The 288,358-nt window shown below is 43.6% G+C and overlaps 2 protein-coding genes and 2 non-coding genes across 5 annotated transcripts; 3 read left to right on the top strand and 1 right to left on the bottom strand.

Annotated features, from left to right (window-relative positions):
• The first annotated feature begins 17,975 nt into the window (after positions 1-17,975).
• On the top strand, positions 17,976-18,047 carry TRNAA-CGC (transfer RNA alanine (anticodon CGC)). Its single transcript has one exon. It is a non-coding gene; the product is annotated as a tRNA-Ala (tRNA).
• A 6,008-nt stretch (positions 18,048-24,055) lies between these two features.
• TRNAQ-UUG (transfer RNA glutamine (anticodon UUG)) lies at positions 24,056-24,127 on the top strand. The gene has a single exon. It is a non-coding gene; the product is annotated as a tRNA-Gln (tRNA).
• Positions 24,128-88,644: 64,517 nt separating this feature from the next.
• On the top strand, positions 88,645-200,247 carry LOC148525287 (synaptotagmin-1-like). 2 transcript variants are annotated; one of them, XM_088471077.1, is made up of 9 exons: positions 88,645-88,721; positions 149,039-149,132; positions 164,308-164,364; positions 167,586-167,753; positions 168,447-168,559; positions 172,153-172,542; positions 174,129-174,248; positions 197,509-197,620; positions 199,831-200,247. In XM_088471077.1, exons 4-9 carry the CDS (start codon positions 167,591-167,593, stop codon positions 200,130-200,132), a joined length of 1,200 nt encoding a protein of 399 aa, XP_088327203.1. In that variant the 5' UTR covers positions 88,645-88,721; positions 149,039-149,132; positions 164,308-164,364; positions 167,586-167,590; the 3' UTR covers positions 200,133-200,247. The 2 variants fall into 2 exon arrangements, with proteins under 2 accessions (XP_088327203.1, XP_088327205.1); XM_088471079.1 differs by lacking the exon at positions 149,039-149,132 and having other exon boundaries at positions 88,685-88,721.
• Positions 200,248-245,221: 44,974 nt separating this feature from the next.
• On the bottom strand, positions 245,222-245,830 carry LOC148525286 (4-galactosyl-N-acetylglucosaminide 3-alpha-L-fucosyltransferase FUT6-like). The gene has a single exon (XM_088471085.1). It carries the CDS (start codon positions 245,828-245,830, stop codon positions 245,222-245,224), a length of 609 nt encoding a protein of 202 aa, XP_088327211.1.
• Between the last annotated feature and the right edge of the window lie 42,528 nt (positions 245,831-288,358).

Here is a 288,358-nt window from a genome sequence, read left to right as displayed (position 1 = left end):
GAATATTGGCTTGGAAAAACAATGTCTTGCTGTATATCAATAAACACAAAACATGAGATCAGATAAGGGGCTTATGTAATAGGTTGCAACCTGCAGTTACTGTGTAACTCATGTGAGTATTTTGGCATTTGCAAAGTGGCAATCAGGCACTTTAAAATGATTGCTGCTTCAAAAACATGGGAAGACTCGCAGGAGTTCCCGCAGCAGCTGCAGCTCCCAACCTATTACATAATCTTCTTGGGTAAAATTGTGACCAGGACTAGCAGAATCAGAACACTGATTTGCAAAACACCATTTACAGGATATCCAAACACAGAATATGGAATGTGACTGGCTGAAACATAGCAGTGCACAGTTACAATGAACAGCAAGGTGCATAGTGCCGCACAAGGAATCAGTATGATTTACCCGACAGCAGAGGACCCCGACAGTAGAGGACCGGAAGTGAAGATCCTGACACGTAAGTATTTTTTCTTTTTTTTTATCATCAATAGTTTTTATTAAATTTTGTTCCATTATCAACAACATGGAAAGAGAAGGGAAAAAAAAGAAAAAAAGGGAAATGTTAGGGAGGGGGAGGGGGAAGAAATCAGACATTGCTGTCAATATAATAAACATCTTAATTACAATAAATTGAGAAAAGAAATACAAAAGAATCCACATATAATAAACACAATATTACATAGAAATACATATAGAAATACATATAATAATGAACTCTCAATACTGACAATTTACTCAGTATACTAGGTAATAAAGTATCCGGGACACAATAACGTCAACCTCACTAAAGGCCAGCTGATAGATAAAGATCAATTAGCCTCAAGGAGCAGTGCGGCGTCCTCACCATCTGTGACAAATTCATGCCATTTGAACCATTTTACCAATAGGGAGGAGGCCGCAGAGGAGTATGGAATACCTGAAGTCTCCATTTGGAAAGCATATTGAATTTTACCTAAAATTTTTTGCAGAGACGAGAAAGATGGGCTTTTCCAATTTTGCACAATAGCCGCTCTAGTGGCAATCAAAATATGACCTAAACTGTATTTGTCTGAGGTGGACATCTCTGTGGGATAAATATGAAAAAGAGCTATGGTAGGGGACTCTTGAAACTGAGTATTAAGAACTTTATATGCTAATGCAAATACTTCATGCCAGAGGTTTCGGATTTTTGGACAATTACAAAATATATGGAAGTTATCTCCCTACTTCAAACAGTTCCTCCAACAGAATTTTGACTATGATGGCCATATCTTGTGTAGCTTAGTCAGTGTAAAATACAACCTATGCAGCAACTTGAATTGCATCTCCTTATGTTTAGAGCATTTAGAGAAACAGTGAGCTGTTAAATAGCTTCCTTCCCACTGTTGGGGGGTGAATGTAATCTTTAAATCCGTTTCCTATTGTAATTGTGCAGAAGATTTAGTAGGGGTCTTGTCCTCTATATATAAGGAATACCAAAATCTAATAGCCCCTTGTGCATTACCAGATGACAATTTAGCTAGAATAGAAGAAGGGGGCAGTGCTAAAGAACTAGTGATTAGAAACATAGCAGAGACTCAATGGTTAATATGTAAATAAATAAAAGATTCACTTGAGGGTAAGTTATACTGTGTCTGTAGATATGAAAAGGGACACATAGAATTGTTATTAAGTACTTCTGCAATTTTGTTTATACCACTAGAGTGCCATATTGTAATACACAAATCTGGCATTAAACTGGAAAGAGCCAACAGAGAGAGATTACGGGTGGGTAAAATCATACACTGAGAAGTTCCTATAGTGGCATCCCACGCTTTAAGGGAGTCCAATATTGCTCTAGGTGATTCTGTCAAAATTGGCCGAAGTTGCTTAGGGGTCCAGATCATTTCTGCCAGGGGGAAGTGGGGAAACAAAGCTCTCTCCAAATCAACCCATGGCTTCGAATTACTAGGAAGTGCCCAATTGCTGATCTGGGCCACCAAGCATGCATGGTGGTATACCAAAAGATCTGGGACATCTAGGCTGCCCTAGTGTTTGTGACAAATGGCTATAAGCAATTCATGGAGTCTTTCCCTTCCATATATACTTTAATATAAGTTTATGTATTTGGGCTATATAGCGCTGTGGAACCATATAAGGGATTGTGCGGAACAGATACATTAACTTGGGTAGTACCATCATCTTAAATGCTGCCAACCTGCCCAGTCAAGAGACCTCAAAGCCCATCCAACTTTTTAAAAGACCGGCAACGTGTATTATAAAGGGAGAGAAATTAATCTCAGCAAAATTGGAATCATTATTTGGAATATGGATACCAAGGTATATGAGGGATTCTTTCTTCCATTGATATTTATAAGTATTTTGAAGATAGGTAAGTGTCTTCTAGGGGATAGAAAAGGGTATTGCCTCCATCTTGGTGGTGTTTAATGTATAGAAAGATGCTTTGCTGTATCTATCTATAACTTCATGTAGGGCAGGCAGAGAGGTCTCCGGGCTTGTAACAAATAGTAAAACGTCATTGGCAAATAAGCATAGTTTGTGCAGCATGGACGCTACTGCAATCCCTGGGAAACATAACAAATCTCGGATAGAGGCAGTGAAGGGCTCAATGGCCAACACATACATTAAAGGTGAAAGGGGGCAGCCCTGTCTTGTGCCATTTGAAATAGCAAACGGGGAAGACAAGAAACCATTGCGCAATACTTTAGCAGTTGGATTGCTATATAAGGCCGCTATATAGGAGAGTATTTCTCCTTGACAACCAAACTTTGTTAATGTAGAGGTAAGGAACTTCCAATGTAGTCGATTATATGCCTTTTTGGCATCTAGGGAAAGTAAGAGAGCTTCTTGTTTCCTTTTAACTAACAGTTCAGCCAAGTCAAAAACCCTTCAAATATTATCTGCAGCCTGCCGTCCCCTAACAAAGCCCACCAGATCAGGATGTATGGGTTGGGGAACAAGTGGGGAGAGGTGGTTAGCAATTAATTTAGAAAAGATCTTTACATCAGAATTAAGGAGGGCAGTTGGTCTGTAATTCTGAAATAAAGAGGGATCTTTCCCAGGTTTAGGGATAGTGATAATCTGGGCCTCCAACATCTCAGTTGGTAGGGACCCTTGTCTAGTGGCTGAATTAAAAAGAGTGGTGAGGGTAAGGGCAACTTCATGTGAAAAATGTTTGTAAAAAGGGTTAGTGAATCCATCTGGGCCAGGTGCTTTACCCAGAAGGAGTGCCCTAATAACATCTAAAACCTCTTTCTCCGACCATGGGGCGTTAAGAGACTCTAACTCCTCAGCTGTCAATTTGGGGAGATGCAGTTTTTCCAGAAATGAGGAGATAAGTTCATGTGTGGGTTGGGGGGTATTAGGATCATTGCATAGATTATACAGTTTTCTATAGTAATCGGCAAATGTGTCTGCTATGGATGAGGGATTAAGCAATCTCTGTTCATCTGGAGTAATGATGGCCTTTATTCTATTCCTTGTGTGATGTAACTGCAATTTCCGAGCTAAAAATCTACCTGATTTGTTGCCTAAGGTATAGAATTTCTGTTGAAGTTTATACAAAGCACTTTTCATACGATTCATAAACAATTTTTGGAGTTGATTTCTAATAGATACCAATTCTCTCTTAAGGAGACGAGATGGACGGGCCCGATTTAGAGATTCTACCTGTGCCAGTCACTTTTCTAAATCAGACTGTTGTTGAAGGTATTGTTTACATAGTCTGGAACCTGTCTGAATAGCCACCCCTCTCAGTACTGCCTTTAAAGCACAGCAATATACAGAAATTGACATGTCTTCTGGGGAGTTAGTGGCCTTATATGTGGAGAAAGCATCCAACAGAGGGGTGGTGGCTTCAGGGGATTGCAGTAGGTACTCAGGGAATCTCCGTTGTCTAGGGGGAAACTGAGAGCAACCGTAATCCCACGTCCATGTCATAACTGCATGATCAGACCAGACCACAGGGGCAATTTTGGACTGTCGCGTATTTTGTAGTGTCCATTTATATAATAGAATTAGATCTATCGAAGAGTAGGAATTATGAACATGTGAAAAATATGTAAAATCTCTAACCCTCAGGGACTGAATTCACCATACATCGTAAAGATCGAATTCAGTCAATAGATTACGTAAAGTAAAGGAAGGGTCTGGGCCTGTTCCGGTAGATCTCACTACTTTGATTTGTCTAGTTTAACATCTGGAACTAGGTTGAAGTCACCCATGATCACTAAGCTACCTTTTTGAACTTTTTGCAGGGCCTCCAACATCTTCCTTAAAAAGGTATCTGTCTCGTCTTAGGTGCATACAGCGAAATCAAAGTAATTTCTCATCAAATTTCCCAACTAATATCAAATATCAAATATCTGCCATCTCCAGGGATGGACTGGGGCTGTATTTCAGCCCTGGAAGTCCACCCTGCACTCGTGTGTAAAGGGGGGCATGGTTAAATCAAGGGGGTGTGCTGCGAGTCACGGGGGCTGGCCTCGCGGCATGCCCCCATCTCTCCCCGGCCCAGCACAGCAGCGGCTGGCCCATCCATGCCTCCACTCCTTCCGTCTCCATGAAATTATAGTCATTCCGGAGCCGTGGGGTGGAGGGCGGGGGACTTTTCCTTTCCCCTCCTCAAGCTGGTCCTTAGGCCATCGACCCTTCTGGCATATGCCAGAAGTGCCCAATGGTCAGTCCGGCCCTGGCCATCTGTCTGCTATCTTGCAGTAAAGTTCATATTGTATCGAGTGATGGAATAGGGCAGCTACCCAATTATGCTTAAAATTACCATTAGCATAATAGGCGGCGGGGTATCTAGAATCACAAATCACCGAGGGTGCTAGTGAAGAAAAATGTGTCTCCTGTAGGGCCACCACTTTCACCTTCTCCTTATGAAATTTAGCCAGGGCCAGTCTTCTCTTATTGGGAGAGTTAAGCCCATTATTATTCAATGAATAAAATTTAACCAATTGGAGTTAGAGGAAATCTATAAATAGCAGCATATCTAGATTCCTTAACATTAACAAGGGTGGAAAGGGCAAGGTAAAAGCAAAAAAACATCAGGGATTACATAACACAAAAGGGAATTAACAGAATTAGCCCAGAAATCGGGGTTAGAGTGTTTGCCGGAAAAAAAAATATAACGGCAAAACAAAAAACATTGGGGAAATGGCCCAGCATAACAGCCACCAACCCATGCAGCTACCGACACATAAACTAAAAAACAAATACTGGGAGGCACTGAAATTGCTACTTATATCAAACCTTAAAAATCCCAGTATAGAGAACTATAACATAATCACTACCTTTAATTGAGAAATAAACATCTAGTTTATAGAACATTTAAATACAAATTACTTCTTAAAATTAATGAACTTCCCTGCAGACTAGGGTGGTAGGACAATGGGAACCTCCTACAATCCTATAAACAAGAAGCAGTTACATCTCTATTGAGAACCTAAAATATAAACAGTAGTTGTAATATAAAATGACATTGACACTGCTATTAGCAACAAAAATTATAAACAGTAGTTGTGTTGCGAAATTACAAATTGCAATTAGAAATAGAGATCTGACAAATTTAATAAGGCACTAGCATCATCAGGGAATCTGTATTTATCGAAACATCGGAAAATATAATAAACTCTCACGTGCACCAGGTCAATCAGGTGGAGCACCTTTTGAGGATCAAGATGTGCCTGGATTGATAGGTATGTCCCATTCTGCCAGTAATTTAACAATGGCCTCCAATGAAGAAATAACATATGAAGAAGTTTCATAATGAACTAGCAATTTAACTGGAAATCACCAGCGGTAGGCAATCTCGCAATCTCAAAGTGCTTACGTGATGGCGTGAAACGAAAGTCTCTTGGCCAATGTGTGAGCCGATAAATCTGGGAAGATCTGGAGACCCCCCAGATTGTCAGAACTTTCTGCTTGTCTGGCTGCCTTTAGGATGAGTTCTTTAATGTGGAAGAAGTGAATCCTCATTAGGGTGTTCCTAGGGAAGACATTGGCCCTCATTCAGAGCCGCACGTTAACAACAGTACGCTCGTTGCGTTCCGATGTTGACTAACCGCGCATGCGTCGGTGTTACACAGCGCATGTGCGTACGGCAGATTGCGAGCTTTTTTTCTCTCGTTCCTAAAATAGCGTACAGGAAGTGACATGTCAAATGTGATTGACAGAACAGGGCGTTTTTGGGTGTTGACGGGGGTGGAGATGACAAAACGCAGGCGTGGTGAAGCGTTTTTGGGGCGTACATACATTAGCAGATGCGAACGTCAAATGTGTTCGGACCGTCTCATACGTCACTGAAACATCCGCTTTCCCTTCAAAATGCTCGCACAGCTTAGGGTCAGGATTACTCGACCACATTGGCGATGGCCTTCTCCTCCGTCCCGGGACTCCACGATGGTGCTGCGATTAATCGTGGCTGGTCAGTAAAGTAATTAGTGTTGGATTGAAATCCGGCTTGGTATGTGTTTGGAAAGCAGTTTATTGGGATAGCACAAAAGCGTACGCAGGTGGAAATCAGAGCTGCTAATGTCATGATTACATAATCAATTAGCGTACATTTTTGGGCTTTTATTTTGGCCACAATTTGGTGGTTATGGCCTATTGTAAAAATAATGTCATCATCTTTTAATTAGCTCCCCTTTTTTTTGGTTTACTGTGGAATTTGCATCGCTATGTGTTTTTTTAAACGTTCCTTAAAGAGGCCTTTTTTTTAACAAAAGAGGGTCAGTTTTTGCGTTTAAGGCCAGGATTAAATGTAACCCATTTGTACAATAATGTCACAATACAATGTCAGTTTTTTTTTTAAAATTTATTGTTTACACACAAACAAATTGGCATAATATTGTATTGCCTTTTTTTGTGGCCAAGATATTTGATCAAAAAAAAAAAAACACTTAACTACTAACATAATGGTAAATACAAAATTTAAAAACATTTCACAAGAAAGGAGAGGGAAGTTTTGACCAGAAAGGAATATGAGCCAAGCACAGAAGGAAAGTGGGAAAAGTCGCCATTGCTGTCACCGTTTTCTCGCCCGTTTGGCTGGGTGAGGGTGGGCGCCAGACCGGGTCCGGGATGCCATCGGGCTGGCCTGTCCAGAGGCAGATGTTGTGGCCTCTGGACTAGGCACAGGGCTAGGCACATTTGGAGGATTGCCTGATGTTGTGCCAGAGGTAGAGGATCTGGATGTTCCGGCAGGAAGGGAGGTCGGCTCCACCATGTGCTGGCGAACGAGCTGCTCCAGGGCATCGGCGATGCGGATGTTGGCCCTGGTATTTTCCGCCAGGGCCTGAGCAATGGTCACGTTGGCCGCAGCATTTTGCTCCAGGGCCTCAGCCACCCGTATCAGACTGGCGTCCATCCTCTGCAGAATCTCCGTATGGCAATCCGATTTAAAATTGAGTTCTGTGAGGAGGCCCACTGCCTGCGAGGGGGCACGCCCTGGACTGGCTTCTGCAGGGTCCTCAGCCGGATGTACTGGTTCCTCCCCTGCAGAGTCAGCAGAAATTCTGCGGCCAAGGCTCCCCTCTGGAGCAGACTCATCCGCCTCTGTCTCTGTTAGGAAATTGGAGAAAAGACTCACATTAGAATCTACATATTGGCACAATAGCATTTCTGAGTTGGTGACATCACAAGACTTACCTTGGCCAACATGAGGAGCCGCAAAGTCTGGCATGTCCGTATCCATGTTGGACACGCCAAACACCTCCACAGCCTGCACACACCCCTGTGCCATCTCTTCTAAGTCTGTCAACTCCAATGACACAGGGGTGGGACCCCCACCTGTCCCCCTTGCATGCCTAGCCCTGTCGGCAAGTTTTTGTTTTAGACGATATTTGAAGTCTGCCCATCTGTGGAATGAATTTGGAACCATTATCCTTTTTTTTACAATGGGGTTTGTTTATAGGATGGGAAAGTGTTTACTTACCACCGTTTGACATCCCGGGCTAGACGGACATAATCACCCACCCTATTGACAGCAACGGCGACCTCCTCCCACATTCTCCACTTCTGGCTTTGGCTCATATTCCTGGCTGCCTGGGGCAGGATGTCAACGCACTTCTGGATCAAAACCTCCATCTCCTTGCTTGTGAAATGTGGCTGCCTTTTTTTTTTTGCAGCTTTGGCGGGTTGACTGGGGCCAGCAGTCTCTTCCATGTCATCCTCCTCACCTATTTGGGTAAATATGCAGATTTAGCCACTTCACAACTTGCACAATATTATGTTTTAAAATACTCATTGACACAAAATGCATGAAGGCCTTACCGCCGCAATTTTGACCATTGTTTCCCTGGTTTGAAGCCATGTCTCTGCTTCCAGCATGAAATCATCCAGAAATTCTATGTGATTTCGTGACGTATTTATACATGCGTCGTTAGTTTGCGGCCGCATCATTGATTGTGCGTCCCTATGATTCATCCTTAATTTGTGCGGGAAAATAAACACTATTTATGGCTTGGTGTGTGTGGATTCGAGGTGGGGTTGTTGGAGTGTTGTTGGTTAAGTGGTTTGGATTTGGTTGGTTGGTTGCGTTTGGAGGATTTTGGAGAGTTGTTTTTTTGTTTGTTTTTGCTACATTTCTTTGGTTTTTCCGTTCGCATTTTTTTCATTTTTTCAACATCCTTTCCTGATTTGGTAAGTTTTGTGCATTCAAATTTGGGGCCAATTGGTGTATTCTTCTGTTTTGTGGTTAGTTAATTTGTTTAACACTCATTTCATCTTTTTTAGTTTTTTTTTGTTTTCGGACCCAAAGAAGTTTTTTGAGGACATCTTATATATTCGAGTTGGGTAAGTCCATTTTTTGTCTTGCATTTGCGAATGAATTACGGCATTTTTGACTGTTGGTGTAGCGCCTTGCATTTGCGAATGAATTACTGCATTTTTGACTGTTGGTGTAGTGACTTGCATTTGCGAATAATTTACCGCATTTTTGACTGTTGGTGTAGTGACTTGCATTTGCGAATAATTTACCGCATTTTTGACTGTTGGTGTAGTGACTTGCATTTGCGAATAATTTACCGCATTTTTGACTGTTGGTGTAGTGACTTGCATTTGCGAATAATTTACCGCATTTTTGACTGTTGGTGTAGTGACTTGCATTTGCGAATAATTTACCGCATTTTTGACTGTTGGTGTAGTGACTTGCATTTGCGAATAATTTACCGCATTTTTGACTGTTGGTGTAGTGACTTGCATTTGCGAATAATTTACCGCATTTTTGACTGTTGGTGTAGTGACTTGCATTTGCGAATAATTTACCGCATTTTGGACGGCTTATTCATCATATAATCCAGTTTTGCTTTTCCCTTTTCCATTTTTTGGGTCCATTTGAACCCTATTTGACGTACGGTGTGCTATGTAGTTTTCATCGATGGCCAAATGTGTTTTTCCGTTATTTTCTGTGTTGGCTTGCAACAATTTTTAACCAAAAAAAAAACCCTTTAAATTTTTGACGTCTCATTGTTGCCTTTTTTACAGTTTATACGTATCATGACAATACCCCGGCATGTAAGCAGCTATGGATGGTATCAGAAAGCTAAGTTGTTTTTTCTTACTTTTGGGGTGGGTCAAAAGCCTTACATTGTAAACTTTGAATTTCAGGTAGATCTGGGGCGAATTGTTCTGGCCCTGCTCCCGGAAGACGACCAACCTCAAACTCGTCCCAGGCGTAGGCATCGTAGGCATGCAAGGCCCCAGATATTTCGAACACGTGTCACCCTTTTTGGAATGCCCGATGATGAGGTTTTAAGACGCTACCGTCTACCTCCCAAAATCATCATAGACACTCTCTCATTAATAGAAAGTGATCTTGAGCGGCAAATTGACAGTCCAACAGCAATACCACCACTGACGCAATTTATGGTGGTGTTACATTTCTGTGCCTCAGGATCGTTTCAAACAACGGTCGGAATAGTGGCGGGCATCTCCCAATCCTCCTTTTCCCGGATCCTGAGGGCAGTGATGGAGGCACTTTTCAAGCACCTCCATCATTTTATTAAAATGCCTTTGGATATGGGTGCCCTTAGTGTGGCCAAGGCCAATTTTTACCAAATAGCTGGCTTCCCACACATCATAGGGGTTGTGGATGGTACTCACATACCACTTCAGCCTCCAGCACGGCTGGAGGCCATATTTAGAAACAGGAAACACTATCACTCCCTGAATGTAATGGTGGTATGTGATGCCTCCCTCCAGATCCTGTCCCTGAATGCTAAATTACCCGGAAGTGCTCATGACTCCTTCGTCATCCGGCAATCAGGGATATGGCAGAAATTAACCAACCTACAAGCTGGTGATGCGTGGCTTCTGGGTAAGTGGAGACCTTTAGTACATAACAATGTTAAGCTTGATACACAGTGTTCCTGATGTGGTCTATTTTTGTTCACAGGAGACAGTGGATACCCTTGCATGTCCTGGCTGCTCACTCCTTATTTGGCTCCCACACCAGGGCCACAAAGTGCGTATAATTCCGCACTTACAGCCACCAGGCAAGTGGTGGAGCGCTGTATCGGCCTTTTAAAAGGCCGATTCAGATGCCTCCACCGCTCTGGTGGCGAGCTCATGTATGTGCCGGATATGGTGTCTAAAATTGTGGTCCTGTGTGGGATATTTCACAACATTGCCATAAGGAGTGGTGTCCCAATGCAGCCAGAGGATGCCTTACCTGAGGATGGCCCCCCCGAGGTTGGTCGAAGGTCAGTATGTGGGGGGGCCATACGCGATGATGTGGTGGCCAGATTTTTTAGGTAAGTTTGTTCAAAACTCCAGTGTTTATACCTAATGTGTTTGTTTTTTTTGGCAAACATCTAATTTATTTTTAATTTTCTCACCATCTTCTGTTTGTTCACATAATCTTTGGCACTCCAACGCTCACTACTTCCTGCTACCCTTACCAAACCTGGATCTGGTCCTTTTGGGCATATATTCTGGAACCCATATCGCAACGCCATGTTTGTGGAATCATGTTGGCATGGTCCTTCGTCAACCAGTTCTTGATTTTGTGTTTTTATTTATTTTTTTCTTGGTATGTGTTGTATTTGAATTTATCACTGTGTATTTTTTTTGGGAGTGACCACTTTGTTTTCTCTGTTATGTGGTGAATAAATGTTTGAAGAGTGAAATGGTCTTCCTTTTTTGGGACGTTAACAGCAAGTGTAACCAGGTTAACACAAGTTACATTTGACTAAGGGGTAAACCAGTACTGACGCCAGATGAGCAAAACTGAAATATGTTTTCAGCTTTCCAATCCACACCAAAAGGAAGCCTGGCCCAACCTTGGGATTTGTAAGATTGGCCTAAGCAGCTTGCGCACCAAGTAGGAACCTGGAAAATGTAGAAATCTGAAATTGACACTACACCCAAAAAGGGAAATTACATTGTTACTGTTATGTGTTTCTGGTGTCTGTTTGACATACAAAGACAAAACACAATCTAACTTTTAAAAAAGGGAAATCCTTGCAGGAACTTATGTCAGGCTAAACTATCTTGGTTTTGGTTTTTAAAAATGAGCCACAACGTATATTTGTCTTTAAAATTTTATTGGGAAAATACAACAAAAAAAAAAAAACTAATGCCGAAGGAGGCCAGACAGCCGGTCGAGGGCCACCAGAAGGCCGATTACATGGTGGCGCATCTGCCCCACAACATCCGCCACCTCTTGCCGACGCCTCTGTTCCTCTGTGGGTGAGAAAAGTGTGTGGGTTAATACAACAATAGGGACTCCACAGAAAAACATTAATTAAAAAACTAATCACTCCTAAACCCAAAAACATAAATAAAAAGGGTGGGCTGGCAAAAATACAAGGCCTAGGTACAAATTCCCACAGGTATGATATGTGTATGCTTAAATCACCAGGAAGAGGTAAAGGCAAACCTTCACAATCAACAAAAGTCAAGCCACAAAAACACGAAGAAAGGCACGACACATGATTACATACAAACAGTTTGTGCTTTAAAAAAAAATAATAAAAAACATACCGGGAAACAAATCGGGAGCTCCGGCAAAACCTCCATGATCCTCCTCGGAGGATCCGTCATTCCCCAAAGAATGGGGCGGAGTTATGCAGGACTCCGGGGAGGGGGTAATTGGAAGAGGGGTGGGTGGAGGAGAGGGGGAAGTGGGACGGAGGGGAAGGAGTCCCGACATTTCCGGGAGAGGGTCTGGGAAGGATGGGGAGGAGTGGGGAATAGGCAAAAGATTTGGGGTGGAGTGTTGGCTGGGGGTTGGGGAGAGTGGGCGGGAACGCCGACGTTGACGGCGGAGTCTTGGCTGTCCCCCTAAAATATGTCAAATAAATTGCGTTTAGTTTATGGACAAATCCGGCCAAACAAACAAAAAAAAAAAAAAAAAAAAACAAACCAAAAAAAATAGCAGTAGAATTAAAAATTCATAAAAAGAGGGAAAACATGCAGACGCAGATATGAGTACAAATAATAAATAGAACAGACATGAAAACATGCAGACGCAGATATGAGTACAAATAATAAATAGAACAGACAGGAAAACATGCAGACGCAGATATGAGTACAAATAATAAATAGAACAGACATGAAAACATGCAGACGCAGATATGAGTACAAATAATAAATAGAACAGACAGGAAAACATGCAGACGCAGATATGAGTACAAATAATAAATAGAACAGACAGGAAAACATGCACACGCAGTTTGCCCCACAAACACAAACATTAAAACCACAATACATAACACTTACTTGCCAGGATCTGCATGCGAAAGCATGCCAGCAAGCGGGGCGTTCGCCGTTGCAGGTCGGACCACCTGCGCTCCAGCTGCCCGATGTTGCGGCGTGATCCAAAGGACCGCAGGCGGGACCGTACCTCCGCATACGCGGAGCGCTTCTGCCGGTTGGTCATGGGTTCTGGCTGGCTGGTGATCCGGCGATCCATGACCTCCGTAAGCACCAGCAGCTCACGCCTGGTGAATGCGGAGGCTCTCATGATGGCAATGGTGTTTTTCTTAAAAATCATTTTTGATAAAGTGTGTAAAAATTTTCTGATTGGCTAATGTATTTTGGAAATTAACAGGAGCAATTTTATTGGTTAGTGTATGAGTCATGTGTTCGACAGGGCCAGAAATCTATGGAGAGTTAGGATAGGCTTGATGCAGTGACATGCGTAAGCAAATTTAAATAAAGAAATGAACCCAGGGAAATATGCGGGGATACACAGCAATAGTACAATTGTTTAATTGTGGTTCACATGTTTTTTAAACAATACAAGCGAATGTTTCATCCGTACGTATTCTGCGGGTAAACACAAACACAGACAAGAGTAAAGTTTCTTGCATTGTGTTGAAAAAAAACAAACAATTAAGCTAATTGATACATTGATTGGCATGATACGATTGATGGAGGTAGGCAGAATAAAGGAGCAGGTAATCGACATCTGACAAGGCCACTTCCTGTTTATACTTGTGCGTGCATTCCTTTCAAGCCATTTCGGGGATGTACGCTCGCTATTTCGTACGCTCGTTAGTTAGAGGAGGGGTCGTCAGAGTTTAGGGAGGAATTTTAGATGCGAACGAAAATACGAGCGAGCCATTGAATTTAAATATTTTTGTACGTACGCCTAACGTACGTGCGCCCGCTTGCGTGCGGCTCTGAATGAGGGCCATTGTTCCCCACTCTTGGCTTAGGTAGCCGATGAAATCGGTCAATGAGTAGGTCTTGTGCAGAGGCCGAAGGGAGGAGTTTTTTAAATAACTTGGTCACATATTCTTGTAGTTCCGCAGGGGCAACTGAATTAGCAATAGAGTGTATCTTGATGTTCTACCCTCTCGATCTGTCCTCTAGGTCAGCCATTTTGTCGCGGATAGAAGATACTTCAGATTGCAACTCAGAATGCACAGTAAGTAGGTCATTATGAGAGGAGACCAATTCACTCATCTTTCCTTCCAAATGATCGGTACGGCTGCCCAAACCCATGATTTCAGTTCTAAGTGATTGAACCAAGGTTTCCACTCCAGCTAGAATATCAGTGCGGAATGCTGTGAACATTTGAAACATCGATTGAGTGGTTAGAGGAGCCAAGACATCTATGTCTAGACCCAAGTCAGCTGGTGACATGGAGCTTTTAGAGAGTGAAGTGATAGGAGTCGGGGCGGACTTCAGTAATGTAGAAGAGGATGCCTTCTGTTTATTTGAGGATGGGTTTGAAAATTGGACTGGTGACAGTAACTGCTGTGCTTTCCCTCCACGTTTAGGTGGCATTGCAATAGGGAATGTAATAATATTAAATGCTAGAGATGGTAATAGAAAATATATGGCACTTGGTAGTGATGTGGTAGATAGTTACGGTAGTTTACTGCATAGGTGAGGGTGTCTTCATCCCTAAAAGGGAAGCATGCTGTGAGAGAGCAATATAGCTCAGGAGACAAACATCTGCACAGTTAGCACTATACAATCATATTGCATTGAAAAAGAGCTTCCTCATGCATCTGGTAGGGAGATATAATAAACTGCAATAGGTTGTTTATCAACTTCTCCAGAGAGGATCATATACCACTCACACAGGAGGGGGTGCAGAGAAATGGGCTGCTCACTTGTAATGTGGCCACTCACGGATAGCGGGTGAGTGATGGGATGTATGCCAGCACCAGGGGGGTAGAAATACAGGGAGCAAGCCCCACTAAATAGCAGTTAGGAGCTCTGGGATATCAGAGCTGTGGAGCCACATGTCTCCTGACATAGCTGTCCAGGCCATGCCCCCCCAATGGCTGCCAGCTCTTGCCCTGATTTGGTGCTTCTGCAAGGCTGTCAGCAAAGTGGAAGAGTGGTACTGAAGAGACCTGTCTGGCCAATGGGGATTGTCTCCTCACGGGGCACAGGAAGGGCTGAAGGCTGGCATCTAGCTGTGGTGTCTGGCAGCAAGGAATGGAGGTCACGTGGGCACAGGCAAGCGGAAGCTCTGGCCAGGGACAGATCTTCGGGATACCATCAGTACCAGTGGGAGGAGGTGAGAGCTGTGTCAGGGACCCAGGAGGTACTGCAGCCAGTGATCGGGCACTGCATCCAGGGGCAAGCAGAGGATGGAGTGCCGGTAACGTGGGGACACAGGAGTTCCGCTCTGGACCAGGCAACCAATGGAGGCAGCGGTTTCTCAAGGCTGGACAGGCCGCAGGTTGTGGGGAGGCAGGATGTGACCCCCGACTCTGTGTTAGCGGTCCCCAATACGGGAGGAGGAGGGGGCCAAAAAAAATAGTTTCTGCAGATGCCAGACAGGAGCCCAGGCCACACACGTCTGCTCAGCTCAGCTGCTAGGCCATGCCCCCATAAGTATTTTTTCTACTTACTAACCTAACCTCCCCCCTAGCCCTCCCCTAGGGGTGCTTAACCGTAACCCCCCTCTAAGTGCCTAAACCTAACCCCTCCTTTCCCTATCCTAACCCTAACCTCCTGGCAGGGGGGTGCCAAACCCTAAGTCCCTCCAGCAGCCCCTAACCTAACCCTCCCCCCTGCAGATGTCTACGCCCGGCACCTGGCTTACCTTCAATCGGTAAGCCGGGTGTCAGGCTCCCAGCATAGGTCCAATGACAGGTGTTGGGATTTCAACACCTGTCATGAGACACTTGCCGGGATTTGACAGTCGGGGTGCTGACGGTCGGCATTTAGACCGTCGGTATCCCGACTGCATATGATCCAGCAGGGAAGGAGTTTAACTTCTACAGGTGAGATGCAAATATCCAAAATTCCACAAGAGCAGCACCTCTGGGCAACCATATGTGTTGCAACTAATGTAAAATATACACAGGATTCTGTCATAATGCCACATTAAGGAGTGGATTCCAGATAGTCAAAATGTATTAGATTTAGGCCTTTTGCTTCTTTTCTTAAGTGTGTACCAACATCAAACACAGCCTGTAAAATGACAGTTAGGAGCTGATTGGCTGGTACTTTATCTCTCTCCACTTTATCTCTCTCCAATCTTTGCTAAATTCCCCCTTAAAGGTTAACAAAAAAATTGATTTGTAACACCCCTTGTTTGATTACATATAAAGGTTTTAGCATGCTTGAATTGGCAGAGCATTCAAATGGTGAACTGCTTCTTCATACCTTCCAACCATACTACTTTCAGTGTGACATTTTTCAGACAGGCCGCAGTGTCCTGTGGGTGGTCAGGAGGTTGAAGAATAATGTAACCACTGCTGCTCTGCTGGTGAATGTGAATGGATGCCAAGTGCTAACAAGGAGCTGCCAGAGTGCTGGGCTTTCCCCAGCATGACACGAAACAAGGGCATGACATGCAGTCACACCCCAAAATGTCATACTTCACGGTACGTGACCTATCAAGAACAAGGACATGCCCCCTTTTCGGCCCTGATTGTCGCATCTTCAATGATGAGAGGTATGACCTGATATAGATATCTGTATGGTGAATGCATAGATTCTTTATATATTTTAATAAATGCATTTACATTATCACTATTTTGTATGTATTCACTTGGGTGCTCCAAATTTTGTACTGTGCATATTCTTTCCTGACTTTTTATTCTTTAAATATGTATTTTAATCCTTTTTACACATAAAGAGTTAGGTTTAGAGTGCGGGGAGGGGGAGGTGAGGTTTAGGCACTAGGGGGTGGTTATGTTCAGGCAACGGGAGGGAGGGATAGGGTAGGGAGGGGGGGAGGGTTAGAATACCTACCGACAAGTGCCGTTATTATAACCCTGTTGGGATACCAGCATCAGGATTCTGATAATAATTAGTATAATGTTCAGATATCTTTAACAAGTTCAAAAATACAATTGTCTTCACAATTTTTGTATTTTAGTTCTTCTTATTCTTTTCCAAAACTGAGTAAGTAAATTACACTCACCAGAACCAGGTGAGAGGAAAGCCTTAAATTTCTATCTATAAGCCTTCTAATTTCCGATGATGAATTTTCCCTCAGATGATTCTCATGTATTGCCCAAAAGAGAATGAATATATACAACAGGACTGTGTCCTCGTGATGTCAGAGTCTGACTGTGTGCCAGGAGGAAATCGGAGATCCATATACAGAAGGGGCGACCATACTATTGCATGCAGTGAACACCACCCATAGTGACACGCATGTCGAAGTCCATGCCACCTGATGTATGCCATTTTGGGGAGGTGTCACATCCCCATTCTTGTCATGCTGGTGGCTTGACCAGCACTCCAGCCCAGTCTCTCCAGACATAGGGGGTGGTGGATGCTGAGGGCATGCGTACATCATCCATCACCACTGCTGCAGCATTGTTAAGTGACACCATCCAAGGGGCTGACACCAAAACAGCAGGACTGCTCTGCAATTTTGGTGTCACCCCCTCGGACTGTGTCGCACGATGCGCCCCCCCCTCCACACCCTCGTAGTGATGCCACTGCCCGCAGCTGGTCCATTCCCATAACATTATATGATACATGATACACGCTAGTTCTTCTGCATCAGCGGGTATGGGTATAAGATACAGTAGATATGAATGATCCTATTTGATAATTTTCTATTGGATCCTTTATCTTCTATGCCTCTGGTATGCACATGGGGGATAGAAATGTAGTTTTTTACATGTTTTTATCTGCATGTTTTTTATGATTTATGAACCATATTAAAAACGTGTTTCAGGAAGAAATCAATTGGATTTGCGATAATTTTAATGTCTTTTCTCTAAATGTGCCCACTTTTACATAGCCACTTTAAAGATGTGTTTTTTAAGAATTTTTTTGAAAAATTCAATAGGATTTAATTAATTTTAATGTCTTGTCTCTAAATGTGACCACTTTTACAAGCTGCAAGAATAATTATTCTTGGCAGTACTTTAGTTTGGAAAGACAATGGTGCCACCTAGTGTAACACTGAAGTAATTTCAACTTGTTACATATCACATGATGTTCGTCATATGTATGTCTATGTCAGTAAATGACTTATAATATATTACATGTACAACTACAACCTACAAAAGTTAGATCATTATGTAATAACATTTTCCGAAATCAGAAAATGCAGTGGGGATGTAGCTCAGTGGTAGAGCGCACGCTTCGCATGTGTGAGGCCCCGGGTTCAATCCCCGGCATCTCCATTCTTTTTATTTTGTTGTTAGCGAAGTCTACAAAATAACCCAAACTGTATGTATATTGATTTTATTTACTACTTTATTTAATTGTCCTGATGTTCTAAAAAAATAATATCACATCAACCATAACAGATCATTTGGTATTGAGTGGAAGGGGTTCCATTGGAGGATTAGGGTTAGATGAATAGACATAATTTGGATTAATGTGTGTTTGTGTTGATGGTACAATATGTAGGATTTGTGTTAATGTGTGTCTGTGTTATGGTTGAAGATGTAGGAGTTGTGTTAATGGTTCCATACTGTATGTATAATTTATACATTTCTTAGATTATCAAACAGGTAAGTGACTCAAACTGAAGTAGAGCCCTAATGCATGAGAATCATATCTTGTATGCTGTTTGTAGTGTAGTTTGTTCTGACTAAAGATGGAACATTTAAACCAATACTTTATTGATGTCTCCGTAGCCAGCATACATGTTACCCAGTGGGTCTTTTTACAGCCCTTGTAGATTTTGATGACTTTCTTGTAACCTAGCCAACTCTAACTGCAATTCTTGAGGCTGCATGGAAGGGAATCTCTAAGATGCCCTGGGCTCCACTCTGCTGGCTATGAATGGTCAATGAGCTACTCAAGTTTGGTATTGTTTGTTGCCAAAAATATATGTTGCACAACGCAATGGGTTCCAGTCTGTAGATCGACAGTAAAAAGGTCGACAATGTCTAGATAGACACCAGATGTTAGACTGTCAACAGATCGACAGGGACACGAGGTCGACACACTATAGGTTGACATGTAAGAAGGTCAACATGTACAAATGGTCAATATTGACAAAATTTCGACACAGAAATGGTCTACACTTTTTTAGGGTTAGGGTTTGGTACTTACCAAAGGGTTAGGAGTAGGCATTTACCCTGACATTTGGGGTTAGGCACTTACCCCGATGGTTACGGTTAGGCACCAGGAGGGGCAGTTAGGGTTAGGCACTAGATGGGATGGTTAGGGTCAGGCACCAGAAGGGAGGGTTAGGGTTAGGCACCAAGGGGAGGGTTAGGGTGAAGATTAGGGTTAGAAAACAAACAAAAAAATGTGGCGACCATTTTTTGTGTTGACCTTTTGACCATGTCAACTATTTATACCTGTTGACCTTCTTAAATGTCGACCTTTAACGTGTCGACCTTTTGTTCCTGTCAACCTATTGACTCTCTAACATCTCTGTCTATCTAGGCATTATCGACCTTTTTATCTTTCAATCCACACCCCACGCAGTAGTAGTTGGGATTAGAATTAGGAGATGAGCAGAAGCCAGGTTGTAAGAGTGAGTAAATATTCCACAGTAAAATCACAGACACTAAATGAAAAACTCTATCTCAATTTGAACCAAATTAAGCTCACAAAATGACCCAAAAAGTCTGTCAGCTCATGTAGTTTTGAAGCTGGCTCCTACATTTTCTCAAGCATTGTCTACAGGTACACTGGATGTAGGAAGAAAACATGTTTGGTGTCAAGTTCACATCTGTGACCACCCAAGCATGTAATCTATGAGGCCTCTATGTATCAAATCTATGCTTTACATGATCAACAACATCTGAATATAGGTGGGATCTTCTGACTGGGGATTTGCAATAAATTTCCCACTGAATAAAGGCAGGGACTACATTCACATTGACGAAATGCCAGGATCAGAAGTTTCCAACTAAGCACATACTGTAAACAGCTGGCATTTTCCATTTCCAAAAAATGAGACTATTGATTCATATTAAAGCTATGTGGTAGCCAAATGTTTTGCTAAGCTTTCTAATGTCTCTATATAAAATGCTACTGTATATAAACTGTTGTACTATCCAGTTTGAAATTATTTCTTTCTGCACAAGCAGCATTATACATCAACTGCTTTTTTTTTTAGATTTACCTTTTCATACAAACTTATTTCTGAGGCCATTCAGTTTGATCTTACGTCCCTGACAGCATGAACAATCTCCTGACACCTTTCAGTTGTAAAGAAACTACCTATCCAAAATACTGACAAAAAACAATAAATACACATCAGGAAATATTCATACAATTGTTTGCATGGTACCACATAGCAAAAACAGAACAGCTGGAAATAATAGGGATTTGCACTTTAAATAACCCTTGTACAAACGTCCCTTCCTTTCCAATGTTTAATTAGAGAGTGAATAATTCAAGCTGATAATTGTGCTTATGTCCACTGATTAGCAGGTTGTCATGTGGTATGATGGTGTAATGGTTAGCATAGTGAACTCCTATTACATTTAACGCAGAGACTATTTTTTATTTTTCAAGCACCTGGTGGTTTGTGATTAAAAAAATGTTTTGATGACCATGTTGAGGGCCCTCCTAATCCCCTTGCAAGTGGGAGCCATTGGTGCTGTACCCTTGGAGATGTCTTCTTTATTGAGTGCCGGCTATAATTACCAACACCATTTTTGGTACAATTTTAAGGTTATATTTTTATAACTAGTTTTGGAAACAGAAGGCAATCAATAAATAAGCATCTGCAGTTTTGTTTAGGTGAGCATGTTTCCTTTTTTCTGAGTACCTGTACTATTTTTAATCGAGATTTTTAATAGAGAAAAATCAATGTGTGTGTGTATACATTACATATATATATATATATATATATATATATATATATTATATGTACATATCTCTCTCTATAAAATAAAAAAGCAGAGGACACTTACCAGTTCCACTTGTAAAGATGTTTTTTATATAGTAAACTCGCATGTCACATATAGGGTTGACATTTTGGTATCTTGGGACTTTTGTCAAGATAATCAAGTTTCAATACATGTTATAGGATCACCTAACAATATATTCGACAGTCCAATAATATAGAGAGCATCAGGGCCGTATTTAGGGTGGTGTGGCCTGTGCCTGGCATGGACCACCGCAGGACAAAGGGGCACTGTTCGGGCCTGTAAATTTTCTGTTTATTATCATTCTGACTTGTAGTTTCCTCTTATTTCATCCCCAGCATCTCCTGGCCTCCCCTATCTCTTCCCTGGCGGTTCCCCATGAGGCCATTCCCATTTTTTGGGTGTGTTATGTCCCTATTTGAAAATGGGGTGGCGCCAAAGCTCTTTCTGGCAGAGGGCACCAAAAAGTCTAGTTACGGCTCTGGAGAGCATCCCAGTAACCAGCACACAACACTAAGAGCATCCCAGTGATCTTCACACAGTACAGAGAGCATACCAGTGACCACTAAACTACATATACAGAGAGGAGACTGCCACACAATACAGAGAGTATCCTAATGATCACCATAGACGATTCTAGTTACTTCCATAACAGAGCATTTTTGTAACTGACACACAATTTCATCCCATCATCAGTAATTAAAGTTTCTTAGCATCATCAAAACAACTTAATTAAACATTATTAATTATTATTAGAGTTTGGGCAGTCAGAAGATTTTTTGAGACAAAGGAAAAGATTTAACATTTTTTAAAACTACTTTGTATGTTACTAGAAATATTTTATAGTTGATCTGGTTAAAAACAGATAACTTCTATAGGGATTGAGAGCAGAGCAATTGTAGAAGAATGGTTTTGCAAAACAAAATTAATCATGCATAGGAAAAACATAGTTGTGGCTTTCATCATACTCATTTCAGCCTGTGACTCCAATGTACAAAAACATAAATCCCTCCTAATTTTAGTGGGACATCTGATCCAAAGATTTAGCAATGTATTAATGGAGATATGGATGACTATTCAAGTCATCCATATCTCCATGTGGATGACTATTCATATCTCCATATGGATGACTATTCATATATTCATATCTCCATATGGATGGCTATTCAAGTCATCCATATCTGACTCAGACTCGCTCGAAGAGCGCACAACGCTCGCAAGCAGGTCGATGATCCCTTAATGCGCATGCGCCGCCTCCGGCGTGCGCATACACGAGACCCGTACTGCGATGGCAGCTCCGTCGCAATGGGTCTTGCTACAAGATGGGGCGGCTGTCGATATTGATTAACAGCTCGCCCCGTTTTATAGGCGGGGAGGGTGGGTGGCTGCACAAACGCAGGCGTTCCCTTAGGAACGCCTGGCGTTTGTGGGCAGCCCTACTGACATCACTCGTGATGTCAGTAGTGGACTTCCTGCTCTATTAGAGCAGGAAGTCCACTCGGGCTTGTCAGAGCTGAGACCCTACCACAGGGTCTCCTCGCAAGATAATTGCGACCATCACCAGGCTGCTCTCAAAAGCTGTGGGTGGTCACCCACAGTTTAGCGAGCGGCCTGGAGGCCGTGCAAAAAAAACCAAAACGCTCTGATTCAGAGCAAGCGCTCGCAAACAGAGAGTGGCTCTGAATCAGGCCCTAACCCCACATTTCAAGGACAGAGTCCATCAGCATGCTCCACCTACAGAATTAGTGATTGTAATCAGTGGCGCCCATCCACTGCGTGACTCCCGGTGTTGTGAATAGAATAGGGTGCGCGGCAAAGAATAGTCCGTGCCCGGTAAAAAGGGGCTTGGCATCACAGTAAGGGGTGTGACTTCACGGTAATGAGGGTGTGGAATCCCATTTTAGTCTCTCCAGGGAGTTCTCAGAGGTGCGGACTGCCGCCGTGAAGTGGGACCAGTGTATTTGCAGTGGCGGCTCCCTCACTGAGTCATGAGCCGAGTGTTGCACGTAATGCTATAGTGCAGCACCCGGCTCCTGTCACTGAGGTGTCACCCCCTCAGTGGGTGACACCCGGCCTGCATCCCCTTGTGACGCCACTGATTGTAATTACTTTGATGTTAATTCCTGCTTCTATTATGGTAATGGGGAACTCAAATCTCAGGGTGAGAAGTTTATATATGTTTGTCATTAAGCTATAAAGCATATTTTTTCTGTACACAATTTTTTTTTATGTAATATTGGGGCAGATGTATGAAGCTCTGGAAAGTGATAAAGTGCAGAGTGATAAATGACCAACCAGTCAGCTCACAACTGTCATGTTACAGGCTATGTTTGAAAAATGAGAGGTGGAGGCGGATTGGTTGGTCATTTTTCACTCTGCACTTTATCACTTCCACAGCTTCATACATCTGCCCCATTATGTTATAGTTTTAGCATTGCATCTCAATGATGATTATCCATTTTGAGTAAATGTGGTCATAATATTTACACATTTTTTTTTCATGAAAATGACTTTTAGCATATCTTTGTACAGTGCAATGTCTGTTTGGATGTGTGTTCATATTACATCATGCTTGCCAACTGGCAGCCAGGTCAGCACAGCAGGGGGCATGGCAGCAGCATAGGTGGGTGGTGTGCGGGAGTGACAGCGTGATGACATCATCATAGCCCCACCCCTGCTATGTGATGACATGAAATAGCACAAATTGTGTCACCCCCCCTGGACCTCCCACATTTGCTTGGAAAGCTGGTGACTGCAGGATTGTTGGTGAGTGGCAGCCAGCATCGGGAGATTTGCCCACTCGTATGGGCGGTCAGGAGCACCACATGATTTTTGAGAGCCTCCTGGTCATTCCAGCAGAGTAGGTAAGTATGTATTACATTGGGCTAATTTATTTTCTTACTTTTTAATACTAATACAATACAATTAAAAATAGTGACCATTTGTTATTTAAATTGACCTTTAATAAATTGAAAAACACATTTCATTTAATCTGAGAACAGCTCAGTCTCCAATTCAAGACCTTTGCCTGAAGTAACAACCTCCTGTAATCTGACACCTAGTTGTAAAAAAAAGCCTGTCCAAATCACAGAAGATGAACAACAATAGGTACACACCAGGGAACGTTTACAAAAACATTTGCACCAAACAACCTTAGCAAAAACAGAGCAGCAGAAACAAAAGTTTTTTTCAACTTTTGAATAAACCTCTACTTTTGCAATACATAGATAATTAGAAAGAGGTAAGTTTTAAATAGACCTCGTAAGCCCTTCTCTATGAAAAGTTATGTAAAAAAGTTACAGTATTCAATGTGAGAATACACTTTAGGTCAGCTGAAGCCAAATTTCCCATGTGGTTCCATGGTGTAATGGTTAGCACTCTGGACTTTGAATCCAGCGATCCGAGTTCAAATCTCGGTGGGACCTAATTTCAGTTTTCTATAGTTTATTAAAATAAAAGAATACATAAGGCAGAAAAATAAATAATTAATGTGTACTTAGACTATCCCTATTAGTTAATTAAATGATAAATCTACCTTTGTGCAGGCTTTATTTTGTTCAATAGATCCAGGTGTACATAATATGTAACAGAAGTGCATTCTTACTAGAGATGTGTGCTAACTACTGTGTTTTGGTTTTGTATCTGGATCTACCCTGGTTTTGGATCTGGATTGGTTTTGCCAAAACCTCACCTCCATGTTTTGTTTTCATGTTTTGGTTTTGGATCTGGATTTTTTCTTAAAAAATCTTAAAAACAGCTAAAATTACATAAAAAGGGCCTGATTTTGTTCCTACAGTATAATTAACCTCAATAACATTTATTTCCAGTAATTTCCAATCAATTTTGACCACCACACAATATTATTTGCTTCATCTAGTTAAGGCCAAAAGGTTGCATCCAGTTAGCTGGCTGACTAAGCTAAATAACACAGTGGGTGGCACTAACATGTGGCAGTTCAATTTCTAATTTCCAACATGGATACAGTGTGTTATACAGTGTGGGTTGGATACACCAATAGTGCACTTACTGTGACAGCAGTGTCGGCAGAGCAGGGTTGCTGATGGTGTCCTCCTCAGTACATGGAATGGCAGTGCTGTGGTGCTGGCAGTGTCCTCAGTGAAGGGTACCGGTGATGTTGGCAGTAGGGGATGTGCCAGCGGTGTCTTTAGTGCAGGTTTGCTGGCTGTGTCAGAAGTGCGGGGATGCCAGCAGTGTCTTAGTGCAGGTTTGCTGGCTGTATCGGCAGTGCAGGGATGCCAGCTGTGTCTTAGTACAGGTTTTCTGGCTGTGTCGGCAATGCGGGGGTGCCAGGGGTGTCTTAGTGCAGGTTTGCTGGCTGTGTCGGCAGTGCGGTGGTGCCATCGGTGTCCTCATTGCAGGTTTGCTGACTGTGTTGGCAGTGCAGGGGTGTTCTCAATGCAGGGTGCCGGCAGTGTCGGCAGAGCGGGGGTGCCAGTGGTGTCCTCAGTGCAGGTTTTTTGACTGTGTCGGCAGTGCAGGGGTGCTGGTAGCATCCTCAGTGTGGGAGTGTTGGCAGTGTCGGCTGTGTGGGAGCCGCTGACGGTGTCCTCAGTACGTTGGGCAGCAGTGCAGGAGTGTTGGCAGTGGTGGTGTCGGCAGCGGTGGTCTCGGCAGCAGGGGATGTTGCCAGTGGGGCTGCCGGCGGTGTTGGCAGCGGGGGGTACCGGCGGTGTCAGGCAGCGGGGTATGATGGGTGCCATCTTCTTTTGTGCTGTTTTCAATGGGCTTAACGCTGATTGGCTGAGAGCCGTGACAGACAGCTCTCTCAGCCAATCAGCGTTAAGCCCGCTAAAAACAAAACCTTGCGACTCGACAGAGTTTTCGCGAGGTTTTGCCTCGGGTCAGGGATCTGGGGCAGGCAGGGAGATCCGAGATGTGCTCGGATCGCTCCAGATCCCCTAAATTCGGGTGGGTTCGGATCTTTTAGATTCGAACCCGCTCATCTCTAATTCTTGCCTGCAATAGAGTGTGGATAAAGAAGAGCAAGTGTAAATAGATGTGGCTTGGCAGTGTTCCTAGCAAATGCTAAAGTTGCCTTATGTTATTTTTACACAATATAATCATGTAATGAAGTAAAGTCACACTTTCCATATAAAATTTAATAGAAAAAAACTTAAAATAGATACAAATATAAATTTTCCCCCCTCTAAAAGCAAATGTGAATCATCTTTTCAGTCCAAATGTAAACATACTTTAAATTAATGAAGGGGAATAAATGACTATTACTTAATATAATATAGCATACACACTAATGAACTAAGGGGGTCATTCAGACCCGTTCGCGAGCAAAGGACGCTCACAAACGGGTCGATGTTGCCCCACTGCGCATGCGCACGATGGAGAGAGCTCCGTCGTGCGCATGCGTGAGACCCGGATAGCGATGGGCTCTCCGTCGCTCCGGGTCTCGCACCAAAGGGGGCGTGCTGTCGATGTTGATTGACAGCACGCCCCCTTTGGTGGGCGTGCCGGGGGCGTGACTGCCAGATGGAGGTGTTCCCATGGGAACGCCTACCATCTGAGTCTGGCCCCACTGATATCACTAGTGATGTCAGTGGGAGTGATTTTGGCTCTGATAGAGCCAAAAGCACTTCTGGGCTTGCGGCAGCGAGACCTTACCGCAGGGTCTCCGTCGCAAGCCCGATGGTCGCAATGGTCTTGACCATTGCGACCATCATCATGGACGCTCGAATATGCTGTGGGTGGTCACCCACAGCTATGCGAGCGGCCAGGAGGCCGCTCCAAATTTAGCTGGGACGGTCCTGATTCAGAGCAAGCGCTCTGGTCAGAGCATTCAGCTCTGAATCAGGCCCTAAGTACTTTCTGCTAGATGGGCCATTAGGCTAATTGGAAGCAACTAGCTAGTGATCAGTGGCGTACCTAGGGTATTTGGAGCCCAGGGCAAATTTGAAAATAGAGCCCCCCCACCACCACTATGTGCGCGTGCCAAAAAATGGGCGTGGTCACAAGGGGCGTGGTCACTGAAAAAATGGGGCATGTCAACATGACACACACCCCTTTCTTGTCACTGGGAACATTGACAGCAGGGCCCCTTATACAGTACCCCCAGTAGTGGTCCCCCTTATGCAGCCCCCGATTAGTTCACCTTATACAGGCCCCCAGTAGTGATCCCCCATATGCAGTTCCCTTTACACAGTTCCCCCTGTAGTAGTCCCCCTTATGCAGCCTGTCATTAGTTCCCCTTATACAGTGCCCCCAGTAGTGATCCCCCATATGCAGCCCCCAGTAGTGCCTTTTATACAGTGCCCCCAGTAGTTGTCCCCCTTATGCAGACCCCCAGTAGTTGTCCCCCCTATGCAGTGCCCCCTGTAGTGGTTCTCCCTTTTCAGTGCCCCCTGTAGTGGTCCCCCCTGTGCAGTGCCCCCAGTAGTAAGCCCCTTATATAGTGCCCCAGTAGGAGTCCCCCTTGATGCAGTGCCCCAATAGTAGTGGCCCCCCAGTAGTAGTCCCCAGTAGTGGTCCCCCCTACACAGTACCCTTTATAGTGGCCCCAGTAGGAGTCCCCCTTAATGCAGTGCCCCCTGTAGTAGACCCCAGTAGTGGTCCCCCCAATGCAGTGCCCCAGTAGTATTCCCTCCCAGTAGTAGCCCCCAGTAGTGGTCCCGTGCCCCCCCTCGAAGCAGTGCCCCCAGTAGTAGTCCACTCTTTTGTAATAGCCCCCCCTGTAGTAGACCCCCAGTAGTGGTCCCCCCCAGTAGTAGTCCCCAGTAGTGGCACCCACCCCCCCCGAAGCAGTGCCCCCAGTAGTAGTCCCCTCTTTAGTAATAGTCCTCCCCCGAAGCAGTGCCCCCAGTAGTATCCCCCCCAGTAGTAGTCCCCAGTAGTGGAACCCGCCCCCCCCAAAGCAGTGCCACCAGTAGTAGTCCCCTCTTTAGTAATAGTCCCCCCCCGAAGCAGTGCCCCTAGTAGTATCCCCCCAGTAGTAGTCCCCAGAAGTGGAACCCCCCCTGAAGCAGTGCCCCCAGTAGTAGTCCCATCCTTAGCCTCCCTCCCGATAAATACACACTGAAATGACACAATAAATAAAGTAAAAATTCTTACCTGAATCCACGCTGCCGTCCGCACTTCAGTCCTCCCAGGCTGGCGCGCTCTGCATTATGGGAGAGACGCCATGATGTCATGACGTCTCTCCCATTACCCACTGCAGGAGCTGGAAGGGAGCTGGCTCTTGCAGTTGGAGCTGCGGCTGCAGCAGTCAATGAGCATCTATCTGACGCTCATTGACTGCTGTTTAACACACACATCGCCGCCAGCACTTGAACGTGATGTGTGTGCAGCAGCAGCAGCCAATGAGAGTCTGTCTGACCTCATTGGCTGCTGATTCACACACACATTGCTGTCACTCAGCGGTGATGTGTGTGCAGTAGCGGCCTGAGTCCGCCCGCCTTCCACCCTCCTCCTGGTGCTATTGGGCAAGCACTCAGGGGGAGGGAAGGGGCTCAGCTGTGCATCACGGGACCGGTGCTGGGAAGCCTTGCGCTGGTCCTGTGTAAATGTGTAGTACTGACCGTACACACTGCAGTCAGCATTACACTGGCTAACTAGGGCGGGACGGTACCGTGGCCGGTGGCGCCCCCTTCGCCGCCAGTCCCACGGCACCCAGGGCATGTGCCCCACGCCCTAGTTACGCCAGTGCTAGTGATGCTGATTGTCATTATCATCATGGTGTAAAATTTCACCAGCTATCCAATACCAGCAAGAAATACAGTATAGCCACTGACTGGTGCATATGCATCTGCATTCACTGGACCTGGGCATAGGCTACCTAGGTACTTTTCCTTGGGACATAGCTCTTGAAGGGATACCCAGGGGTGGATTGGGCAGTGGCAGCTACACTGACAGAGCAGTAGCAGCATTATCCGGCCACATGATCACCCCATGCTATTCGCATCCATACATCCCACAGCTGCAGCCTGGATCCAGGTTGTAGCAAGGATTCCGTATGAACAAAGGAAGAACACCAGCCTGAAAGCTAAAGTCCTATCCAGGGCAGGCTTGGGGCTCTGTGGCTACGTAGCACTTGTAGCCTGTGAGACATGTGCTGGGGATGCTTCCAGCTTACACAGGGAGACATGTCCAGAGTTTCTCTTTTCCCTGAAAATTTCTGCTCAATCTGCCAGTTCCATGGGGAACAGATCCTACAGGAAGCCCTCCAGCAATGCTGGGCTCTCCACCCGGTCCCACAACTCCCCGGCCAGCAGGACCTGCTGAGGGTTTCTAAACTCCCAGAAGTGGCTCTCCATGCTGAGCCATTTATGGTCACCTTTGGAACATGCCAGCAGCACACTTACGTATCAGCCCATAGGATGACTTGCACACATACAGTCCTGCTACATCTTTTCTGCATACGCAGTATATGGCGCCCTGCATGGCCAAGGTGTGTGCCCATGAGTGGGTACGCGCACTGCGTTCATACAGATGTCTCCATAAGAATGCATTGTGGGATCGCTGTGAGCGTCAAAGCGTATCATAGCGTATGCTGCTGCAAGTAATCGCGTGGTGCAATGCATCTGCACATTTCTAGAGCGATCGGGAAAGATGTAGCAGGACACATCTGTACATATTGCCCATAGGGCGGGCAGCATGCATACACAGCTGCTGGCCACACTGCCTGAGGACAGTTCAATAGGGAGGAACAAGGAAGCAGCACAATCTGAAGCTGGTTCCTATAACAATAATCACTTTACTAGTTTTCAATATTTGTAATTATCATTAATATATTATATTGACAGAGCTGCCATAAGAAATCGTGGGGCATGAAACTGACATAATAGACAGGGCCCCCCTTCCTCCCCATTTTTCTACAACCCAACAGTGTCTCCCCAGCCAGCACACCTTCTGTCTCCCTGACCAGCAACCCTTCTATCTCTCCAGACACAGCATCCCTTCTGTCTCTCCAGACAGCCCCCACATCCAGATCCCTGCAGCCCACAGATACTTACTTCTCTTGTGTCTTCTGGCTGCTCCTTTTTGTGCTGCGGCCAGCTCCTCAGTGGTGTGGCGCATATGATGTCACATGTGTCTTGTTTAAATGAAAAACTTTATAGTACCAATGTACCCAACATTTCTCTTTCTCAGCGATACCCCCCACATTCCCCTCTCTCTCTCTCACAGATCTCCCCACATTCCACCCTGTCTCAGTGACACCCCCAGATATTCCCCTCTCTCTCTCTCTCAATGATCCCCTCCACATTCTCCTCTCTCTCTGTGATCCCCCCACATTCCCCTCTCTCAGCGATCTCCTCCACATTCCCCTCTTTCAGTAATCTCCCTCACATTCCCCTCTACCTTTCTGTGAACCCCTCCACACTCCCCTCTCTCTCTCTTAGCGATCTTCATCACACTCAACTCTGTCTCTCAGTAATCCCATCCACATTCCCCTCTCTCATTGATCCCCGTATTCCCCTCTGTCCCCCTATGTCAGAGATCCCCTGTACATTCCTCTCTGTCTCTCAGTAATCCCATCCACATTCCCCTCTCTCATTGATCCCCGTATTCCCCTCTGTGTGTCAGAGATCCCCTGTACATTGCTCTCTCTCTCAGTGATCACCCCACATTCCCCTCTGTGTGTCAGTGATCCCCTGCACATTCACCTCTCTCTCTCAGCAATCCCCACCTTCCCCTATGTGTCAGTGATCCCTTGCACATTCCCCCATCTCTTTGTGATCCCCCCCACATACATACACATTCACTTTAGCCTCTCAGTGATCCCTCCACCCACATTCCCCTCTGTGTGTAAGTGATCTTTCTCCCACATCTGGCTGTCAGTGACCCCCCCCCCAAACACACACACATTCCCCTCTATCTCTCTGTGATACTCACATATTCCCCTCTCTCTGTCAGTGACCCCCACCCCCACACACACACATTCCCCTCTGTCTGTGATCCTCACACACATCTCCCTCTGTCTGTCAGCTATTATTCCAACTACCCCTATGGATGCTTGTGTACTGGTGACTCTGGACAAGGCTGTATACATTGGAAAGCACCGACAGCTGGGAGACCCACAGAGTGCCTGAGGGCTATCCAGCTGTCCCTACTTGTGGGGTCAAAATATACTTTATATTCCCCACCAGGAATGAAAAAAATAGCAGGTAATACACAGTCAAGTCACATTATTATGACCACCAGCTAATAGCCAGAGTAACCACCATGTGCAGCACAGGCAGCAGCTAGACAGGCTGGGAGGTAAGCAATAAGTTACTAGTAGGTTGGCACAGGTATCTGGAGCCATGCTTATTGCAGTGCATCCCACAGCTGCTGTAGGGTGCGTGGTGCCACGCTGCCACCACCAGCTTGTATTCTTCCAGCAATGTTTGCAGGGTGTTTGTTCTCCGATGTTTCTCACCTGACACTCCAACGTCCATCCATTCGATGATGCAGAAAACGTGACTCATCGGAGAAGGCAACACTTCGCCAATCAGTGGAGGTCCAATTTCAATATAGGCGTGAAAATGTGACCATCCGTTTGCTTCTAAGCCCCATACGCAGCAGGGTTCGCTGAACTGAAGTTTTAGACACATGTCTGGTGGCCCCCAGGTTTATTTTGATGGTGAGCTGCTCCACAGTAGCATGTCAGTCGGCCCTCACACACCTTTGTAGCCGACGTTCACCTCTCACATTAATGGCACATGGTGCTCCGCAGATTCCACATCGGTTATTCGCAATGATGCCATTTGTCCAGTCACGATACACCTTCACCACAGCAGCACGCAAACTGGGCCTGATTAAGATCCGCTTGCAAGTGCATAGCACTTAGGTGGAGCCCCGGAGCTCGCTACAAATGGGGCGGCTGTCGATGTTGATCGACAGCTCGCCCCGTTTTGGAGGTGGGGTGGGGGGATGGCTGTACAAACGGATGGCTGGGGGGTATGGCTGGGGGGACAGCTGGACAAACGGAGGCGTTCCTGAAGGAACGCATGCCTTTTGTGGGGCAGCCCTACAGACATCACTCGTGATGTCAATAGTGAGCTTCCGGCTCTATTAAAGCCGGAAGCTCACTGGGGCTTGCGGAAGACGAGATCCTACCACAAGGGTCTCGTCGCAAGCTCGATGGTCACGATGGTTGCGACCATCACCTGGCTGCTCGCAAAAGCTGTGGGTGGTCACCCGCAGCTTAGCAATCGGCCAGAAGGCCGGACACAAAAAAATAAAAAAACGCCCTTCAGACCTGCGAGCTGCCTCCGGCAGCGAGCAGGTCTGAATCAGGGCCACAGTTCACAAACTGGGCTGTTTCAGAAATACTGCCACCCTTGGCCCAAAAGCCAATAATCATCCCTTTTTGCAACTTGGATTAATCACCCCTCTTACCCAGGACAGCGATGAGTGATATGTGTGTAGACGGCCTATCGCACACCTTATATACCCACCAAGCCAGCACACAGGGCTACACACTGCCGAAATCACATGTAGGAGGTGGTCATAATAATGTGACTCGACTGTATATCAACTCTATGTAATAGAAGAGCACATGCTGAAGGACAGCATTAATTGCTAATTAAAACTGGCCATACGGGAGACAGTACTTTAATTACTAAGTATATCAACAACAAGGTGCCAGACCCTGACTTATGTTAGACCTACAATATATGTTTAATAATATACTAACTGGACAGTGCTGGATATTAACTTAAACTAGAAGCTGGACTGCTAACAACTAATATTACCGACACAACATTGAAGTTACTTGAATCTTGTGTTCTTTAGTTTAATTGGCTGTGGATTATTCGACTACCTTTAAACAATTGGCAATATAATGGTTTTACCTTGTTTAATTTTTATTTGTATTTTTTTCTAATCTTTTTGTTTTACGCATAGATTAAATATCTTATTTTATATAGATTTTTGTGATACTTCAGTTTAACACTGATACTATAGCGCTCTCCCACTCTGTCTTTGTGTGCTGCTTTAATTAAGAGGGGTTTTGGGTTTCCCTCTGAGATGGCTGCAAGTGAATTAGTTCGGATTATTATTCTGTGACTTTCTTGAAAATTCCCGTCTCTATCTGATCCCCTCACATACTCACACATTTACTTTTGCCTCTCAGTGATCCCACCGCCCACATTCCCCTCTGTGTTTCAGTGATCTCTCTCCCACATCCACCTGTCTGTCAGTGACCTCCCCCCACACACATATTCCCTTCTGTTTCTCTGTGATCCTCACACACATCTCCCCCTGTCTGTCAGTGACCTCCCCCCACACACACATTCCCCTCTGTCTGTCAGTGTCCCCCCCCCACACACACAGAAACTTCCCCTTAACAATCTTCCACCCCATTTACCTCTGTCTCTCAGTGTGTTGCGGGGCACTCACTGCCGCCCAGGGCCGGATTATAGGCTGGGCATTAGGGGCGGTCGTCCAGGGGCCCCCACACATAGGGGGCCCCCACACTGTCCCCAGACATGCCACTGTTACAAATATTGTATTGGAGAACAGCATGTAGCTTTCTCCGCTCTGATCCTCTCCGGCGGCTCAGCTGTTCCCTAAACAGCGGCCACCGAGGAGCTTCAATAGTCAGAGCCAGCCACTGAAAATCTTCTCTATGTGCTGCAGCATCAGCTCGCACAGTCAAAATCACCTGTAGGTCCATCCTGGGCAGGCCTCCCTCTCTATCTGGGCCTGGAATTCCAGTCCCGGCAGTCCCCCTCTGATGGCTGCAGGGTTGGACTGGCTCACAGGGGTATAGGGAAATCCCCAGTGGGCCCCACTGCCTCTGGGCCCACCCCCTCCTCTAGGTGCCAGCACATTGTCTCGTGTGTACCTGGTTTAAGATGTTGATGCAACACTGCTTTCAGGTGGCATGTACTTCTGGAAGGGATGGGGGCGACTAGCTAAAATCCTGCATAGGGCACCAAATTAGTCAGGGATAGCCCTATGCATTCACTTCTACAGTGCCGCAGTCTCAATTATTCTGAATAAGCCATGACTGTACTATGCCTCTGCTCACCCCTTACACAAAAATATGCATAAGGACATACAGTTTACATACATTTGTTTGGTGCTTGTCTTGCTCTATTTTCAAATAGGCAGTGTATTATCCATTATCAGTGAGAGGAAGATGAGCAGTGGTGGTCATGTGCAGGGCATCAGAGACCCCAATACTGCTCAGTCATGTACTTAGTACATGACATGCTTATTATTTTTGGATTTAAGTCAAGTAATGATGGTTGGCAGGGGCGTAGACTACAAGCACAAAACTGGAGATCTCAGCCAAGTATTCAGCGGAACCAGGAAGGGGGAGTGGGAATTAGTTACCTGGGCCCAGTGTTGCATAAGGGGCCTGGTGAGCTTTTGGGTGCCCTCTTTGGTACATATAGCCATTTTGTGGTGGTGTGCATAAGAGTTTCTTACTCTTTTTTCTAATGGTGGTGTGGCTAAGCCGCCTAGATTTGGCCATGTACCCTGTATCACCATCAGTGGCGGGCTGGGCCGGGGAAAATGGTGCCATGTGCCCAGTGGCAGGCCGGGCCGGGGGGCAGGGTGCCATGTGCCCCCCGGGCCACAGCATCATACGGGCCGTGGGCTGTCTGTGTCACTGTGACACAGACTGCACCGCGTGTGTAGCGCTGACCGGACGGAGTTCGGTCAGCACTACACAGCACAAACACACAGCTGCTGGAGCCGGCAGCTGTGTGTTTGCTGTAATCAGCAGCCGCTGAGAGTCTGTCAGACTCTCATCGGCTGCTGCTGCTCCCACTGCAGGAGCCATCTTCCGGCTCCCGCAGTGGGTAATGGGAGAGACGTCATGAGTAATGACGTCTCTCCCATGCAAAGTGGCCGGAGGAGCTGTTAGCGGTGGGACCAGGAGCGGGAGTTTCAGGTAAGTGATTTTTTTTTTATTAAGTCTCTCTCTACTGGGGGGGGGACTACTGGGGGCACTACCAGGGGGGGATTACTATGGGGCACTACCAGGGGGGATTACTACTGGGGGCACTACCAGGGGGGTGGATTACTACTGGGGGCACTACAAGGGGGGGACTACTACTAATGGGGGCAGTACAAGGGGAGGACTACTACTACTGGGGGAACTACAAGGGGGGACTATTACTACTGGGGGCACTACCAGGGGGGTGGATTACTACTGGGGGCACTACAAGGGGGGACTACTACTAATGGGGGCAGTACAAGGGGGGACTACTACTACTGGGGGAACTACAAGGGGGGACTATTACTACTGGGGGCACTACAAGGGGGGGTTACTACTGGGGGCACTACAAAGGGGGGGACTACTACTACTGGGGGCACTACAAAGGGGGGGACTACTACTACTGGGGGCACTACAAGGGGGGGGCTACTACTACTGGGGGCACTACAAGGGGGGACTACTACTACTGGGGGCACTACAAGGGGGGGCTACTACTGGGGGCACTACAAGGGGGTACTACTACTACTAGGGGCACTACAAGGGGAGGGGACTACTACTAGGGGCACTGCATAGGGGGAAGGGGACTACTACTAGGGGCACTACACAGGGGGAGGGGACTACCACTGGGGGCACTGCATCGAGGGGCCACTGCTGGGGGCTCTATATAAAGGGCAATACTGGGGGTACTGCATAGGGGGAGACTACAACTGGGGCCACTATTTAAGGGGCATTGCATAAGGGTTACCACTATTGGGGGCACTGCATGGGGGGTGGACTGCTACTGGGGGCACTATATAAGGGGCACTGCATAGGGGGTACCACTACTGGGGGCACTATATAAGGGGCTTACTACTGGGGGCACAAGGGGCACTGCATAGGGGGGATCACTACTGGGGGCACTACTGGAGGCCTGCATAAGGGTGTTCTCTCCTGTGGCACATGGGGGCACTGCATATGGGCACTATGACAGGGGGCTGCCCCTAATCTTTATTTTTACCATACATTAATCCCATATGGACCTGCCTCCTCCCTGAAACATTTGAGGGGGGGGTGCCATAGCACGCACGTTCTTCGGGCACCCTGGCTACACGCTACTCCTCTGCCAGGGCCGCCTTCATGCATTTGCCCCCCAGGCTAAAAGTTGCCAGCCAGCCCCTGATCACCATGGTGTGTTTTCATGGCCCTGTCTGGATTCCACTTGCAGAATAGAGACAGTGATTACCTTCAAAGAAATTAACAGCTCCTGTTTAATGTTTCACTAAGCATTCTAGCGTAAATGTACGTTATAACTGAGTGGTAGCTGTACTAAGCCTTGGAGATAGATAAAGTACCAACCCATCAGCTACTGTTATGCCAAAGTGCCATAAATCACTAATACCCAGTCTTGTGGGAATTTACAGTACATGGAAACAGTAACTTTCACCCTCAAATTAGAGTAACATATCTGACTCCAGAGCAGGAACTGACAATAATACGATAACATTTACTGAAAATTGCATTGGATGCATAAATTCTACTTCAGTGCACCAGAAAATACTTTTGATGAGCCCACATCAGCCCATAGGATGACCTACACACATACATAGTGCCCATAGGGTGAGCAGCATGCATACACAGGGGGAGATTTACTAAAAAGCAATTTCACTGAACTATGGGCCTGATTCAGAGGTGGACGCTAACCCCGTCATGGATGTGTCTTTGTACGCAGTGGTACTGTGAATCATGCTAATGATAATGTAATTTCTACAGGTATGCCAACCGGCTGCATCTCTAATACCAAAGATGCAACCAAAATCACACATTGGTCACAGCATTGAACTTCTGAGAAACCGTATAGCTTCTCGGAATGTCTGTCAGAAGTAAGCCACCGGGGCCAGTAAAAGATGCAGTCGCTAGTGTTTAACTAGCCACCCCCTGTTACTTCCCATAAACAAACACTGTCAATTACTCTGTGTCCTAATACTCCCCACAGCCGCCACTAGTAAACTATCATGACACATGCACTGTGCAAAAAACATTGGCAAACTGCACATACATTGGCAAAGTGTCCAAAGTGTCACTTCAGGCAAAATCGCACATCAGAAATGTCAGACAACACCCACTATTTCAAACTGTATGTGTGGTTTAAGACTTTGGGCTCTATTTACTACAAGCCGCATTTGTAATGCAGATTGTAGTGTGATATTATCGACTGAATTCGCATTGCAAATTCAAGGCCTGATTCAGACCCGCTCGCGAGCGCTGAGCGCTCGCAAGCGGGTCGATGGTGCCCTAGTGTGCATGCGCACGACGGAGGGAGCTCCATCGTGTGCATGCGCGAGACCCGCATAGCGACGGCCAAGCCGTCGCTATGGGTCTCGCACCAAAGGGGGCGTGCTGACGATGGTGAGTGGCAGCACGCCCCCTTTGGTGGGCGTGCTGGGGGCATTGCTGCCCAGACGGAGGCATTCCCATGGGAACACCTACCATCTGGGGTCAGCCCCACTGACATCACTAGAGCCAAAAGCACTCCTGGGCTTGCGGCAGCAAGACCCTACCACAGGGTCTCATTGCAAGCCCAATGGTCGCGATGGTCTTGACCATCGCGACCATCTTTTTGGCCGCTCGCATAAGCTGTGGGTGGTCACCCACAGCTATGCGAGCTGCCAGGAGGCCGCTCCAAAAATAGGTAGGAGGGCCCTGATTCAGAGCGAGCGCTCTTGTCAGAGTGTCCGGCTCTGAATCAGGCCCTCAGGCAATATCACAGGGATTTACTATAAATACCTTGCAGGGACAGAGCTTGTGATAAAGCTCTGTCCCAGTGAATCCCCTCCGCACACTAGTCACGGTATTTTCACAAAAAATACCGTGACAAAGTGCCCGCGCATGTGCCGAACCGGCCGCCGCTGCTACCCCCCCGGTGCTAAGCCCTGCCCCCATCATTAAGCCCCACCCCCATGATCACGGACACCCCCGCGACCCCCCCTCCCTTAATAGCACTTACAGTACCTGCAGTCATCGGTGCTCCGTGATGTCTTCCATGCCTCCGGTCAGCTGGTATCCCATACTGCACTGGGAACCGATCACCTGATGACCAGGCCCCATGTGAGACCAGCTGACTGTAGGGGAGTCATCACCGGAGCCCCGATCACCGGTCCATGGAGTCAGGTAAGTAAATTTTTTTTTTTTACTTTTTTTTTTTTATAGCAGAGATCAGCTTGCGGTCTGTTTAGAACACACAGCTGATCACTGGGACTGGCTCTGGGCTCTGGTCCGCCTTCTAGAGCAGAGTAGGAGTCCGGTAACTGGGGGAGACCCTGGATAATGGCACCTCCATGTGGCGTTATTATCACAGGGCTTTCACCGGTATTTTTTTACAATTTATTTTTAGTAACTCTGGTCGGATCACATTTCCATATACAATTATGGGAATTGCGATCTGCTTACTAAAAATAAGTGATACTTAGGGGTTGGAGTAGAATTTTACGAATTCTACTCCAATTGCCCTATAGTAACTGTAGGTGATACTAAAATAATGTGAAAAGGGTGTGAAAACACCCTTTTTCACATTATTTTAGTAAAAATAATGTTAATAAATAGAGCCCTTTGTAGTAATAGAAAGCTTCCCATTTATCAAGCAGCCATTAGCCACACCACATGGAGAAAATATAGCTGAATAGTGTACAAATAAAACCTGGTTGTTACAGATGAGATAGCCACACTTAGGGCTTAAAGTGATCCTGGAGAGGTGGTGGAACTCATCTCCCCCGCCATCTATGCCCCCTCCCCTCCCCCCCACCATGCTAGTCTGACTGGCCAAAGCAAGTGCAAAAACTGTTCTTTACACACACACACTGTTGTGTATAGGAAACTGTAAAGTGAATGGCTGAAGGCTGCCTAGGCCCAAGAAGCTTTTGGGGCTATGACAGTGTGAAATATATTTTAGATGGCTTTTTTTAGCACTTCTGCCATCTGCCATCAACTGAGACTACAATGTTAGATCACTTAAAAAGAAAAAAAAAGTTCTATATCATCAGTGTTATTTTTCTGCTGTCCCTCTGAGTTTTTTTATGTGGTTCACAAGCTAGTCTATGTCACTTGGATGCCCAATGTTTTTTTGCAACCCCTATGTATTGCCTTTGCTTGATTCCTTCCTTACCTATATGCTGGTTTCTCTGAAGAAATTGAGCCTCCCTAGGCAGACAGTGAGTGGCTCTCTGTCTGTGGGACTTTTGTGCAGGGACTTGGTGGAGGTGGAACTAGTTCCACCTACCATTAGAGGTGACAGAACTCAGTTCCACCCCATTCCTGCCCACTTTAACCCCTGGCCACACTGCATGCTGTTTGACCTATAAGGTTCATAATAAATTGAAACTGTTGTCAGACTCTTAGATTCAGGGCCTGATTCAGTGGTGGGTGCTAGCCAATGCTGGTGAAGTTGAGTGATTATTTGCTACTACATATGCACTAACATTACTGAAAACCCCTACAGTGCATGCATTCCACAGGATTGCTGGCATTAAGAACAGTGAGGCAAAATCATGGGTATTCCTGGGTGACAGTACCAGATTAAGGTCCACATGGGCCTGAAGCTAAAATGTATGAAGGCCATATTGTGTGATGCCGCAGGAGGTGTGACCAGCTCAGTGGGGGTGTGACTACTGATAAGAGGGTGTGACTGGTGATGTGGGGGTGTAGCCTGCACAGGGGGTGTGGTCTGTGCCATTGGGTGTGGCTAGGAACATGGAGGGCATAGTTACTTGCCTACCTTCGACCACCTCAAAAATATTGAAATTGTATGTAGAATTTGATAGTCGTTTCTGGTCGGTGACTAGGGAAGTACCTTTAGGAAGCGGGCATGTCGGGGTCAGGCCACAGCCAGGAGCAGGTGCAATGTTCGATGGTGTGGCTGAATGACCAGTCGATACTGCTTCCTTGTGTGCACATCTGCAGATTTGCACCATAGCCGGTGGCCATCTCTATAGGATGCCCATCGGCTGCGGAATTAGCAGAAAGGCTCAGTAGCTGCTACTCTAAATGTGTCCACCTCTGAATCGTTCCCAGTTTATTTCTGTTAGTTGTGGATAGGAAGGAACCTGAGGAAAATCTCCAGAGAGATTGAAACGTTGGCAATAAGGATGACCTGTTGGTGATTTACATGTTCGTGTTTTAAGAAGTCCTGTGAGTGCCACCCATTCAGCTATTTATACTATATGGATTGTTTGGTCATTACCGGAGGGAGGACACCCAGGCAAGTTACATATTTTTTGCTGGAGTGCCGGTCTGTGGAGGAGTTATATGATATATATATATATATCTCCTGAAGACAGTGCCAATTAAAGTACTTCTGAACCATTGTATTATCTTACTGCCTTCACTTGATTTTTCACCTGAGTGCCACACCTACATATTGTACTATATATATATATATATATATATATATATATATAGCCATCGCTCCGGCACTCGCGGGTTCCACAGATAACTGAGCCGGGTGCCCTCCACATTCAGCCTCAAAAAACAGGGCAAACTGAATATATAGAACGCAGGGCGGCACTCCGTAATAAATATATCCACAAACAGAAGGTAATTTTGCAACGTTTCAGCACTTTTTTCCGCGCTTTCATCAAGCATACAAGTCAAACATATATAAAGCACTTACCACATATAAATAGTAGTTAGACGCCATGCCATACGGAGACCTCACTTCCTGGTTCCGAAACCGGAAGTCTCCGGAACCGGAAGTGACCTCACCACATCACAACAGCATCAAACAGTTGCCATGGCTACCGTAACGCTGAACAAGATACAAACACATAAAGACAAAACAAACAATCATTTAAAATTTGAGTGCTCATTAACATGCCAATCAAAACAGCAACAAAGATGAGTACCTACGATGGTGCACAATTGCATGCACTTCAAGTGGGTAACAAATAATCATTACAAAAACTTATTCATTGAATATGCTGCACAGAATTAAATAACTAACAAGTCCCTCCTATTGGTATCAGACCATCAAAGAACCATACAATGAATAACAAGTAAGTATCACAGAGGAGCTTATTATAATAAAAAAAACCATTGCATGGCCCCTATAACCTGTGATAGATACAAATAATGACCTGCTTATACAAAACACTGAAGACCCAGCATTTCATTTAACCCATGAGGAGAAAGGGAGTCTAAACGCATAATCCATTGAGACTCACATTGTAGCAATTTACGTCCACGATCACCACCTCTAATAAACGGGGGGACGTAATCGATGATTTTAGAATGGAAAGCTGATAGGTTATGCCCTACAGTGACAAAGTGTCGTGCCACTGGTTGATCACTGGTACCAATGGCAAGGGCAGCCCGGATAGCAGAACGGTGTTGGGCCATCCTTTCTTTCAAAGTACATTCCGTCTTGCCTACATAGATCTTCGAACAAGAGCATGTGATAACATAGACAATAAACTTGGTGGTACACGTTACATAGTGTCTAATGTTATATTTAATACCAGAATACGGGTGGAAAAAAATGAACCAGTTTGTAGGGAACGGCAAGTAATACAGTTGTGGCACCTGAAACACCCCACCTTTGGGATACCCAAAAAAGACTTGATGTTACTAGGCTTGCCCATCGATGAAACATCGTTCTTGACCAGATAATCTCTCAAATTCTTGCCTCTCTGATAGCAAGACATCAATTTTTTATTATGTAACATATTTAGATCCTTATCGGACGTAATAATAGGCCATAACGATTTTGCTTGTTTATTGATAGCAGTGCTGCGGTGATTATATCTATTGATCCAAAGGTGCCTATCTGTGCTACGATCCTTAATGGAAATATCATCAGTCAGTAATTTATCGACAGGGATAGCTAAAGCTTTTGCTTTGGCCTGATCTAAAACACCCTTCTGATACCCTCTCTGCAAAAACTTAGCATACATCATATCCACCTGTTGTAACGCTACAATCCTGTCAGGTGCAATTCTTAATGCTCGCAAAAATTGTGAATAAGGCAAAGCATTTTTCAAAGGGACAGGGTGTGCACTACTTGCCAATAAAATGTTATTTCTATTGGTCGGTTTTGCAAACAGAAGGCACAAGGCGACCATTACTTTTGGTTATAGTAACATCAAGAAAATTTACGGTATGCATATCAATAGAATACGTAAATTTAACAGGATCTATGCGACTGTTATGTGAGTCAATCAAATCAGCAAACGACTGTTGCGAACCTCGCCAGACGATAAAAAGGTCATCGATGTATCGATAATAGGCTAAGATATTACTAGCCACACTCAGATCAGAAAAAAATATATCAAATTCAACCGCAAACATAAAGGCATTCGTGTACGATGGGGCCACATTGGACCCCATCGCACAACTGGATACCTGCAGGAAAAATTGTCCGTCGAACATAAAATAATTCCGGGTTAATACCAATTCCAACAATTGTAGAAAAGGCCCTACAGGAGGTCCCTTATATAATGGATTATTGGTAATAAGCAATTTAGTAGCCTGTAACCCTTGAACATGAGGGATACAAGTATACAAATTACAAACGTCGATTGAACACAAAACACAGTCAGAAGGCAAATCAGGTAATGATTTCAAGGACACCAACAAACTATTAGTGTCCTTCAAAAAAGTGGGCCTGGCCTGTACACATGGTTGCAAAAGCGCATCTAAATATGTGGAGATGGTCTGATACAATGATCCTCGGGCTGCAATAATAGGACGCCCCGGTGGCTTCACCGGGTCCTTATGTATTTTCGGAATTAAATAAAAAAGGGGTCTGATGGGGAACCTAACCGCCAAGGCTTTCTTGACAGATGTTGAAATAAACCCTTGTGTGCAAGATACTGTCAATAAAGAATCTATTTCTTTTTTATATTCACAAGTTGGATCTAGTGACAACTTTCTGTATGTATCTACATCACCACGATGTCTAAATGCCTCAGCCTTGTAATTGCATAGGTTAAGTACCACAATCGCCCCTCCCTTATCCACCTGGTGGAACACCACATCATCATAAATAGATAGCTGCTTAAGAGCCAACTGCTCATCTTTATTCAAATTCCTAAACTTAGGTTGAAAAGCATTCACATCATCACAAACAGATTGGTCCAGCAAACGTGAGAACGTCTTAATGGATGCATTGGAACTGATAGGGTCAAAGGATGACCGCTCCTGTAATTTCAAAAGTTGCACAGGAACATCAGAATCGATAATCGGCCTACAAGCAAAGTGTTCCTTAATTTTGATGCTCCTATTAAGCTTGTAAAGTTCCTTCTTCCACTGAAATTTATCAAACAAAACTGTAGGTACAAACGACAGGCCCCTACTCAGAACAGAGAGCTCAATCTCGGAAAAGGACCTATCAGATAAGTTAAAGATTAAGTCCTGCAGCCGCTTGGAGGCCTTCCCCTCCCTTTTAGTCTGCTGAGAGTGAGCCAGAGGCGTCTACCAGTGCAATACCTAGAGCAAGTGGATCAGGCAATATGGGTAAACGCACGAGGAATCGTTTTTTAGACCTTGGCCCCATCATACTCACAGAGGTGAGAAGAATAAAAGGGAGGGGAAGGCCTCCAAGTGGCCGCAGGACTTAGGGCCTCATTCATAGGCGGTCAGAGGATGCAAGCTCAGAAACTGGGTGGCCGCTTGCATCCTGACCGCCCGCCTCTGTTGCGGTCGTTAGGCTGTGGGTTAACACCCACAGCTCTAACAACCGCTCCGGTGATGGTCGCGATGGTCAGAGACCATCACGACTGTCAGGGCTTACGACGAGACCCTAGGGTAGGGTCTCCCTTATTGTAAGCCCCGGAGAGCTTCTGGCTCTGTCTGAGCCGGAAGCTCTCCACTGACATCACTAGTGATGTCAGTGGGGCCTCCCCCAAATGGTAGGGGTTCCCATGGGAATGCCTCCATTTGGGCTGCCACCCCTCCGGCCCACCTTCCAAACGGGGCGAGCTGTCAATCAACATCGACAGCTCGCCCCCTGTCGGTCATAGCGGGTCTCATGCATGCGCACGACGGTGCCGGCGCCGTCGTGCGCATGCTCTGTTGGGGTCCATCGACCCAGTCTGAGCGCATCGGCGCTAACGACCGGGTCTGAATGACCCCCTTAATCTTTAACTTATCTGATAGGTCCTTTTCTGAGATTGAGCTCTCTGTTCTGAGTAGGGGCCTGTCGTTTGTACCTACAGTTTTGTTTGATAAAATTCAGTGGACGAAGGAACTTTACAAGCTTAATAGGAGCATCAAAATTAAGGAACACTTTGCTTGTAGGCCGATTATCGATTCTGATGTTCCCGTGCAAGTTTTGAAATTACAGGAGTGGTCATCCTTTGACCCTATCAGTTCCAATGCATCCATTAAGACGTTCTCACGTTTGCTGGACCAATCTGTTTGTGATGATGTGAATGCTTTTCAACCTAAGTTTAGGAATTTGAATAAAGATGAGCAGTTGGCTCTTTAGCAGCTATCTATGTATGGTGATGTGGTGTTCCGCCTGGCGGATAAGGGAGGGGCGATTGTGGTACTTAACCTAAGCGATTACAAGGCTGAGGCATTTAGACATCTTGGTGATGTAGATACGTACAGAAAGTTGTCACTAGATCCAACTTGTGAATATAAAAAAGAAATAGATTCTTTATTGACAGTATCTTGCACACAAGGGTTTATTTCAACATCTATCAAGAAAGCCTTGGAGGTTAGGTTCCCCATCAGACCCCTTTTTTATTTAATTCCGAAAATATATAAGGACCCGGTGAAGCCACCGGGGCGTCCTATTATTGCAGCCCGAGGATCATTGTATCAGACCATCTCCACATATTTAGATGCGCTTTTGCAACCATGTGTACAGGCCAGGCCCACTTTTTTGAAGGACACTAATAGTTTGTTGGTGTCCTTGAAATCATTACCTGATTTGCCTTCTGACTGTGTTTTGTGTTCAATCGATGTTTGTAATTTGTATACTTGTATCCCTCATGTTCAAGGGCTACAGGCTACTAAATTGCTTATTACCAATAATCCATTATATAAGGGACCTCCTGTAGAGCCTTTTCTACAGTTGTTGGAATTGGTATTAACCCGTAATTATTTTATGTTCAATGGACAATTTTTCCTGCAGGTATCCGGTTGTGCGATGGGGTCCAATGTGGCCCCATCGTACGCGAATGCCTTTATGTTTGCGGTTGAATTTGATATATTTTTTTCTGATCTGAGTGTGGCTAGTAATATCTTAGCCTATTATCGATACATTGATGACCTTTTTATCGTCTGGCGAGGTTTGCAACAGTCGTTTGCTGATTTGATTGACTCACATAACAGTCGCATAGATCCTGTTAAATTTACATATTCTATTGATATGCATACCGTAAATTTTCTTGATGTTACTATAATTAAAAGTAATGGTCGCCTTGTGCCTTCTCTGTTTACAAAACTGACCGATAGAAATAACATTTTATTGGCAAGTAGTGCACACCCTGTCCCTTTGAAAAATGCTTTGCCTTATTCACAATTTTTGTGAGCATTAAGAATTGCACCTGACATCGTTGTAGCGTTACAACAGGTGGATATGATGTATGCTAAGTTTTTGCAGAGAGGGTATCAGAAGGGTGTTTTAGATCAGGCCAAAGCAAAAGCTTTAGCTATCCCTGTCGATAAATTACTGACTGATGATATTTCCATTAAGGATCGTAGCACAGATAGGCACCTTTGGATCAATAGATATAATCACCGCAGCACTGCTATCAATAAACAAGCAAAATCATTATGGCCTATTATAACGTCCGTTAAGGATCTAAATATGTTACATAATAAAAAATTGATGTCTTGCTATGAGAGAGGCAAGAATTTGAGAGATTATCTGGTCAAGAACGATGTTTCATCGATGGGCAAGCCTAGTAACATCAAGTCTTTTTTGGGTACCCCAAAGGTGGGGTGTTTCAGGTGCCCCAACTGTATTACTTGCCGTTCCCTACAAACTGGTTCATTTTTTTTCCACCCGTATTCTGGTATTAAATATAACATTAGACACTATGTAACGTGTACCACCAAGTTTATTGTCTATGTTATCACATGCTCTTGTTCAAAGATCTATGTAGGCAAGACGGAATGTACTTTGAAAGAAAGGATGGCCCAACACCGTTCTGCTATCCGGGCTGCCCTTGCCGTAGGTACCAGTGATCAACCAGTGGCACGACACTTTGTCACTGTAGGGCATAACCTTTCAGCTCTCCGTTATAAAATCATCGATCACGTCCCCCCGCTTATTAGAGGTGGTGATCGTTAAGGTAAACACTTTGATGTACCCGCTCCTCAGGGATGACGAAGATGCCGGTGCATTGACGCTCCCTATGATGTCATCAGACCCCCATCGGGACGGAGACGCTTGGTGAAGGAGCACAGGGTGAAATCTATTTAAGGTGTGTTTTGTGGTTATTTTGTTTATGTCTTGATAAAAGTGGAAACACTGAAACGTTGACTAAAGAAGCAAAGTATTGCTGAGTTCTTTTTTCGATTGGTGTGAAGTCTCATCGAGTGCTGCCTTTCCTGTGGTCTATACATTATTATTTGGGAAGGCACCTGAGCATTTGCTGTGCATACAGGTTGAGTGCTGGATTTGGTGGATACTATATATATATATATATATATATATTCCATAGACAAAAAACCTTAGGGTTTCACATATCCCATTAAGGCTGCTTAGACATGATCTGAACATTCACAAAACCTATGATTTTCTGCCACTTAAACTTCAAAAAGTAATGAAATTACGATCATTAAGGCTGACGCCTTAATGGACATGTTCCTTGCGCAATACAGATATGGTATGCCATCACACCCTGTGTTTAACTGCAGATTCAACAATCACAGAATGAGATTACTGTCACTCACAAAATAGTGGAGCTGCTAATTCACAGAATTTTATGCTCATTGGAATACACACATGCAACCCAGCGACACAGCATGACTGGCTTCTGATACATTCACCTTTTTCCTCACCCTGTCCAATGCACCATGCTTACGCACTACTCTCCAAGTCAACTTGGCACCATTGCAGATCACACAATACTCCCATCTGGCCTTCATCCCAACAAAAACCTCTCACCACGAACGATCAACACCCCCTAGTCAGGCAACACCCTATTAAGCCACCGAGTACACAAGCAAATTAAGTACAAAACTCTACAGCAAACCTCATATACCCTTCTACAACCTGTCACCCACCAAACAACAAAACCATTGCATAGCCAGACCATGCTGCTCTACCACAAAAATATAGGAGTAGCCCACAAGCCAAACCAGACTGTCAACCACTGCAATCCCAGTGAGCAACAAAATTCTATACCATGAGTATCTCACCAAACCCAACCATCCTGACACAACTTTAAGACGACGCATAGCAACTAACTAGCAGGGATGCATAAGAGGGTAAACAAGTAACCCGAGTGAAGAGGAAAAACTAAAAAACCTACCCGTGAACCAAATTGGGCCAGATCAAGGCTCCCGGGAGGAAAAATTAAAAAATCCCTTCACCACCCCCCAATTGTTGAATGCTAGGCGTTCAACAATTGGTTGGTTAACAACATTTCGGGTTGGTGCCAGGTGCGCAACTACCTCTTGTCGCAACGTGTACAGTATAAGTCTCGTAAGCAGCTGACTTCCCACATCCTAAACTCTGCAGGAAATGCCCTCGCAATCGCTGCACCAATAGCTGCCCAAATTTGAGAGAAATGAGTACTTGAAGCTGAAGCATACAAACCTAACCCAACCAAACTTTGACCAAAACAACAGCGAAATGTAATGTGGTACGCAGGGTAAGAACGGCATGTAAACCACCATTGTGCTCCACTAGCAGGACACCACCTCTATAATGTGCCGAAAGGCGTACCGGGCAAATAAACCTCAGGATGTTGATAAAAGTCAACTATCTACCCCCACCTGTTTGGTCTCTTCCGCCCACTGAAGCTACACTGATCTCCTAAAACAATATCTTTAAACAAAACCCCTGATGATGAAGATGCCATATTGGCAGCCATCAACTCTCTCAAACTAAATGTTCCACAAAATGTAGCTAAAAAGTTCACATGTAAAAGAGAGGCCTCAAACCCATCAGAAACTACCTGACCCATAACCACAACGTCATCAAAAGCTGCATGGCAATGGGCCACCAGGAGACAACACGAGCGGGGAACCCCTTCACCCAACCTGTCATAGCTTAGTGAAGATAAATGACTGGGTTTGGTCATAAATACCTTTAAGCTCACAATAGAATGAGATCCCCGCTAGCGCCGCCACCACGGATGGATGAGCATCATAAGCTCGCAATAATTGCCAGACAGACGATTATGTCCAGAGTGTCACTTGGACAAGAGAAATCTAAAATTTTATACCTAAATGCACAAAACTGAATGGCGTAGCAAATGAAAAATGAAAACGAGCTTCGGTTGTTGATGGCATGAGCTAAACCCAGTTCTGTAGCACTAGAAATTAGTCAACAATTTAGTCTCACTGACCAGAGATATATGGCCACGAAAATTTGGGAATGGCTCCAACAGTAACAAATTACTCGTGATACCTGCATTGCACCAAACCCGGGGCCAAGTAGCCTCCCAGAAAAATTTCCCTCAAAATAAGAGCCAAAAAATCCGGTGAGCCTGCCGCATTGGTGAAAAGTTGCAGCGACAAATTGCTACAGAAGGCCATGTCCAAATGAGTTTGCCATTAAATTAAACCAGAAACCTGGCCCAACTACGGAGTGTGCCATTACTTTCCACTGACAAACGAACATGATGATGAGGCTGGCTCCCCACGGCAGTGGCCCGCTCCTACTTCCTGGAGACAACTCGTCCCATGTGAATGATATAGAAAGCAAAGTTAAAGGAGTTTATCACATAACTAACTCATGCTCTAACTGTGTCAACCTCTAAGCAACCCGCAATTTGAGCAAACAGCTTACAAACCTAGTCACATTGTTTTTAAAGTGTTTCCACTGAGACTCAAACCCTAAATGTCTGGTGTGATATGCGGTCAATTTTCCACTACACTATAAAATCTACCAAACGACCACAACCTGCTTATGCGACTATCTCAATCCCCAAAAGACAAACAGGAAACATGACCTACAATCATGTCATGTGCAACTGGAACATTAAAACATGGAAAAAGGTGCCTGCACAGAAAAGAGGAGGTCCGAACAGATGTTACTCCTTCATGCACCTATGAAGAGAAATCAGACCAGATGATGTGCTATACCGACCTGTCCAGTGCCGGCATGAACACACCAATGCAAAAGAAACTGGATATCTCTAAATAGGTGCCGGAAACCGCACAGCCTGAAGGCAAACATTTATTTGCTAAATCACCTGAAACCCACTGAAACCCCACGAATTGCATGGCTTCCGAGTGCAAAACAACAAACGAAAAGTTGACCCAGAATCAAATGTAACCAACAAGTCACTGTAACCAAAACTGCGAACTACAACCAAACACTCGTCAAAATGTAGAAACTGCTCTGAAGGACCTACGGGGATGGCATAATTAATGGAACTCCACAATGTAAAGGATAAATTCTGCATTGAGCGAAACTAACCCACCACTTGCATGGGGACCACCCCACCTGGTAGATGCAGAGATCTTGCAAGGGGGAACAAGAAAAGGACTCTCCATCTGCCCCCGCAGCACCCCTGTCCTGACCTTGGCCAGCAAAACCTCAGTATAAACCCTGGCAGGAGGCAACCTACGGGGAGCGCTAACAAGAACAGGCTCTATCAACGGCCAATGAAAGCCGAATGAAAAACCCCGCAACAACACAAACATTTCTACCTACCAGGTTAGCTATAACCACCAAGAAAAAGTAGCCACACAAAACAGGTGACTGAGCCTCAACTGGCTCCCTTGGAGCCGACACCTTAGAACTGAACCCTCTGATTCATGTCGGCAATCCTTGGTTAGGAGCACACCAGAGTGCAGAGTGATAGGAGAGGCGACTCAACAGCCGATCCCCAAGTGCATCGGGGATCATAAAAGGCGAAACATTTGCCTTTCGCCACCTCCATCAAACCAGGCATACTCGTGGAAAAGGTTCTGCAAGGTGGCCCCATAACCAAGGGGGGTCGACGCAGCTGTGCCACCTCTAACAAGACCTAAATACTTTAGCCCTCAAAAGGCATGACCACCCACCCATAGTGGTCCTGCCTAAACTGGCATCAAACTCACCCCATGGCAAATTTTACCCCGGACAAACATGTCAAGCACCAAAAAGATGTATTTAACAATCTACCCATGCCCTCTGCCCAGTTTTCCAAATAGCATGCGTGAAGATGAGCATGCCCTTAAACCAAATATTATAGTCACAAAAGGCTCCTTCATCCACACCACTCCTGATCCTGTGGTTAATGACAGCACTACATTTTTAGAAGCCTTCAGAAAAGTATTCGATGAGCCCAGCAGGGTATCATCTGCTTCATCAGCTATTCTGTAACTAAAACAGGGAAGCCAGACTGCAGGACAATACGCAGTACAGTTCCAAACCCTTGCTTCTGAATTAGAATTTAACAATGAAGCTCTGTTGGTGGCTTTCGTGCAAGGACTTTCCGAGCAAATGAAAGATGTCTTAGCATCCAGAGAATTTCCTACATCTTTGGATGATTTAATATCTTTATGCATCCGAATCAACCGGCGCCACAGAGAGAGAACCCGAGAGTGGGAGCAATCCCGGTGCTTCAGTTTCAAACTTGCAACCCATTTCTCTGCCCTGCCAGAGTCTCCTGAGGAACCAATGCAGATCGGGAAATCATGCTTGCCAGTGGTGGAAAGAAAAAGGAGATTCAAGAATAATCTATGCCTATACTGTGGAGATCCAGATCACCGTCTTCTTCAGTGTCAAATGCCCAGGAAATGACAAGGCCTAACTGATCGGGGGGTGGTCAGCTTAGGTGCACTCCAGCACACCGCAATCATTAAAAAAAATAACACAGTTTGCGATCGATGTGATCTTACTACTAGAGAAACCCACCAAGACACTTAAGGCTTTCCTGGATTCAGGTACTGATGGGAATTTTATTACTGCCAAAGAAGTTCAGGAGCTAGGGATCTGTAGTTTACCCCTACAAAGTCCACTCAGTGTCATTGGGGTAGATGGCAACAAACTCCCTATGGTCACCATCAACTCCAGAACTCCAGAAATTACCATGCAAGTTTGTACTCTTCACAAAGAGTTAATTTCCTTTTACATAATCTCATCAGCCGACAATCCTATTATCCTGGGTCTTCCATGGTTACGCAAGCATGCTCCTATGTTAGATTGCAATGAAACTCATATTTTGTCATGGGGACCTCAGTGTTCTCAAAATTGTCTGCCTTTAATCCGACCACCACATTGGGTTATCCAGAATATGAACATTGTCTTGAATGATTCTCTACCAGCTCCATACCAGTCCTTCAGGGATGTGTTCAGTAAAAATGCTGCCGAGACTCTTCCTGCCCATCGGGAGTGTGACTGTGCATTAGAGTTATTGCTGGGGAAAATGCCACCCCATGGAAAAGTGTTTCTTCTGTTGCTTCCATAGACACAGGCAGTAACTGAGTACATCAAAGAGACTCTTGAATGCGGGTTTATTCAAGCGTCCAAGTCACCTGCGGGTGCCGGTCTTTTCTTCGTTAAGAAGAAAGATGGAGGCTTAAGACCATGTATTGACTACCAGGGTTTGAATGCTATTACTATCAAAGACCGGTATCCTCTGCCTTTAATTTCAGAACTTTTTGATCAAATAAAAGGTGCAAATTAGATCTTCGAGGGGCATACAATTTGATTCGAATCCAAGCAGGGGATGAGTGGAAGACTGCCTTTAACACTTGAGATGGGCACTACGAGTACCTGATCATGCCTTTTGGTTTAAGTAATGCACCGGAAGTCTTTCAGAAATACATGAACCATATATTTTGAGATCTATTGCACCAGTATGCAGTGGTATATCTGGACGATATCTTGATATTTTCCAAATGTCTTGACTCACTGACTCATCAATGCCAGGCTCAAACTCTTTGACCTAGAAACATGAAAATCGGGGAGTATATCCCTTTAATGACTCCTAAGGGGCTGAAAAGGGGTAATAGGTTTCCTCTCGACCAAGGTGATTGGGTGACAAAGCAACGTGGCCTAAGTGCTATGGGACTGTAAGAGTATTGTCTGGGATGAGCGGCAACGCCACAGGTATGGCTGCAGCACAGTCCAATAGACAAGAAGGGGAGCCGCACCAACTGCCAGTGATGTTTGACAGCATTTGGGGTGACAGTTGGTGTGGCCCTCCTATTTGAATATTGGACTGCACTGCAGTCACATCTCTGGAACTGCCACTGCTAAGGACCAAACGCTTTGACTAGGTTTTTTCTTTTTAGAAAATTCACTTGATTTGTATTTAAATATTGTAAACTTACCTTAATTTGGATTGTAATATGGTACTTCACTTGATTTGCGATTTGGATTTCGAGCATAGCAATTGAGTTTTTGAATGTTAATGGGGTGTACACCCTGATGAAAAGGCCGTTTGGGCCTTGAAACATTGGCAATAAACCAGTGCAAACTAATATTTGGAGAATACCACTCTGCGCTCACTTTAGAATATAATAGTTACTTATCTTGATTATGATGTCCCGATTTTTTGATAGTGGATGCTTTATATAATAGATGTGAAGTATATGCTCCAATGTTGATGAATATGTGGGGACATAAAGCATAAAACACAATCTAGTGCAGACATATAAAAATCCACTTAAATATACAATAATTCAAAGAAATTCATATATAAGGGTATGCAACATAACCCAATTATAATATATATAATCCATTCAGATATATACTGTCCATATATTCATAATGAGTGGAAAAACAGTCATGTTTAGAACAGAAGAGACAATTTTCCAAAAGAAAAAAAGTTTAATAAGGTATGTCCAGATAGTAAAATCCCAACGACTTTAAAATATCGCAATGTTTCCCAACTGATACATCCAAAAAAAGGTGAAGGTGGCTTCCTACCAGAATCCAGTGGTTTTTAGTGCATGTAAGAGTAGTCTCACTGCCCGCAGTAATACACCAATCTCTCAGATGGAATTAGCACGGTCCTCCTCTGTTCTGTTCAGGATAGCTGCTTAACACCAAAACCGCCAATGCATTTCAATCAGTGCTCTGATCTTCCTCAAGCCTTGAGGAATGTTGCATACCCTTATATATGAATTTCTTTGAATTATTGTATATTTAAGTGGATTTTTATACGTCTGCACTAGATTGTGTTTTATGCTTTATGTCCCCACATATTCATCAACATTGGAGCATATATTTCACATATATTATATAAAGCATCCACTATCTAAAAATCAGGACATCATAATCAAGATAAATAACTATTATATTCTAAAGTGAGCGCAGAGTGGTATTCTCCAAATATTTGTTTGCACTAATGTATTGTTGGTGAGGATAACACCAAGGAGATTAATATTATTCTTCAGCAGCCTTTTCAGCGCAATTATTGGCAGATACCATTTCTTATATTCTTCTATATTGGCAATAAACCATCTTTATTTCACCAAGTCCGTTGGAGTGCCACTTATTCCATTGGTTATGGTTACCTGTACTTCTGTGTTATTTTAAGGAAGGATATATAAATAAAACAAAAACCAAAGCACTAAATCAATACTGCCCTGCAGCTGTGGAGGGGGATGCGAACCCCCTAAATGTGGATTCTTGCGAATCCAATAGACAAATAGTAAACACTCAGCACTGACTGCAATACTGAATGAATTGAAATAATAATCTGAAGCAAGCGTGTAATAGAATACAATTTATTACAAGTAACAATTCATTATATTAAAAAGTAACCACTGAACTGTGTTAATCTGCAGATGGTAGGCACAATTAAGATCCAATAGTGCTGTATATGGTAGTACCTACAACACAATGATAGTTACCAGCAGTCCAAATGTGCAATTAAGAGAAGTCCAGATAAAAGTTAAACTTTCCAAACGCTGTTAGTTCCACAAAGTTGTGTTGTACTAGAATGAGTCCTTATTAAAAATGACACAGGTGTGTCTGTACATGTCCTAAGGGACTGATCAATATTGAGGTGATTTGAAGGTGGCTATAGCAAACATCCAGTGTAAATTACTCCAGACAGGAGCATATGGTCTGTGAAAAATCCACCGCCATGTACGTTGTCCGGCTGCAGCGTCTCGATAAACACCGGCTGGCAGTGCTAGGTGTGGAGGTCTAGAGCAGCAGGAAGTGTCACCGGCATGTGCTCACAGCACTCGCTCACGGCTGAGATGGAATGTAGGTGTCTGTGAGCGCTAACAGGTGCTGGACACTTAACCACATACTGACACACAGCTGCAGTAGGAATGGCAATTGCTGATGCAGATAGAGATATACAAACAGATATTGGAACACAGCTTGGACGCTGTCAGGACACTGGAACATAGGTGGCAGATTCACAGTCAGTGTTAAAGGCACCACGGCAATATTAAGCCTGCAGCCCACATCATGGGACCCCATTTCTCTGCAGGTCAGTCCAACACCATCAGTCAAACTAATGAAAACCTGGTAACTACTATCACAGAGTTTAACTGTGTTAAAGTTGACCTGCCAACTAACTTATGGCTTTTAAAGGTAAGACAGTCACAAAACATAGCTGCTATCATACTACCAAGAAAGAAGCTGACACAGGTTAAAATAAATGAGCATACAAAGGGGTGCGTGGGAGTGCTTTGATCACAAATAGGTTAATTAAAAATCAACCAAATAAAGTCATAAATCTACTGAACTTGCCACTCCCAGATTTGGGGTGCAAACCTGCACTCACCATTCCCATTGTGACAAGAACACTGGATTAGTGTTTAAGGGCTGGCATATTTGTCCTAGGTTACTAACCTATATGTTTTAAAACCCCAGGAAGTTATTTGCATTTGTTCTGCTAAGAGCTTTTAGGCTTTTGTAAAAGCCAGTTAAGAGTTCCTGGGGTTTAGTATGGAGAGTGAGGGTAGGCTCCATCCATTAGGCCCAGTTTGGGTCTTAGGGCCTTTAGACTCAGAGAAGGCTAATTAGTGATTTCACCTGCATAAGGGTTTTAAAAGACTGTCAACCTGGTCATTATTTTTCTTATTGCCTGGGGGAAGGGACTACAGAGTCGAGAAAACCTGCAACTTGATACAAGTGAGCTAGACTTGTTGAAACCTCTTATGTTTTGTAGTGTCAGTCAGGAATGACTTATGTTTAGTTAGTGCCAAACAGGCAAAGGTATTTATTTTAATGTTTTATTTTGTTTTTCTGCTGAATAAAATTGGCTGAGGCCAGTTGCACCTTAAACCCACCACTGTCTACTCCAGGAGATATTAATTGTTCACCTAACCCTGTTACAACAAATCGATAAACCACACTTAAGTCAGAGCCATCTGCAATGTTTCAGCACTATTTATCCCAACACTTTCATCAGGCACAGCAATAGAGCACTGTGGCTATTACACAGCAATACAGCACAGTGGCTATTATATAGCAGTTTGGCTAATTCATGTAGGGCCGGCAGAACGACCCAGCTGCCGACGCCAGGCAGGCGAATGGAGCCGGTGCATGATGATCAGGTGGATGGGCACCGGATCGTGCAAAGTGTACTGCCCGCTCAATATGTTGGCCTGTCAGGCATCACATCACTGTGTACACACATCGGTAAGTGTGTACCCAGCTTAAGGGAAATTAAAAGGTACACATGATGGACATAAGGGAGAGATGAAAAACTCCTGTTAGACAATAGAGTGGTTGGGTAACATTTTCAGACAGTCAAAATGCTGACAGTTTAAAAATTGACACCTAAATGTCAACAGGATTAAAATTTAGACAATCAAAATGTCAACATAGACTTTGGGCCAAATGTAATAGGGTGTCAGTTTTGGTAAATTGCGAGTTTTGTGCTAAACTCACAATTTTTCACAACTCTCCAAAGTAATAGGGTGTCAGTTCAAAAGAACTCGCATTTTTCAGAGTTACTAAAAATCTCCATATTCAAATTTGCATCCAGATGTTTTCACATTGAAAACAATCAACTCGCCCAATGTAATAGGGTGTCTGTTTTAGACTTGAAAAAAAAGATAACCAAAAGTCCCCTAATAATGGACCTGCTTCAGGCTAGCGAATATATCCAGAACAGGTCAGATTAATACAGAAAAATGCACATATCCATGAAATACGTGCATGTTTCTGTGTGTACTTATGTTAAATTATAAAAACAAATGACGTGCACCCCCTCCCCAAAAGCATAACCAGCCCCAAGCTTTATAAAGTCTGTCCTGGTTCTAAAAATACAGGGGCCAAAATGCATGTATATTAAGAACCAGCACAGGGCTTTGCTGAGCTGGTCCTGGTTCTGGAAAATCAGGGGACAAAACGAGTAGGGGTCCCTTGAAAATTCCAAAACCAGCATCGAACTCTTTCTAACAGGGGGATAATGCCACAGCCAGGGAAAACCTTTCACCGGTTTCCCCGGCCAAAGCAGAACCCCGACCGCTAGTCAGCCCAGGCCGGGGATCCCTGGGGAGTTGCGGACCCCCCAAATATGGGGACCCCCACTCCAGGACACCCGAGGCCTAGACTGATAGCCTGGGGCTATCCCAGGCACCCTAGGGCAGTGGGTGCTGGGTTGATAGTGTTAGTGTTTTGTGTAAATTAAAGGGTTAAATATTTACATTAGTTGTATAACCACATGTATCAGCAATCCTCCCCCACATGCTGGTATTTGGAGAACCACAAATAACAGCATGCGGGGCATTACTTGCCCACTGGCACCTGTAGTTCCACAACTAAATAAATACATAGAAAACAAACACACACCGTGAAAGTAAAATTTTAATAAAACATGCCTGCACACTCACACATACTGTCGACAGTCGAATTACAGACAGGTCATAATATTGACAACTATTTCATTATATTGGCTTATATATGGCCTGATTCAGCAAGGATCGCTATTCTGCCTATACGCATGCAACGCAGTTGCTAATAGCGGTGATATGTAAATGTTTGCATTCGCATTGCGATCACAGCCTGACATAAGGACGCCCACTTCCCATTACTCACATCCGTATACTTGGCCAACATAGAGAAACAATCGGTAACATTGGACCCATACGCACAGTTAATGATGCCCAGACCTCACTCAGGATGCGCATGCTATGAGTCCTCAGACGGTGTCTTGTTTTCGCAGTGGCTAATTTATGCATGCCCATGCAACGCACTGGCACGCCTGTGTTTGCCCGATCTCCCCCTCCGTCTCCACAGACAAACGGCACTTCCTGTAAATCACTCTGCCATAGGTCTGCGTAGTCACTCCGATCGCAGCGTCTGGCTCACGCATGCGCACTGCGATGCATGCTCAGTGCAAATTAATTGACTGATTGCATGAGCATAAGCAACTGCGTTCCTTGCTGAATCAGGCCCATAATCACTAAACATCGGTACTCAAAAATTGATAATTGATAGAACATCAATGAATAAAGGCCCTCATTCAGACCCGGACGCAAGTGGTCGTTCGTACGTTGGGCGAACGTAAAAAAATATTTAAATTCAGGCACACGCTCGTATTTTCGTTCGCATCAAAATATCCTCCCCAAACTCAGGCGACCCCTCCTCTAACTAACGAGCGTGCCAAATAGCGAGCGTACATCCCCGAAGTGGTTTGAAGGGACCGCACGCACCAGTACTACCCGGAAGTTGGACAGTCACATTTCGATTAACTGCTCGTTTATTCTTCCTACCTCCCTCAATCGTATCATGCCAATCAATATATCGATTAGCTTAATTGTTTATTTTATTTTTTTTACACAATGCAATAAACTTTATTTATGTCCGTGTTTGTGTTTACCCGCAGAATACGTACGGCTTAAACATTCGCTTTTAATTGTCAAAATACATGTTAGCCCCTATTAAATAATTGATCTATTTGTTTTTATACCCGCATATTTCGTGGAGTTCATTTCTTTATGTAAATTTGATTACGCATGTCACTGCATCAAGCCTATCATAAGTCTCCACAGATTTCTGGCCCTGTCGAACACATGACTCATACACTAACCAATAGAATTGCTCCTGTTAATTTCCGAAATACATTAGCCAATCATAAAATTTGGGAGCACTTTATCAAAAATGATTTTTAGGAAAAACTCCATTGCCATCATGAGAGCCTCCGCATTCACCAGGTGCGAGCTGCTGGTGCTTACGGAGGTGATGGATAGGCGGATCACCAGCCAGCCTCCACCCATCACCAACCGCGAGAAGCGATCCGCATATGCGGAGGTTCGAGTCCGCCTGCGCTAATTCGGCTCACGCCGCCATATCGGGCAGCTGGAGCGCAGGTGGTCGGACCTACAACGGCGGACGCCCCGCTTGCTGGCATGCTTTCGCATGCAGATTGCTAAAAGTAAGTTTAATGGATTGTGGTTTTCATGTTTGTCTTTGTGGCCCTAACTGCATGGCCTTGTTTTCCCTGTATTTCATATTTATTCATTCTCCTCATATCTGCATGGCCCTGTTTTCCCTGTATTTCATATTTATTAATTCTCCTCATATCTGCATGGCCCTGTTTTCCCTGTATTTCATATTTATTAATTCTCCTCATATCTGCATGGCCATGTTTTCCCTGTATTTCATATTTATTCATTCTCATATCTGCATGGCCATGTTTTCCCTGTATTTCATATTTATTCATTCTCCTCATATCTGCATGGCCATGTTTTCCCTGTATTTCATATTTATTCATTCTCCTCATATCTGCATGGCCATGTTTTCCCTGTATTTCATATTTATTAATTCTCCTCATATCTGCATGGCCATGTTTTCCCTGTATTTCATATTTATTAATTCTCCTCATATCTGCATGGCCATGTTTTCCCTGTATTTCATATTTATTCATTCTCCTCATATCTGCATGGCCATGTTTTCCCTGTATTTCATATTTATTAATTCTCCTCATATCTGCATGGCCATGTTTTCCCTGTATTTCATATGTATTAATTCTCCTCATATCTGCATGGCCATGTTTTCCCTGTATTTCATATTTATTAATTCTCCTCATATCTGCATGGCCATGTTTTCCCTGTATTTCATATTTATTAATTCTCCTCATATCTGCATGGCCATGTTTTCCCTGTATTTCATATTTATTCATTCTCCTCATATCTACATGGCCATGTTTTCCCTGTATTTCATATTTATTCATTTTCCTCATATCTGCATGGCCATGTTTTCCCTGTATTTCATATGTATTCATTCTCCTCATTTTTTTTTTTTTTTGGGGGTGCATTTGAAATTGTTTTTGTGCGCGGATTTGTGTGGGAACTAACCCCAATTTGTTTCCCATCTTTAAGGGGCCCAGCGAAGACTACGCCGTCAGCGTCCGGCCAGACGACGATCACGGCCACTCTCCCCAACCCCCAGCCAACACTCCAACTCCACTCCTTCCCCTATTCCCCACTCCTCCCCAACCTTCCTACACCCTCAGCCAGATTTTTCTGGCCTCCTTCCCCTCTGTCCCAATTCCCCCTCTCCTCCAACCACCCCTCTTAGAATGACCCCCTCCCCGGATTCGGTCATTACCCCGCCCCGATCTTTGGGGAATGGACCCACCTCCGAGGAGGACGATGGAGGGCCTTCTGTAGCTGGCGTTGGGTCTTCCGGTATGTTTTTTTTTGTGTTTTTTTATCGTCACAAACTGTTTGTATGTAATCATGGTTTTTTTTTGTGTTTGAGTTTTTTTTTTCCTAAATTTTTTGGTTTTGGGCGATTTCCGTAACCTGTTACTGCTGTTTTCAACATACACATAGCACACCTGTCGGAATTTGGACATAGGCCTTGTATTTTTGCCCTACACCATTTTAGTTTGATGAGTTTTAATGCAATTTGTTTAAAATGTTTTTTGTGGAGTTTTTTTTTTAAATATTTTTTAATGTGGTTTCACTATTGTTGTATTAATCCCCACACTTTTCTCACCCACAGAGGAACAGAGGCTTTGGGCCAATTTATCCGCCTGTGTGGCCCAGATGCACTCCAATATCATCGGGGTGCTGGTGGTCCTTGACCGTATGTCGGTCCTCCTTAGGGAGTAGTTTTTTGTTTTTTGCCCATTCTGTAAATAAATTGTTTTGTTTGAAGTTACGTTCTGGCTCATTCGTTTTTCCAAAACCACATATTGTTTACCCTGACATAAGTAGAGTGTTCCTGCAAGGATTTCAAATTTTTGACAATAAGAGTGTGTGTTGTATTTTTATGTCCAACAGCCACAAGAAACACCTAACAGTACCAATCTGATTTCCCTTTTTTGGTGTAGGCACAATTAGATATTTCTACATTTTACAGGTTCCTAGTTGGTGTGCAAGCAGCTTAGGGCAATATTACGAAGCAAAAGGATTGTACAGGCTTCCTATTGGTGTTGGTTTGGACCCTGAATAAAGAAAACATATTTTCTCAAATGGCGTCAGTACTGGATTACCCCTTAGTCAAATGTGAAGTGTGTGAACCTGGTTACACTTGGTGGTAACGTTCCCAAAAAGGGACAACATTTCACTCTCAAAACATTTATTATCAACATAACTGAAAAATCAAAGTGGTCACTCACAAACAGAACACACAGTGATAATCTCAAATACAACACATACCAAAAAAACCACATCACATCAAAAAAATCAAGAACTGGTTGACGAAGGACCATGCCAACATGATTCCACATATATGGCATTGCAATAAGGGTTCCAGAATATATCCCCAAAATATCCACATACAGGTTTTGTAAGAGTAGCAGGAAGTAGTCATCGTTGGAGTGCCAAAGATTATGTAAAAAAACAGAAGATGGAGCAAAAAATTAGCCAAAAATTAGATGTTCTCAAACAAACCCAACCACATTAGGTATCAACACTGTTTTTTTTCAAATAATTACCTAAAAAATCTGGCCACCACATCATCGCGTATGGCCCCCCCACATACTGACCTCCGACCAACCTCGGGGGGGGCCATCCTCAGGTAAGGCATCCTCTGGCTGCATTGGGACCCCACTCCTTATGGCGATGTTGTGAAATATCCCACACAGGACCACAATTTTCGAACCCATATCCGGCAAATACATGAGTTCGCCACCAGAGCGGTGGAGGCATCTGAATCGGCCATTTAAAAGGCCGATACAGCGCTCCACCACTTGCCTGGTGGCTGTAAGTGCGGAATTATACTCACTTTGTGGCCCTGGTGTGGGAGCCAAATAAGGAGTGAGCAGCCAGGGCGTGCAAGGGTAGCCACTGTCTCCTGTGAAAACGAAAAGTCAACATCAGGCTCACTCTGTATGAAGCTTAACATTGTTATGTACTAAAGGTCTCCACTTACCCAGAAGCCACGCATCACCAGCTTGTAGGTTGGTTAATTTGTGCCATATCCCTGATTGCCGGATGACGAAGGAGTCATGTGCACTTCCTGGTAATTTTGCATTCAGGGACAGGATCTGGAGGGAGGCATCACATACCACCATTACATTGAGGGACTGATAGTGTTTCCGGTTTCTAAATATTGCCTCCAGCCGTGCTGGAGGCTGAAGTGGTATGTGAGTACCATCCACAACCCCTATAATGTGTGGGAAGCCAGCTATTTGGTAAAAATTGGCCTTGGCCACACTAAGGGCACCCATATCCAAAGGCATTTGAATAAAATGATGGAGGTGCTTGAAAAGTGCCTCCATCACTGCCCTCAGGATCCGGGAAAAGGAGGATTGTGAGATGCCTGCCACTATTCCCACCGTTGTTTGGAACGATCCTGAGGCACAGAAATGTAACACCGCCATAAATTGCGTAAGTGGTGGAATTGCTGTAGGACTGTCAATTTGCCGCTCAAGATCATTCTCTATTAATGAGAGAGTGTCTATGATGATTTTTGGAGGAAGATGGTATCGTCTTAAAACCTCATCATCTGGCATTCCAAAAAGGGTGACACGTGTTCGAAATATCTGGGGCCTTGCACGCCTACGATGCCTATGCCTGGGACAAGATTGAGGTTGGTCGGCTTCCGGGAGCAGGGCCAGAACAATCCGACCCATATCAACCTGAAATGACAACATTGGAATGTCAGCCTTTTTACCCCACCCATTAAAAATACATGTAACTTTGCTTGAAAATACCATCCATTGATGCTTACATGCCGGGGTATTGTCATGATATGTTGTAACTGCAAATAATAACCACAAAAATATACATCATTTTATGCTGGCCATGTCATTATCACAAATTTAAGCAAGACAAAACATAAAAGGGGACACACACACATTTGGGCAAAGAGCAAAACGATGTTGCGCACACTACGTCAAATTGAGGCCAAATGTAAGCAACCAATGCTCCAGGAAAAAAAAAACAGTTTTAAGGGATGAATACACATTTCCCAAAGCGCTAATTATTTCGCAAATACATGGCACAATAGGAAGTAGTAAAAATGCACTAATTATTTTGCAAATACATGGCACAATAGGAAGTAGTAAAAATGCGCTAATTATTTCGCAAATACGTGGCACAATAGGAAGTAGTATAAATGCGCTAATTATTTCGCAAATACATGGCACAATAGGAAGTAGTAAAAATGCGCAAATTATTTCGCAAATACATGGCACAATAGGAAGTAGAAAAAATGCGCTAATTATTTCGCAAATACATGGCACAATAACGCCGCATAAATAATGTAAAAAAAAAACCAGAGTTCGATTTTGTAAAAAACGTTACATGTGGAAGGCCAACCAAAGTTGCGTACAGACAAACAAGAACATTTCCTAAACAGTTTAATAAATGAACTTACCAAGAGATAATATATAAGAAACCGGACCAAAATGTCTTTGGGGCAGAGCCAAAAGTAAACCTAAGAGAGATGAAATGACGGGAAAAACTGATTAGAAAAATCGACACCAGAATGAGAGACAATTTGACACAAAGTTAGACTTCCCCAAACTTAACAAGACTGGAAACGACCAAAAATTTCCAAATAGAAAAAAAAGAACGGAAAACAAAGAAAAACAAAATTTTAAAAAAAAACCCACAAAAAATGCAATCTCCGACACCAGCCAACAATCAACTCCAACCAACGTAACCTCCAACATTCAATAAACGCCACCTCGAGTCGAGACGCCCCAAGCCATAAATAGTGTTTCGTTTCCTGCACAAATTAAGGAAGGATCAGAGGAACGCACAATCAATGATGCGGCCGCAAAATAAGGACGCATGTATAAATACATCACGAGACAAAAACACAATTCTGGTGTATTTCTAGTTTGAACATCACACATGGCTACAGACCAGGGAAACAATGGACAACAGTCAGGCGGTAAGTATTTCATGCATTTTGACTCAATGATTAATTATAAACATAATATTGTGCAAGTTGTGAAGTTGAGAATTCTGCAAATTTACCCAAATAGGTGAGGAGGATGACATGGAAGAGGCTGCTGGGCCCAGTATTCCGGGCAAAGCTGCCAAAAAGAAAAGGCAGCCACAATTCACAAGAAAGGAGATGGAGGTTTTGATTCAGAAGTGTGTGGACATCCTGCCACAGGCAGACAGGAATATGAGTGCAAGCCAGAAGTGGAGAATGTGGGAAGAGGTAGCCGTGGATGTCAATAGGGTGGGTGATTATGTCCGTCTAGCCCGGGATGTCAAACGGCGGTAAGTAAACACTGGACCACCCTAAAACCAAAAACAAAATAAATTAAACAATAATGGTGGCAATTTCATCCCACAGATGGGCCGACTTCAAATATCACCTGAAGCAAAAACTGGCGGACAGGGCTAGGCATGCAAGGGGGACAGGTGGGGGTCCCACCCCTGTGTCATTGGAGTTGACTGATTTAGAAGAGCTGGCACAGGGGTGTGTGCAGCCTGTGGAGGTGTTTGGCATGTCCAACATGGATACGGACATGCCAGACTTTGCGGCTCCTCATGTTGTCCCAGGTAAATGTTGTGATGTCACCAACTTGGAAATGTTATTTTGCCAATATGTAGATTCTAATGTGAGTCTTTTCTCATTTTTCCAACAGAGACACAGGCAGATGAGTCTGCTCCAGAGGGGATCCTTGGCCGCAGAATTTCTGCTGGCTCTGCAGGGGAGGAACCAGTACATCCGGCTGAGGACACTGCAGAAGCCAGTCCAGGGCAATCCCCCTCGCAGGCAGTGTCCCTCCTCACAGAACTCAATTTTAAATTGGATTTCCATACGGAGATTCTGCAGAGGATGGACACCAGTCTGGTATGGGTGGCTGAGGCCCTGGAGCAAAATGCTGCGGCCAACGAGACCATTGGTCAGGCCCTGGCGGAAAATACCAGGGCCAACATTCGCATCGCCACTGCCCTGGAGCAGCTCGTTCACCAGCACATGGTGGAGCCGACCTCCCTTCCTGCCGGAACATCAGGATCCTCCACCTCTGGCACAACATCAGCCAATCCTCCAAATGTGCCTTGCCCTGTGCCTAGTCCAGAGGCCACAACATCTGCCTCTGGACAGGCCAGCCCGATGACATCCCGGACCCGGTCTGGCGCCCTCCCTCCCCCAGCCAAACGGGCGAAAAAACGGTGACACCATTGGCTACTTTTCCCACACTCCTTCTGTGCTTGCCTCATATTCCTTTCTGGCCAAAACTTCCCTCTCCTTTCTTGTGAATTGTTTTTAATTTTTGCATTTACGTTTACCCAAAAATTATTGTTTGCACACTTAATAAATATTGTGGAACACTGCCAAAAATGTTGGAGTTCAATATGTGTATTTTTTTTTGGGTGGATACCAATAAATTTACCACAAATGTACGACTTTGTATTCTAACATTATTGAAAAAATGGGTTACTTTTAATCCGGGCCCACAAGCCAACAACGTTACAAAAAAAAAATTACACATTGCAAAAAAAGTGCTCGCTAAGGAACGTTTAAAACATTACCTAAGGAGGAAAAAACACCTTGCAAACTCAAAATGAGGGACCAAACCTAAACATGATGACATTATTGTTACAATAGTCCAAAAACGAACACATTGCGGCCAAAATACACCCCCACAAATGTACGCTAATTGATTGTGTAATCCAGACATTAGCAGCTATGATTTCCACCTGCGTTCGGTTTTGTGCTGTCCAAAAAAACTGCTTTCAAAACACATACCAAGCCGGTTTTCAATCCAACACTAACTGAGTTTCTGACAAGCCGTGATTAATCGATGCAACATCGTGGAGTGCCGGGACGGAGGAGAAGGCCATCGCCACTGTGGTCGAGTTATCCAGCCCCTAAGCTGTGCGAGCATTTTGAAGGGAAAGAGGATCATCCAGTGACGTATGAGTTGGTACGAACACATTTGACGTTCGCATTTGTTAATGTATGTACGCCCAAAAAACGCCTCACCACGCCTGCGTTTTTCCATCTCCACCCCCGTCAACGCCCAAAAACGGCCTGTTCTGTCAATCACATTTGACATGTCACTTCCTGTACGCTATTTGACGAACGAGACAAAAAAAGCTCGCAATCTGCTGTACGCACATGCGCAGTGTTACACCGACGCATGCGCGGTTACTCAACATCGGAACGCAACGAGCGTACTGCCTCTAACGAACGGCTCTGAATCAGGGCCAAAGTCTAGACTTTTGTATCAGTAATCGATTTATATCAATAATCAGTTAAATAATTTGGGATGTATGTGGTCTAAAAACATTATCAAAACAACACTTGCAAAGTGAATAACTGTCACTGAACATTGATCATTGACATATTTTAAACATAAATGATTGATAGCAAAGATCATCGGTGAAGCACCAAACTTGATGAATATCGATGATCGATATAACTGATCATCAACTGCAGTTCCACTTTTGATTTAAGTTTGTTACTGGTGTATATGGTTATCTATAGTGTTAGCTACACATGCCCTATAATAATGAAAGTAGATATATGTTTTTTGGAGTTTTTTGTCACAAACATTTTTTTTCCTCACCTACTAACTTTTATAGGCGGTAAATAGTATAGGCTTTTTCCTAAATGTAAAATGCTATAGTCAGTTTATTTTACTTAAAATAAATTAAACATCCATGTTTACATTAAAATAACAAACTGACCAAAGCATTTTACATTTAGGAAGAAGCCTATATATTTTTCATTAGTTTTTTTCCATGTTGTTGTTTTATATATATGTATATATTTATATATGATTTAAGGGTTTTATCATACATTTGATATATTCCTTTTTCCTGGGAAATAAATTGTTATATACTTATTACTAACATTGGCCACTTCTTGTCTAAGGCATACTACTACTTTAATTTGTGACATTGCAGATTAACCTTTCCCTTTTTCCATTGTTTGGGTGGTTCCATCCCTCCTTCAGTAGCTGCTTCATTACAATGTATTTCCCTTCACCCTCCTTTTCTTTGTTCAGCGCCTGAGTTTATTGTTTGTACTGTATCACACTATGTTTACTTTTCCTTTTATCGTATGATTGGAGTTCTAAAGATATAGGGGCATATTCATTTATAACTAAATATTCTCTGGAAGTAATTAGGTTTAGAACTCGCATGGAGTTCTACCTAATTACCGGAGGAATTCATCATTCCTCCTCTCCTTAAGTATCTATTCCAAAAAGCTGTCATTTTTGCGATGACAGCTTTTTGGGAAATAGATACTTTTCCCTACCTGTCCCTATCTTACCGCAGCTGTAATCAGTGCTGCACATGCGCCGTTCCATTCACAAAACACCAGTGATAATTCTGTGTCCATTCCCCCCCTCTCCCCCTCTTCACTTGCCTGGCCGGCTGTAGCTGCGGATCCTGACTTCCCGCCCGGCCCCGGTCTGCAGCAGACAGCACGGACAGGCAGAGGGGGCTGAAGATTTTTTTTTTTTTTTAAAACTTTATTTTGTTCTGACAGCCGCAATGCTGTGAGAACACAGAGCAGCAGCCAGAGCCTAGGAAGGGAGCAGAGCAACAGAGGGAGCCGGTGAAGGACCTGCCCAGCTGAAAGCAGGTAAGTGTTACCTGCTATACGCCACCTCAGTGTGGCGTATAGTAACACCAACAAATTCTGAAAATACATCATTTTCGGAATTTGATGAATAGCCTAAAATCCATATCCCCATACTAATGTATGGGGAGTGTGGAAATTAACGCAGGAGGACTTTATCCAGGAGATATCAGTGATATCTCCTGTGTTAAGTGTCTTCATGAATACTAAAAAAATGGTAATTAAGGAAAATGTCCTTAAAACCATCATTTTAGTGTTGATGAATAGGCCTCATAGACTAATGAACTGCATGGATTGTTTATCACAATACTTCAGTAAGAGTCTGGGACACTTTGCACCGATTTTCATACATTCAAATTTTCTTTATATATGCTATATAAAAATTTGATGGTTCTATTGTTATGCACGAATGGGTGCATATTAGCTGCGCTTTGAAAAAACCTTTAAGGGCAGCAGTTATTATGTTTACAAAGATTAGACCAACTGACCAGAAACTGGGCCTGAGCTCAAGGCCTGTGGAGCAGCGAGTGGGCAGAGTTGTTCAGACCCATAGATGGGCAACAGTGTATCAGATTATGGATAATCAGAATCAGGGACCAATTCAGATGGTTCTCAACAAATAATACGGTGCACATTATATCGCATGGGCTACAGAAGCAAAATAAATAAATAATTGGCCTGTCCGGACGCCATTGCTCTTTGCTACAAATAGGGTGAAACACCTTGCAAAAAAATGGTAGTTGCTCAGATCATCTTAATTGCACCTTGTTTGCTCAGGAACACTGGAACCGGACAGTAAATGACTGGAAACTGGTCATGTGGTCTGAATCACATTTTCAAAATACACTATGCAGATGGTAGGGTGAGGATATGGAGCAAAAGCACGAAAGCATGGCTCCTTCTTGCATCGTCACAACTCTTCTGGCTGGAGGAAACAATGTTATGGAGAAGCAGTTCATCGCATTTGAACTAGGGGTCAGCGGGTTCGGATTTCTGAAATCCGAACCCCCCGAGCTACCCAATCCGAGGCCGATCCGAGTCAGGCTCGACTTTTCCCGCCTGACTCGGATCTGAAATCGAGGCAAAACGTCATCATCCCGCCTTCCGGGTCTCACGGGTTTTGGATCCTATATAAGGTACCCACGTCGGCACCATTTTCTCACTCGGCTGTGGACAGTGAAGAGGGAGGGTGGGAGTTAGGGCTGGCTGGGCTGTGTAGTGTAGTGTAGTGCAGTGTAGTGTTGTGCTGTGCTGTGCTGCGCTGTGCTGCTCTTGTCCATAGAGGCTGTGTCCACTCCTCCAAAGTCCATAGGGGCTGGCTGTGTTGTGCTGTGCTGCAGTTGTCCATAGGGGCTGTGTCCACTCCTCCAAAGTCCATAGGGGCTGGCTGGACTGTGTTGTGCAGTCAGTTGTCCATAGGGGCTATGTCCACTCCAAAGTCCTGTGCAGAGTCCCAGTCCTAAAGGGGTGCTGTAGTGTTGTCCAGGGGGTGCTCCGTCCATCAGGGGTGCTCCCCCCAAGTGCAAAAAAAAAAAATATTTTCTGTGTTTGTGAATTGTGTGCGCAGTAGCCGCACGTGCATCAACAAAGTAGTGCCAAGCGTGCGCCTGTGTCATAAGTAAAGGGCCGGCTGGCTTGACCGTTAAAGGGTGCTGTAACCCCCAAAGTACACTCCAAACAAAATAAAATAATATTTTCTGTGTTTGTGAATTGTGTGCGCAGTAGCCGCACGTGCATTAACAAAGTAGTGCCAAGCGTGTGCCTGTGTCCCATAAATAAAGGGCCGGCTGGATTGACCGCTAAAGGGTGCTGTAACCCCCAAAGGGCACTCCAAACAAAATCAAAATATATATTTTTTTGTGTTTGTGAATTGTGTGCGCAGTAGCCGCACGTGCATCAACAAAGTAGTGCCAAGCGTGCGCCTGTGTCCCATAAATAAAGGGCCAGCTGGATTGACCGCTAAAGGGTTCTGTAACCCCCAAAGGGCACTCTAAACAAAATAAAAATATATATTTTTATGTGTTTTTGAATTGTGTGCACTGTAGCCGCACATGCATCAACAAAGTAGTGCCAAGCGTGCGCCTGTGTCCCATAAATAAAGGGCTGGCTGGATTGACCGCTAAAGGGTGCTGTAACCCCCAAAGGGCACTCCAAACAAAATAAAAAAATATATTTTTTTGTGTTTGTGAATTGTGTGCGCAGTAGCCGCACGTGCATCAACAAAGTAGTGCCAAGCGTGCGCCTGTGTCCCATAAATAAAGGGCCGGCTGGATTGACCGCTAAAGGGTGCTGTAACCCCCAAAGGGCACTCCAAACAAAATAAAAAAATATTTTCTGCGTTTGTGAATTGTGTGGGCTGTGGCTGCACGTGCATCAACAAAGGAGCAGCGCCAAGCGTGCGCCTGTGTCCCATAAGTAAAGGGCCGGCTGGTTCATTTCTTAAAGGGTGGTGTAACCCACAAAGTGCACTACTCTCCAGCAAAAATAAAAAAATATTTTCTGTGTTTGTGTGCGCCTTAGCCGCACGTATATATCAATATAACATAAATGGAGGACCAAACTTTCTCCAATGAAAATAAAATAGGGAAAAATCAAGAACCACTTCCTCCTAGTGCTGTTGCTGCTGCTGGGAGTTGTTCATCATCCCAGAGAGGAAGTAGGAACACCACTACTTTTACTAAACAATTGACCCTCCAACAGTCTCTAGCGAGGAGGATGAAGTACGACAGCAGTCATCCTGAAGCAAAATGTATAACTGAGGCCTTGACTGCTATGTTGGTGTTAGACGTGCGTCCGGTATCCGCCATTAGTGCAGTGGGATTTAGACAATTGATGGAGGTAGTGTGTCCCCGGTTCCAAATCCCATCTAGATTCCACCTGCATCCTCAAAGCAGCAGTGACAAGCGTGCGTCTGTCTGTTAAAGGGTGGTGTAACCCTCAAAGTGTTCTCCACAAACAATAAAAAAAAATTGTTTTTTTCTGCATTTGTGAAATGTGTGGGCTGTAGCAGCACCTGCATCCTCAAAGCAGCAGCGACAAGCGTGCGTCTGTCTGTTAAAGGGTGGTGTAACCCACAAATTGCGCTCCACAAACAATAAAAAAATTCTTCTTTTTTTTTCTGTCTTTGTGAAATGTGTGGGCTGTAGCAGCACCTGCATCCTTAAAGCAGCAGCGACAAGCGTGCATCTGTCTGTTAAAGGGTGGTGTAACCCTCAAAGTGCGCTCCACAAAAAATAAAAAATTCTTCTTTTTTTTCTGTCTTTGTGAATTGTGTGGGCTGTAGCCGCACCTGCATCCTCAAAGCAGCAGCGACAAGCATGCGTCTATCTGTTAAAGGATTACATCGGTGACAGCATCCAAGTAGGCATGTCAGACAGTCCGTACCTGTACTGGCAGGAAAAAGAGGCAATTTAGAGGTCCCTGTACAAACTGGCTCTATTTTACCTGAGTTGCCCCCCTCCAGCGTGTACTCCGAAAGAGTGTTTAGTGCAGCCGGGAACCTTGTCAGCAAAAGGCGTAGGAGGTTACTTCCACAAAATGTGGAGAAGATGATGTTCATAAAATGAATTATCAACTCTTCCAGGGAGACCAGCCTCCAGAACGTACAGAGCGACCTGTGGTTGTGGATTCCAGCAGGGACGAATTAATACTCTGTGAGGATGAGGATGTACACAACACTTAAGAGGGTGAGGAATCGGTGGATGAGGAGGATGAGGATGACATCTTGCCTCCGTAGAGCCAGTTTGTGCAGGGACAGATTAATTGCCAGCTTGTTTTGTGGGGGCCCAAACGAACCAATCATTTCAGCCACAGTCGTGTGGCAGACCCTGGCACTGAAATGTTTGGTTTGTTAAAGTGTGCATGTCCTGTTTATACAACATAAGGGTGGGTGGGAGGGCCCAAGGACAATTCCATCTTGCACCTCTTTTTTTTCTTTGAATTATGTACTGTTTGGGGCCTAGTTTTTCAAACTGCCATCCTGTCTGCCACTGCAGTGTCACTCCTAGATGGACCACGTGTTAGTGCCGCCCACTCGTATCTCTTAGCATAGTCATCCAGCTACCTCGGTGCAACCTTTTGGACATAAAAACACTATTGTGAGGTGTGAGGTGTTCAGAATAGACTGGAAATGAGTGGAAATTAAGGTTATTGAGGTTAATAATAGCATAGGAGCAGAAAAACACACAAATTCTGTGATTTTAGCTGTTTTTATGCTTTTTTAAAAAAAAATACAGATCCAAAACACAAAACCCAGAACCCAAAACACGGAAGGGTGGTTTTGGCAAAGCCAATCCAGATATCCAAAACACGAAGAAAGATCCAGATCCAAAACCAAAACACAAAACACGAAAAGTGGCCGGTGCACACCCCTAATTTGAACTAATATTCACCATGAAACATACAGACAGTCAGTAGATCCGTGTCTAGACGAATTCAAGCTGTATTAAAAGGTGACACAACAAAATACTAACCCACTGATTATAATAAGTTGGCCACTATTTGTATATTATATACACCTATGCTAGTATTAGAATAAGTTTAAGCACTATCAGAAACACATTGCCAATGTTTTTCACATACTTTTTAATGTGATAAGATGAGTAACACAGTTCTGGTTATATTAATGCCACAAGACTCACTACTGTAGTGTTTTTAGCTAATGATACTTACATAATAGTGGTCAATGAGGGTTAATGTATTAATATGTTTGTGTTGAAACACTAATAATGGATTTTTTCCAAAGTAAAAATGTGTAGTTAAAAAGCTCATATATTAATGGTATGTGTGAGTAGGCCATAAATCCCCTATCTTAATGTAAAATAATAATTTTCTTTAAGTGTTATTAAACAATGCTGTTTATTGAGCAATGAGTAAAATTAAGGCTTTAGGCGTATTTGTGCTTAGGGTGTGTAGTCAGGAAGCCGGCAGTCGAAATGCCGACCGCCGGCCTCCCGACTGTCAAATCCCAGCATAGCACTAATGATAGTCGTCGAAATCCTGACGCCTATCATTATCCACCCACCAAAATCCCGATGCCCAGGATACCAAACAAAGGTAAACCAGCTGTCGGGACCTCTTAGCTGGCGCAGGGGGGGTTAGGTTTAGGGACTCCTTGTGGGACTTAGGGTTAGGAACCCCCCTGGGAGGGTTAGGCTAGGGGAAGGGGGGGTTAGGGTTAGGCACCCCCGGTGGAGGTTAGGGTTAGGCTCCTCCCCAGGAGGGTTAGGTTTAGGGTGCGAGTAGGGGGGGATAGGTTTAGGCACCCCTGGGGGGAGGTTAGGGTTAGGCACCCCTAAGGGAGGGTTAGGGTTAGGGGGGAAAGGGGTAGGGGTAGCCTACTTACCTCCGCTGTCTGGATCCTCACCCATCGGGCTGCTGGCGTCGGCATTTCAACCGTCAGCCTCACGTCCAGCGGTCATGCATACCGATTCCGGGCCTAGGCCCTGCTGAGGTGTAAATAGTTTCTCAGATATATGCTCCACTCTGCATATGTATGAAAGTTCACCAAATCTGCTTTTCATTTTTCTGGACGCAATTTGCATACATCTTGCTACCAACTCTGCATCAAATACCAGATATCTTTATTTCTGCTTTTGTAATTAATCTTTTGCATATTCCCATGAATGTTACTATTAACTTAAATTTTAGAGGCACATATACTAAAAATCGCACAAAGTACCAAATTTTTCTTATTGTACATCGAAGCGGGGATGATATTTTATTTACATGATTTTCTCCACTATGTACTAAATAGTTACATTGCAGAGGTATCGGAGTAGTCAGACTCTTCCAGAGATTCTAACACTGCGCATGCGCACAGTGGGCCTGATTCAGACCGGGTCGCTATGAGCGTACGCTCGCTCAATGTGTATGCAAATATTTGAAAGTGACGCGGCGGGGAGCGATCGCTCGCCAAGGCATAAGCACACCCATCTTACCTGTACGAGCGTTCGCTTTGTGTAGGCAGACTCCCCTTAGCGAATGCAGAGACGACCACTGCCCCACGTCTTCTCCTGGAAGATTGTGAAAACACTGGTACATCGACCACTATCGGATGTGAATGCAGTGCTTGTGGTAGCTATTTTCTACCGCAAGCATTGCGAGAAAAACAGAGTAAAAAAATGGCTGGTGACGTGTACTATGACGGTGCCTGTTAATTATGCACGCCTCTAAAATGGCGTTGAAACACTCAGGCACGCCTGCGTTCGCACCTCCACTCCCCCCATTTTTACTGGACTGCCCCTGTTACCAACCATAAACGGCTACACCTGTCACTCACTCTGCTGGGCTGGTTTTGCTGTGCGAGCGAGGGATCTGTGAACGCACTGTGTAATTTGCGCACATGCACTTTGATGCACACGCATGCGCAGATTACCAACCATCGGCAATAGCGAGCGGACTGCGGATAGCGTCCGGGTCTGAATCAGGCCCAGTGTCTGATTCAGGAGCTGGGTGGAGGCTGTGGGAGAGGCATTGTAAGACCCCTTTCCTGTGAGTATGCCTCCATAGACATAAAGCAGTTTGGGGTAAATGACACAGGGAAAAACGCAGTCAGCGCTCACATGCAAGGGACAGTTATTACCACTAGCTGCTTCTCCGGAAGGTGTCCTAAACTCTCCCTATAGTAGAAAATACAAGAAAGGAAAAATGTGCTCTGTGTTAAAGAGATATATAGATGTAAGAATGTGTAAAGGATTTGGGGTCTGGGTATTGTGATCTTAATGGCTGAGTGGAGAATTTATATATTATAGTGAATATATACAAATATATACATACACACACAAGTGTATATACATATATATATGTACATATGAATTAGGGGTGAGCGGGTTCGGATTTCTGAAATCCGAACCCCCCCGAGCCCCCCCGATCCGAGTCCGATCCGAGTCAGGCTCGACTTTTCCCGCCTGACTCGGATCTGACATCGAGGCAAAACGTCATCATCCCGCCTTCCGAGTCTCGCGGGTTTTGGATCCTATATAAGGTACCCGCGTCGGCGCCATTTTCTCACTCGGCTGTGGACAGTGAAGAGGGAGGGTGGGAGTTAGTGCTGTGTAGTGTAGTGTAGTGTAGTGCTGCTGTTGTCCACTACTTCAAAGTCCATAGGGGCTGGCTGTGTTGTGCTGTGCTGCTGTTGTTAATAGGGGCTGTGTCCACTACTTCAAAGTCCATAGGGGCTGGCTGGACTGTGTTGTGCAGTCAGTTCCAAAGTCCTGTGCAGTGTCCCAGTCCTAAAGGGGTGCTGTAGTGTTGTCCAGGGGGTGCTCTGTCCATCAGGGGTGCTCCCCCCAAGTGCTAAAAAAATAATATATTTTCTGTGTTTGTGAATTGTGTGCGCAGTAGCCGCACGTGCATCAACAAAGTAGTGCCAAGCGTGCGCCTGTGTCATAAGTAAAGGGCCGGCTGGCTTGACCGTTAAGGGTGCTGTAACCCCCGAAAGTACACTCCAGTCCAAACCAAAAAAAAAATTATTTTCTGTGTTTGTGAATTGTGTGCGCAGTAGCCGCACGTGCATCAACAAAGTAGTGCCAAGCGTGCGCCTGTGTCATAAGTAAAGGGCCGGCTGGCTTGACCGTTAAGGGTGCTGTAACCCCCGAAAGTACACTCCAGTCCAAACCTAAAAAAAAATTATTTTCTGTGTTTGTGAATTGTGTGCGCAGTAGCCGCACGTGCATCAACAAAGTAGTGCCAAGCGTGCGCCTGTGTCATAAGTAAAGGGCCGGCTGGCTTGACCGTTAAAGGGTGCTGTAACCCCCGAAAGTACACTCCAGTCCAAACCAAAAAAAAATTATTTTCTGTGTTTGTGAATTGTGTGCGCAGTAGCCGCACGTGCATCAACAAAGTAGTGCCAAGCGTGCGCCTGTGTCATAAGTAAAGGGCCGGCTGGCTTGACCGTTAAGGGTGCTGTAACCCCCGAAAGTACACTCCAGTCCAAACCTAAAAAAAAATTATTTTCTGTGTTTGTGAATTGTGTGCGCAGTAGCCGCACGTGCATCAACAAAGTAGTGCCAAGAGTGCCCCTGTGTCATAAGTAAAGGGCCGGCTGGCTTGACCGTTAAAGGGTGCTGTAACCCCCGAAAGTACACTCCAGTCCAAACCAAAAAAAAATTATTTTCTGTGTTTGTGAATTGTGTGCGCAGTAGCCGCACGTGCATCAACAAAGTAGTGCCAAGCGTGCGCCTGTGTCATAAGTAAAGGGCCGGCTGGCTTGACCGTTAAAGGGTGCTGTAACCCCTGAAAGTACACTCCAGTCCAAACCAAAAAAAAATTATTTTCTGTGTTTGTGAATTGTGTGCGCAGTAGCCGCACGTGCATCAACAAAGTAGTGTCAAGCGTTCGCCTGTGTCATAAGTAAAGGGCCGGCTGGCTTGACCGTTAAGGGTGCTGTAACCCCCGAAAGTACACTCCAGTCCAAACCAAAAAAAAAATTATTTTCTGTGTTTGTGAATTGTGTGCGCAGTAGCCGCACGTGCATCAACAAAGTAGTGCCAAGCGTGCGCCTGTGTCATAAGTAAAGGGCCGGCTGGCTTGACCGTTAAGGGTGCTGTAACCCCCGAAAGTACACTCCAGTCCAAACCAAAAAAAAAATTATTTTCTGTGTTTGTGAATTGTGTGCGCAGTAGCCGCACGTGCATCAACAAAGTAGTGCCAAGCGTGCGCCTGTGTCATAAGTAAAGGGCCGGCTGGCTTGACCGTTAAGGGTGCTGTAACCCCCGAAAGTACACTCCAGTCCAAACCTAAAAAAAAATTATTTTCTGTGTTTGTGAATTGTGTGCGCAGTAGCCGCACGTGCATCAACAAAGTAGTGCCAAGCGTGCGCCTGTGTCATAAGTAAAGGGCCGGCTGGCTTGACCGTTAAAGGGTGCTGTAACCCCCGAAAGTACACTCCAGTCCAAACCAAAAAAAAATTATTTTCTGTGTTTGTGAATTGTGTGCGCAGTAGCCGCACGTGCATCAACAAAGTAGTGCCAAGCGTGCGCCTGTGTCATAAGTAAAGGGCCGGCTGGCTTGACCGTTAAGGGTGCTGTAACCCCCGAAAGTACACTCCAGTCCAAACCTAAAAAAAAATTATTTTCTGTGTTTGTGAATTGTGTGCGCAGTAGCCGCACGTGCATCAACAAAGTAGTGCCAAGAGTGCGCCTGTGTCATAAGTAAAGGGCCGGCTGGCTTGACCGTTAAAGGGTGCTGTAACCCCCGAAAGTACACTCCAGTCCAAACCAAAAAAAAATTATTTTCTGTGTTTGTGAATTGTGTGCGCAGTAGCCGCACGTGCATCAACAAAGTAGTGCCAAGCGTGCGCCTGTGTCATAAGTAAAGGGCCGGCTGGCTTGACCGTTAAAGGGTGCTGTAACCCCTGAAAGTACACTCCAGTCCAAACCAAAAAAAAATTATTTTCTGTGTTTGTGAATTGTGTGCGCAGTAGCCGCACGTGCATCAACAAAGTAGTGCCAAGCGTGCGCCTGTGTCATAAGTAAAGGGCCGGCTGGCTTGACCGTTAAGGGTGCTGTAACTCCCGAAAGTACACTCCAGTCCAAACCAAAAAAAAAATTATTTTCTGTGTTTGTGAATTGTGTGCGCAGTAGCCGCACGTGCATCAACAAAGTAGTGCCAAGCGTGCGCCTGTGTCATAAGTAATGGGCCGGCTGGCTTGACCGTTAAGGGTGCTGTAACCCCCGAAAGTACACTCCAGTCCAAACCAAAAAAAAAATTATTTTCTGTGTTTGTGAATTGTGTGCGCAGTAGCCGCACGTGCATCAACAAAGTAGTGCCAAGCGTGCGCCTGTGTCATAAGTAAAGGGCCGGCTGGCTTGACCGTTAAGGGTGCTGTAACCCCCGAAAGTACACTCCAGTCCAAACCTAAAAAAAAATTATTTTCTGTGTTTGTGAATTGTGTGCGCAGTAGCCGCACGTGCATCAACAAAGTAGTGCCAAGCGTGCGCCTGTGTCATAAGTAAAGGGCCGGCTGGCTTGACCGTTAAAGGGTGCTGTAACCCCCGAAAGTACACTCCAGTCCAAACCAAAAAAAAATTATTTTCTGTGTTTGTGAATTGTGTGCGCAGTAGCCGCACGTGCATCAACAAAGTAGTGCCAAGCGTGCGCCTGTGTCATAAGTAAAGGGCCGGCTGGCTTGACCGTTAAAGGGTGCTGTAACCCCCAAAGTACACTCCAGTCCAAACCAAAAAAAAATTATTTTCTGTGTTTGTGAATTGTGTGCGCAGTAGCCGCACGTGCATCAACAAAGTAGTGCCAAGAGTGCGCCTGTGTCATAAGTAAAGGGCCGGCTGGCTTGACCGTTAAAGGGTGCTGTAACCCACAAAGTACACTCCAGTCCGAACCAAAAAAAAATTTATTTTCTGTGTTTAGCCACACGTATATATCAAATCGATATAACATAAATGGAGGACCAAACTTTCTCCGATAAAAATAAAATAGAGAAAGATCAAGAACCACTTCCTCCTAGTGCTGAAGCTGCTGCCACTAGTCATGACATAGACGATAACATGCCATCAACGTCGTCTGCCAAGGCCGATGCCCAATGTCATAGTAGAGGGCACATACAATCCCAAATGGCAAAGTTCAGGAAAATGACCTTGAAAAAGACATTTAAATCAGCTGAAGAGAAACGTAAACTTGCCAATATGCCATTTACGACACGGAGTGGCAAGGAACGGCTAAGGTCGATCCCTAGTATGTTCATGACTAGTGGTTCAGCTTCACATGACGATGGAAGCACTCCTCCCACTAAAAAAATCAAAAGAGTTAAGCTGGCAAAAGCACAGCGAAGAACTGTGCTTTCTAAGAAGATATCACAAATCCCCAAAGAGAGTCCAAGTGTGGTGGTGGTTGCGATGCCTGACCTTCCCAGCACTGGACGGGAAGAGGTGGCTCTTTCCACCATTTGCACGCCCCCTGCAAGTGCTGAAAGGAGCACCCACAGTCCACTTGCTGATATGCAAATTGAAGATGTCACTGTTGAAGTACAACAGGATGAGGATACTGGTGTAGCTGGCGCTGAGGAGGAAGTTGGCGAGGAGGATTCTGATGGTGATGTGGTTTGTTTAAATCAGGCTCCGGGGGAGACAGTTGTTGTCCGTGGGATGAAAAAGCCCATCACGGTCATGCCTGGGCAGAAGACCAAACATTCCACCTCTTTGGTCTGGCAATATTTCTATCCAAAACCGGACAACAACTGTCTTGCCATATGTACCATATGTAAAGGTGAAATAAGTAGGGGTAGGGACGTCAACCACCTAGGAACATCCTCCCTTATACGGCACCTGCAGCGCGTTCATAAAAAGTTACTGTCAAGTTCAGAAACTTTGGCTCAGACCGTAAGCAGTCCAGGGACACCTAAATCCCGTTGTATCCAAGCGCCTGCAAACCACACCGTCAACTCCCTCCTCGTCAATTTCCTCCTTAGTCAGGATCGGAAGTAGTCCTGCAGGCCATATCACTGGCATGACTGACTCTCCTATCCGGGATTCCTCCGGAGGATCCTGCATTGCTACGCCTACTGCTGCCGCTGCTGCTGTTGCTGCTGCTGCTGGGAGTCGTTCATCATCCCAGAGAGGAAGTAGGAACACCACTACTTTTACTAAACAATTGACCCTCCAACAGTCCTTAGCGAGGAGGATGAAGTACGACAGCAGTCATCCTGAAGCAAAACGTATAACTGAGGCCTTGACTGCTATGTTGGTGTTAGACGTGCATCCGGTATCCGCCATTAGTGCAGTGGGATTTAGACAATTGATGGAGGTAGTGTGTCCCCGGTTCCAAATCCCGTCTAGATTCCACTTCACTAGGCAGGCGATACCGAGACTGTACAGAAACGTCAGAAAAAGTGTCCTCAGTGTCCTGAAAAATGCCGTTGTACACAATGTCCACTTAACCACGGACATGTGGACAAGTGGAACAGGGCAGACTAAGGACTATATGACTGTGACAGCCCACTGGGTAGATGTATCACCTTACGCAGCAACAGCAGCAGCGTCACCAGTAGCAGCATCTCAGAAACGCCAGCTCGTTACAAGGCAGGCTACGCTGTGTATCACCGGTTTCAGTAAGAGGCACACCGCCGACAACCTCTTAGAGAAACTGAGGGAAATCATCGCCCAGTGGCTTACCCCACTTAGACTCTCCTGGGGATTTGTGATATCTGACAACGCCACCAATATTGTGCGGGCATTACATCTGGGCAAATTCCAGCACATCCCATGTTTTGCTCACACAATAAACTTGGTGGTGCAGAATTTTCTGAAAAGCGACAGGGGCGTGCAGGAGACGCTTTGGGTGGCCCGAAAAATTTCTGGCCACTTTCGCCATTCAGCGACTGCGTGCCGAAGACTGGAGTGCCAGCAAACACTCTTGAACCTGCCCCGCCATCACCTGAAGCAAGAGGTTGTGACGCGGTGGAACTCAACCCTCTATATGCTTCAGAGGATGGAGGAGCAGCAAAAGGCCATACAAGCCTATACATCCACCTATGACATAGGCAAAGGAGGGGGTATGCACCTGACTCAAGCGCAGTGGAGAATGATTTCCGTGTTGTGCAAGGTTCTTCAGCCCTTCGAACTTGCCACACGTGAAGTCAGTTCAGACACTGCCAGCTTGAGTCAGGTCATTCCCCTCATCAGGCTTTTGCAGAAGCAGCTGGAGAAAGTGAAGGAGGAGCTAAGACGGAGCGATTCCGCTCGGCATGTGGGACTTGTGGATGAAGCCCTTCATTCGCTTTGCCAGGATTCCAGGGTGGTCAATCTGTTGAAATCAGACCACTACATTTTGGCCACCGTGCTCGATCCTAGGTTTAAAGCCTATGTGGTGTCTCTCTTTCCGGCCGACACAAGCCTGCAGAGGTGCAAAGACCTGCTGGTGAACACACTGTCAGCTGAAGCGGAACGTGACACGTCAACGGCTCCTTCTTCATTTTCTCCCGCAACTGGGGCTGCCAGGAAAAAACTTAGGTATCCTAAGCAACCCGCTGGCGGTGATGCAGGGCAGGCAGGACCAAGTTTGGACATCTGGTCCGGACTGAAGGACCTGGCAACAATTTCTGACATGTCTACTGTCACTGCATATGATACTGTCACCATTGACAGAATGGTGGAGGATTACATCGGTGACAGCATCCAAGTAGGCATGTCAGACAGTCCATACCTGTACTGGCAGGAAAAAGAGGCAATTTGGAGGCCCCTGTACAAACTGGCTCTATTTTACCTGAGTTGCCCCCCCTCCAGTGTGTACTCCGAAAGAGTGTTTAGTGCAGCCGGGAACCTTGTCAGCGAAAGGCGTAGGAGGTTGCTTCCACAGAATGTGGAGAAGATGATGTTCATCAAAATGAATTATCAGCTCTTCCAGGGAGACCAGCCTCCAGAAGGTACAGAGGGACCTGTGGTGGTGGATTCAAGTGGGGACGAGTTAATACTTTGTGAGGATGAGGATGTACACACTGAAGAGGGTGAGGAATCGGTGGATGAGGAGGATGAGGATGACATCTTGCCTCCGTAGAGCCAGTTTGTGCAGGGACACATTAATTGCCAGCTTGTTTTGTGGGGGCCCAAACGAACCAATCATTTCAGCCACAGTTGTGTGGCAGACCCTGGCGCTGAAATGATTGATTTGTTAAAGTGTGCATGTCCTGTTTATACAACATAAGGGTGGGTGGGAGGGCCCAAGGACAATTCCATCTTGCACCTCTTTTTTTCTTTGCATTATGTACAGTTTGGGGCCTAGTTTTTCTAACTGCCATCCTGCCTGCCACTGCAGTGTCACTCCTAGATGGGTCACGTGTTTGTGCCGCCCACTCGTGTCGCTTAGCATAGTCATCCAGCTACCTCGGTGCAACCTTTTGGACATAAAAACACTATTGTGAGGTGTGAGGTGTTCAGAATAGACTGGAAATGAGTGGAAATTAAGGTTATTGAGGTTAATAATAGCATAGGAGCAGAAAAACCTACAAATTCTGTGATTTTAGCTGTTTTTATGCTTTTTTTCAAAAAAATACAGATCCAAAACACAAAACCCAGAACCCAAAACACGGAAGGGTGGTTTTGGCAAAACCAATCCAGATCCAAAACACGAAGAAAGATCCAGATCCAAAACCAAAACACAAAACACGAAAAGTGGCCGGTGCACACCCCTAATATGAATATGATTCTCTTTAAAGATAGATATATGATGTCAGGTGGGCAATAACTTGAGGCTGGTAGTTGATAAATAATTCGGAATTTTGTCCAATGATTATTGTGAATGATGTTTTAATAATAAAAGCAATCAGTCTCTCTGCTTCTGACAGGTGGGCAACAACTGTAGGCTGGATGTTGTGAATTGGAAGATGATATGATGTGATATAGTCCTTATAGAATGCCAGAGAATAGGACCAAATGTCCTTATGTAATTGGTATAAAAAACACCGTCAATCTATCTGGCTATGCAGGTAGTCAAGAACTGTAGGCTGAATGTTGGAACAAGGACTCTGTTATATGGTGAAAGCTGTATGTTGTGGATACCACCTCCTCTGTAGTCAACACCACCTCAAAGATAGGAAACGCAGTATCAGGATGTCTTGTGACACTATAATGCAGTCTTAGGTAAGTGAGACCTACTTACCCTGGGTGGATGTCTGCTGGTCTGACTCACCCTGCATCCAGTTGGGCTAGGTGCATATGATCGAGGGATCCATATTTAGTAGCATACAGATAAGCCAGTATTGACTAAAACTAATTTATTGAAAATAGAGTAGAACAAATTGACCATACAACGTATGGTATTGCAGTATAAAAAAAGTCAACAAATGTCAGATATTGTCCCAATGCGTTTCATCCCTTATCTGGGACTTCTTCAAAGGCAAAAGGTATTTTATGTATCCCTACCTTCTATTTATAGAGCAATGATCCTGTAAAGGGGGCCAGAATGCGGTGGTGAGCCACACTTCCGGGTTCTGTGATGTGCGCATGCGCACATCCCGCATCCCCGCACATAGAGGTAACGCTTCAGTGGCAAGAATGTGTCTCATGGTGTGTGGATAAGCGGAGTCCTCCCATAACATAACTGGGCCTTGTGGTGACACTATTGCAGAATGTCTGCATTTATGACGGTGGCCATCTTTGGTGTGTTTTGAACAAACGGAGACCAATCATGGCTATCAGTTGCTGTATCACTGTTCGCGATGAACAGTAAACAAAGAGGCGGGGGCGGGGGGGAGGAAAGGAGGATGCCTATGTCTATATTTAATACATTGATGGGAAACATAGCAAAATTGGATTCAGATCCAATAATTAAATGAATGAATAAATGAATAAGTGAATAGATGCAATATCAGAGCCCCATTTGTTAAAAAAGAAATAGGGTGTCCATAATTAATTCTATCAATTACACACCAATAAATGTGATTTAATTATAATGAAAATATAATGAAAAGGTCAATTCTGTGTGTACTCATAGCTAAGGTAAGGTTATGCCTTGATTTTATAATCAGTATAACAATCAATCAACATGACACATCTAAACAGGTGTAATTAGGGACATGGTAACATGACTGTAGTCAGATCACAGAAAATTGATAGAAATAGATGAGAATAGATACAGTCCTACAGTTTTATATCTCAAAGCTGAATGAATAGCTCAATAGAATCATAGTAATATGATGAATGGGTGTGTATATCAATTGAGTTGATGATTTGGTCAGTCATCACTAGAAGTCACGGGTTCAACATGCTACCCAGGACACTAAATACAAGGGGTAGAATTGCCTATATGTCTTGATTGAGAAATGTATATGTGCTGGTGGAATACACGTCTGCTTTCTTCGGTTTAAGGATCTATATTTAAACCTTCAGGGTGTAATGTTTGCACATCATAAATCCACCTACTTTCTAATTTGTCTATTTGTGTTATTTTATTCCCTCCCCTCCAGTTGTAGTTCATCCTGTCGATCCCCCAAAATTTGAGGCCTTTGGGGTCGCAATTATGAATGTTCTTGAAATGTTCAGAGACACTATGATTATCAAAACCCCTTACAATATTTCTCACATGTTCATAAATACGGACTTTCAAAGTCCTTGTTGTGCGTCCTATATATTGTAGTCCGCATGGACATTCCAAAAGATATATTAAGTTGTCGCTGTCACATGATAAGGTTCCTCTGATTTTAAATTCCTTATTATTCTGTGGGATATTAACTTGCAAGTGGGTTTTGTGCTCTTGAAACCCAATCTAGTGCAATTGCCACATCTCCCACAATGGTAAAAACCCTCTTTGATGCTAGCACCTGCGAGGGTAACCTGTCTACCTCCTTTTTCTACCTTTAGATAATTTCGGACTAGTTTGCTCTTAATATCAGGGGCTTTACGAAAGACTACATCTGGTTTAGCTTGTAGGAAGGTTTTAAGGCTATTGTCCATGCCCAAAATGTGCTAATGTCTATTAAGTATCTGCTTAACTTTATGTGATGCCCTGGTATACTGTGTCACAAAATAGACTTTATCTTGGTCGTTTTTGTTTGACAAAACCTTGTTGGAAGGATCGATCAGTTCTTTTCTTGGTGTAGCTTCCAACTGTTGAAAAGCTCCTTCAACTGCCTCCATGTTGTATTTTTTCTCCATGAATTTTTGTATCAACTCTAAACCCTGTTCTCTATAGTCAGATATGTTGGTGCAATTTCTTCGTAAGCGTGTGAACTGCCCCTTGGGAATCCCCTTTATCCAATTCGGATGGTGGTTACTGTGTGCAAAAATATAGCTATTGACATCCACTTGTTTGTAATGTGTCTTAGTATGTAGTTTAGATTCTTGGACAAAAATCTCGAGGTCTAGGAATTCTACCTTAGTTCTACTGTAATTGGTGGTAAACTTAATGTTCCTATCGTTGTCATTGATGTATTCAAGGAACTGTGTTAGGGATGTTTCATCCCCTCTCCAGATACACAACACATCGTCTATGTACCTCTTCCATAGGACCAAGTTTGCCCCAAGTCCCACATAGGACCAGATCTTATTGTCCTCCCAATGGCTCATGAAGAGATTTGCGTAACTTGGGGCAAACTTGGTCCCCATAGCTGTACCTTTCCGCTGCAAGTAAAAATTCCCATCGAACCACATATAATTGTGGGTCAAAATAAACTCTATCCCGCGTAGTAGGAAGTCACATTGTTCTATATCCAGGTCTCCATCTTTACGTAAATAATGACTAACACTATTGAGTCCCTGTTGATGGTCAATAATCGTGTAGAGTGAGGTGACGTCGCTGGTAACCAACCAGAGATCTTCACCCCACTCTACATTCTTTAACAATTGGAGTACCTCTGTAGTGTCTTTTAAATACGCCCTCTGACACTGTACATATTCTTGTAAAAAATTATCGATGTATTGAGATAAGGGAGACGTGATGGAGTCAATCCCTGAAGTAATTGGTCTACTTGTACAGAGTGGTGGTGTTCTTATGAATTTTGGGAAGATAGTAAAAGACCGGAATCACTGGATTTGGAGTTGCTAAAAAGTTGTGCTCGTGTTTATTAATGATGCCGATGGTCCTCCCTTCGTCTAATAAAGTTTTGAGTTCGAGTTGGAATCTATTAGTGGGGTCACTATTTAGTTTCTGATAGGTGTTGATATCATTCAAGACGTTGTATGACATGATAAAGCAGTTTTTGCCATCTGAGGATGACATAAACCAACAGGATCAAACTTACATTTTTGGAGTTTGGTATGCAGGGATCAGACTGCAGTCCCCATTGACATTAATGGGACTATGGTCTGCTGCAGAAGTTGGACTTTTGCTGGAGATTTCTATGAAATCTGCATTAGGGAGTTTGTACATAGTACAAATTCATAAAATTATGCGGAAACTGCTGTTTCTATATATTTCTATGAATTCTTGTTAACTGGCCCCTTACGGGCCTATTTAGAATGTTTCTGCCTATTTAGCAAGAAACTGCAGGTTTTGCACAATTTTATGAATTGTGCAATGTACTAAGAGCACGATGCAGCAGATTTCAGATAAATCTTTGGCAAAATGCTAACCAGCACTGCAGATCACAGTCTCCATCATTATCAATTAGGATTACGATCTCAGCCCTATGTACCAGACTCCAAAAAGTGAAGCTTTGCTGAGTTTGACCCCATTAGTTCACACCAACTTCAGATGGTGTCAACTAGAGATGTGCGCCGACCCTCGTGTTTTGGTTTTGGATCTGGATCACCCCTGGTTTTGGATCTGGATTGGTTTTGCCAAAACCTCACCTTCGTGTTTTGGTGTTGGTTCTGGATTTTTTTCTTAAAAACCATAAAAACAGCGAAAATCACATAAAATGGGCCTGTTTTTGTTCCTACAGTATAATTAACCTCAATAACATTTATTTCCAGTAATTTCCAATCAATTTTGACCACCTCACAATATTATTTGCTTCAACTAGTTAAGGCCAAAAGCAGCTGGCTAACTAAGCTAAGTGACACAGTGGATACAGGACCTGATTCAGAGCCGGACGCTATTTGCAGACGCTCGTTCAGAAAAAGGGGCTGGCTATTTAAATTGAGCGCTCGCTCTTTGCGGTCTGTTGACGCCTCTGTCTGAGCGAGCGTCCGAAACATGCGCTCGCTATTTTGTAAAGACACCCCTTGGCCACTCGCATCATACGTCATCTCCGCTATTTATTTGATTAATCGAGTACATCGAAAGGCATATGAACTGCTCGCTATTCTTGTGGTAGCATTTTCCTACCGCAATCATGCGAGCAGTTCAGGCTAAAAGACAACCAAGTGACGTGGTCGATAACGCTGCTTTGTTAATTATGCACACCCATTAAACGCCCGTTTTGACCGTTTGGCACGCCTGCGTTCGGATCTCCACTCCCCGTTTTCAAGCACCTTCCCCTGTTACCACCCACAAATGCCTCATCCTGTCACTCAAATTAGCAGGCATTCGCTATTTTGCGAGCACACGATTTCCGACCACACTGACTGGTTGGCGCATGCGCATTACGACCCATACGCATGCGCAGATGTGCGAACATCGCTCGGAGCGAACGAGCGGCCGTTTACGAGCGGCTCTGAATCAGGGCCACAGTGTGTTATACAGTGTGGGTTGGATACACCAATAGTGCACTTACTGTGACAGCAGTGTCGGCAGAGTGGGGTTGCTGACAGTGGCCCTGATTCAGAGACGGACGCTCTGAATCTGGGCATTTTTCTTTTTTTTTTCTTGTGCGGCCTCCTGGCCAGGATGATGGTCGCGATGGTCGAGACCATCGCGACCATCGGGCTTGCGATGAGACCCTTGTGGTAGGGTCTTGTGGCCACAAGCCCCAGAGAGCTTCTGGCTCTATTAGAGCTGGAAGCTCTACCACTAACATCACTGGTGATGTCAGTGGGGACGCCCACACACTGTAGGTGTTCGCTTGGGAACTCCTCAGTTTGTGAAGCCAGCCCCCGGCCATGCCTACCCAACGGGGTGAGCTGTCATTCACCATCTACAGCTCGCCCCCTTTGGTGCGAGACCTGGAGCGACGAAGCGCCCGTCGCTAGCCGGGTCTTGCGTCGTGCGCATGCCCAGTGGGCAAACAGCGACCCGGTTGTGAGCGCTCAGCACTTGCGACCGGGTCTGAATCAGGCCCAGTGTCCTCAATAGTACATGGAATGGCAGTGCTGCTGTGCTGGCAGTGTCCTCAGTGAAGGGTACCGGTGATGTCAGCAGTGTGGGGGTGCCAGTGGTGTCTTTTGTGCAGGTTTGCTGGCTGTGTCAGCACTGCGGGGGTGCCAGCGGTGTCTTTAGTGCAGGTTTGCTGGCTGTGTCAGCACTGCGGGGGTGCCAGCGGTGTCTTTAGTGCAGGTTTGCTGGCTGTGTCAGCAGAGCGGGGTGCCAGCGGTGTCCTCAGTGCAGGTTTGCTGACTGTGTCGGCAGTGCAGGGGTGTTCCAATGCAGGGTGCCGGCGGTGTCGGCAGAGCGGGGGTGCCAGCTGTGTCCTCAGTGCATGTGTGCTGACAGTGTCGGCAGTGCAGGAGTGTCAGCAGATGTGGTGTCAGCAGCTGTGGTGATGCTGCCACTAGGAGTGCCAGCGGTGTCCTCAGTGCAGGTTTGCTGACTGTGTCGGCAGTGCAGAGGTGTTCCAATGCAGGGTGCCGGCGGTGTCGGCAGAGCGGGGGTGTGTGCTGACAGTGTCGGCAGTGCTGGAGTGTTGGCAGCTGTGGTGTCGGCAGCAGGGGATGCTGCCAGTAGGGGTGCCAGCGGTGTCAGCAGTGGGGGGTGCCGGAGGTGTCAGGCAGTGGGCGCCATCTTCTTTTTCTCTCTGTGCATTTTCAATGGGCTTAACGCTGATTGGCTGAGAACCGTGACAGTCAATCAGCCAATCAGCCAATAGGCGTTAAGCGTGCTCAAAACAAAACCTCGTGACCCGACAGCGGGGTCACGAGGTTTTGCCTCGGGTGAAGGATCCGGGGCAGGCAGGGAGATCCGAGCTGCGCTCGGATTGCCCCGGATCCCCGAAATTCGGGTGGGTTTGGATCTCTGAGTGTCAACTGCTTTAAGCCTATGGAGGCTTCCGAGCAGGAGAGATCTTCTGATCTCTCTCCTGCAACCTCCAGCCAGCGGTGGAAACTGACCCTGGGCCTGATTCAGACCCGGTCGCAAGCGCTGAGCGCTCGCAACCGGGTTGATGGTGGCCCAGAGCCGGATAGCGAAGAGCAATCCGTCACTCCGGGTCTCGCACCAAAGGGGACGTGCTGTCGATGTTGAGTGACAGCACGCCCCCTTTGGTGGGCGGGCTGGGGGGGTGGCTGTCCAGACAGATGCATTCCCATGAGAATGCCTACCGTCTGGGGGCGGCCCCACTGACATCACAAGTGATGTCAGTGGGAGAGCTTTCGGCTCTGTTTGAGCCGAAAGCTCTCTGGGGCTTGCCACCACGAGACCCTACCACGAGGGTCAGGTCGCAAGCCCGATGGTCGCGATGGTCTTGACCATCATGACCATCATCCTGGCCGCTCGAATTAGCTGTGGGTGGCAACCCACAGCAATGCGAGCGGCCTGTAGGCCGCTCCATAAACAAAAAAAGATACCCTGATTCAGAGCGAGCGCTCTGTCAGAGAGTCCGGCTCTGAATCAGGGCCACTGTGTGCATGAGCAGTGCCAGCTTCCACAGGAGACATCTTTCACAAGTGACAGACTCCAACAAAATGCCAGGGATATACAGTAACTCGCAGGGATAGCAGTTACCGCAACTGTTGTCCCTATGAGCTCCCCTTTGTATTTTCATCAAAGATGTAAATATCCTTCATATTATGTAGTGGCAGTACCACAATTATTAATACATAGGCTTCTTAGGGCCTGATTCAGCAAGGAAGGCACGGATGCAGATGCACGCGCCTGGCCACTGCTAATGAATGCATACGCACGGCAATCACAGCAGAATAAGCAGACACCCAGCGCTACATAATACCACCCACTTCCCTTTACTTGTGTCCTCTATACCTGGCAAGACAGCGGAAATATAGGTAACAACGAGAACCATCGGACCCATACGCACAATAGGTGTTGACCTGAACCTCCCGCAGACATAGCGAGAGACTTCCTGTGTGCAACTTGACCTCAGGCTTCATCTGCCGTCACAAGGACTTAATTATGCACACCCCTGAAACGTAATTCAAATGCGTAGGCGCACCTGCGTTTGCCCCGACCACTCCCCCGTCACCACCCACAAAAAGCACTTCCTGTCATTCACTTGTCCCTGGGGCTGTGGACTCCCTGCTTACGCATACTCCATTGCACTAGCCGGTACGCACACGTGCACTGTGATGCATGCGCAGAGCAAAACCATCAACCGATTACATGCGTCTGGATCCGTGTGTTCCTTGCTGAATCAGGCCCTTAGTCTTTTAAATGCTAGTGTATTTAAGCTTTCATTCCCTTGCCTAAGGAAAGGCACATGATTACCTGCAGTTATGCTTTACAGTGAAAAGAGTTAAGTACTATCAGGTGTGTTTTAATAAGAAGGGCAGGTTAAACTTGTTGATCTAGTACAGTGTGCAAGAACTTTTGAGCATATGCCATATGCTGCTGAGATGAGAACATATTTCTGGCTGTTTATACAATAATACATGGAAAGGTACTGTTTTTAATATTATATTAGCTTTCAAATGTCATGTTTATGTACTGCATGACTTTCATTGTTTTTATGACCTTTTTGTATGTATTAAAAATAATATATTATTGTTTATAGCCATAGTAAGAATACTGTCATTGTGTGAATCGATTGAACAAATTACATTAGTAGTTAATAGTTCATATGATTTTTGTATTCTTTTTAGTGATATGATGATAATTGTATTACTCTGTAGATTGGTACTGCTTTAAAGATTTTTAACAATATATCAACTTTCCAATTCTTATTTTTTTTAAACAAAAATTAGGATGGTATGGTGGCAAAATAATGTGTTGAATTTAGTTCTGATTGTGGACAGTATGGTAAAAATGTTTTCATATTTATAGTTTAAGACTTCTTAATGCAAGAAATGGAAACGAAAATTCAGACCGATTTATAGTATAATATAGCTTGAATATGACATAAAATAGCTACAATCTGTACTATTGTTTTACAGTGAATTCATAGCTCAATGTCTTTGTTCAAACATGAAGATTAGAAAAAAAAACATGACTTCTTCAAAGGCAATTTTCTGTGTTCTGAGTAGAGTAATGTGTCAATTGTAGAATGTTTAAATATTTAAATAAAATACTATTTCTATTACTGCAGTATGAGTTTCATAAAATTATATAAAATGTATATTTTATAAATTTAAGATAAGATGGGGTAAAAGTTAAGACTGTGGGACTTATTCAGCAGTGCAAGCTAGTGCACTGCTGAACACAGATTCCCGATGGGCAGGGATCTGCACAGGAGCCAGACCCGTACTGCTCATGTGTTGTACGGGTCCTGCGTGATCACACGCGGCAGCGGGCTGGCAGTGATTGACAGTCTGCTTCCATTTGAGGGTGAGGAGGGGGCACCGATGGCCTTGTTTACCAAAATGGAGGCATGTCACCGCCACTGGAGGGGAGGGAAGAGGTCAGGATCTCAGTCAGTTCACAGCGATTTCCTGGCTTCTTTGTTGTATCTGTGGCGATCGGCTTGCGTGACCCCATCAGCCGGCCGATGTTATTACAATCTGTGTCTTTGGACGCAGCTTGGATAAGTAATGTATACAGGAGGCATGACACATCCTGCTGCATCTCCAGAATTGCAAGGAAGGAATTGCAAAGGTGCTCGTGTGCAGCTTTGCAATTCCATCATGTGCTGAATCAGGCCCACAGTGTGTATATGACATGTATATATAAATGAGTGAGTGTGTATGTGTGTGTGTGTATATATATATATATATAAAAATATAGTGTCCAGTTGTGGATTTATGGAATGTTATTCATATTAGCATCCTTATATATAGAGTATGCCTGAATATTTGTGGTTGTTGTGCAATTTATAATTGTATTTATTCTATGATACTTATGTGTCACCACTTCCCGCATGATAAGATATGTGTGACATATAGGCTTATATGATGGAGTTTTAAAGTTTATAATATGTTATTTGGTGTAATATTGTTCAATGGCGCGGTCACGTGACGACTGGATCACTCTGGTTGCCTAGCTACTGTATATCAGTGACGCACATTTGAGGGTGAATTGTATACCCTTGAGTCCATGGCAGCGCGGTGATGATGCGGCAGAGTAAGGCGTGATGTCTTCGCAGCACTAGCACTGCTATCAGACTGGTGGCGTGCGGTTCATCTGTGTGCCACCGATGGTACTGGGAACACTGATCCGGGTGAGCTTATATAATGTTAAAAACCGGACTCTGAATGTTATTTTGATGTGGAATATACTACATTTGCTATATGTTAAATAGCCAATTCCTATGTCATGTATTTATTATATGTCTCTGTGTTTATATGATACTTTAGGGGGTGGGCTGTGGGTATTTATGGTCTCTGTGGGTTATGGTTATTTGTACCTTGACAAAGGTCCAGACAGGACCGAAACGTTGGTGTGAGTTTCTGACGAAAGTTGATAAAGCAACTGAAACGTTAAAGTACATATGGAGTAGTGTCTCCTGACTTATTGCTCTGATTGTGAAGTCCTCTGAGTGCCGCCCGTGATATCTCTTTGTATACCTGAGTTGTGACAGCGTGTTACCACCTAAGAGGGAAGGCACCAAGGCTAGTTGGATTCATTATAAGGAGCTGAGTGCCGGGGTATCGTGGAACTATATACATATTACTTCATCAAGGCCTTCCAGCTCTCATCCTAACCCACCTCATGCTCTTTCCTCCCTATCTTCTCCTTCTGTGTCATGCCTGTCTGTCTGCCCCTCCCCTTTAGAATGTAAGCTCTCACGAGCAGGGACCTCTTCCCTCATGTGCTTCTCTTTACATTTTCTTCTACTCTTTACTCCCCATAAGGACTGCCAACTCCTGGCTGCTTATTGTGAGTGCTTTAATCGCTATTGCAGCAATGTATATAAATTGTGTCCTTGTCCTGCACTGTAATGTACTGTAAGTTACTTGTTTCTTGTTCACCTATTAGTTCTATGTACTATGTAAGGCGCTGCGGAACACTTGTAGCGCCATATAAATAAAGGATAATAATAATAATAATATATGTGTTTGTACATATAAATATATAGGTGTGTGTTACAGATGTTTATATATAAGTGGATTATATATATATATATATATATATATATATATAGTGTGTGTGTATGAATGTATATGTGAAATATATATATATATATATATATATATATATATATATATATATATATATATATATATATATATAAAATCTCTCTTCCCAATCTCCAATTTTTTGGAAGGAGGCACTCACCATTAAACTAATTGGTGAGTGCTTCCTTCCAAAAAATTGGAGATTGGGAAGATATAAATATGATCATTAAATTGATCTTGGGGAGCACCCCAATGTTGCAAATTATGAAATATGAGTACAGGACACTCTCTGGGTCCAAAATTTTCTTTTGAGATACTCAGCAAAAAATTACAAGATCAAAAAATTGAGCTTACATGCCATCTCTGGGTTCAGCTAAATGGTGTGGAACAGGTGCAGGTTTCCTATTACATTGAGCAGAGGAGGAGGAAAGAGAAGCGTGATAATTGAAAATTGAAGGGGGTGGGGGGCAGAGACACACACATTGAGAGGTGGGGGTGCTCTGTGTGAAGGGAGCCATAGTAAGGAAGTGAATGGTGCACACTAAGTAGTGCACTCTGGGCCTGATTCAGAGCCGGACGCTATTTGTGGACGCTCGTTCAGAAAAAGGGGCTGGCTATTTAAACTGAGTGCTCGCTCTTTGCGGTCTGTTGACGCCTCTATGTCTGAGCGAGCGTCCGAAACATGCGCTCGCTATTTTGTAAAGACGCCCCTTGGCCGCTCGCATCATACGTCATCTCTGCTATTTATTAGATTAATCGAGTACATCGAAAGGCGTATGAACTGCTCGCTATTCTTGTGGTTGCATTTTCCTACCGCAATCATGTGAGCAGTTCAGGCTAAAAGACAACCAACTGACGTGGTCGATGATGCTACTTTGTTAATTATGCACACACTTAAAATGCCCGTTTTGACCGTTTGGCACGCCTGCGTTCGGATCTCCACTTCCCGTTTTCAAGCACCTTCTCCTGTTGCCACCCACAAACGCCTCATCCTGTCACTCAAATTAGCAGGCTATTTTGCGAGCACATGATTTCCGACCGCACTGACTGGTTGGCGCATGCGCATTACAACCCATACGCATGCGCAGATGTGCGAACATCGCTCGGAGCGAACGAGCAGCCGCTTACGAGCGGCTCTGAATCAGGCCCACAGTCTCACTGTGAAGATAAGCTAATGTCTGCGATCGCTATGCCATACACAGCCTAACATAAGGACGCCCACCTTACCTTACACACATCCGTAATACTTAGCAAGACTGTGAAACCATCGGTAACATCGAGTACAATCACAGCCTCACGCACACTTGCACAAGGTCTGACCTTACTCAGAAATTGCTAACCTCGTCGCATGCAGTGAGTACACAAGCTGCGTATGGCATCAGAATGGCTAATTTATGCACACCCCTGTAATGACATTCAAATGCATTGGCACACCTGCGTTTTTTTCCGAACACCCCCAGGTCAACACCACCAAACTGTACTACCTGTCTATCACTCTGCGATGTGTCTGCGTAGTCACTGCGATCAAAGTTTAGTGACCACGCATGTGCAGAAAGCAACAATCAGCCGATTGCATGCATAATCGCAGTTGAGATTGCTGCTGAATCAGGCCCATTGTCTGGTGATCAGAAACATTTACCATATATGGGGGTAGAGCAATACATACCCTATCATCTCTGTAATTACAGCTACCACAGTGTGAGCACCCATATTTGAAAGCAGGACGTGATCACCAGACAATGTTGTCCAGGTGTACAGATTTTTTTTTTTTACCATAGATGGGGAAAGACACATTGTGCCCTATGTCCCCCATACTGGAACACACACACATAGGGATAACCTGCTTTGAAAGAGGAGAGTCTCCTCTGTCACATGATGTGCCCACTTTGTAGTTATTTTCTGGTGATCATAATTTGTATGGGTACTGTATAAAAAATCAGTGATATTGATGTTGGAATGTGATGAGTGCAAACACCGAAAAGTGGACTCAGGCCCTGATTCAGAGGCGGTCGCTCTGAATCAGGGACGTCCCTTCTCCTTTTTAGAGCGGCCTCCTGGCCGCTCGCATAGCTGTGGGTGACCACCCACAGCTATAGCGAGCGGTCAAAATGATGGTCGCGGTGGTCAAGACTGCGGTAGGGTCTCGCTGCCGCAAGCCCTGGAGTGCTTTTGGCTCTATCAGAGCCAAAAGCACTCCCACTGACATCACTAGTGATGTCAGTGGGGCCGGCCCCAGATGGTAGGCGTTCCCATGGGAACGCCTCCATCTGGGCAGCCACGCCCCCAGCATGCCCACCAAAGGGTCCTCTGTGTAAATGGCTGTGCTGCTCCTCTAAGGCTACAGAAAGCATGCTGTTGAGCCTACAAAGATGGGGATAAATAATTTGAGTTTGGACTGCTGCTATAGTGCTTCATGCTTAACTATTTATGAGCCTGTGGAAAAACCACACATGTTCCTACCATGAATACATCCTGGCATATGAGTTTTTTTGTGTAACAACTTCATTATGATGGTGTCACATGCTGTAATATTGCTGACAATATTGTGCAGCTAGCTGATCAGAGCTGACATAACTATTAAGTATTGGAAATGCATGTGGACTGGTGCAGTGGTATTATTATTAATAACTAGTTGGGATACCCGGGGTTGCATGGGTTGAAGACTGGACCCTGAAGTACACCTGCAGCCTTTATTTGTTTACATTGTCCACGCCTATAACCCGATTCCATTGATCCATTGATCCTGAAAAGGACCCCACTGTTTGTTAACACGCATGCAAACTAGCGGTGTGCGGCCACTTTTCGTGTTTTGGTTTTGGATATGGATCTTTCTTCTTGTTTTGGATCTGGATTGGTTTTGCCAAAACCACCCACCCTTCCGTATTTTGGATTCTGGGTTTTGTGTTTTGGATCTGTATTTTTTTGGAAAAAAGCATAAAAACAGCTAAAATAACAGAATTTGTGGGTTTTTCTGTTCCTATGCTATTATTAAACTCAATAACATTACTTTCCACTCATTTCCAGTCTATTCACACCTCACAATATTGTTTTTAAGCCAAAAGGTTGCACCGAGGTAGCTGGATGACTATGCTAAGCAACACAGGTGGGTGGCACAAACACGTGGCCCATCTAGGAGTGACACTGCAGGATGGCAGTTTGAAAAACTAGACCCCAAACAGTACATAATGCACATAAAAAAAGAGGCCCAAGATGGAATTGTCCTTGGGCCCTCCCACCCACCCTTATGTTGTATAAACAGGACATGCACATTTTAACAAACCAATCATTTCAGCGCCAGGGTCTGCCACACGACTGTGACTGAAATGATTGGTTAGTTTGGGCCCCCACAAAACAAGCTGGCAATTAATCTGTTCCTGCACAAACTGGCTCTATGGAGGCAAGATGTCGTCCTCATCCTCCGATTCCTCACCCTCTTCAGTGTTGTATACATCCTCAACCTCACAGAGTATTAATTCGTCCCCGCTGGAATCCACCACCACAGGTCCCTCTGTACTTTCTGGTCTACCTGGAAGAATTGATAATTCATTTTGATGAACATCATCTTCTCCACATTTTGTGGAAGCAACCTCTTACGCCTTTTGCTGACAAGGTTCCTGGCTGCACTAAACACTCTTTCGGAGTACACACTGGAGGGGGAGCAACTTAGGTAATATAGAGCCAGTTTGTACAAATTGTCTCTTTTTCCTGCCAGTACAGGTACGGACTGTTTAACATGCCTACTTGGTTGCTGTCACCGATGTAAGCCTCCACCATTCTGTCAATGGTGACAGTATCATATGCAGTGACAGTAGACATGTCAGAAATTGTTGCCAGGTCATTCAGTCCAGACCAGATGTCCAAGCTTGGTCCTGTCTGCCCTGCATCACCACCAGCAGGTTGCTTAGGATACCTAAGTTGTTTCCTGGCAGCCCCAGTTGCGGGAGAAAATGAAGAAGCTAGCTGTTGACATGTCACGTTCCGCTTCAATTGACTTCACCGCTTCAACTGTTTTCACCAGCAGGTCTTTGCACCTCTGCAGGCTTGTGTTGGCCGGAAAGAGACACCCCACGTAGGCTTTAAACCAAAGATCAAGTACGGTGGCCAAAATGTAGTGGTCTGATTTCAACAGATTGACCACCCTCGAATCCTGGCAAAGCAAATGATGGGCTTCATCCATAAGTCCCACATGCCGAGCGGAATCGCTCCATCTTAGCTACTCCTCCACTTTCTCCAGCTGCTTCTGCAAAAGCCTGATGAGGGGAATGACCTTACTCAAGCTGGCAGTGTCTGAACTGACTTCACGAGTGGCAAGTTCGAAGGGCTGGAGAACCATGCACAACACAGAAATCATTCTCCACTGTGCTTGAGTCAGGTGCATACCCCCTCCTTTGCCTATGTCATAGGTGGCTGTATAGGCTTGAATGGCCTTTTGCCGCTCCTCCATCCTCTGAAGCATACAGAGGGTTGAGTTCCATCGGGTCACAACCTCGTGCTTCAGGTGATGGTGGGGCAGGTTCAAGAGTGTTTGCTGGCGCTCCAGTCTTCGGCATGCAGTCGGTGAATGGCAAAAGTGGCCAGAATTTTTTTGGGCCATCCAAAGCATCTCCTGCATGCTCCTGTCGTTTACAGAAAATTATGCACCACCAAATTTATTGTATGAGCAAAATATGGGACGTGCCAGAATTTGCCCAGATGTAATGCCTGCACAATATTGGTGGTGTTTTCAGATATTACAAATCCCCAGGAGAGTCTTAGTGGGGTAAGCCATTGGGCGATGGCCTCTTACTGAAACCGGTGATACACAGCGTAGCCTGCCTTGGAATGAGCTGGCGTTTCTGAGATGCTGCTACTGGTGATGCTGCTGTTGTTGCAGCATAAGGCCATACATCTACCCAGTGAGCTGTAACAGTCATGTCGTCCTTAGTCTGCCCTGTTCCACTTGTCCACATGTCCGTGGTTAAGTGGACATTGAGTACAACCGCATTTTTTAGGACACCGAGGACACTTTTTCTGATGTCTCTGTACATTCTCGGTAGTGAAGTGGAATCTAGATGGCATTTGGTACCGGGGACACACTACCTCCATCAATTGTCTGAATCCCACTGCATTAATGGCGGATAACGGATGCACGTCTAACACCAACATAGCTGTTAAGGCCTCAGTTATCTGCTTTGTTTCAGGATGACTGCTGTCGTCTTTCTTCCTCCTCACTAAAGACTGTTGGAGGGTCAATTGCTTAGTAAAAGAAGTAGTGGTGTTCCTACTTCCTCTCTGGGATGATGAACTACTCCCAGCAGCAACAGCAGCAGTGGCCACAGTTGGCACAGCAATGCAGGATCCTCCCGAGGAATCCAGATAGGAGAGTCAGTCATGCCAGTGACATGGCCTGCAGGACTACTTCCGATCCTGACTGAGGAGGAAATCGACAAGGAGGGAGTTGACGGTGTGGTTTGCAGGCGCTTGGATACAACAGGAAAATGGATTAAGGTGTCCCTGGACTGCTTACGGTCTTAGCCACAGTTTCTGAACTTGACAGTAACTTTTTATGAATGCGCTGTAGGTGATGTATAAGGGAGGATGTTCCTAGGTGGTTAATGTCCCTACCCCCTACTTATTCCACCTTTACATATGGCAAGACGGTTGTTGTCCGGATTTGGATAGAAATATTTCCAGACCAAAGAGGTGGAATGTTTGGTCTTCTGCCCAGGCATGACCGTGATGGGCTTTATCATCCCACGGACAACAACTGTCTCCTCCGGTGCCTTATTTAAACAAACCACCTCACCATCAGAATCCTCCTTGTCAACTTCCTCCTCAGCACCAGTTACACTAATATCCTCATCCTGTTGTACTTCAACAGTGACATCTTCAATTTGAATATCAGCTAGTGGACTGTGGGTGCACCTTCCAGCACTTGCAGATGGTGTGCAAATTGTGGAAGGAGCCACCTCTTCCCATCCATTGTTGGGAAGGGCAGGCATCGCAACCGTCACCACCCTTGGACTCTCCATGGGGATTTGTGATATCTTCTTAGAATTAGAATGCACAGTTCTTTGCTGTGCTTTTGCTAGCTTAACTCGTTTGATTTTTGTAGTGGGAGGAGGGCTTCCATCATCATGTGAAGCTGAACCACTAGTCATGAACATAGGGGATGACCTTAGTCGTTCCTTGCCACTCCGTGTCGTAAATGGCATATTGGCAAGTTTACGTTTCTCCTCAGACGATTTAAATTTAATTTTTACGGTCATTTTCCTGAACTTTACCATTTGGGATTTTATATGCCCTCTACTATGACATTGGGCATCGGCCTTGGCAGACAACCTTGATGGCATTTCATCATCTATGTCATGACTAGTGGCAGCAGCTTCAGCACTAGGAGGAAGTAGTTTTTAATCTTTCCCTATTTTATTTTTATCTTACAAATTTTTGTCCTCCTTTTATGTGATATTGATGCACGTGTGGCTAAGGTGCACACAAACACAGAAAAAGATTTTTTTATTTTTTATTCAGGCACTTTGGGGGTTACACCACCCTTCAACAGATGAGCCAGCTGGTTCTTGACTTATGACACAGGCGCACGCTTGGCCCTGCTACTTTGTTGATGCATGTGTGGCTCATGCACACACAAGTCACAAACAGAAAAAAAATAATTTTTTTTTCGGAGCACTTTGTGGTTACACCACCCTTCAACAGATGAGCCAGCTGGCCCTTGACTTATGACACAGGTGCACGCTTGGCACTGCTACTTTGTATGCACTGTAGCCGCACGTGCATCGACAAAGTAGCAGCGCCAAGCGTACGCCTGTGTCATAAACAGAAAAATTTTTTAAAAATTTGCACTTGGGGGGAGCACCCCTGATGGACAGATCACCCGCTGGACAACACTACAGCACCCCTTTAGGACTACAGCCTTTATGGGACACTGCACAACACAGCCCAGCCAGCCCCTATGGACTTTGGAGTGTACACAGCCCCTATGGACAACAGCAGCACAATACAGCCCAACCAGCTCCTATGACAGCAGCACAACACAGCCCAGCCAGCCCCTATGGACTTTGGAGTGGACACAGCCCCTATGGACAACAGCAGCACAACTCCACCCTCCCTCTTCACTGTCCACAGCTGGAGTGAAAAATGGCACCGATGTGGGGACCTTTTATAGAATCCAAAACCCACGAGATTCTACAGTGGGATGATGATGTTTTGCTTTGATTTCAGGTCTGAATCAGGCAGGAAAACCTGCACCTGACTCAGTTCCCACCTCGGATCGGGGGGGTTCAGAAATCTGAACCCACTCATTCTTAATGCAAACAGTGGCTTAGCTACCATGGGTGCAAGGGGTGCAGCTGCTATAGTGCCTGAGCTGCTCCATGACCCACCACTCCCCTTGCTTCCAGTCACACACACAAGGTGGGCCATTCCAGTCAGAGCTGCTGAGGGGAGTCTGGGTGGCAGCGGTGTTGATTTGGTGCTGGCCCACCAGCTGGTTACAGCTGGTGCACTGGCAGATAGACATGGAGAGACAGCACCACTGGTCGCAAGTCAATCAGAGCTTGCCGACCAGCAGCCAATTAGCAGTGGTGGCTGCTGATTGGCTGATGGTCCGCAAACTCTGATTGGCTCACAATTAAAACCACATTCAAATTGCACTGATGTGGTCTGTCCATGTCTGCTGCTGCCTGCCGGTGTGCCAGCTGTAATTAGCTGGCAGCCTAGCACCAAAGCCACACCTGCTGGCTGCTGATGGCACACAGGGGGTACATGAGAGGCTGCTGCAAGGACACAGGGAGGTGAGTTGCTGGGGGGCAAAATGTGTAAGGGGCATTACTGTGTGGCATAGTGTTATAAGGGGCATTACTGTGTGGCATAATGTGTATGGGGCACTACTAGTGTGTGGAATAATGTGTTACTTGGGGCACTACTACTATGTGGCATAATCTGTAAAAGGTATTATTGTGTGGTATAATGTATAAAAGACATTACTGTGTAGTGTAAGGGGCATTACTGCATGGCATAATGTATAAGGGACATGACTACTGTATGGCATAATGTATATAAGGGGTACTATTGTTTGGCATAACCTGAATGGATTCTGTGTGGCATAACCTGAATGGGCTCTGTGTGGGGAAAAATTTGTGTTTTTTTTACCTCTGTGGGTCCCTTTTGCTATGTGACCCACAAAGAACTTGCTATGTGACCCATAAGGTTCTAGTTACGCCCTTGCATGCAAACACAGAGGGATGACTAATATATATGGTCACTATAAAAAGGACTAACTCTGGATGTAATATGAACTTGCATGAGTCATAAAGTTTGACACTTGCTCAGAGGTTAAAAGGATACTTTTGTAGTTTTCATACAGCTTTTTGGCAGACTGACAATTTCCACTTGAACCAGCACAGGCACCTGTGTAATTTAAGAATGTCTCCATTTTTAGGTATTGTGTGATAGTGAGTGGCCCTGACAATGTTCAAACCAAGGCAAAAGCCTAATCCTGGTCACACTACACCACCATGCCAAATTTGGTGGAGCTAGGTCCAAAACTCTGGCCCTGCTTAAAGGACAAACAGACAGATACACTTTCTTGCTTATTATGAAGATATCCATTATTTGGTGCAACAATGGGACTGCAGTGCCTTATAAAGTACATAAACAGAATGAACAAGACAAGAAACAATGGACTTACAGTAAACAGCATTGCAGGACTAGGACATGGTGTAGAAACATTTCTGCATCAGCATTTATAATACTCAAGTAAGCAGCAAGGCAGCAGAACCCAAGGGTAAGGTGTCATTGTATGGAGTTAATGTCAGTATAAGTATTGGAAAAAAGCAGACAGTGGTGACATAGAGTGGGGAGGAAGTGAGCAAAGTTCATGGGCAAAGGGTTAGAATGAGAGTTGGATGACTTTGATGAAGAAGTCAGTCCTAAGAGCCCATTTGAAGTTTTATAGAAGATAAGGTCAGAGATGTAAAATAAAAGAGGCTTGTGTGAGGGCTTTGTAAGTCAGCATGAGAAGCTTGAGTTGGGTTCTGAAGTGGAAGGGGAGCCAGTGAAGGGTTTGTAGGAGGGGAAGATAGATTTACAGCAGTACATTTGGAAAGGAAGTTGAACTGGGCAGCAACATTGAGGACAGATTGTAATGGAGAGAGCTGGGAGTCAGGGAGGCTAGATGGAGGAGGTTACAGTAGTCCAATCTCGAATAGATAAGGGCCTTAACTGTTTCCAGGGTGAGAGAGTCTGATCCTGGAGATATATCTGAGATGAAAATGTCAGGGGCGCAAGAGGTACTAAATGTGTGTTTTAAAGTAGAAGGAGGAGTCATGGATAATCACACGGTGCTGTCAATAGATAATGAAATTGAGGGAAGTGAGGTTTTTTGGGAGGGTGGGAGGATGATCAGCTCAATCTTAGACATGTTTGGTTTAATAATGCACTGGGACATTCAGAAAGAAATAGCAGAGTGAGTTGGAGATACAAGTGAGGAGAAAGGGGGAGATATTAGGGGAGGACAGGTAAAGCTGAATGTCATCAGCATAGAGATAATATTGGAGGCCATAAGAGTGGATGAGCTCACCAAAAGAAGATGTATAGAGGATGAATATGAGAGGTCCGAGAACCTTATGGGATTTTTACTGGTAATGGAAGTGGGAGAGGTGCTGGAGAAAAAACAGAGAGGTAGGAGGACAGCTAGGAAACAGCAGCATAATGAAGACCGAGGGAGTGAAGTATTTGCAGGAGGAGATGTGGTCCACAGTGTCTAAAGCAGCAGAGAGGTCGAGGAAAGTGAGCAAAGTAGCAGGCTTTGGGTCTAGCAATAAGGAGTTCATTGTTTTTGTGAGGGCAGTTTCAGTCGAGTGGAGAGGATGAAAGCCAGACTGAAATGGGTCAAAGAGGCAGTGGGAGGAAAGAATGGAAAACAGTTTGTTGTAGACCGACTGTTTAAGGAGTCTGGAGGCAAATGGGAGGAGAGAGATTGGGTGGTAGGTGAAGAGTGTGTTAGGATTGAGGGTAGGTTTTTTTAAGAATGGGGGAGACAAGGGCATGTTTAAACGCAGATGGGACAGTGAATTTTAAGAGGGAGAGATTGAAGAGATGGACAAGACTTGAAACAGCAACAGGATCGAGGAAGCAGAGGAGGTGGAAGGGGATAGGGTCAAGGGGGAGGTGGAAAAGGGGGAGGATTGGATGAGGGCAATTAATTCATCTCCAGAAACTGGATGCAAGAAGTCAGAGTAATCAAGATGGATTGGGATGGGGCAAGCTGGGAAAGAAAGGAAAGTGGCTGAAGGTCACAGCATGTCAATCACACTGCAGCTTAGGGGGCACTGTGGCCATCATCGCCGACACAGATCAGCACATGTTCAGGAACTGTACCAAACACACCTGAATTTTGCATATCTGAGTACTTCTGAGCCCAGGCTTGGTTTCTCCCGCCAGACTCTGAATCCAAAATGAGGCAAAACATCATCTTGGTCAGATCTTGTGTGTTTTGAAAATTCCTTCTTTCATGATCATGGGCACCATTTCACACAGGGCTCTGAAGGATTAGGGTGGACTGTGGGCTTCAGTGTCAGAAAAGGGCTCTGGTGTGCAACTAAGCACTGTTGTGGCAGACCATGAAGGGCAGTGGGTGCCTGCAGCACTAAGTAGACTGTATTAGAGAAGGGCTGTGTGGTGAAAGTACTACTGTGGCAATGCTGCTGTGGCTGTGTCAAACTGTGAGGACTGTGAGGTGCAGCACTAAGGACTTTCAGTGAAGGTCTGTGGGGTGTAAGCACTCCTGTGGCTGTGTCAGACTATGAAGGGCTGTGGGGTGCAGAACTAAGGGCTGTGTCAGTGAAGGGCTGTGGGGTGCAAGCACTGTTGTGACTATGTCAGACTGTGAAGGGCTGTGGTCATTCAGGGCAGGCATGGAACTGTGTTAAAAATAATGTTCAGTAGGTGCGGTGCCACTGTTAAAGTCAGCGCTGTGAGTCACAGTGTTAAGTTATCATTTGTTAAAGTTGGTGAGTTTGACTTGGGCGGTACACCTGTCAAACCATAATGCAGGTGTCCTAAGGCATGGTCAGGGATGTCAGATACCTCCAATGGACTAGAAGATCTCCATGGGAGTTGCTCTGGGGACAGTGGCAGGTAGGGCACTTGACACCTGTCAAACCATATTGCAGGTGTTCTACAGTGAGCTCAGGGAGGACAGAAACCTTTTGTAGAGCAGAAGGGCTTTTTAAAAAAAAAAAAAAATGTTTACATTCAGGGCCAGGAAGTGGCACTGTGTTAAAAAAAATAATGTTCATTAGGTGATGTGCCACCTTTAATATCAGTGCTGGGAGTCAGTGTGAAGTTATTTGGCAAAAAAGAAGCTAAGTGGAGCATTGATTGTCAGATCACCTGTGAAAGACTGATATAAGGTGTGTCAGCTGCTGCTAGTCTCAGTCTCTCACTACCTGGGGAACAAGCAGCAGGCCTGTTGAAAGATACTATGATTACAGGCTGTAAATTCTGTGCTAATACCGTAGTGTGAGAGGGGTTCCTCCGCACAGAGAGGGAATCATTTGTTTTGTTAGATCCGGGAGATGGTATCCTTATATATATGCACACATACACTATTTATCCATTTCTGGAGGCAATTATAAAATATAAAGCCAACCCAGATCTCTGATGGCTCTGTAATACAGACAGCACCCCTTCTCCTCCAATCTCTGATAATGATTTTTTTGACAGTCCAAATGAAAATTCCTACTAGAATGTTTTTATTTATGTAATATTAAAACAATATGTTAGTATGAAACAGTAAGGAAATCCTTTGAGAATTTTACATGTAAATATATCTCAACAAAAATATTATTGTGTGAACTGAGAGGGTGATCCAGACGCATGGAAACCATAGGGCACATGTGTCTGAGGGTTTCCCTCTGTGCATGCATAGGGGCCACACTGCTCATGTGCCACAATGGTTACCACACAAAGACACTGATCAAAATTTTAGATCTAATGGTGCAGTTGCACTGTCACTGGCGGCCATGGTCAGTCGGGTGCAATGTCCGATGGTCCAGCCGATGGTGTGCCGATAGTGCGTTTTTGTACGCACATTTGTGGAATCGCACTGCAGCAGGTGGGTATCTCAATAGGATGCCTATCGGCCATGGCATTACCATAAGGACGCAGTAGTGGCTGCGGATGCAGTCACTACTGCAACTGTGTCCACCTCTGAATCCCCCCCTGAATGTATAACCACTTACCCAACTTTATCTTCCTGCAATCCTTCGACACTCAATGAGACTTAAAGGAATAGGAAGACAAAAAGGGAGCCATCAATACATACTAACTTACTATATATAAATATGTTATAACATATTTATATATAGTGGCATAATATATTAACTGTATGTACATTTCATATCTTGGACTTATAAGTGACATGAATACCCCCTACCTTATTTTAAAATGTATTGGAATAATATTCAGGACTGACAAACTATGCAGTGTTAGTGTATACTTTATTACAGCGATAAAATCAGAACAAAAACTGATATATATATGAGCAAGGGGCGATGTTGTTCTTGTCCCAGGTCTGGGCACCAATTTACTTATCACGCTGGTCGTGCCCTAATAGATTGGGTTTAGCCATTTTAAATGGCTAAACCCAATCTAAACTACTCAGTGCGAGATGGAAAATATGCGCAAAGCCGGGCTTTTCACACATTTCTGCTCGCCTCCTTGGAAGGGGGAGCGCAGAACAAATGGGAACCCTGGGTATGCCAGCTCGAACGGAGCAACAATTGATTCCCATCATAGAGCATTCATGTATTGTCTACAAACAAATTATTTTTCTATCTTAAAGCTGGAAGCTTTTGTCATATGCATTTTATATATTACAGATAGTCTTGCAGTCCTATGACATACACCATGGCAGGACTGTTGATAAATGTGCTAGGATACTAAGAAAGCAAAAATCTGTTTAATTCAAAAACTGGTAAGAATACATATTAACATTTGTTGACACAAATAAAGTAGACTGTGTGTCCTGACTGTCATGTGTATTCTATTCAGCCTGAGAGAGTCTGAGAGTTGGATTTATTAGAGTTACTTTGGTGGCGTATTTAATCCCGTGGCAAACTGCCAGCATTTTTGCTCTCCAAAGTGCCGGTTATGGTCAGATGAGAGGACCTGCTGGTTGCTGAAAGCCAGAATCTACAAGTGTCTGCTGTTAAATGCATTCACTCTACAGATAAACATGATTTATTATTTTCCTATGTATGAGTCTTTATTGAAGCTTTATTTTATTAAACTAATTATATAAAAGGGATATTACACTTTCTGGGCTCCTTTGCCTTTTAATTCAGGTTTGCTGAAGCACAGCATATAAAAAAAAAAAATGCAGTCCTGCATGTTACAGATAATTGATATTCCTGCACTTCAACTGTGGATCAGATAAGCACAATATTTTTATATTTGATGTCCACAGAGTACCATCTGGTTTATATTTTTTGGTGTGTAATCATATTACACTATGAGTGCATCTTTGCTCTGTTTTTAAACACACACGGGAAGATGTACTAAGCCTTGGTTAGAGCTATAGTACCAACCAATCAACTCCTACAGTAACTGTCACTTTACAGGCCATATTTGAAAAATTACAGTTAGGAGTTGATTGGTTGGTACTTTATCTGTCAGTTTGAACACCGGTTTCGGCTTCTCATGGCAAGGAGACGTGAATTATCTTAGTTCGATGATAGTGGGTGCCCGACGAATGGAACATTCCATTTCCAAAGTTGTGTGGACATTCAACATTCCTCGATCTATGGTGTCACATGTGTACTGGGAATACCTCATGGAAGGTAATACCACCCAACGTGGAATACACAGTGGCCAAAAAAGGGTGCTTCATGATAGTGACCAGCGGCAGCTGGCCAGAATTGTCCGTGGTAACAAACAAGCGACACTGGCTGAAATTACATTCACATTCAATGCAGGAGGTACCAGCAGGTCAGTGTGGTGTTCTTTAGCTTCCATGGGATATGGGAACAGAAGACACACCAGAGTGCCCCTGTTAACACTATGACATGGAACACAGCGCCTCACCCTGGCTCGTGGCGTAATTGGCAACATGTGGCGTGGTCTGATAAGTCATGGTTCCAGTTGTTTTGGACTGATGGTAGGTTTCGGGTGTGGTGCAGGCCCTTGAAGCCATGGACCTCCGCTGTCAACAAGACACCCTGCAGGATGGTGGTGCCAGAGAATTTTTGAAATAACACCCGAAAAATGGAAATAAGTGTCCCATATCATTCAAATACAATGTAACAGAAATTATATCTATGCACATAATCTTTGGAATATATGTGAAAGCTTATCTGGAATATGGAATTCCTTCAGGCCGCACTGTACCAGAAAAACTCCTGTCCACTATAATAGAAAATCACCTACTATTGTAATACAGGTTGAGTCTCCTATATCCAAAATACTTGGGACCAGGGGTATTTTGGATATCGGACTATTCTGTATTTTGGAATATTTGCATACCATAATGAAATATCTTGGGAATGGGACCCAAATCTAAACACAGAATGCATTTATGTTTTATATACACCTTATACACACAGCCTGCAGGTAATTTTATGAAATATTTTTAATAATTTTGTGGCTCAAACAAATTTTGTGTACATGCATGAAATTAATTTATGTTTCATATACACCTTATATACACAGCTTATTTTATACTATATTTTTGGTGCATTCAAAAAAGTTTATGTACATTGAACCATCAAAGAGCAAAGGTCTCACTATCTCAGTCATGCTAAAAATATTCCGGATTTTGGAATATTCCATATTTCGGAATATATGGATATGGGAGATTCAACTTGTACTGTTAACATTAATTTATTAAAAATTAGCACAAAATATGCTCACAAGCGAACTCTTGATGAAAGGTTTTTCTGAATATCCAAGGTTCCAGATCAATCAGGCGTGGACCCCTGTTCCAATATGGAAACACCAAGGAACAGATAACAGTAGAAAAGTCACCAGAATGAAAAGCAAGGGTGGCAACCCAATGTGTTTTGTCTTCATCACACCCTTGGTGATGTTCTTGCAAGGAAATGCATTGAGTGGCCTCCCTCGCTTTTCATTCTGTTGACTTTGCTGCCGTTATCTGTTCCTTGGTGTTTCCATGTTGGTCCATATTGGAACAATATATATATTAGACCTATTAGCTAAGTATTAATTAGTGACCCCCTTAATACATATGTTTAATGTGCCTCTTTATTAGGTTCTAGCTGGCCAGAACTTGAACTAATCTCACTGGCCGTGGTCACCTCTGGCTTTCTATTCTAGCTTTCTTTTTTCAATGGGTTAATAAATCTGATGTTTTGTATTCAAGCATTAAAAAGATGGAGATTCATGGCAAGTCATGTTTGAAAATTTTTGCAAAGTAATAAAACTATTCCTTAGTGATGTACAGTATGTATTCCTCCTGAGACTATTGCTTACCGGCATCAGAATTTGTGTGAGGAGCATTGGCTCAACTCTGGAGATCTTGGAGATTTGTCTTCTACTTTTAATGGGATTTACTGTGCACTTGTGCATATAGGCACATTTATACAGTAGGTACACTCCAATCAATGTAGTAAAAAAACATTACCCCAAAAATCCCCATGTACCCTGCATGCTCTCAGACTACCACAAGCCCATAGATTCCACTTGTACTATGAAGCTCCCCCAATTAACCTCACATGCTCCACATACAGATGTGTCCACAACATATTACCTCTGTGCGCTACAAGTCGTGTTAAACATAACATGTGAGTGCTGTGCGACTCAGTAGTGCCAAGTGTCTTTTTGTGTGAATCTTTACCTTCAAATGCATCTTATTCACAAAGCATTGTGTGCAACTGCGGATGTAACATTACAGTAGCATTTAGTTACTTTTCAGCAGCTGTGACACTGTAACATAGCACTTTGCATGCAGATACACCTGCAGTTGCACACAGTATATACAGTAGGTATGCCATATATAAATTTAATCAGCAGAAGCTGCTTGTGCATCATATTTGCTTTGCGAATAAGACACATTTGATGGTAAAAAGTTGCATGAAATGACGCTTGGCGCTACTGAGTTATGCATCGCACGACTAGAAGGGCTGTTTAATGTGTAAGGAAGTAAGATGTATGTGGACACATCTATATACCACTCACACCTCCTAATATAACCCCACCTTGCCTCCACTCACTGGCTAATGTAGTGACCCTTATGATGGGTACACACTGGCCAATATATTGGCCTATCAATTTATCAGCCAATATATTGTGCCTCCGTTGGCCAGTGTGTACAGATGACATGTCTGTGAACAACGTCATTCACAGACATATCGCATTGGCTGTGCTGCACAGCAAATGAGCAGATATATCAGCAGACATATCTGTCCGTCGGCAAGTGTGTATGGGTGATCAGCCGATCGCCCATACACAGGGGTGCAGAGAGGGGGGGGGGGCGAGAGCGGGTACTACTTACCTGGTTCCGGCACAACTCCCCATCCACAGCTGCCCAGCACACGCTGCTGTTTGCTGGGCTGCACTGAGAGACTGTCCGAGGCTGCTAAAGCAGCAGCCTGAGCAGTCTCCTATGCCAAAGTGGGGAGCGATCACACTTATCGTGCCCCCCATTGGCTGTGCACCGGGCTGAGCGGCACACAGCACCCCCCTCCCCAGCACGCAGTGCCGCATCACAGATGTTGTTTTCTTTCCCCGAAGGGGGTGTGGTCATGCCTCCCGCAATTAGGCCATGCCCCCTACTGCCCCAACTCCACTGCAGCATGCAAATGATGGCCGTTCAGTGTGTATGAACGACCATCATCTGAAGATATATCTGTTAGGTGTGTACCCACCTTTAGTAAAAAATACTTACATTAATCTGGATCCTGCAGAGAAACAAATATGCGTATGGTGCAGAAACAATTGTACTCCCTCCTCCTGCTGCTCCTTTCGTGTTCTGCATGACCTTTTGTTGTTCATAGAAGTACACATGGGGAAGATATCGATTACTGACATTTCACCATCTATGGTATATAGCAGGGAATAAGATGAGGGTTGCAGGTGAAGGCTTGTTGGTCCACTGGCAGCGCATGGGTCACCTACAGTATTGTCCATCACTGATCTAGCACAATGGTGCAATACCCAGGAGATTTGTAGTGTGTAGCAAGTACACTTGGCAAATGGCCTTCTGTATCTCTGACATAGCTGACTGAGCAGCTCAGCAGTATTGCTTGATTATTATTTTTTGACAGATAGTTTTTTTCTTTTTTCTTATAATTAAAATCACCAATTTGACATGTACCTTAGTCTGAATCACATTGTCTAGCCTGTTGCATCACACTATCCTAAAATGGAATCACTGGAATGAATAGCGGGCTGCATCTGATTAAACAGAATTGATGCCATTTCATATATTTCTATTTATTACCTTATGAAAACAAACAATATTTCTTGTGCCAGTATAGAAATAGAGATCTCAATGATCCATAAAATAGAAGTAAGGAGGTGAATATTTTGTTTCTGAATATACCATATTGACACTTATTTTGTTTAGTATCTAGAATGATTATTATTACTTGTTCGGGTAATAGCACTGCTAATAGTATAATGTAGGCTATTTTTATTGCTCTTTTTTCTTCCAACAGACTTCAGTAGGTTAAGGGTAGGAAGAAAATGATCTTTTTATTCTAAGTTTGTGTACTTGAGGGGCGTATTCCTTTTGTTCCTTTAGATTCAGCCTTCCTAAATAAACATGACGCCAGGAGATAAGGTCCATAGAACACATATGGTATGTGGCCCTGCACAATTCAGAAGTGATATACTTATCTTGCTGTAAGAGACCGACATTGACCTCAGTCAGGTTTGACAGGAATCCTGAGAGACTGTATAATGCTTGGGGCACGACTACCTTAGTAGGAGTGCATTTTCTATACTGTTGACTTGTCACCTGTAAAGCACATTTTTAAGTAGCTGCGTAGAATTTTTTCAATGTGTCTTTTTCAAATTCTCTCCCTTTTTGTACCATAAGTCTTGTTTCATTATCACCTCTGATCTATAAATATAATTTATGGACATTATATGTAATACAATAATTAAAAAATTACATGTATTAATATAAGTTTTAGTAAAAATATTGGTGGTTCTACTTCCTCAAATACAATAAACAGCAATGGAACAGTTTCTCCAATAGACGAATGACTGGATGATCATCACTTTACACAACTGTAGAAAAAAAGAATTACCAGTTTTGAGCAAGCTCTTTTGGATCTCTTCCCTCTATCATATGGTTGGAAAACCTCTTCATTTTCTAACACACAATTTCGCAGCTAATTATTAGCAGCCTCTTCCCGTATATATACACACACACACATACACACACACACACACACACACACACACACACACACACACACACACATATATATATATATATATATATATATATATATATATATGATATATGATAGGAAGAGGCTGTTAACAATTAGCTGCCAACTTGGGACCTTTTTATTATGACAAATGCATAATTTGGGAGTGCCTATAAATAAAGTAACATCTGACTGGATACAACCTGTGCCATAACAAGGCTTCATTGCGCCTTGTGCCGACCACGCCCATTGAGCTCATGATATCATGACAGCATTGGGAATTACTGCGCTGCAGAGAGCATCCTCAGGATGTTCCGGGGGGCTGTACATGCTGCCGAGTGCATGATTGGAGCGTTGAAAGGATGCCCCACATGGTACAGCAGCAGCGATACTGGCTGCAGGGTGCTTTTCCAGGCACCCTGCTTGCCAGATGTATGGGTCGTGGGGCAGCGATGGGGCCCACCACAGGGATCTGCACTCTGTATAATGGCAAGGCTCGCACAACCCTAGTTATGGGTTAGTGATATATTGGAGGGTGGCAATTAAACAGGGACAGGTGCATTCATTCTTTTTGACACTTACATTAGTTGGCCATATATATCACATCTTGATACATACTCTGTGCATCTTTCTTCATGGAAGGCAACCATACTGCCCAAGAGAGAAGTTTGATGCCTTACTAATGCCTGGGTTACCTGCAATCTGCATTGTCATGAATCTCTATAAAAACTGCCTTTCAGGTAAACCATCTGGAGTTTCTGCAGAAATTTGCTTCTGGGCTGCAATCAAAACATAGACAAAACTTGAGACAATACAGATCAAATACATGACTTACTGTATTCTAAAACATCTGCATGTTGTTGTAATAGCAGGGATCATCCTCTTTGGCTGGCTTATAATCGGGTCTAGCAAAAATTATCAAATCAAAATGTTACTTATAAAAAAACAAGAAAGAAAATGTCCCAGTAACTCTCTCTGCAATTATACTTTTAGAGGATTCTTTGTGTTGCAGACTTTTTTGATCTGTATACCTAATAATAGGATGTGGTACTCTCTCCAGCCAATGTCTCTAATTGATGTCAACTCTCTTTCTGGAAAAGTATGCACATGGCTGTAGATTACCTTCCACATTATGGTATCAGTATTTTGAAGGATGGTGCCTAAGTGAAACTGTCTTTCAGCAAATTGTCAAGATTGTGAGCAATGTAGTAGATTCTCTGCTGCCACACTAGATTTGCACTGGAGGAACAGTGGTGCAGAGACTTTTTTCATCAGGGACCTCCACATTGAGGTTTGGACTCTGCCACTTGTAGGTTTGCTGGTCATGGCGGTCTTCCCTGCCTCCAGGTTTGGCAAGCTGGTGTCAATAGAAATAGCAACAGCCCTGGAACTGGAACATAGATGGACTAAAAGGTTAAAAGCCAAATACAGAAGAAATGTCAGGTCAAGCTGTGTCAGCAACAATCAGGATAAGAGTCACATCCTACACAATCTTAAACAGTAAACAAGAGACCACAATAAAAACATAAGGAACAACCAAAGGAATGCATGGTAAAAGCTGGCTTACAGGTAGGAGCCGAAAACACTGACAACATGTTATGTGCCCGACAGGTTTAAAAAGGCAGATTCAGGACTGATCAGCTAATTTCCAGTTGTCACATGATCATCTCTTTATATGTACACAGAGAGACATGCACCTGCTCCTACACAGAGTAGGTCAGCTGCAGCAGGAGCCGCACAGCAGCTGGTGCAAGGATGATGTGGTGGAATGCAGACAGTGTTGGACCCCTGTTCCATTAAGCAACAACCAAAAGTTATTTGAGAGAAGCTGAAAATATGAAGGAACGGCACCCTGTAGCCAGTATCTGTTCTGTAGTGTCCACGTATCTTGACGCATCTACAGCTGGTCAGAGCATCCGAAGGATGCAACGGCTAGTGATGCAGTTCCTTGGTCATTTTGGCTGGACAACATAGACAAATTCTTTTCACACATCTTTATGTGCATCCACATATCTAATACAAGTTCACAGCAAAGGTACATTATACCTTAGGAGTGGTTTGATCTAGGTCTATGTTCTTTGCTAAGCCTCTGCTGTGTGTTTTGAGCACCAAAGTGTTGCTTGGCCATTTGTAAAAGATGAAAGGTCACAGTTGTTATATACTTTATAAAGGGATATTATCGAAGCCTGTGTTTCACCTTCTGCACTGGTTACTGATGTAAAATGTCTGCAGCATTGATTGCCAATATGTATTTCAACCCCTGTAAGAGAATACCAACCATGGTTGTTTGTTACTCAATGTCAAAGTAAAATATGAGGAAAATGTTCTGTAAAGAAAGAGCTTCAGGAGAAGGCAGAGCTGCAATCTGCAACAATGAGCTTAAGGACAAATACCATGGCAGAGTCACTATAAACAGCAATAGCATATATTTTTTAAACCAGAACAAAAGCCCATATTCTCTTACAAAAAAACATAACAATAAATTACTATAAATAGGGGAATCCACTCTCACTTAGAGAGTTGGTAACGACGAGCTGCAATAATAGTCGAGTCGATCCTGACTCGTGGATCATATACAAATACATAAATAATTAATGTGCTCAGTCTACGTTAGGTACCACGTATGTAGAAGGAAACGTAAAAGCCATTGGTGTATATAATCAAAATTCAACTTTTACCTGTATTCTAAACATGCATAATAAATTCCTATAAAATCACACAATATGTTGATAAACTCCTAATGCAGATAAAGCACAATGAATAGAAGCTGCAAATAACCAGAAGCTGCTTGTCAGTAAGTGTCCTGATGTCTCTCAGTTAATTATAATCCAATGTAGATGCTACATTCGCGTTCAGTTGTGGGGTAGTTGTGTTCCAAATAGCCCCTTAATTAGTGTCAGTTAATGAGCTGCTTTTAGCGGCGACCCGCTCTTAAATAGTCAATGGTTTTGATGCCCGGGATGTGTATCTTCCCGGGGATGGAGTACGGCAGTGGCCGCTGACTAGCAGGTATATCTCAGAGGCTGCACGTCTAGCCTCTGGGTGCAGATGCCAGCGGGGCGCCCGTGTGACCGGTACTGATTCCGCAGTGCCCGCCTGAGGAGACCGTTGCCGCCTGGGGAGGGGTTGTTACAGTATAAGCTCCTAAGTGGAACTGATGACCATGCAACCCCTCCTGCTGTGAGACTTACCTCCCTTGCTGGTGTCAGGATGCCGCTCCTTCCTCTCGCCGGCTCGTCCGTCCTCATTGATCGTCCTCTTCTTCCTAATGTTGTGTTCAGTTCTCCTTGTTGCTTCTGGTAGGTTGCGGCTTCTTAGTTCTGGGTCTGCAGTATTGTTGTTGCTAGTAATGGATGGTGCTCTCCGACACGTAGCGGCTGTAAGCCTTCTTCAGGGATAATCCCTGAAGAAGGCTTACAGCCACTATGCGTCGGAGAGCATGCACCCTGCAATGTGTAGAACAGTGCATGTTTGGGGGCAGGGTCAGCACAGGGCACTAGGGAGCCCTGTTCAGGCAATGGATATCAATAATTCTGTCTCTGCCCACCTCAGCTACTAAGTCATTAAGGGCTCTATTTACTACAATCTGCATTTGAAATGCAGATTGTAGTGTGATCTAGCGAATTTTGGCAATATCACAGTGATTTATCAGAAATCCTCTGCAGGGTCAGAGCTTGCGATAAAGCTCTGTCCCTGCGAATAATATCTGCAGCCTTGTCATCCTTTGCAGGGGCTGCGGGGGAGCTATGAGGCCCCAGGGCCCTGCACTCTAGCGATGGCACTACTCCAAAACCTCTCCCTATGACCCTGACATCTTGAGTGTAAGCACACTGGGGCCTGATTCAGCAAGGATCGCTATTGCTAATGCTTACACAGTTGACTGATTGTAGCTTATTGTGCATGTGTATGCATCTCAGTGCTATGCATGAAGATGACGCTGTGATCGCACTGCTGTCACGGAGACCACGGAGATTTATTGCAAAGTGGTTAATAGGCAGTAAGCATTTGGGGATGGTGACGTGGGGCTGGTCAATGAAACGCAAGCGTGCCTGGTCGTTTGAATGCCGTTGCATGGGCATGCATAAATTAGCCATTGTGATTGCATACGCAGCTAGAGTACTTACTGCGTGCAACAAGGTTAGCAATTTCTAAGTAAGGTCAGGGCTGCTATAATTCTGCATAAGGGCCTAAGGTACTCGATGTTATCGATGTTTGTGGAGGATTGAAAGGTATTACGGGTGTGAGATAGTGGTAGTGGGAGGTAGTAGGCGTTTCTATGCTGACAGTGCAACGGCTTTGCAATTGCATTCATTTGCATATTTTCACAGCAGACCTGAGTGTGATTAGGGAGCTGTGATCCAAATAGCGATCCTTACTGACTCAGGCCCATAGATAGCACTGGGAGAGATCAAGAGGGTGGATGGCCCTGCTTGTGTGAACTTAAAGACCAGGAAAGACAAAGTGAAGAGGGAAGAAATAGATGGGAATACCTAGAGATGAGGGCTAAGAGGGTGAAAATAGATAATAGGCTTTAAAGAACATGTGTATTTTAAGGGAGCTTTTGAAGCAATGCAGGCTGGTAGACAGCCTGACAAGGTTTTAAGACTAATGTTTGCCCACTGGGCATGCGCACGTCGGAGCCGGCTCCGACGTGCACATGCGTGAGACGCTGCTAGCGATGGGCGCTCCATCGCTATGGGGGCGAGCTGTCGATGGTGATTGACAGCTCGCTCCTTTTGGGAGGCAGACGGGGGGGTGGCCGGCCAAACAGAGGCATTCCCGACGGAACGCTTGCCCTTTGGGGGAAGCCCCACTGACATAGCAATGATGTCAGTGGGGAGCTTCCTGCTCGAACAGAGCAGGGAGCTCCCTGGGGCTTGTGCTTGCCGAGACCCAACCTTACGGTCTCATCGCAAGCCCCGATGGTTGCGATGGTCCTGACCATCGTGGCCATCAACCTGGTCGCTCGCTAGAGCTGTGGGTGGTAACCCACAGCTTAGCTAGCGACCAGGAGGCCGCACTTCACACCACAAGCGGCCGCCATCATTCAGAGCGACCGCTTGTATCTAGCGATCGACTCTGAATGAGGGCCAGAATGAGATCTCTCTCAACTGATCATCTTAGTGAAACCATGCTGAACTGCAGGTGAGGCAGATTTAAAATGTGCAGAGATTTAGATTTGGGAGGAGTGTTTCCAAACTGACATCTAAATTGTAGAGTAATAATAAAGCTGTGCAGTATTTGTGGGCTACATGCAAAAGCAGCCAGTATTTACCCGACATGTAAAAAAATGTATGTATTTACACCCCTTGCATTGCAATATGGTTTGTTCAGGTTCACAGTTGAGAGAGATATCTCACTCTGGGCCTGATTCAGAGCCGGACGCTCTGACAGAGCGCTCGCTCTGAATCAGGGCCGTCCCTCTGTTTTTTTAGAGCGGCCTCCTGGCCACTCACATAGCTGTGGGTGACCACCCACATCTATAGCGAGTGGCCAGGAAGATGGTCGCGATGGTCAAGACCATCACGACCATCGGGTTTGCGACGAGACCCTTGTGGTAGGGTCTCGTTGCCGCAAGCCCTAGAGTGCTTTCGGCTCTACCAGAGCTGAAAGCACTCCCACTGACATCACTTGTGATGTCAGTGGGGCCAGCCCCAGACGGTAGGCATTCCCATGGGAACGCCTCCGTCTGGCCAGCCACGCCCCCGGCCCACCCACCAAAGGGGGCGTGCTGTCACTCAACATCAACAGCATGCCCCCTTTGGTACATGACCCAGAGCGATGGATTGCCCGTCGCTATCCGTGTCTAACGCATGCGCACGATGGAGCTGGCTCCGTCGTGCGCATGCGCACTGGGCCAACATCGACCCGCTTGCGAGCGTTCAGCGCTCGCGAGCGGGTCTGAATCAGGCCCTCTATTCCCAAGTCTGAATCAGTCCCAGCATTCCATGGGAGGTGAGTAGCACAGGAGATATATTGGATGTGAAAGGTAATTAATGAAGATACAATTTGACAGTCAGAGGAAGAGCAGAGAACAGGAGATTCAAATGAGGTGAAATGTAGGAGGAGCAATGAACTACTTTGTAGGGTAGGGTGAGGAGAATAAGCTGGATTCTTTAAGGGAATGCGAGCCAGTAAATGGGTTGAAGGAGAGAAGTGGTTGACTCAAAATAATGGGATAAGAAGATAAGATGAGCTTCAGGCATTGGGCACAAAGATGCACGCAATCAGACGATTGTTGCGTTCTGTGCATGTATATGCATCGCAGTGCGCGTGCGCGAACTAGCAATTGCAATGGAAACTGTGTTTGCAGAGGCTATGCAGACCCACAGCAGAGAGATTGACAGGAAGTGCCATTTGTGGGTGGTGATGGACAGGTGGTTGGGAGAACGCACTCGAGCCAGTGCATTTAAACGCCATTGCAGGGGCGTGCATAAATTATCCACTGCATGGCCATAAGCATCCATAGAACTGATAGCGTGCATGGCTGTTAGCAATTTCTGAGTAAGGGATTGTGCAAGTGTGCTTATGGGTCCGATGTTACTCGATGTTACCGATTGTTTTGCTATGTTCCCCTAGTATATGGATGTGAGTAATGGAAGTGGGCGTCCTTATGTCTGACTGCGTTCACAATGTGAATGCACAAATTTAAATAGCACCGCTGATATTTGCAACTGCGGTGCGTGCATTTAAGCATTCCATAGTGAATCAGGCACATTGAAGACAGATATAAGAGGGGAGAGTCAGGAGATAGAAAGGCCAGAGAGCAGGATGTTACAGTAGTCCAGCAAGAGATAACAAGAGCATAAATAAGAGAAAGAAGAGGGATAGAGGTGGACATACAACTGGAAGTAGAGACTGAGAAGGAGCAGTTAGCAGTTAGAAAGATAGGAGAGCCAATAGGTAGTAGTGTGGTGGAGCTAAAGAGAGCAGAAAGTTTGAATAAGGAGAGAGTGGTCAGTTGTGTCAAACGCAGCCGGGACTCACTGGCAGTTAGTGGGTCTCCCATAATTGAATTCTGGAGCCGCCACTTATGGTTAAGTCCCAAAGTTTTGCTTATTCACCCAGTCCTATCTAGTAATGTTAGTAGTATATTTAAAATGGCTTTTACACATTGTAAAATATGTTACCTGCAGTGAAATTAGCTTCATCCACAGCACAGAGGGGGTCATTCTGAATTGGATGCAAAGTGGCTATATTTGCAGACAGCCGTGGAAGCGCGATTTACTAATGCAAGATTCCATTCAGCCAATGCAGAGGTCTGTGCATCTGCCAGCAGAAAGCCGGGCCACCCACTGATGTCACGCCAACCGCCACAACTGTCATTAGTACTGGCACATGCACCAGCCCTATGCTAGGTGCCAGAGATCTGTCAGAAACAGGCCTCCCTCCTTCATATGCACAACTCAGAATAGCACAGGATTTTTGATACTGTACATTCCCACAAGGCAGTTCTGTGAGATTACATGGTCCATGCCCAGGTCCCACCAAAAAAAAATAATTTCATGGAAAGGATGATCTGGTCAAGAGCCATCCAACTCAGAATAGGACAGACATACACTTGTATGCATAAATTCACATCTGTACATGTGCTGTATGTGTCTGTGATCCAACCAACTCAGAATCAGCCCCAGTACATGTGTTTCGGGTATGTTCAGCATTGCAGTGAGCATGCAGCTAGGTACAATAATGGTAAAGATGGGAATTCTTGCTGCATCCAGCATGTGGTCAATGCTGCTAACTGGGCAGCAACTAAAATGCTATTGTTAGATATTGGAGTCTGGCTCTGCTAGATTCACATTGCTGTTTTATGCCTGCAGTACCATGTCTGACCACTGAGTGATTTTACTGTGCTGTTTTACAGCCTGCTGTAAAAATGTGTTGCTTTATGTTTCTGTTCAGTTCAGTAAAAGTTGTTGAAAGCATGCCTATCACAGCTCCTGGGGGTAAATTTACTAAGGATTGGTTGAGGTTGGGCAAGTTTTTTTTTTTAAACACTCTTTACTTTGCCGAAACTCGGGTGAGTTTACCCTTTAACAGCTTGCAAATTTACTAAGAAGTGAGTTTATCTGAAAGTGAGTTTTCCAATGGTGAAGCAGATTGAGATTTCTCCACCTATTTGCGAGTTTAGATGAGATTACTCACCCGAGATTGCAGTGTTCTCTCTCTGCCAAACTCACCCGAACAAGCAGTCTGCACATATAAGTGAGATATGGTTCAAATATTAATTAGGTGCACACTCAAGGTGTATTGCTCGTAGTGGGTGTGCAGCTCGTAATGAGAGGTTGCCCACCTCTCTATAAACATCAAAAATACAATAGGGATACTGTGCTCAACCCTTACAAGTGCACAAATGGTGTTAGCATTAAATATAATGTTGGAGAAGAAGCAGATGCTCCACACCTAAGATCAAGCACTCAAGTTTACTAGTTAAAATGCAAATGTAATGAATGATGATCTACACACAATATAAAACAAATCAAAGTGAAACAAAAGCAAATATAGGGGGTCATTCAGACCCACTCACGAGCGGCAGTACGCTCGCAAGTGGGTCGATGTTCCCCACTGTGCATGCGCACAACGGAGGGAGCTCCGTCGTGCGCATGTGCGAGACCCGGCGAGCGACGGGCTTTCCATCGCTCGGAGTCTCGCACCAAAGGGGGTGTGCTGTCGATGTTGATTGACAGCACGCCCCCTTTGGTGGGCGTGCCGGGGGCGTGCCTGCCAGACGGAGGCGTTCCCATGGGAACGCCTACCGTCTGAAGCCGGCCCCACTGACATCACTAGTGATGTCAGTGGAAGTGATTTTAGCTCTGATAGAGCCAAAATCACTCCTGGCCTTACGGCTGGGAAACCCGACCGCAGGGTTTCCCTCGCAAGTCCGATGGTCGCGATGGTCAAGACCATCGCGACCATCTTTTTGCACGCACGTATATGCTGTGGGTGGTGACCCACAGCTATACGAGCGTCCAGGAGGACACTCCATTTTAATGGAGGAGGGCCCTGATTCAGAGCGAGCGTCCGGCTCTGAATCAGGGCTATAATGTACAGCAGAGCATAAATAGATGGCTCAATGTAAATTCTGCAGGTTGTTATGAATGATTTATCAGTCCGTTTAACAGTGCAAGTCGCGCTGTTAGATATGTACCATGGATGATAGCACTTAATTGCTGGTAAATACGTTCAGGCTTGCATGGGATGTGGGTGAGTAACAGCATCCTGTTACTTGCCCCTGTGATGGTCCATTGGTGTTTAAAGTTTAGGGGATGTCTCGTTGCCTGGGTTGCCTTCAGGGCGGGAGTGTGCCACCACGGGATAGTAAGGTAGGGGTTCCTGGCTAAGGTGATCGGTCGGCGGCTGAGGCCAGTGCTGTGCTTATGATAACACGGCTCTGAACCCTACATCCATAGAGGGCCGAAGAGGGAGCAAGAGACAGCACGGCAAGAGGCAGGTGAGTTCCTATTTGGAGGGGGTATCCGGTAGAGACTGTAGGATCAAAACCAGTATCATCCCCTCCCTAGGCAGAGGAGGATCGCTGTGTGGTAGGGTTCAGAGCCATATTATCACAAGCATGGCACTGGCCCCAGCCACCAACCAATCACCTTAGCCAGTCCTGGTTTTAATTATAGTGGGAAAAAATTGCTTAGGGGTCCCCCTATATTTAAAACCAGCACTGGACCCAAAACAGCCGGGTTGTAATGCCACATCCCGGAGACCCTATTACGGGGGCTCTGTGGCCAAAGCATTATCACCCAAAGCTGGTCAGGCCAAGCCGGGGATCTCAGGGGTGGTGGGGACCCCCCAAAAAAGGGGTCCCCCCTCTCCCTTAACCCCAGGCTTGTTCTGAAGCCCGGGGCTCTTCCCCGCACCCCTGGATTGTTGGGTATGGGGGTAATAAAGTGAAGAATATTAGAAAACTATTGTATATTACAGAGGGACTACAGGTGCCAGGATGCCTGCCCTTTGGAACTTGTGGAACTACAAGTGCCAGCAGACTACCGGCACCCGTACCCCCACTGTAAAATAAATAGTTAAATGCAAAACACACACACCGTGCCTAGTAAAACTTAATTTCATACACCTACCCATTCACACATACTTACCTGTACCAGCCGGTCTATCCTCTTCTCCAAGTAGAATCCGTGTGACTGGTCCTGCAATAAAGATTGTATACTCACCTACATCCTGGCGCTACTCTCCATAGCATACCCTGGACTTTTCAAAAAAACAAACCGACTTACCCGAGCCAGATGGACCCAGTATCTGTATGTGTGTTGCTACACATACAGATACCTCGCGAATGCGAGCTGATGGGACGTCATGGGATTTCCCACATCCCGCCAGCCAATCAGCGGCTGCTAACTATAGAGCAGCCACTGATTGGCTCTGGCAACTGACAGTACCCATGTTGGTGAGTCAGCCCATGTGGGAACTGTCAGTTGCCGGAGCCAATCAGCGGTCGTTGATGTTTGGTGGCTCCTGACTGTTCTCACTGTTCAGTCAGGAGCTGGTTAGCACTGTATGTAGTCACACACATACAGCGCTAACGTAAGTGGATGGAGCGGGTGACGGTGACTTCCCTGGATGTTGCAGAGACCAGCGCGAGGATGAAGGTGAGTATAGAATCTGTTTTGCAGGTTAAACTCCTTATGGATTCTACATGGGAAAAGTGGACAGATCAGTAGGTAGTAGGTAAGTATGTGTGAATGGGTAGGTGTATGGAAAAAAGTTTTACTAGGCATAGTGTGTATGTGGTGTCTTTATTTAACTATTTATTTTACAGTGGGGGTACGGGTGCCAGCCATCTGCTGGAACTTGTAGGAGGTGATCTATTTGAATCAATTTATCAGTGAGTTTGCTACGATCTCACTCGAGATTGTAGTCTCGATTCTTAGTAAATATGCGAGTTGCATCTATTTCATGTAAAGTACTTCCTAGTTTGGCTAATGGTGAGTTTAGTTGAGTTTGCAAACTCACATGAGTTTTAACAGTGAAAACAAAAAACTCACTTCCAAACTCACTCGAGTTTGTCTTTAGTAAATTTGCGAGATGAAACACATGCCTAAACTCACGTGAGATTGCAATCTCGCCCAAACTCACCCAAACTCGATTCTTAGTAAATTTACCCCCTGGTCTCCGTGTCTATTTGTATGAGTCATCACATACACAGACACTACAATTGGCTACGAGTAGCTTATGAAGCCAGGCCACATGTCCCAGATTAGAAGGGAAGTGGAGCTGCAGTGTTTGTGAAGGAATTACCATGCTCTTTGTTCAGCTGCAAGCATTGATAAGGAGCTGCTACCATGGCTCTGCACATGGGCTCATTAAGTGACTTTGGGCTCTATTTATTAACATTATTTTTACTAAAATAAAGTGAAAAAGGGTGTTTTCACACCCTTTTCACATTATTTTAGTTTCACCTGTAGTTATTACAGGGCAATTGGAGTAGAATTAGTAAAATTCTACTCCAACCCCCAGTATCACTTATTTTTAGTAAAGCAGATCGCATTTCCCATAATTGTAATGGGAAATGTGATCCAACCATAGTTACCATCCAGGGTCTCCCCCGGTTACCGGGCTCCCACTCTGCTCTAACGGGGAGAGCAGAGCCGGGAGCCAGTACCAGTAATCAGCTATGTGGTCTAAGCAGACCGCAAGCTGATTGCTGTAAAAAAAAGAAAAAAAAAATTAAACATTTTTTTTTTACTTACCTGAATCCAGGGACCGGTGATCGGGCCTCCGGTGATGGCTCCTCTCTGGTCAGCTGGTCTCCCATAGTACACTGGGGCCCGGTGATCAGGTGATCGGGCCCCAGTGCACTATGGGAGATCACCTGATCGGGAAGTCCGGAGAAGATCACCGGAGGCCAGGAGGTGCAGGTAAGTGTAATTAAGGGAGGGGGGGGTCGCGGGGGTCTGCGATTGCGGGGGGCAGGGCTTAGCGCCGGGGGCGGGGCTTAGCGTCGGTGGGGGGGTAGTAGCGGTGGTCGGTCGGCGCATGCGCGGGCTCTTAGTCGCGGTATTTTTTCCAAAAATACCGCGACTAGAGTGCGGATGGGATCCGCAGGGACAGAGCTTTATTGCAAGCACTGTCCCTGCAAGGGATTTATAGTAAATCCCTGTGATATTGCCTGAATTCGCAATGCGAATTCACTCGGTAATATCACACTACAATCCGCCTTCAATATGCGGATTGTAGTAAATAGAGCCCTTTGACAAAGAAAATGATGACAGGCTCATATATACTGAAATATTGGAACAGTATTTTGTGGCAAATAATGTTGCTGAAGAGAAACAAGTGCCAGTTCTATTAAGTGCTATGGTGGGGGGGGGGAGACTATGGTCTGCTCCACAGTTTATCAACCCCAGAAACCTGCTGCAAAGTCTTTTACAGATATTGGGCCTCATTCATTAAGGATCACTATTGCTAAAGCATATGCAGATGGGTGATTGTTCCACATGCGTATACATTGCAATGCGTTTGCACAAAAGCACCACTGCGAGTGCACTGCGATTACTGAGACCACGTAGAGCCATCGCAGAGTGATTGAAAGGCAGTAAGCATTTGGGGGTGGTGATGGGGGGTGGTCGATGAAAAGCAGGTGTGTCTGTCTGTTTGAATGCCATTGCATGGCCGTGCATAAATTAGTCAGTACAATTGCATACACAGTTTGAGTACTTACTACGTGCAACAAGGTTAAGTATTTCTAAATAAGGTCAGGGCTGCTGTAATTATGTTTGAGGGGCCGAAGATACTCAATGTTACTGATTATTATGGAGGTTTGCAAAGGTATTACAGATGTAAAATAAGAGATCCGAGCCCACCAGAACTTAGGGGATCCGATTCAGATCCGAGCTGGCTTGGTTTTTCCCACCTGACTCGGATCTCAAAACGAGGTAAAATGTCATGATCCCGCTGTCGGATTCTCGTGGGTTTTGGATTGTATAAAAGTCCTGCGATTGCTGCCATTTTTCATTCCGGCTGTGGAGAGTGAAGAGGGAGGGAGCTGGGAGCTGTGCTGCACTGCTGTTGTGCATAATTGTGAACTGTAAGGTTGTGCTGGGAGCTGTGCTGCGCTGCTGTTGTGCATAATTGTTGTGACTTGTAAGGTTGTCCTGTCCATAGGGGCTGGCTGGCTGTTGTCCATAGGGGATGGCTGGCTATTGTCCATAATCCATACCATATAGGGACTGGATGTTGTCCTGTCCATAGGGGCTGGCTGGCTGTAGTCTATAGGGGCTGGCTGTTGACCATGCTGGCTGGCTGTTTTGAGGTTTTCCTGTCCATAGGGGCTGGCTGTTGTCCATATTAATCCATATAGGGGCTGGCTGGCTGTAGTCCATAGGGCCTGGCTGGCTGTTGTCCATAGGGTCTGGCTGGTCATTCTGCTGTGTTGTCCAGGGAGTGCTCTTCTTCACCCCCAGTGTAAAAAAAATAAAAACAATTTTTTGTGTGTGTGTTAGCCACACCACCAGTGAAAACATAAAAACTATTTTTTGTGTATGCATATTAGCCACAGCACTAGTGTAAAAATAAAAATATTTTTTTTGTTTGTGCGTTAGCCTGACACACCACCAGTGTGAAAATAAAAATATATTTTTTTGTGCATGTTAGCCTGCCACACCACCAGTGTGAAAATAAAAAAATATTTTTTGTGTGTGCATGTTAGCCTGCCACACCACCAGTGTAAAAATTAAAACAATTTTTGTGTGTACATGTTAGCCACACCACCAGTGTGAAAATAAAATTATTTTTTTGTGTATGTGGTTGGTTGTGTGCATTAGCCGCAACTCAGCTGCACTATAATTTCTTTGTGACACTGCTGTAAGTCCGCAGCGAGTCTTGTAGCTGCCGGCAGCAGTCATGATAATGATGAAGGCTGTCATCGTCATCTATGAAGGCCAATGTACCAGGGCTTAAGTCATTGCAAAAAGCCAGGATAAAAAAATCAACTTTACCCTGTTAAAGCAAAAAAAAATCTAAAGCTAAGACAGCTTTAGAGAAACAAAAAATTGGCAGTATGCCATTCACTACACGAAGTGGCAAGGAAAGGATAAGGCCTTGGCCTTTATTTATGACTGGTGGTTCTAGTGATGATTTAAGCCCTTCTGCTTGTAGGAGAGGTACGAAAAAATGTTAAATTGTTAAGACGAGTAAGACACCGGAACCAACTGTGTGCTCTGAAAAATCACAAATCCCTGAGGAGAGTCCAAGTGTGGACGCGGTTGCCATGTGAGCCTGGCCTTTCTAATACTGTACTTGAAGAGGATCCTCCTTCCACGATTTGTGTGCCCTCTGCAAATGCGGGGTTGGGCAGCACAAGTCAACATGCTGATGTAGAAATCGAGGATGCTTCTGTGGAATTTCATGAGTAGGATGAGGAGGATATTTATGTAGTTGGCGATAACAACAAGGATGTTGATGATGATGAGGATGTTGCTTTGGAGGATGTTTGTATAAAAAGTGTAAATCAGGCAACAGTTGTTGCCCATAGTGGGAAAAATCCCATTGTTGGCATGCCTGGGCAAAGGACTAAAAAATCCACTTCTCATGTGTGGAATTATTTCCACACAAATCCAGACAACATTTGCCAAGCCATTTGTAACCATTGCCAAATAATAGTGAGTAGAGGTAAGGACCTTAACCATCTTGCAACCTCCTCCCTGTTTCATCACTTGCAGCGCATTCATCAAACTGGAAAGGGTATTTCAAAATCCAAAACTTTGGGGACAAAAAAATGAAAAACAATCAGTCCAGTGTCACCTAGCTACTCCCTTCTATCTGGATCCAAGCACCTGCAATCTCCACCACCAACAACTGCATCATCATCAACATCCTCATTCGTGATCAGAATTTGTCCTGCATCCAATTTCATAAGCATGACTGACTCCTCTCCTATCCATGATTCCTTAAAAGGATCCTTAAGTGCTACACCTGTTGCTGCTGCTGGGGGTGGATCTTCATCCCAGAAAGGGACCAATAAGACTTCTACTACTAGTAATTTAAGAAAACAATTGACTATTAAACAGTCCTTTGATAGAGGAAGTAAGTATAACAGTTGTCACTGTGGATCACTGACGCCATGACGGCTGTGCTAGTATTAGATTGTGAAATAATAGAAAATGAGGATGATAGTGTGGAGGAAGTGCAAAAGGAAGATGAGGGGGAAATTTGTTGTCTATCTGACGCTAATGAGGATGTTGATGATGAGGATGTTGTTTGGGTAAATCAGCCACCAGTAGCAGCAGTTCTTGCTAATGATAAAAAGAAAGCCATGTCTTGGGTGTGGAATAATTTTAATCTAAATTCTGACAACAGTTGTGAAGGCATCTGTTCCATTTGTAAAACCGAAGTTAGCAGAGGAAGGGACGTTAACAATCTAGGCACCTCCTCCCTGTTACGTCATTTGCAGCGAGCTCATGCAATTTGTTTAACAAAATTATAATAATTTGTAAATTAATAACAAGCAGTCCAGTATCAGCTACCAGCAGTTTGGACCAGCACATGCAATCTCCACCACCAACACCCTCATCATCAACCTCCTCCATAATAATTGAAGGTAGTCCTTCCAAAAAATGTTTTGTGGGGGCCCAAGCAAACCAAGGAGTTCAGCCACAAAAGTGTCAGCCCTAGTTGCTAAAGTGGTTGGTTTGTTAAACTGTGCATGTTCTTTTTAATATCTCACATAAGAGTGGGTGGGAGAATTCATCTTGTACCTTTTTTCTTTACATTTTGCACAATTTGGGGCATTGCCGACTGACATTATTATAGTTTATTAAACTGCCATCCTGTCTGCCACTGCTGTGTTTCATAGATGTCCTATATTGTTTTAAACTTCTGTGCATTTGTGCTGCTGCTCTATTGCTTACTTTAGCCAGCCAGCTTGCTGCAGCCTTTGGCCTATATTGGTCAAAAAACAAAGAAATCAATATTGAGAGATGATGGCTGGTTAAAAATGCATGGAAATGCCTGAAAATGATTGTTATTAAGGTTAATAATACTGTAGGAACAGAAATAGGCCCACATTATGTGATTTTAGCTGTTTATATTATTTTTTGGAAAAAAATCCAAATACAAAAACAAAACCTAAAAACAAAACACCAAGGAAAAAAATCCAAAACCAGGGGAGATACAGATCCAAAACCAAAACATGAGGGTCAGCGCACATCTCTATGTGAAATATCGGTAGTGGGAGGCAGTGGGCATCTCTGTGCTGGCAGCGCGATGGCATTGCGATGGCATTGCGATAGCAATCATCAGCATATTTTCGCAGCAGACCTGCGTGCGATTACAGAGCTGCGATCACCATAGTGATCCTTAATAAATCAGGCCCATTGTTAAGATCTTGCAAGAGCCTCTGCCCCCTAAGCCTCTGTCAGGATCCGGCCTGGGATCGGCCTTTACTCACTGCTGTATAAAGGAACCTCTGGCGCTTCCCAATCGGTCCTACAGAAGTAATATATACATAAACACTGTAGAAATATATATATTTATAGTCTATTTAATGAGAATCAGTATACATACAATAAGTATTATAAATGAAACAGTAAAAATAGAAAAAACTTAAACCGGTTATTGATACCGTTTGAACAGCATCGATATTAGAGAGATTTGATTGCACAGACCAGATTGCCCATACCTCCCATTTCAATATAAAATAACTTTGTCACACAGAAACAGTTTGCGGTTCCAACACACACAAAGGTACTATATTGTAAAAAGGGTATAATCAGCATTAATCTATACAATGCAGCTATATACAGGATAAAGACAAAGATACAATTACCAATATTTCGCCATGCGGTCTGGATCCTAGACTAACAGCTGTCCATCAGGATTGCTGTGTGTTTCTTTAGGGTCAGGCAGGGAGAAAGGTAGCAAAGGAAAGGGCTGGGATCCAGACTGCATGGCAATTTATAGGTGTACAATTACCTTTGAACATAAGCTGAATACTCAGAGGGGTTCCCTATTGGCCCTTTATTACTGAGTCACAATGGTTGTTGCTATTCATTTGTTAGTAAATGGTTGACGTCACTGAAGGTTGAATTGTTAGAAAATCCCTTTGTACTAACATTTGGCATGCAAATCTACAGGGGAGGTGTACAGTGATTTATACAGTATAGAGTATAATTCTTGGCAGGTCTTCATAACTCGATAGTGATTCCTTCCATATTCATTCTGTTGGTTTCATATTCCTGTTGAGAAGGAGGGAAATCGGTAGATACTACTCATGACCCATTTATCTTATTCCTAATCCCAGATATCATATAACTGCAATTTAACATGTAACATTCACTGTATACCTTTAAAACACATAGCATTGTGCGTATCTCAGTCAGTTTAGGGTTAAATGGGATATAAGTTTATTGTAAGGAAAGGCTGCTATCCGTCGGGGTAAGGTTCCAACAATAATACTTCAAAGCTGGCTATGCTATTGAAATGCAAAACAGTATTTAAACAGTATTTCTGTACTAACTTTGTGTTTATGTAATGTAAAAATGGCGCTTTACTGTTGTGAGCACAGAAGCATGGCTCGCCATTCACAATATGATGAGTTGCGGGGGCATGGGATGCGTGTGCATGTATAGCGAGCATGTGCAATTGCGCGTGCGCAAGTGCGTGCGCAAATGCGGCGGGAGCCTGTGTTCGCATAAAATGGCCGTGGACGATCAAATCGTCCAATGGATGTCGTGTTGTGGTTCGTGCGCAATTAAGCGATCGCAACCAATTTATACGGTTTCGACAGTCCACCCTTTGATAGCAATTATACGCTATCACCATACGCAAGCAACAATTAATAATCGGTTATCTGATTAGCCATACTATACGACATTAGTTAATGTTATTGTTATGGGATGGCATGAGTTGTTAATTTACCCATCAATGAAGCGCTCTTGGGGGAAGGGACATAAAACTAGCCTTATGTGCACACCACAGGCCAGACTGAAGAGGTCGTGACCATATGTTAGATGTGGGAATGCACCTAACCCATAAGGATAATTTTGAATTGTGTAGAGACTTCATTTTAAGATGTTTTGAAATAGCATTAATAACACTTTTATGCACTGCTAAACAAATTCAAATCACATGATTACAAGGTACCTGTTCTTATGGGACTTCTACTATCATTCGGATCTTATTTCATGTGGACACTGTATTATAAAGTATTGTTCAATGTTCTTAACGATATGACTCCATGTGGTCATTTGAATCGTTGAATAATGCGCCCCTGGAGACATAAAGTAGCCCCTCGTACGCATACCACGTGGACTCTAAGTCGAGGACCAATGGGGAGCTAGTGTGGGAAAGCACCACTCCATGGAGAGGACAACCTTGGAAGAAAGGGGAGATGAAGACTACATTTAAACTAGGGTGTTCTAAAGAAACATTGACAATACTTTATTATACATGGCAATATGCAAGCAAACATTAGATCATACTCTCTAATTCAGGGTTATAATGTAGGGTATTAGTTACATTAGTATTCACAGCATCATGGGTAACTACCATCATTATTTCATTTTCCTGGTTTCCATTGGAACAACCTTTTGCACACTTCATAGCCGCTGGAACACATCTGATACATATACCAATTATTAGGATGACCACCAACACTAGGATCAGGAGTTTCCCTATACTCGCAATCAGTCCTTGGACCCACTCTCCTAGACCCGAGAACCATTTCATAGGGTTCAACCAGGAGAACCACTCTTCGACCTGTTCCTCCACTTCAGCGATTGAAGCATTATGGTTCTTCTGAAATTCCCATTTCAACTGCAGAATTTCATCCATTTTCCGGTCTATCACGTCCTTGGGGTCACTAGTGCTATTGGTGATATAAGTACAACATTTAACACCAAACTGGGTGGCTAGGGTTACGCAATATCCTCCAGTGACAGCAGTTAAATAATTCAGCACTAAACGGTGTTGGACCAGCTCTTTCTTGTACACTTGCAACTCCTTACCAGTGTACCTAAAGGTGTCATCATATAGCTCGGTGATATTATCTATTAATTTTGCGAGATCTTGAATATACCTAAAATTTAGAGATCCCCTAGCAATCCTGGTGGGATCAAGTGCAACTAAAATCTGGAAGCCAGTCGTCTCACTTATCATTTGAGTGGCTTTATGCACATCACCAGGAATCATGTTTCTCTTATTTCTGTGTTCATAATGCGTATGAAGGTATGGAGAAGGTATGTTCCTATGGACATCAATCATTTCATTATGTGCAAGAGTCATGACTTCAGGGAGTACCTTTCCCAAATAGCATAGTCCACTGGAACTTGGAGAGAGCCATTTATACGCTTTTCTACCACAAATATAATATACATCATCTGGGAGGATGAATGGGATGGAATGTTTCATGATACCGATACACATCTTTTCTATGAATGATCCCATCCCTATCTCCTCCATTTGGCTAATACAAGTATCAGGTTGTATGATCTTCGCACAGTACCCGGGTGGTACTCTTCCAACCATCACTTTAACATTACTCCGCGTATACCTGTACCTATAGAATTTCCCACTTGTAACAATGTTGTATAAAAGTGCTGAGTCTATAGATACATTATCGGCTCTCAGTGAGAAGGTCATTGTCTGATTAATTCCTGTGACTTCCCAATTCCCAGGTTTGTTGGGATTGGTGAAGTTGAAACATAACAGGGATTTATCTACTTGATATTGGTGGAGCTTCAAATTAGGGGAATCGGATATGTAAAATTTTCTGTCCACCGGTTTGCCTCCCTGTAAGTCAATGACTTCAGAGACCTTTAAGGGGAATGGGACTAACCCTACATTATGCTGTCCTTGAGGAACCTGGGAGCATACCCAACATTCAGTTTGGTTCAAAACCTTGCCTACTAAGGAATGGTAGTCCTCTAATGGATGCTCGCCCAAGTATAAATTACTCTGGGTCTGACATCGTAGGATGCATTTATCATTGACTACAGGCCCACAATTTGCGCATATACAATACTCTTCAGACAATAAACCTCACAAATTCACACTGCCGCCGAGATTCCAAGAGAGCAGATCTTTTAACCATTACAGTGCTAATATTGGTCAGGTACTGGCCTTGTTTTTGCAGCTCTTTCTCTCCCAGCTCCTCTCCACCGACACCACTACCGATCTCTCTCTCCATCCTCCAACCACCAGCACAGAACCAGGACATCCCGAAACACAACAGTATGATATGAACTCTGGGAGGATACACAAAAGCAGTTACAACCTGAAACCCCATCACCATACCAGGTCTTACCAGCCTTGTTCAAGTGCTACTGATACAATTAGTAGCTTTCACGGAACAGGCTTGCAATCGACAGGTCCAGGTTCTCTGTCTCTCCCCTGGTCTGGTTCTCCTCAGGATTTTTGACCTTCCGACAATGGCTGGAATGGACCCAGGTGTCTCTTTCAGCTACTTTCACGGATGTTGTACTTGTCAGTAGCACTTGGTATGGTCCTTCCCAACGGTCAGTCAAACAACCTGAACGTAAAAAGTTTCGGATCATAACATACTCTCCAGGTTCAACATCATGACAGTTCATTTGAGGCATATCAGGTGATAACAGTTTTAGTTTCTGCTGCTGCTGTTGGAGCTGCTTACTCATCCCTATAAGGTACTTCACAGTAACCTTGTTGTTACTTTTCAAATCTTCCTGAGGACTTATAATTAAATGAGGTTGCCTCCCGATCAGTATTTCGAATGGGGAAAGATTAAAAGGGGATCTAGGGGTGGTCCTGATACTATGGAGCACAAGAGGCAGAGCTTCTGGCCATCCCAAACCAGTTTCAGCCATGATTTTACTCAGCTTGTTTTTAATAGTACCATTTACCCTCTCCACCTTGGCACTGGCCTGCGGTCGATATGGAGTGTGAAGCTTACTATTAATACCCATCAACTTACACATACATTGAAAAACATCTCCGGTAAAATGGGTACCCCTATCACTTTCAATTACTCTAGGGATACCATACCTACATACAAACTCCTGAACTATTTTCTTTGCCATGAATGCAGCAGTGTTGGTAGCAGCTGGGTATGCCTCTACCCAATTAGAGAATACGTCTATGCAAACCAAAACATACTTCAAGTTCCTGCAGGGTGGTAACTGGATGAAGTCAATTTGTATGACCTGGAAAGGGCCGTCTGCTGGAGGGATGTGAGATGGTTCGGTGGGTACAGTTTTTCCTATATTCTTCCTTAAGCAGGTCAAACAGGACATTGCCCTCTTCTCTGCTTGTGAAGAAAAGCCAGGTGCATACCAGTATGCCTTCACTAACTTCACTAACTAACACATACCCTGCTTACCCAGATGGGTCAGACCATGTGCTGCTTCTGCTAAGCTTGGGTAGTATGCCTTAGGAGCTACTGGCTTCCCTTGTCCATTTCTCCAGAGCCCAGAGGACTCTTGCTCACATCCCTTGGATCTCCAGCTTGCCTTTTCCTGATGGGTACACACACCTTGCATTTCAACCAGTTTCTGCATGTCAACCGTTTCAAATACCAACACTTTATCCATTTGATTAAGTTTTAAACCTGCTGCCCATTTGGCAGCTTCATCAGCCCTGTTGTTACCCAATGATACTGGATCATCTTCGCAGGTGTGGGCTTTACACTTAATGACAGCTACTGTCTTGGGTAGCTGTATTGCCGTCAACAGTCGTTTTTTGTGATGTGCATGAGCGATTGGTGTGCCTGCTGCCGTTAGAAAATTTCTTAGACGCCATAGGGCCCCAAAATCGTGCACCACCCCAAAAGCGTACCTGGAGTCTGTGTAAATATTGGCCGTTTTTCCTTCGGCCAACTCACACGCTCTCCTTAGTGCCACGAGTTCCGCCACCTGCGCTGAATGGGGTGGACCGAGTGGTTCGGCCACTATAACGTCCTTGTCATCAACCACAGCATAACCTGTACATAACTCACCTGTATCAGTCTGTCTATGGCAACTCCCATCCGTGTAAAACGTTAAGTCTGCATTTTCTAACGGTGTGTCATGAATGTCAGGCCTAGCTGTAAAATTTTGATTTAAATACTCCATACAGTCATGCCTATTAATTCCTGTACCAAACTCACCTTCTACCACTGGTAACGATTCACCTTTACCTTCCACCCTTTGTGCATCATGAGGCACACTTGGTAAATATGTAGCAGGGTTTAAAGTATTACACCTCTTTATAGTAATGTTGGTCGGTGCAATTAACGCTAGTTCCCATTTAGTGAACCTAGCGGAGGAAACGTGTCTGGGCTGAATTTAACAGGGCAGAAACAGCATGTGGTGTATGTACAGTCATGTCATGGCCTAACACTACATCCTCACTCTTTTCCACTAAGAGTGCGGTTGCAGCTACGCTCCTTAAACATGTTGGGAGTGCTCTTGCCACAGCGTCCAACTGGGCACTGTAGTATGCTACTGGTCTATTGGCATCACCATGTTTTTGTGTGAGAACTCCTGCCGCACAACCAGCAGCCTCCGTACAAAATAAATCAAAGGGTTTCCCATAGTCTGGAATCCCCAATGCAGGTGCTCTTATCAGACTGTCCTTAAGATTAAGGAAGGCTTGCTCTGACTCTTTAGAGTGCAAGACACAGTCTGGTTTTGTGGAAGATACTAACTCCTGCAGTGGTAAGCCAGAATGGAAAAACCGGGTATCCATGACCTGCAATACCCACACATGCCCAAGAAGGTACGGATCTGGTGCTGGTTCTGCGGTAGTGTCATGTCATGGTCTGTATGGCGTGGATTCTGTCCACTGTCAGATGTCGGAGGCCTTGGGTAAGACAGTGTCCCAAGTATTTAACCCTGGTCTGGCACGGCTGTAACTTGTCCTTAGCAACCTTATGCCCTGTGTGCGAGAGGTGAAGCAACAAAAGTTTAGTATCATTTAAACATGACATAAATGAATCAGAGCATAACAACAGATCGTCTACATATTGGATTAGTACCGATCCATTGGCAGGTTGAAAAGACTGTAAACAATCATGTAAGGCCTGGGAGAAGATACTGGGGCTGTCAATGAAGCCCTGGGGTAGTCGTGTCCATGTGTACTGTACGCCTTTGTATGTGAAGGCAAATAGGTATTGGCAATCAGGGTGAAGGGGGACGGAGAAGAAAGCGGAGCATAAATCTATTACCGTGAAATGGGTTGCGGTTGATGGGATTTGCATAAGGATGACAGCTGGGCTAGGCACTACGGGAAATTGGCTTTCTACCACCTTATTAACCCCTCTAAGGTCCTGTACCAGCCTGTAACCCCTCCCACCACTCTTTTTCACAGGGAAGATGGGACTGTTGGCTACACTGGCTGTACGGACTAAAATTCCCTGCTGTAGTAAACGCTCAATTATGGGGTGAACCCCTAACTCCACTTCTGGCTTTAATGGGTATTGGGGAATTTTAGGAGCGTGTCTACCGTTTTTCAGGTTTACTATGATGGGAGCTACATTTGCCATTAACCCAGTGTCCTGTCCATCCTTAGTCCAAAGGAAACTAGGTATTTGTTCTAACATTTCATCTACCTGAGCTGAACCCTTGTCTGATGTTATGGTGTGCAGCATTAACCTTTGGGGAGTGTCTAGCACATACCTTACCTCGTGTGCAAACCTTCCTGGGACATCCATAAATATCCCGTCAGGGGTACAATAGATAATAAATCCCATTTTGCACAATAAATCTCTTCCTAGGAGATTAGTAGGGGCTGTTGCTGCCAGAAGGAAAGAATGCCTGGCATGCAAAGGCCCAATGGTAACCTCCGTGGGTTTGGTTAAAGGGTAATGCTGTACGCTACCTGTTACACCCATTGCTGGTACTGTCTGGTTTGTTATCTGTAGATTTTCAAGAGATTTTAAAACAGACCTGGTCGCCCCTGTGTCTACTAGGAAGGAACGTTCAGTACCAGCTACATTAACCTTTATTACCAGCTCTTCCCTAGTACCTCCCATTATCCTGACTGCCTGCAGACTACAGGTATGACCTAACCCCTATAGTTGGCTATCTTCCCCCAGCAAGGCATTTGCAGCAACTATGTGGGCAGGATTTATCTGGTAGTTCTTATGGTTACGAGATGCATCAATACGTTGCTGCATGTGGGGTTCCTGAATTATGACTCTACAGTCCTTCCTAAAGTGTCCTACTTGGTTACAGTTAAAACATTTCTTAGCTGATCTGTGGAGGAAATTTTGTTGAAGTCCGGGAGGAGGGGATTTTGAGTGTGGGTATGATGGTTTTGGGTGTGTGTGAAGAGTGTATTGTGGTCTGGTGTGGTATGTGTGAGGGAATTGTATGGGTTGGGCCTGCGCAGGATGGTAGGTGTTTAAGACTTGTAACTGTGCAGGTGGATATGTGTCTGTTGGCTGTAAGTGCATATCTTCTAGAGCTCGAAAGCTAACAGCCATCAATTTCTCACACTGAGCTTCACGTTTCCTGGTGATATTTTTGTCATGGTCTATTGCAGTTTCCCTGAGCGCGTCAACTGTTATCCCTCTCCAACCAGGGTGTGAGGTCTGAACTCTGTCTTTCAAACTGTCTTTTAGACCGTCCATTAGAACAGTGATGACCATTCCCCGGTAGTGCGTGCTATCCTTAATGTTTTCGATCCCAGTGTACTGAGTGACTGTCTGTAGCCCACGATTAAAGTAATCTTCTGCAGGTTCACTTTACTTTTGTTTAATGGAGAAGATTTTACTCCAATTAACAACTAACGGGAAAAATATGGCTAGTTGAGCAACTACTCGGGCAATGCAATCCTGATTACCTTGATTAGTTAAGGCGATGTCTGCATCCAGAGTACATGCTGTGATAAACTTTTTCACATCTGTACCTTCTGGGAGACATGTTCTTAACACCACTCACCAATCCTTGTTGGTTGGCTCATGGGCATTGCCTAGATCCTTTATGAAATGCTGACATTTTGCCAGATGTTTCTTGGGGTCAGGAAATTCAGACATAATGGAATGTAGTTCCGCCCATGTCCAAGGACAGTGCATCGCTACTTCCCTTGTGGGTATGACACCATTCGCATCTGCGTTCCCATTAGGGACAATAATTGTCCTTACAGGGTGGATGCCTCCCACCTCTATACCTTTAAGCCTATTACTGCAGCTAACGGTATTAGTAACCTCCGCTATTGAAGCAGTTGGTTCTAATACTTCCTGCACCCTTATTAAAGGAGCCTCCCCCACCATTGGTTCTACTAGGGCCTCCCCCCCATGAGCTAAGGATCCCTCCCCCACTCTTGATGCCATAGGGGCAGCTACTTGTACTTGCTGGGAAGGGACATTTAATAACTGCACAGCATGGGATACAGCAGACATTGCTACAGGATCACTTTCTGCATCATAGACATTTTCCAAATATTCTCTCAGGACCGGGTACAACTTACTTGGTTCAGTTACAACATTTTTATAGTTTTTGTTATGTGGTAATGTATCATCACCACCCACCACATAAGGTGGCGGGGGTGCGCAAGCGCGATTCGCAATACCTTTGGCAACGCTACCGTGCCACAAGTTTGCATTTCCCTGTGATGTGTACGCTACGCTGTGTAGCGTTGCGTGCGCATCACCCCTAGGCATGCACGTGGCTCCACGCGGTGCCCCATGCACGCCATTAACCCATGTGCGACACTCATTCAGCCAGAGTTTCAAAGAATCATCATACTCCACTCTTTTCTTTAGGGATTTCACTCTACATATGTGATCCCTAAGGTTATTTAAAATCTCCATATTAAAGCTTCCAATCTTTGGGAAAGGTTTCTCACTCTTACTCGTCATCTTAACCCACACAGTACAGTGCGTCATTGCGTACGCACCATATTTAGTGTACATTATATGAAGAGCCGACCCGGTCAGACCTTGCATACCCAGCGCATCGTCTACCATCCCTGTTGACTGTTTTGCGCCCATTTTGCAAAAAAAAACAACAACAATGATGAGACCAGTGGAAGAATTAACCGATAGGCTGCCTCCACGCACCTATTCTACAGTTAGCTAATATCTAAAAATAGGGAACACAGCAATACCTACTAAGGCAAGCACAGTACCACCTATAATAGGGAACACAGGAGTTATCTAGCTATAGATAAAACCACAGTAACCACCTATTGTCCTTTTGTCCCCGCAACCAGCCTCAGTCAGAGATGCCACACTCGTATGGTCCGGTCGCAACACTCAAAGGCCCTAACTGACCGATGAATATTACAACTACACTGGAAGCTATATTTATCGTTAACTCTCTTTAACGATAGGAAACCAGGAGGATCCCCTCTGCCAGTATACCTGTTATGTATACCCTATATTTATTACCTAAAATAGGGACCACGAAGGCACAACCTATTTAACTCTCAATCAAACACCTTACACAGTTCTATATTGTGGCCAAATAACAAAAATAAAAATAAAATACCTTTCTTTTGATTAATAGCCTTTTGGAGATTACAGCCCTATCAATATGACGTATTTCAGTCTTGATGATTTATTTGAATTCTAACAGAAATGCTAGTCACATGCTTCACTTGCTATTGTGCGTTCGGTTACAAACAATTAGATGTAATCACTACACAAGGCAGGAAGTGGCCGTACATCCGGTCGCACTCACTATGCTGTGACTGTTTGCACGTGGTGTACACTAAAACCTTTGTGGCGTTATTGTGCGATCGGTTGCGCATGCAATGCGCGGCCGTTCTACAACAATGTGGGCAAGCACAAATCTCTCTCCATTATCCCAGATTCTAATCAGCCCTCTCTGAATTCGCAAACTGCGAGTCTCCGTCTCTGAACAAAAATAGGAACGCAGGAAAAAAATCTGTGGGCGCCTTTCCAGTCTTTTGTTCCAAGACGAGGGGAGCAGTTCAAAAACACAGTGATGGGTGATATCCAACTCGGTGAGCCCCCATTTATTGATACCGTTTGAACAGCATCGATATTAGAGAGATTTGATTGCACAGACCAGATTGCCCATACCTCCCATTTCAATATAAAATAACTTTGTCACACAGAAACAGTTTGCGGTTCCAACACACACAAAGGTACTGTATTGTAAAAAGGGTATAATCAGCCTTAATCTATACAATGCAGCTATATACACGATAAAGACAAAGATACAATTACCAATATTTCGCCATGCGGTCTGGATCCTAGACTAACAGCTGTCCATCAGGATTGCTGTGTGTTTCTTTAGGGTCAGGCAGGGAGAAAGGTAGCAAAGGAAAGGGCTGGGATCCAGACTGCATGGCAAATTATAGGTGTACAATTACCTTTGAACATAAGCTGAATACTCAGAGGGGTTCCCTATTGGCCCTTTATTACTGAGTCACAATGGTTGTTGCTATTCATTTGTTAGTAAATGGTTGACGTCACTGGAGGTTGAACTGTTAGAAAATCCCTTTGTACTAACATTTGGCATGCAAATCTACAGGGGAGGTGTACAGTGATTTATACAGTATAGAGTATAATTCTTGGCAGGTCTTCATAACTCGATAGTGATTCCTTCCATATTCATTCTGTTGGTTTCATATTCCTGTTGAGACAGAGGGAAATCGGTAGATACTACTCATGACCCATTTATCTTATTCCTAATCCCAGATATCATATAACTGCAATTTAACATGTAACATTCACTGTATACCTTTAAAACACATAGCATTGTGCGTATCTCAGTCAGTTTAGGGTTAAATGGGATATAAGTTTATTGTAAGGAAAGGCTGCTGTCCGTCGGGGTAAGGTTTCCGACAATAATACTTAAAAGCTGGCTATGTGATTGAAACGCAAAACAGTATTTAAACAGTATTGCTGTACTAACTTTATGTGTTTATGTAATGTAAAAATGGCGCTTAACTGTTGTGAGCACAGAAGCATGGCTCGCCATTCACAATATGACGAGTTGCGGGGGCATGGGATACGTGTGCATGTATAGCGAGCATGTGCAATTGCGCGTGCGCAAGTGCATGCGCAAGTGCGTGCGCAAATGCGGCGGGAGCCTGTATTTGCATAAAATGGCCGTGGATGATCAAATCGTCCAATGGATGTCGTGTTGCGATTCGTGCGCAATTAAGCGATCGCAACCAATTTATACGGTTTCGACACGGTATATAAAAACATACAAACATAAAAACATAAACAAAGACAGTACAGTCCCTAAAGGGGGGATAGAAGGGAAACAGACACACTGCTAGGTGCTTTACTCTGTCCCAACTATATAGTATAAGAGAGTGTCAGTACACTCAATAAAAACAGTAAGCTCATATAGGCATATTCCATCACCATCTAGGTGAATGTAGATGTGAAATAACCAATGCTGTCCAATGTAAAAAACAATCCACACAGTAAGGAATGTCACTATACTTGTGCAAGTCCGTACTGCAGGTCCGATGTTCCTGTGGATGGTAGGAATGGTTTCAGAGGGCCTATCCAGAGGGCCACAACCTGCCCACTTGGTGCAGCGAAAATCAAATCCCGACTGGAGGGGTCACTGGAGAATACCACCAAGTGGGTTAGACTCCACGCCTTTGGGTAGGTCTAGCCAAACCTGGGTTTGGTCACAATTAGAAGACTTAGGCCCTGATTCAGACCCAAGTGGGTCGATGGTCAGCACTGTGCATGCGCACGACGGAGGGAGCTCCGTCGTGCGCATGCGCGAGACCCGATGAGCGAAGGACTTTCCTTCGCTCGTAGTGTCTGATCAAAGGGGGCGTGCTGTCGATATTGATTGACAGCACGCCCCCTTTGGTGGGCGTGCCTCTCAGACGGAGGCGTTCCCAAGGGAACGCCTACCGTCAGAAGCCGGCCCCACTGACATCACTAGTGATGTCAGTGGGAGTGATTTTGGCTATGATAGAGCCAAAATCACTCCGGGCCTTGCGGTTGAGAAACTCAACCGTAGGCTTCGGCTCGCAGTGGCGATGGTCGCGATGGTCAAGACCATCGTGACCATCATCCTGCACGCTCGTATATGCTGTGGGTGGTGACCCACAGCTATACGAGTGTCCAGGAGGACGCTCCATATTTATGGAGGTGGGCCCTGATTCAGAGTGAGTGCTCTGGTCAGAGCGTCCGGCTCTGAATCAGGGTCTTAGTCATTATCTTCCTGTCATTTACATCACAGGTTATCCTAACCCCCCAGTTCTCGACCTCAGCAGAGGTCTTCCTAGTGCCCAAGCATGACAGTCCCTCCTGATAGCATAACGGTTCAGATTCTATAAACAGAACCAAGAGGAGGGGGAGTCAGTGGCTGCATAGGTGGTAGAACTAAAAAGACTGTTGGAGTACTGACAGATTGGAGATGGCTTGAACGATGCCCTGAGAGGTCGTCTGGTGTGTGGGATTTCAAGCAAGCAAGAGTGGAATAATGCTTACAAACAGAAACAGATCTCACGTTTAAAGGTGCAGTAAAAGTAGCACTGACTATAGAAACTAGCTAAAGATGTTATGGAACTAAAGACAGGAGATAAGTCAGCATCTCAATTTCACAATATAGTGGCAACAAAAGCAACATCATTGCATGCACATGATGCCTGTGGGATGTAAGCTAGCACTGTGGTGCAGGTAAACATTCACCCAGAGACCTTAGGATTAAACACAAACTGTGAAGGAAATGCAACAAAAAAGGGCATATTAAAGGGTTTGCCAGTCACAGGCATATGGCTTTGAGGCCACTGGTGGGAAACTGAATCACAGTAGAGTACGGAACACATACACATTGGAAAACCACAAGGTAGGCTTAGACAGTTATCTGGTCAGCTTGGAAGTGTTTATAGTAAAAGGGTGTCACGGTTAGGCCCTTATAAACTACTTTCTTACTTCTCCGGTGTCTGTCTAGGCTAGTGCTGAGGTCCGCTCAAGCTGCGCATTACTCCAGGATAGCACATAGGTCCACTAATAGCTTACCTAATGGATGAAGCTGTTCCCAGGTTCCATAAGGCTTGCCAGAAGGTGGAGCTAGAGTTGGACAGACTGGAAGATGAGTAAGAATATCAATATTAAAGGAGACAGTGCTTGTTCATGAAAGAATGAATTCACATATACCAAAAGGAATTTATTTAGATATATAGATTTAATAAATAAATTCAATTCATAATACTGAGATAAAAATAAAAAAAAATTATATATGTATAAGCAAGATAAAAACATTCCATACACCTCTTGGTTTCCCCCTCAATGTCCCAGTAATAGATAGAGGTGGGATATGAGCTTGAGATACAATCCTGTTCCTATGACAACCTCCAAAATAATTGTTTGTTCCTTTAAGAGTTAGGTACCAAGGAAAAGTATAGTTACGAACTGTTGTAAATAGGGTCCTTTGGAATTAGCAGAACAAATCACGCATGTATATTTGGGGGTCCCTTGTATTTGGCAAACATAACTGTAGAAAACTTAAAATGTGCAAAAAAGTTGAAGGTTCACTTGTAGTAGTAATGACAAAGATTCAGAGGTCTGGTTCAGGCTTTGGCAAACCTCTGTGTATTCCAGTAGGTAATGGGGTTCTGGAATGTAGGTCCATATAACGCGTTTCGCTGTGTCCCCCACAGCTTTATCATTGATAAACGCAAAACTGTGGTAAAAATGAGGGCATGTAGATGTTGCTAAAGTACTGTAAGAGCATTGTTTGTGTGTTGACTTGAATTACAGCCAAGATGGTGGTGCTAAAAAAATACATCTGTTTAGAGGGACTTGCATTGCTGGTACTCAAATCCTGGTGCAAGATTCGAACCAACAATGAAGACTGCATCAGGCCACTTCTGATTTGTTGAATAAGAAGACATAATGTATTTGTTAATGCATATGAAGTTAAACTTCCCGAATTATGATTTAAAAGCAAGTTAGTAATTCTACAAAGTTGGTCACATTTCACGACTGCGGCCAACTCTAAATACTGTAGGTCGCAAAACACAACTTTCTTTTTTTAAGTGAGATTGGAGTAAGGAAGGGGCAAGCAAGCATAGACCAAGTAGATCAAGAGCCTGTTCACATAACTGTAAATTAGATAGAATGGGACACATGCACATTGTTATTGTTATCCTTTATTTCTGTGGTTCCACAAGGGATCTGCACCATCTTAGAGAGTACAGAAACAATAGTATAAACAAAACAAAAATTTGGCTTACAGTATAAAATATTGAAGAACATGGACAAGGTTTATAAACATCGCTGCAGTAGTAGTCTAGTCATAATACACAAATGAGTCCAACCTTAAAGGTTTGGTACTGTTGTTGGTAGTAGGTAGATATCACGGTATTAGTGGGGGAAGGAAATTCACATGAGGGGTGTCAAGGCCATTCTTTTGAGCGCCTATAATTTAAATTGGACTTGGAGACATACACGTTTGACACAGAAGGAAGAGAGTGAGCAAGGAGCATGGGACAGTGGGTTAGGATGTGCACTGGGAAGCTTTCATAAAGTGGGTTTCGAGAACCTGTTTGAAATTTTGTAAAGCGGTGGAGAGTCTGATATGGAAAGGGATCGAGGTCCAGTGGTAGGGAACAGCATGGGCAAAATCTTGGAGGCAGAAGTGGGAGGAGGTAATCAGTTGGGAGGAGAGGTGGTGTTCATATTTGGAGCATAGTGGGCAGACGGAAGTGTGAATTTCAATAAGGCCAGAGATGTGAAAAGGAAAGTATTGGGTGAGGGCTCTTTTATTTCAGTGTGAGAAGTTTGAATTGGCCCCTGAAAGAGAAGAGGACTCAGTGAAGGCTTGTAGGAGAGGGGAGGCATGTGTAGTGCATTTGGAGTGGAAGCAGCATTGAGGACAGATTGTAGTGAGAGAGGTGGCAGACAGAGAGGCCAGAGGTTACAGTAGTCCAGTCTAGAGATGACCAGTGAGTGGTATAGAGTCTTGGTTGCCTCCAGGGTGAGAAAGGGTTTGATCCTGGAAATATTTCTGAGATGGAATTGGCAGGACTGTGGGCCTGATTCAGTAGTGTATGCAATCACCTATGGATCGCAGTTGGTAAAATATGGTAATGCTTGCCAAAGGACAGCCAACATAAAGATACTGACTTTCTCATTTCCATCCAATGTCTCTCTTCTGCATAGACATCAGTACCATCAACACACATCACACAGGTATGCAGCATTTACAACAAGTCTGACCAGCCACGGACACAGCAGATATCCTCTCATGCAGAGAGCTCTCATGCAAATCACAATGGATAATTTAGGCACCACTCCCAAACACTGACAGCCTGTCACTTACTTTGCCATGGATTCCTTTGTGCATCTGTAATCGCAATGCAATTGGTGCACATGTGCATTCTGGCTTATACGCATGCGCGATGCCAAAAAATTGCTCGATCTGTGTCCATAATTGCAACTGCGTATGCTACTGAATCAGGCCCTGTGAAAGGTACTGAATGTTTGGTTTGAAGAAGAGGGAGGAGTCAAAATAACTCTAAGACAGTGCACTTGCAAGCTACAAGAGATGTTTGTGCTATCAATAGGTAATGAAATTGAGGGAGGTAAGGTTATTGGGGAGGGTGGGAAGATACCAGCTCAGTCTAGACATTTTAAGTTTAATAAAATGCTGGGAGTTCCAGAAGGAAATAGCGGTGAGACAGTTCGAGATTCGAGTGAGGAGAGAGGGGGAAAGGTCAGGGGAGGATGATATTTGAGGCCAAAGGAGCTGATGAACTCACCTAAAAAGGATGTATAATGGGAGAATAGAACAAAACCCTGAGGAACACCTACTAATAGTAGAAGTAGAGAAGAAGTGGAATCAGAGATAGGAGACAGACAAAGAACAGTTAGAGAGGTAGGAGGACAGTCAGGAGAGAGCAGCCAAGGGAGTGAAGGATTTGTAGGAGGAGAAGGTGGTCCACAGTGTCAAAAGCAGCAGAGAGGTAAAGGAGAAAGAACAGAGAGTCATGGCCCTTTGATTTGGCAGCAAGAAGGTCATTACTGACTTCAGTGAGGGCAGTTTCTGTTAAGTGGAGAGGATGAAAGCCAGATTGAAATAAGTCAAGCAGTGAGTAGGAAGGAAGAGAGTCAGTGATTCAGTTGCAAACAATCTGCACAAGGGGTTTGGAGGCAGAGGGAAGTAGAGAACTTGGGGGGTAGTTAGAGAGAGTGTCAGGATCAAGGGTGTTTTTTAATAATGGAGGAGCAAGGGCATGCTTGAATGCAGAGAGGACAGTCCCTAATGAGAGGGAAATGAAGAGATGGTCAGATGGGAACAGGCACAGGAGAGAGAAGACGGAAGAGCCAGAAGGGAATAGGAGGAGGTGAAAGGAGGCAAGGACTGGATTAGGGCCATGACCTTATCTCCAGTTATTGGGGAGAAGGAAGTCTGAGGTGATACAAGGGATGGTAAAGATGGGGAGAGGTAAACTGGGAAAGAAGAGGATGAGAAGAGGATGAGATGATGAGGGTCTGGTGGTATGTGATGCACTGATGGACGGATTCAATTTCAGATGTGAAGTGGGTGTGTAAAGTCAAGGGCAGAGTGTAAATAGGGGAGGTGAGGGGGGCTGAGGAGGGAGTTGAAAGTGCCATAGATACAATAGGGTTTGGAGGACTTGGAGGAGACAAGGGTCTTCAAATAAGACTGTTTAGAGAGGCTAAAGGCAGCCATTGTAGGTCGAGAGCATACATTTTAATTGGAGGAAGTTTGCATTTGTGCATGATTTCCTCCACTGTCACTTTTGTTGCATTTGGAGTGCCAGGTTTGGAGCGCGGATCTGCGAAGGTGAGTAGTGACTGCCGGTGCAACAGAGTCTAGAGTGTAACTGGAAGTGTATCTGTTGCAGGGATGGAAAGTTAGTGCAACATAATGTGCTGCTCATGATGATGATGATCCGCAGTACTAACTAATCACTTCAGAATTGTTAATTGCACATTGATACCTGTTATGAGTTGGCATTGGCAGTGATAGGTGTAACCCTAGGATTTTGTGTTATAGATGATTCCCCCCATTTAATGGCATGTACTAACAACCCATAAAGTCTTTGTTTGCTGAAGCAGGGAATAGTCTGAAAACAACTCGCATAAAGTGAGAAAGTCAGAGAGCTTTGCAACAGGAGTGTATATAAAATACTGTCACTTCTATTGCAATTTGTTTGTGTATAGTACACTTGCAGCAGCACACTTATATTTGACTCAGCATACATAATCCTTAATCTAGTACAGAAATGTGCCTGCTAGAGCCATAATTAGACTTTTTGGTGCCCTGTGCCAGAAAGAGCATTGTCGCCCCCCTATTTTTCAAATAGGGACATAAGAGTGCACCTGAAAAAGGGGCATGGCCTCATGGGGAAGGGCCAGGGAAGAGATAGGAGAGGCCAGGAGATGCTGCAGATAAAAGAAGAGGAAGCTACAAGTGAGAATGATAATAAACAGAAAAATGTATTGCCCTGCAGTGCCCTGTGCCATGGCACATGTCGCACCACCCTAGATATGGCCCTGGTGCCTGCAATAGAGATAGCAAAGTGGGTTTATTGAGGCACAACTTCTGCTCTTTGATAGTTAAAAGGAAATGTGTACCTTCATGATGCACATCAGAGATAGTAAAACACAGTTACAGTATTGAGGTATAGCGCAATATTTACTAAGTGGCGGGTTCTAAACCCCAGCGGTTTGGTAGTGGTTTTGCAGCAGTTTTGCTATCTGCAGATTTACTAAGGCCAAAACCACCACAAAACCACTGTCAAAACACATTTTAGAATAGAATAGAACAGGGCTGTCATTTAGAAACCACTGCAAAACCGATACCAAACCCCCGGGGTTTAGAACCCACCGCTTAGTAAATTTTGCTCATAGAATGTACTGTGATAGCAGTTAGTTAGTTCCATCTTATACTGCAAATGTTAAAGTGAAGCTTGTACAAAATCAAACTGTTTACCGCACAGGTAGGGATAAGGACTTTCAGTGAAATATAGTGAAGTCAATTATTCAGTTAGCAAAGTGAATTCTATTTATTATCTGTGTTTATCAAATTGACTATAGGTTCTATACTTAGAGATTTAACCAGAGCCGTAACTAAACTTTTTGGTGCCCTGTGCCAGAAAGAGCATTGGTGCTCCCCCCCACACCCCTTATTTTTCAAATAGGGACATAAGATAGTGCACCCAAAAAAGGGCCATGGCCTCATGGGGACGGGCCAGAGAAGAGATAGGGGAGGCCAGGAGATGCTGGGGATAAAAGAAGAGGAAGCTACAAGTGAGGATGATACTATACAGAAAATTGACAGGCCCAAACAGCGCCCCCTAGGGCACGCAACCCTAGTTATGGCCCTGGGTGCAACTCTACTTTCTCACAAACTTAATGTTTGTCAGTAGCAAAGTCATATCATGAGTTATCTTAAGTATGCAAGGTATACCAGTAAAACTTATTGCCTAATAAAGTCCTGTGAGGAGCTTTGTACACCTTTGCTTGAAGCCACCTTCCACAGTGGCAAGCAGGTGGTTTTAGCACCAAAGGCAAATTTAAATAATATACCCTCCCACACCTGCTCATTGGCTCCATTTGCAGTTCTTACCATTACCCCCACACATTATACCAGCACTGATACTCTGGTCAGAGTCACTGTGTAATGCAGATCTATTTTATGGTGGCTGGTATATAATAAATGGCCCCTTTCCTAGAGGCTAGTGTGCAATGCTGATGTGTAATGCACAAAGTGCCTAATGGGCTCAGTATGGAGCCCTGTCTATTGTTGCTATGATCCCAATACTGAGTAATTTTCATTCAAGTTCTCAATACGCTACCCAGTCCCTGGTGGACAAGTCCGCATTATTGTAAATTTATAAGGTGTCACAAAGCTCTACAGCACCAGACAGTTACCAATCATATAAAATTCAACTACATCTAAAAAGAGAGCAAATAGACAAAATGTAAGAATTAGGTGTAGATGTGAGCTAATAAAATATGGAAGAGCATTAAATAAAGGCGTAAACAAGGAGTAATGCAAGGGATGCAAATGCATTTATTTTTTTACATGCATGGAAAATAATGGCTGTTTTTTATGTACAGTATCGAACAAATACTGGGCATATTTTTACACTTAAATTTACAAATCAGATAGAACACATCTCTTTCCAAACTTAATATCTCACTGCACATTTTAACCCCTTCGCTGTGGAGGACAAGTTGGGCGCGCCTTGCATGCTCACTTGTCCTCCGCAGCTGCAGGTGATATGTCCTTCCCACAACAATAAATTACCTTGTCCCCACTGGTCCAGATGACCGGTGGGGACTCCCTACAGGATCTGCAGCTCAATATGGAATTGACGCTGGCATGCTCATGCACACCTATAGCACTGTTGTTAAAATAAAAATGTAAAAAATTTGTGGGGGCTGCAAATAATTAAGAGACATCTATTATTGAAAGAGGGGAGTTCCCTCTTTCAAATATTTGGGTCCTTTAGTACTTATTGGGCCTGATTCAGTACGGATGACAACTGTGATTGTAATAGCGATTACACACACTGGGCCTGATTCAGAGCCGGACGCTATTTGCGGATGGTCGTCCTGAAAAAGGGGCGGGATATTTAAATAGAGCGCTCGCTCTTTGCGGTCTTTTGACGCCTCTATGTCTGAACGAGCGAATGAAAAGATGCGCTCGCTATTTTGTAAAAACGCCCCCTGGCCGCTCGCATCATATGTCATCTCCGCTATTTATTAGATTAATCGAGTACATCGAAAGGTGTATGAACTGCTCGCTATTCTTGTGGTAGAATTTTCCTACCGCAATCATGCGAGCAGTTCAGGCTAAAAGACAACCAAGTGACGTGGTCGATGACGCTGCTTTGTTAATTATGCACACCCTTAAAACGCCCGTTTTGACCGTTTGGCACGCCTGCGTTCGGATTTCCACTCCCCGTTTTCAAGCACCTTCCCCTGTTACCACCCACAAACGCCTCATCCTGTCACTTAAATTAGCAGGCACTCGCTATTTTGCGAGCACACGATTTCCGACCGCTCTGACTGGTTGGTGCATGCGCATTACAACCCATACACATGCACATCGCTCGGAGTGAACGAGCGTCCGCTTACGAGCGGCTCTGAATCAGGCCCACAGTCTCACTGTGAAGATAAGCTAATGTCTGCGATCGCTATGCCATACACAGCCTAACATAAGGACGCCCACCTTACCTTACACACATCCGTAATACTTAGCAAGACTGTGAAACCATCGGTAACATCAAGTACAATCACAGCCTCACGCACACTTGCACAAGATCTGACCTTACTCAGGAATTGCTAACCTCGTCGCATGCAGTGAGTACACAAGCTGCGTATGGCATCAGAATGGCTAATTTATGCACACCCCTGTAATGGCATTCAAATGCATTGGCACACCTGCGTTTTGCCGAACACCCCCAGGTCACCACCACCAAACTGTACTTCCTGTCAATCACTCTGCGATGTGTCTGCGTAGTCACTGCGATCAAAGTTTAGTGACCACGCATGTGCAGAAAGCAACAATCAGCCGATTGCATGCATAATCGCAGTTGAGATTGCTGCTGAATCAGGCCCATTGTCTTGTGATCAGAAACATTTACCATATATGGGGGTAGAGCAAAACATACCCTATCATCTCTGTAATTACAGCTACCACAGTGTTAGCACCCATATTTGAAAGCAAGATGTGATCACTAGACAATGTTGTCCAGGGGTACAGATTTTTTTTTTTTTTACAATAGATGGGGAAAGACACATTGTGCCCTATGTCCCCCATACTGGAACACACACACATATGGATAACCTGCTTTGAAAGAGGAGAGTCTCCTCTGTCACATGATGTGCCCACTTTGTAGTTATTTTCTGGTGATCTTAATTTGTATGGGTACTGTATAAAAAAATCAGTGATATTGATGTTGGAATGTGATGAGTGCAAACACCGAAAAGTGGACTCAGGCCCTGATTCAGAGGTGGACGCTCTGACAGAGCGCTCGCTCTGAATCAGGACCGTCACTTCTCCTTTTTAGAGTGGCCTCCTGGCCGCTCGCATAGCTGTGGGTGACCACCCACAGCTATAGCGAGCGGTCAAAATGATGGTCGCTATGGTCAAGACTGCGGAAGGGTCTCGCTGCCGCAAGCCCTGGAGTGCTTTTGGCTCTATCAGAGCCAAAAGCACTCCCACTGACATCACTAGTGATGTCAGTGGGGCCGGCCCCAGATGGGAGGCGTTCCCATGGGAACGCCTCCATCTGGGCAGCCACGCCCCCAGCACGCCCACCAAAGGGGGCGTGCTGTCAATCACCATCGACAGCATACCCCCTTTGGTGCGAGACCCATAACGACGGCTTGGCCATCGTTATTCGGGTCTTGCGCATGCGCACTACGGAGCCGGCTCCCTCATGCACATGCGCACTTGGGCAACATCGACCCACTTGCAAGCGTTCAGCGCACGCGAGCGGGTCTGAATCAGGCCCTCAGCACATGGATGAGTACCATCACCAGAGTAGGCTACAGAGTAGTTTCATGGTATTGGTTGTTGCACGTATATTATTATAAGATTGAATAATTATCTATACAATTATGTTTCTGATCAACTTTATTTATTTTGTGTCTGTCTGTTTATGGCCTTAAAAGGAATATCCTCAGTTGACTTACTGAGTGTTCTGGTACAGGGATAGAAGCTCTACAGTGTCTAGATAGACAGTCAATAGGTCCTCACTGAATGGTCGACTGGCAACAGTTAGACAGGGTCAAAAAGTCAACAGGGTCAAATGGTCGGCAGTTAAAAGGTCAACATGGACTAAGGTTGACAGGGTCAAATGGTCGACATGGTCATAAGGTTGACACAAATGGTTGACACATGGTTTTTCATAATTTTTCATAGAGTTCGGGTTAGGATGAGGGTTAGGATTTAGAGTTGGTATTAAGCACTAGGGAGTGGGTTAGGGTTAGGCACCAGGTGGAGAGTTAGGGTTAGGCACTATGATGAGGATTAGGGTAAGGGAAGGGTGAGGATTAGGGTTAGGGAAGGGTGAGGATTAGGGTTAAAATAAAAGTGTCGACTTTTTTTGTGCTGACCATTTGTGTCAACCATTTGAAGCTGTGAACCTTTTCTTTCTGTCTGCCTATTGCCTGTTGACCATTTGGTGTTGACTTATTGACTGCCACACTATCAACACCTCAGGGGCCTTTAGAACTAAATACTGTAGATTTTTCAATCCACACCCCAGTGTTCTAAATGCCCCTGAGGTGTTGATAGTGTTGCAAGCTGGTAAATCAGTGATGCACATGCCAACAGATTGCACAGATAGATGTTAAAAAGAACACAATATTGGACATTTATATTTGCCCAATTTGACAATACTGTGCTGTCTTCATGAAATAAGTTTTGTTTACTGATTTTTTTTTTTAACAGAAGATAACAAGACACTCCAAACAGTATGGACAAGGAAGTTGCTACCCTTCCCTTTGGCAATCGGCCTGAACGGTATTCCAGCCTTGTAGAACAGGCAAGTCAGAAGCTATTGTTCACCAAGACTAGTTTGGGTGCTTTGTGTGCCAGTGTATCTTACTGTAGCTTAGAAAACTTATTGCTTATGTTCTCTATTGTCCTGCTAATATCAGGCAACCAATATAAATGCTACATCTCTGTCACAAAATTATTGATAGACTTTTCAAATTCTGTGTGCAGTGTTTATGGAACATAACTGTTATAATGTGATATGAACTCCGTACTGAGGGCTTGATTCAGACCCGCTCGCAAGTGGGTTGATGGCCGTGCGCACTGCGCGTGTGCAAGCGAGAAACCACTCGCATAGAAAAGGGGCAGCTGTCATTGTTGAGCGACAGCTCGCCCCGTTTGGTAGGCGGGATGGGGAGGTGGCTGGCCAAACGGAGGTGTTCCCGAAGGAACGCCTGCCGTTTAGGGGAGGCCCCACTGACATCACGAAGCTCACTGGGGCTTGCGGCAGACGAGACCCTACCACAAGGGTCTCTTCACAAGCCCGATGGTCGCGATGGTCGTGACCATTGCGACTATCACCTGGCCACTTGCAAAAGCTGTGGGTGGTCACCCACAGCTTAACGAGCGGCCTGAAGGCCTGACAAAAAAAATTAAAAAACACCCTTCAGACCTGCGTTAGGTCTGAATCAGGGCCTTAGTATTTTCTTCATCTGCTGTATGTGAATTTATCTACATAACATGTACAGAAGTTCTACTACAACAGAACAAAATATCAAAACATGGGGCTAGTTTGTCAATATCAGTGGCTTTGACTGATGGACATAAAGCAGTAAAAGAAATTAACGCTAAACCAGTCTAGTTTAGCATTTATGTCTGTTGCTGCTTTAAATACATCAGTCAAAACTGCCAATCATTAGTAATTTTAACAAACATCAGGTTAGTAAATAAGGTCCTTTGTATACTATGTATGAGGAGAACTGTATATAGTTGGGAAACTGTGTCCCTGTACAGAACCTTATGAAACAGTACTTTGTAAAATAATCTGTCACCTCACCACTATGTAGTATGGGACTCTTATGCCTCAACAAGAGGATCTTATAAGGATTAGACTGTTCATGTACACATTTTAGAAGTAAACAGTTGCTTAATGTCAATATCTTAAAAGCAAACAGATATAGTGTGTTCCCATGACTAACTCACAATTCCTTTGTAAAGAAAAATTTAGATCAGCAGAAATGTTATCCTCAGGGACAGAGTATAATAATGTGTTCTACACATATTATTGTTGAGGTGTTGGATACCAAAATGTACTATTTTGCCATTTAATAATTGCACACCTTTGTCAACATTCTTTTGTATAGTAATGGCCTGCACTAACTACATTTCCTGATGCAGTTACCAGAGCTGAATTAATTATCCCAAAGCCAGTTTATTTTTATTTTTTGCTCTCTTTAAGTCACCCATTATTTTAGAATAGGTTTAGCTCTACTCTTAACAAATAGCTAGTAATAAACACTTAGAGACATATATGGATTTGAAGAGGTTACAGCTGCAAATTTATTAAATTGAATTAGAATTGTAATTGAAAGCTCGGTGGCAGCAAAAGCGGTGCTCCTGGGCCACAGCCTGCTAGAAAATCTGACTAAAATAATTAAAATAAGTAAAGAGGGCGGATTCCCGCCCTTGCGTAAACTGGCCTGAAATGGAACCACTCCCATCTAATTGGCACAGCCTTGGCCACTCCTTAAGATGATGGCCTAGTACCCCCTTTAGGAGAATGACTAACTTGCCGCTATCAAGAGGAAAATGCCATTCAGGCACTCTTAACGCCATAATAGGCTGCCCAGGAGCACTGCTTTCCGCCAAAGCTCAGCCAAAATCAGCCGAGCCCCGCCACCCATCTATAGAAATTTGCTCAAGCCTCAAGGAAACTGAAAAGGTCCTTAAGGAACCATTCCATACCTATACCTGTGAGGTGCTCTCCATCTGTCCTATAAATACTCTCCTCTTCAAAATGTAAACGTGGATGCTTAATCACATGCCCCCCCAGTCTTGGTAACAAACCTGGATACTGCTGCACTGACCTATCTTCTCACCCAATCTAAAACTACGCCTCCATGAGACCCTCTTCAAAACCGTCTTGGCACTATTTCTGACCACACCAAAACCACACTTGGCCACCTCTCTATGATTGTCTGCCAATCATTCCTAATTGCATGAATGAGCTCGATGCCCTTACAAGTACCCAGATGATTACCTCCCAAATGAACCACCACCCAATCCGGGGTCCCAAATCTAGCTTCCGCCGACCATAACTCACTTAAAAGGCCGGACCATCGCATAGCCCTAAATCCTAACCACTGCACCTTGCCGACACCCAATGAGTTACTGGCCTGAAATGCTAAAGGATTCTTGCTAGCCCAGTAAATGTATGAGTGACCTATGAACCACACCCGACAATTAGTCATTCCGGGAGTACCTGCAAGAAGGGTTAATCCCGTCAGATCAGTAAGCAATATTAAACAACCTAGCCAAGGAAAGGAATAACTAGTTGGGTGACCCATCTTGAGGGGAAAAACAGAAAACCTCTGTGAGGATAAAACTGAAAAACCCCCCAAGCTCCATAGCGGTAGTAGGCATAAGGCCTCTGGGTTTCCCAACAAACTTGCTGGGAGCATGGTTAATCATGCAGCTTATCACCCCACAAATAAGTTTTATATGCAGCAGATTTCTTTCGACCCAATTGTTTCAAAGAATCGACGGAAGCACCTGCAGCTGCTGCGCATGTCGCTGCCCCAATTCTAAACGAGTGCGTTCCAAACTGATCTAAAGGCAAGTCTAACGCAATCAAACAATTTTGAAAAACCTTTGGAAATTTAAATTTAGACAGCGGGGTGCGGTCAGCGTGGAGTAGCCATTGCACGCCACCAGAGGGGGGCATGCTGCCAAAGCGTTCAGCCCAACTAACTGGATTTAGGGTGGGATCCTCATGTGTTGGAATAGAAACCCATTTCCCCTTAGCAAACTGATCAGTCTTAGATTTGTGAATGCAGCTTAAAATAAGGTCCTTTTCAACCACAACATTGCTAAAAAGCAGACCTGACGATATAGAGGTCTTATTCATCACCACTAACTCCCCAATAGGCTAACGAAAAAGCTAAACTAAAAAGAATGGCCTCGTAGTGGCCTGACGCAACCCCTGTAACTGCTATTATAAGTTCTGTAAAAGAGAGGGATCGATAGGCCTTCTATCGTCACCCGACACCATTCGTTCCTTTGCCCAACCCCTCATCGCTTTTGCTAACAAAAATGATTTTGTGGGATCCGCTTTGCCGTGCAACTTAGAGAAATAAGCTATGCCGGACAGAGCAGCTGACATGGCAGCTTTGGAATGCCCCTACTCATGCCAATTCCAAATGAATTGCAACATGTAATCATGAATCGGCTTACCTCCCTTTCCCTCGGATGCCAGAAAACCCTGCCAATCTTTCCAAGCTGCTGAATAAGTCCTCAGCGTACTTGGGGCCAACGACATCAATGCAAGTCCTTCGATGCCAGCTCGACTATCTGCCAGACATGCAAAGGACAAGATAAGCCATACTTACTAGCGCATGGGACGAGAGCCTTAAATCTATCCCACTGAAAACGAGACAAAGCGTCGGCAATATTGTTTTCCACGCCTGGGACGTGTCGAGTTCGGAATTTGATATTCTTGCGTAAACATAAAAGGGTCAAATGTCTCAACAAATGCAACACCAGAGACGATTCCGACCTCTGATTATTGATGGCATGCACCACTGCTAAGTTGTCGCTCCAAAAAACAATACTCCTATTTGCAAGCTTTCTGGACCATAGCTCGATGGAGACCACGATTGGAAGAGTTCCGATAGCAGCATTCTCGTGGTTAAACCATGTCTTATCCACGATTCAGGCCAAGGTTCTATGCACCATTCGCCTTCCAAGAATGCTCCAAAACCTAACTTACCTGACGCATCAGTAAATAACTGTAGCTCGTAATTATCCACCATTGCTGGAAACCATATTCTTACCCCATTAAATTCCCACAGGAAAATAAGCCATACTCGAAGGTCCTCCCACATGTCTTGTGATATGCGAACTAAGTGGTGAGATTTTGCCAACCCCGCTGTGGAACGCTCTAAATGATGACAAAAAAGGGGTGGATGGGGCATCAAACAAGATTCACGCTGAATCACGGCATAGTGGCTCCAGCCCCCACCTCAATACCAGTATTTGCTGCATTGTGCAGCAGTATCACGTTCACCGATCTGCCCACTTTTCTGTGAAATGCCCTCCCCACTGAGCCGACCACACTACCCCCTCTGGGAGGGAGCAGTCAGGAAGTCGGCAATATAGTTTAATATCTTTATTGAACATCATCAGAACAATGCATACTAATTAGCAACCAACATGTATGACATAACAATTTTGCACTTTTTATATAAATTGAAAATTAAAATAAAGTTAATTGAAAAACAATAAAATAATGAAAAAAATGATTAAAAATATAACAGAATATCTAATATGACTAGTAATAAAGACTGGTGGAAACATAAAGAATAAACACTTTGGAATCCCCATGTAAGCATAATTGTTGTTGGGCCGCAAATCTAGGCAGTGTCAGTCTGACCCAGAAAAATGATTAAATATACAATATTTTTCCATTTTATTGAACCAGCAACAAAAATATCAAGAAGCACAAGCCCTTGATAAAATAGCATAAGTCAAACTAAATATATATTTTGAATTGAGGCAGGGATCTTGTATTCAAATTGTCTGTGTTTATTAAAATCTGTTGGTCTATTTTTAATTATAAAAAGACCCAAAATACAAGTGAGGAGATCTTTTCAACCTTCGTCATCTCACTGATCAATACTATCATTCATATAAATGTGTGCAAAGGCTAGCATGGGGATAATGTGGTTAGTATTGCAGCCTAACAGCGCTTTGGTCATTTTTCATCAAGCGCCTATGGCCCTCATTCAGAGCCGTACGCTCTGAGCAGAGCGCACGCTCTGAATGAGGGCCGCCCTCCATAAAAATGGAGCGTCCTCCTGGACGCTCGTATAGCTGTGGGTCACCACCCACAGCCTATACGAGCGTGCAGTTTGATGGCCGCGATGGTCGTGACCATCGCGACCATCGAAACTGCGAGCCGGAGCCTGCGGTTGAGGTTTTCAACCACAAGGCCCGGAGTGATTTTGGCTCTATCAGAGCCAAAATCACTCCCACTGACATCACTAGTGATGTCAGTGGGCCGGCTTCTGACGGGAGGCGTTCCCTTAGGAACACCCCCGTCAGGGAGGCACGCCCCCGGCACGCCCCCCAAAGGGGGCGTGCTGTCAATCAACATCGACAGCACGCCCCCTTTGATCAGACACAACGAGCGAAGGACTTTCCTTCGCTTGTTGCGTCTGGCGCATGCGCACGATGGAGCTCCCTCCGTCGTGCGCATGCTCAGTGCAGACCATCGACCCGCTTGCGAGTGGGTCTGAATCAGGGCCTATGTCTGGAGTGTGAATGTTCTCATTGTATTTACATGGTTTTCCTCCAGGTGCTCTAGCTTCCTGCCACAGTCCAAACATCAGTTTCTGACAGAAATGGATATGTGTTTGGTAGGGAATTTAAACTGTAAGATTCAATGGGATCCAGAGACTGGAATGAATGATTAACTTTTTTTTTTTTTGTGTACAGCACTGTGTAATATTGTGGTGCTGTATAAGTAAACTGTAGAGAAGGGAAGGGAGTGCCCTCTAGTGTAGTCATTAAATCACATGTTCCAAAAGTGAAGTTCATCAATATGACTTATCCTGAATAAATTCAAATGGTCACAGATTAAGCTGTGTAATTGAATTGCAAGGTATTTTAATATAGCTTACAGTACGGAGAAGTCTATATGTATCTACATTATTTATAGCCACTATAGCTTAGCATATCAAAGTATAGGTACAGTGTTAATTTCGGGTTATAGCCCCACTGCTTATTCCCCATAAGTGTATATTTTATAACACAATTCATATATGCAACAGTATTACAGCTCCAGTGACTGCAGGGTCAGAGCCTGTCAGTAACTAACACATGATTTACAGAGGACAAAGATTCTTGCAGTATGTGCGCTGATCGATACAGACAGTTATACCGCGTATCCACTTGCCGATTAAAAAGAACGAATGAATGATAACGATACCGTTATCATTCAATCGCTCATTAATCGGGCATGAAGATGTCGAATACAGCCAGCGATGCGTGCTCCAGCTGGTCTTTCTCAACATCAATCATCTCCTGAACATGCAGGTCAATCTGCCGATAACGACAGATTGGCCATGTTCAGGGATGAGGGAGGGTGCCTGCATTGAACAACATATCATTCAGTGTAGGCACTGCAGAGGAAGAGAAATGACTGTATGATTACAATGTTGTAATCGTACTGTTGTTCCACTATCTGTTAGTGAATACGCACCTTTAGGGTAATATAAAAATGTAACTGTATTTAGAAGTTATAAACATATGTAGCAGCTACACCACTGTGTAACAGGTTTTGTTTAATAAGATGGCGACATTGTATGTATTGTGTGACTGCAGGGTCAGAAGCTATCAGTACACACAATGTAGATCCCAAAGCATGCAATTCTCCAGGCTGGCAAATAGTTGTCTAACTGCCACTGCAGGGTCAAAGCCTGTCAGTGAATATAGTTGCCTGGTGTAAAAAAAAAATGTGATTTTTAAACACTGGTGAAAATACTAGACACAGGGCCTGATTCAGACCCGCACACGAGCGCTGAGCACTCGCAAGCAGGTCGATGTTGGCCCAGTGCGCATGCGCACGATGGAGCCGGCTCTGTCGTGCGCATGCGCGAGACCTGGATAGCGACCGGCAAGCCATTGCTCTGGGTCTCGTACCAAAGGTGGTGTGCTGTCGATGGTGACAGCACACCCCCTTTGGTGGGCATGCTGGGGGCGTGGCTGCCCAGACAGAGGCATTCCCATGGGAACACCTACCGCCTGGGGCCGGCCCCACTGACATCACAAGTCATGTCAGTGGGAGTGCTCTTGGCTCTGATAGAGCCGAAAGCACTCCAGGGCTTGCGGCAATGAGTCCCTACCACAAGGGTCTTGTCGCAAGCCCGATGGTTGCTCGCTATAGCTGTGAGTGGTCACCCCCAGGAGGCCACTCTAAAAATTAAGAAGGACGGCCCTGATTCAGAGTGAGCGCTCTGTCAGAGTGTCCGGCTTTGAATCAGGGCCACAGTGCTGTGAGGTTGCAGCTTCTCAGAAATTGCATTCTTGGAGAAAGTTAAACAGACAATACACACACAAATGAGTTGTCTAGTCTAACAGGATCATTCTAATTTTTTAGAAAAATTTCTAAAGTAGTATCATCTATTCTAATAGTATAACATAGAGAAAGGTGGCCTTGTTGAAGCACAGTGAAAACACAGACATGCATTTTGCTATAGAGCTTTATCAAGGCAAGCATATCTGGGGAAAGAACAGGACTTTTGAACTACCAACAACCAATGGGATCATGGCATTTATTTGCATGCTCCTGCCTCCCTATTTGACAGATATGTCTGATCCGTTGTATAGGTTGCTCTTAGTACAATGCCTGTGCTTACATGCCATGACCAGAGATGTTTTAAAATAAAAAATATATTTATTTATAATAATGAGCAACTTCCTACCAATATTGGCTCTACATACTATAGGATGTGGAGCCAAAGTCATTAAAGGTATTCACGGAGTCTGTGATGAGGCTGCTTTACTGACCAGATCACAGCTCCCAAAGTAGGTTATTTTTGAGGACTAACATAACAATGCAAAATGTTAAATGCAATACAATAACAAAATGCAAGATGTCAAAATGAGACACGGAAGGGCACACTAACAAATAACCCTAAACTACTGTTTCTACCTGAGCTAAACTGCCTTACCAAAAGTTAAACTAATCAAAGCAAGTATAACCATAACAACAAAACTGACAAACAATAGCACCAAGACTAAATTGCAAAATGCTACTGCAATGACCAAGAACACAAGGAAAATAATGAATCTGCAATGCAGACTATAAGCTATACACACAGAAGCTCTGTAATGTCCAATAGCCTAAGGAAACTCCAGAAAGAGTAATATGTAGAACAAAGTCAGATGACAGAATGGAGAAGGTACCACAGGAACATAGGCAGAAGCAGGACTGTGCACACTGGCACAAGCAAGGTTAGTGTCACAGACCGGCTCATCAAACACCAGAGACACATACCGCTAGAGTCAGGAAATGGCCCAGATCAGTAATCACCAGAGGCAAATGGTCTGGGTCAGGAAAAGGACCAGATCAAGAATCACCAGGAGACAGAATACAGGAGTGGAGTCTGAGGTCATACACTGATTCACAGAAGATTACCAGAGATGGTGCCTGAACAGTATCAGCAGGACCAAACAACTAGCATGAGGAAAGAGACATCAAACTATGGGAACCAACAGGCAGTAGTCATAGGCAGTCAGATGGGAACTAATCCAATCATGGCATCGAACCATTCATGCAGAACACCTGAAACCTATTCCTGAATCAGGATCGCAAGTACGCATTGTGATATTACACTTGGGCAATGCATGAATGTAAATCAATTTTAATAGTGAAGTATGTAAATTATTACAGCATCAGACATAAGTAAAAGATTATCATCATAAAATATGCAAATCTGTTTAGGTTTATCCCTATCAAGATTGTCATCTCTATATCTAAATGCCATATAATCTGATATCCAAAATGTGGTAGAAATCTATGGTCAGGAAGTATATTTATTTTGTCTTTGTAAGAGTACTTTTTACATCCATTATTGGCATTGGTTAATAAAATGTTTAAAATTAATATTGGTCATGTATCTCTAGTAAGATAATCAATTGATCAATTCATAATATTGATGTACACGAGTATCTTAGGACTCATGATATTGGAACACTGTGTACATAGGTAAATATTAGTTAATAATGGTATAAGTCAATACGCTTGTAATATTTTGTAAAAAAGATATTTCTTTATTGATTAGTTATCTTTGTCAATTGTGATAAGTGTTATGTATGCAATAAATACTGTTGTAAAGTGAATCATACGAGTATGTGGAAATATAAAAATTATGTTGCGTTGTTGGTGACCGATAGTGTGCAAAACAAGTGAATGAAAGATGAAAGAAGATAAAAAATAAATAATATCATATTAATAATGTGATGAGATAAGGGTGACTCGTACCTGGAATTATTTGACATTGTATCTCAATATATGAAGATGAATATCAATGAAAAAATTTAATAATATGTAAAAAACAATAAAGTGCATTTTAGCAATCTATAAAGTGATAAAAATAAAAGTGGTGCCCCATATGGAAATGAGGAAGGGTCATTTAATAGACACTTTTTTTGTTGAAATTTTGTTGTAGAGCTATAGCTATTGTTAAGGCCCTATATTTAATTTAAGTTAGAAACACTATTACCGTATATACTTGAGTATAAGTCGACCCGAATATAAGCCGAGGTACCTACTTTTACCACAAAAAACTGGGAAAACTTATTGACTCAAGTATAAGCCTAGGGTGGGAAATGCAGCAGCTGGTAGTGCCCCCAGTAGTAATTCCCCCCTTTTAGTGCCCTCAGTAGTAATCCCCCCTGGTAGTTCCCCCAGTGGTAATCCCCCTTTTAGTGCCCCAGTAGTAATCCCCTCCTGGTAGTACACCCAGTGGTAATCCCCCCTGTAGTAATTGCCCCCTGGTAGTGCCCCCTGTAGTAACCCCCCTGGTAGTGCCCCCAGTAGCACCCCCAGTAGAGAGAGACGTAATAAAAATAAAAAATAAATCACTTACCTGAAACCCCCACTCCTGGTCCCGCCGCTAACAGCTCCTCCAGCCGCTTTACATGGGAGAGACATCATTACTCATGACGTCTCTCCCATTACCCACCGCGGGAGCCGGAAGATGGCTCCCGCAGTGGGAGCAGCAGCAGCCAATGAGAGTCTGACAGACTCTCATCGGCTGCTGATTACAACAAACACACAGCTGCCGGTTCCGGCGGCTGTGTGTTTGTGCTGTGTAGCGCTGACCGAACTCCGTCCGGTCAGCGCTACCCACTTCACTCGAGTAAAAGCCGAAGGGGTGCTTTTTCAGCACAAAAAATGTGCTGAAAAACTCGGCTTATACTCGAGTATATACGGTAAGTTATTTGCTCTGATTAGGTGGCATTTGACTATCCATATATATCTCATAATATATAATGTAAATATCAGTCTTTAATTTGATACCTAGTTATGTTCCTAAAATTTCTCATATATTCACAAAGTCTTTGTTTCATATCTCTGACTAACATGCCTATGTATATTTTTTGCAGCTGCATGTTAGACAGTATATCACCCCCTGTGTATTTCAATTTATAAAAACCTTTTATCTTGATGGTCTGAATATACCGATTTGTATATTCTTTTGTTTGGGTGATATATTTGCACACTATGCAGGTGCCACATGGATAGCAATCAACAATTTTATTCAGAGATCTGTTGTTGATTTCTGTATGATGGCTGTGAACAAGATGGTCCTTACTGTTAGCAGAATTTCTCCAACTGATAGCTATCCTCTATCCTATTTGTTCTGCTATGTCCTAGTTAGTTCTCAGAATATTTCAGTGTTTTTGTAGAATGTTATATATCCCATTCCACTTCCTGCAGAAAGTGCCTATCAATCTTGTCTTTCCATCTCTATCATGTTGATTTTTGTTCTTGAAGATCAGAAGTGTCTTGCTATCATTTTGTTCTGCAGATGTATAAGCATGTTTGATTTTATTGCTATACCCTCTTCCCTGCAGCCTATTCTGTAGTTCTTTTGCTCTGTCTTCAAAAATTGTGTCCACTGAACAGTTCATTCGAGTTCTTAGCATTTTACCCTTGAGTATGCCTCTAAAGGTAAAAGGGCAATGTGCACTAGTAAAGTGCAATAGGCTGTTGATAGCCATATTTATACGGTACATGTCTGTGATGATTTTGTTGTTCCTTGAGGTTGGGATTTGCAGGTCTAGGAAGGTCTAGGAATTCATCTTCACTGAGCCCTAAGCTGAGTATTAGATTAAGACACTTTGGTTTAGGACTCCCTGATGATCAGTACATCATCCATGTACTTGTGTTGACATGTTAGGTACATTTCTCATTCCTGCCATTGAAGATAAATTCCCTCTCCTACCACCCAAGATACAAGGTAGTATATGTGGGGGTATAAGTGGTCCCCATTTCTGTACCCTGGGTCTGTATATATAATCTGTCATCAAACACAAAATAGTTTATTGTAAAAATACATTCCAGTAGTTGTATTAGGCATGCATTGAATTCATCTGATTATTCCATGCTTAAAATGTACCTCACTGAATTCAATTCTGCTTCATGACTATAGATTATAGCATATTAGTGACTGTCACAAGTGCAGAGCCACATTTCAAATGTGAGAATTCTGGTTCATGTTGACATAAGAACATGACATACTTGCTGGAGATTTGTTGGCTGTGCATTCATGCTGCAAATCTCCTATTCCAGAACACAAGAGATTTTTGGGATTGAGATCTGTTGACTGTGGAGGCCATTAGAGTACATTGAATTCATTGGCATGTCCGTGAGCTGAGTTTGAGATGATGTGTGCTTTGTGACATATCACATTAATGTTTAGAGTTTTGCAAAGGAGCAAGGAAGAAGATTCTTATTTGAGAGACACTTTTTTATGATAATGATAATTGTTTGTTCAAATAAAGCTTTTGTTATACACCTTTAAAATAGTATAAAAAACATAATATAATGAGTGCGGAATACTTTTTCTGTAAATAAGAAAGTTTAATTTAAAAAACTTGTTGTGTCTAAAATATGTTCGTCTTTCAAGCTGGGTATACACTTACCTAACCCAGAGGCTAACCGGCCGTCATGCTGACCATGTGGCAGATTTAGTAAGCTAATCATACTTACTAATTGGCTGCTCAATATTTCTGGCCAGACATTACATCTGGTCGAGCACTTAAATTTCCCTGCTTAGTTTTGATGATAGTATCGGCGGTCCCTGCAGCTAGTGTTTGGGTGGTTGGTGGGGCACCTGTACACACATGCAGATGTGTGTACAGCCTGTACACACCAGGATCCAGTCCAACCACACAGGCTGAGGGAACAAGGACCTAGAGGACCCAAGGGAAGAAGTGAACCGAGAGGACCCACAATGATTTTAGGTGAGGCCTCACCGGGACTTATTTGTGACTCTTATTTCTTTGGACATCATCTGCAGGAGGTAAGGGATGCCCTCCTTCTGTTTCCCCCCCAGTTTCCCTCTTATCCTGATCATTGTCACCATAGACTGTAAGATATACCAGTGGATTTTTCACAAATCACTACACACCTTACCCACTGCTCTAATTTTTGTAAAGCACTGTGACTGGATAAATAAAATCATGATCACCTACATTGTGCCCTGGTCATTATAGAAGTCGTTTATCTTACATTACACTACTTACATTTTGCACTGGACAAACTTATCAGCCGCTACTATAAATGTACTCTGGGCGCGGGTCATGCCCAGTTGTATATTATCATTGTGAGATATTGAGACATCTCTGTTAAACCTGCAGCCTACTACCACCCCCCCCTCTACTGTGAGTGAGCACCCGGGTACAACTTCTACTATATTATTTGAGATGTACCGATATATCTACACAATATATTGGCATTGGCTGTGCTGCAGGGCTACCTGATATGTCTGTAATCAATGTTGTTCACAGACACATCAGGTGTACACACTCGCCAATGCAATAGCGCACAGGTTCTTAAACTTGGTCCTCAGGACCCCAAACAGTGCATGTTTTTCAGGTCTCCTCACAGAATCACAAGTAAAATAATTAGCTGCACCTGTGGATCTTTAAAATGTGTCAGTGAGTAATAACTGCACCTGTGCACCTCCTAGGTGACCTGGGAAATGTGAACTGCGTGGGTAATGAGGACCGAGTTTGAGAACCTCTGCACTAGCGATACATCATTCCTTGACTGAACTAGCAATATATTGACACGTTCACATGACATAACCTTGAACTGGTATCAATAATTTTTGTAGCTGTTCATTAGCACCCTCTGAGAGGTATAGAGACACAAATATAAACAATAGTCTCAGCTCCATTTAATTTGTGTGTATATGAGATGTTTATTCATTATATTTGGCTGAAATTATTAGTCACCACAGGTAAGTGGTTCATTTAGATACTTTATATTGTATCAAATATATTCTATAAGTCCAACAATCAATAACTTTGGTATCTACACAATCATATCAGTATGTTATATTTCTTGCTGCCACAATGCATACAAAACTCGTAATATACCTTAAACTTATTCAAGGCCTAATTGTAGTAGTTGCTGGAAGCTATTAGGTAAGTACAGTGGGAAGAGTATTACCTTTGTGTCATTCATATTACTAATTAACAGCAATTGTAATCATATATCGATATCAGATCTTGATAATCCTGTTAAGTATGCAGCACATTTTTAGAAAGTAACAATGTATAACTTTAGAAAAAACGTAAAAAAAAAATCTGCTGACAGTTATATAATAGTGGTATGAATTCTAAAGGATGTTTATTTTTTATACCAAATATGTGGCAAGATAAAAACAAAGCAAATAATCACTTGTGCCCGGTAAATGACATGACGCGATGTGCCGGCATGCCAGCTCTTCCTATGCAGTAAACTGGAGCCGGGTTACCCATTTACACTGCATCACGAGCCGGGATGAACATGCGCTTAACCATTCTCTTGACCAGGGTTGATATGCCGGGTCTCTCAACCTGGCTTATTTAACCCGACCCTTTCACACTTCACAGTAACTCTGGTTGTTGCGCATTCACATGCAATAACCCAGGTTATTGCTTGTAGTGTGAAAGGGGTATTATTCTATCTCTGTAAAGTTCCATGGGAGAAGGAGCTGTTGCGGCTGGGCATGTGTAGCAGCCCTCCTCCAGTGGCCATTTTTATTGCTGCCTGCTGCCTGCAATGTCTCTTCTTCCCGCTCTCACTACTGCTGCCTGTATGAGCCGCCAGATTGTAGCTGAGCTGAGAGCTCTGATCGCAGTAGGGTAGCTAGCGCAGAACCGCCATCCACACATCCAGGTCAGGTGTCCTGCAAACCACTACCGGCCTTAGGCTTGGATTGCTCCCATGTATTCGCCTAGTTTGCCTATGCCTAGGGCCGGCTCTGCACAGAGGTACAGTGCAATGGTGAAATAATAGAGGAGTTCCACTTTTGTGTCTTTACTCTGTGGAATCCATTCTGCATGTTTTTTGTAAATTATTGTATTGAATATGAATAGAGTGGAAATGAAGATGGTGAATAATTATAGTTGGTGTAGGACAGGGAGCACATCATGTCAAAATCTGCAGAAGGCAACATTTAATGGCCAATGCTGGATGAGATGAAAATTTATTAAAAATGTTTTGAACATTTTGTTAATTTACTCTCTGACATCTGCAGGTTCTGTCCATTATCTTTTTTTTTTTTTTAAATGTTCCACGATGGAAGATATGTATTACGTGGTCAACATTTCGCCTGTGACTATGTCGACATGACAATACTGGTGCTGGGACAACAGTTTTCTATTGCTACTTAAAGCATTATAATCATAGAAGTATTGTAATTTTAAACCTGCCGCTTACCATGTTTACAGTTATAAAGTTCTAAGACCCACAATTAAAATGCTTTAAGTTTCATTACAACAATTTCGGAATCCCGGCACCGGCATTGCCATGTTGATATAGTAACAGTCGAAATAGTGACTGTCAACAAAACAAACCCATCCTATTTCTCATTATGGTTTTAAAAATATAAAGTAATTATCCACATTCTAAACATATCATAATTAATACTTTTAATACTATATTAAATGTTATCATACACCTGGAGGTAAATTTACTAAACTGTGATTTTCAAAGCTGATGCATCTTCAGCATTATCAGCCACTGTAAATGTAAAGGGCATTAATATTAAATACAAAACATGTCTGGTTTTGTATTTTAATATTATTGCCACTTTAAATCCAGCAGCCAAACTTGCCAAATACGCAGCGGCCTTGAAAAGCACTGCTTAGTAATTTACCCCTTAGTGCAGTTTAAAATATTCTGTTTTATAAAAATATGTTGATTCTTTGTGTGTCTGTAGGCATAAGCTGGGCATGGTCGTACAATCTCAATCAGAACTGGACATCCCATGCTAACGGTAATACACTTTCATTCCGCCGGAATGTCAGCATGCTCCTTTTAATATGTAAATAAAATATTCAGCAATATGTTACACTATTCTGTATAAAGGCAGTAAATGCCCTCACAATTCTACATGAGAATTAGGACACCCAAGACTTTTTGGGTTTGTTTTTGGATTTTTAATTCACAAAAAAACATCAACCAGAAACACATAAGGAGGAAATTCAATCAGGTGTGAGTTTGGTCCTGCAGAGCGAAGTCACTGCAAATTCACATTGTGGATTACATTTACAAATCTAAACTGGCATTTCTTTGCAGAGTTAATGTGTTTGTTTTTGTTTGTACCACCTGAGCAGGTGAAATGGTATTGAAAATCTTTATTTTATGATAAATGTCAGGACTTGCTTCAGATCCCCTTGGACACCGCCCTTAATGACTAATTAGACATTTGGAAGTTTTCAATTAGCTTAATTGGGCCAATAATTTAATGTCATTTTTGGGGTGAAAATAATAAATAGCCTCAAATTACCTATTTAGCTTTTTAGCTAAATAGTGCTCCACTTCTATATGATTGTGCTAATGAAGTTGTCACTTTTTTGGGGACTAGGAAGGGATCCCAACTTTTTTATGCTATTTTCCCTGTTCACTTTTTAGACAGATTTTGCACAATCCCGCTGCAAGTGCGAATTTGCATTTCTAATTGAATTGTGCATTTCTTGGGTGCGCACATGTAAGCGAAGTGTGCGAATTTAGGGTGAAGTGTGCGATTTTAACACCTTTTGCAAACTTGCACCAAATTGAATTCCCCTATAGTTTATGTAATGTACATTTGTCTGATCAACTGATTATATTTGCTAGCGGGTCTGCAATCATGGTATGATTGGTTCTCTTCAAGTGGGCTGCATTTATCAATAGGACTAAAAAAATAACTATTTAACTAAATTATTTAAATAAATTGCAGAGCTAGGTTCAGTGAATATGTTATAATTAAAAATATAATATCTATATTTGTGCATGGGATAATATTTTTGTAAGGTACATTTGTATTAAGAACTACTTAAAACTACCACTTAAAAAACAAAGACAGAAAAAAACAGTAAATGAAAAAAGAAATAGCATAATGTATGAAAGGATAAAGACTATACTAAAAGGTCATCTTGCTCACAATTACTTAGGAGTAACCAATAAGCTTTAGAGAATCCAGTGAGAACCTTTGAGTTTAATTTACAAATACTGATTGTGATTTATAAATATTGAGTACAGTTGGTGTAGAACTTGAGAAGACCAATTTATTAATCAAACACTTTACTTTTACTTAAATACTTAATACCATGATTTAATTGAGTTTTAAGTTAGTCTCACCTAATTTTTCATGGAGTCTTCCCTCACGGTTTTGGATCTGGATCAATCTTCGTGTTTTGGTTTTGGATCTGAGTTTTCTAAAAAAAAATAGAAAAAGGTTTTTGAAAACAACTAAAAATTATGTAATTTATTAAATCCAAACCCCAAAATTAAAATAAAAAATCAGAATTCCAGACTGCGAAAAGATTAGAACCATGATTTATCCAGATCTACGAAAATTGGGTGGATTCATTTTTTTGGAGAACCTAACTGCTCATCTCTAAAAAATAAATAAATATATATATATCCATAATTCCAATGGAACAATGCCCTGGGTGGCCAAATTATTGTGAACATTTTAACATATGCACAGACTATAACAAACAGATTATTATAAACATATTAATGTATTGGGGATGTTTCTGAGTCATACGCAAAGTGGCTGTAGTTGCAGGCAGCCAGAGAAGACAGATTTACTACCTTATACTAATGCAGGATCCATAGGGCTAATGCATAAATCCATGCTGCCCTTGGATTTTACAGCAAGAGCTGCAACTGTCATCATTAATATCTGCACAAGCACCAGCCCCATGCAAGGTGCACATGATCTTTTCAGAGACAGGCTTCCCTACCCTGTATGCAGGACTGGGCTTTTGATACATACCCACAACCAGTGACGGACTGGGGCGTAAAGGGCCCACTGGGGGAATGCAGTAGTAGGGACCCATGCCTAAGGGGTGTGGTCATCCACCAGAAGGGGTGTGGTCATCCACCAGAGGGGGTGTGGCCAGACACCACAGTTGCTTGGCTAACCATTGGGCAAATATTTATGTAGTCTCTATAGAAGAAAACTATGAACTGATGTTTTTCAGTGGTCCTACTCTACATGGTAAGGGACCCTCCAATAGAGAAACAATGTACAATTCAGTGCACAGTCTGGAACATGATGCTTAGATGAGGGGGTGGGGCCCTCAGGCAGTGGGGCCCACCAGGGATTTCTCCTGTACCCCTATGGGCCAGTCCAACCCTACCCACAGCACTCCCATGATGGTCCCACAAGACAGGGAAGTCCTGCGCACTTGCATAGTGGCCATCCTGAAACACCCAATTTCACTAAAAGGCAGATCTGACCGTGTTCTGTATGACACAGAATAGTACAGACACAGAAAGATGCGGAAATGTATATCTGTGCATGTACTGTAAACCAAACTATCCATTTGCGTCTGTGCACAGAGATTTGTCCGACTTAAAATCATTCCCATTATGAGCAAAGTAAAATTGGTGCCAAGGGGTATATTTACTAAAGTGAGCATTTTTAGAAGTGGAGATGTTGCCCATAGCAACCAAACAGATTCTACTTAACATTTAACTATCACCTTCTAGAAGATAATCACTAGAATCTGATTGGTTGCTATGGGCAACATCTTTACTTCTAAAAACTCTCACTTTAGTAATCTTACCCCCAAGTGTCTACATTTTGAATACAATAGATTTAAGATATGTCAAAGCAATTATATAATTTAATGAAACATAGTAGGAAGCATTTCTGAAAATTAGTACAAAGGAAAAAGCTGGTGTTGGTCATACAAACAAATACATTTCATTGTTTAGTTTACTTTGCGGTGCATTTAAAATATAATAATTGCCCTTTATATCCAGAAGCCAAAACTGCTGAAGCTGTTTTAGTTCAGTTTAGAAAATTAAAGTTTAACCTGATTTTATCTTGCACTACTTTTCATACATATGTCCTATTTTCTTTGCATAAATAATAGCCAACAAGTGAAGTCATTCAATTCTAATACATTTTGGACTAGTGGGGGGTTATTAATCATTAGGAGGACTATTATATATTTAATTTACAAAATCTGATCTAATTCTTCTTTCTCTCTCTTTTAGGAACCATGTTCTTACAATTGTATTTCTTCCAAATTTTTCTACCAATTCCACCAACTTTGAAATATGGTCTTTTGGCCTTTGCTTTAGCATTGTTTTTGGTTGCACTGGTTATTTTAGCATGTAAGATGCACCAGTATTATAAGTATAAATCATCCTCTATTGTGAAAGGTAAGAAGGCTCTTTCCATCAGATTAAGGGGGAGATTGCATAAAGCTTGGAGAGAGATAACATTGTGAGAGATAAAGCACCAACAATTTAGCTCCTAACTGTCACTTTACAGGCTTGTGTTTGATAAATGACATTTAGGAGCTGATTGGTTGGTGCTTTATTACTCACAATTTTATCTCTCTTCAAGCTTTATTGAATTTCTCCCGAAATGTATTTGTTTTTTTAAAATTGTATATCTGCTGCCCATACTGGAACTCCTTATGTGCACTATAAAGTTTTTATTTCCAAAAACACAATTTATCCTCATCTGCAGCTGACATCTGTGTATGTCTGAATCAGCCCATCAATGTTCAAATAGAGTGTTTTATGTGATTGTGTGCTCACTCCTCACAGGGAGTAGCTAAATGAGAGCGTCTATATAATAAGCACCTGTTTGAGTGTATGAGCCTAACAATAGGTGCTACAGGGGCTGGAAGCTCTCATCAGGGTTTTAAAAACAGTGACCCTGTCTGAGGCAACAGAAATGCAAGCAAGGGTTCGTATTACACATTTCATACCAAATTATCTGCACTGTATGCTTATTTATTTAATTATATTGAGAGGCTAAAGGGATATAGTGAAATGACTCTTTTGCAAAGCACAGCAATGGCAAGTATGTGAATGAATTATTATAATGTATCTGTTGACTTACAGACACCAAGTTCATCAATGGTAAGAGTACTGAAAAGAAAACTGAAGGAAATATTCTGGTAAAGAGTTTGTCTCCTGGCTTCTTGGAGCCGGTAAAAGAAGAGCAGAAATCAAAGGCAAGTATTTTTTTTAGTTACAGATACTGTACTGTGCAAAAGTTTTAGGCAGAACATTTGGACAAAAATACTGCAACATAAGAATGCTTTCATAAATAGAAGTGTTCATAGTTTATTTTTATCAAGTAACAAAATGCAAAGTGAATGAACAGAAGAGAAATCTAAATTAATCTTTGGTGTGACTGCCTTTTGCTATTAAAACAGCATCAATTCTTCAATTCGTCTTGGTACACTTGCGCACAGTTTTTGAAGGAACTCGGCAGAGAGGTTGTTCCAAATATCTTAGAGAACTAACCACAGATCTTCTGTGGATGTAGGCTTGCTCAAATCCTTCTGTCTCTTCATGTAATCCTAGACAGACTCAATGATGTTGAGATCAGGGCTCTGTGGGGGCCATATCAAACTTCCGTCTCAAAAGAGGTTCAGAACATTGTTGGCATGCACAGGACGCTTGCGTGACAGTTTTCTTTCATCTGCGGTGTGCATGTTGAATATTGTGAATGTTACTTCTTAGTGAGTGTTAATAATTAGATTTTAATTTTATTTATTATCTGTTGTATTTTTACCATGGACTGCTGTTTCACTGTTCTTTTTAGTGTCTTGTACAAATGTAATTTTGTCTGTCAAATTAGTTTGCTGATTGTATCATCACTTCCAGGACTGCTTGTTCTTCTTTATGCTGAAGATAGTAACAGAAGGCAGTTTGTTAACTGAAGGGCTGGAGATCGGTACAATAATGAGTGTCTGCAGGCAACAGTGAAGCAAGTTTGGGGCTGCATTTCAGAAAATAGAGTTGGGGATTTGGTCAGGAATAATGGTGTCCTCAATGCTGAGAAATACAGGCAGATTCTTATCCATCATGCAATACCATCAGGGAGTTGTCTGATTAGCTCCAAATTTATTCTGCAGCAGGACAATGACCCCAAACATACAGCCAATGTCATTAAGAACTATCTTCAATGTAAAGAAGAACAAGGAGTCCTGGAAGTGATGATATGGCCCCCACAGAGCCCTGATCTCAACATCATTGAGTCTGTCTGGGATTACATGAAGAGACAGAAGGATTTGAGCAAGCCTACAACCACAGACGATCTGTGGTTAGTTCTCCAAGATATCTGGAACAACCTCTCTGCCGAGTTCCTTCAAAAACTGTGTGCAGGAGTACTGTACCTAGAAGAATTGAAAAATTGATTCTGTTTTGAAGACAGAGGGTGGTCACACCAAATATTGATTTGATTTAGATTCCTCTTCTGTTCTTCACTTTGCATTTTGTTACTTTGTTAAAAATAAACTATTAACACTTTTATCTTTGAAAGCATTCTTACAGTACTTTGCAAAATTTTTTCCACACCTGCCTAAAACGTTTGCACAGTAATGTATGTCCTCCTACACCTTTGCTCTAATCATGCCTAATAGCCCCATTAGGCATGCCACAGACTTTGCGACTTACAGTAGCTATGCCAAGCATCTTTGTTTTCTCAAAATGTGCATCTTATTTGCACAACTAAAGTCATAAAACTACATTGCAAGCTTACACTGACCACTGGGGCTGGCAGTACTTGTACTTCTCTGTTTGATTAATTAGCAAATCTGTGTAAAAAAAAAGTTTCTCCCATAAGGGTATATTAAGAGAAGAGGGGGCCCTTGTGCATTCCCCGTCCGGGGCCTCCTCCTCTCTCCCCAGCGGCCGGCAGCAGACTGATGGCTGATCACGGTAGCAGTAGACTCTGGGCACTAGTCTGTGCCCAGGGTGTACTGCGCAGGTACTTTTCCTGCTGATTTCCTCACAGTGCTTGCGCAAAATGCAGGGAAAATGGCCGCAGCAGCCATTTTCTAGTGTTTTGTGCAGGGCTGACACACTCGATGCGGGACTTTGGAAAGATAATTATTAGAAAATATGGATGCAGGGTGTGCAGTGTGGTACTGCCAAGGGGCCCGTGTGCACCGCACACCCTGCACCCATTATAAATATGCCCCTATTTTCCCGCCACATTTATTATGCTTAATCTGAGACTTTATACACATTCTATACTAATTGTTCTGCAACAATAGTAGTAACATAGCATCCCTGGTACACTGTGAGTGGCTTTGCATGTGGCTACTAAGAAGCAATATTTTGGAAAAAGTATGGCAAAAGAGGCTAGGTGTATGAGGACACATCTGTACTATCTATACTGCTTTTAACAATATTGGTTTAGTGTTGGAAGATACAATGTATATAGCACTTTGAAAGAGACCCATGTACAGGGGACTTTTACCGGATCTACTAACACCACAGGACACTGTTCTCCTTTTATTTCCTGCACCATCGGTAACAGCTCTGACATTAACTGCACCAGTCTCTGGGAACCAACAGGCAGTGTCTCCATAGTGAATCCTATACTCCCCGGCCACAGGTTGAGCTGAGACACTGCAAATCCTGAGGATTCGGCACTATAGTGTGTGGTTGCCATGAAAAGGATTTGTTACGGGTCACCATTACAAGTATCATTTTAGACTGAAGTATAATCCCCTGCATGGGATAAAAACAGAGATAATTATCTCTATGCACAAGCGAGTTTGGGCCTGATTCATTTCCGATTGCAACTGCCATTACACATGCAATCGGCCATTTGTTGTGTACTGCACATCCATCGCAGTGTGTATGCACAAAATGGTCATTGTGATCGGGACTACGCAGACCAATCGCAGAGTGATTTGCAGGAAGTGCCTTTGTGGGTGGTGATGGGGGGTTGGTTGGCGAAAATCAGGCGTGCCAGTGTGTTTGAACGCCGTTGCAGGGGCGAGCATAAATTAGCCACTGCGATACCTTAAGCTTTAATCTTTAATAGATCAAGTGAAATTGACCTGCATGTTCAGTCGACTGACGAGACGATCAAACGACCAGCGGGAGCGCGCATCGTTGATCGTTATCGACCAAACACTGCACGATTTATAAATGGTTTTTAAACAATTGAATGATAACGATGTCGTTATCATTCAATCACCTGCTAAAATCGTGTAGTGGATGCCCCCCTAACCTTGTGCAAGTGTGCGTGAGGCTGCGATGGTACTTGATTGCATTGATGGTCTTGCAGTCTTGCTAAACATTATGAATGTGTGTAAGGTAAAGTGGGCGTCCTTATATAGTGCTGCGGTGGCATAGCGATCACAATGGATTAGCGATAGAACTGTGTACGTAATTGCTATTGCATTCGCAGTTGCGATCGGTAGTGAATCAGGCCCTTTCTTTGCAAAGATCATCTTACCATTTAGAGGCAATAATCAAATATTATTGATTATTGTCAGTGATTGAATATAAATTCATTGCATTAATTATATTTATAGTAAAAAATTCTTACTTCTTTCAGTAAAATTACAGTGAACTTTTGTTACTTGTATCCATTTCCTGATTCTTGAGCTGCTATATACATTTTTTATTTCTTTCTAGGGACTGACTACCCCATACAGCTACACTGAATCAGGGTATTTGTTTTAACCTTTAAGCGCCTGGGCTCCTATTTTAGTGTTGGAAGATGACCGGTTAGGTTTAAACAGTTGTTTATAAGTGACTGAAATCTTATTTACAGTATTGTATTGTTTTCTGATGCTAGATCCAACTCATGCAGAAAGAAATGGAAAAGCTAGAAGTTCATCTAACCCCTTCACCTCCCAGTACAGAGAGTCTAGATGACATGGGAAGTGACTCTGATCAACCTTATAGGTCCAGAGGGAAGATCAAATTTTCACTCCATTATGATAAAAAGAATATGATCTTACTGCTCAATGTCCTTGAAGCCGAAGACCTTCCAGAACACAGCAGGGACCCATTTGTCAAGATAAGATTTTTCACCAAAGTTAATGAACCAAAATCTGAAGTCCTGTCTGTTCTTCATGAATGTGAAACTAGAGTGGTGAAAAACAGTAGACACCCAATATTTGATGAAGATTTCTCATGGTCACTAAAGGATCACCAGTTGTCAAATTTAAGTCTCAAACTTGAGGTATAGGATATAAAATCAGCTTACTTAGAGTCAATGTTTTAAACTATAAAAACAAAAATATATTGTCAATACATTTTTCAGGATTTAACTTTTTGGGTGCTAAAGTAGGATAGAGTCAAGGAACATTCATTTAATACAATATCTGACATCTTTCCTCTACTGCCATACAACATGTTGGGGGAGATGTAATAGGGTCCGAGTTTTTTGTGTGTGACAAACTCTGACCATCTCACACATTTAAAGGTCTGAGTTTGTCTTAAAACTCACCAAATGTAATAGCCTGCAAACTTGTGAGTTTGAGGGTATTACATTATGTGAGTCCGGGTGAGTTTTCTCCTATAAAAATTCAGACCTTTTAATGCTACTAGCATTAAATGGTCTGAGTAATACAGAAACCTTCACAGATCAGTGAGATCCGTGAAGACTTATGTGTTTGAAATAAGTAAACCATAAAAAAAAATGATGTGTGCCCCACCCACAAGCATAACCAGCCCTGAGCTCTGTAGCCTATCCTGGATGTGAAAATACAGAGGAGAAAATGAGTAGAGGTCCCCTGTATTTTCCATAACCAGCACCAGTCTCTTTCATGGGGGGGAGTAATGCCACCTTATACATATACCGTATATCTTTTTGTTGTGAGAGGATTGGCAAATTTCTCTCGTATAGGTGTGCAGCATGACACTTAGTTTTTATACACCACTGCTGGTGCCAGGTTGCTATTACTTTGTTGTTGTTGGCCTATTACATCTCACCCGTTATGTCAATCAATTATGTTACATTTAACCACGTCGTTCATATATAGCAGTTATGCTCCTGACAGTAAAATACACTGTTGCAGGCATTGAAACCATGTCCATCAATGATATAAATGGAATGGCTAGGATTGTTGCCTATGAAAAGTTAAATAACATACAGTACACAAAACTTAAGAAATATTATTACCCATCAAGTTAACAAAGCCACTAATTTTATACCAAGTTTTGAAACCATCAAAATTAAAACTACAAAGTTCAATATTTAAATATAAAATATGACATGTCCAAGTTTATTCAATCCACCCAGACATTTAATGTAAACCTCTCCAAATGAATGTAGCATTCCCTCATTGCAACATACTAATTTAAGACATACTAATTTATGCCAAAAAATTATCAAACAGATATAGGATAAATATTCTTAAATTAATATTAAACTTCATATAAATATATCTTGGAAATTATAAAATAAATGTTATGCTCTTCCAGACACAAATATGCAGGATATGTGATTACCATTTGAATGTATACGAACAGTTTTATATGATCTCTTAATACTTGGTGCTTGATGTGAATGTGGACTTTAAGGGGTAAATTATCTAATTGTCAGCTTGCAAAATCTGCCATTTCTCAGCATATTTAAGCAAGACATTTTAAATGGCAATACTATTCAAAGCAAAACACTGAAATTATTATTTTCTTTAGAATATGTGTTTTTTTATATATCATGAAAGCTGTTTTTTAGGTGGAAAAAATTGTAAATCATTTAATAAAACTTTTTTCTAAAGATAAATAATCCAATGACATCCTCTATTTTCTTTTTCAACAAAGGTGAAAGATTTTGACAAGTATTCAAGGCACACTCTCATTGGAGAATCCAGAATTGCTTTAAAAGATCTTAAAGTTTCTGAAACTATGGAATTCTGTGAAGATTTGCAAGAAAAAACAAAGGTATATATTTTTTTTAAAGGCGCAATCTAAGGGGTTCATTATGAGTTGGATGCTGCTGCGACTGCATTAGCATCTTATGCTGTATTCATAGGAAGGCAATAGGAGGGTTGAGATTCAGGTCAGGACTGCTTGGACTAGCTGGGCGTACTGGTGTATTGGAGAAGCTGGATGGCCTAATAATGCTGTTCCTCATGTAGACCAGTAGAGGGAGAGGAGGTAGGCTACTGCAGTACAGAAAATACCATGGCTGGATTGCAGATAATAGAGGCAGCATTATCTGCACATGAGGGGTTAGTCAACATGTAGGCACTGAAGCAGAATGCAGGTTTGTAGGATACATTAAGAGATCTGACATCTAGAATATTTGCTGGATCCACAGACAAGTGCAGGTTTACGGGAATGCCTATATGAAGGTACTCGATGACAGGTGCTAGTTTTCAGAATGTAACAACACTGGTGTGAGTTTTCAGGATTTCCACTTTAGGAACACTAGAGAGGGTTTTCACGATGTTCAGTGTAGGAACACTGGTGCAGGTTTTCAGGATGTTCAGGGGAGGAATACTGGTGCAGGTTTTCAGGATGTTCAGGGTAGGAACACTGGTGCAGGTGTCATATATCCAGTGTAGGAAAACTGATACAGATTGGCAGGTTTTCCAGTGTAGGGACACTAGTGTAGGTAGTTAGGATCTGATATGCAGAATGTAGCACTGGAACCTGGATCCAAGCTACTAGGCTCTGGAAGAGTTGCTGTACTGGCATTGTACTGCCAGCACTTCCTGAATTAAATAGGGTACTTTGATGGTGATTGGTCCATCTGATCACATGACCGTGACCTGCTGAACACATTGGTTGGACGTCCAGGTAACATAATTTCAAGATGGCACCGCCCATAGACTTGAACTACAGGAAACACCATTAGTGGATGCCAGCCATGTGCAGGTAAGTGTCTGGGGTTGTATGGCAGCACTATTAGACCAAAGGGTACATACACAGACCTGGCATAGGGGCCCCAGGATGCGGAATGTGTAAATAAATACATAAATAAATAAACAACTAAGCTCCTGAGTATCACCAATGATAATAATGCATATTACTGCGGCAATGCACAAAAGAAAAGAGACTGACAACCTCACACATAGACCATAAGAAAAAAATCACGGTACAAAATATACCTTTCTATATTAAAAGCCTAAACAGAGTCCAATATAAAATGATCACAATTTATTAAAATTACAAAACTTAAAATACAACAAAATAAGCAATAACTACATATAAATTAATTTAATTGTCAGCATAGATATTAATTTAACAATTACTCAAGAATTAAGTCAAAATTACTTTTATTTTTGCGAATATCAGCACATAATCTCCATAATGTCCTGGGACCAAATAATATAGTAAATCGTTAGATGCAAGCCAGGAATGCTCTTTGTGTATATGTAAAGCTCCAGAGATAAATCAGAGGGAATTTTAACAGCCTCCAGCAGTTTTTAATCAGTAAGCAGGGAAATGTTAGTATTGCAGCCACCCAGCATTTAAATTGTTATCAGTACTATATATTTAGAGATCTGTGAAATCAAAGATGCTATAATCAGAGTGTCCTTGCGTGAGGTGGCTTCTTATATTAATATATATATGCTGACAATTAATTTATATGTTGCTATTGCTTATTTTGTTGTATTTTAATTTTTTTAATTTTAAGGTCTCTATTTGCTTTTTAGAAAGAAAGTCGCAGTATGTATAAGCACAGTGATTTTTTTCTTATGTGTGACAGTATAACATTAATACTCTTAATCAAGGGGTTAAGCCTATTCTTGTATTTTACATGTTATTTTTTATCATAAAGATAGGAAGGAGAACATTGTACTATTGTTACAGATATACTTGTGACTAACTGTGCCCATGCATTATATAGCAATGTCAGTTTTGTAATATTAAGTTCCAGAGAAAACTTTAACCTACTTGATCTATTTAGTTTTCTATGTTCTACTTGATAAATGTACTTTTATTCATTTTCTACTGTATTTACACACGGCCTAAGCTGGCAAAGTGTTCACTACACTTTAGCTTAGAGACTTGTGTGAGCCAGGATTCTGCAAGCTATGTTCTAGCTCTTACGTTTTGTTTGCCAGCAGCAAGTTTGTATTACGGATTAAGATCGACATACTGTATTTCTGGACATTTGACAATTTATATTCCCACTATTGTTTGTGTTGAGATCATTGGACAATTAAAATAATAACATAATATTGCTAAAGTACAGAACTGTAAATTCAGGATCTTACTTGATGAGGGCAGATGAACACTCTCTTCAGGAATAAGAACTCTACTCTATTCAGTGTACACAGTATAAATTTAACAGCAAGAATTGTCTGTAACTCACCCAACAGAGGAACAAGAGCAAACATAATACATGAACAACACAGAGAAAACATAGTCATAGGTAACACATGAATTTGCATTGCTTACATCAATACAGTAAGAGGATTATTTCACAATATCCATAATCTTAGTTCTCAATAGAGATGATTTTAAAAGGAGAGTTAACAATCATAGGAGACTTTAATCTACCTGATGTAAACTTGGAGGGGCCTTTAGCAATTTCCACTAGAAGTGGGGACTTTCTAAATGCCTTGCAGGGAACATCCCCCAAGCAACTGGTGAGGGAGCCCACTCTCAAAGATGCTACACTGGACATAATACTCACAAATGGTGAAAGGATATCAAATGTTGGAGAGAACCGAGAATCCAGTGACCATCAAGCAGTATTGTTTAGTATAAAGACAGGGACTGACTCATGCCACACAAAAACAAAGGTGTTAAACTTTAGGACAACTGATTTTGCAGGGATGGGAAGATGTGTAAGCATTTGCAGATTGGAGGAAATTGGAAGAAGTGCAGGGTAGGTGGGAACAATTAAAAGAGCAATACTGAAAGCAACAGTTCTTTGTATCAAAAGGGTTAGGAAAAGCACATGGAAAAGGAATCCAGTATGGTTCACAAAAGAAGTATCAACTAGTGTGAAAGCAAAAAAGGTGGCATTTAGGAAATATAAGCAGACTCAGATTAATGAAGACAAAGAGGTGTATCATGTCAGAAGGAAGGAGGCCAAGAAGGTGATCAGATGTGCAAACGGCACAGGCTGAGGAGAAAATGGCCCAGTCAGTAGGTAAGGGGGCAAAACTTTTTTTTAAGTATATAAGTGAAAGGAGAAAATCACATGGTGGAATAATAAGAATTAAGACAGACAGTGAGGGGTATATTTACTAAAGTGAGAGTTTGTAGAAGTTGAGATGTTGCCCATAACAACCAATTAGATTCTACTTATAATTTAACTAGCACATTCTAGAAAATAGCTAGAATCTGATTGGTTGCTATGGGGAACATCTCCACTTCTAAAAACTCTGAGCATCTGTTGGAGGGAGACAAGGCCATAGCCAATTATCTAAGTTTTTATTTTGCTCAGTATTCACTATAGAAGGAGAGGGAAGGGGCCACAGTTAAGTTACAAGGACATACATTTAAATGAGTTAGGTACAAGTATATTTACAGAGGAAAAGGTCCTAACAGGACTGACAAAACTGCTAGTGAATAAATCAATGAGGCCAGATGGGATACATCCAAGGATACTGATAATGCTTAAAGAGGTGCTGGTAACATCATTAACCGAAATATTCAACCAGTCACTAGTGTGATAAGGTCAGGGTAGGGGGTCCCTCTCCTGGGGTAGATGGACACCAGTTGTGGATTTTCATACAAGCTGGTCGGCGCCACTTTTTATTGTGCAATATCAATAATCAAAGAAACAAAACCTAAAATAAACCCTAGCCTGGCTGGGCACTAACTAGATAGTAAGTTCCCTCACAAATAGAACACTAAATAAATCCCCATCCACAGTACCTTCTGGTTTGTAGCCAACAGTGTCTTAGAGCAAGCTAACCTGCATGCCTGCTCTCTCAGGTATGAGACACCCAGCCCTAACTAAACCCAGCATAAATAAGCCATTTCCAGGTGCAAGGCCTAATGAGCCTGCTACCAGGCTGAAAGACCCAACATCTGGAGTGGCCTGTGGATGGAGCCCTCCCTCTCCTCACATCCACACCCCCAGGACCCATTCCGGCTTTTCACAGAAGCCGACATTTCTAGTCTGCTTTATCCAACAGACTTCTCCTGGGAGTTTTAAAAGACATAAGACAGGAATCTGGGACAGATATAGAAGCCATTCCACACTTCTCCAGGGCTTCTATCACACTAGTTACAGGAGTAATTCCAGAGGACTGGAAAAGAACAAATGTAATCCCACTGCACAAAAGTGGAAGCAAGAAAATGGCAAGTAACTACTAACCAGTGAGTTTTACATCAGTATTAGGGAAATAATGGAGCCACTATTAAAAGAAAGAGTTGTGGAATATCTGAAATCCAACAATTTACAGGATCCCAAACAGCATGGGTTTACTAAGGGGAAATCATGCCAAACAAATCTGACTTTTTTGACAGGGTGAATAAAGTAATTAATCAATGGGGGGGGCATAGATGAAGTTTATCGAGACTTTAGTTAGGCTTTTGACATGGCCCCACATCACAGACTGATACATAAACTCGAAAACTTGGGATTGGATTTTAAGACAATTAAATGAATAAGTATTAGGTTGCAGAATAGGAAACAGAGTTGTAGTAAATGGAGTGCAGTCTCAAGAGAGAAATGTTAACAGTGGTGTACCACAAGGTTCTGTACTTAAACCAGTGATTTTTAATATCTTTGTTGGTGACATTGCAAATGGTATTAGATGGAAAGTATGTATTTTTGCAGATGACACAAAAATGTGCAACAGGAGGGGTAAGACAAATGATGGAGGATCTAGGTAGACTAAATGAATGGCCAAGAACATGGCAACTACAGTTTAATGCTAAAAAATGCAAAATCATGCACTTGGGTCTCATTTCAAGAACCCAAAGGCTAAATATAGTATCAATGGTACTCTAATGTAAACTACAGAGAAGGAAATGGATTTAGGAATCACTATTTCAGGTGACTTAAAGGCAGGTAAGCAATGTAACAAAGCAATGAGAGTGGAAAGTCAGATGTTTAGTTGCATAGGGAGAGGAATCAGTAGCAGGAGGAAAGAAGTAATAATGCCACTGTTTAGGTCATTAGTACCTCATCTAGAGGTACTAATCTAGAATACTGTGTTCAATTCAGGAGGCCACAACTCCAGAAGGATATAAATACATTACAGACTTTACAAAGAAAGGCAACTAAAATGGTGCATTGGTCTAATCACACAACTTACCAGGAAAGACTTTAAGATCTTAATATATATAGTTTGGAGCAGAGAAGGGTAAGGGGGAACATGATAGAAACTTTCAAATATATCATGGATTTTAACTAGGAGCAGGAGGGAGATATTCTTCAAAAGAAGAGAGTTATTCTCAGGGTTCAGCCTAGGATCGGCTATCTCTCACCTCTGCTCCGGCTTCTACTGACTTCTCATTTGGTCAGACATCTGGTGCAGTGATGGGCGAGGTGCTGAGCATTCTGCCTTAGGTGCTTGCGGACTTCATTGGTCGGCTGTGTGTGTCAGGGATCGGAGTTCCCAGCATGGGCACCACCATGACAGTTCCTATCATGTGACAGCCTCCCAACCAATGGTAGCATGATCTCAGTCAGCTGATACTGTGCTCCAATCATCTGCTACCCCTGGGTATATATACGGATCCAGAACTCCAGGAAGTGGCCTGATCAACAATTGTCACTCCTAGTGTGCTAGTGGAGTCTTGTTCCCGGTTCCCTTGGTTCTCTCATTTGTTCCAGAGTCTCCAGCCTGTGCATGCTGTTTCTGTGATTACAAGCTACAAGGTCATCCTGTGTGTCTCATAGCTGCACCACTGTGCAATCATCTCCTTGTTTACAAGCTACAAGTGTTCCCTGTGAGCAGCAGTGGTAATTACATCTTGGCCTGAGTGCTTTACTTCCAGTGACAGTGCTATAACATCTCTGCCTGTGTACCAAGTCTCCAGTGTTTCCTCTGAGCAGCAGTGTGACCAACATCCCTGCCTGTGTATTTTGTCTCAAGTGTTTCCTGTGAGCAGCAGTGCGACCAACATCCCTGCCTGTGTATTTAGCCTCTAGTGTATCCTGTGAGCAACAGTGCAATTTCATACCTGGATACCTGGTCAAAGGACTGCAACCTGCCTGCATAGTGCAGCTAAGACCATATCCTGCTTGGAGGGGTCACTGGCGAACACCTCCCTGCAGGTTAGATTCCGCACCATTGACCCGGTCTCACCAACATCCAAGATCCGTGGATGAGGAGTTCTTATATCCAGGCCTCTCACCCCGAGTTCTTCCTAACCCAAGACCACAACCCCTAAGTAGGGGATTCCACTTCGTCAAACCTGACAGGTATTAGAACATGAGGACATGCACTGAAACTAGAGGGAGGTACAGTAGGTTCAAAGGAAATTTGAGGAAAAATTACTTCACAGAAAGGGTAGTGGATAAGTGGAATAGCCTCCCATCAGAAGACAGCAGAGCAATTTAAACTTGCAACTTGCTTGGGATAGGCATAAGAATATCATTACAAAAAACTGAGGATCACATAGGGTTGAGGTTACCAAAATGTAAAAATTAGGGCAGACTAGATGGGCCAAGTGGTTCTTATCTGCCGTCAAATTCTATGTTTCTATGTTAATGTTAATATGATTACACAAGAAATCAGCTATGGAAAATGAAGCTTGCCAATAGTCTTCCAAGGAGCATAAACAAAGTACAGATTTTTCCAGTGTTGAGAGGAGTTACAAATGTGTAACCAATTATTTTCAAAGAATTGCAAACCTTAAAAAAGAGGGTTCTATTCAGGGGCTTCTTAAGAGAGGAGGGGGTCCATGTGCATTCCCTGTCCAGGGCCCCCTCCTCTCTCCCCGGTGACTGGCAGCTGTCTGATGCTGCTGGCCAGCCACTGCAGCATCAGTAAACTCTGGGCACTAGAGTGTGCCCAGAGTCTACTGCGCATGCGCAGATCCCTGGGGAAATCGCCGTCCGCCATTTTCCTGACAATTTTCTCACTGCGCATGCACAAAATGCTAGAAAAATGGCCTCGGCGGCCATTTTCCGGCATTTTGAGCAGCACTGAGACACCCGACGCGGGACCTCGGAGAGGTAAGTTTTAGATAATATGGGTGCAGGGTGTGCAGTGCGGGCCCCCGTGTGCATCGTACACCCTGCACCCATTATAGATACGCCCCTGGTTCTATTCCCTAGAGGTAGATTGGTGGTGCAGGTAGAGTGAATGGAGGAGATTGCAGAATTGCAGATTCAGGCAATTTTTACTGTAGGTAATAGTTTTTAGGGAATGTTGGGGCAAGGCTTTGTTTGAGATTTGGGGCTCTTCTGAATAGTACTAGAGGTTTCTGAGGTAAGATTGTCTGGAAGCCTGGATGTATCTCTACTCAAAACTTGGGCTAAAATAATTGGGCTTTGGAGGTGTCATAATCAGTGCAGTTGTTTTATTCTTTTAAACTGTGCTTTGGATGTATTTATGGGTCCAGGAGCAGTTTTGGCAACTGGACAGCATAAGGTAATTATAAGTATCTACTAAATTTGAAATGTCTCTGGCATATATGTAAAACTTCCTTTGGCATATATGTAAAAAAAAAAAAAATCTCTCTGCTCAAAGTGGCCGCCTTGGTGATGATATAATATTTCAGGCCATATTGTATATAATTTCAAGAAAATTATTATATGATTGAATATTTAACTGGACTGACATTCTTTGATGTTTTCAGTTCACTGAACTGTAGTTCCGACATTCACACAATCTGCACTACTATCTACCTTTACAAAATACAACCCTCATTTGCCCTAGGGTTTGCAATTCTTTAAAAAAAAATATTGATATAATTTTTGGTTATACTTTGGAAACCCCTGTCATCAACAGAAATATATGTATTTTGAAACTTGTAGATAGCACCTTTTGTTTTAAAATTCCAATGAACCTCATTAAGAACTGATAATATATGTATTGTCATACTGTGCATGCCAAGTAAAATGCATTCATATCTAGATGTGTGTGCACATTACCTTTTTAGGGCTTGATTCAGCAAATCAATCTGGTTGCTGATATGCACGCAATCGATCGATTGTTGCGCACTGCGCATGTGTATGCACCGCAGTGCGCAAACCGGCCACTGCGATAGGGACTGCGATAGCAGTGACTACACAGACCCATCACAGAGAGAATGACAAGAAGTGACATTTGTGGGTGGTGACAGGGGGGTGGTGGGCGAAACGCTGGCATGCCAGTGCATTTGAATGCCGTTGCAGGGGCATGCATAAATTAGCCACGGCGATGGCCTACACAACCTGAGGTCTCATAGCGTGTGTGGAAGTTAGCAATTTCTGAGTAAGGTCAGAGCTTGTGCAAGTGTGCACGAGGCTGCAATGGTACTCTATTGTACTGTTGGTTTTGCAGTATTGCTAAACATTACGGATGTGTGGCAAGGTATCAGATGCACCGCTGGCACCGGAGAGTGACACTGTGGTAGAACTCGGAGGATGTACAGAGTATGCAGGCAAGGTATCTAGACGCACTGCTGACACAGGAGTGCAATTAGAAATTACTCGAGAGCAGAATATCAAGGGAACCTGGAACTAAGTGACGGCAAGCAAACACTAGTAGAAACAACGTTGTACAGGCAACTTCCTGTTGTCCAGAGCCCAGTAATATACTGTACCCCAAGGTAGCAGTCCATTGGAGGACAGCATCAGATGACAACAACCATGCTACCATTGGACAGAGGGACAGTCATGTGATGAAGACTTGCAGGGCCGGATTAAGGTCTGTGGGGGCCCCTGGGCAACAAACATGTGGGGGCCCTTATTAAATGTGACAAACTCGGGGTATGCGCAATGGGGACCTCAGTAGTGTCAGTGCCCACAGTAGTGGTGCCCTTTATGCAGTGCCCCCAGGAGTGGTGCCCCCTATGCAATTCTCCCATTAGTAGTGCCCCCAGTAGTCATGCCCCCTGTAGTTATGCCCAAAGTAGTAATGCCCCCTGTGGTAGTGTCCCCAATAGTAATACCCCTGTATAAATACCCCCAGTAGTAATACCCCTGTAGTTGTGCCCCCAGTAGTAAAGCACCCAGTTGTAGTACCCTCTGTATAAATGCCCCCAGTAGTAATGCCCCTGTATTAGTGCCCCTAATGGTAATGCCCCCTCTGTAGTAGAGCCCCCAATAGTAATGCCCCCAGAAGTGGTGCCCCCAATAGTAATGCTCCTAGTAGTAATGCCCCCCCCAAGAAATGCCCCCAGTAGTAATGCTCCCCCCCGAGTAATGCACCCAGCACAATAGCCGCTTGAAATAACAATGAAAAAGAAAAAAAAAAATATTACTTACCTTAAGCCCCGCTACCACTGCCATCCATGTCCAGGCCACTCGGCTGCTCCTCTGAACCATGTGAGAGATGTCATGAAGTCTCTCCCATAGTGCACTGGGTGAGCCGGAGCCCTCCAGTCTCCGGCTCCGGCTGCCGCTGCCGGGGAGGGAGCCGGGCGCCCGCTGGTTACAATCTCAGCGGGCATCTGGCAAATGGTGCCTCCCTGTGGCGCCGGGGTTAGGTTGGCTGGTGGAGGCGGAACTGGTTCCATCAAATCCGGTTCACTTTAACCCCTTCAGGTGTGGGGCCCAGGGACGATCGCCCCTGTTGACCCCCCGTTATTCTGGCCCTGAAGACTGCACCCATGACGCAACCTCAGTAACCAAGTCACGGAGCAACACATGGATGTCCAAGTGCACCTAAGGCATAATCCTTAACATGTCACTCGCCACCGCACCTGACATCTGACCGCATGAGAAGTCAGGGTAAATCAGCGCTGTGCTGAGTAACGGCCAATCCTAGGCCGAAACCTGACACTAATGAGACAAACCCATATATTCATTAGCATTTTTGCTTTGTTAATGAAAAGTCACCCATAAATTCTGATAATTTATTTGTCATTTCCATTTGTAATGCTGGAACATTCCCATTAGACTTTTTTTAAGGGATGATCAACAGATAAGGGTTTTGTTTTTCAAAAGTTTTTATATGGAAAATTATATTTTCAAATTTGTTATCACCCCATCCTTTGTGTATATGAGACGTTATAACATTATTGTGTACAAGTCAAATAGTAATGCAAACTTTGTTTTGTCACAGGCAATCAGCATCTCTACAGTAACATGGGGCATAAATATATGCATTCGTACTCACACAGATATATATATATATATATATATATATATATATATATACAGTACTGTGCAAAAGTTTTAGGCGGTTGTGGAAAAAATGCTGCAAAGTAAGAATGCTTTCAAAAATAGAAGTGTTAATAGTTTTTTTTTATCAATTAACCAAATGCAAAGTAAATGAACAGAAGAGGAATCTAAATCAAATCAATGGGGTAGATGTATTATAGCAGCACTTAACGTGCCACTATAACGCTTCCCGCTTCGCCTCTTTACCGAGGCGAAGCAGGAAGCACTACCAATGAGATGTATAAACATCTCATCGGCCGGAGAGGGGGAGCGTTAACTCCCCCCCCGGCGCTACCCGTTAGAGACAGCAGCGCATCAGCCTAGTGCTGATGCACTGCGTCTCTGACCCGGCCGGCTCCACTGAGCATGCACGGGATCTCGCAAGTATCGCGAGATCCCCACGTGGAGCCCTGGATCTGGCAGCCGCCACAGCAGGGACAGCGCTGTACCTGCTGTGGGGATAGGCTAGCGCCAGGCTGTAGCTGTTGATAACGACAGCTGCAGCTGGCCGAACGGTCATGCGTTATGATAGCCCAGGCTATCAGCGCTGCTATCTTGTAGATAGCAGCGCCGATAATGACAGGGGCGCACAGCGCCTCTGTCATTTACCGCCCAGACCCCCGATCATACATCGGGGAGAAGCGGTATCAGCGCACATAACGTGCGCTGATACCGCTTCAGGGTTTCATACATCTCCCCCAATATTTGATGTGACCACCCTTTGCTTTCAAAACAGCATCAACTCTTCTAGGTACACTTACACAAAGTCAGGGATTTTGTAGGATTATAGTCAGGTGTATGATTAACCAATTATACCAAAGAGGTGCTAATGATCATCATTTTCATAAATTTTGCATCTTATTCAAAGCTGCAGAGAAACATCAGTCAAAGTATAAAAGAGATGTAAAGCTGCATACACACGGTACAATCTGCATAACCAATGATATTGCTGAATGATTTCCCTTGAACTTTTCTGTAGTGCAGGACAAACGATATTGGGTGTACACACTGATAGATATCTATGATAGATATCAGTCAGTGAAGTAACCCTACCACATCTCTGAACAGGCAAATCTTGATGAAATCATCCAAGTTGGCCTGCATGTATGGATGAGCATACATATTGTTATCGTCCATGCGGGAACGTGCATCGTTGGTTGTTCGCTGCATAAAAATTAATGATATGAAGGATTTATCATTGAACGATATTGTTATCGTTCATATCATTCATAGATGTTGTACCATGTGTATGCACCTTTAGGCTGTGACTTTACCCATGCAGGAATTCGTTTTAAACACATACAGTACAAAGTCACAGATGAAGCACAATGGAACGTGATGTGAGAAAGTTGTTTCCGCAGCAGTATAACACTTTGTAGACATATTCACACTCATTCAGAAGTACAAAAGTCACACAAATCAAATTGATCAGAGCAGTTTAGCTAAGCAGCATTGTCACTTCCAGTTTTTTTTGTGTGTAAGATGCAAATTTTTGGCAAATAAGACGCTCGGCATGGCAAAGTTGCCCGGGACCTGGTGCACTGAGAGGAGCAGTTTAGCATAACTGCATCCACAGTGTATGAGGACACACACACAAACACACACACACACATACATATATATAAATATATATATATATTATATATATATATACTGTGTGTGTGTATATATATATATATATTAGAGATGAGCGGTTCGGATTCTGTGGAATCCGAACTGCTCCGAACATAGGGGATCCGAGTCCACCCGAACGCTGTTCCCCGCCTGACTCGGATCGGTCGGGGCTGAACGGCAGCCTCCTGATGTCGGATTCTCGCTAGAGAATCTGACATCAAGGCTCCTCGAGTGTAGGGCAGACCGCTGTGATAGCGGTCTGCCCTACACAGACACAAACACACAGCCGCCAGCAACAGCTGTGTGTTTGTTACAGCAGCCAATGAGAGTCAGGCAGATTCTCATTGGCTGCTGCATGGAGGGAGCCAGGTGGAGCTCACTCAGGAGCTCCGTCTTCCGGCTCCCTCCTCATCGCGTGGATGCAGAGCGGATGGCGCGGGAGCGGGGATTCAGGTAAGTTTTTTAATTTTTTTATGTGTGTAAGGGCCGTGGGCACTACTGGGGGGCACGACTACTGGGGGGAATACTACTGGGGGGGTCTGCTACTTTGGGGGGCATACTACTGGGGGGCCCATACTACTGGGGGGGCATACTACTGGGGGGGCCTGCTACTGGGGGGGCATACTAATGGGGGGCCATACTACTGGGGGGGCCTGCTACTGGGGGGGCCTGCTACTGGGGGGGCATAATACTGGGGGCCATACTACTGGGGAGGCATACTACTGGGGGGGCATACTACGGGGGGCATACTACTGGGGGTGGCATACTACGGGGGGGCCTGCTACTGGGGGGCATAATACTGGGGGGACCTGCTACTGGGGGGGGCCTGCTTCTGGGGGCGCTGCTATTGGGGGGGCATACTACTGGGGGGCCTGCTACTGGGGGGGTCTGCTACTTGAGGGGGCATACTACTGGGGAGGCCAGCTACTGGGGAGCCTACTACTGGGGGCCATACTACTTGGGGGGCCATACTACTGGGGGGGCATACTACTTGGGGGCATACTACTGTGGGAATTGTGTAAAAGGGGCACTACTGTGTGTCGTAACATAAATAAGAGACACTACTTTATGGTGTAATGTGAATCAGGGGCACTATGTGTGGTGTAATGTGAATAAGATTGTGCACTGTGACTCCTTGGGCCGTAGCCTACTTTGTAAACAAGTACTGTGATTCTGCTGGCCGTACCCCACTGGGTGGGTGCACTACTTTTCATTTCTGCCACTGCTGTGTGGCAATGTTTCATAGATGTGCTTTATACTGTGGTGTCTGCGTCGCTGCGCCACTGCTTTGTCGCTTAGTAACCAGTCAGCTCACTGCAACCTTTGGCAAATAATGTTGAAAACAATATTATAAGCTGTGAGGTGTTCTAAATTGACTGGAAATTAATGTTATTGAGGTTAATAATACTCTAGGAAGAAAAAAAAGACCAATTTATGTGATTGTAGCTTTTTTTTTGTAAATTTTTGAAAAAAAATCCAAAACCAAAGCCAGTCACCGCAGTTTGGCAAAACCAGATCCAAATCCAGACGACGAATTAGAACCAAATCCAAATCCGGCAAAAATGGTCCGGCGCACATCCCTAATATATATATATATATATATATATATATATATATAAGATATATATATATATATATATATATATTATATATATATATTGTGGCAGTATCACCAGAGATGGCGTTGGTGAGCAGCAGATTCTGTGTGGGATTGGAGAGATCCTCCCACACAGGGTTGAAATACTGAGTGGTGATACACCTGTCAGGAGGAGAGAGCTCAGGTGTGAGCTAATGAGAGGGCCGAGCAGTCAGGCTGCTGGGGACTGTCTAAGTGAGACTGTAGCAGCCAGGAGACCCCAGTGAAGCTAAGCAAGCCATTGGGGGCCAGGAGGCCTGAGTCCGGATCTTGCAAGAGGCAAGGGGGGACCATCAAACTCTCAGACTGTGGTACTATAAAGCAGCGAGGCTGCAGGCTAAGGAAGCTATATCTGGCCAGGAGGCCAGGAGGCCAGGGTCCAGTTCTGCATGTGGCAGGAAGGACCCCCATTTACAGAGACTGTGTTGGCAGACTAGCTGCACCCTTATAGAGAGGGCTCAAGAAGTGAGATAGATGCACTAAACAGGGGCTAGGTTGTTTTGTTATTTTCTGTTTGTTATTTTCTGTATCATGAATTCACAAGCGGGAAGTAAAAGCATCAATTGTTTATCACAATATGTATGTATGTATATGTATATAATATATATATATATATATATATATATATATATCTTAGGGGTGTGCACCAGCCACTTTTCATGTTTTGGTTTTTTAATATTGCTTTGTATTTTGGATCTGGATTGGTTTTGCCAAAACCACTCTTTCGGGTTTTGCGCTTTGTATTTTGGATCTGTATTTTTTTGAAAAAAGCATAAAAACAGCTAAAATCACAGAATTTTTTATTTTTTTTGTTCCTACGCTATTATTAACCTCAAAAACATTAATTCCCACTAATTTCCAGTCTATTCTGAACACCTCACACCTCACAATATTGTTTTTAGGAGTGGCACTGCAGTGCAGACAGGATGGCAGTTTGAAAAACTAGGCCCCAAATAGTACATAATGCAAAGAAAAAAAGAGGTGCAAGATGGAATTGTTCTAGGACCCTCCCACCCACCATTATGATTGGTTCATTTGGGCCCCCACAAAACAAGCTGGCAATAAATCTGTCCCTGCACAAACTGGCTCTACAGAGGCAAGATGTCATCCTCATCCATCGATTCCTCACCCTCTTCAGTGTTGTGTACATCCTCATCCTCACAGAGTATTAATTCATCCCCACTGGAATCCACCATCACAGGTCCCTCTGTACTTTTTGGAGGCCGGTCTTCCTGGAAGAATATATAATTCATTTTGATGAACATCATCTTCTCCGCATTTTGTGGAAGCAACCTCCTACACCTTTCGCTGACAAGGTTCCCGGCTGCACTAAAAACTCTTTCAGAGTACACACTGGAGGGGGGGCAACTTGGGTAAAATAGAGCCAGTTTGTACAGGGGCCTCCAAATTGCCTCTTTTTCCTGCCAGTATAGGTACGGACTGTCTGACATGCCTACTTGGATGCTGTCAATGATGTAATCCTCCACCATTCTTTCAATTGTGACATATGCAGTGACAGTAGACATGTCAGAAATTGTTGCCAGGTCCTTCAGTCCTGTCCAAACTTGGTCCTGCATGCCCTGCATCACCGCCAGTGGGTTGGTTAGGATATCTAAGTTGTTTCCTGGCAGCCCCAGTTGTGGGAGAAAATTAAGAAGGAGCTGTTACCATGTAACGTTCCACTTCAGCTGACAGTGTTTTCACCAGCAGGTCTTTGCACCTCTGCAGGCTTGTGTCCGCCGGAAAGAGAGACACCACGTAGGCTGTAAACCTAGGATCGAGCATGGTGGCCAAAATGTAGTGGTCTGATTGCAACAGATTGACCTCCTTCGAATCCTGGGAAAGTGAATGAAGGGCATCCCACATACTGAGTGGAATCGCTCCATCTTAGCTTCTCCTTCACTTTCTCCAGCTGCTTCTGCAACAGCCTGATGAGGGGAATGACCTGACTCAAGCTGGCAGTGTCTGAACTGACTTCACATGTGGCAAGTTCGAAGGGCTGGAGAACCTTGCACAACACAGAAATCATTCTCTACTGTTCTTGAGTCAGGTGCATACTCCCTCCTTTGCCTATTTCATAGGTAGATGTATAGGCTTGAATGGCCTTTTACTGCTCCACCATCCTCTGAAGTAATTGTAGAGGGTTGAGTTCCACCGCGTTACATCATCTTGCTTCTGGTGATGGCAGGGCAGGTTCAAGAGTGTTTGCTAGCACTCCAGTCTTTGGCACAGAGTTGCTGAATGGTGAAAGTGGCCCAAAATTTTTCGGGCCACCAAATCATCTCCTACCCGCCCCTGTCATTTTTGAAAAAAATTTTGCACCATCAAATTTATTGTGTGAGCAAGACATGGGACGTGGGGGAATTTACCCAGATTTAATGCCCGCACAATATTGGTGGCATTGTCAGATATCACAAATCCCCAGGAGAGTTTAAGTGGGGTAAGCCACTGGCCAATGATTTCCCTCAGTTTCTCTAAGAGGTTGTCGTTAGTGTGATACAGTGATACACAGTGTAGCCTGCCTTGGAACAAGCTTGTGTTTCTGAGATGCTGCTACTGGTGATGCTGCTGTTGTTGCTGCGTAAGGTGATACATCTACCCAGTGGGCTGTCACAGTCATATAGTCCTTAGTCTGCCCTGTTCCCTGGACACTGGGTAAAACTGCATTTTTTAGGACACTGAGGACACTTTTTCTTATGTCTCTGTACCATTCTCAGCATTGCCTGCCTAGTGAAGTGGAATCTAGAGGGGATTTGGTACTGGGGACACACTACTTCCATCAATTGTTTAAATCCCACTACACTAATGGCGGATACCAGATGCACGTCTAACACCAACATAGCTGTCAAGGCCTCAGTTATCTGCTTTGCAACAGAATGACTGCTGTCATACTTCATCCTCCTCGCTAAGGACTGTTGGAGGGTCAATTGCTTAGTAAAAGAAGTAGTGGTGTTCCAACAGCCTCTCTGGAATGATGAACAACTCCCAGCAGCAACAGCAGCAGTGGCAGCAGTAGGCATAGCAATGCAGGATCCTCTGGAGAAATCTCGGATAGGAGAGGAGTCAGTCATGCCAGTGACATGGCCTGCAGGACTACTTCCAATCCTGACTGAGGAGGAAATTGATTAAGAGGGAGTTGACGGTGTGGTTTGCAAGTGCTTGGATACAACAGGACAAAGGGATTTAGTTGTTCCTGATCTGCTTACGGTCTTAGCCAGTTTCTGAACATGGCAGTAACTTTTTATGAATGCTCTGCAGGTGATGTATAAGGGAGGATGTTCCTAGGTGGTTAACATCCTTACCACTACTTATTACACCTTTACATAAGCTACATATGAAAAGACAGTTGTCTGGATTTGGATAGAAATATTTCCAGACCAGAGAGGTGGAATATTTGGTCTTCTGCCCAGGCATGACCATGATGGGCTTTTTCATCCCACGGACAACAACTCTTTCCCTTTGGTGCCTGATTTAAACAAACACATCACCATCAGAATCCTCCTCGTCAACTTCCTCCTCAGCGCCTGCTACACCAATATCCTCATCCTGTTGTACTTCAACAGTGACATCTTCAATTTGAATATCAGAAAGTGGACTGTGGGTCCTCCTTCCAGCACTTGCAGAGGGCATGCAAATGGTGGAAGGAGCCACCTCTTCCCGTCCTGTGTTGGGAAGGTCAGGCATCACAACCGCCGCCACACTTGGACTCTCCTTGGGGATTTGTGATATCTTCTTAGAACGCACAGTTCTTTGCTGTGCTTTTGCCAGCTTAACTCATTTAATTTTTCTAGTGGGAGGAGGAGGGCTTCCATCATCATATGAAGCTGAACCACTAGTCTTGAAAATAGGAAAGGACCTCAGCCGTTCCTTGCCACTCTGTGTCATAAATGGCATTTTGGCAATTTTTCGTTTCTCCTCAGATGATTTACATTTATTTTTTAAGTTCATTTTACTGAACTTTGGCTTTTTGGATTTTACATGTCCCCTACTATGACATTGGGCATCGGCCTTGGCAGACGACATTGATGCTATTTCATCGTCTATGTCATGACTAGTGGCTGCAGCTTCAGCACTAGGAGGAAGTGGTTCTTGATCTTTCCCTATTTTATCCTCCAAATTTTTGTCCTCCATTATTTTAATGGAGTACATTATTTTTGAGTGAATAGCCGCTGTAAAAGTTATTTGTATGGGCGTACCCCTACAGCAGACAGGGCACCCCCTGTAAAAATTATTTGTAAGAGCGTACCGCTACAGCAGACAGGGCACCCCCTGTAAAAATTATTTGTATGAGCATACCCCTTCAGCAGATAGGGCACACCCTGTAAAAATTATTTGTAAGAGTGTACTGCTACAACAGACTGGGCAACCCCTGTAAAAAATATTTGTATGAGCATACCGCTACAGCAGACAGGCACCCCCTGTAAAAAATTATTTGTAATAGCATACCGCTACAGCAGCCAGGGTAGCCCCTGGACAACACAGCACTACAGCCAGCCCCTATATACAGGACAACGGCCAGCTAATATATGTACAAGGACAACAGTAGTCAGCCAGCCCCTATGTATATATGGACAACAGTAGCCAGCCAGCCCAGCTTTTCACACTTGGGGTGGGTGAAGAGAGTAGCCCTGAAGGACAGAGCACCCCCTGGACAACACAGCACTACCACCAGCCAGCCCCTATGGCCAGGACAACAGCCAGGCCCTATATGGACAAGGACAACAGTAGTCAGCCAGCCCCTATTTATTGTATATAGACAACTGTAGCCAGCCAGCCAGCCCCTATGGTCAGCATCAGCAACAGCTCCCTCCCTCCCTCTTGGCAGTAGCCAGCCAGCAGTACTTTATTATTTTTTATTTTTATAACAGTCTAACACACTGAGATCCCAGCTCCCTAACTCTGCACACTCCACAGCCGAAATGAAAAATGGCAGCGACCACGAGATCTTTATAGAATCCAAAACCTGCGAGAATCCAACAGTGGGATGATGACATTTTGCCTCGATTTCAGATCTGAGCCAGGTGGAAAAACCCAAGCCTGACTTGATTCCCAGCTCGGATTGGGGGGGTTCGAGGAGGCTCGTATTTCGGAAATCCGAACCTGCTCATCCCTAAAATATATATATCTCATTCAGTCATTCATTTCTATGTATGTTTGTGTTAAGCTTGAGAACTACTGAACCAATTTTCATTAGGTTTTCACTGAAATATTCATTGAGATCCTCTGAGTAACATAAGCTATACACACACACCAATCCTACCTCAGGAAGCCATTACTGAGAATACTTACCAGGCTTCTTCCAGCAGCAGCTCCTCATGTCATTTGGGGGCGGGTGCAGGGCTTATGATTGACAGGCTCTGGAGGACCCCAGTGCAAAAGAGGACTGAAGGAGAGGGAAGGGTTGGCCAGCACACTGCCTGCATTGATCTAAGCAGGCAGACTGACTTTCCTCACTGACAACCAGGTGATAGAGTCCCTTTCCACATAAAACTTTAATGGTCAATACAGTGTTATTGAATAAAATAATAATCACTCAAAGATAATGGGTAGGCACTGCTAGTCTGTACATACAAATAACAGTAGTAACAAAAAAAGAATATGACAGAAGGCAAAACAATATTAACATGGCAGTCAATAATTACACAATAATGGAAATACAGAAACCATAACCACAAAATCAACTCTGTCTGACCCAGTACCCTATGTGAATGTTGCAGCAGAAAAAATCAGGATCACCATTGCAAGGGGGAGGAGATAATGACATGTCAAAGCAACATGGTTTGTTCAGGTGCACAGTTGCTAATTGTTAGAGAGCAGTGTGCTCTAGCACTGTCTCCTTTTTTTATGATACATGCCGTTACTAGGACCCAGAGTCAGGGGAAGACATGACCTCAAAACTGGGGATGTCACCACTGGGCTATTGATCATGACCAGCTGGGTCCATCTTCACTGTGAAAAGTGTCACAGTACTGTGTGGATGCACAGTACTTAGCTCCTGAGGTGAGACACCTAAATACCACTGTTAATCCCTGCAATACCACTATTCTTCTTACCACTGATACCCTGTTGATATCAATAAACCCAGAATCCTGGTTAAGGAGACTCTGTGTAGCCTAACAGTTACTTTCACATTCAGCCTGACACCTATTGTGACCAAAAGCCCTATAGACTATATAAATTAAAATCAGTCCCCATATTGCATGCCAAAAGAGCTAATAAGCTCACCAAGGGAGTGAGTAGATATGGAGAACAGTTTTGAGTGCTGCCAACAGATAATGGAAGAGGGCAAAATGTGGAATCATAAGAGACAGAATGTGGTCATGGGGGTTGGAGGACAGCCAGGAGGGTATTGTCATGCAGACCAAAAAAGTTTAGGGTTTGCAAGAGGAAAGGGTGGGCCACAGTGTTAAAGGCAAATGATAGGTCAAGGAGGATGGGTGAAGAGTACTGGTTCTTAGATTTACAGAAATTATATCATTGCTACCCTTAGTGAGGGTAGTTTCAGTGCAGTGCAAGGAATGAAAGCTAGACTGAAGTGGGTCAAAAATAGAGAGTGAGAAAAGACTGGTTGGAAGGTAGCAGTAAGCAATACTCTCAAAGAATTTGGAGGCAATGGGGAGGAGAGCGATAGGAGAGACAAGGAATGCAGAAAGGGTGATGAGCGATAAATTGAAGAAATTGACAAAATGGGAACAGAGCAAGTTGAGAAGTTAGGATCAAGGAATAAGGTGGCAGGAGATCTGGATACACATCCTAGCTTTATCTCCAGAGATTGGAGGGATAGGATATGGAGAGATTAAATGGCAAGGGTTAATGGGGTGAGGGGAACCCAGTGCTGAGTGCTGCAGTGCATGAAGAGTGATGGGAAAGTAAGCTTAATCGTGTTTCAGCATACAGGATGGATTGCACAATAGTCAATGTGGTAAATAATGTGAGGAAAGACATTCAGGGTGGAGTTTAGTTTAGGTTGATACAGAGGAAGAATGCTTTGGGATCAGAGTAAGGATGAAAAATAATATGTGACAGGTGTTTGTGTAGAGGTAGCGGCATTAGCAAGGAAAAAGATGATAAGCTCAGATTTGGATGGTTAAGTTTGAGGAAGTGTTGAGTTATCTTGGTAGAGTTGATGTAGATGTTTTGACACACAAAATAGAACAGAGGGAGATAGGTCAGGATAGAGATTTGTGTGTTATATGCATAGAGGTGGCAGTGAAGGCTGGAGGAGCATATAAATTCACAGAGAGATGAAGAGTAGATAATGAAGAGTAGGGGACCTCAATAGAGAGATGTTGAGGAGGAGAACCCATGTCAGGAGTACTGTAGAGACACTGAAGGATTGATCTATAAACTATGAGGTGAACCAGGTGTGGACAATGCCACAAAGATTAAGGGAGTACAGGGTGTCAAGAATAGGATGATCAACAGTGCTGAATGCAGCAGAGAGGTAAAGGTGTATGAAAAGGGTGAAATGGCCCTTTGACTTAGCTGCAAGTAAATCATTATCAGATTGGGATTGCATTGTCAGTAGAGTGAAGAGTGTGGAAGCCCAGCTGAAAGGGTCAGTTAAAGAGTGGTAACAAAGAAAGTGGATCAGATGATTAAAGATAAGTTTCACAAGAATTTTGGAAGCAAACGGATCTGATCATTGGTGCTGTAGTTGGAAAGAGAGAAGGAGTCAAAGATGGTTTCTTGTGAAAAGGGGAAAATATTAGCAAATTCGAAGGTGGAGGGGAAGAAATCAGCAGAAAGGGAATGGATAAAAAAGTGAGTATGGTGCAAGCAATAGGGTAGAGGGAGAGGAATAGCATGGAAGGAACTGGGTCAAGAGAGAAAAAGAGTGTGGACCTCAGACACAGTTATGGGAGGGAAGTAATTGAGGGTGGCAAGGAAGAAGGCAGAGAGAACAGCTGGGGGCTGGATCTGGCAAGAGATTTCATGATGGATTGTGTAGAGGGGAAGAATGTTGAGGTAGGAGATTCAAGTGAATTCAAAAGTGAAGTTGTTTGAAAGGGTGGAGATGAGAGATTTGAAGTAGGCTTGTTTGGCAAGGCATGTATAGTAGGAATAAAGGTGCATACACACACAACAATTTTTTTTACAATTATCTTTAACGATATTGTTTATCATTCAATCGTTGTAAAAATCGTTCACTTTCTGAGTTAAAACGATGGACGATTATCATTCATGCGCGTTCACATTTGTAGTTTGTAGTTTGTAGTTCAGTCAGACTGACCAACTGAACGATTTTCATTAAGGGAATATGCATTTGTAGTTCAAAAACTCATTAATTACACTTTAAAGAATCTGACAGATAATCTGACAGAAAATCATTCATAAAATCATTGGTAACAAAATCATTGTGTGTGTGTGCAGCTTTAATAATGAATTCAAAGTAAATGAATTCAGTGTCAGAGCAGGATTTTCTCAGTGTGGGAGCATTTTTGAAAGTAGCAAATCTGTGGGGAGTGATATGATTGGAGTTTGGCATAACAGATAAAGTGAGGTGTCTGTGGATGCAATATAGTGAATTAAAGAGTGTGGTGCTTCATAGAGAGGCGGCAGCATTGTGGTCGGACTGTGTAAAAATAGTAGCAGTTCAAGAAAGTTTGAGAGCAACATAGGGTTGAATCAGTTTAGATATCGATGAGTGTGCATGGCTTTGGGGGCTGGTAAATAGTAAGGAAAGGAAGAAGTAAAAGCTGTGCTGATCAGAAAGATGAAGGCATAAGATCTTTGCTTAAGTTAGATTGATAATTCTTAGTCTCAAGAAAAAGACTTGCTTCAGAATTTGTAATGTAGATCCACTAATTGGGACTAACTGTGGCCCTGGCTTCACTGGGTATCTAGACCAGGCTTAGGTTCTGCAGTTTCGCTAGTGCAACAATAAGGTCTCCTTTGTGAAGCAAGGAGGAGAGGAAAAGCGCAACATGCGTAATAGAAGACAGTCTGACCCAGCAGGTGCCACTGGACCTTTGCCAAGGTTGCTACACCTGTTCTAGAAATCAGCTTTGGGGAAAAAAAGGTCCCATCCTGAAGTTTGCTAAATGCAAAGATTAGATTAATTTTCATATGACTTTCATAAGATCTATGACCCTGTCAAATTTTTGCAGCAATTCGTGCTTCAAATGGTCTTCTGTGCTTACAAAGAGCATACAGCAAAACAGCATATTAAACAGTGTTGCACAATAATGTGCAGCAATGAACAACAGAACAAGAAGCAGTGAATTACAGAGAGGACTGGAGCGTCATACTAAAACTCGAGGAGAAAGGCAGGGGATGTGAAAGCATAAAAGGAGAAGCAAATAAGTATGAGTTCAGCCTGTGCTTAGCAGTTATAGCAGAGCGAGCCTGTACACCTATAGTTTATGACGGTGTTCCTGATCAGTCAGCAATTTACCTTGTGTGGTAAAGAGCAGCTCTACTGAAATGCCAGAGGATTTTGTACAACATATGAGTATAATTCCTAGTTGGTGCACAGGTGTATCCATTACTGGCTGACACATTTTCAAAGATCCACAGGTGGGGCTAATTATTTCTCTTGTGATACAGAGGAGAGCTATAAAAATGTGTGCTGTTAGGAATCCCTGAGGACTGGAGTTGGGAAACACTGCTGTATATTACATTTCAAAGTAATGCATATACATTCATTTCTATATGTAAATAGGAAAATATTTATAAAGTCTTTTTAATATTTCTATTTCTTACCTTAACTACAGGACATAATTGGAGAAGTTTTGATATCACTTAAATGTCTCCCCACTTCACAGAAGATAGAAATTGGGATACTGAAGTTCAAAACAAGCTCGCTAAGCATTATTCAAGAAAGAGGTATGCATTGAAGTCAAAACACCAAATGTTATATATACACACACACATATATACACACCCATCAGCCATAACATTAAAAACACTTGCCTAGTATTGTATAGGTCCCCCTCATGCCACCAAAACAGCTCTGACCCATCAAGGCATGGACTCCATAAGACCTCTGAAGGTGTCCTCCTGTGGTATCTGGCACCAACACATTAGCATTAGATCCTTTAAGTCCTGCAATTTGCGAGGTGGGGCCTCTATGGTTTGGACTTGTTTTTCCAGTGCATCCTACAGATGCTTGAATGGATTGAAATTTGAGGAATTTCAAAACATTGAACTCTTTGTCATGTTCCTCAAATCATTCTTGAACAATTTTTGCAGTGTTACATTATCCTGCTAGATGAGGCCACTGCCATCAGGGTATACTGTTACCATGAAGGGGTGTTCTTGGTCTGCAACAATGTTTAGGTAGGAGGTATGTGTCAAAGTAACTTCCACATAAATTCCAGGCCCTAAGGTTTCCAAGCAGAACATTGTCCAGAACATCACACTGCCTTTGCCAGCTTGCCTTTTTCCCATAGTGCATCCTGATGCCATCACTTCCCCAGGTAAATGACGCACTCGCATCCGGCCATCCACATGATGTAAAACAAAATGTGATTCATCATACAGGACCTATTGTTCCATGGTGCAGTTCTGATTGTCAATTGCCCATTTTAGGTGCTTCGGTTGGTGGACAGGGGTCAGCATAGGCACTCTGACCAGTCTGCAGCTATGTAGCACCGTACATAGCAAGCTGCAATGCACTGTGGGCCTGACCCAGAGTTGGGAATAGAGTATGGTAGAGCAAGCAACTCTGCAACTTGGTCAAAACCATGCTGCACTGCAGGTGGGGCAGATTTAAAATGTTCAGAATAATTTAGATGTGGGAGGGGCGTGTCCAAACTGAAATCTAAATTGCAGTGTAAAAATAAAGTTGTCCAGCATTGTGGGCTGCATGCTAAAGCAGCCAGTATTTACCCCAAATGCAAAAAAAATTATGGATTTGCACCCCTTGCATTGCAACATGGTATGTCCAGGTACACAGTTACTTGCTATTTCTTACTCTATCCCCATCTTTGAATCAGGCCCTGTGTTCTGATACCTTTCTATAATAGCCAACATGAACTTTGTCAGCAATTTGTGCTACAGTAGCATTTCTGTGGGATTGGACCAAAGGGGTTAGCCTTTGCTCCCCATGCACATCAATAACCCTTGGGTGCCCATGACCTTCTCACCAGTTTACCATTTGTCCTTCCTTGGACCACTTTTGGTAGGTATTATCTACTGCCTACTGGGAACACCCCAAAAGAACCTCCCATCTTTGGAGATGTCTGACCCAGTCTTAGAGCCATCACAATTTGGCATTTGTTAAAGTCGTTCAGATCCTTACACTTGCCCATTTTTCCTGCTTTTAACACATCAACTTCAGTTTTATTTGGCCATTAGAAAATAGATCAGTCATTCATGTGCTTATTATTGGTGTTATAGATGTTACTAATGTTATTCACCTCACCTGTCAGTGGTTTTAATGGTATGTCTGATGGTTGTATAATATACAGTATATAAATAGCACAGTCATTCATGTTATTATTATTGATGTTATAAATTGCTATTACTATTTTACTCATTGGTAGAGGATTCTATCCTTCCTGTTTGGAGGTAAAGAACCTATCCACATTTTTCATAATACATAAATGTGCAAAATTGATTAAAAGCATATTGCTGTTCGCTATCTCCATATGTTTCCAGGAGCTGTTAGACTTGGTACTCAGGTACCTGGTTGCAATGATGGAAATACTGGTTTTCCTCTGTAACTGAATATATGCTCCATTTGTCATTTCATCCTTCAAAGGGTTTTCAGTCCATGCATATGTCAGGATATTGGAGATAGTTTAAGATGCACTTTAACCAACAGGATCAACTCGGTTTAGCATGAGTATAACATAAAAGTAACAACAACTGTGATTTGACACCAGGATCTATCCTTTACGTGTAAACATGACAGGCTACTTTTTTATTATTGAATGTTGCCAATTGATAAATTAATGTTAGAAATACATTCTCATGGATTAATTGTAGGCTGTCTGTTATACAGTCCAGTTATGGAACATTTTGGTAAACTGTTTCTTTATTTTGTGTATGCATTAACGCAATTTTAAGTGTTTTTATTACTATTATTTCAGATGTATATGCCAGAATAGATGTCTTCAGTAATCACCATAAGCAGAAACATCAAAAATCCAGTCTACGGGCAAAGTCTAAAGTGACAGTGTTCAATGAGACTTTTCTTTTCAGTCTTCCTAATCCTGGAAAAACGCAATGTCTCATACTCATCTCACTGTATGAAACTGTGGAAAATGGAAGGAAACTCATTGGACAAACTTCACTGGGGAACCAGAAGACCAAATCAGAAGATAATCATTGGGATAAGATGATGCAGTCGCTACGTCAGCCTGTAGCTGATTGGCATCCGCTGTACATATAAAGAGACTAGACAAATGATGTCTTCTGTTTTTGAAAGAGTCGGTACAGTACTAAACGGGTTTCCAACTGTAACCAAGGACATGAACTGGTGTAGTAAAATTGTTTTGATCTCATTCCATCTTGTATTGGTGTAAACTCTTTTCTTTTACCATCCCAGAATGGAATATTTATTTTATTTACACTTGACATCTAGATTAAGATTTGAAGCTATCAGGATCATAACTAAGAGTATTCAACTGGTGCATCCTGGAATCTGGAGAGCCACTGAGGTGTCCTTATAACACACTTAGCTTTCTGGTCCTGGCCCCCTCTTCCATGACTGCGTAACATCACATCTGCTGTAGATGGGGACGCTGCAGGGTGCACATGTGCCCTGATACAGCCCTGGAAGCATGGGAAGTTTAAATTAAACATAAATAAGGAATATAGAGGTCATCAACTGAGCAAAACTGAGATGACGAAAGGCAGTAGTAATGTGTGCATACAAAGCTTTATGAAACTGCTGTAAATAATGTGTTGCATTTGCACATGATGCTGATAAAGGTTCCATAGAAATTAAAGTAGTAGCATATTTGGTGTTGGTAAGGGTGATTTATGATAGTTCATCCTATTCGAAAATAACTGTAAGTCAGCCAAAAGGCAATATACAGGTGCCACTGCACATTAGTAATGCAAATTCAGCAGGTGATATAGATATTTATTTGCATACATAAACTATACAACATTTTACTTATTTACCTTCCTAATCTGTAGTTTCTTGTCTTTGTTTCTCAAACACAGCATAACCAAAGTCACTTTGTGATCATGACTTTAGCAGAATAACTCACTTGGCTCAAGAGATAAGCTTCATTGTGGGATAGTCACTCTCACTCTCTTTCACTTCCCTTGTTCTGTGGCATAAAGGAAAGGATTCTTGTACCATTAATTCAACTATAACTGGTTGTTCCTGCTGGTTATGGCAGTCTAGGCTGAATTCCAAACTCATTAACATACAATCTACAAGTTAGTGCATTTATAAGCCTGGGACTAATTTAACCTTAACTCATGCTGAATTGACAAACATGTTTTTTTATTCGGTTTAGTTTTATAAAGGAATTATTGAAAAACACTCTTAGGCCATCTACACACTTGTATGACCAGCAATTGTGCCTATGGAAGGGGTGATTTCCCTTCACCTCGCTCCAAAGTAGATTGCCTGGTACACACTCAAAAGATTTAATGAACAATGGAGCAATCACTGTTCCATCCTTTATTAATATGTACAGCCTTGCATGCGATAGGATTGGCCATACAACAGGTCAAACACACAACATCGCATGTGACCCACAAGAGCACGTGGTCAGGCATACACACAGCACTATATGCCCGATTTGTCATACCAATTTGCCCAGATTGGCCAAATCAAGCCGATATCGTGCAAGTGTGTGCCCACCCTTAGGCGTACAGCTAATTGCTATACTTACAGATAAGTTTGTGTACCATTCATCTTACATTGTTTGTGTACCATAGCAAATCATCTCTAATATCGGGGTTTAGACTACACCACTGTGAATCTTATCTTGATATTTTGATTACGAGCTTTAGCAGCATCATAAACTGCCAGTGCAAATATACAGTGCAGCTTCTCTAATATCAGGCATAATGTTGCAGTGGGGGATGCCATTCATGTGCCTGCTGTATATTTGCTCCACTGTTTACTTTGTGCAAGCTGCTCCATATTAAAATAGGCACTTAGAGGTACTTATTGATACTTCAAACTTGGAAAACATACAAGTTGGAAGTTTGTATTTGCAAAAATATAAATATCATCAATATCTCAATGGGTCAGAAAGTCAGATGTCAGAAGAAAAATGTAAACAGGTGGAATGGAGCTAGATACACATTCCTTTACAAAAATGTAATTTGAAACATTTATTAAAAATGTATATAAATGAAAATTAAGGTATATAAAATGACAATAGCATACATAAAATACAGATCATAGATACTCTATTCGAGCTCAATCAGGAAGCATTAATGCTATATTCTCAACCTCCACATGACTGCAGTGAACCAATAAGCATTGAACAGAGGTGTGATCTGTTCAAAGGAGAGTAGCTAACTCCAAGAATTGATAGTCATGAAAAAGGGAGTCACATGAGTTGCAAATCACTGTAACATGGTAATCGCTGGTAGGTGAATAACAATATGGGTGCCTAAATGTCAAAATTCCAATGGACAGCAAAATGGTAAGAAATACAAGTGTGTATCACCAACCGTGTGGGTGCAATCTAGTCAACAGCTGATCTGTGTATATATATATATATATATATTTATATAGTAAGCAAGAAAGAATGTCTGTCTTTCCATCTTTTTGTCCTTTATGCATGGCCAGAGTTTTGGACCTAGCCCCACCAAATTTGGCATGGTAGTGTAGTGTGACCAGGATTGGATTTTTGCCTAGGTTTGAACTTTTTAACAAATGCTAAAAATTGTGACAATCTTTGATTACAGTTTCCAGGGCTAGATCCTGTGGAAATTGGTAGTCTGCCAAAAACATGTGAAAAGCTAAAAAATATCCTTTTAACCTCAGTCTGAGCAAACTTGATGACTCATGCATGTTCATATTAAATCAAGATCCTCCTTGTTTGCAATCAAGGGTATAACTAGAACATTGTTGGCCACAGGACTGGATTAAGGCTTGTGGGGGCCCCAGGGCAACTAAGTTGTGGGGCCCCATCGATAAAATTGCTACAGCCCTACACCGACTAATATGCCCCTTGTCTCCGGACTCTCTACTGACCGGCAAGGATCTCAGTATACTACTTCATGTCCATGATACTGCTGAGAACCGACTCCCAGCAGCATAGCATACATGATCTAGTACACTGCTAGGAGCAAACGCATGATTTTGAGTGGGGAGGTTAGAGAGAGGGGGGAGGCAGACAGAGAGAGGGGATGGAGTGAGATATAGGTACATTAAGCTGTCTTTGGGTACATATCGTAGTTGATTACCGTGATATGTACCTAGAATATTGCAAATGACAGTTCTTCCAAAAAGAGATGTCTTTTGCGATGGCTCCAGACAGAGGAGCATTTGGGTTTAACACTCAGAAGTCCCTCTGGCATCCATCTGCGCATGCGCAGAAGGCTGAAGGGGTTGATGGGAGGGATCCGATTGGATCCCTCCCAAGGGGGAGCATCCCGATAAGAAGCCCATAAGCTTCTATGGGGTAAAGCCACCTGAATATGGTGATAGGAAGAAGTATTCCGATGCTTTGTACATATGGGGAATGCGGTAAAACCCCAGCAAACTGCATTTTGGGGGGTTTTACCTAATTTTCCCCTTTAGTACATGCCACTTATAGAGTTGGAGAGGGGAGATAGAGGAAGAGAGGGAGGGAGAGAGAGATCAAGATAGATAGATAGATATGAGATAGATAGATATGAGATAGATAGATGTATAGGGAGGAAGCTAGAGAGAGATGTCTTGAACAAGTTAGAGAGAGAGGGGGAGGGAGGAATGGACAATCAGGAGCACATACATATTTCGATACCTCTATTTACAGCAACAGATAGCAGGGTAGACTTCTAATGGGGGCAGGCACTTCACAGCAATAGGCCCCACCCCCTGCCAATACACCCGCAAATCACGGCATTATGTCAGTGTGGGGGCGGGGCTTTATGCTGCCGGCTGTGATCGGGAGTTGGCCATGGAGGGCTCAGATGGCCTGGATGTTTGTGGCAGTGTGGGGGCCCCCAATGTGTGGGAGCCCCTGGATGACCACCCCATCCTCCCCACCTATAGTCCGGCCCTGGTTGGCCACATAGCAAGATCTTAAAAGGGCCCCCCAGAGGTAAAAAACACATACTTTCCCCAAACACAGAGCCCATTCATGTTATGCCACAAAGACCCCATTCAGATTATGCCACACAGAGCCTTTTCAGGTTATGCCACACAGTAGTACCCCTTATACACATTTTGCCAAGTAGTATTAGTGCCCCTTACATATTAATACCCCTTACACTACACAGTAATGCCCCATACACATTACAACACACAAAAATGCCCTTTACAGATTATGCCATATAGTAGTAGTGCCCCATATAACACATTATTCCACACAATAGTAGTGCCCCTTACTCATTATGCCACACAGTAATGCCCCTTATAACATTATGCCACACAATAATGCCCCTTACACATTAATCCCCCCCAGCAACTCACTTCCCTGTGTCCCCCAGCAGCCGCTTGCCTCCCCCTATGTACCATCAGCAACCAGCAGGTGTGGATTTGGTGCCAGGCCACCATCTAATTACATCTTGTGCACCAGCAGGCAGCAGCAGACATGGACAGACAGCACCAGTGCAATTTGAGTTTGGCATTGGTGCCAATCATAGACCAGCAGCCAATCAGGAGCCACCACTGCTGATTGGCTGCCAGTCTGCAAGCTCAGATTGCCTTACAACTGGCAGCGCTGTCTCTCCATGTCTGCCTGCCGGTGAGCCACCTGTAATCAGCTGGTGAGCCAGCACCAAATCAACACTGCTGACACCCAGGGCCCACTTAGCAGCCCTGACTGGACCAAACCACCTTGTGTGCATGACTGGATGCAGGGGGAGCAGCAGGCCAAAGAGGCAGCTCGGGCACCATAGGAGCCACACACCTTGCACCCACGGTAGCTGTGACACTGTTTGCATAGTACTTATTATTTTTATTATTATCCTTTATTTCTATTGTGCCTTAAGGGTTTTGCAGTGCCTTACAAAGTACATAAACAATTGAGCAGAACAAGAGTACAGTGACTTACAGTACAAGACAATGCAGGACAATTACATGCTATATAAACATTGCTGCAACAGCGGTCATAGCCCTCAAATAAGTAGTATGATGGCAAAAGTTAATGGTTAGATGCCAAAGGTAATAGTAAGAGAAAGAAAAGCACTTGGGGAAGAGGGCCCTGCTCATGAGAGCTTAAATTCTCAAGATTAGGGGTAGACAAACAGGGGTGTCACAAGGTAGATAGTGAGCATGGAACAGAGTGTTAGCATAAGAGATGGAAGGTTTTGATGAAGAGGTGGATTGTGAGAGCCTGTTTGAACTTTTGCAGAGAGTCTGACAGTGAGATGTAAAGAATTCCATAGATAGGGAGCAACACATGCAAAATCTTGAAGGCAGTCATGGGAAAAAGTAATCAGTTTGTAGGAGAAGTGGCATTCATTAGCAGAGCAAATATGGTGGATGGGAATGTAAAGGGAGCTAAGGTAAGTGATGTAACTGCAGTGGAATGGGTGAAGGATTTATAGGTGAGTGTGAGAAGCTTGAATTGGGTTCTGAAAAGGAAGGGGAGCTAGTGTAGGGCTTGCAGGAGAGGGAAGACAGATGTAGTATGTTTGGAGATGAAAACGAGCCAGGCAGAAGAATCGAGGATAGATTGGAGTGAAGATAGGTGGGAATCAGGGAGGCCAGATAGGAGGGGGTTATAGTAATCCAATATGGAAATGACCAGTGAGTGGATGAGGGTCTTAACATCATCCAGGGTGAGAAAGGTCCTGATCCTGAAAATATTTTTGAGATGGAAGAAGCAGGACTGCAAAAGGTACTGAATGTGAGGTTTGAAGGTGAGGGAGGAGTCAAGGATAACTCCAAGACAGTGCACTTTGAGGTAAGAGGAGATGGTTGTGCCATCAATAGATAATGAAATTGAAGTGATTTTATGCGAGAGGATGGGAAGATGATCAGTTCAGTCTTAGACATATTAAGTTAAAGAAAGAACTAGAACATCCAGGAAGAGATAGCAAAGAGACACTTTTATAGGTATCTGGTGTATTTAGAATGCCAGGGTTGTGGTGTGGATCTGTTAGGGTGAATAATGATTACTGGAGCAACAGAGTCAAGAGCAGAAGTAAGGGAGGCATTGTATAGAGAAGTAGCTTGTTCAGGGCATTAGAGAGAATAGGGGAGAGAAGTGAATTGAGCAGTTGTTGGTAGCCTCATTATTAGATTTAGTGATAGTAGCCTTAGGGGCAAAGGTGGATAAGGTGAGAGGGATAACCGAAAATAGAGCAGGTGATGGTCAGAAAGGGGGAATGGGGAATTTGTGTAATCAGAAATATCACAATGGTGAGTGAAAACCAGGTCAGTGAGTGCCAACTCACATGGGAGGGTAGGAGGTCCATTGGGAGAGACCAAATGATGATGTGAGGGTAAGAAGTTTAGAAGCAGAGCAATCTGTAAGGATATCGATATGGATATTGAAGTTACCTATGATAATAGAGAAAAATCTGAAGAGAGTCACCAAAGCCCCAAACAGCGCAAAATGCAGAATAAAGGTGCAAGATGTAATTGTCCTTCACACCTACCCTTATGTTGTATATTAAACAGGACATGCACAGTTTAACTGATTAATTGATTTTGTAAGTGAATTTAATTATTTGATTCTGAACATTTTAATTAGCATTGGGGCATTGAGGGTGGTATCTATCAATCAGTGATTCATTTATTATCTTATGACCATTTACATTCTTAAACAGGTATAGCTCCCAATGTAGTCCTCATACATGTTCATTTTAATTAATAAATCAATCAATAGATCATTCTGGTTTTCTTTTCTCTCCTCAGTTGCTGCAAAAAAGTCCTTTTGAAAAAATGAAAAAGGACATGCACAGTTTAAAAAACCAATCACTTCAGTGACAGGGACTGCTACTTTTGTGGCTGAAGTGATTGCTTTTTTTGAACCAATAGGCTTAAGGCAGTTAACAATGTTGTTAACGATTGGCTTAAGGCAGCTAACAGTGCTGTTAGTGATCTTTTCTTTACAGTGGCAAGATGTCATCATTCTCATCCTCCTCCTCACCCTTATCAGTGTTAACATCATCTTCACACAATTTCAACTCACCTCTACTAGAATCCACTATTACAGAAGTCTCTGTACTTTAATGTGATTGTCAGTAAAGGTCTTCTTTGTGGAATTTATAGTTCATTTGATGATCATCATGTTTTTCACATTTTGAGGAAGTAGCCTTCTATGCTGATCGCTGACAAGGTATGTTGCAAACTCTTTCTGAGTGGGCAACTTAAGTAAAGCAAAGCAAATTTGTTCAAGGGCCTCCAAATTGCCTTTTTTTCCTCCCAGTAGTCGAAGGGACTGTTTAACATGTCTATTTGTACTCTGTCATTAAAAAGAAGCAGGTATTGAACAAACAGGCCTCCTGCAGGTAGTAGTAAAAAAAATAGCTATGCTACACAGGGTAGGTACACTATAAACAGTCACTTGAGTAGAAGTCTTTAGCGGTTTAGCACAATGAAGCAGGTATCTCACAAATAGTCTTCTTGCAGGCAGTTGCAAAGAACTAATGTGCTACACAGAATAAGTTCAATATATTGCAATCTTTAACAGCAGTCTATGCAATACCAAGCAACTTTGGCCTAACCAGCATACTGTGGTCATTTTTAAAAACAAAGTGGCATACTGAGGTAATAGGACTAGTTCTTGGGGGTTGGAAAGGCAAACTGTTTCTAACAATGCTGGGCCTACAAGGCTAATTAGCAATGCAACGAAGGGTTAATACACGGAGTAAACAGCAATATGCACTTAAAACCGAGCAATAAGACAGTGAAATTTTAACATACATGTTGTAGAAAAATGGTATTAACACATACAGCATTGATTGATAACCTAAGCAGTAATAACCTTTACTAGCAAAAATATTCTATACCTGCGATTTAGCAGAAATCAGAGGTTTCCAAACTCGGTCCTCAATGCGCCTTAACGGTCAAGGTTTAAGGATATCAAACTCATAGCCTACAAGGCCAGTTTTCCACCCAAGTGACTAAGGAAGCAGAGAGCCTTGTGCACAGCCTCACGCTGCTACTCCTTATCCTCCTAACAGGAAACAGCAGGAAACAGCACCCTCCTCTGCCATACTACAGAGCAGCGTGCATTAGAAGCAGAGGGTTGAGCGAGTGGTCCGGCTGGACTGACTGCGGCAACTGAAATCATACCGCACTGCTCCCCTCCTCCACACACCGCATGGACAATGCAACACGTGACATTCAGTGAAGACGCCGACCGGTAAGCCCCGCTAGCGGGACGCTGCAGTCACATGCTATCACCGGGACATTGCTTCAGACAGTGCAGGGACACGTACGTGGATATCCACATACGGAGAGCTACCTTTCTACATAAGGTTACCCTCACTTCCCTAGCACATTGCAAGTAGCCAAAGGGACATACACATACTTGTCTTTTTAGACATAGGGTACCGTATATATTTACGGGAAGGTAACCCCCTCAAAGGGCACACCTACCACCCGGACATTATTTACCCACTTGGGATCAGTCCTATTGGCTGACTTTTTCTTGGCTACTAGTCGGTATGGACAAATACTGAGCTGATATATAACATAAGGGTACCGTATATATTTACGAAAAGGTAACCCCCTCAAAGGGCACACCTGCCACCCAGACATACCTTGATCCTTCCATATAGGACTTAATCATCATATATAATTCTTATTAGATTATTTTACCATCATACTCCTACTACCAGAAAGGAGACATATAAGAGACTAAAATAGCCATCCATATCACTAGATGCATTGGTATATGGTGTCTATATAAATAAAAGATTGTTTATAACATTCATTAGATCTGTTGTCATCTCCACATTTTTTACCTTAGCTACATTTTCTATAATATGATATATAGACAAGGTGAGCGCATGGTACAAAATCTATTTTTATCGGTATAATTTTGATGGAGACAGGACATCTCCAGTACCAAGCAGCCCCCTAAAACAATAAACATCTTGTTGAGCGCTGTTCACATTTCCCATTTCTATACAAGGCTAATTAGCAATGCAATGAAGGGTTAATACACGGAGTAAACAGCAATATGCACTTAAAACCGAGCAATAAGACAGTGAAATTTTAACATACATGTTGTAGAAAAATGGTATTAACACATACAGCATTAATTGATAACCTAAGCAGTAATAACCTTTACTAGCAAAAATATTCTATACCTGCGATTTAGCAGAAATCAGAGGTTTCCAAACTCGGTCCTCAATGCGCCTTAACGGTCAAGGTTTAAGGATATCCAAACTCATAGAATATGGCCAGCAGCTAGTTGTTGTTTATTTATTTTCATTCAATTTTGTTATCTCATTTTTGATGGAATTAAATCAACATTCAACACGAAAATAAGTTAAATGATCACATAAATGATTATTGGGTGTTGTTAGATTTTTTTTCTTAAAAAAATGTTTGATATTGGGTTATATCTGTAAGTTATTTATAGTTTTTGAAGTATTTTTACAGATTAAGGGCCTGATTCAGAGATGGACGAAATGCTGATGTTTATGCAGCTGAGTGATTATCAGTAATTGGCGCTTGTGTTAAGTTTCATTATTGTTGCAGTAAGGATTTGTTTGCAAAGTGATTGACAGGCAGCAACCGTATGTGTGCTAGCAATGGGGGGTGTTGACATAGGTAGGTTGCAACCATTTTTGAGATGTTTCAGAATGAGAGTGTCATCCTGTATGCAGTAAAAATGACTCCGCTGTCTCAGTCCTCATGGCCATTCATTAAGTCATATAATGTGGACCTGTTTTTGTTCCTACAGTATTATTAACATCAATGACATTAATTTCCAGTAATTTACAGTCAATTTTGACCACCTCACAACTCACAATATTGTTTATGGTCAAAGACTGCAGCGAGCTGGCTGGCTAAACTAAGCAACAGAGCAGAGGCACAAACACATGGCAATTTAAAAGAATATAGCACATCTATGAAACATAGTGGCATTGCAGAGGCAGACCGGATGGCAATTTAATAAACTGTATAATGCTATACAATGTTTTCATTAATCAAGATCAGAGGCTTGAGGAAAGCACAGGTAAACAAAGGTGGAGTATTAAGTGGAAGCCAGGTAAATCATTGATTGATTGATTACTAATAGTACTAATAAATATAAAAGAAAGAAAAATCAGAGACATGTAACAAACAATTAAAGAACAGGCTTCGAAAATCCTCAATGAGATTTTAAAAATGGAAATTGAATCCAAAAAGCAAATCATAGACAATACAAGAGATTCAAGGCAGAGTAACAGACTTATCGATAATTATTAATTATATGATTTGATGATACTATACTGTATCTGTGAAGAAGCTGCAGAAAATGAGGGCTAAACACCTGAATAAGAAGCTGTTGATGGATGGTCTAGCAATATACAGTGATATATGCTGCCAGCCTTGGTAAAACCTATAATGAAAAGTGGTGCATGATGGAATTGTACTTGGGCCTTCCCACCTACCCTTATGTTGTATATTATAAAGGACATGCACAATTTAACAAACCAAGCACTTAGTTTAATTGCCCCCCCCCCCCACAGACAAAGCTATCAATGAGCTTAAGGCAGCTCACAGTGTTGGTAGTCATCATCAAAATTGTTAAATGTCATTATAATCTTTATCATTACCCTCATCACTGTTGTTAATATCATCATCACATAATATTATCTCATCCCCACTGGAATCCACTGTTATAGAATTCTATGTTTGTTATAATTGGCAACAAAGTCTTTCTCATAGAACTTGTAGTTCCTTTTGATGAATATAATTTTTTCCACATTTTTGGGAAGTAGCATTCTGTGCCAATATCTCACAAGATTCCCGGCTGTGCTAAACACATTTTCTGCATACACACTGGAGTGTTGACAGCTTAAGTAAACCATAGCTAGTTTGTACAAGCGGCTCCAAATTGCCTTTTCTTCCTCCTAGTATTCAAAGGGAATGTGTGACATGCTAATTTGTACATTGTCATTAAAATAATCATCCGCCATTCTATTGATGCTTACTGTAGCATGCTGTCATAGTAGAAGTGTCAATAATTGTGGGCAATTCTTTAAGCTTGATCAAATGTCATAATGCTTCACTCTGGTGTGCTGAGCTGACTCATCATCATCACATGACATTGGAAAATGTCAGAATTTTCCTGGGAGCAGCATTTGCAGGAGAATCTGAAGGAGTAGATATCGTTGTGTCATGTTCCACTTGAACTGACAACCTGCTTGCAAGGAGTTGTTCACATCTCTTATTATCTGTGTCACTTGGAAAGAAGACATTGCATAAAACTTAAACATAATTTTTTTTTTTTTTTTTTTTAAATAGATCTATTTATTATGTGTTTCAGTTTTTTGAACTGTACAAATAAAAAGTACAAAATAAAGGAACAATAGAAGACAAGATATAATTAGCAAATTTAAACATGAAAGCATTCTAACAGAAGGTGAAAGTAAGTTGTATACATAAGGTGGCACAACAGTAGGTAAAGTGTTATCAGTTATGGTATACCATTATTTTATAAATAAATTATTGGTCCTGTCTATTAAAAAAAAATAAGATATGAGTGAACTTAGGAGGGAAGGGAGCATAGAAAAGAAACAAGATGGGATGGAGAAGATAAGAAAGAGAGTGAAACTGAGGAAAGGGGGCCAGTTGGTGTGTATCGCCCATAATAGTACAGCATGTTCAAAAAATAGAGTATTTAAATTGTAGCTAGAGAAGGTTCAGCCTCAAAGTAGGTTGTCCATGGTGTCCAGACATTAATAAAATTATTGGAGGTATCATGAATTATTGAAGTGAGTCTTTCCATCTTACAAATGGACCAAGTAGCATTAATAGTAACTGAGGGGGGTGTCATTTTCCATTGTGCTGCAATGTGACATTTAGCTGCGCTCAATATATGTTTGATCAGTTTCTGTGACAGGTTTGGAATATGTGGGATAGGCTGAAATAAAAAAGAATATAGCAGGGTATCAGGCATTTGCAATCTGATAACAGATTTAATTAGGTTGTGAACTTTTGTTCAGAAAGGTTGGATATATGGACATGACCACCAGATGTGTAACAGACAGTGATGTAACTAAGGGGGGTCAAGCAGGGTGTGTGCCCTGGGCGCCGTAGGAGTGCTGCCAGCCACAGAACCGGCCCGCCTTAGTTAGGCAGTGTAGCGCCGACCGCAGTGTGTGCGGTCAGCGCTACACATTTATACAGGACCAGCGCTAGGCTTCCCTGCACCGGTCCTGTGCTGCACAGCCGAGACCCTTCCCTCCCCCTGAGCACTTGCCCAATAGAGCCAGGGGGAGGGTTTGAGGCGGGCAGGCTCAGGCTGTGCTAACACACACATCACCGCCAGCCCGGCAGCGATGTGTGTGTTTACCAGCAGCCAATGAGAGTCAGACGACTCTCATTGGCTGCTGCTGCTGCAAACACGTCACCACCGAGTGGCAGCGATGTGTGTGTGAATCAGCAGCCAATGAGAGTTAGACAGACTCTCAGTGACTGCTGCAGCACCCACTGCAAGAGCTGGGCTGGAGCTCACTCATGAGCTCCGACTTCTGGCTCATGCAGTGGGTAATGGGAGAGATGTCATGACGTCTCTCCCATAATGCTGAGCACGTCAGCCCGGGAGGACTGATGTGCGGCGGTGGGAGCGGTGTCCAGAGCCGGAGCATGGATTCAGGTAAGTGTATTTTTTTTAGCGTGTCTGCACTACTGGGGTCACAACAGGGGAGGGGGTGGCTACTACTTGTGGCACCATTACTGGGGGGGACCTCCACTGGGGGTGGGGCATTACTGGTGTCTACTACTGGGTGGGGGGCTACTACTGGGGGCACTTCATCGGGAGGGGGAACCTCTACTGGGGACTACTACTGGGGGGGGGGGAAATGACTACTGGGGGCACTATATAAGGGGCTTACTACTAGGGGCACTGCACTGGGGGGACCACTACTGGGGGCAATTAAAGGAAGGACCACTACGGGGGCACTGGATAGGGGGGATCACTACTGGGGGCACTGCATGGGGGGGACTACTGCTGGGGCCACCACTATATCAGGGGCTTACTGCTAAGGGCACTGCACTGGGGGGAAAACTTTTAGCACCTTTATTGTTTGTTTAATATATATGTATTACTTTTAAACCTCTATTTTTCACCATCTAATATATATAGCAGCAGCTGCTGCTCTAATCTATCTTATACTTTATTACACTTCACTTTCTCTCATTAGAATGATGCCCTAGGGTGGCTCAGCTGGGCCTGTTTGGTGGTGTCCTGCACTCTAGATTTTAACCCCAGTATGTTAGGGACCTACCCTCAGAGGTTACCTGGGCGCGGTGGGTAGGCCCATAACCATGGCCATGATTATGCAAAATTCTATTGCATAATGTATTATATATAATTAGTAATGTTAGAGTTGTGCACCTGTACTTTTTCTTATTGTGTTTGCAACAATAGTCTCCACAGGTAGCACCTCCCATTATATATATTCATGGTGTGCAGTCTAGGGCCCCCTTTTCTATATTTTCTATGTAGGGACCCCATTTCTTGTAAAACCATTCAAGGCCTTTGTGGATGTCAGGTAACGTCGATCTTCTATCCGAGTATAACAATTGTAAAATTTTTTGGTGAACCTCTCTCAAGGAGGGAGAGGAGCAGGAGGTCCAGTGAATCAAAATGATTTTTTTTGCAATTGTTATTAGTAATATGAGAAGGGAGGTGAGACTTTCCTGTGATGAATCTAGGTGCCAATTTATGAAATTAACTAAAAGGCAGGCTAAAGGATCTGGATGGAGGGAGAGAGAAAAGGTTTTGTTACTATAGAAGAAGAGTTTGCACCAAGATTTTTTGATCTTGCCACATTCCCAGAAACATTTTGCAGAGTTATATTAACATTTCGGGAAACTACCATATTCTGAATCATTACTGTGTTTATGTTGAGTTGGGGAAATGTAAGCTCTATAGAGTGTGCATAGGTGGATTTCTTGAATATATGAGAATTGAAAGATCTTCATTACTGAAATATGATGCATAAAAATATCATCAGGTGAAGAGAGAGTAGGAATATCCTTTACCCAAGACAAAAAAAAGTATATGTCTGTAAGGCTTAGAAGGTAACTTTGCAATGTGAGAATAAATATATTTTGGCCGATAATGGTATTGAGTAGTGGACTTAAGTAGAACTTCTAGGGAGTCTGGGCCTGATTCAGAGCCGGACGCTCTGACTAGAGCGCTCACTCTGAATCAGGGCCCTCCTCCCTAAAAATGGAGCGGCCTCCAGGCCGCTCGTATAGCTGTGGGTGACCACCCACAGCTATAGCGAGCGGCCATGATGATGGTCGTGATGGTCTTTGACCATTGCGACCATTGGGCTTGCGACGAGACCCTGCGGTAGGGTCTCGCTGCCGCAAGCCCAGGAGTGATTTTGGCTCTATCAGAGACAAAATCACTCCCACTGACATCATTACTGATGTCAGTGGGGCCAGACTCAGACGGTAGGCGTTCCCATGGGAACACCTCCATCTGGCAGCCATGCCCCTGGCACGCCCACCAAAGGGGGCGTGCTGTCAGTCACCATCGACAGCACGCCCCCTTTGGTGCGAGACCCGGAGCGACGTATTCCTCGTCGCTCGCCGGGTCTCGTGCATGCGCACGACAGAGCTCCCTCCGTCGTGCGCATGCGCATTCGGTCACCATCGACCCGCTTGCGAGCGTCCTTCGCTCGTGAGCGGGTCTAATTGACCCCCTCTGTTTGGGATGAGGAGGACATGGCTGTGGGGGAGGGGTGAGATATCATGATGAGTTTGAAGGTACATGTAAAAGTGTTGATTAAGAAGATTAAAAGTCTGTTGGAGATTGGGGAATTGGAGCCACCGGGGTCAAATACTTTTGATGTGATCCACAACCCCTTATCTCTCTAGGTCAAAAAATGTATATTAGATTATGAAGGAGGAAACGATGGGTTACCCCATAGGGGAATGCATGATGAAACAAGATGGTTCCTGTCTAGCTTTTTGTTTATTTTAATCCATGTATAATGCACATCTCTAAAGAGAATGTTAGATAAAAGGTCCTGTGGAATATCGGATAATTTAGTGCGTAGTAGGGCACCCAGAGAGTAAGGAGAGAGAATAGCTTCATCTAAAGCTAAATCTGTGTATGATGAGGTGCCTAAAAGTTAATCAAGTATATAGCTAGGAAGTCAAATCTGGGATGCCCATACTGCCATTCTCACTAGTCAGCATAACTCTTTTCAAAGCAATTCATGTTTTTTAGTTCTGCCATAAAAAATTAGAGAAAATAGCATTAAGATGTTTCACATCAGAACGGAAATTGAAATAGGAATCATTTGCATAATGTAGGATTTTTTTTTTAAAAATAACACTTTTAAGATTGGTGATCCGACCCAATAGAGAGAGGGGGAGGACCTCCAGGAATCCAGCATAGCAGTAATTTTGGAGATGAGAGGAAAGAACATAGATTTATAGAGAAGAGAAAGTTAAGAAGGTGTTCGAGTCAGGGGGGATAGATTGAATAGCAGGGATTAATACAGTACCGATTTATCGAATTTGATACTGTAAGCCGAAAAAGCACCAAAAGAAGAAATAATATGCATTATAGCAGCTATTTAAGATTGTGGATTTGAAACAAACAGCAGCTGGTCATCTGCAAATAAGGCTACCTTGAGGGTCACAAGACCAACGACAATACCTTTAAAATAGGGAGAGAGGCATAGGGCAATTGCAAGTAGTTCTATGGTGATAGCAAAGATGAGTGGGGAAAGGGGGCAACCCTGCCTGGTTCCTAGTTCTGTAGAAAATGGTACAGATAGATGACGCATGAAATCTGAGACTGAGAATTCACATATAAGGTTTGAATGATAGAAATAAAGGCGGAAGGAAACCCATATTTATTTAGCGTTTGGAAAAGGTGAGACCACTTAATCAGGTCAAATGCCTTTTTGGCCTCTAAGGATATTATAGCACTCATATCAATATCAGGATTATGTAATTTGACCTGAAAAGCTGAGAGAACTCTACAGATTTTTACAGAAGAATGACGACCCCATATGAATCCAGTCTGTTCCGAATGAATGCTATGGGGTAGGATTAATTTTAATCTGTCTGCCAAAATGTTTGTTAAATTTTATAGTCCTAATTTGATAAAGAAATAGGTCTATAGGAACCAGGCAGGGATACATTTCTTCCAGGTTTTGGGAGAATTTTAAGGATAACGGTATTAAAGTAAAGGGGAATAGGTTCCTGAGAAATTATATGATTACATATAGATACTAGGATTTCACTTATCCTAGGGGTGATAATTTTATTAAAATCTCCATTCATACCATCTGGACCAGGGGCTTTCACAGATTTCAGATGTTTATTCACATAAGTGACTTCTTCTATAGCAGTGGTTCTCAAACTTGGTCCTCAGGACCCCACACAGTTCACGTTTTCCAGGTCACCCAGCAAATTTTTAAAAGATCCACAGGTGGAGCTAATTGTTTCACTTTTGATTCTGTGAGGAGACCTGGAAAACATGCACTGTTTGGGGTCCTGAGGATCGAGTTTGAGAGCCTGTGTTTTATAGTAATGGGAGCAGTCAACATGGATATTATATCCAAGGATATTTGGGGGAATGAGAGCAATTCCCAATTTATTGGTGAGTTGGAATCCAAGTGGGGAGTGGGGCTATTTGGTGGGTCAGAGTTGGAATAAAGAGATTCATAAAAAGATTTAATGACATCAGCCACCTGGGTATTGGACGTGGTAAGAGAACCATCTGAGGTTATCAAAGGGTGGACTACCATGGGTGGGCAATTTCCATTAAGAATATTAGTGAGAAGACAACCAGTCTTTGTAACCAAACTTATGAAAATGATAGTTAATTGTGAATAAATACTATCACCCATAGCTTGTAGATACTCAACAGAGGGAATTTTTGCTGTATGGTAAATATGTCTACTAGATGGGGTTGGGTGTTCTTCAGTAAGATTATTTTGTAGTTCTGTGTAGGTAGTGCAATATCTCTTGTTAGTGGAGATGATGTACAAAATTATAGAACCTCTAAGAATAGATTTATCAGTTTGCCAAAAAAGGGAGGGATTTGTTTCTGCATGAGAGAAATTGTTAGTTTTATATTCCTCCCAGGCAGATTATAATTTATTTTGGAAATTAAGGGAGTGTGTTAGGTGGGAATGGAACACCACTGCTGATCGGAACCAGAGTCAGCAGTTAAATGAAGAGTAGACCAAACCAAAGCATGGTCGGAGAGCCCTATTGGCTCAATGGCGCCACTGGAGATTTTTGGAAAGAAAGAAGATGAAATTAACAAAGAGTCAATCCTTGTCAGGGATTTATAGGCTGCTGAAAGACAAGGGAAGTCTTTTTCCATAGGGTGCTGTGTGGAATAATATAGGTATTCGCAAATATGAGACTTCCGTTCAAAATACAAGGAGTGACCTGCGAAAATACATACTGCATAATGCAGCTTAAACAAGAAAAACAACTGGAATAGAGCTGCTATGAATACCTGGAAAGATTCACACAGTAGAGGTAGGAGGAACCCCAGGTGACTGGATGTTATGCATTTGGGATGAGATTCACCTCTGACAAAAAGCAATAGTGCTGAGGATTATATGAAGCGATGGGGTCAACTGAAGAGGAAGTCCTTGTCAGAGGTTAGGCCCTGAGGCCAATTCGTAGCCTTGGGGTCTGATTGACACTAAGCAAGGTTGTGGTCTGGAGACCAAGTTGCAGCCTTGTGGGCTGATGTGTAGTTGGCTGGTTGCAGCCTTGGGTTCTGATGTGTACTTGGCTGGTTGCAGCCTTGAGGGCTGATTTATACTTGGAAGTTTGCAGCCTGCAGGGCTGATGTAGATAATTGAAAGTCCACACAGACGCAGAAGTGCAGCAGAGAACTGCTGTGATGTTAATAACAGAAAGTGCACACAGACGCTGAAGTGCAGCAGAGACTGCTGTGTTGTTATTAGCAGATTGGCCACACAGATGCTAAATTGCGGTAGAGACTGCTGTGGTGTTACTTGCAGATAGTTCACCCAGCCGCTGAAGTGTGGCAGAGACTGCTATGGTGTTACTTGCAGATTGTCCACACAGGCACTGAAGTGTGGCAGAGACTGCTATGGTGTTACTTGCAGATAGTCCACACAGATGCTGTAGTGTGGCAGAGACTGTTTTGATACACACTGGACATGAGGAGCTGGAAAACACAGGAACGTGAACTACTCACAGGAACTGGAAGCTATGTACTGAACGCTATAGCCAGCATCAGAACAGAGAACCAGTGGGGTTAAAAAAGGAAGAACATCCAATCAGTACAGGGTGGAGGTGATGGAGCAGTCAGGTAGGAAGACCTCTTGGAGTAGCAGCCCGGCATCCTTGTTTCCTAGCAACAGGCACAAGAGAGCCACCTGGAGTACTGATGTCAAACAAGATGCTGCGGCGACTTGTGACAAGAGCTCCAGCTACACTTCAGAACAAGAGAGAAAAAACAGGCCAAACCTTGACATATTAAGGAAGTGCAAAACAATTACAAATTGAATTATAGACCATGGGGAACTCCTGAAGTAAATAAAATATTGATAAGAAATATATAACATATATTGAGTATAATGAAAGCAAGGGAATAGGAGGAGGATTCCTAATAAGAGGAACACAGTATACATCAGAGTGGAGATATGGCATAATGCTTAACTGATGGTATCAGTATGAATTAACTTATTTCACTCTTACTAAGACATATCAACTAGAATTGTAAATAAACAGATATTTGGCAGGTACTGTACATAGCATTCTGGTCAGGGTTGATGGAGGATCTGAAATGTCAATTCCATGAGAGCAGGCTTCCTCCTTCATATAACATGCAGCATCTTCCGGGGTGAGAAAGTCTTTATAGGTGTCCCCATTGAAAAGTTGAAGTCTTGCCGGATAGATGAGAGCAAACTTGAGGTTATCCTTTATAAGCTGGGAGTATATGGGAGAAAATGCCTTTAGTTAGCTCAACTGAACAGTCCTGGAATATAAATAATCATATATCATCCCACATTATAGCTTTGTTAGAGCAAGAGGCAGATCACAATGCAACTTTATGAAGGTAATTTAAACATCGGAACTAAGAATATGCGCCGACCCCGGTGGATTGGTTTTGGTTTTAGATCTGTATCTCCTTGTATTTTGGATCTGGATTTGGTTTTGCCAAAACTATACCTTGCGTGTTTTGGTTTTGGACCTGTATGTTTTTTAAACATTTTTTAAATCTGCTAAAATCACATCATTTGTATTACTAACCTCAATAACATTAATTTCCACTAATTTCCAGTAAATTTTGTCCACCTCACAGCTCACAATTTTATTTTCATCCGGTTTAGGCCCAAAATTTTCACCAAGCTAGCTGGCTGACTAAGCTAAGCGGCAGCAGTAGGCTGAACAAACACGAGGAAGTCAACTTCCAACATTGCACTTCAGGAAACAAATGTTTCTATTATTCAAGAGGCCTGAGGGAGTTGGAGTATGTATGTAGTTGAAGGCAAGAAGGGTTGATTGGTAGTAAATATAATTTCATTTTTTGATTCCAAAGCAAATTTATGAGGGAGGAGGGGAGGGGAGGCATTTACAAAAAAATATTTTACTCATTCACATCAGTCCATGCCCCAGAATTATCCTTGAGCACTAATCCTGCTGCTGCTGGGAGTGGATTTTCATCCCAGAAGGGGACCAGGAAGACTACTAGTAGTGCTTTAAAAAACAATTGACTGTTAACAATCCTTTGCAAAGATTCCACTTCACTAGAAAAGCCTTTCCCAACCTGTATAGGGACATTAAGAAAAACTTAATTTGTGGCCTCCAAAATCCCATTGTATCCAGTGTCCACTTAACCACAGATACTTTGTCAAGCCGAAAAGAGCAAATGCAAGACTTAAGGTTTAAGTCTTATGATGTGTCTTTCTTGAGAATCCTTGAGCACTATGCCTGCTGCTGGGAGTAGATTTTCATCCCAGAAGGGGACCAGGAAGACTACTAGTAGTGCTTTCAAAAACAATTGACTGTTAAACAATCCTTTGCAAAAATTCCACTTCAATAGATAAGCATTTCCCAACCTGTACAGGGACATTAGAAAAACTTAATTAGTGGCCTCCAAATTGATGTTGTACCCACTATCCACTTAACCACAGATATGTGGACAAGCTGAACAGAGCATTGTATCTTTCTTGAGAATCCTTGAGCACTATACCTGTTGCTGCTGGGAGTGGATTTTCATCCCAGAAGGGATGAAGACATTGTGTCTTTCTTCCTAACAGACAAAGATCTGAAGAGATGCAAAGAGGTGTTGGTAAGCAAATTGTCAGCTCAAGTGGCACGTGATGCAGAGGTGGCTTATCCTTCAGTTTCTCCAGCAAGTGCATCTGCTGAGAAAACATCAAACTTTCCCAAACAAACCCACTGAAGATAAAGACGAGTCAACACAATCAAGTTTTTCTCTTGTGCCCAGGTATGACAATGGGCTTTTTCTTATCATGGGCAACAACTGTTTCATCCACGGGGCCTAATTTACACAAAAAAACATCCTCATCAACATCATCAACATCCTTATCATCAACATCCTCATCATCAACATCCTTATTAGTGTCAACTACACACATATCCTGCTCATCCTGGTGCACTTCCATAGAAGCATCCTCGATTTCTATGTCAGCATGTTCACTTGTGCTTACATCATCATAAAAGGCAGAACCACCAGTCATAAATACTAGGCCTTAGCCTTTCCTTGCCACTTCATGTGGTGAAAATGTTATATTGCCATTTTTATGTCTTTCTGCAGCTAACTTTCCCTTTGATGTTTTCTTCTTTACCACTGGAAAAGATTGGTTCTTGATTTTAGATGCCCTGTCTTAAGCCCTGTATGTCTTTAGTAGATGATGTAGATGGACTAGTATCATCATGACTGGTGGCACTGGCAGCAGCTACAGCACTAGTATGTGGTTTCAGCTCTCCTCTCAAGCCTCAACTGATCCTTTTCCATATCAACAAACACGAATGAAGTGGGGTACAGCACACATGTCAATTTGTACCAATTTTAAATATTACACTGCGGTATGAATGACTTACAGTGTCACAAGATTGTGCTGTGCTACCACATAGTGTCACAAGATTAATTATTTATGAATAAGAATAACACAATGCGCTACCACGTAGGGGTACATTTACTAAGATGGGAGTTCTATTTAAAAAGTGATGTTGCCCATAGCAACCAATTAGATTCTACCTCTCATTTATCTAGCACCTTCTAGAAGATAATACCTGGAACTTGATTCGTTGCTATGGGCAACATCACTTCTTAATAGAACTCCAATCTTAGTAAATGTACCCCTTAGTGTCACAATATTCATTATTTATGTATAAGAATAACACACTGCGCTACCACTTGCAGTGTCACAAGATTAATTATTTATGAATAAGAATAACACACTGCACTGCCACTTACATATGTCATTATGTTTTATATATAACGCATGTTATTTAGCACTTAGTTGTGGTCTTGTAGTCGATGTGTAGACTAATCATTTATTCACAAATGAGGAAAGAAGCGAATATTAGACTATGCTACCACTTACACTGTCACAAGATTAATTATTTATGAATAAGAAGAACACACTGTGCTACCACTTATAGTGTCACAAGATTAATTATTTATGAATAAGAATAACACACTGCACTAACACTTAGTGTCACAAGATGAAATATTTCTGTATAAGAATAACACACTGCGCTACGACTTAGTGTCACAAGATTAATTATTTACGGTATGAATAAGAATAACACACTGCGCTAACACTTACAGTGTCACAAGAATATTTATGAATAAGAATAGCACACGATGCTGCCACTTTCAGTGATGTCATTATGTTTTATATATAATGCATGTTATTTAGCACTTTGTTGTGGTCTTGTAGTCGACGTGTGAACTAATCATTTATTCACAATTGAGGAAAGAAGTGAAAAATTTAATAGTAGACTGCGCTACCACTTACAGTGTCACAAAATTAATTATTTCTCAATAAGAAAAACACACTGCGCTACGACTTATAGTGTCACAATATGTGGATGATAAACTGCGGTATGGCCATCAGTGTCACCAAACAATAAAAGCAAAGATAAGTTGCCAGCACGCACACACTAAAAAAATATATATATATTTTTGAAGATTGATATTAATATTATTAATTTAATTTCTCTTTTATTTTTATTACACTGGGGAAGAGCACCCCTGAATGTGGCAGCAGCCCCTTGATGAACAACACAGACAGCAGCCCTTTTTGATGGACAACAAAGCACCCCTGCCGAGTGCGGACAGACCACCTGCAGAGTCACAAATACATGGACATTAAACTGTGGCAGTGTCACCATACACAATAACGCAGCTATGTTGTCCATGCACACACACAAAACAAAGCACTTTTATTTTTTTTTAACTGGGGAAGAGCACCCCTAATTGATAGAGCACCCCCCTGGACAACACAGCACCCCTTTATGGACTGCAGCCCTAGCCTGATGGACAGGACAAAAACACAGCAGCAGCCACAGTTAATTGACAGGACAAGTGACACAGCAGCTGCAGCACCCACTGAAGGAAGCCCCCCTTTATATACTGTAGCCCCTATATGGACAACACAGCAGCAGCCTTCAGGTGAAGACCCAGACTGGACACACACGCTGAATGACTGACAGTAACTACATGTCTGTTAGATTCTCTTTCCACAGACAGAGTGAAAATGGCGGTGATCGCGCAGACCTTTATATAATCCAAAACCTGTGAGAATCCGACAGCGGCTGGATGGCGCTTTTTGCTTTGTTTTCTGATCCGAGTCAGGTGGTAAAACTCAAGCCTAGTTTGGTTTTCACCTCAGATCTGGAAATTCGGGTGGGTCCGGTTCTGAGAAAACTCTGATCTCTAATCAGAACAGAGGAACCATATGGAGAGTGTCAGAGGGTTTAGGTTGTAGGCCCACCCTGTGCACTCTTTCAGTAACCAGGTCTCGGCAGTTTTCTGTTGTACCAAGCAGGGTGGGAAGGGTGTTTCTGACAGTGAGCCAATGCAGGACCCTTAACCGATTCAGGTAAACCGACTAGCTGTATGTTATTGCGCCTAGAATGGTCTTCTATGGCATCCATCTTGTTTTTCAGTTGATCAATTTCTTTGGTTAAGGACTGGACTGAGCACTTCAAATCAGAAACATCTTGGAAAGTAGAGCCTAAATTGTGCTCAGTGTCAGAGACTCTAATAGAAACCTGCTGCAGCTGATCCTTTATGTCAGATAACACCTAATGCAAAAGGGGACCCATGATGCTCTTAATCACATAAACAATGTCCCCATATGTGGCTGGGGAGTCTGGGGACCGATGTACCGCACCTACAGTGAATCAGGGTCTGGGAAGGGAACGGCCGCTTTTTTGCATGCCGGGGAATCATCTTCAGCTTCTCTGTTCGGTGCCATGTTGTTGTCCACAAGGCGTTTCTCCTGGTGCAATTTTAAGGGTTTTGCTGGAGCCGGCCCTGATAAAAATGTATTCATGGGGGTGCCCGGGTCCATAAGGTAACAGCAGGTTGCAGCTGGGAGGCTTGTGGAGCCTTGAACAGGGATTTTTGAGAACAGAGTGCAGTGGAGCTCTCAGACGGAGCTCCCTACTCCATGAAATCAGAACCAGAAGTCGTCACTAACAGTGTTTTTTATTTTGCAGAGCTACAGCCCATAGTCCCACACCCTTTCTCTCCGCTATCCTGTGTGAAATGGCACACAATCAAGAGGGAAGAACTTCTATATGCAATACAAAACACACAAGCTCTGACACCATTTTGCCTCTTTTTGGAATCAGAACTTGACAGGCAAGTTGCGAGCCAGTTCTCAGAATTACTCAGATCCCCTAAGTGTGGGTGTGTTTGGTTTCCAGAGAAACCTAACCTCTCATCTCTAGTATTAACATAACTTTGATTTGTTTTCACACTAAACAACATAAATTACACAATTAGAGACTTATATATGCATACCGAGGAAAGGTGATGTTTTTAAATTAAATATCAGCAATAATGTCAGACATGTAACAGAAAATTCATCCATCACAACATTTTGTGCCAAAAAAAAGGGGTTGTGGAACAGACGCTTCTAGCGCTATGATCACTGAAAAAATAAGAATATCTTCTCATACACATCAGTGTTAAAAGTTAAATTAATTTATTCACAATACAATATCACAAAAAAAAATCTCAATAGGTCATATACATGTATGTACATCCAGTAATACTTACCATTGTAATAGGGAATAAAATAACAATGGAATGTACCCGGAGTAAAAGCACCAGGACCCCTAGGTTACCGGTTTCCCTTAAATATTCCGGAAATTTCCAGGTGGTCAAACAGAGGGTCCCAGAGCTAACAATATCCTGGGTAATTCTTTATAAGGCCACACACCTGCAGTGGCAGCTGGAGGATGGAGCTCACTACTGATCACCACCTTCTGGGTTCCACAGTGGGTGAAGGGAGAGACATCATGGCATCTCTCCCATATTTATCAGCATGAGGACCGAGGATGGAGCAGTCGAACAGTGGCAGGCACAGAAGCGGGGCTTCAGGTAAGTATAGTGTTGTATTTATGTGTAAGGGGCACTACTACTGGGGGCACTACTACAGGGGGCACTATATAAAAAGCACTACTACTGGGGCACTGTATAGGGGGCACTCCATAAGGGGCACTACTACTGGGGGCATGGTATAAGGGGTACTAATACTGGGGGCACTGTATAAGAGGCACTACTACTGAGTCAATTAAGTTGCATATGGAATGGAAAGGAATGTTCCAAGAGCGACAAGAAATGATGGAGTGTCATGTTGACACACCCCCATTTTCCAGTGGCTAAGCCCATTTTCGAATGTGGTCATTCCCAATTTTTGGAGTGCAAACATAGTTGGGGTGGTGCCATTTTTCATTTTGCCCTGGGCGGCAAATTCCCTAGTTACGCCACTGTTCACTACATGTACAGCTTAATCTGCCTTGGCCCAATATCCTTTTGTAGGGAACAAATTGGTGAAAGTGATGGCACCTTAAATGGTTTGGACATTCTAAATTATCAGGGGTAAATTTACTAAGAATCGTGTATGGCTGAGATTGCATTCCTGTGAGAGTTTCCCCTTTTTTTCAAACAGAGATTTACTAAAGACACGGGTGTAAAATCATGATTCTTTCTGCAAAGCACGGGTGAAAACACAAATAGAAATAAATACACAATCGGCCAAACTTTCCATGGATGTATAATACATCTGGTCAATTTCTCAATTATGTCCGCTAAACCTCATGCGCTTGGCATACAATAGCTTCCCCAGACACAGGATTTGTGTCCCTTAGTGTAAGTGATTCTTGAATAGACCTATTGGCTTTATTAGCATTTAGGGAATTAGGTAGCTGTTCTCTTTAACACTAGCTTCTTCCATAGACTAAGATATTCTTAACATGTCTATACATCTAGTGCTGATACCTGTATATGTTGATTTTAGATTTATGCACTCTTTTGTATTTTTCCACTTGTATACACTTGCATTCTTGACATGTATATAGTGATTATATTGTGATCAACTCCAAGATGGATTCCCACAGACATGGCTGCTGATTACCATGGCAACTGGCCAGCTGGACACCGGTGCACTGTTGGTGGTGGTGGTATATATATATATATATATATATATATATATATACTGTCAGGGACCTGTACCCAGTATCCCTGATGTGGGGGTGTGCACCTCTGCTATAGACAGAGCGCCGTAATACAAATACCTTACTTACGAAACTGCCACCAATGATGGAAACAATGTAAAGAGGCCACCGGTCCTCTATTATCCCAATAATTGCACAGGCTCAGCAACAAGATGCCCACACAGTTAATCTGTTGCTTAACCTCTCCACAATTGCGCAGACTCGGCGTCCCAGACGACCACACAGTTTGCTGAGACCAACCCTCTGCTTCCCGTACTTAACAATATGTGTAGCATCACTAATAATCTCTTCAAAGACTAGGGTTCGGAGCATATATGAAATAAACTAATAAAGAATACTTTATTTACACAAAAGGTAGTACAATGTTTAAAAAAGAATGTTACAGAAAAAAAAATGGTTACAAAGGTACATACAGCAATATAAAATGAAAATGGTAGAGGTAGACTTACGGAAAACACGCTGCGTTAGAAACACGTAGCGTTCCGCCCAGGAGGAATGGTAAGAAATGCAGAGACTGCAGGTTAAACTTCAATGCGACAAATTGATCCCCCATTTGAACACAGAACACAGGGCTTCAATCCCTTTTATCAGAGCACATCACACCTCAGGTGAGGTCATACCCATCCATTCTGATTGGTGGATTAGCTAAATGAAGGTCAGGAACCTCCCAGCTAAGTTTAAATATCTTTAAACTTATAACAGAATAAACCTAATAACATCCCCTGTGGATGGACTACCTACAATATGGCGTGTTCCTAATACTTGTCCATATTTTATCTGTTTTACAAGTGTAAATATGATGTGGTTATCATAGAGCATTCCTGAGATATCTCATATCTTTAAATCTGTATGTCTCAGAGATCTGGGAATTTCACACAACCTGGATATGGAGTCCAGTTATATGTATATAACTTCCCAAGCTTCCAGCTATCACTGATACAACAATTTTATCACATAAACCATCCAAATATGACTGATCATTGATCTGCCATATCTCATCAGCTCGGTTTCTATTTGTTTTACCCCCTATGGTGCTGACTGTCTATAGAGGCAAACACAAAGGCTGAGCAATACACATGCCCTGGTGACAAGGTTACCATAATTGAGTGGACACACAGCTCTAAGGTAGTATTTCCTTACTTAATTAACAGGCTAGTGGGAATCTGTTAATTTCATTACCTGGGCAAGATTCTAACCAAAGGCTTCCTGCCTTGTACACTTCTAAAAGTAATTATCATGTGAGTCCTATGGCATTTAACAATTCTTAAAATTAAGCTGTGGCTCCCAAATGTGAAATAGGCCCTTTCAGGAACATACAGAGCTAGGTACTATTTGCATGTCAAAGGGTTAGCTTCCTATCTTTCCTGCCTTCCATTAACCTTGTAACAGGACTCCCAGGACACATGACCTAATACGGACAGTCAGCTCTCCTGCCCTCACATTTAGAAAACTAGTTATTCTATGGCTTTTAATTACCAATCTGTTATGATGTGAGAACTATAATTCGCACTATGTGCCATATCGCTGTGGTGGTATATATATATATATATATATATATGTATGTATATATATATATATATATATATATATATACATATACATACAGTACATATAGTATATACTAAACCATAACTAGACATTTTGGTGCCCTGTGTCAGAAAAAGCATTGGTTCTAAAGTGCATGGAATTGTGAGGTAGGGGCGTGACCCCATGCCTTACAGTAATGCCTTATTCACATTACACCATACAGTGGTGTCCCTAATTCATGTTACACCACACAGTAAAGCCCCTTAAACACATTATGCCTTACAGTAGTGCCCCTCAGGCCAGCCAAGAGCCACGGCAGTCCCGGGCAACAGGGGGCATGGCCTAATCACGTGAGGCGAGGCCATGCCCCCTTCCCCCCCAATTTTTTTTTGCAGCGCTGCGTGCTGGGGAGTGGGGGTGCTCTTTGCCCCCTCAGCCCTGCTCAAAGCCACCCTGGCTTTGTGATCGCTCCCCCCCACAGGCATAGGAGACTGCTGTGGCTGATGCTCAGCAGCCTCGAGCAGTCTCCCACTGTAGCTCAGCACACACTGTGTGCTGGGCTGCTGTGGGGGAGAGGGGGGGCAGCACCGGACCCCTGCCAGGCCCCTCAGGAAGCTCAGGCCTGGGTAATCTGTACCCACCCCCCTTTCAGCACCCCTTGTGCTTCTTACGCCATACACCGCACAGTAGTGTCTGTTATTCTTGTTATACAACACAGTAGAGCCCCTTATGCACATTATGCCATACAGTAGAGCCCTTTATACACATTATGCCACACAGTAGTACTCCTTACCCACCCGCCACTCTTCTGTAGGAGAGATGTGACATCATGATGTCTCTCCGTATCTTCCTGCAGACACTGCGGGAGACTTTTACAGAAGACAGTCACCGTCACCGCCCGCTCCAATATATATTAATAACGGTGTGCCTAGCAGTGAAGGAGCTGAGTGAACTGCTACTAATATGCATTGCAGCAGGTGCTAGGCAGTGGGAGCAATTACAGTTTCATGGTGGTGGTAGCAGCCAGTTCTGCCCACAGGGCACCTGCATTCTGTGAGGTGGCACCAGTCACACCACCCTAGTTATGGCCCCTGAGTGTATATATATATATATATATATATATATATATACTAGGGGTGTGCACTGGCCACTTTTCGTGTTTTGTGTTTTGGTTTTGGATCTGGATCTTTCTTCGTGTTTTGGATCTGCATTGGTTTTGCCAAAACCACCCTTTCGTGTTTTGTGTTTTGTATCTGTATTTTTTTTTTAAAAAGCATAAAAGCAGCTAAAATCACAGAATTAGTTTTTTTTGTTCCTACGCTATTATTAACCTCAATAACATTCATTTCCACTCATTTCCAGTCTATTCTGAACACCTCACACGTCACTATACTGTTTTTAGGCCAAAAGGTAGCTGGATGACTATGCTAAGCGACACAAGTGGGCGACACAAACACATGGCCCATCTAGGAGTGGCACTGCAGTGGCAGACAGGATGGCAGTTTGAAAAACTAGGCCCCAAAGAAAGAGGTGCAAGATGGAATTATCCTTGGGCCCTCCTACCCACCCTTATGTTGTATAAACAGGACATGCACACTTTAATAAACCAATCATTTGAGCGCCAGGGTCTGCCACACAACTGTGGCTGAAATTATTGGTTCGTTTGGGCCCCCACAAATCAAACTGGCAATTAATCTGTCCCTGCACAAACTGGCTCTACAAATGCAAGATGTCGTCCTCATCCATCAATTCCTCACCCTCTTCAGTGTTGTGTACATCCTCATCCTCACAGAGTATAAATTTGTCCCAGCTGGAATCCACCACCACAGGTCCCTCTGTACTTTCTGGAGGCTGGTTTCCCTGGAAAGATTGATAATCCATTTTGATGAACATCATCTTTTCCACATTTTGTGGAAGCAACCTCCTATGCCTTTCACTGACGAAGTTTCCGGATGCACTAAAAACTGTTTCGGAGTACACACTGGAGGGGGGCAACTCAGGTAAAATAGAGCCAGTTTGTACAGGGGCCTCCAAATAGCCTCTTTTTCCTGCTAGTACAGTACGGACTGTCTGACATGCCTATTTGGATATATGTGATTATATATATTTGACTCCTTGACAGACAGCAGCACAGGACCCCTGCGCAGCTATGCTGATGACAGTGACAGGTGTTTTTTTTTCTGCGCAGCTATGCCAATGACAGTGACAGGTGTTTTTTTTATGACAGTGACAGCGACAGCTACACAGATGACAGTGACAGCTACACCGATGACAGTGACAGCTACGCCGATGACAGTGACATGTGTTTTTTTTCTGTGCATCTACGCCAATGACAGTGACAGTGACAGTACGCTGATGACAGTGACAGGTTTTTTTTTCTGTGCAGCTACGCTGATGACAGTGACAGTTACACTAATGACAGTGACAGTGACAGCTACACCGATGACAGTGACAGCTACACCGATGATAGTGACAGATATGCCGATGACAGTGACAGCTATGCCGATGACAGTGACAGGTGTTTTTTTTTTTGCGCAGCTAGTCTGATGACAGTGACAGCGACAACTATGCCGATGACAGTGACAGCTACTCCAATGACAGTGACAGCTATGCCGATGACAGTGACAGCGACAGCTATGCTGATGACAGTGACAGCTACACCGATGACAGTGACAGCTACGCCAATGACAGGTGTTTTTTTTTACCGGGGCAGAAGCCCTTGACAGACAGCAGCACAGCACTGGACAATAGTAGCCAGCCAGCCCTTATGGTCAGTGTCAGCAGCAACCAACACACAAATCCTAGCTCCCTCCCTGTGCACACTCTACAGCCAGAATGAAAAATGGCAGCGATCATGGGACCTTTTATAGAATCCAAAACCCGTGAAAATCCAACAGCGGGATGATGATGTTCTGCCTCGATTTCAGATCCGAGCAAGGCGGGAAAACCCGAGCCTGACTCAGATCCCGGCTTGGATCGGGGGGGCTCGGGGGGTTCAGATTTCGGAAATCCAAACCCGCTCATCCCTAATATATACACACAAGGGCTGATTGAAAAGTAATTAGACTACATCTGTTTTTCTGTCCCATAGGTAGATGTGGCAATGTTGTGCTGGTTTATATGGGAAAGATTCCTGGACTGCACACCCTGAATATATATAATGGGAGGTGCTACCTGATGAGACTGATTGCAGGCACAGAAACAGCCAAAATCTCAGGTGCACAACTCCAAATTATTGATAATATATAAATGTAATAACATTTTGCAATCAGTAGAGGTTTTTAGCATAATCATGGCCAAGGTTATGGGCCTACCTACCATATCCAGGTAACCTCTTTAGGGTAGGTCCCTAACATACAAGGGTTCAAATTCAGTGTGCAGGACCCCCCAAACTGGCCCAGCTAAACTGCCCCAGCACCGCCATAGTAAGAAAAGTGCAGTGTAAGAGATAGTTAAGAGCAGCCACAGCTGCATATAAAGAATGAAAATAAAAAAGTGAAGTACATGTATATTAAACAAACAGTGAAGGGTTAAAATGTGTTATAATGTGGTGCCCTGAAACAGATCAACCAAAGCAATCCAGGGGGACCCACGCCACAAAAATGAACCAAAGTTGCACTACAGTATATAACTTGTAGGACTTATGTAGAATTGTGCCTAATACCAGTGTGCATATACATTACCAGACTCATTAGCAACTGTAATCCTTGCTGAATCAGGCCCTAAAAGCAATGTCACAAACAGTCTACTGCACGTCTTTGAATAATCTTTTAAATGCTGCAAAAAAATTTATTGAATGTAAAGGACACTACTTTGTAAAAGAAAAATGTTCAGATCCTGTGGAGTCATCTGATTTTGAATAAAAAAGTTATTGCTTTTCAATCAACCATCATATGTATATATATATATATATATATATATATATATTATATATATATATATATATATATAGGATACTTTGGAAAGACCGGCACTCGTTGCTACAAACGGAAAGTGGTTGGGTGCCCTCAGCACAAATAAAGTACACCAAAGAAATTGCTGTAGAAAAAGGTATGTATTTGCCAAATACATACCTTTTTCCCTAGCAATTTCTTTGGAGTGCTGCAGCTTTGTTCTTTGGTATATATATATATATATATATATATATATATATACATATATATATAAAATTAAAAAAGGGGTGTACTCACCAGTCTTCACAGAAATAGTTTTAATGCATCTTAGTGGTACAATGAGGTTACAGCATCATATCGACATTTCAGTGCCTCGTGTGGACTTTTATCAATATTTGATGGCGGTTGTTCCAAACATTGGATGTGGATGTAGGCTTGCTTAACTCCTTCTGTCTCTTCATGTAATTCCAGACAGACTCAATGATGTTGAGATCAGGGCTCTGTGGGAGCCATATCATCACTTCCAGGACTCCTTGTTCTTCTTTACGCTGAAGTTAGTTCTTAATGACATTGGCTGTATGTTTGGGGTGGTTGTTCTGCTGCAGAATAAATTTGCCAATCAGACTCCTCCCTGATGGTATTGCATGATGGATAAGTACCTGCTTGAATTTCTCAGCATTGAGGACACCCTTCATCCTGACCAAATCCTCAACTCCATTTGCTGAAATGCAGTGCCAAACTTGCAAGGAACCTCCACCATGCTTCACTGTTGCCTGCAGACATTCATTATTGTCCTACTCTCCACCCTTTGGCTTTGAACTGGTAGAAATCAGCGGGACCCAGGTACACGCATCTACTGTTCAGAGAAGTCTGGCCAGAAGTGGTCTTCATGGAAGAATTGTGGCTAAAAGCCATACCTTCGACATGGAAACAAGGCCAAGAAACTCAACTACTGTATGCACAAAAACTTAGGAAAAGGGGTTCAGAAAAATGGCAGCAGGTGCTCTGGTCTGATGAGTCTCCAGAAGGATATTAATACATTAGAGACTGTACAAAGAAGGGCAACTAACATGGTGCAGGGTCTACACCACAAAACATACCAGGAAAGGCTAAAAGATCTTAATATGTATAGTTTGGAGCAGAGAAGGTAAAGGGGGGACATGATAGAAACAGTCAAATATATAAAGGGTTTTAACAAGGTAAAGGAAGGATACATTCTTCAAAGAAAAGGAAGTATTAAAACAAGAGGACATGTTCTGAAACTGGAGGGTGGTAGGTTGAGGAGAAATTTGAGGAAAAATGACTTCACAGAAGGGTAGTGGACAGGTGGAATAGTCTCCCATCAGAGGTGGTAGAGGCTAAGACAGTAGAGCAATTTAAAAATGCATGGGATAGACATAAGGATATCCTTCAGAAGAAGTAAGGATCAATAAGGGTTGAGGTAACAATATGTTTAAAAATGGGGCAGACTAGATGGGCCAAAAGGTTCTCATCTGCCGTCAAATTCTATGTTTCTATGTTTCCATGAGTCAAAATTTGAAATATTTGGCTGTAACAGAAGGCAGCTTATATGCCGAAGGGCAATAAAATTTGCCAGTTTTTGCCAGTGAATTCTTCCCAATATGAACTGCACAACTGTTTTAGTGGTACTGGTATTGTTATAATACCTATTTTATGTGGATCTGGCTTTTTCAAAGTATTTTATATACGGTAGATCTGGCATTTTTAAAGAATTTTATGTGGATCTGGCATTTTCAATGTATTTTTATGTGGTTCTGGCTTTTTAAATGTATTTTATGTGGATCTGGCTTTTTAAATGTATTTTATGTGGATCTGGCATGTCCAATATTTATGTGGATCCTGCTTTTCTTATTTATGTATTGTTGTTTGATGTGGCTTTCCTCATATATTTAGTATGGATATTGGTTTTGTGTGGGTGTGTTGCAAATTTACAGCCGTTTTCTTTCCTATAGTTCTGTCTAGGTATAGTTTTATATATAATAATATGATATATTGACATAATAACACCCACCCCTACAGCTCAAACTTTATTTTTTTTTAATAGGATAATCGCCATTGATGGCCAAGCCCTACTGTAGCTCTGCCCACATCACCCACAGCTACATCTACCTCTTCCCCCCCTACCATGGTGTTCCTGAACCTATTTTTCTACAAAAATTGTAATATATATATATATATATATATATATATATGTATATATAGTTCTATTTTATGCCGGCACTCACAGTAAACTTATAAAATGCTCCAGTGCACGTCATGTAACTTGTACAAAATAACAAACAAAAAGACGGCACTCAGAGACTGTCATCAAAATAGGTTTGATATATTCAGGTGCAACAATTAACAACGTTTCACAAATATTGTAGTGATTGCAACCACCTTTCTCAAGCCAACACCACATATACAAACAAGTATAACATGTTCACTTATCCCCATTAACAATATCTGCCATCCGTGTCCCTGCCACCATTCCCACAGGGTCCGTCAAACCGGAAGTTCCTGGTGACTCACTTCCGGGCCATGCATTTCTCCATTACCTGGCAATGGCCACATGCGTTCCAGGACAATTTCCTTATTTAGCTCACAGCCATCGCTTAGGAGAGCGGACATATATATGTGTGTATGAAATACAAAAGGTGAGGAGCAAGTTCCTTATAGTGTAGTAATATTGGGAATTGGGAATTTTAAAAGGTAATTAATATGTGTACCATATAGGTTTAATAATCAGTCATATATTAAATGTATTTTGTTGACACCGGGATCACTTTATAAGGATATTCAGGATACACCTTTTGTTCATCACAAATCAAGACGCAAAGTTATCCATTAATCCAGGTTTCCATAAACAGAAAGAGAATATTTGCTCTCATGGTGTAGTATTTTACTATGTGTAGTTAATTGACCTGTTCATCTATGGCATTTCTGACCTTTTCACGGTGCTGCCATTTTGGAACCTATTGCACATGCATGAGCTTGACAAAATATTGTGTTGATTGCAAGCCAGGCTGACCCATGATGTCAGCTGATAGATTCAGGCTCCCAGTGCATCCCAGTATCAATATACACCACAGGGTGAGCTGTACCAGTCGCTTCATTATATATTGCCTTTATTGCCCTTGTGGCAAAGTATATGTAGGCAAGAAGGCAAGAAGTAGCACCAGTTCAAAGAGACAATGGCTTTGCATAGATCTGTGATCAGTGCGGCTATCCTCTCTGGGACTAGTGAGCAACTGGTCGGCAGGCATTTTGCCGACATGAGGCACTCACTTACATCCTTAAGACACATAATTGTGGACCATGTACCCCCCTTATCCAGGGGAGGGGATCGTGGAAATATTGTTATAAAGAGAGGCTAAGTGGATATTTCTTTTGGATTCACTGACACCATTTGGCTTAATGAAACAATGGGCCTTCATTGCTTTTTATAAGAATTATTCATGACTCAATGTGTAGATCTTTATATTTCTAAGGTTGGTTCGCTATATAAAATGTTTTTATTCTAATATTTATAAATTGCTAGCTATTAGACTCATTGCACTTTTTAGTCTTCATGCATTTTCTAAATTTGGCCACTAGATGGCAGTTTTTACTGAAGAATAGATCTCTCCTTCCCTTCCTTTACCTCCTAAGGCTACCATTACTAAATGTAACATTGAGGCTATTGACACTGTTGCTTTTTCCTCCCTGCTGGACTCGCTTCTTTCTCCTATCCTTTCTGTCTCCTGTCCTGAACAAGCCACTTCCCTGTACAATTCCTCCCTTACTTCTGTTCTTGACTCTGTTGCTCTGGCAATTACTACTCACCCTCGCAGATCCACACCACAACCCTGGAATTTCAAATGCACCAGATACCTGCAAAAGTGTTCAAGAATTGCTTAGTGTCAGTGGAGGAAATCACGCTCTAAGGCTGACTTCCTCCATTTCAAATGTATTCTCTCTTCCTACAGTGCTGCCCTGTCCCTCTCCAAGCAAACATATTTCAAGAACCTCATCTCCTCCCAGTCCTCAACCCCCCAGCATCTCTTTGACGCTGTCAACTCCCTCCTCTGCCCTTCACCTCCTTGCCTTCCCACCTCGCTCTCTGCCCTTGACCTTGCTACCTACTTTACATCTAAAATTTACTCCATATGTGAGGACATCATATCCTATCAGACCCTCAGCACTCCTGACCCTCCTTTCCCTGACCACCCCTCCTCTTCTCTCTCGCCAACTCTGACATCCTTCTCCCCTGTTTCTGGAGAGAAAGTCATGGTCCTCATCTGGTCCTCCCCTCCTTGCACCTCCCCCCTTGACGCTATCCCTTCCCATCTCCTCTGTTACCTGTCTCCTTCTGCCTGTTCCCATCTTGCCCACCTCGTCAATCTCTCCCTATTATCTGGCACTATCACTTCTGCATTCAAACATGCCCTTGTCTTCCCCATTCTCAAAAAACCAACCCTTGATCCTAACATACTCTCCAACTATCGACCAATCTTACCACCTTTCTTTCCTCCCACACCCTTCTTGACTCATTTTAATCTGGCTTCCACTGAACTGACACTGCCCTCAAAAAAGTCAGCAATGATCTCCTTGCTGCCAAATTCAAGGGCCACTACTCTTTACTCATTCTCCTTGACCTTTCTGCTGCATTTTACACTGTAGACCACCCTCTCCTCCTGAAAACCCTTCACTCTCTCGATTTACGTGGCACTGCCCTCTCCTGGCTGTCCTCCTACCTCTATGATTGTTCCTTCTCTGTCTCCTCTCATGACTCATCTTACCCCCCACTTCCACTAACAGGTGGTTTTTGGGCCTCTCCTTTTTTCCCTATATATGTCCTCTTTAGATGAACTCATAAACTCTTTTGACCTCCAATATCATCTCTATGCTGATGATACTCAAATGTACCTTTCCACCCCTGAGCTCTCCCCCTCGCTTCTTACCCATATCTCCAACTGTCTCTCTGCTGTCTCATCAAGGATGTCCCAGTGCTTTCTTAAACTTAACATGTCTAAGACTGAGCTGATCATCTTCCCACCCTCATCCACTACCTCACTTCCCACAATTTCATTATCTATTGATGGCACAACTATCTCCTCTAGCCTCAAAGTGTGCTGTCTTGGAGTTATCCTAGATTCCCCCCTCTCCTTTAAACCACACATTCAGCAGCTCTCGCAATCCTGCTATTTCCATCTAAAAAATATCTCCAGGATTAGACCCTTCCTCACCCAGGATGACACTAAAACCCTCATCCAGTCACTGGTTATTGCCATATTAGACTACTGTAACCTTCTCCTAGCTGGCCTCCCAGTCTCTCACCTCTCTCCACTGTAATCGATACTCAATGCTGCTGCTCAGCTCATCTTCCTCTCCAGATGTTCTACATCTGCTTTCCCTCTCCTTCAAGCCCTACCCTGGCTCCCTTTGCCCTTCAGATGCCAATTGAAGGTTCTTACACTCACCTACAAATAAATCACTGAATCCTCTCCCACATACATTTCTGACCTCCTTTCCCTTCACACTCCCGCCCGCCCACTTTGCTCAACAAGTGCATGCCAGTTCTCTTGCCAACTGATTACTTTCTCCCACTCCTGCATCCAAGATTTTGCCCGTGCAGCTCCCTACCTTTGGAACTGTCTCCCTCTCCCTATCAGACTCTCCAACTCTCTACAAATCTTCAAACGGGCTCTCAAGATACACTACATCATCAAGGCCTTCCAGCTCTCATCCTAACCCACTTCATGCTCTTTCCTCCCTATCTTCCCCTTCTGTGTAATGCCTGTCTGCCTGCCCCTCCCCTTTAGAATGTAAGCTCTCATGAGAAGGGACCTCTTCAATCATATGCTTCTCTTTACATTTTTGTCTACTCCTTATTCTCCATAAGGGCACCTAATACTTGACTGCCAACTCCCTGTTGCTTATTGTGAATGCTTTAATCACTATTGCAGTAATGTATATAAATAATAATAATAATAATAATAATAATAATGGAGTATCAATATATAAATATTTTTTATATATCTCTTTTTTCAATGTTTATTACATTTAAAATTCACTATATGTTGATCATTACCTTAGTGGATTTACTCAGATTGTACTATATCCATGGTTTGCATTGTGTAACCATTGGTTTTGTATACAGCATTGGTAACTATGGTTACATGCTCACAAAGGGTGACGCCATCTGGCTGGACATGTGGGAGAATGTGCACCAAAATGGTGAGGAGGAGCACATAATTGTGGTGAGTGTAATTTGTAACATTGTCCTGATGAAAATGTTGTATATTGACATTGGACCATTGACACTGCTGTGTTTTTTCAAAGCCCTGAGTGCCACATCTGTATATATATATATATATATATATATATATATATTCACAAACTGGATGCGGCGCTCAATAAATGTAGTCTCTAAGCAAGGGTGCCTGAGCCATCCACATAGTCCATGGAAACAATATATGATCAAACAAAAGGACAGCACTCCCAAACTGTTTCCGACATACAAGGTTGTATTCTTATATCAACAACATTACGTCAACGTTTTGGTGCTCAATCACACCTTTCTCAAGACATAATATATAGTATCAAAAAGACATCTTACTTACTGTCTTTTTGATCCTATATATTATGTCTTGAGAAAGGTGTGATTGAGCACCAAAACGTTGTTGATATAAGTATAATTCAACCTTGTATGTCGGAAACAGTCCGGGAGTGCCGTCCTTTTGTTTGATCATTTATATATGTGTTCAGATATGGTGAGACATCAGTGCCATCTAATGTATAGTACTCAAAAGTGACTTGTGATAGTAAGTCCAATCAGGAGAGCTTCTTCAAAAACTCCCAATATTTGTAAGTGTCAAGCAAAAAATATATATATATAAAAGAACAATATATTAATAATGTAATATACACAATATACATCAAAACCAAGTTATAAGTGCCACTAAATACTATGATTGCACCATACATCCAAAAAAGTGCAAAAGTGCAAGCAGCAACCAGAAAAAAGTGCACTAGTGCTTCACCACGAGAATAAAGTACACCATGCTTAGTGCAACTTTGAATAATAGGTACCACAACCACTAAAAATAAAGTGCATGTATGCATACCAGAGGACTTTTCAAGGCTTTGTCCTGTCATCCACCATGTCACTCATAAGGGTTTGATGGTAAAAATGGAAACAAAGGTACCAATGAGTAATATAATCTGAGACCACATTTAATAAAAATTAAAAAAAAGATACATCTAAGAACAGGATAACCACCAACACCAGAAATTCCTCAACGCATCTCGTCCTGATGTAGTGTAGCCATTTGGCATCCTGACAAAACGCATTGAGGAATTTCTGGTGTTGGTGGTCCATACCCTCTTGCTGATGGTCTCAACCAGATAATCTGATTATCCTGTTCTTATATGTATGTTTTTTTAATTTTTATTAAATGTGGTCTCAGATTATATTACTTGGCACAACACAGATCAGCAATTAGAGCAGCTTTGATGTCTGACAATAGAGAGCAACCAGTGGGCCGACATTTCTCTAAATTTAAACACAATATGGCCACCTTAAAATACAAAATTATAGATCATGTACCCAAGTCACTCAGAGGTGGGGACAGGGGCAAGAAACTTTTACAACTAGAGTCACAATGGATACATCGATTAGACTCACTCCCCCCTCGAGGTCTCAATGAATCTTTAGGTCTGATTAATTTTATATGAACCACCAGGCGTTCATTTTTTGCTGCTGTTTTGATAAAATGAGGATTGTTTTGACATATAATATTGCTACAAGATAGGAGGATTATGCTGTATATGTATTTCTAGATCTAATCCACTAGATGGCAGCATTACATCAATCGGTAACACAGGTTGATACTAGCTGTGCATAGTTGCATTAATGCTTGGTCAGTGATTACGCTGTTTATCTAGTTATAGATTAACTGTTCCATAGACTTTAGGGCAGCCATGTTTTATACACTTTAAATAATAATGAGTTTACACACAATGGTGCTTTTTATAGTCCAGATAAAGGATTTGTACATCATAGAAGTTTTTAACTATTTTATATTTACACTGAGTTTTGTAGAATACTATGAACATGGTTGTACATGGAGGGAGGAGGGTAAGTGTGATTGTACATCATGTATTTAAGAACAGTTTGTTTACACATTGTTTATTATGTTGTCCTGAGGAAGGAGTGGAAGACCCCAAAATGTTGACTCACAATAAAATCCCTCTGGTGAGGGTATTGAATTTATTTCTCTATTTGTCTCCGAGTGCCACCTTGATATTTGGAGTATTAATATGGGGGGTGCTGACCGCTGAGGAGGGCCCCGCAGCAAGTTGGGGCTTTATGCCTATACACATTGAGTGATGGAGTGCCAGAGCACTGGAAACTATATATTTTTTTTTAAAATCCTACATATTCGCTAATTTGCATGAAAACATAAATTTACAAAGTAGATAGTAAAATAGTAAATAATAAATATTCCAGTTTCTACCCTGCGGGTGGTCTATTGTTGGTTAAAGACCCAAAAGGTAAAATGCAAAAATGTCCCTGGGTGCATGTCAATATTGACACTTATTAATCAGTATTCACTGATAAACTCAACTTTGAAGAACCAATAGATTGTAAAATGTGTGCTTTCCTTTTTCTGGTGATGGTTTGTGGGAGACAAATCCAACTTATTTTCCTGTGAAAAGAAACTGTCTTACCAATCACACCCAAATAGATGTGATCAGTCTTTATAATTTACAAATACCATTTTATGTTTGTATTAAAAAAAATTTCAAGTTTTTCTTACATAACACATATAATAGAGCTTATGCAACTTTGCTTTAGAATGAGTACAATTCCAACTGCTACCATGGCCCAGATCTGTGTAGGTGCCTCTTTTATGGCAGCAGAGAATCTTCCAATTTAATGACATTACAGTAAAACCCAACACATTTCGTCTATATAAGTCACTTCTTCAAGGGTATCTTAAAACATATAAACAATGTACAATATAATATTTTAAAATTTTTTTTGGTATTATGCAATTGTAAGGGTTTCTTCTATTAGAAGAACAAATATTGGAAAGAGATTTTTCCATAGAGGGGACAACTGGCTATATTATTCATACCCATATATCACATAATGTATACAATAACTTACATGCTTAATGCATATAGTATAATAACCACTAGATACATATAACATATTATTTTTGCTACAAATACAATGCAGTTAACATGTTTAATGTGAACAGCCAATGTTTACTGAATGTATGCAGTTTCACATTTTTTATCAGTATATAATATGCTTAACATATAATATGACTTAACATTTACCAATATGAAGATCATTTTGACAGGTAACTTACATTTATCCAGAATTTGCCTTTTAATAAATTTCCTGATTTGCTGTCTTTAATGATACTGTAGGTTTTAAAAAAAATTATTATATTTGAAACTCACATCAATCTTATAGTGACTTAAGCTATGCGTCCTCATTCAGTTGTAATTAAACCATTAACAATAGATATTACCTTGTAGCCTTTGAAGTCTGCAATAATCATATTTTATTTTATTTTTTTTATCACAGAATTAAGAAGCATCTTTAAATAGGTTTAGCAACTCCAAATCTGTTTAACAATTAATATAATTAGGTTTAGACTAACATCAATCCTGTGGTGGCGTAAGCTGTACCCTCTAATTAATCTTTAGGTGGTATAGAATATAGAAATAATAACATTGCAAACAATTGGTGTTTACATCTGCAATATGCACCTTTTTAAATATTGTTATTCCTTAGAGTCAAATTAAACTTTTTAGAAAAACAGGAATTTTTTTTTAAGTGATTTTGCCTAACTTACTATTAGTATTGTTCTTTCCTCACATGTACTCTGAACTCCTTATAATAAGATAATGAACTGACCTCTGTCAGGAACCCCTTTTTTATCTCACTGTTGATGGTAATTTCTGTTTATTAGATAATTGGTAGCTTTTTCTAAAAAAACCAAACCTATCAATGCTCCTAATATTTTGCAGTAACTGTCCTTTTTTTAATTACTTCTTAGTGGCCCAAATCAGGATATATACATATATAAATCAGACTTTTTAAGTGTGTAATTTCCTTTATAAACTTAATTGCATCCATCAGCGACTATTTGCTTCCTGGATGCATTCCAAGCCTCTTTCCTAATTCTGGTCTCTACCTCTGGCTCGCCTGCATCATGACATCGTCACTCCTCCTAAAAGCCGGTATTACTGCTGCGCTGCTCTATATGCGTCATGACGTCATCATGTCTCATTTGTTTAGATGTCATGAAGCCAGCTGCTTTCAGATTCCACTGTGCGTTCCAAATGTCAACTTCTCCTATGATATTCTAATTATGTACAGGTTGAGTCTCCCATATCCAAATATTCTGAAATACGGAATATTCCAAAATACGGAATAATTTTGGCATGACTGAGATAATGAAACCTTTGGTTTTTGATGGTTCAATGTACACAAACTTTGTCTAAGGCACAAATTATGAAAAATATTGTATAAAATTACCTTCAGGCTCTGTGTATAGGGTGTATATGAAACATAACTGAATTTTATGTATGTATACAAACTTTGTTTGAGCCACAAAATTATTGAAAATATTGTATAAAATTACCTGCAGGCTGTGTGTATAAGGTGTATAGGACACATAAATGCATTCTGTGTGTATATTTGGGTACCAATCCCAAGATATTTCATTATGATATGCAAATATTCCAAAATACGGAATATTCCATTATCCAAAATACCTCTGGTCCCAAGCATTTTGGATATCGGAGACTCAACCTGTACTACTGAATGCTGCTGTCACTTCTATGTTTCTAGGCTGCAAAAATGGATTTATGTGATTCTATCTGTTCTTTATCAAGTTTTCCTATTAGATGTATAACTTGTTAAGTGTGATTTGCTTCAATGATAAATTATATTAATTCATAGCTTTTTACATTTCTTAATTTAATTATCACCATTTATTATATCTCTTCCCTATTTATACTTTTGAAATAAACTATTTATTTTCCCTCTTAGTTTGATTAACTTATTTTAATTAACTTATAATATGCCTAATGTGCCTATTTAAATAATTCTTATTTTTATTCATGTTTTTACATTTTTTATTGTGATCACTCTTATTGTGTTATTCCAATGAACAAATAATGTGCATATTTAATTCTTATATCTATATTTTTGACATTCTTATTGTGCTGCCAATCTATGCTTGCTTTTAGCATGTTATTGATTAACTATTAGATATGTATTAACCAACTATTAAATATTTTTAACCTATTATTTTTACTATTTTTAAAAAATATAATTTTGCTATCTGTATTACTTTATGCAAATTCAACTCTTCGGTCTGTCAAACTTTTTCTGGATAAAGGTCGTCAGACTGCAACGTTGAATTGACACAACTTGTTATTTATTCTAGTTCACCTTAAGTCATTGGAGTGCCTCCTCTTCGTCATACTTTTTTGCAGTAGTAGTTGCTCGGGAGTGCCGGTTTATCCTTTTGTATATGTATACAAATCGTTGTTAACATTAGACCACACCCCTATGCATTTTGTCACTTGGACTCCCTTAGGAGGCTGGTCTGTATATTAAAAAATGTACGTACTAATGTGAGGATGTCAGACTGACCTCCTGAGGAAGTACAAGTGACAAAAAGCATAGGGGTGTGGTCTAATGTTAACAATGATTCCTGTGAGAAGCCTGGTGATATGCCATTGGTATCTGTATACACCTCTGTGACTTGCGGTGGTTTATGACCGCCTGCTTCGCTATGCATGTTATTACCTACTTTTATTTGATGGCCTGTTAATACATATAATGATTAATCACAAGAATAATCACCACAAATTACATTTTGTGAACTATGAAGTCCTTTAATTGATCTGTGTGTGTCTAGAAGGGCTGAGGTATTACCCCACCTCTTTTGAAGTTAGGCATTCAAAGAAGAGGGGTTGATAAGGATCTATGTCCTGTTATTTGAGGAGTGATATATAACTAACTGTGTGTCCTTTAGTTTTATAGATTGGAGTCAGTGTCCTGGATCGAAAGCCCTAAAAATCAGACCTATTTTTACTTTAGTGTTACTTCTAAAGACTCTTGTTATGCTATAGAGGCTGAGATAAGGATTCTGGTATTTAATATAGGCAGGGCCATCTCTTTCATTGGGCTTGTTGGGCAGTTGCCCAAGGGCCTGAAGCTTGAAGGGGCCCACCAACCAGCCCCCTTGCAGCCGTGGCCAGTTGGCAAATTTTTTATATTTTTAAAAGCACTGCCTTGATGGCGAGTACTAACCCCCCCTCCGGGGATGACAAGTTCTCTCACAAGTTGCCGTTTCACTACATCCGCTGGCTTCAGACCACTCTTTGAGTGTGAGAGACCACTGCTGACTGGTTGATGTGCAAGAAGCAACAGCTATGACCAGGCCAGACAGTTTGGGGGTTTCCTTGCCTTGAGAGCTGCTGCTGGCACCTGCTGTGTGTGTGCCGCTCAACTGCTGCCAAGTAGACTGGTGTCCCAGACTGGAGGATCCATTGTCCCAGTCTCACCCTCTCAGACTTCTCTGCCAGCTACTGTCTCTGTCCTGGTGAATCCCGACCTGACCACAGGTGCACGCACCTGAACCGCAAAGGTAAGGACTGAGCTCAGCAGCTGTGCAGCATGAATCAAATCACTGCCACAATCCTATAATTATAACATGACAAAATCTCACTATGATGGGGCTTATACTGCAATAATACCATATCATACTATGATATGGTATAATACCATATCATACTATGATATGGTATTATTGCAGCAATAAGCCCCATCATCATAGTAAGATTTTGTCATGTTATAATTATAGGATTGTGCAATTATTTGATATTATTGCAGCAATAAGCCCAGGGGCAGTGTGAGAGACATGACTGCTCATACATGGCTGCCTATCTCCAGTGCTGCAGCTGCTGTGGGATATTGATTTGCTTGTGGGGATCTAAAGGTTTAATTTTATTGACCACTTACATTTTCTTCCCATGAATGGGTCGGTAGGGGCCCCAGTGCATTGTTTTGCCCAGGGCCCACACTGCTGTTAAAACAGTCCTGACTATAGGTCTGGAAGGGGGAAGTTAAAGAGTGAGTTATATCATCACTTATCTTTAAAGCAGGGACCCTGTTAGTTTGGCCAGGTAACCCTGTATTGGAAATCTATTGATCTCAAACCCTGCTGACCTGATAGCGAGACCCTGTTCAGTATGAACAAAGAATTAGGGATGTATAAAAAAGGAATACCATCCAGCATTCAATGTTCACTCCTTGGGGTTCAGACAGAAGTTCTGGGAGTGCATCAGGATATTCCTGTGGGTGAGATCCCCCACCCCATCAGCAGTGCTAAGAACTTTGTTGTGAGTTGTCTTAGGAACTCTAAGTTTTCTCTTTTATTTTTTGAAAACATTTGCATTATAATCTGTTTGTCATTTTATTAATATTTTTGTATCTAAACCTTGAAAATATTTTTGGGGATTAAACACATATAATCTAGCATATTTTCCATTATTCTTATTGAACTTGTATGCCTGGATAGGCCCATGCTACATATTTGTGTGTAATTTGAATGTGATTTATTATTAATCTGTTGGGAGATCGCAGACCTCTGGAGAACAGTCTGCATGGTGGCAGAAGAACTGTGTATTTTGGTAAGTGACCTTGGTGCGCTGGCGTCACAACCAGCTGATCCAGATTGTTGTATCTGCGAGTCAGCCCAGGTTCGTGACAATACATTTTATCAGTTTATACACTGTGTTGTGCCCCCTTTTCTGTACTCTGTTTTAGAAAAAAAGTATATATATATATATATATGTATATGTGAGCAAATATAAAATTAATTCAAACTAATTCTGCACTTAGATTCTGCAGCTGGGGACTAACATGAGACATTCAGTTTTGTGCCAAGCATTCCTACTCACATAAAATTAGGTGAGCAGGTAATTTCTTTGATTTGGATGGGCTTGTATAACCTCTAATATATTTAATCAGAACACAGTCTTTTAATTATTTGTACCAATACCAAGTCGTGCAATTGTCTTATTTTTAGGAGCTTCTTTTATTGCTCTGCATACTCTACAGTAAGAAGTCTGCCAATTAGTGCCTAAAACAGGATGAAGTCTGGATCTCCAATGGAAATATTGCTGGTAGGCTTTGTCATCACTGTCTAACTTTAAAATATATGTAGCCAGTTCCTGGGCTGTGGAGAAGTCATCTACATGAATAAATGAGTCTTTGGGAATGAAATGTTCATAGTTTTCACGAGAGGGGCACAAAACAACTGGTACATTACCAAATGTGAAGGCATTATTCCATAGTTTCTCTGTAATGTAGTCTTCATGTACTGAGTTTTCAAAGGACAGATAAAATTTGTACTTTGAAAGTGTTTGTTGATGTTCACTTCTGGGTAGAGGTTTATACTGTCTTCCATATATGTCAATGGATAAAAAATTCTTAAGCTGCTGATAATACCGCACTCTCCTAGAGTTTGGGTTCCAGTTACTGACAGCCCAAGCCACCAGCTTAGTCTTTGTAGGGATAGTGAAGTTCACTTCTACTTTATTCTTCTCCAACCAGCCAACAGGTGAGAAAATTTCAGAGTTGTTATCCATCACAGGAGCATATGTTACTCTCAGAAACTACTTCCCCAGATGCCAAGACCACCAAATCAGTACTGGGTATGGTTTAACAGGGAGTCTCCATCTCACAGCCCAAACTTACACTTTATGGACAATCTCATCAATCTAAAGATGTCCTATAGGGCTGACTCTGAAATTTTCTTCCTTAATATCAGTGGATGAATCTAAACAGATAAACAATGTTATGTTATCTGTTTAGATTCATCCACTGATATTAAGGAATGTTGGACATTCATTAAGGGTAAATTTATCACCAAATGGCCTCCATACCAGAATGATTCGAGTACGTTCAGCTGGTTCCACATAATTAATTCCATCACTAATTGCTGAGTGCTCTACATTGTTATAGAGTGTAAAAAAAATGGCTGCAAGGCACAATTGTGCAATACATATCATAAAAGAATTCTTCATAGACCATGTGTTTCCTAAGTACTCCATTTGATTATGTACAAACACTGTAACGGTTTGGTAATTATCTTAGAGAGTAGATGTTTCTCACAATTATTATCACTGTTGGAGAAATAAAGAGAATATAATGCATCAAAGTGTCAATGTGATGTAATTTTTTTCTGCAAAGAAAATGGGATTTTATTTTTAACACATATTAATGAATATTATTATAAGTTACTTTAAGACACCATGTAAAGAGGTAGATATTTGGGGTAAATTTACTAAGTGTCAGTTATTGTTTTTTTGGGAGATTTTCCATAGATTTTGCAATCCGACCATTTACTGAAGGCAAAACCGACGGAAAACCAACCAAATTACCAACCTTAGAACATCAGACCAACTAACGATTATTTTACATAGGCAAGTATAGAAACCTAAGCATTGGTTTGCAAACTGTTCACAAGCTGACCCAAATATTAGACTGTCAACTAACATGCATGTTTGAATTCTATAACACACTCTTTTGGACAAAGCACTTATAAGCAACTTTTTCACATGTAAGGTTACCTTTCCTTTGTGTTTTGTTATTGCAAAACTAAACATACAGTAATGGTACTTCAAAAAGATAGGTGCTTGATGGATATCTACATCGGCAATTTTTAAAAATACAAAAAAATACAATTGAAATGTTTGCCAAGTGGATGAGTGCCAGTTGGCTGCGACTGAACCCTGATAAAACAGAGGTTCTTATGATAGGTCACAGGACAGGGCTACAGCATAGCCAAAAAACAGGACTTACGCTTCGGGGTTTAGAATTACAAAACACTAAACATGTGCAGAATCTTGGTGTTGTCCTGGATAGTGGCTTGACACTTAAACATCAGGTATCAGCCACAATCAAATCCTCATTCTTTCATCTGAGGAACATAGCCAGAATCAAGCACTTAATTCCCTCAGAAGATCTGCCTAAAGTCATACATGCATTTATATTATCACGCCTAGACTACTGCAACGCCCTCTACCTCCCAGCAAAAGAATTACACCGCTTGCAGATGGTACAAAACGCAGCTGCCAGGCTATTAACCAACCAGCCCTGTTCCAGCCACATAACACCCATTCTCTACTCCCTTCACTGGCTGCCTGTCAGATGGCGAATTGCTTTCAAGATTGGATTAATAACTTACAAAGCCCTTCGTGACCATGGCCCAGGGTACCTGAAGCAACTTCTGATTCCCTACTGTCCCACTCGATTACTGCGATCTGTTGACGAAGGACTATTAACAGTACCTAGAATCTCACGGAATTCGTCTGGGGGTCGAGCTTTCAGTTTTGCGGCTCCAGCCTTATGGAACTCACTTCCCCGCACAGTTCGAGAGGCCTCCACTCTAGAATCCTTCAAAAATAGACTCAAGACTCACCTATTCACCAAAGCATTTCACTAATGTCCCTTGTTTAAGCTTGTTTTGTATTTTGTACTGTAAATGTAAAGTACTTTGAGTCCTTTAGGAGAAAACGCTATATAAATAAAATTATTATTATTATTATTATTATTAAAATAGGCTTTACTCTGCCTGTTGAAATATGTTGTGTAAAGTATTGTAGAAAACCAGCGTACCCCATTTGGTGTACCTTTACAAAATATATTGTATGTCATGTTAACATTTTTTTTTCACAGAACCAAAAAATAAACAGATAGGTAGTGAGGCTGGGGATGGGTCCTCAGGGTCTGTGCATGTGGGTCCTCACTGCTCCTTCCTCTATTTAAATGAATATTAAATAACAAAATGAAGACAGACAAGAGAAACAAATACTGAAAAAAAAGCTACACTAACACTGCACACCTCACAAATATACCCAAGGAACACACAAATAAACTCTGACAAGTGAGATAATAAAAATTACACCGGACAAAACATAAAACAAGCTTTAAACTTAGACAAGACTACACAGAAAATGACAAGACTAAGGGATATATTTACTAAAGTGTGGGTTTTTAGAAGTAGAGATGTTGCCCATAGCTACCAATCAGATTATAGCTAGAATCTGATTGATATGGGCAACATCATCACTTCTAAAAACCTGTACCTTAGTAAATATACCCCTAAGTAACAATCACCAATCTTCTCTAACAAATCACCTCTCACCTTCTACCTCCAACCACCAAACTACACGCTCACCATGTGGCAATGCTTGTTCTGGTGTGAGTGGGTTTATAGAGGTTTTGTGATCTAAAAATTGCATGTGGTATGTTATACCCTTTATAAAATCCCCAGGAAATGTTGGTCTGTATATGGCCTATATTTAGTTGGTTTTGTCATTGGATAGTGTGAAATAATATGCATTTAAGTGTTCAAATGTATTGCAACAGAATGTTACATAGAATTGCATTTGTATAGGGTTAAGTTAGCCACAATAAATGTACAAGGTTAGCACCCAAGGCTAAGGAGAACTTCTAGAAATAGTGTACAAACCAATCAGCTTCTAACTAGCAGCAATGCCCGGCATGATAATTAATCTGCATATGCAGTGATGTTTTTTCTTCTTTCACAATCAGAATGATTTATAATCTCATGTAGATACAATAAATGAGCGGAGTGCTTGTTTACACAAAACTTGCTGTATGTCTCTCACTCCCCAGCCGTATGCACTGAACACTGCAATGCTGTACCTATGTGATTGACCACTTACTGTGAACTGGGGAAAAGCTCTGACAATGTGGAGGTCCCATGGAGATCCCCAGTTCCTACCTGGTAACGCACCTCACCCATGGACATGAGACTCAGATGCAAAATCCACATGGTGAGTAGAATTCTGCTCTGCCTCTGTCTCTCAGTGTTCCATATGCCCATCTATCAGTAGAATGGACTCGCAAGGTCCATAAGTCTCAGTCAACACAGTAGGTTGCTTTTCTGCCTATATGTGCTTATTATGTCATAAGGTGTATGAAAGAGGCGAGATTTTTTAGTCTGAATGAAACCTTGTCTACATGAGAAGTGTGTGTCTATCTCTGGTAACTGAGGAGTAAAGACTAACCCTGGTCTTGTAGGATGTGTAGATGGCACATTACTGGGATGCCCCTGATTCATCAGCCCAGGTTGACGGATGCTGTCTCATCAGGTGTGAGAACTGATGGTGTAAAAAAATCAGCCAGTGATTCTGGTCAGGTCTCTTGCAGTTCAGGAGACAAGTCTGTCCTGTCTGGCCAGTATAATCTGTAAGGAGATTCAAAGTACTATGCAGATGAGATAATAATAATAATAATAATAATAATAATAATAATAATAATTTTATTTATATAGCGCTTTTCTCCCATAGGACTCAAAGTCGCTTTACAGACATCAGAAAACATGGTACATTGTACAAGGATTTGGTGTTGCAAAAATAATAGAAAACCACACCAAAATAATTAAAATCAACCAAAACCTAGAGAGCACAATAAGTATATTGCACATTTGGTGCAGACATTTTGGGAAATAACTTCCATGAGTTATATGTTCCACCCACAAAAAGGTACCAAATGAGGCAGCCGTCTTGGGTGCACTACGTAGGATTACCCTGGGTGGAATAGGTTATGCCTAGAAGAGATGACACAATATGGGTGGTTGCAGCATCCTGATGCTTGGAGTAGGGTCCCAACATAATAGTCAGGTCCATGCATATTTCATCCCATCCACGAGTGTACCAGGTGAGGCAGCCATGGTGGGCGCACTATGAAGGTTGCACTGTGGGTGATAAACCATACAAGGACCCAAGGAATATGTGGGAAAACTGACATGTGTGACAGTATGATATACCCTTTGTGAATAGATCCACATGAAGTACATCCTGCCCATGGAGGAAGCACTTCAGTGGATGTATAGCACACCAGTATATCATACAGTGGGGTGGAAGTACATTTTACAAAACAGGGAATAGCAAATACAGTAAACAGTGCTGCAGTTCGGGCATGAGATTTACTGGTGACTGAAACATTTGAAATATGAAATACACTGAATGAGTAGATCCAAGTGTTTGTTCATCCTGCCCAAGAATGAACCATCTGAGGCAGCCATCTGAGGTACACTGCGTAGGTTACATCTGGCAGAGTGTGCAAGTAGCAGAAGTATAACGTCCAGGTGGAGAAAAAAAATAAAAAAGAATAAATAGCGACCGCATTTTAAGTTAAAACCATGTTAAACTTAATCAGAAATTAAAAAATGATAGAGTGGTCTACAAAAAGCCACAGCGTCTTCTTCACTCGAGTGTGTGGGTTTGTTGCATTCAGCAGTTTGTGAAGTTCAATTTGCCTGCAGCATGAGACAGCAGCCGAACCCAGTCTCAGGGGAGTGTAAATGAAGATGGAGGTGGCAGCATTCCTGTGTGTCCGTGAAATTGTTTAAATTTTGGTTAGAAAGTAGTGAAAAGTCAAAAATCAATTCAAGCTCCTGTTCTAATTCCATGCTTCAGATGACATGCTCTGAATTTATGTACAGTGTTGTTAAATAAGTTAGGAGACAAACCATTGTTATTACACTCAATAAGGGAGGGAGCACACCCCAGGGGCTCTGTCTACAGCAGGTCAAAATATCTGTTTTGTCATTTCAAGCCATTAGATTCAGATATAGGTAAGGCCCTGCAATACCCCTCACAGTATGGTGTGTGATGACCCATTAGACCATGGATACTGATTTCCCCAGATTTAGTTTATTCTGGATTTACTAGGGGTGTGGACACCCTGGACTGTGAAATAGTCTGCTGACTATGTGGAAAAGTGACAGCCACCGCTTGGATGAGAGCCCATGGACTCCCATGTATGTAATGCACATGATACATGGTGAAGGGTTCTGAAGGGGATGGAGAAATTATTTAAAAAGTGCGGATTCTTGGTACGGGGCACCTTAGATTCAGATAAGTCACATGATATGGAACGGGGACACAGGAAATACATATGGGATAGAAATTTGCAGAAACAAGTGAATCAGTTGCTTGAAACAAAAAGCATATTGAATGGAAGATGGAACTAGATAGTTTGGAGGATAAGGTGTGCCTTTTGAACCTGAGAACGGAGTTCAGAACTTGAAAATAAAGTTGCATACAGAGAATTGAATTGTATAGGTAACAGACATGCATGTACAATGAGAAACTCAGAGAGTCAAGTGAACTTCTAGCAAAAAATCAGATCTGTTTAGATCAATCATATCGATCAGATGAGGTGACAATATGTGAGCAAGTGATTTGAATGTGCTGAGAAACTGACTTTAACCTGCAATAGTCCCGCTAACAGACTTATGCTTAGAATGTTATGGTTCTCATTGCAAGCATAATGCTTCTTTGAGACTGGAGAGAGTGTTCCCAATTCAAAGACAGTGGATTAGTTTGAAAGGGAAAAGAGAGAAAAAAAGAAATTTTTATTTTGCAGCAGAAAGAAATCTCTTGTGTATGGGATCATGTGATTTGCCATGAGTGAGGGGTTAATTAAGTCATTTATAGGGCTTGGACACAGAAAATGGGTAATAAGGTTGCACACACTATCTCTCACCTTTCCTCCTTCCCCTTCTTTTCCTTTGGTGGTAACCCCTGATTGGGGGGACCAGGTAGATTTGTTTTAAGTGTATTTTTGCTGTGTTAGATCTAGCGGATGGTCTGATTAACATAGATCAGTTTCTGCTGATATTTTATGATATATGTAAACTTGATTTGTTCATTCCAGAGTTTGAGGGATCCGATAATTTAAGTCCTATAACATTGTTTTTTGTGTCAGATAAATGTTTTTTTTTGTTATTAAGTAATTATTTAGGGGTTGAGACAATAGGCATTGGTGACATAGGTGTTTCTGCTATCTTTAATATCTTTTATGGAAGGTGTGTGTATAAAGTTGCAAATCTGTTTGTGTGGGTTGCAGGGGTAATATTATTAACAATGAAGTGAAGTCCATAGCTGTGGTTATACAGTGTGGAAAGGATTTGCAGATATCTAAATGAGTTACAGGTGGTGTGAATGTGTTGATCTGATAATGAGGGCAGATAGCACATGGTAGGTTTTTTTGGGGGGGGTTCATTTTGACAGAAGTGTCATCATTTTAAAGTGAAAAGTTAATAGTTTTTTTTTTTTTTAAAGAGAACTGTCATATTGGTATGGTTATCAAACAACCAGAGAGAAGTGAAAAAGAATCTGATAATAGACAGTCCCATTGTACCCAATTCTGATAGGCTTCTAAACCAGATATAAGTAACATCAAAGGCATTTTCTATAATTGACTTAGCTAATGCCTTTTTCTCAGTACCACTTACTGAAGACAGTCAACTAATTTTGGCATTTACACATGGAGACAAACAGTACTGTTGGACTAGGTTTCCCCAAGGATGGGCCAACTCACTTTCAACCTTTGCAATGTCATTAATCCTCAAAAATTGTCACCCACTGTGTGGTAATACAGTCCTAATACATTATGTAGATGACCTATTGATCTGCTGTGTTAGATCTAGCGGATGGTCTGATTAACATAGATCAGTTTCTGCTGATATTTTATGATATATGTAAACTTGATTTGTTCATTCCAGAGTTTGAGGGATCCGATAATTTAAGTCCTATAACATTGTTTTTTGTGTCAGATAAATGTTTTTTTTTGTTATTAAGTAATTATTTAGGGGTTGAGACAATAGGCATTGGTGACATAGGTGTTTCTGCTATCTTTAATATCTTTTATGGAAGGTGTGTGTATAAAGTTGCAAATCTGTTTGTGTGGGTTGCAGGGGTAATATTATTAACAATGAAGTGAAGTCCATAGCTGTGGTTATACAGTGTGGAAAGGATTTGCAGATATCTAAATGAGTTACAGGTGGTGTGAATGTGTTGATCTGATAATGAGGGCAGATAGCACATGGTAGGTTTTTTTGGGGGGGGTTCATTTTGACAGAAGTGTCATCATTTTAAAGTGAAAAGTTAATAGTTTTTTTTTTTTTTAAAGAGAACTGTCATATTGGTATGGTTATCAAACAACCAGAGAGAAGTGAAAAAGAATCTGATAATAGACAGTCCCATTGTACCCAATTCTGATAGGCTTCTAAACCAGATATAAGTAACATCAAAGGCATTTTCTATAATTGACTTAGCTAATGCCTTTTTCTCAGTACCACTTACTGAAGACAGTCAACTAATTTTGGCATTTACACATGGAGACAAACAGTACTGTTGGACTAGGTTTCCCCAAGGATGGGCCAACTCACTTTCAACCTTTGCAATGTCATTAATCCTCAAAAATTGTCACCCACTGTGTGGTAATACAGTCCTAATACATTATGTAGATGACCTATTGATCTGTGTGGACAACCAAGAACAATGTATTAAATATACAGTATCCCTATTATGGATTTTGCATGGCAAAAACTGCAAGGTATCTAAGGTCATGTTGCAAGTGGCTCTGCCACAGGTGCAATTTTTGGAACACTGCATTTCAGAAAAATCCAAACACATAACTCCAGAAAGAAGGAAGGCAATTTACAAAGTACCATTCCCAGAAACCATGAGACAGTTGAGAGCATTTTTGGGCCTAGTCACATACTGTAGGGAACAGAAACTGCAGGTTTTATATGATACACTGAAAGGTGATATTAAACAAGTTCTGGATAAATCACTGTGCATGGGCAAGGTCCTAATGAGTGGGGTGTGCTGCATGTATGAAGAAGGGTGTATAACCTTCTGATAGTAAATGAATAATGATGGTATAGATGCACTAATAAAACCCTTTGTTCTGGTGTGCAAATGAAAATGATAAAAGAAACAAGATATATAAAGGTATAACTAATCTTTACTATTCAAAACGGAGCGTAAAACATGCAAAGAAGAAATTGCAAAGAAAAAAAAAATATTTTGGACTTATAAAAGTAAGACTCATTAGTCAGTTTAAAGTTAAGGGGGTATGGAGAGCACAACAGAAAGTCTTGGGATGGGGTTTGTCCAGGATGGCTCAGTAAAGTAAAAAAGCAGCATCCCACAATTTGATTGTTTGTAGTACACCTCACACACCAGCGGCACCAGACGAGCTGCAAACATGTGACTGACCCGGAAATGACAGTAGGAGAAACACAGGAATACTACAAGCCAGTAAGGGGTGAGAGCAAAGTACTGTAGAGACCTGAGCAGGTAATTTTAATTTGGAGGGGGGTAACGGTGCCTGGTTCCCCGAGTCACAACCTTTGTATCCCCCCCATAGACATCAGCGCTTCTTCCAGTGCAGAGTGCCGGTGTCTGTCAGGTCAGCCCAGGTGTTCACCTGCGCACTGACTCACCTAGAACACTGTGTCAAAGAGAACCACCCCCCAGTAACTCCAGTACCATACTCCTTACCCCAAGAATCACATCCTGGGTACGTACACCTGTGCACATAATTTCCCTACTACAAACCATCAGAAAGCAGGACACCGCTTTTTTGACTATACTGAGCTATCCTGGACAAAAAAAAACCCAGAACTTTCTGTTGTGGTCTCCAAACCCCCTTAACTTTAAACTGACTAATAAGTCTTACTTTGTATAAGACCAAAATATATATATTTTTTTCCATTTTTTTCTTTGCATGTTTTACTTTCAGTTTTGAATAGTAAAGATTAGTTATACCTTTATGTATCTTGTTTCTTTTATCATTTTCATTTGCACACTAGAACAAAAGGTTTTTTATATATTAAACAAGGCCCTCTGCACCTCAAGAGGAACAACAACAGACATTTGAACAGCAAAATAGAGATATTCTTAGTGCCCCAGCACTGGCACTGCCAAATTACAGTATAACAAAGAATTTAATCTATTTTGTTATGAGGCTCAATGATATGCACAGGGTGTACTTACACAGGAAAATGGGGACAAACAGACGCCTCTAGGCTACTACTCCACTCAGTTAGATACAGTGTATGTTGTGTTTTGTCTTACTGAAAAGAAATGTATAAATGATTTAAGAATACATTACACTTGCTAGAGATAAGATGGGCACTTAGTTGGTTGGATTCCTAGCAGGTCTGCATGGATGTAGAAAAGTTAAGCAGAAATTGAATAGTAATTGCTGTTTTCTATGGGGATGCCTGTAGAAAGTTTGTATTGAAAGTTTGCAAAATTGATTGATTCAGAATGCATTTATGAGGAAATTCAGTATTTGTTATTGCCTAGGAATTCTGGGTCTGATTCAGAGCCAGACGCTATTTGCGCTCGCTCGTTCAGAAAAAGGGGCTGGCTAATTAAATTGACCGTTCGCTCTTTGCGGTCTGTTGACGCCTCTATGTCTAAACGAGCGACCAAAACATGCGGTAGTTATTTTAAAAAAATGCCCCCTGGCCTCTCGCATCATACGTCATCTCCGTTATTTATTAGATTAATCGAGTACATCGAACGGCGTATGAACTGCTCGCTATTCTTGTGGTTGCATTTTCCTACCGCAATCATGCGAGCAGTTCTGGCTAAAAGACACCCAACTGACGTGGTCGATGACGCTGCTTTGTTAATTATGCACACCCTTAAAATGCCCGTTTTGACCGTTTGGCACGCCTGCGTTCGGATCTCCACTCCCTGTTTTCAAGCACCTTCCCCTGTTACCACCCACAAATGCCTCTCTCTGTCACTCAAATTAGCAGGCACTAGCTATTTTGCGAGCACACGACTGGTTTGCGCATGCGTACTAAAACCCGTACGCATGCGCAGTTGTGCGAACATCACTCGGAGCGAATGAGCAGCCGCTTACGAGCGGCTCTGAATCAGGCCCTCTGCTATTCTCTCCGTAACTGGTTTGCTGGGAGGGGGTGTGAAGAAGATCATTTTTGTGTGGAGATCAAGAGAATGCAAACACAAGATAATCCCCCGTTGTTAGGAGGAATGTGCATTGAAATGACACTGAATCAGGAAGTGGTTGAGTGCCCTTTAGAAGGGGAGGGGCCAAATGATGGTGGTTTTGCATTTCCCAATAAGACATTGGAGTCACCAAGAGCCAGGCGGTGGGAGACTGGCAGGATTGCAGTGAAAGTCCATGTACCTGAGACAGGAGACTGCCCCCATGAGGAAATAACATTTGCTTGGCATAAATCCCTATCTGTACTTTTAGAATATAACAATGGAAGAAATTGAACAAAGTGTTTGTGATGATGAAGCATCCATTGAAACTAACGTTTATAGGTTATCAGTTACAGATGAAACAGTGGTTGGGAAAATCACACTGACACTCATATTCAATGGGCCATCACACATGGCAATGCATAAGGGTCAAGAATCCACAACAGACAAGCTGAATGGGAATTAGTTAATGTAGGTTTTGGGAATGGTAATGAAATTCAGTCTCCAATGTATTTCCTGACAAAACCTTAACAGTTAATGTTTTTGAAACAGCTGAAAGACATACACTTACAAGTTGAGATGTTAATTGCTGCAGAGATATTAGCAGAAAAGAAAAAAAAATGGTTGTGCATTACAGAGAAGCAGAAAGAAACTTTGCAGAATATGCTACTACAAATTCAGAACATAGGCAGGAGAAGGGTTAATAGGTACATGTCTACTATGACTTAATACTCTGCAGGAATACAAATTAGGAGTTTGGGTTGGTAGAGCTGAAAGAGATAATAATTTTTAAAAGTAATTAATAGCCTATATTCAAAAATAAAATAGAAGTAAATAAAAGTAGACCAGGGGCTGTAACCCTGGCACCCAACACACTTCTCACTATTTTGAGGGCCATAGATCAAAATCACAAAGACAGAGAAGAAAGATATACTAAATCTACTCCTCAGTCTGTTATAAACACAGACAACAGAAACAATAGAGATACCTCTTAGCTGCTAGATTCACCAAGTATGGAGTAGCATTAATCTAATATCACTATCAAAGGATGTACAGTTTTGAACCTAGCTTTTCTATTGCCGCTTGGTTCAAAAGAGGGGAAAGTGACAAAAGAGAAGGGAGAGATATAGAAAGTGGTGATGATGAGAAAGAATAAGAAAAATACACCACTTTAAATTTTTCTAGAACTAATGAAACCTTTTTGCTGACAGGTCACGTTTTTATGTGAGCTGTGAGCCACATACAGATTATGCAGATTGCATTAGATCCTTATTTGCTGCTTTTCAATTGCCTAAAAATGTAGCTGTAATTAAGGTCAAAGCACACACCAGAGAAAATACTCCAGAGGTAAAAGGGAATGCCATAAGCAGACCATCCCGCCAAGTAATCTGATATTAGTGACCATAACACCAGAAACATTGGACCTGGTCCAAGAAGTAGAAACCTGGAAAAGACTAAGTGCACGACTTCAGGGTGATGGATGGACGATTGAGCACCGCCTCTCTCTGCCACATGCACTGTTCAGAGTCTTAGCCCAGATACTTCATGGAAACACCGGTCAAGAAATGTTATGTTGAGGGTGCTAAACTAGCATTAGGTAGCACCAGGCTCTATACAGGCAGCACAGGCCTATGTTGCAGGGTGTGAAGTCTGTGCTTTGCACAACCCAGGAAAAGTCGTCAAGGTACCAGTAAAGCAAAAAGGAATGGAAGTGCTCAGATATGAGCACTAAAATAATATCAAACCGTCCATTAATCAGAGAATGTAAAAAATATTGTAGAAGAGATGTGTAACTCTTTCTGTCAAGTCCCTTTTCTCCTTCCTCATCGATAGTTTTAAACTACATAAATAAATGGAGAAAGAGGACAATATATTGGTCCGTATTCAGACAAAAATTATGTCACAGTAAGGATATGGATGATAATACAATGCACCCTACACACATGGAAAAGCAAGTAGGTAAGCGTAAAAAGGTATATTTCAGTACACTATCAGCATACACCAAATACCATATGCAATAGGTAAGGGACCTACCCTACTTACTGAAACATAAGTAGACATAATCTTATAGCAGTTTCTTTAACAGTGAGCGTACCATACTCATGTGCGGCATCAGATGTTCTCTCCTATAATGGTATCTTTTAAGTGGGTATGAGATAAAAACAATTTCATCCAATCTTTATATGAAATTTATTCAAATACAAACAAAGCAATTAAAATAAAAGAATGTCCCCATTCAATGTAAGTCCAAACTGGATCGGGGATAGCCAGATGTAGACACAAAATGGCTAATTCGGTTATGCCACAGAGTCAGAGAGTCAATCCCTCAAATAGTTGGTATAGTCCAGATGGTAAGTCCATATAATATACAACCGACGCGTTTCTATACGCAGGTCTTGACTCTGTGGCATTTCTGGATTAGCCACATTTGAGTAATTTTTGTGTCTACATCTGACTAACCCCGATCCACATTTTACTGGGGAAATTTTAAAAACACATCTTGGCAGAACTGGGAATCACACAGGCCCTACATACCCCATATATAGGTCCCAAAGCAGTGGCAGAGAGGAAAGACTGAACTATACACTGAAATTGAATTTGTATAAACTAATGGCTGAAACCCAAGTAGAATTTTTATCCTTGGCACTGTTTTCAGTCAGGCATAGTCCCAGTGAGAAGCATAAACCTTCCCCCTTAGAGATTTTTGTTTGAGTTTCCAGCTAAAACAGGATGCAAAATGAGCATGGTGATTTGACGCAATATATTACAAATTTGCACAATGAACTAACCAAAATGCACCACCAATTATTTGCCTCTATTCAAGACCCTAATTCCCTTGAAGGTAGCCACAAGCTGGTTCCAGGAGACTGGGTAGTGATAAAGAAACATGTAAGGAAAGGACTGGATCCAAGATTCGAGGGTCCATACCATGTCCTACTGACCACAGCCAACTCTGTCAAGGTCACAGGCCGTGAAACCTGGATCCATGATTCCCATTGCAAGAAAGTTAATAAGTGGAGTACTAGGGGTAAATTTACTAAGGGTCGAGTTTGAGTGAGTTTGCAAACTCACGTGAGTTTTTCATCTCGCAAATTTACTAAAGACAAACTCGAGTGAGTTTGAAGTGAGTTTTCTTTTTCACTGTTAAAACTCAGGTGAGTTTGCAAACTCGAAAAAACTCAACTTCGGCCAAAATCGGAAGTACTTTAGATGAAAAAGATGAAACTCGCAAATTTACTAAGATTCGAGTTTCCAATCTAGTGTGAGATTGTGGCAAACTCACTGTGAAATAGAAGTTTTAAACACTCACCTCCTCAGCTGCGAGTTTGGGTGAAAACATACACAAATCTTTTTTTTTTTACTTGTTTAAGTGGGGTTAAGTATTAAAAAAAAAAAAAGTTGTGAGGTCCCCCCTAAAGACTAACCAGCCCCAGACTTGCCAGTCTGTCCTGGTACCTAAAATTATGGGGAACAAAACGAGTAGGATTCCCCTGGTTTTAAGTTTAGGGGTAAAAAATTTGGCATAGGGGTACCCCTAAAATTAAAACCAGCACTGGATCCTTTCTAGTGGGGGGCTGAAGCCACAGCTAGGGGTGCCCTTTCACTGGGCCCCCCAGCTGCAGCATTAGCCCTGACCACTAGTCAGCCCAGGCCACGGATCCCTGGGGAGTTGGGGACCCCTCCAATAAAGAGGACCCCCTCTCCAGGGCACCACTGGCCTAGGCTGATAGCCCGGGGCTATCCCCGTCACCCCTGGGTGGTGGGTGGTGGGTTGATAGTGTAGGTGTAGTGCTAAAAATTTTATTAACAACATTGTCTTTACAGTAGAACTGCAGGTCCCAGCAAGCCTCCCCCGCATGCTGGTACTTGGAGAACCACAAGTACCAGCATGCGGGGCATTAAGGGGCCACTGGTACCTGTAGTTCACCTTTAAAGAAATGTGTAAAAAAACACAACACAATATTAACAATTGAGACAAATTGTTAATATTTCTTTATTATCAATTCACCATTTATTCACATGTTATTTTTCACTTCCCTCCCATAACCCTTATTTTGCTGAACCAATATTGTATAGCTCATTTCTTTTAATGTATACCTAATAAAGATTTATCATTTTATATGAATAAAACAATGTGCGCCACATAATAGGACAGAGCTCTTTTTTCTTTTTCTTCTCTTAGAAATCCAATAAATGTTCCATTAAGTCACCAGTCTGCTGTTAAAATGAACATAAAGGTCCTGATTCAGAGGCGCAGTGGTGATGTCAGATGCAAGCAGCCAATGTTTTCAATCTGTGCATGTATCCAAGCTGCACTGTGCATGTGTCCCAAAGATTGCCGCCAGGAGACGCAGAATGAATGTGAATGCAAGAGCTCCGGTTTTAAGGGGGTGTTCCTGGCAGATATCAAAGGGAGTGGTTAGTCAGACGCAGGAATGTTGCAGTCAGTGACTGAGAGCCTGATTCAGCAAGGAACGCAGTTGCTAATATGCATGCAATCGGCCAATTGTGTACTGCGCATGCATATGAATCGCAGTGTGCATGCGTGAACTAGCCACTGCGATCAATGCCATGATCACAGAGGTTACACAGTGATTGACAGGAAGTGTCATTTGTGGGTGGTGACAGGGGGAGTGGTCAGGTGAATGCAGGCATGCCATTGCATTTCAACGCTGTTGCAGGTGCATGCACAAAATTATCCACTGTGTGGCCATACGCAGCCATAGCACTGATAGCATGCGTGGCTGTTAGCAATTCCTGAGTAAGGTCTAGGCTTGTGCAAATGTGCGCATGGGTCCGATGTTACTCGATGTTACCGATTGTTTCGCTATGTTGCTAAGTATTACAGATGTGAGACAAGGGAAAGTGGGCATCCTTATTTAAGCCTGTGATCGCAATCCTATACTGTGATCGCAATGCATTTGCATATCACTGCTGATATTAGAAACTGTGTTGTGTTCACATTAGCAGAATAGCAATCTATGCTGAATCAGGCCCTGACTCTATGCTCAGATGGCGAAATTGCACCTGCCAATAGGGCTGGTGCAATCTTTGATGTTGCAACCGATGGTGCGATGGAATAGCACTGTGCACGCCTCAGTATGCTGAGAATCGGTCGCATCATTAGCATAAAGATGCAGGCGCTGTGGCAGAAAAAGACACAGCCATGGCTGCAAATGCGTGCACGTCCGCATCAGGCCCAAAGTATCACGGGGTTTATTATAAAGTTCTGAGAAGTGTCATCACAGTTCCAGGCTATAACAGATGGAAGAATAATGTATAAGTTCTACACACATATCCTATATTATAGGAAGCTCTGCTCACTACCATGGAGTGTATTTCAGGAGCATTACAAATGAAGCAATAAGTATTCTAATATACTCTGGCCATTGGATAACTGGTTCAGATAACACACCAATACAATATGCTCTATATTACATAACAGGATTAATACATGAATGATGATATATTAGCGGATATTCCTATATTAGCGGATATCCTATAATACAGGATCTATTGTAATATATACATGTGGTTATTATTATTATCATTTATTTATATGGCCCCACAAGTGTTCCGCAGCGCATTACAAGTACATAAACAAATAGGTGACCAGCGACTTACAGTACAATACAACACGGGTTGTATAAGAAATCCCAGCTGTTGGGATGCCGCAGGTCAGAATATAGACAGCGGCATCCCGACAGCCAGAATCCCAATACTCATAGGAAATAACAGCAAGTGTCCCCCTAACCCCTACCCTAACCCTCCCTCCCCGGTGCCTAAACCTAACCTCCCCCCTAGTGACTAATCCTAACCTCCTCCTCCCCACCTCCCAGCACCCTTATCCTAACCCTCCCTCCCCAGTGCCTAACCCTAACCTCCCCTCTAGTCAGTGGCGGGCTGGGCTGGGGGGCAGGGTGCCATGTGCCCCCCGGGCCGCAGCGTCATGCAGGCCGCGGGCAGTCTGTGTCACTGTGACACAGACTGCACCGCGTGTGTAGCGCTGACCGGACAGAGTTCGGTCAGTGCTACACAGCACAAACACACAGCCGCCGGAGCCGGCAGCTGTGTGTTTGCTTTAGCAGCTGATGAGAGTCAGACAGACTCTCATCGGCTGCTGCTCCCACTGCCAGAGCCGGACATTTTCCGGCTCCCACAGTGGGTAATGGGAGTGACGCGTCACTCCCATGACGCATCACTCCCATAATGCAAAGCGGTGGACGGAGGAGCTGATCTCGGCGGTGGGACCAGGTGCAGAAGCGGGTATCAGGTAAGTGGTTTTTTTTATAGTATCTGTGTCTACTGCGGGGGGGGCTGGCACTATAAGGAGGGGACCACTACTGGGGGCACTACAAAGGGGGGGACTACTACTACTGGGGGCGCTACAAGGGGGGGGACTACTACTGGGGGAACTACAAGGACGGGGACTACTACTACTGGGTGCACTACAAGGGGGGGACTACTACTACTGGGGGCACTACAAGGGCGGGACTACTACTACTGGGGGCACTACAAGGGGAGGACTACTACTGGGGGCACTACAAGGGGGGTTCTACTACTGGGGGGGACTACTACTAGGGGCACTACAAGGGGAGGGGACTACTACTAGGGGCATTGCATAGGGGGGAGGGGACTACTACTAGGGGCACTACATAGGGGGAGGGGACTACCACTGGGGGCACTGCATCGAGGGACCACTGCTGGGGGCTCTATATAAAGGGCAATAGTGGGGGTACTGCATAGGGGGAAGACTACAACTGGGGCCACTATTTAAGGGGCACTGCATAAGGGTTACCACTACTGGGGGAACTATATAAGGGGCTTACTACTGGGGGCACAAGGGGCACTGCATAGGGGGGATCACTACTGGGGGCACTACTCGAGCCCTGCATAAGGGTGTCCTCTCCTGTGGCACAGGGTGGCACTGCATATGGGCACTATGATAGGGGGCTGCCCCTAATCTTTATTTTTACCTTACATTAATCCCATATGGACCCGCCTCCTCCCTAGAACACTTGAGGGGGGGCGGGCGCTGTAGCACGCACGTTCTTTCGGGCATCCTGGCTACACGCTACTTCTCTGCAAGGGCCGCCTACATGCATTTGCCCCCCAGGCTAAAAGTTGCCAGCCAGCCCCTGCCTCTAGTGCCTATCCCTAACCCTATCCTCCCCCAGCACCCCGATACTTACCTTTGGGATGCCGGCGGTCGGAATAGTGGTGCTGGGATCCTGACCTGTCGGGATTTCGGCGCCAGTATTCAAACCATCGGCATCCCATACGCCGGGATGCCAACTACATCCCATAAAATACAATGCAGTACAAGGACATGGATAACATAAATTACCTCATTAGCGACCATGACACACACATAAGCAGCAGAACATAAGCAACCAAGTTCTAGGTGCCCTAGTGGGGAGTAAGAACTAGAAGTAGATGACAGTAAGGTAGCAAGAAACACAAGAGGATAGAGGGCCCTGCTCATAAGAGCTTACAATGGTACTATATAAATATTAACATTGTTATGCAAGAAATTGATGAACAGTATCACACACAGAATGTGTCATTAGATTGTACTGTTGACCATTAACATGTGCAGTATATTGGATGAGTTATATTATTTCTATGATATTGGGCACAATATTTCTAGGTAGCAAATTAGAGATGTGCGGTTCGGCTCTCCAGAAATCTGAATCTACACAAATTTTTTGAAGCCGGACAGATCCGAGTTGCGGTTCTAATCTCCTGAGGAAATCCAGATAAATCCGAGTTGTGGTTCTGATCTTCCTGCGGTTCAGAATTCCAATTTGAAATCAGAATTTCTGTTTTTGGATTTAAAACTTACATGATTTTAGCTGTTTCTAAAATATTTTTAGAATTTTCTTTTAATTTAAATCCGGATCCAAAACCAAAACACTCAAGGGTGGTTTTGCAAAACCAAAACCAAGACATGAAGATAAATCCAGATCCAAAACTAAAACACGGGGTCCGCACACATCTCTACTGCCAATAGGCTGTATAACCTATTTAAGTGATGTAATCACACAAGAACAAGCCCAAACATTTATTGCAGATACATGTAATGATCTCCATTCTTGGGATCAATAGAGGTTCCTAAATATTAACATGTGAAGAAGATATATCACCTGTCCTCTGGTTTTAAAGTGCCAACCACTGTAGATTGCAGCTGTTCACATTAACTTACATTAGGAGAACTAATGCAAAAACACAGGTCAGGGTCCACGTTACAGACATCCCTTCCAGTATTACCACTCAAAATGAGGATACATGGTAATGGCAAATAATGGTATTTTAATAGTTAAGTTAGACAACAATTTAGTCTATACACTTTCCAATTGACAGTCCACACAGCCAATAGAGAGTGGCTGCTGTCAATCACAACATTAGCCTCTGAGTGAATGATAGACTGGGCAACCTATCAGCAGGGGGTAAGAACCACCAGGGCAACACAGAGTGGGGTCATTGGCACACCTCCTGAGAATGTCACATGACAGTGTCACAATATGTTGGGCCGCTCTCACCAACACAGGTTATATTGACTGTAACTTTACAAACTATTATAGAACAAGAGACATCCAAACTTCTTACACATACCGTATATACTCGAGTATAAGCCGACCCGAATATAAGCCGAGGTACCTACTTTTACCCCAAAAAACTGGGAAAACTTATTGACTCTAGTATAAGCCTAGTGTGGGATATGGCAGCAGCTGGTAGTGCCCCCAGTAGTAATTCCCCCTGGTTGTGCCCCCAGTAGTAATCCCTCCTGGTAGTGCACCCAGTGGTAATCCCCCCTTTCAGTGCCTCCAGTGGTAATCCCCCCTGGTAGTACCCCCCAGTGGTAATCCCCCCTTTTAGTGCCCCCTGTAGTAATCCCCCCCTGGTAGTGCCCCCTGTAGTAATCCCCACCTGGTAGTGCCCCCTGTAGTAATCCTCCCCTGGTAGTTCCCCCAGTGGTAATCCCCCCTTTTAGTGCCCCCTGTAGTAATCGCCCCCTGGTAGTGCCCCCTGCAGTAATCTCCCCCTGGTAGTGCCCCCTGTAGCCCCCCCCCCAGTAGAGAGAGATGTGATAAGAATAAAAAAAAAAATCACTTACCTGAAACTCCCGCTCCTGGTCTCGCCGCTAACTGCTCCTCTGGCCACTTTGCATGGGAGAGACGTCGTCATGACGACGTGTCTCCCATTACCCACTGCGGGAGCTGGAAGATGGCTCCCGCAGTGGGAGCAGCAGCAGCCACAGAGACTCTCAGCGGCTGATGATTACAGCAAACAGACAGCTGCCGGCTCCGGCGGCTGTGTGTTTGTGCTGTGTAGCGCTGAACGAACTCCTCCGGTCAGTGCTGTCACAAGCGTGGAATTTAGGAGCTGTGCTCCCGGACTAGGCCTTGGATCTGTATTACTTGGCGCAGACGCTCGCTGGAGGAGACATGGCATAATGAAGTTTCTCCGCATGAGAGGGTGCAGCGAACTGACAGGAGTTTGAGGAATGCGGCAGTAACGAGGTAGCTAGGAAGCTACGTGGAGCGGCTGGATAGCTGAGGGTAGACGTTGGTAGCTGAGTGGCTACGTGGAGCTGCTGGATAGCCGTGGGTAGACGTTGGTAGCTGAGTGGCTACGTGGAGCAGCTGGATAGCCGTGGGTAGACGTTGGCAGCTGAGTGGCTACGTGGAGCGGCTGGATAGCCGTGTGTAGACGTTGGTAGCTGAGTGGCTACGTGGAGCGGCTGGATAGCCGTGGGTAGACGTTGGTAGCTGAGCGGCTACGTGGAGCGGCTGGATAGCCGTGGGTAGACGTTGGTAGCTGAGTGGCTACATGGAGCGGCTTGGTTAGCCGTGGGTAGACGTTGGTAGCTGAGCGGCTACGTGGAGCGGCTGGTTAGCCGTGGGTAGACGTTGGTAGCTGAGTGGCTACGTGGAGCGGCTGGATAGCTGTGGGTAGACGTTGGTAGCTGAGCGGCTACGTGGAGTGGCTGGTTAGCCGTGGGTAGATGTTGGTAGCTGAGTGGCTACGTGGAGCGGCTTGGTTAGCCGTGGGTAGACGTCGGAAGCTGAGCGGCTACGTGGAGAGGCTGGTTAGCCGTGGGTAGACGTTGGTAGCTGAGTGGCTACGTGGAGCGGCTGGATAGCCGTGGGTAGACGTTGGTAGCTGAGTGGCTACGTGGAGCGGCTGGATAGCCGTGGGTAGACATTGGTAGCTGAGTGGCTACGTGGAGCGACTGGATAGCCGTGGGTAGACGTTGGTAGCTGAGTGGCTACATGGAGCGGCTGGATAGCCGTGGGTAGACGTTGGTAGCTGAGCGGCTACATGGAGCGGCTGGAGCGCAGTGGGAAGGCTTGCTTAGCTAAACTAAGAAACTAGTTGCACTGGCAACTTGTGTGAGCATTGGGGATCCTTTTATAGTGGACACTGGGAGCTGACAGGCTGAGAGAGAAGGAGAAGGCTCCTCATTGGTGGTAGTGGGGTCACATGGGCAATCCAAGATGGCCGCGCCCATGGACCGGAGGACAGCGCTTCCTGGAGGTAGTCAGCGGGGACCAGCGGTCAGCAGGAGCTGGTGTGAGAGCAGCACAGCAGCGGGACCCTCCAGAGGACAACAGCGGAGACTGCCTTGGGAGAAGAGGAAGGAGCGTACAGCGCGGGAGCCGGAAGACAGCGCGGGTCAGCGCCTGCACAGGTAAGCGATGGGGTCTGATTCTGGGGTCTCCAGGCCGGCGTGTAACAGTACCCCCTTCTTTAAGAGTGGCCACCGGACACTTCCTTGGTTTATGAGGAAATTTCACATAGAACGCTTTGACCAGACGGGGTGCATGGACATCGGAGGCATTTATCCAGATTCGTTCCTCCGGACCATAATTCTTCCAGTCGATGAGGTATTGAAGACGGTTGTATCGACAACGGGTATCTAAGATTCTGTCAACTTCGAACTCCTCTCCCTGCTGTGTTTGAACACTAGAAGCTTTAGGCAGGACCTTCTGAAATCGGTTTAAGACTAGTGGTCTTAAAAGAGAAATATGGAAAGAACTTGGAATGCGAAGAAATGGAGGAAGCTTTAACTTGTAAGCCACAGGATTCAAGACTTTGATGATTGGGAATGGACCAATGAATCGCGGAGCAAATTTCATCGAGGGTACTCGGAGTCTTAGGTTTCGGGTAGAGAGCCAGACCATATCCCCAGGTCGGAAATTTGGAACCGCTCGTCTTTGGCGGTCAGCAAATCTCTTGTACCGGGCTGACGTTTTAGTCAGAGAGGAACGAACCTTTTCCCAGATGTTGGAGAACCGTTGAAGGGACATTTTGGCCGCAGGCACATCTAATGTGGGAAGAAGAGGGAAATCTGGCACTCGAGGATGTTGACCAAAAACTGTAAAAAAAGGAGTTGAGCTGGTGGACGTGTGATAATGATTATTGTGGGCAAATTCGGCCCAAGGAAGAAGTTCAATCCAGTCATCTTGGGAGGAGGAGACAAAAGTGCGCAAGAACTGTTCCAGGTCTTGATTGACCCTTTCGGTCTGACCGTTGGTCTGGGGATGATAAGCGGTAGAAAATTAGAGTTTTACCTGAAGGGCTGAGCAGAGTGACCTCCAGAACTTCGCTACAAACTGTACTCCCCTGTCGGAGATGATCTCTTGAGGAAGGCCGTGGAGCTTGAAGATCTCTTTTATAAAGCTCTGGGCGAGTAGAGGTGCAGACGGAAGCCTAGTAAGTGGTACGAAATGAGCCATTTTAGAAAAACGATCCACGATAACCCAAATTGTGTTGTGGCCCCGAGATGGAGGAAGATCAGAGATGAAATCCATAGATAGGTGAGTCCATGGCTTAGATGGAATTGCAAGAGGTTGGAGTTGACCATGTGGAACCCGCCGAGGTATCTTGTGTTGGGCACATTTGATGCATGAAGACACATAAGACCTGACGTCCTTTTTCATCGAAGACCACCAATAGGACCGCTGGATAAATTCTAGGGTTTTATCCATACCCAGGTGACCAGAAAACCGGGAAGCATGAGCCCAATGCAGTAAACTCTTGCGGAGTTCCGGAGCGATGAAAGTCTTCCCAACTGGGGTATAGAAGATAATTGGGTAGAGGCGAAGATAGCTGAATTCAAGATTGGTTGGGGCTGTTCCATGGGTAGATCAGGGTTGCTCGTCATGGAATGGGAGAGTGCGTCGGCTTTGAGGTTTTGTGAACCGGGGTGATAGGAGACTTTGAAGTTAAATCTGGAGAAAAACATTGCCCACCGGGCTTGACGAGGGTTCAAGCAATTTGCAGATTTAAGATAAAGGAGGTTCTTATTGTCAGTAAAAATGGTAATGGGGTAATGAGCTCCTTCTAGAAGATATCGCCATTCTTCGAGGGCTAGTTTCATGGCGAGTAACTCTTGATCTCCAATGGTGTAGTTCTTCTCTGCAGGCAAAAACTTCCGGGAAAAGAAACCACAGGGATGAAGTTTTTCATCTTTAAATCGCTGGGAGAGCACTGCACCGACACCTTCAGAGGATGCGTCCACCTCCAGGATAAAGGGCCGGGTGGAGTCTGGTTGCTTTAAGATGGGAGCGGAGATGAAGGCTTGCTTAAGAAGTTGAAATGCAGAGGTAGCTTCGACGGGCCATATAGTTGGATCTGCTCCCTTGCGGGTGAGGGCTGGAATCGGAGCTACCAGAGTCGAGAAACCTTTTATAAACTTGCGATAGTAATTGGCAAATCCTAGGAATCTTTGTATGGATTTTAAGGAAGAAGGAAGAGACCAATCAAGAATGGCTTGTAGTTTTGACGAATCCATTTGAAGGCCTGTTCCGGACATAATGTATCCCTGGAATGGTACACTTGAGACTTCAAACAGACACTTCTCTAATTTGCAAAACAGTTGATTGGACCGCAACCTCAGAAGGACTTGTTTGACCTGGTCTCGATGAGTTTGGAGGTCTTGAGAAAAAATAAAAATGTCGTCTAAGTAAACGACCACAAACTTGTACAAGAGGTCCTGGAAGATTTCATTGATGAAAAATTGGAAGATGGCCGGAGCATTACAGAGGCCGAAGGGCATAACGAGATACTCGTAGTGCCCATCCCTGGTGTTGAAGGCCGTTTTCCATTCATCGCCTGGACGGATACAAATTAAATTATAGGCTCCTCTTAGGTCGAGTTTGGAAAAAACTGTGGCTCCCTTGACTCTATCAAATAACTCTGTAATGAGAGGAAGAGGGTAGCGATTCTTAATAGTTATTTCATTAAGACCCCGGCAGTCAATACACGGGCGCAAGCCACCATCTTTCTTTTTTACGAAGAAAAATCCAGCCCCTGCTGGAGACGTGGAAGGTCGAATGAAGCCTTTATTTAAGTTTTCCGTAATGTACTCCGACATGGCCTGAGTCTCAGGGAGAGATAGAGGATAGGTTCGGCCTCTAGGAGGATTCTTCCCAGGAATCAGATCTATGGGACAGTCCCAATCACGATGGGGAGGTAACAGGTCTGCGCTCTGTTTGCTAAAGACGTCCTGAAACCCATCGTAGGCTTTGGGCAGGTCTGTAGAATCCCGTACAATGGAAGATCTGATAGGTATTACCCACTGAAGGCAACCTTTGAAGCAATTGGAACCCCAGGAGATTATTTGCATGGTGGTCCAATCGATTTGAGGTGAATGTCTCTGTAGCCAGGGTAATCCGAGGACTAAAGAATGAGAGGCTTTGGGGATCACTAGGAAGGATAGTTGTTCGGAATGGAGCACCCCAATGGTAAGTTTAAGTGGTGTTGTACGATGGGTGATGGTTCCACTAGAAATGCGACTACCATCGATGGCGGTTAAAGTGATGACTTGAGGCAATGCTTCCATGGGGATTTGATGCTTCTGGACAAATTCAGTAGTGACAAAGTTCTCTGCCGCTCCGGAATCCAGGAGAGCTAATACAGCTTTGGAGCCTCGAGGACACTTTAAATGAGCCTGGATGGTGGAATCAGACTTCCTTTGTGATTCAATGGCAACTCCTAACTTAACCTCTCTTTCATAAGTTAGGAGGAGGCGTTTCCCAGACGAATGGGACAAGTTTTAACTAAATGTTGAGGAGATCCGCAGTACATACAGAGGTTCTGCCTCTGCCTTTTCTGCTGCTCCTCAGCCGATAAATGAGAGCGGTTGACCTGCATGGGTTCTTCGCCCAGAGGAGGAGAGGGTAATCGGGAAACTGGACGTGGCCTTCTACGATCAAATCTGCCTCTTTCCAAGGCACGCTCCCTGTGACGGAGATCCACCTTGTTGCAGAGAGAGATTAACCCATCCAAACTGGTTGGAAGGTCACGGGAAGCTAGGTCGTCTTTGAGCCTTTCAGAAAGGCCACTCCAGAAGGCAGCGATGAGGGCATCCTCGTTCCAATTGAGTTCGGAAGCCAGAGTCTGGAACTGGACTACGTATTGGCCGACGGTCCTGCTGCCCTGACGGAGGCGTAGAATATCAGCTGATGCGGAAGTGGTTCTTCCGGGTTCATCAAAGATTTTGCGAAATGTAGCAACAAATTCGGGGTAGTTGGAGAGCAGGGGATCCGACTTCTCCCAAAGGGGCGAAACCCAATCGAGTGCTTGGCCAGAGAGTAGAGAGATGATATATGCCACCCTGGTTCTGGCCGTCGGAAAGTTGGCGGATTGTAGCTCGAATTGGATTTCGCATTGGTTTAAAAAACCCCTGCTTAATTTGGGGTTGCCATCGAACTTGCTCGGAGGGGAGAGCTGAAGATGAGCAGGAGGTAGAACCGGAGGAGCAGGTGACACCACAGGAGGAGAGGTGGCTTGGGAGCCAGCGGGAGCGGGATGAGCCAGTAAGGACTGAATGTTGTCAAGGCGTGACGACATATCTTGGATAAATTGGATCAGCTGAGCCTGAGAGGTCTCCTGTCTTTCCAGACGGGATAGTACATCCTGCGATGCTTCTATCCCTGATCCTTGACCACTTGCCGAGTCCATCTGGCCAGTGCAAACTGTCACAAGCGTGGCATTTAGGAGCTGTGTTCCCGGACTGGGCCTTGGATCTGTATTACTTGGCGCAGACGCTCGCTGGAGGAGACTTGGCTTAATGAAGTTTCTCTGCATGAGAGGGTGCAGTGAACTGGATGGAGTTTGAGGAATGCGGCAGTAACGAGGTAGCTAGGAAGCTACGTAGAGCGGCTGGATAGCTGAGGGTAGACGTTGGCAGCTGAGTGGCTACGTGGAGTGGCTGGATAGCCGTAGGTAGACGTTGGTAGCTGAGTGGCTACGTGGAGCGGCTGGATAGCCATGGGTAGACGTTGGTAGCTGAGTGGCTATGTGGAGCGGCTTGGTTAGCTGTGGGTAGACGTTGGTAGCTGAGCGGCTACGTGGAGCGGCTGGTTAGCCGTGGGTAGACGTTGGTAGCTGAGTGGCTACGTGGAGTGGCTGGATAGCCATGGGTAGACGTTGGTAGCCGAGTGGCTACGTGGAGCGGCTGGATAGCCGTGGGTAGACGTTGGTAGCTGAGCGGCTACGTGGAGTGGCTGGTTAGCCGTGGGTAGACGTTGGTAGCTGAGTGGCTACGTGGAGCGGCTTGGTTAGCCGTGGGTAGACGTTGGTAGCTGAGCGGCTACGTGGAGCGGCTATTTAGCCATGGGTAGATGTTGGTAGCTGAGTGGCTACGTGGAGTGGCTGGATAGCCGTGCGTAGACGTTGGTAGCTGAGTGGCTTCGTGGAGCGGCTGGATAGCCGTGGGTCGACGTTGGTAGCTGAGTGGCTACGTGGAGCGGCTGGATAGCCGTGGGTAGACGTTGGTAGCCGAGTGGCTACGTGGAGCGGCTGGATAGCCGTGGGTAGACGTTGGTAGCTGAGCGGCTACGTGGAGTGGCTGGTTAGCCATGGGTAGACGTTGGTAGCTGAGTGGCTATGTGGAGCGGCTTCGTTAGCCGTGGGTCGACGTTGGTAGCTGAGCGGCAACGCGGAGCGGCTGGTTAGCCATGGGTAGATGTTGGTAGCTGAGTGGCTACATGGAGTGGCTGGATAGCCGTGCGTAGATGTTGGTAGCTGAGTGGCTACGTGGAGCGGCTGGATAGCCGTGGGTAGACGTTGGTAGCTGAGTGGCTACGTGGAGCGGCTTGGTTAGCTGTGGGTAGACGTTGGTAGCTGAGCGGCTACGTGGAGCGGCTGGTTAGCCATGGGTAGATGTTGGTAGCTGAGTGGCTAAGTGGAGTGGCTGGATAGCCGTGCATAGACGTTGGTAGCTGAGTGGCTACGTGGAGCGGCTGGATAGCCATGTGTAGACGTTGGTAGCTGAGTGGCTACGTGGAGTGGCTGGAAAGCCGTGGGTAGACGTTGGTAGCTGAGTGGCTACGTGGAGCGGCTGGATAGCCGTGGGTAGACGTTGGTAGCCGAGAGGCTACGTGGAGCGGCTGGATAGTGGTGGGTAGACGTTGGCAGCTGAGTGGCTACGTGGAGCGGCTGGATAGCCATGGGTAGACGTTGGTAGCTGAGTGGCTACGTGGAGCGGCTGGATAGCCGTGGGTAGATGTTGGTAGCTGAGTGGCTACGTGGAGCAGCTGGATAGCCGTGGGTAGACATTGGTAGCTGAGTGGCTACGTGGAGCGGCTGGATAGCCGTGGGTAGACGTTGGTAGCTGAGTGGCTACGTGGAGCGGCTGGATAGCCGTGGGTAGACGTTGGTAGCTGAGCAGCTACATGGAGCGGCTGGAGCGCAGTGGGAAGGCTTGCTTAGCTAAACTAAGAAACTAGTTGCACTGGCTACTTGTGTGAGCATTGGGGATCCTTTTATAGTGGACACTGGGAGCTGACAGGCTGAGAGAGAAGGAGAAGGCTCCTCATTGGTGGTAGTGGGGTCACATGGGCAATCCAAGATGGCTGCACCCATGGACCGGAGGACAGCGCTTCCTGGAGGTAGTCAGCGGGGACCAGCGGTCAGCAGGAGCCGGCATGGGAGCAGCACAGCAGCGGGACCCTCCAGAGGACAACAGCGGAGACTGCCTTGGGAGAAGAGGAAGGAGCGTACAGCGCGGGAGCCGGAAGACAGCGCGGGTCAGCGCCTGCACAGGTAAGCGATGGGGTCTGATTCTGGGGTCTCCAGGCCGGCGTGTGACAGTACCCCCTTCTTTAAGAGTGGCCACCGGACACTTCCTTGGTTTATGAGGAAATTTCACATGGAACGCTTTGACCAGACGGGGTGCATGGACATCGGAGGCATTTATCCTGATTCGTTCCTCCGGACCATAATTCTTCCAGTCGATGAGGTATTGAAGACGGTTGTATCGACAACGGGAATCTAAGATTCTGTCAACTTCGAACTTCTCTCCCTGCTGTGTTTGAACACTAGAAGCTTTAGGCAGGACCTTCTGAAATCGGTTTAAGACTAGTGGTCTTAAAAGAGAAATATGGAAAGAACTTGGAATGCGAAGAAATGGAGGAAGCTTTAACTTGTTAGCCACAGGATTCAAGACTTTGATGATTGGGAATGGACCAATGAATCGCGGAGCAAATTTCATCGAGGGTACTCGGAGTCTTAGGTTTCGGGTAGAGAGCCAGACCATATCCCCAGGTCGGAAATTTGGAACCGCTCGTCTTTGGCGGTCAGCAAATCTCTTGTACCGGGCTGACGTTTTAGTCAGAGAGGAAAGAACCTTTTCCCAGATGTTGGAGAACCGTTGAAGGGACATTTTGGCCGCAGGCACATCTAATGTGGGAAGAAGAGGGAAATCTGGCACTCGAGGATGTTGACCAAAAACTGTAAAAAAAGGAGTTGAGCTGGTGGTCGTGTGATAATGATTATTGTGGGCAAATTCGGCCCAAGGAAGAAGTTCAATCCAGTCATCTTGGGAGGAGGAGACAAAAGTGCGCAAGAACTGTTCCAGGTCTTGATTGACCCTTTCGGTCTGACCGTTGGTCTGGGGATGATAAGCGGTAGAAAATTAGAGTTTTACCTGAAGGGCTGAGCAGAGTGACCTCCAGAACTTCGCTACAAACTGTACTCCCCTGTCGGAGATGATCTCTTGAGGATGGCCGTGGAGCTTGAAGATCTCTTTTATAAAGCTCTGGGCGAGTAGAGGTGCAGACGGAAGCCTAGTAAGTGGTACGAAATGAGACATTTTAGAAAAACGATCCACGATAACCCAAATTGTGTTGTGGCCCCGAGATGGAGGAAGATCAGAGATGAAATCCATAGATAGGTGAGTCCATGGCTTAGATGGAAATGCAAGAGGTTGGAGTTGACCATGTGGAACCCGCCGAGGTATCTTGTGTTGGGCACATTTGATGCATGAAGACACATAAGACCTGACGTCCTTTTTCATCGAAGACCACCAATAGGACCTCTTGATAAATTCTAGGGTTTTATCCATACCCAGGTGACCAGAGAACCGGGAAGCATGAGCCCAATGCAGTAACCTCTTGCGGAGTTCCGGATCGACGAAAGTCTTCCCAACCGGGGGTATAGAAGATAATTGGGTAGAGGCGAAGATAGCTGAATTCAAGATTGGTTGGGGCTGTTCCATGGGTAGATCAGGGTTGCTCGTCATGGAACGGGAGAGTGCGTCGGCTTTGAGGTTTTGTGAACCGGGGCGATAGGAGACTTTGAAGTTAAATTTGGAGAAAAACATTGCCCACCGGGCTTGACGAGGGTTCAAGCAATTTGCAGATTTAAGATAAAGGAGGTTCTTATGGCCAGTAAAAATGGTAATGGGGTAATGAGCTCCTTCTAGAAGATATCGCCATTCTTCGAGGGCTAGTTTCATGGCGAGTAACTCTTGATCTCCAATGGTGTAGTTCTTCTCTGCAGGCAAAAACTTCCGGGAAAAGAAACCACAGGGATGAAGTTTTTCATCTTTAAATCGCTGGGAGAGCACTGCACCACCTTCAGAGGATGCGTCCACCTCCAGGATAAAGGGCCGGGTGGAGTCTGGTTGCTTTAAGATGGGAGCGGAGATGAAGGCTTGCTTAAGAAGTTGAAATGCAGAGGTAGCTTCGACGGGCCATATAGTTGGATCTGCTCCCTTGCGGGTGAGGGCTGTAATCGGAGCTACCAGAGTCGAGAAACCTTTTATAAACTTGCGATAGTAATTGGCAAATCCTAGGAATCTTTGTATGGATTTTAAGGAAGAAGGAAGAGACCAATCAAGAATGGCTTGTAGTTTTGACGAATCCATTTGAAGGCCTGTTCCGGAGATAATGTATCCCTGGAATGGTACACTTGAGACTTCAAACAGACACTTCTCTAATTTGCAAAACAGTTGATTGGACCGCAACCTCAGAAGGACTTGTTTGACCTGGTCTCGATGAGTTTGGAGGTCTTGAGAAAAAATCAAAATGTTGTCTAAGTAAACGACCAGACACTTGTACAAGAGGTCCCGGAAGATTTCATTGAAGAAAAATTGGAAGATGGCCGGAGCATTACAGAGGCCGAAGGGCATAACGAGATACTCGTAGTGCCCATCCCTGGTGTTGAAGGCCGTTTTCCATTCATCGCCTGGACGGATACAAATTAAATTATAGGCTCCTCTTAGGTCGAGTTTGGAAAAAACTGTGGCTCCCTTGACTCTATCAAATAACTCTGTAATGAGAGGAAGAGGGTAGCGATTCTTAATAGTTATTTCATTAAGACCCCGGCAGTCAATACACTGGCGCAAGCCACCATCTTTCTTTTTTACGAAGAAAAATCCAGCCCCTGCTGGAGACGTGGAAGGTCGAATGAAGCCTTTATTTAAGTTTTCCGTAATGTACTCCGACATGGCCTGAGTCTCAGGGAGAGATAGAGGATAGGTTCGGCCTCTAGGAGGATTCTTCCCAGGAATCAGATCTATGGGACAGTCCCAATCACGATGGGGAGGTAACAGGTCTGCGCTCTGTTTGCTAAAGACGTCCTGAAACCCATCGTAGGCTTTGGGCAGGTCTGTAGAATCCCGTACAATGGAAGATCTGATAGGTATTACCCACTGAAGGCAACCTTTGAAGCAATTGGAACCCCAGGAGATTATTTGCATGGTGGTCCAATCGATTTGAGGTGAATGTCTCTGTAGCCAGGGTAATCCGAGGACTAAAGAATGAGAGGCTTTGGGGATCACTAGGAAGGATAGTTGTTTGGAATGGAGCACCCCAATGGTAAGTTTAAGTGGTGTTGTACGATGGGTGATGGTTCCACTAGAAATGCGACTACCATCGATGGCGGTTAAAGTGATGACTTGAGGCAATGCTTCCATGGGGATTTGATGCTTCTGGACAAATTCAGTAGTGACAAAGTTCTCTGCCGCTCCAGAATCCAGGAGAGCTAATACAGCTTTGGAGCCTCGAGGACACTTTAAATGAGCCTGGATGGTGGAATCAGACTTCCTTTGTGATTCAATGGCAACTCCTAACTTAACCTCTCTTTCATAAGTTAGGAGGAGGCGTTTCCCAGACGAATGGGACAAGTTTTAACTAAATGTTGAGGAGATCCGCAGTACATACAGAGGTTCTGCCTCTGCCTTTTCTGCCGCTCCTCAGCCGATAAATGAGAGCGGTTGACCTGCATGGGTTCTTCGCCCAGAGGAGGAGAGGGTAATCGGGAAACTGGACGTGGCCTTCTACGATCAAATCTACTTCTTTCCAAGGCACTCTCCCTGTGACGGAGATCCACCTTGTTGCAGAGAGAGATTAACCCATCCAAACTGGTTGGAAGGTCACGGGAAGCTAGGTCGTCTTTGAGCCTTTCAGAAAGGCCACTCCAGAAGGCAGCGATGAGGGCATCCTCGTTCCAATTGAGTTCGGAAGCCAGAGTCTGGAACTGGACTACGTATTGGCCGACGGTCCTGCTGCCCTGACGGAGGCGTAGAACATCAGCTGATGCGGAAGTGGTTCTTCCGGGTTCATCAAAGATTTTGCGAAATGTAGCAACAAATTCGGGGTAGTTGGAGAGCAGGGGATCCGACTTCTCCCAAAGGGGCGAAACCCAATCGAGTGCTTGGCCAGAGAGTAGAGAGATGATATATGCCACCCTGGTTCTGGCCGTCGGAAAGTTGGCGGATTGTAGCTCGAATTGGATTTCGCATTGGTTTAAAAAACCACTGCATAATTTGGGGTTGCCATCGCACTTGCTCGGAGGGGAGAGCAGAAGATGAGCAGGAGGTAGAACCGGAGGAGCACCACAGGAGGACCGGTGGCTTGGGAGCCAGCGGGAGCGGGTTGAGCCAGTAAGGACTGAATGTTGTCCAGGCGTGACGACATATCTTGGATAAATTGGATCAGCTGAGCCTGAGAGGTCTCCTGTCTTTCCAGACGGGATAGTACATCCTGCGACGCTTCTATCCCAGATCCTTGACCACTTGCCGAGTCCATCTGGCCAGTGCAAACTGTCACAAGCGTGGAATTTAGGAGCTGTGTTCCCGGACTGGGCCTTGGATCTGTATTACTTGGCGCAGACGCTCGGTGGAGGAGACTTGGCTTAATGAAGTTTCTCCGCATGAGAGGGTGCAGTGAACTGACAGGAGTTTGAGGAATGCGGCAGTAACGAGGTAGCTAGGAAGCTACGTAGAGCGGCTGGATAGCTGAGGGTAGACGTTGGTAGCTGAGAGGCTACGTGGAGTGGCTGGATAGCCGTGGGTAGACGTTGGTAGCTGAGTGGCTACCTGGAGCGTCTGGATAGCCATGGGTAGACGTTGGTAGCTGAGTGGCTACGTGGAGCGGCTGGATAGCCGTGGGTAGACGTTGGTAGCTGAGTGGCTACGTGGAGTGGCTGGATAGCCGTGGGTAGACGTTGGTAGCTGAGTGGCTACGTGGAGCGGCTTGGTTAGCCATGGGTAGACGTTGGTAGCTGAGTGGCTATGTGGAGCAGCTTGGTTAGCCGTGGGTAGACGTTGGTAGCTGAGCGGCTTCGTGGAGCAGCTGGTTAGCCATGGGTAGATGTTGGTAGCTGAGTGGCTACGTGGAGTGGCTGGATAGCCGTGCGTAGACGTTGGTAGCTGAGTGGCTACGTGGAGCGGCTGGATAGCCATGTGTAGACGTTGGAAGCTGAGTGGCTACGTGGAGTGGCTGGATAGCCGTGGGTAGACATTGGTAGCTGAGTGGCTACATGGAGCGGCTGGATAGCCGTGGGTAGACGTTGGTAGCCGAGTGGCTACGTGGAGCGGCTGGATAGCTGTGGGTAGACTTTGGTAGCTGAGTGGCTATGTGGAGCGGCTGGATAGATGTGGGTAGATGTTGGTAGCTGAGTGGCTACGTGGAGTGGCTGGATAGCCGTGGGTAGACGTTGGTAGCTGAGTGGCTACGTGGAGCGGCTTGGTTAGCCGTGGGTAGACGTTGGTAGCTGAGTGGCTACGTGGAGCGGCTGGGTAGACGTTGGTAGCCGAGTGGCTACGTGGAGCGGCTGGATAGCCGTGGGTAGACATTGGTAGCTGAGCGGCTATGTGGAGCGGCTGGTTAGCCGTGGGTAGACGTTGGTAGCTGAGTGTCTACGTGGAGCGGCTTGGTTTAGCCGTGGGTAGACGTTGGTAGCTGAACGGCTACGTGGAGCGGCTGGTTAGCCGTGGGTAGACATTGGTAGCTGAGTGGCTACGTGGAGCGGCTGGATAGCCGTGGGTAGACGTTGGTAGCTGAGTGGCTACGTGGAGCAGCTGGTTAGCCGTGGGTAGACATTGGTAGCTGAGTGGCTACGTGGAGTGGCTGGATAGCCGTGGGTAGACGTTGGTAGCTGAGTGGCTACGTGGAGCGGCTGGATAGCCATGGGTAGAGTTGGTACCTGAGCTGCTACGTGGAGTGGCTGGAGCGCAGTGGGAAGGCTTGCTTAGCTAAACTAAGAAACTAGTTGCACTGGCAACTTGTGTGAGCATTGGGGATCCTTTTATAGTGGACACTGGGAGCTGACAGGCTGAGAGAGAAGGAGAAGGCTCCTCATTGGTGGTAGTGTGGTCACATGGGCAATCCAAGATGGCCGCGCCCATGGACCGGAGGACAGCGCTTCCTGGAGGTTGTCAGCGGGGACCAGCAGTCAGCAGGAGCCGGCATGGGAGCAGCACAGCAGCGGGACCCTCCAGAGGACAACAGCGGAGACTGCCTTGGGAGAAGAGGAAGGAGCGTACAGCGCGGGAGCCGGAAGACAGCGCGGGTCAGCGCCCGCACAGGTAAGTGACGGGGTCTGATTCTGGGGTCTCCATGCCGGCGTGTGACAAGCGCTACACTTCACTCGAGTATAAGCCGAGGGGGTACTTTTTCAGCACAAAAAATGTGTAGAAAAACTCGGCTTATACTTGAGTATATACGGTAGTTATTTTTTCTTAAAGTAATTTTAAAGTTACACTGTTATTATGAACTGTCACTATTGTAATTAATTTGCAAATAAAGGGCCTGATTCAGAGCCGGACGCAATTAGCGAGGGGTGGCTATTCAAATGAACCGTTCGCTCTTTGCGGTCTGTTCACGCCTCTAGGTCTGAACGAGCGAACAAAACTTGCGGTCGTTTTTTGGAAAAATACGCCCCCTGGCCGCTCGCAACCTACGTCATGTCCGCTATTTATTAGATTAATCGAGTACATCGACCAGCGTATGAACTGCTCGCTATTCTTGTGGTTGGTTTTTGCTACCACAATCTTGCGAGCTGTTCTGGCTATAAAATAACCCAGTGACGTGGTCAATGACGCTGCTGTATTAATTATGCACACCCATAAAACGCCCGTTTTGACCTTTAAGCACGCCTGCATTTGGATCTCCACTCCCCGTTTTCAAGCACCTTCCCCTGTTACCACCCACATACGCCTCCTCATGTCACTCAAAATAGCAGGCATTCGCTATTTTGCGAGCACATGAATTTCGACCGCACTGACTGGTTCGCGCATGCGTATAACGATCCGTACGCATGCGCAGTTGGGCAAACATTGCTCGGAGCGAACGAGAGGCCACTTACGAGCGGCTCTGAATCAGGCCCAAAGTTACCTATTAGATGCTTGCAGGGTTTCCTACATATATAAATAGCAGTGACCTTGGATGACCAGCAGATGGCAATGCACCCCATTTGATTAGGTGGTAAAATGAGTGTATGAGGAGATAAGGTAAAAGCAGCAAACGTTAATGAATTGTTAAATAAAACAGTGGATTTTTTTTTTATTTCAGTGGTTAACAATATATTGACTTACTGGCTGTATTGTGGAACTTTTGCACAACTGCCTTATTGAATACATTTTGGAACGTCTACATTCTTTTCACATTTTTTACATCCTTAGTAAACTATAGTAACACATCTCTGGACTTTATATAAATACCCATAAGACTTTATTAACAATTTAATAATAGACTGATGACTTAATGGAACGTGTCTAATGGATGCTGGGCAGATGAAATTATTAATGAATGGGTTAGTTAATGCTGGGTAGGGGGACATTATTAAGTACTGAATGGGGATGTTAATGGATGAATAGGATGATGAGTGCTGTGTGGTGAGAGCTTTATGGGAGATGATAGAGTGTGAAATGATAATGGGATGGAAAAGAATATGTTAATGGTTTCTCAGGGGAGGGATTGATGGGTTACTGAGGAATAGTTTTATATGGAGTTCATTGATTCATGGGTGCTGACAGGATGGGTAAATGGGTTTGGTGGGGTAAATGGTGGTTGTAAATGGTGGTGGAGTGAAATGGGCAAATTGGGTGCTCTAACAGATTTACAGACATGATGAGTGATGTGCAGGTCAATGCCAGGTTGTTTTATTAGGGTGCTGCTCCCTGCTTGTTTTGCAGATGGAAAAATGCATCCTGACCTGACACCTTTTGGAGCACCATGCTGAGCTCTGGACGAGAATTGTTTTGATTGGAGGAGGGTTGTACTTAGAGACTGGGGATTTGGAATCCATGCTTCTCATGGAGATTTCAGTTTTTGCCTCCATTTTGGAATATCTGCTCAACAGACAGAATTAATTCACAGACTGATGTATTTACATGTGTTATGGTGTGACTAATGGATTGAAGACACTAATGTGTGGCATAATTATGTATTGTGGCACTGATATGTGGCACAATTATGGATTAGGGCACTGATGTGCTGCATAATTATGTACTCTGGGCAGGGCCATCAAGAGCAGTGATGGGCCCAGGTATTAGGAAGAAACATGACCATTTTAGGAGGCATGGTCATACCCCCTCCCCAAATTTTTTAAAAAACCACAATGCCAAGCAATGCTGCATGCTGGGAAGGGCAGAATTATTCATCCCTGAGCAAGAGGCAGATACAGGGGAGGGAGAGTGATCAGTGTGGTCACCCATCACCCCTAACACATGCAGGAAGAGAGAGGAGATTGCTGCTGCTTAGCTGGACCCTGTGCATCCTAGCACACAGCAGCGTGTGTTGGGGAGAGAGATTGCTGCCACTGAGCAGCAGCAGTCTCCTCTCTCTCCCAGCTATTGACACTGGCCCCTCCAGTTGTCCTTGGCACTGGTAAATAGTACCTGCTTACCCCACCTCTCAGTGCTCCTTATTATGGGCACTGATGTGTGGCATAATTATGTATTGTGGGCACTGATAAGTGTCAGAATTATGTATTGTGGGCACTGTTGTATGGCATAAATATGTATTGTGACAGTGATGTATGGCATAATTACGCATTGGGACACTGATGTGTGGCATTATGTGGCACTGAGGTCTGGCAAAAATATGTATTGGAGCACTCATGTGTGGCAGAATTATATATTGGGGGCACGGCTGTGTGGTATATTATGTATTGATGGTACTGATGTGTGGCATATTACTGTCAAGAGAGTACACGCAAAATGAGACCAAGGTTTGGTTAAAAGCATATGAGTGAGGTTTTATGTAGATGGCTGGGGAAGCAGAGGAGGTAGGGGGAATCTTTGCTATGGTGCTCTGCAGCCTTTCACCAATCCTGCAGGGAGGCTACAGGAACTCAGATAGTGACACCTATTTACCGGTATCATTGCACTGACCTGCCATGTCCTGTTATCCTTCAGGCCTTCCAGTTAAGCTTTGTATGGGATGTAGTCAGCATCCCAAAGGTCAGAATGCTGATGGTCACAATACTGACAGTAGCATCCTTAGGGATTCCGATGGTGAGTATTAGGGTTATAGATAGGGTTAGGCACTAGGGGAAGGCTTAGGTCTAGGCTGCGAGAGGAAACTATTAGTGTTGTGCTGCGGGGTTAGGGTTAGGCTACGGGAGGGGTAGGTTAGGGTTAGGTTCAGGGTTAAAATACTTACTAAGGGGCCTATGTATAAAAGCTTGATGAGAGATAAAATTGTGAGATATAAATCACCAACCAATCAGCTTCTAATTTACATTTTATAGGCTGTGTTTGAAAAATGACAGGTAGGAGCAGATTGGTTAATACGTTTTCTCTCACAATTTTATCTCTCATCAAGCTTTGATACATAGGCCCCTAAATCTGTTGAGGTTTTTTCCATTGGGATGTCACTGTCAGTATTCTGACCATCAGTATTGTGACCTTTGGGATCCCATAGCCCAATCCCTTTTGGAGAGAACAAATTATTACTTTCAAATCTATCAGTTCTTTTCCCCAAATATAATGTTCTAACCAAGATCGAATGACAGGACAGGGAAAGTATGACCATTAAAGATATACAGAAATACACAATGTAAAGCACCCACCATGGTCTAGCAGCCACAGTCTTATTACAAAACCCATCAGCCACAGTGCTGGAATATTCTACACATCACACATGTGCATTGTACTGAAAGCTTGGAATTGCGCTTAATGCAGTTTCTGTGATACAAAATAAAAATTATCATAAAGAGAAAAGTAAAAATGAAATGAAAAGGAATCAAATTATTATTACATGAAATCAGTGAAGGATAAAATGCTTTATATTATGTGATAGGATCACTGGTAAAGTGGTCTGTGGCAGGTACATTTGTCCCAGATTCCTGTCTTTTGTGTTTTAAACCCCCAGGAGAAAGTCTGCAGTGTAGCAGGCTTGAGTTTCGGCTTTTTGACAAGCCGGTTTGGGACCTGGGGGTTGTGGGTGAGAGGAGAGCGAGGGCTCCACCCACGGCCACTCCAGGTTTTGGTTCTCACAGCCTGGTAACAGGTTGTTAGGGTTTCCACCTGAGAGTGGCCAGTATAAGCCTAGTGTGTTTAGGGCTGAGTGTCTCACCTGGGAGAGCAGGCAGGGAATTTGCTCAGAGACACTTGGATACCTAACTGTGAGTGTTGTGCTGTGCTTTTGTTGCTGGCGAGGGCATTAGGCCCTGCCAGGTTCTGGTAGTGAGGGAACTACCTGTGAAGTTAGTGCCCCGACAGGGCTAGGATTTATATTTATGTTTTCTTTATGTTTCTGACATTGTACAATAAAGACTGGTGCCGACCAGCTTGTACTTGCATCCAGACTGGTGTGCTGCTTCCCTGCTGCTGTGTGTGTGTGTAAGGAAGGAGTCTTCTACCCAGGAGAGGGACCCCCTAACCTAACTGTGTCACAATATGGTGGAGAATGCGGGCACCCACACACACTGAAGTTGCAGCAAGAGGAAAACTTTCCATTTAAAAATTAAAGGGACAGACACCCAATTTGTGAGTGTGGAAATAACACTGTGTCCTTGGAGTCCCATAGAGGAGGCATCAGCCAATGCTCAGAGAGGCAAGGTTCAGCTTCCAACCTACACCCCAGGACAAAATGGAGGACATTATTAAGGCCTTGCTTCAAGCTACAGCAGCTCAGCAGGAGACAAACAAAATTCATCAGGAATCTAACAGACTTCAACAGGTCACCATTGAGGAAACCCGCCAGGCCTTAGCGGAAAACCGCCAGGCCTTAGCGGAAAACAGCCAGGCCATAAAAGAGGAGGTACAGCACCTGGTCGCCCGGCCCAGAGATATTAATACTGGTCCTCCCACCACCACTCACTCCGTACGAGCCAGTCACTTCCTCCAAAAGATGACTTTGGGCGATGATGTGGAGGCCTATCTTGCCGCATTTAAAAGAATGGCCAAAAGGGAGAGTTGGCACCAGGAGCAGTGGGCAAGTCTGGTGGCACCTTTTTTGTCTGGGGAGCCACAAAAAGCATATTTCGACTTATGCCCGGCTGATGCCAAGGACTATAAAAAACTAAAACAGGAGATCCTAACTCGCTTGGGAGTCACCACCTTTGTTCATGCCCAACGGGTCCACCGCTGGGAGTTCCATAAGGACAAGCCTCCACATTCACAGATGCATGACCTCGTCCATCTGTCCTCAAAATGGCTACAGCCCGAGACGCTGACGGGACCACAGATCGTGGAAAGGGTCGCGATGGACCGTTACCTGCGATCATTACCAGTGACTCTGCGCAAGTGGGTGAGCCATGCAGACCCTAAGTCCGCGGACCAGTTGGTCGAGCTGGTGGAGAGGTACATGGTGGGTGAGGAGCTGATGAGTATGCCCCACCGAGCCCCGATGGCGCACCGGCGAACTCCCAGACACTGGTAAGACTGTTCCAGGGGAGAAGGGTGCTGGGCAGTGGAATGTACCTAAGACTGAGGGTGTAGAACCTGGAGACAGGCCTGCCAGGCCGGGAAGGTTCTTGCCCCATAAACGACTAGACATTAATATGACTCAGTGTTTCCGATGTGGTGGTTTCGGCCATATTGCTGCTAATTGTGCACTTACAACTGAACCTATGCAATGTGATACTGCTCATGTCTACCACAGGGGGTCTTTCTTTGCACAGATAGTCTGTACGGCTGACCGGCAGGCTGAGACTGATAAGCACATGTGTGTACTCACAGTAGATGGCAACCGAGTAGAGGCACTGTTAGACTCTGGTAGCTTGGTGACACTTATAAAAGCTGAGCTGGTGAACCCCTTGAGGCATATAGGGAAAACTGTTGGTGTGACCTGCATACATGGGGATACTCGATATTATGTTACGGCCGAGGTGAACATCGAGACACCATGTGGCTCTGCTATAGTTTCTGTGGGTTTGGTGCATGGTCTGGTGTACGATGCAATATTGGGGAGAGACTTTGCTCACTTCTGGAAGTTGTGGGAAAGCCGTTTTGTTCCAGAGGTGAACAACCCCGATCCATTTGAGAAGGTTGTCGATGTAGTGGAGGAGGGAGTTTCTTCTGAGTCAGAGTTATTCCCTTTTTCTACTATGGTTGGCGAACTAGAGAATGCGGAACGTGATGGTGGCCCGCCAACTGATGTGCCTCCCATTGAGGTGGGAAGTGTTGTTGGGCCAGGTGATCATCTGCCTGATTTAGAGGTCAGAAGAGAGGTCTTTGCCGTGGAGCAGTTGAATGACCCTACTTTGGTAAAAGCCAGGGAGAATGTAAAAGTAGTTGATGGTAAACCCGTAGACCCTAATAGTCCTTTGTCCTATCCCCACATGGCAATGTGTCAGGATTTGTTATATCAGGTGACTAAGAAGGGGGAAGATGTTGTGGAACAACTAATAGTTCCCAAAGCCTACAGAAGAACAGTGTTGGATCTGGCCCATGGTCATTTAACGGCAGGCCATCTAGGGGTAGAGAAAACCACTGAGCGAATAATGCAGAGGTTTTTCTGGCCCGGGCTTCATAAAGAGGTATCTGACTTTTGCGCATCCTGCCCTGAGTGTCAGTATCATGCTCCCAGGCCACATTTTAAGGATCCACTAGTTCCATTGCCTATCATAGACGTGCCGTTTGAAAGAATAGCGATGGATTTGGTTGGACCCTTAATGAAGTCTGCCAGGGGACACCAGTATATTCTGGTCATAATGGATTACGCTACCAGGTACCCGGAAGTGATCCCGTTGCACAATACGTCAACCAAGACCATTGCCAGAGAGCTAGTTCATGTCTTTAGCAGGCTGGGTATACCTAAGGAGATACTAACTGACCAGGGTACACCGTTTATGTCCAAAGTCATGAAAGAGTTATGCCGCCTGTTCAAAATTGAACAGTTAAGAACTTCGGTTTATCACCCCCAAACCGATGGGCTGGTCGAGAGGTTTAACAAGACGTTAAAACACATGCTTAGGAAAGTGGTCAACAAGGATGGTAGGGATAGCGACTACTTATTGCCGTATTTATTGTTGGCCATAAGAGAAGTTCCCCAGTCCTCCACCGGGTTTTCACCCTTCGACTTGTAGAATGGGAGACACCCAAGGGGGTTACTAGACATTGCCAAAGAGACATGGGAGGGGCAGTCTAGTCCTTACAAAACAGTGATTGAGTATGTTTCTCAAATGCAGGAGAGAATTGCTGTGGTAGTGCCGATAGTGAGAGAGCACCTGGAACAGGCTCAACAGGCACAGCAGAGGGTATACAACCGCAATGCTCGGTTACACAGCTTTGCTCCTGGGGACAGAGTGTTAGTATTGGTTCCCACTGTGGAAAATAAACTTTTGGCTAAATGGCAAGGGCCCTTTGAAATCTTAGAAAGAGTGGGGCAGGTCAATTACAAAGTTTACCAGCCGGGGAAAAGAAAGCCGGAACAGATATACCATATAAATCTGTTAAAGCCCTGGAAAGATAGAACAGTACTGTCAGCCGTCCGAGACCCTCCAGTAAGTCCAGGGCCCTTAGTTCCCGAAGTGACAGTGGCAAAAACCCTGTCGGCAATTCAACAACAAGAGATCAAGGAGTTTCTGCTTAGAAATAGGGTGCTGTTCTCTGACGTACCTGGGAAAACCTCGGTCATTAAACATGACATCATCACTGACCCAGGGGTAAAAGTTAATCTAAAGCCCTATAGGTTACCAGAAGCACAAAGAGAATCGGTGTCGAAAGAAATTAAAAATATGCTAGAGTTAGGGGTTATTGAAGAATCACATAGTGAATGGTCAAGTCCCATTGTGTTGATTCCAAAGCCCGACGGGAGTGTGCGTTTCTGCAATGACTTCCGAAAGTTGAACAGTGTTTCAAAATTCGATGCCTACCCGATGCCAAGAGTGGATGAACTGATTGAGAGACTAGGGATGGCAAGGTATTTAACCACTCTTGACCTAACCAAAGGGTATTGGCAAGTACCGTTAACTGAGAGTGCCAAAGAAAAGACAGCTTTTTCAGCACCAGAGGGCTTGTTTCAGTACAAGATGTTACCCTGCGGGCAACATGGGGCACCTGCTACCTTCCAAAGAATGATGACAGGATTCTAAGGCCCCATAGACGGTATGCGGCTGCTTATCTGGATGACGTGGTCATTCATAGTCCTGATTGGCAGTCTCACTTACCCAGGGTACAAGCAGTGTTGGACTCCATCTATAAGGCAGGTTTGACAGCCAACCCAAAAAAGTGTTGTCTAGGCATGGAGGAGGTAAAATATCTGGGATACACCATTGGCAGAGGTCCGGCAGCCAATGAGCTCCCTCCGTCGTGCGTATGCTCAGTCCATAACATCGACCCACTTGCGAGCGGATAGCTGCTCGCGAGTGGGTCTGAATCAGGCCCTTAGTGCAAATGACCCATTACCCATTATGGAGAAGTCCATAATTATGTTAAATGCACATTATATGTTGCTTGTGATAGCATAAATGTATTTATAAATGTATTCATAATGATAACACATTATTAGAAGGCATATGATTTGTTAACATATCATTGAAGACTGTTTCATCTAACACAGGACATGATTCAGAAATGAATGCTAATGCGATCGCAGCTGCAATTTCATACGGAACGCAGCTGCAAAAATATGCTAATGTTAGCAAAGATCTTCTGAGCATAAAGACTCCCACTGCTGCCTTCTTACCTGCTTGTGACGACGCATACCTTTGTAACTATTGGTAACATCGAAGCACATCAGCGTCCATCTTACTCTTGCAGCAGGTCTGACCTGCCGCAAGCCTTGTGTGCTCTTTTGACACACAGAGCTTCGTGTGCAATAGCAGTGGCTAAATTATGCATGCCCATGTAACTGCGTTCAAATGGCCAGGCACGCCTGCGTTTTGCCAACCACCCCCAGTCACCACCAGGGCTGATGTGAGCGCTGCCTGGCCCCGGTAAAGAGGGGGCGTGGCCTAATTGAGGGAGGCGTGGCCACGCCCCCTCGAATTAAAAAGTTAAAAAAAGTATACATTTGCAGCGCCGCTACGCCAGGGAGGGGAGCGCTGCGAGCCCCTCAGCCCAGCGCAAAGCCAGGGGGGGCACAATCAGTGTGATTGCTCCCCCCTCAGGCATAGGAGATTGCTCGCGGCTGCTAAGCAGCAGCCACAGCAATCTCCCACTACATCTCAGCACACGTTGTGTGCTGGGAGATATTGAGGAGGGAGGGGGGGTAGCACCGGGCCCCTCTGGAAGCCCGGGCCCGGGTAAATTGTACCCGCTCCGCCCCCCTCTCGGCACCCCTTGTCACCACCCCCAAACACTCACTTCCTGTCAATCACACTGCGATGGGTCTCCATGGCCTGCATGAT

This window comes from Taudactylus pleione, unplaced genomic scaffold (assembly GCF_031769625.1).
Source record: "Taudactylus pleione unplaced genomic scaffold, aTauple2 ptg000109l, whole genome shotgun sequence".
Classification (NCBI taxonomy): domain Eukaryota; kingdom Metazoa; phylum Chordata; class Amphibia; order Anura; family Myobatrachidae; genus Taudactylus; species Taudactylus pleione.
The sequence above is the reverse complement of the archived record's forward strand: the minus strand, read 5'-3'. Positions and strand labels throughout refer to the sequence as shown.

Bases quoted from the DNA above. Each gene is read 5' to 3' on its own strand.
- LOC148525286 (XM_088471085.1), bottom strand. From the start codon at position 245,830: ATGGATAACAACTCTGAAATTTTCTCACCTGTTGGCTGGTTGGAGAAG.
- LOC148525287 (XM_088471077.1), top strand. From the start codon at position 167,591: ATGTTCTTACAATTGTATTTCTTCCAAATTTTTCTACCAATTCCACCA. The intron at 167,754-168,446 runs GTAAGAAGGCTC...GTTGACTTACAG, and splicing joins ATCATCCTCTATTGTGAAAG to ACACCAAGTTCATCAATGGT. The intron at 197,621-199,830 runs GTATGCATTGAA...CTATTATTTCAG, and splicing joins AAGCATTATTCAAGAAAGAG to ATGTATATGCCAGAATAGAT.